A 288358-nucleotide genomic window follows, 5' to 3' on the forward strand; every position below is an offset into this window, starting at 1 on the left:
GACCAGAAGAACTAGGTGGTGCCCAGCTACCCAGTATCAACCGCTCTGACTAGGATCACAACAGAGGATCCCGAAGAGAGTGGGCAAAAAATATTGAACAAAAATAAAATTCACAAAAAAGACCAGAGTTACTGGAGGAACCTCTGAGGCTATGGCCCTAAGCCACCCTTCTGACCTGGAACTGAAGCCGTTCCTGGAAACTACCTTTCAGCCAAACCATAGACAGGCCCATAAAATAAACAATAACACCCAAGAGGAACGTGCTCCTTAGAACAATCAATTACGCGATCAATTACGCCATACCAAAAGGGCAATGTTTGCCCAAAAGCAAAGATGAGAAGGCAGGAAGTGGTAGAAAATTTGGACCAAAGGAAACTGAGAACCCAGGGCAGAAATGGGGAGAGTGCTGACGAACTGAGGGGAATGTCATCAAATGCTTTATGTACAAACTATTGAAGGGGAAACAGATTTGCTCTGTAAACTTTCACCTAAAGCACAATAAATAGTTTTTAAAAATTTGTTTTTAAAAGCGTGGTCCTTATACTATGGATTAACATATTTATCTGAGAGGAGGACCTCTCAGGATGATAAAAAAAAAAAACCCATAGCCATTTGGAATTATTTGAATGAGAAAACTTGTCCATATTTGTTCCTAGGGCAAAATTAGACCAATTGGTAGGAGTTACAGGAGGATTCCATGAAAGAAAGTTCTTGAGGCAGAAAGAGCTATACAAGGAGAGAACCAGATGCCTTGAAAATTAGGACTTTAATGGCCCCTGAGAGATGGCCATCTGCCAAAGATGAAAGAGATTCTTCTGTGAGGGTGAGGTGGGAGCAATTTCCTCGAAGGTTCTCTACAAGAAATAATCCACTAGGGTTTCAAAGGTGGGGTTAAGATTTCCAAAACACATTTTTACTGTTGTTGTCAGGTGCAGTTAAGTCAATTTTGATGCCTAGCGACCCCGTGTGACAGTAGAATGCCCCGTAGGGTTTTCTTGGCTGTTTTAATCTCTAGGGGAGCGGATTGCCAGGTCTTTCTCCTGCAGACCACTGGGTGGGTTTTAACCACCAATGTTTAGTTAGCAGCTGAGCGCTTAACTGTTGCACCAGCAAAGCTCATTAAAAATATATATTTGCATGTACCTTATCATTAAAAATGAAGAGCATTGTAAAGGCTTTAAATTAAGTGTCATTGGGAGATTATTAAATAACTGGGTTTATTTAAAAATCTTTACAGAATTATTTAGACAGCTTCGTGGAGCTCTCCTGTAAGTGCAGTCAGTGATTGCCCTTAACCTCCTGTCTTTGGTACAACCATCTCTTCCCTTTTCCTGTTCTCTCAGCTGCTCTTGCTTGTTCTGTCAAGCTTGTCTCTAGGGACTATTTGCGAGTCACTTATTAAGCTGGAGCCTTGGTGGCACAGTGGTTAAGCACTGGACTGCTAACCAAAAGGTCGGCCATTCCAATCCACCAGTCGCTCCTTGGAAACCCAATGGGGCTGTTCTTCTCCATTCTATAGATGAGTTGGAATTGACTGGATAGCTCCAGGTATGTTAAGCCAAATAGAGTCTGTTTAGAAGCAATGGTATGTAAACATGCACCCTGTTACACCAAACAAGCCCTTTTACCTTAATCGGGGCAAAGGGGAAGCAAGAGGGTGAATGATATAAGCAAATGTGTTAATCCTACCCAGGTGCCATGTGACCTAATCTCTTCAGGGAGTCATATTCAAAGAAGCACTGACCAGCTGCCAAAAGTATATTTAGAAGTAATTTCAATCTTTACTTGTGTCTCTCGAGGGAGATCTGATTCATATTCCACACGTCACTTCTCAAAATCCCCTTTCCTTCCCTCTCCAACTTCTCTCTCACCACGTGGACGGTGTCGCAGCTCTCCCTGCCATCTGCTGCCCTCTAGCCCCTTATTGTATAAATCAGCCTGGCCTCTTTGACTTTAATATTTTTCAGTTTTCTTTGCCCTGGTGGCACAGTGATTAAAGCGCTTGGCTACTAACCAAAAGGTCTGCATTTTGAATCCACCGGCTGCTTCTCGGGAGAAAGATGTGGCAGTCTGCTTCGGTATAGATTTACAGCTGGGGAAACCCTATGGGGCAGCTCTACTCTGTCCTATAGGGTCGCTAGGAGTCAACATTGACTGGACTGTAATGGGATCTTTTTTTTTTTTTTCCTGAAAAAGAAAGCTCAGGAGCTGACACAGACGGCAAGAAAGGACCTTTCTGTTGTCTCTCTTCAGTAGCTAAGAAGGTCTGGGAACGTGGCTGCCAGAGGCAGACCCCCACATAGAGGATGGGGGCAAGGGAGGAGCAGCCAAGAACACACAGCCTGGTAAATCTTGTCATGTATGTGTGGGCAGGAAGGCACGTTTTCTAGGGATGATAGGTGGACCAGTTAATTATCAAACTATATCATTCATGTGGAAATAGCAAAATATAAGGCTAGAAAGGTAGACTAAGGCCAAGTCATGGCAAGCTGGTCTGAAAACACAGGCTGAAGCATTGAGAGTTCTTGGAGAAGACAGCAGCAGAGAGAGCAAGTACAAGTGTAAGTAGAAAGAGTCAAGCGTAAGTTTGAAGTCAGACTCCTTTGTATTTCATAAGGCTTAGTTATTTTTAAGTCGGCTGATATTTAGAAACATTTCCAAGCGTATTTTAAAATTATGGACGCTAAGAATGGTTCATTTACAGATGTCTGCAGAGTGTGGTTTCTAGCTCCCTCCTCTCCCCAGCATCATTTAAAGTACTGATTGGGGAATAACGCACCGGTTTCCTGGACATAGCTGGAATTCAGAGCCTAAGATCGGATATTTATTTCTCTTTCTACATCTTAGTGCTGACCACGCTGAAGGTCAGATTAAGCAACTCTTTGCAAAACCAACAGTTGAAGAGGATGAAGGGGGTTTTTATCGTCTTAGGACATTCTTCAGTACTACAGCCGTAGCATTGCCGTAGTGACCTAAAGAGCCATCAGAAGTGCTTCAGAGGAGGGAAGGCTAAGTGAAAGTTTCATTTTGAGGTAAAAAAAAAAAAAAAAAAAAGGACTAAAGATTTAAAATTTATTGAAAGAAGTTTGAGAAACTTGGTGAGTAGTAGATATATGGGTGCATGTATTTTGAATTTCTGCTTGAATTGTAAGCCTTGCAGCACTTTATATTTTTTGTTTTTAGAAATTGAGTTCTTTGTAAAACCCATTCCTTGCACATTATTTAAATAGTTGGTTAGAAAAATCTACTCCATCGATCATTACCCAGTAGAATTTTTAGGAGATTATGGGATAATTTGAATTTTAAATAGTATAGTGTAACTTAGCCATTGCTATTCAAAATTAAAAATCAAAATAGATGCTTTGGGAATTTCTGATTAATATTTTGCAAATTCATACCTGTATTTCAAGGATTTCTTAATATTTATGCAGGAAATAACTTCAGTTGTTATTGAATGTTTAAAATTTAGGACTTTTTTCCAAGAAAGAAATATTTTTTCAATAAAGAAATGGAGTTTTTAAGTATTTGATTTTTAGAAGTGATTGACTAAGTAAAATTTCAAAATAGGTTTTAAAGGTTGTGAATATTGCATAGTTATTAATAGAAATATTTTATCTGTTTTCTTATTTATATTCTTTGCTCTATGGACTAACTGGGCATTATTCACCCTCCTTCCTTTTTTTTTTTCCTTTGAGTGAATTCTGGAGTGGATTATGGGATAACAAAGCAGATCAATCCTAGCCTGCAAAGGCGACTTCCCTGATGAGCCCAGCCCCAGTTTGAGTAGTGCGCATCTCCTGGACTTCTCTTACCCACAAGCTCTGCCATACTGTATGCTAACGGCCAGTTCACTTGTCTCTCCTTCTGCCTGTCTCTCCCTCCTTGGAATTTGGTCCAGAAATTACATTTAGACCGTTTCCTTTTCCTTTTTGAAATTTCTGAGGCTTGATCTTTTAGAGAGACTGACAGTTCATTGAGCAGTTGGTAGGTTGAATTCAGTCTATACAATAAAATTATAAAAATTACGAAAACACCCAATGAAAAAAGCTCAAATTGGATAAATTGTTTCCAGTTACGGCATGCTGATAAGTAGAAGATAAACATGAAAGAATGCCCAACTTCACTTTTAAGGTGAGAACCTCATCATTTCAAGTTATTTTAAAAAAATTATTCTGTGTGCGTGTTGTTGTTACGCACCGTTGAGTTGATTCCAACTCATAATGACCCCATGTGAGAGAGTAGAACTGCCCCGTAGGGTTCTCCAGGCTAAAATCTTTACAGGAGCAGATCACCAGGGATTTCTCCCTGAGGAGCCACTGGATGGGTGCAAACTGGCCAACCTTTTGGTTAATAGCTGAGCGCTTAGCTGTTGATACACCAGGACAGGTTTCAGTCTGCATATTCTAAACTTAAACTTTCCAGGCCCTGGAAAAGGACATCATGCTTGGTAGAGTCGAGGGTCATCGAGAAAGAGAAAGACTCTCAATGAGATAGATTGATACAATGGCTGCAACAATGGGCTCAAGCCTAACAATGATTGTGAGGATGGTGCAATGTTTTGTTCTGTTGTAGACAGAGTGGCTATGAGTTGGAGCCGACTCAATGGCACCTAACAAACTTAAATTTTAGAAACTGAATCCTGATGATGAGGCTAGCAGCCTGTTACTTGCTTTCTCCGAGTAAAAAAAAAAAACAGGATAAAAATGTTATATTCAGCTTTTTTTGTAGCCAGTATGAACTTGGAAACCTCCCTGGGTCAATAGCAATGTTTCAACAGGCTGCCTAGACCCTAAGGGTGAAAATCCCTGGTGATACAACGTTTCAGGACCTTAAGAAGTATCAAATCAGAAGATGCTTTTAGAAATTTGAAAACATAGTTTAAAAATGATGGTTTTTCACAAAACAATTTTGCGGCAGAACCATAAACCCTAAGTACGCTTGGTACATTTCTCCAGCTAAATTTCTTGAACTGAAAGGGAATGTGAACTCTCGCTCAACTCTTTTTCCGCCACAGTGTGATGGAAGGAATTTGGCCTACCCTGGAAACTGAAGCGTTTCAGGTGTTAACAATGAATCAAATTAGGTAGCTTTTCCTGGAGCTGGTGAGGTGGTGAGTTGAGAGGGTAGACCAGTGATTGGGAAAGAGAATGATAAGAGGAAATCAGAGTGTTCTAAAGTATTTCTCGCTCTTTCGCCTTCAGACGAAAAGATTTCTTGTGCTCTACCATCCCTCCTAGTCCATGAGCATATGTCTACCTGCTGCCGTCCAGGTGAGTCCGACTCACAGGGACCCTATAGGTCAGAGTAGAACTCCCCATAGGTTTTCTTAGGTTGAAATCTTTAAGAGAACAGATTGCCAAGTTTTTCCTCCCATGGATCGGCTGGTGGGTTCAAACCACTGACCTTTTGGTTAGCAGCTGAGAGCGGTTAACCATTGCACCACTAGGGCTCCTCGAAATTCAGTTACTCACTCGGCAATAAGTAAAGACACTGTGGCATAGTGGCTATTTAAAAGTCAAAAGGAGTGTGAGTTTATCCAGGTCATCTGAATTTCCCTGGCCTCTTGGGTTGGCTCTAATTTGTGTGAGTGGCATTTTAAGAATTGGAATTAAGGTCATAGTGATTAGGTGTTTGTTTTTTAAACAGCTCTGTTTGTCTTTTTAAATTTCCTTTGAGAAGCAACACCAAATGAATCACCGTGTTGTAAAGATGAGCAGCTTGGAACCCTGTTACCACAGTCGGTACCAGTATCAGAACCAGCATTAGCTGCCGTCGAGTCAATTCCGACTCATGGCAACTCCGTGTGTGTCAGAGAACTGTACTCCATGGGATTTTCAATGCTGATTTTTCAGAAGTAGGTCATCAGGCTTTTCTTCCGAGGCATCTTTAAGTGGACTAGTACCTCCAGCCTTTCGGTTAGCAGCCTAGCACATTAACTGTTTGCACGATCCCGGGACCCTGGTATATACCGTTTTGTTGCTAGTTACCATTGATTCAGCATGTAACAGTGGTTTTGAATAAAGACTCCAGAGTTAAATGTACTGGGTTCCATCCCCGGCTCTACCACATGCTGACTACCCTCTCTGTACTTCAGTTTCCTCATCTATAATATGAGATTAGTAGTAGTTCAGATCTAATAGGGATATTGTAAAGATTCATGACAGAAGAAATAGGAAGGGCTTAGCACAGTACCTGGGACAAGGTAAGTGCTCCACAGATGTCAGCCATTTTTACTAGTAGACATTTGTAGAGTAGTTACGGGTGTGAAATAGCTTTGGAAATAGTATCTCCTGATGTTTGCAACGACCCAATTGTACATATAGCGGGACAGGTTTTAGCAGAGGATACATCCTTTGGTAGCTGCTAGGGGAAAGGGAACAGGTGGTAACCTCTGGCATTCGGGGAGATTTATTAGCCAAAGGTTGCCGAAGACCTCGTGAGAAGGAGAGCCTGCCTGGTATCACCAAGCGCCTTGGCCGTGGAAGTGGGTGCTGACTGTGCACATCCTCTGATTACCGAGGTGCTGACGGCTTTGCTTTCTAAGTCTCACTTTTTCATTTCTCCTTTCCGCCCTAAATTAGAAGTTGGACTCTTAATAGTTTTTATGGTTCTGCAGTTACTTGAATAACAACGATGTATGTCTCGTGGCTGCTTTATTTCTGCCTTTAAGTTAAATGGATTTGCTTGCTTTTGAAGCATGAGTTGCCTTTGCAAACTTTACAGGATTCTGTATCAGTTGTTGGTCGAATGACCCCAGGGGAGATGCTGATCTATGTCTGGGTTCTCTATCAGAAACTGTGAAATTGTGTGTCTTTAGTATCACTTTCTGCAAGTATTGATTTGATATATAAAGGGGAAAAATATAAAGCACTATTGCTGTAATGGTTCTGCCTTTGTAATGGCTTACAGTTTGTCCTTAATGTTTAACTTATTTTATTTCAACGTTCAAGGAGTGGTGCAGGTTGTTAAGGTTCTACTAGCCGAAGAGTTGGTGGTTCAAACCCGCCCAGAGGCACCTTGGAAGAAAGGCCTGGCGATCTGCTTCTGCAAGGTCACAGCCTTGAAAACTCGATGGAGCACAGTCCTACTCTACACACATGGGGTCACCATGAGTTGGAACCGACTGGATGACAACTAACAACAACAGCACCATTAGCATTCAACTATCTGGAGAACACTGGCAGGGAAGAAAGTATTCACAAAATTTGATTTGGAGAAAAGATAACTTTTGGATCAAGTATAAGTGAAGTGTTTGTGGAAAAGTGTTTTTATTTCTAGGAAAAAAAAATATATATACACGCACATATTTTTAGGTTTGAATGCAGAGGGATTTTTTCCTTTGAGGGGAGAGGAGGATTGTTGTTTATTTTTTGTTTCTTAATAATCAAGGCTGAACAGTTACAATTTCTGATTGCCTTTTATAGTATATTATTCTTTTGATTTTTTTTTTTTTTGGGAAGATGAAGTTAATGTTCAAATCTAAATAACAAGAATGAGAGAAAAGTCAACAGCTCCATGGTATTATTTCCATATTATATTTTCCTTTTACCAAATTATTTAACCTACAGCATAATTTGAAAATCTGTTTTGGAACTTTAAAGTTGTAGAGATGTAGTTGATGTCGAATTTGGAGATCGTGAAATCAAAAGGTTTAGTTCAGTAGAATTCTCACCTTCCATGTTAGAGACCTGGGTTCCATCCTGGCCAGTGCATCTCACGTGCAGCCACCACTTGTCTGTCAGTAGAAGCTTGTGTGCTGCTATGATGCCCAACTGGCTTCAGGGGAGCTTCCAGACTAAGACAGACTAGGAAGAATGGCCTGGAGATCTACTTCCAAATATCAGCCAGTGAAAACCCTATGGATCACAGCAATCCGATCCTGAACTGATCATGAAGACGGCATAGGTGCAGACGGCATTTCCTTCCATTGTGCACGAGGTCACCATGAGTCAGGGGCCACCTCCAGGACATCTAACTACAACAGCTTGGAGAAAAGAAAAACAGTGGGGCAAAGATCTCAGTTCTATATGATTTTTTTTTTTTTTTTTAGTTTAGTTACTTTTTTTCCCCAATCAGTCCAAAAACAGAAGATGCAGGTGTCTCACCTTGAAACTAGCAACTGAAATGAGAAGGAAAATGTTGGTTATAATTGGATGAGCTAATTGCTTGAAGATTTGTTGGGATGTCTGACCCCGTGGCTTGCCACGGATACTTATAACCGCCGTTCGCCTTTAAGATTTATTCGTCTGGGCCTGTGACATTTATACAGAGGATTAAGCTTGAAATTCCAGCCTTTACTTAGGGAAGGAGGGGAAAGATTCATTTAAGTCTGGCTAAATCAGATATTTGAACCTAAGTGAAAATCGAGGGCCAGCTTTGGACTATAATTAGCAGATTTTGAAAGATTTCTGTGGGTATTTGAAAGGATGTCTGTTCTGTAATATAATATCATCATGGATAGTGATATACTAGACCTGAAAGTGTCAAGTTCATGACCTGGATTGAGGATGTTTCAGGAGGAGGTAGTTCCAAGTTGCTGAGCAAGGAATTTAGCTTTGCGTCAAGGGTTATGAAGAGCCCTATCGAGTTAAGGGTCTTGAAACTCATATTTAAATTTGGGGCAGGGGTGTGGGTGGAGAAGACTCAACTTTATCATCAGATCCATGAGATCCATTCAAATGCATTTAGAGACTGAAAATCCTAGGGGTCACAAAGGTCTGATCTGCAGTCATTCATGGGGATGTCAAATAAGGGGCAATGTTTTGTTCTATTTTACATTGATCACCGTGAATCAGGTGCCAACCTGACGGCGCTAACAACAACAGGGATGTTTCTGCTGTAGAGCGTGTTGTTCATTCCTTCCAACCCTCCCTTGGCTAAATACATTTTCAGATCTAAGCTGAAATGTGCATGATTTTTCTCCTCAGTAGAGAGGGCCACTCTGTCTTAGTAAATGATTGTTTTATTGAATTAGTAAAATGGGTGCTTATTGAAGGAAGAGACATATTTATTTCTGGTGTTCCCAGAATCACTTGTGACCTAGTAGATGGCACAGAACCGGGCGGCGTTTCATTCTGCTGTACATCGGGTCACTATGAGTCGGAACCAACTGGATGGCATCTGTCAGCAACAACAGCAGGGATGTGGCTAAGAGCTTTCATATTATAAGGCCAAAGCCATGGGGATGAGCTGTGCACGGGCCTCTTCCCTGTCACAGGGGCAGTACCTGACATTGGGTAGGACGATCCAGCTCCACTGATGGCTGCTGGAAAACCAGCCTAAATTCTGCGCCCTCCAGATCAGTAGGACCCCCTTCAGAACCTCTGCATATTATCATGATGTGTTAGATGGTGAGATGACGAACCCGAGCCCCATGCAAGGATAGTGAATATGTTGTTAGGTGCCATCCGGTTGGTTCCCATTCCTAGCAATCCCATGTACAACAGAACGAAACACTGCCTGGTCCCGTGTCATCCTCACCTTCTCTCACGCTCGAGCCCATTGTTACAGCCACTGTGTCGATCCATCTCATTGAGGGTCTTCCTCTTTTTTGTTGACCCTCTACTTTACCAAGCATGATGTCCTTCTCCAGGGACTGGTCCCTCCTCATAACATGTCCAAAGTACGTGAGACAAAGTCTCACCATCTTTGGTTCTAGGGAGCAATCTGGCTGTACTTCTTCCAAGACAGATTTGTTCATTCTTTTGGCAGTCCGTGGTGTATTCAATATCCTTCACCAACACCACAATTCAAAGGCATCAGCTCTTCTTCGGTCTTCCTTGTTCATTGTCCAGCTTTTCCATGCCGTAACCGAAAAAAACAAAGCCATTGCCATCAAGTCGATTCCAGGTCATAGCGACCCTACAGGACAGAGTAGAACTGCCCCATGGGGTTTCCAAGTAGCAGCTGCATAGACCTGAGTTGAGTAAAAGGATAGATGTGAGTGGAATTTTTTTTTCCCAGCAATGACAGTGCCTTGCAGAAATGAGAATAAGGTTAACATAACCATTTCACATAAGGAGCTTATCCTTCTTAAAAAAAGGAAATGTTATAAAATTTTAAAGATAAATAGCAAATTATATCACTAGTATTACAAATATGTTATTTTTTCTCATTTCCTTGTTGACACTACTACCACAGGAACATATTTTATGGAAGCACAGGGTCATCTTTTTCTGTATCTATCAAACTCTTTGTGATAGATTTGCTAACCCTGAAACCAAACCCATTGCCTTCAAGTCAATTCCGACTCAGATAGTTTTGCTAGGAGTCATTAATTTTTTTTTAAATAATGATTCCTTACATTGACCCAACATCTGAATTTCCTTTTCTCCCATCTCATTATGTTTCTACAAAACTAGTTTGGTGCCTTAACTTTCACAATCGGTATTTTATCCGGTTGGGCAGAGTTGAAATTGTTTGCAAAGGACATTGAGTAACCTGTTGGTTCTGAAAAGAGTTTCTGACCAATGCTTTTCTATCACTGAAAAGCCAGTGGATGCCTGACAAGTGGCACCTTTGTCTTATTTCTTCAGAGCAATGTAGAAAAACTAACCACATGTGGAATGGACAAATCCTTTCCATCTTTAATAAGAAAGCAACAGAAATCAGATTTCATCTGACTGAAGGCATACATTTCTGTAAACAGTTCTGCTTCCTATATAATCTGGAGGGCATTAAAGTCAATTTTATATTGAAGAGATGGAGGCCGTTCTTTCCTTCAGGCTTGGTAAGTGCTAATACTAAAAGTATTCGCTATTTAACATATTCAGAGAAGGTTTTGTTTGTTGGTTGGCTTGCTTATCCCCTTTATTTTTATGCTAAATTTTTGAGAAATTTCACAAACAACACCATGACAACAGTACCAGAAAAAAGGATAAAATAAAAATAAAAGCTCACCCCTAAAAAATCAAACTCTTCTTAGCTTTCTTCCTTCCCGATCCCTTCTCTTTAAATCTGCAATTGTTGTAGATTTTATGTCTTTTATCATAAAAGCCAAGATCAATCAAGTGTTTTTATCAAGAGAATGTTTTATTTATTTAAATGGGAAACAGGTGTGACTCATTTTTGTGTAGCAATAGTGTTACTAAATACGGTGTGTTCCATTTTGACATGATCTTAAATTGGTAGTGGTCCTTAATTCTTGATCATTGTGGGCTTCTGTTCATATAAAAACTCTTAAATGATAGGGAAGGTCAGCACTTAGCAAGCATCCCCCTCGCCCCCACTCCCTGTCCCCTTGACCTTTATATAACTTCAGCTGCTCATTCCTTGATTCTCTTTAAGTGGAACACCTTACCTTCTAGATATGTACCATGAGGAATAGCCATTTAAGGGTGAATTAGGGGTAGAAATCAATACATATTTGATTTATAGAAATAGTGATAGGCTTCAACTTTGGAAGCCTGAATAGAGACAAAATTGGAGATGTTGTTTGTATTTGCAAATTGTGTAAATGAGTTTTTTTAACAAGCATTTGCACAGTGCCATATTTAGAATTCTGTCAGGTAGTACGAAGGATATTGGAGGTGAGTAAAATGTTATTTTTACTGTCAAGAAACTTTTCATGCATTTTCATTTTTCTTTAGGATTTTTTTTTTTATATTCTTTGAATTATCTGCTTCATTATTGAGAAATGGCACTTCCATATTGATGTGTGAATAAATATTCTGTGAATTCGCTTTATCTGCTGGTTTTAACTTGAAGCTGGATTATTCCCTCCCCAGAAATGCTGCTTTCTCTTATGGGCAAAAACTCATTTAGGTGTAGTAGAGAAAATGTATTTCAATTTATTTTATTATTCTTAAATAAAATAATTCTTAGGAATAGTTTTGTTTTGCAGAGATTGAGAAATTTTTAAGGGTTTGTATTATAGGTATTGTAGGGTAAAAATGTCTGCAGAGAAGATACCATCTATGATCCATGAATTGACGTTACTGGTGATGGATGTAATGAAGTTGAAGAGACTAGCATTAACCATCTGTAGGCAGGAAACCCTGGTAGTGTAGTGGTTAAGAACTACAGCTACTAACCAGAAGGTCAGCAGTTCGAACCCACCAGGCTCTCCTTGGAAACCCTATGGAGCAGTTCTCCTCTGTCCTATAGGGTCACTATGAGTCAGAATCCACTCGACAGCATCGGGTTTACCTGTAGATAAATGTGCTGTAGAAGAGAGGAAACATGGCTTCTGTAATGTTGCCCTGCTGCAAGAGTATGACTTTCCTACACTTCAGTTCATTATTCGCTAGTCGGCTGAGTTATATGCCTCTGTAGTCAAAGCAATCTAGAGATTTTTAGTTTTTATGTTTCCTTTACACATAAGGTATACATATTCACTGGAGATAAATTAGAAATACGTGTTAGCAATATAATAAATGACATACATGTTAGCATATAAAGAAGTAAAAATTGATCCAGTGTCCAAAGATAATTACTGCTGGTATTTTGGGTTTTATTTTTCAGACTTTTTCACTGTAATATATGTCAAATTTTTTTTTTTTCCTTACTAAAACAAAATTAAAGTCCATACTTTGTTTTAAAGCCCAGTGTTAGGTTGTTTAGGGGTAGGGTAAGGTCAGGGGTGGATTAACCGGTAAGCACAGCGTGTACTGGCTTATAGTAAGCAAGGCACACATGGGCTTAATTATGTTTACTTACTAATCTGTAGTCCACAGTTTCATAACTCCTATGAAATTGTGCACTACAAATTAGTAGGTAAACACAATTAAGCCTTTGTGTACCTTGGTTATCCAGTAAATCCCTCCCTGGGTAGGGTGGCATGAGAAGAGGAAGATTTCTGTCTACATCATGCCTTCCATGTAAAAAAGAACATATAATAATACTTGCGTGGGCTTCGGATTTATTTATTTAGAAATCTCAGCTCACTATAATAATCATGCATGTTTTGATACAGATTTTTACTTAAAGCATAGTGAAATAGCAGTTTCAGTTAGAAAATCTGTGTTTTGGGTGGGAATGTTTTATTCTGAAAGGTTGAGATGGCTCCACACATTAAATGTTTTAAATGAAAACAGAGAAGCTCACACGTATTTGGTAAGGCGTAAAATACATAATTATCATGTTTTGTCTGCTTCTGGGCAATAGCTAGACTTTCTAAATCCCATAAAGCTAGAGCTCTAGCTGTCAAACACGCCATTCAGACACATTCTCAGCACAGTCCCTGTCATGCAGTAAGGCCACAAATGTGAGTTAAGTGAATGGTTGAAAAAGAAAGACAGACTGAAACATAAACGATGAGACGATTTACCCTCTTGCTTGTAGCAAGGACTAAATTAGCCATTTCTTATAATATATTCCTATCAACAAAGTTAAAAAAAATTATAGTAAATGAACAAAAACAGCATTTTTTTTTTTTTTAAATCATTCTTGGTTCTTGCCTTACAAACAAGCCATTTGTTGCAACAGTTCATAAAAGGGCATGAATGAGTGAGCAAGAGGAAATTCACAGCCTTGGTTTATTAAATCCTTTCAAGACCCCATTATTTTCTGCTTTGAAGTTTTTGTTAATACCATGTGTTTTCAATAGTGGAATGCGTGCTGAGTTACTGGGTGTGCTTACATTTTTGGTTGGTAGTATAGCTTTTGAGAAATATTATGGAAAAATACATGGTCTGTGCGAACCCGTCTGGCCCACAAGGCTTGGGTAGCAAGCTTTATTGCAGGGTGCCTTCCATCTGGGTACATGAGGCACTTCTGGTTTTGCCTAATATCCCAGCTATTTTGCTCCAATCAATGTTTCTTTCACCTTTCGCGGTTACACAAGTCCCTACTGGAGGGGAGCAAATACTTTCAGCGGGATGAGTATGCTCCCAAGGAACTCCAAAGGCGTGAAAATGGGTGGGATAGTGTCTGTTCCATGAGTCATGAAACCCTCCTCTGGTTGCTGGGAACCACACCTCGGTTAACGAGTGAAGAAAACACAGCCGCCATATTGTTCTGGGAAGCTGAGTCACCAAGTAGAGGGATGGTGGTGGCAGGTGTAGCTTCTAACCCGCTCCTTTCTCTTCCTCAGGTTGCAGTCTTCAGAATGATTCCCTGCAGAGCAGCCCTGTCCTTTGCCCGATGTCTGATCCGGAGAAAAATTGTCACTCAAGACAGTCTAGAAGATTCCAAATTATGCCGCTGCTTATCCACCATGGACCTCATTGCTCTGGGGGTTGGAAGCACTCTCGGAGCTGGGGTTTACGTCCTTGCTGGGGACGTTGCCAAATCAGATTCTGGCCCAAGTATTGTTGTTTCTTTCCTCATTGCTGCCCTAGCTTCTGTGATGGCAGGCCTTTGCTATGCTGAATTTGGAGCCCGAGTTCCCAAGACGGGGTCTGCGTATTTATACACATATGTGACTGTGGGAGAGCTGTGGGCCTTCATCACTGGCTGGAATCTCATTTTGTCTTATGTGATAGGTATGTCTCAGTTGTGTGGAATGGTAGAGGGGGTACTCCTGGGCCAGAGGCCTGAGGTCCAGTTCCAGGTCTGCACCAGTCAGCCGCTGTGTCGTCTTGAGTGAATTACTTCATCCCTGTGTGTCTCATTTTTCTCATCGCTAAAATGTCTCCAAATATCAAAATTCTGTGATACAGCTTCATGTTCGAATGTGCCCCTTAGTGAGTTTGAAAAACCCCTTCAGTTTTTTAAAGCAACCATTATAGTTTTTTTTTTTAAGTGCACATAAAGTTATCTGATTCCAAAGTTATGGAGTTAAATGTTTGGTTATGATTGTATGATTATAAAATCATCAAGATAATTTCATATTTTGTTCAGAATTTTCAATTCTGTGTGAACTAGCCCCTGTCGATCCTAGGATAGAGCAGCAAACCTTGCTGTGTTATATTTTCTGCCATTGACCCTGTGTTCTCTAAATGTTTTATATTTTGGGAAGGTACATCAAGTGTTGCAAGAGCATGGAGTGGCACCTTCGATGAACTTCTTAGCAAACAGATTGGCCAGTTTTTTAGGACATACTTCAAAATGAATTATTCCGGTCTTGCAGAATACCCAGACTTTTTTGCTGTGTGTCTTATATTACTTCTGGCAGGTAATAAAAACCAATTACGCTTTTCTCCATGATGAGCAAAAATTATTGTCCCGGGAAAATGGGTTACTACTGAATTTGGGGTTGGAGTTACTAAAACTAAATCTGCGTGCATGTATGTGTGTATATATATATATATATATATATATATATATATAACCACAAAAACAACCAAACCCAGTGCTATACATATACATATACATATACATATACATATACATATACATATACATATACATATACATATACATATACATATACATATACATATACATATACATATACATATACATATACATATACATATACATATACATAACAGATCACTCCATAAACAAGGTACGCACGACCTTACTTATGCTTATTTACCAATCTGTAGTGTGCAATTTCGCCAGGTCAAGATGTGGTGAAACCCATGTAAAATTGCACACTACAAAGTAGTGAGTAAAGAGGATTAAACCCGTGCATCCCTTGCTTTTTTTTTTATCCCTTGCTTACGGGTTACTCTGCCCCTGCACACAGGATGTGAGTGTCATAGGGCTGTGGGCCTGATCACTGGCCTGATTCTCATGTTATCTTAAGTGGTGCTTCAGAATTAATCTAAATTGTGTGGAATGGAAAAAGTGCAGTTCTGAGAAAATGACATTTGGAATACACCAAATTACAGGATGGGGCACATCCGTCGTGTAATACTAATTGGAGGTTTACAGGAATGGCCACGCAGCGTCAGTGAGGAAGAATGTATAATTTTTTGGCATGACTTCAGCTTGTTAGATGCAGCTAAGGATATTTGAAAGCATACTGTTTCTAGAAGAAGTCTTATTTTTCTATGCATGTCTTCATGGCTGTATATAATTGTAGGCGCCTGGCTGAAAAGGAAACATATTTATACCCCCTGTTGTTTACATTGTAGACATGATGCAGACATGCTTGCTACTGGAAGTTTTCAGTTTTTATCAGTGTCTTAGTTTAGTGGTTAGAAAGGGCACAAGGAAACTTCCTGGCTTTGTGATGTTGAATGATTGACTTAACCTTTCCATGATTTAGTTTGTTCGAGTATATCAATGCTTCCCTCACACAGGGTTCTTGCCTGATGTATACAGTGAGCACTCCAATGGTAGCCAGTGTTGCTTCATAGGCAGTTGGCCCTACTGCCCCATTATATTTGTTGTTTTAGTTATTTGAACATTTTCTGTTTTGTCATGCTTTCCTGCACTCCTCCTTAAACCCATCAGTGACTTGCCTTTGTACTTAGGATAAAATCCATGCTTGCTCCCACTTTCTACTTGGTTTACTCTGGATAATAGGCCCCTTGCTTTCCTGTTCAACCTTATCTCTAGCTACTTTCTCATTTGGTTACAAGGGTGAGACAGAAATATCTTTTTATTATAAAATGTCTACTTGCAAAATTATGTAATTTTAAAAATAGCTTTACCTTTGTAAAAGTTAGTAGTTTAATTAAAATGTTTTACATATGGGTTGGGAAAGGGACATGAACAACAATTGTAAGTCTAAAATATTTTGCATTTTGCTTCTAATGTCAAGTGTTGTAAGAGCATGGAGTTCAAATAGATACACAAGACTAAATGGGCAGCTCCTGTCCAGTGGTGGGAAGAGAAGGCAGAAAGGGACAGGAACTGGTTGAATGGACACGGGAAATCCAGGGTGGAAAGGGGGAGTGTGCCATCACATTATAGGGAGAGCAACTAGGGTCACATAACAATGTGCGTATCAATTTTTTTATGAGAAACTAACTTGAGCTGTAAACTTTCATCTAAACCACAATTTAAAAAAACGGGGAGGGGGGCGGGGTGTGGAAATAAATACGTAAGCCTAGAAACTTCAACCATTATTACCAAAGGGTAACCAAAAACCAAACCTACTGCCGACGAGTCGATTCCAACTCATAGTGACCCTATACGACAAAGAACTGCCCCATAAGGTTTCCAAGGCTGTAATCTTTACAGTTCAAACCCAGCAGCTGCTAATGTCAAGAAAAAAATGCATCAATTATCTTTTTAAAAGGTGATAGATTTTTCCTGTTTGTTTCTGAACTGCCTAGCTAATATTGTATTACCTACATCATAGTTTATAAGGATGATTTCACTGAACTTAAAATACCCAGCTTTCATCTTTAAATGATAAGAAGCATGTAGGTGTGCCACAATTAGAATCGTTAAATTCCACGGCAAGACTCAGGGGTTGGCCGGTGTTGTTTGTCCTAATTTGTCCACTGTCATAGCCTTCCTTGAAGTATAGGCTAAGGAGCCTGGGTGGTGCAAGCGGAAAGTTTTAGAATTGTATTTGTCTGATCTATAAATTTTTTTTTTTTTTTTCCAGTTTCTACGTTTAGAAAGATTTTCCCTCACATTAACCCATAGGGTTGCTATGACTTGGAATTGACTCAATGGCAATGGGTGTGTGTGTGTAATCCAAAAACATTCATTTATGTTTCCTACTAACATTTTCATGATTATGTTTTTCATATTCATATCTTTCATCCACCTGGAATAAGATGTGAATTATGGACCTAAGCAAGTTTATTTTTTACAACTGGGTAAATGATTGCTATGAAAGGATTATCCCACATGTTTACTTGCTTATTCCCCATATCTACACCAACAATCCTGCTGCCATTGAGTCGGTTCCAACTCATAGTGACCCTATAGAATTGAGCAGAACTGCCCCTTAGGGTTTCCAAGGCTGTGAGTTTTTACAGAGGAGGACTGTGACATCTTTCTCCATGGAGCTGCGGGTGGGTTTGAACTGTAAAGATTACAGCTTTGGAAACCATATGGGACAGTTCTTCTTTGTTGTATAGGGTCTCTATGAGTTGGAATTGACTCGTCGGCAGTAGGTTTGGTTTTTGGTTACCCTTTGGTAATAATAGTTGAAGTTTCTAGGTTTACGTATTTATTTCCACACCCCCCCCCCGCCAGTTTTTTTAAACTGTGCTTTAGATGAAAGTTTACAGCTCAAGTTAGTTTCTCATAAAAAAATTGATACACACATTGTTATGTGACCCTAGTTGCTCTCCCTATAATGGGACGGCACACTCCCCCTTTCCACCCCAGATTTCCCGTGTCCATTCAACCAGCTCCTGTCCCTTTCTGCCTTCTCTTCCCATCTCCGGACAGGAGCTGCCCGTTTAGTCTTGTGTATCTATTTGAACTAAGAAGCACACTCTTCATGGCATCAGGTTTATATATTTATTAAAGAACATGGTGTCTCAGGACTGTGAGTATAACCTGTCTGTCTGCAGAAGAAATTGTTTCACAATGAGGCAACTATTAAGAGCCCACAATAGAAATGAATAATGCAAGTTAAATATACGAATGCTAGTGACATGATATCCTAAAGCGCCTAATAACCTCAAAATGCCATTGCCTTTCCTAAAGCTTACGTAAAAATTAGAATGTCCTTTCTTTTTCCATAGGTCTTTTATCCTTTGGAGTAAAAGAGTCCGCATGGGTGAATAAAGTCTTCACAGCTATTAATATGCTGGTCCTTCTTTTTGTGATGGTCGCTGGATTTGTGAAAGGAAATGTGGCAAACTGGAAGATCAGTGAAGAATTTCTCAGAAATATATCAGCAAGCACCAGGTAAAATATTTGTCGTTTTCATCCTTTTTTTTTTTTTTTGCCTGCTTTTTGTTTTACATGACATTTTAAGAGCACATACATGAAAGTTTCCCTCTAGAGGGATGGTTCTCAAACTTTTTGCTTCTGAGACCTTTCTGAGGGGTTGTTCTATTCCAAGACTCTTCTACCCAGGCTCCCTCCCAAACAGAAATATACAGATATCGGGTTAATATCCTAGGGCTACCATAAAAAAACATTTTAAAGTAGATGACTTAAAATAACAGAAATTTTAGTTTTATAAAGTCATGTACCACATAGTATCCATTCGGGCAACATCCGACCGCATATTCGTCCATGGTCCCGTAAGGTTATGGTAGACTTACGTGCAACCCGTGGTTATGAACTAAGCTATAAAACCTATTATGTTAAAATATGAGGTACATAGAATGGTTCATAATAACAAACAGGTGCTACTTTGTGACATGCATCAAAACATTATCATTTTTATGTTAAAGATGTTTTAGTGTCTCTGGAAGTGTTTCTTTAATATTTTTTGTGCGTAGGAAAGTATGCTATATCCTATATACTAAGGCAAACATTTGACTGGTGTTGGCTACGAACCGTACCTAATTCTTCCAATTTATATACAAATTTGACTTAAAGACAGATTTAGGAACAGAACTTGTTCGTAATTCAAGAACTGCCTCTATATAATAGGAATGTTCAAATCCCATAACCTCCTATTTCACAGAGTGTCAACACTAAGCCACACGTGACTATATGTGCCACCTTCAAAGAGCTGATGACTACAACAACCGCTTATGGAAGTAGTTTGAAATATATTACTGGGAAGCAGTTTTCCATAAAAAATAACTTTCTGATGTGTTTGTTCCCTCTTTTAGAAAGCTACCTTCTGAAAATGGAACATATGTCTATGGGGCTGGTGGCTTTATGCCTTTCGGCATCACGGGAACTTTGGCCGGTGCTGCAACTTGCTTTTATGCCTTTGTGGGATTTGATTGCATTGCAACAACTGGTAAGAGCAGATTCTTGGCTCTGTGTATCAAGAGAAGGCATTCCTTTATCCCATGTGTACCCACGGGCACAGCAGAGGTTTGAGGAAAGACAATGGGATTTGGGGTAAGAAAGGCTGTTCCCAACCAACTGTACCCAAAAACAAAAAGAAAACCCCAAAACAAAATCCATTGCCGTTGAGTCAGTTCTGACTCATAGCGACCCAACAGGACAGAGTAGAACTGCTTGCTCCATAGGGTTTCCAAGGAGTGGCTGGTGGATTCAAACTGCTGATCTTTTGGTTAGCAGCCAAGCTCTTAACCGCTGCACCACCAGGGCTCCAACCAGCTATGCCACCTGCTATGTACGGTAAAAAGAAGCTTGGTGAAGCCCTCTGAGCCATGGTTTTCTTATCAGTAAAATTGGGAGAGCAGTCCTACCTCTGAGACCTTCTGAAAATTATCTAAGATAATAATACATATGAAAAATATTTTGCAAGCTGTCAAATACTTATAAATGTTAGTAGTTATTCCTGTTCTTAGCTTTCTCTGTCAGCGCTGTCAGAATGAGTAACAAATAGTCATCCTGCATTTAAATAGCCTTTTTTTTTTCCTCCAGTAGGACAAAAGTTACTGTGCTAATTCTTTTCTCTTTATCCTGTATGAAAAGTGATTATGTCAGATGGTCTTATACTTGACCATGTTTTGGATACTTCAAATGCCAAATCTTATTAAAAGGACCCAAAGTATACTTTTTTTTTTAACTGAAACTAGAGTGTACTATAAATACATGCACTGGGTTGAAGTTTATTTAAGCCTTGCCTCTCGAGTGCTATGCCTGTCATTTAATCTCTGCGGATGAATCGTTCTCCGCACGGATTAAGACTGCTATCCTATTGCTAAACATTTTACAGCGCTGGTGTGCCAGGGTTTTTCTTTCTGGAGATAGGAAACTGATTTCCATGACTTCTTCCTTTCTCTTTTCCCCCTGGGAGCTGAATTTTTTTTTTATGTAATAGCAAAGTTCCCTCAAGAAGAGAGGAAGTTTCCCGTAGAATAGATGAATTAAGCTAAGAAAACAGAAAGGGAAAAAGCAGAGTAGATTGCTGCCATACAAAATAACTGCTTTACCTAGTCACGTTTTATTAAACACACACGTCTTTTGCTTGCTTATATTTCCTTAGGTGAAGAAGTCCGGAATCCCCAGAAGGCTATCCCTATTGGAATTGTGACTTCTTTACTTGTTTGCTTTATGGCCTACTTTGGGGTCTCTGCAGCTTTAACACTTATGATGCCCTACTACCTCCTGGATGAGAAAAGTCCCCTTCCTGTAGCATTTGAATACGTTGGATGGGGTCCTGCCAAATATGTCGTTGCAGCAGGCTCCCTCTGTGCTTTGTCAACGAGGTACGTTGGATTGTCTTTGGGGCAGGGGCTCTGTGGGTCACTGCAAAGCCTTGTCAGTGTCAAGAGAACTGCTTCTGTATGTTTTTAAAAATATCCTAATATAAAGAACAAATACACAAACAATGCATTCTCTGAATAGTTTGCCCATAACTGCCATATACAAATTTTAAGGGATAACTTTTAACACTCAGTTAACAATGAGTTTTTCAATAAAGTAATGGTGCACGCTTCCGTAGAAGTGTCTGTGCATTTGCACACAGATACACAATGTATCTCACACATATTCATAGATGTGTGTGTAATAAAACTTTAGGAGGAGGTTGTTTGAATAATTTTAAATAACTATTTACAGTGAGGTAATGTACTTTATCGAGACAGTTAAAAAGATGCTTATAGATAGAATGTCGTCTTTTGGCTTTGGCGTTACCATAGAGACCTTATTGCAGACTTGACTTTTTCTGGTCTGTCTTTTAAAGTAATTTTGAGTCTGTGCAAGGTGAAGCTATATGCTTTAGCATTGTTAAATGTAGTGTGTTTTTATTGTGAAGCACTGAGACTTTCCCTCTTAGCATTGATCAGAATGAATTTGGTCTAGAAAAGACATTTCCATTCTCAACTTCAGGCTGAAAATTCATGTAATATCTATGTGAAAAGAGAAAGGTAGTCAACTCTCAAGTGTTCAGATTCTCAGACGCTGCTTGTTTTCATACCTTAGGACTCATTTCTCAGGTTTTCTAAGCTACTCATATTTCACACTAACATATGATCCATAAGCAAGATATTTCATTCGAGTTCCGTACAGTGATGTACTTACAAAGAAAAAATGAATCTCTTTGTCTGATCCCTGATTTTTTGAAATGAAAGTTTTTTAAAGGTCTAAAAAAAAAAAAACCTGTTTATGTAATTCATCAATGCAGCTTTATTATTTTTCTCCAGCTCCTTTTTATTTTCTTTTTAAGATAATATTAACTAGCAATTAGAAATTACTCACATTGGCTTTTCAGCAAAATGCTAGTGTGAGGTTTATTTTGAATAGTTTCAAACAGTTTCGAAAGTATGAACTGAGAAGATACCATTCCCCCATGGTTTTAGAAGAGGTTAGCAAAGATTATCCATGGCCAATCTCCACCTAGATTTATTAAAACATAAAGAAAAAAGATGGGCTTTTGGGTTTTTTTAATAAAATATTTTTCTTCTTTTCTCTTAAATGACTTTTTCACAACTAAATCATAGATGGAATGGTGGAACCACAAAACACACAAGTAATTCAAAACATCTTAAGCAAAAGTCATTTTCTTGAACTTCACTGTTACTAACTTTTAACCATGACCACTTCTAAGTACTAAATTTACAATAAGCTGATTTTTTTTAACCTTTTTTCCACCTTATGATGTTGGTGATTATGACTAATTCAATCAATGGTCAGGCTGTATGAGAAAAATAATGGTAAAATAAATACACAAAATACGTAATTATTGAATAAATCAGATGGCTATGCTTTGAAATAAATTATTTAATCTCTAATTAAATATCCACTTAAGAATTATATTCTCTGAAATATTGCTGCTAAAAATGTCTTAATGATATGCTTGGTTTTGGGTCTTTTCACAAGGTTTAAATTAATTCGTTTTAATTCAGTAATAATCATGGATATGTACAAATTACTTGCAATATTGTTTTTAATCTGATCATTTTGCCAAGCAAATATCCACAAACAAATATAATGTAATTATTGACAAATATGGAAACCCTGGTGGCATAGTGGTTAAGAACTATGGCTGCTAACCAAAAGGTCGGCAGTTCGAATCCACCAGGTGCTCCTTGGAAACTCTATGGGGCAGTTCTACTCTGTCCTGGAGGGTCGCCACGAGTCGGAATCGACTTGACGGCAACGGGTTTGGATTTTTTGCTGTTGGCAAATATATTTAAATGCCCAATCATAGTGCATTTTTTACAATAATATGGCTGTGTAAATACAGCTCCTGTGCTGAGCTTTACGCAGTTACTTTGTTTTAATTCTTGGATATAATCTCGCATGACTGTGTTTGCCATATGGCATGTGTTTGCTTTTTATTCAGTCTTCTTGGATCCATTTTCCCAATGCCTCGTGTAATCTATGCTATGGCGGAGGATGGGTTGCTTTTCAAATGTCTAGCTCAAGTCAATTCCAAAACGAAGACACCAGTAATTGGTACTTTATCATCCGGTGCGGTGGCAGGTGAGAGACAGTTGACTTTTATAAGAAAAGGGGGATCGTGTCCATCACAGACTCTGAAACATAGCAAGCTAGGTGATTTTCCGTTGTGGGGAATGTGAAAGTCAATAACTTTTTTGTGAGTGTTTTCTATTTTGAATTTTTTTGGAGTAGGTTCTGCACTGTCGCGTGTCCCGTCTTTACCTGTATGTGCCCTTCTAGGCTACTAGTGACATCTCACATGTGGATTATGAATTTTTCTGTTCCAGTCTTCTGGGCTCTATGTTCCCTTTACCCCGAATTCTGTTTGCCATGGCCCGGGATGGTTTACTGTTTAGATTTCTTGGCAGAGTGAGTAGGAGGCAGTCACCAGTTGCTGCCACGTTGACAGCAGGGGTCATTTCTGGTAAGCTCTACAAACCGGGGCTTCTTCAACATTGAACTTGAATGCTTTGTGCCCACGCATGGACTTATCAAGAGGGTCTGCTTGCTCTGCATGGAAGTTAAGAACAAAATCACGGGTGAATTAGGGTGTGAGCACTGGGATGACCGCTGAAAATTGTGGTGCTGGTGGTATGCTGACCTTTGGGGCATTTTACTGTTTCATTATTGTAACCTCTTGGGTATCTAAAAAATGTACAAAGGGTTGTGATGGGTCTTCATTACGTATCAGGTATCAAATTCTTTACTGATTGATGAACTAGTGCATAAAATTATATTTGTGACATATGAAATCTTAAGGGATAATTGCTTAATTTTTGAAGTATTAATGTAAAATAATGATTCAATGTTTTCTTTCTTGCTCAGGATGCAAGTGAAATATTACTATAAAGGCCACAGGATTTTTTTTAAAACTCGGCTTTGAAAACAAAACAACAAAAACCCTCAACTTTGCCCGTTCCTAATGAAGTATAAGAAACACCAAAGGCAATTTGTACTTGGTCATTGTAATCGCTCTCGTCAGAAGTGGGCGTCCCCACTTCCTGGGCCATCTTGGCTCTCTAAGAGTTATTAACACATGTGTCCTCTGAAACCCCATCACGAGTCTGTTTTTCCTTTCAACTCTTTTAGTACTTAAGTAATGTTCAGAAAATACAAATACCTACCTCTTGGCCTCTCATTAACATACCAAAGCCTTTGACCAGACTCATTCTATATTGAAATTTTCAAAGAAATTCTACAGAGGGAGAAAATGGCTTTAAAGGTACTGTTATAGGCAGGAAGAGAAAGACTTCAGCAAACATTATAGATAAAATGATCTTGGTAGTAGAAATTCATACCAAAATGATCATTTTGTTAGGGCTCTAAATTGTTGGGAAATTAAGTTAGAGAATGCTAATAATTATGTATGAAATTGGATTTTGTTAGGATCAGAAAGCATTTGCCTAAACAACCTACTTTTGCAAGAGTTTTCTAATAAATTTGGCAGCTTATTGGACATAGTTGGAAGGGCGAATCACTAATTTTCTCAGGGCTTAGATTTCCATCCCCAGAAAAAAGAAGGTTGCGCTACGTGATCCAAAGCCAAAAACCGAATCTGTTGCTGTCAAGTCGATTCCGACTCATAGCGACCCTACAGGACAAAGAACTGCCACATAGCGTTTCCAGGAAGTGGCTGGTAGATTCCAACTGCCAACCTTTTTTGGTTAGCAGCTGAGTTCTTAACCACTGCACCACCAGGGCTCCAGAAGATCTATGGCCCATTTTATTATTGAGCAGTGCTTTATGATATTGAAAATAGTTTATGAATGTTTCTAGACAAAAGATCAAGCATTCTGTTTACTCCATAAAAGCTTTTTTTTTAAATAACAAACTTGTCCAGTAATACTCTACTTTGTATTCAGAATTTAAAAAAAATCTATCCTTCTCCTTCATTCAGAAAGAATTAAATTTGGCAGCATAATTAGTAAGATATTGAAATTAGTAATTAAAATAAGACAGTTGTAATACAAAGCTTTTTAAAACTGCCGTAAAAAATATATTTGTGTTATTTTGTACCCTCACACATTACTTTGCTCATTTTTAACTTAAATCGGAGAAGTTGTGTAGATAATAATTGTTGCCTCTATTTTGGCTACCGTATTTTGGTTATTTGTTATTCTCAAAAAAATATTGAAAATTTATTAATCTGATATACATGAAGAGCCCTGGTGGCACAGTGGTTAAGAGCTCAGGCTGCTAACCAAAAGGTCGGCAGTTTGAACCCAGCAGCCACCCCTTAGAAACCCCGTGGGTAGTTCTGCCTTGTCCTAGGTCTGAGCCAGAACTGACTCTACGGCAGCAGGTTTGGTGTCGGTTACTTACCGTCATAGACAGGGACAACCGTGTGGTAAATTCAAATTAATATTTTCACTATTTTGATGTTTCAATGGAAAAAAAGTTTCCAAGTGTGAGTTAACTGTTCAGCTCTGTAAATTATATTTTGCCTTTTAACGTTATTGGGTCTGCTCAGAGTGCATGGTTATAACCAGAGTAGGATTTAGCCTATATCACAAACAAAATTTACTTGAAAATTATTTTATTTTGCATATGACTTAACTCAAAAAGGAGGTGAAAATTAAAATGATTGTATACTATCTGTTAATGAAAACTCTTCTGCTTGAATTTTTTTTATAGTTTAAAAAAAGTTACTCAATATTCCCTAGCAGTGTTTTTTTTCTGAACCATCAAAAGACAAGTGAGCTGTCGTATAATATTTTCATTCTTTGTTAGAAGTGTTTTTTAAGTGACCAAAGTAGACACATTTTGTACTTGATAGATAGTTTGGGGGTTTTTGAAGTTTAATTAGTAGTTTGGAGCCCCGGTGGTGCAGTGGTTAAGAGCTCGGCTGCAAACCAAAAGGCCGACAGTTCGAATCCACCAGCTGCTCCTTGGAAACCCTATGGGGCAGTTCTACTAGCTGTTTATATGACCTAAAGAACATCTTACTAACTGTGAGAAATAGATTTTCTATACTTTGTTTGAGCCATCATTGGTACTAAAACAAGAAGTGTCAGTCACTTGCCCCAACTTGAAAGTTACGTACTGTATGGGATTAACCCTGGGCCTCTTTCTTCACCTTTCTTTTCTGTTCCCAATAGCTCTGATGGCGTTCCTGTTTGACCTGAAGGCACTCGTGGACATGATGTCCATTGGCACACTTCTGGCCTACTCTCTGGTTGCAGCCTGCGTCCTCATTCTCAGGTGAGTTGACCTTATTGCCAGGCGGTTTGAAGAGTGTGTGTTCTGTGGGATAAGTGTAAAAAAATAGGGCTTGTCGCCCTTGCTTTCAGAGAGCTACAGGTCTCACAGAATTGAGAGTCCACGTACAGACAAACATAAATAGAAAGTGGAATAAGCATCCTTGGTCCTTAGCAAAGAATCAAATACAATTCAGTTGACAATGAGCAATGGGTTGGATCATGTATGTAGAAGGCATGTTGTTGTAATGGATAATACTCATATATTTTGTCCTACTCATTGGACTGCTAAGATTTTGTACTAAAGATTTAATCAGAGAGAGACACACAGATCTCTATAAAGGATGTACATGGAAAATGTAATTTACAGTAGTGAAAAAACTGAGCTAACCTGAATATGGTTAAATAAATGTGGAAATAAATGAGGGTGGATTTATTCGGTGGAATCTCATACAACAGACAAAATGATACTAAATTACTTGGGGAAATGTGTCAGTTTTAGGATGCAAAGCTATATATGCATCTGAATTTATTTAAATAATACCTCATAAATTTATATGGCGAAGCATATATATATACGTATTATGTGTGTGTGTATTGTTATTGTGTGGTGTTGAATCGACTCTGATTCTTAGCAACCCTCTATGACAGAGTAGAACTGCCCTGTAGGGTTTCCTAGCCTGTAATCTTTATGGGAGCAGATCACCAGGTCTTTCTCCTGCCAAGTGGCTGGTGGGTTCAAGCCTCTGACCTTTCGGTTAGCAGCTGAGAGCTTAACTATTGTGCCGCCAGAGCTCCTTGTGTGTGTGCGTGTGGGAGGGGTGTGGTGTGTGAGTGTGTGGGTAAGGGTGTGTGTATACACACACATATACACATACTTATGCCTCAGATGCCTAGATGAAATTGTACCAAAATGCTGTTATTAACTTTGGGTAGTGGTATTATGGATGATTTTAATTTTCCTTATAGTTTTGTGTATTTTTCTTCAGTGAGCATATTTCTTCTTTAAATGGAGGAGAACGTTAGTCCCAAAAATAAGTGAAGGGAACTAGAAGCAGGGAGGCCATGCTGGGGAGTCTAGAGGCAGACACCATGAGGCGATGCAGGCAGATGTCTTGACACAGCCTGTAAAGGACGAGGGTAGGAGGAAAAAGGAGAATGCCACGCTTGGGCTGGGGAGGCTAGCTGGGAGGTGGCCGGCTGTCCGGACCAGCTTGGCTGGGCTTAAACCAGAAGGGAAGTTAGGAGATGAGGACGGAGGGGTAGATTGTGGTAAGGCCTTTGCAAGCCACACTGAAGAGGTTTTACTTCATTCTGCGGTTGATGTTTAACCATAGTTTCTGGCCGTCGTTTCCGTTAACCGCATTTCCTTTGGATGTAGACATTCTCCAAGTAATCACCCTACACTAACAGTGGCCTCAGTGTAAGATTTAGCTCTCTTTGCATCTAATATGTAACTTTGTAATGAAGTGGCTCTCAGAGGAAAATGAGAATTGCTGCCGGTATTTTATTGAAAAGGTCTGTGGCCTGTCCGAGTACCCTCAGGGGCTGGGTCAGGAGATATGTGATCTGCTCAAGCTGTGACTCTCGGGTGTCTCGTTTGGAATTTTAGGTGCTTGTTTCTTTCTTTTTTTTCATTTTTTGCATTTAGGTTTTTTTTTTTTTTAATAACATCATTTATTGTATTTTCAGTAAAAGTGTACACAGCAGCAAAACAGGCTCCCATTTAACAGTTTCTCCATGTGAAGCTTGGGGACATGGTTACATTCTTCACATTGTGGTGACATTCTTGCATTCTTCACATTGTGGTGACATTGTTACACTCTTTACATTGTGGCAACATTGTTACACTCTTCACATTGTGGTGACATTGTTCCATTCTTCACATTATATCAGCATTCTCATTACTTTCGGTCTAGTTTTGCCCCGAATAGCTTAGTCTCACAGCCCTCCAACCTTCTCATCTATGCTTTGGAGTATTTGTTTACCAGCTGTCTCATTTCATTTTGGCCAACTGTGGATCGAAGAATAAAGACACAGATGTTTTATTTGGGGATAGGTACCAGCCTGGGTTGTGTTATAAGCAGCCCAAATATTCATCTGAGAAAGCGGCTCTGGCATCATGCACTAGCCCTGCCTCCAAGAGCGAGTCCCAGGTCACCATGCTTCAGGACCAGGGCTTCAGCCTGCGGTTCCTCATTTACCCCTCCGCCGTGCCTACACAGCAGTCGGCTTGTCTCGTGAGCTTTCTGGTAGGATTCCTGGGTAAGTCCTCTTCACTGCGTACATTATAAAGGTCCAGCTGATGTGTGTAGGTGATGCAGGCATGACATGAAAGAATACGAAGGCCTTAGAATATGTTAGAGACCATCGTAGTTAGCTAGTGCTGCTATAACAGAAATACCACAAGTGAGTGGCTTTAAAGAACAGAAATTTGTCTTCTCCCAGTTCAGAAGGCTAGAAGTCCAAATTCAGGGCTCCTACTAAAAAAAAAAAAAAAAAAATTTTTTTTTTTTTTTACTCTGGGAGACTTGATGGCGCTGGGAGTGGGTTTACTCTAGGAGAAGCTCTCTCTCCATCTGCTCTGCGAGGAGATCCTTACCTCTCTCAGCTTCTGCAGCCCCAGGGGTTCCTCAGTTCCTTAATGTTCCTCCTGTGGCACCTGTCTTCCCGATTTGTGCTTCTTTGTCTCTGTGTTTGTGTTGCCCCTTACAACACAGAAGAGGTTAGGTTTAGTATACACTGTACACTGATATATACACATGACAAAGAAAGCCCTATTGCCAAACAAGGTGACATCCATAGGTGTAGGGGTTAGGATTCCAACACGTATTTTGGGATACACAGTTCAGTCCATAACAGTGACTACCGTGAGCCCCGACATGTCCGCCCAAGGGGTCACTAGCAGTGGAGATCATCTTTATATTCGCAAGATAGATGTTTCACAGCTTTACGGGAGAAGAGGAGAGGTAGAAAATTCCCTAAGCCGAGAGTGGCAGAAGTATAAAACAGATGTTTAATTAGCTGTTAGGTGCAAAAGCCTCAGGCCAAGGACAAGTACCAACAACAGAGCTGAGAACCCAGTGAGATCGGGCGGTGATGTAGAAAATCCTTGTCTGCTAACCTGTTCATGTTTTCAGCGACCTTTTAGGACATAATTTTTGGGTCAGGCACTCTGCTGGGTGTTTGGGATGTCGAGAGAGAGATGGTCCTTGCTATCTCCAGGCTTCGCAGCATAGTATGGTTGGTGGCAAGAGAAGGGAACCGCAGCGTTGTCTGAGAGCAAGGACTCCTAAAACAGAGCTCATGGCCAGAGGGAACGCAGGCGAGTGGTGGTCCCATTCTCTGAAACACGGAGAAAAGACGCAGACTGTAGAATAAAATATTACCGGTTTGCATTAATAATCAGTGTTTACAACAGCATAGGACAGACAGACTTGCCATTTCCCAGTTGAGAAAAGGGAAATACCCACCCCTGACAACATCCCACAAATCCCTATGATAGAGTCTAAGGACAGAAGCAAAGATGGACCTGGGGGCACAGGGGCAGGTTAGGCTAGATGGGGGTGCCTGGAGGTGAGACTGCTTCCAAGGAGGTGACAATAATGAGTAAGCCAGCAGTCCTTAAATCAGTGGAATCAGCTACCTCTCCCCACAACGAAAAACAAAGGACCAAGTGAAGAATCCTCATGCCTAGAAAGAACTTCATGTCTTAGCAAAGCAGACTATTTGAAGCGAGGAATGCGAGCTAAGTGTGTGTGCTGCTTTGTTTTTCCTGCCTGTCTCCCCTGCAGCATTCCTTGTCTTGGGGCTGAGCATTCTGACCACCCACGGGGTTCACGCCATCATGGGGCTGGAGGCCTGGAGCCTGGCCCTCCTGGCACTGCTGCTTTTCCTCTGCATCGCCACCATCCTCACCATTTGGAGGCAGCCGCAGAGTCAGCAAAAGGTCTCCTTTATGGTAAGTGCAATGGATCAGAGATCATAAGATACAGGGTGTGCTTCCTCTTTACATAGTTTTTGTCAGTTGTTTCAAGTCAGTAAACAAATGAAAGCTTCTGAAGAAGTTAACCAGTTAACAGGAACATCGCCATTCCTGAAGATGTTACTTTTTGCCACGGTATTCTCCCAACAGTCATTGTTTTACTGCCCTTTTCAAAAACTTGAGTATGCTCCTATTAAATGATATGTAATAGTAAACGAATTTCTTGTCAAGTAGCTTACAGTATCAGAAAATAGAGTATTTGGGGTCTAGAAATTCCGTGCCTGCTCAGCCGGAGGATTATTTCCACCCAAACCCCTTCTTCTTCAAGTGAAATTAGCCTGTCCTGTTGGAGCTTAAGAGCAGCTTTCCACTTGAGGAGGGTGTCCCAGAAGTGTCTTCCTGAAATTCTGAGGGTATCCAGAGTCCCAGAGGCATGTCACTGTCGAGATCTGGGTTTGGAACCTGTTGGATAGTCCAACTGACGATGCAGGTGTTAGTGGGCCTGATAAACCCCCTGCTGCTTTGAGCTGCTGGAAATAGTGTGAATGTGGTGTTTCTTTTAGTGTTCTCTAGAAGAAGGGTCTTCATTCACGTTGTCCTTCTCACGAGGATGTAAACTTACGGACACAGTGTGGGAATATATATCTCCAGTGAGCTGCCACCATGTTGAAATAATTTAGGGGAGCATGCTTTCACATCTGAGTATGTTTAAACAGATTTTTCCTCCTCAGGTACCATTCTTACCGTTTTTACCGGCGTTCAGCATCCTCGTGAACATCTACTTGATGGTGCAGCTGAGCGCAGAGACTTGGATCAGATTTAGCATTTGGATGGCACTTGGTAGGTCTCTGAATGTTTCAGCATTCTGAGCTTTGGTTCTGTCTTTCCTATTTCATGCCCGTGGTTACAGATACACACCCATTCCCCTTCCTGGAAACAAGGGCTCTTTTCACTTCCTTCTCCAATTCTTACAGGTAAAGAGACACTAACATCCCAGTGTCTACTTTTCCAGATGTTTTTACATACATTTGCTTACTCAGTCCCTCCCGAAAGCCCGTGTGGTAGGTTCTATTTTCTCCAATTTATGGATGAGAAAAACGAAGGCCAAAAAAGCCAGGCGATTTAATTTGTCGATGGCCGTCCTAGACTCAGATTCCAAAGTCCGTTCTTTCCATCGCACCAGTGGGTTTCAGGGGACGTTTTGAATGAACTAACGGCAAGCACTTTCTTTTCGGAGATCTAAATTTATTGTTGGAGTTTGGGGGTGGGATTTAGGAGCCCTGGTGGTGCAGTGACTAAGCGCTTAGCTGCTAACCAAAAGGTTGGTGGTTCGATTGCCACCAGCAGCTCCAAAGAAGAAGGATGTGGCAGCCTACTTCTGTAAAGATTGCAGCCTTGGAAACCCCGGGGGGGAGGGGGGCAGTTCTACTCTGCCCTGTAGGGTTGCTAGGAGTTGGAATCGACTCAACAGCAATGGGTGGAATTTAGTGTTAAGTAACTTGACTTAGCTTATTTATATCTGTAAGACATTCTGGTTTTCATTATAACTTATTCAGATTCCAATGTGAAACCTGAGTTAGAAATTAGGAGCATAAGTTTGTTGTAACTAAATCAGACTGGCTCAAAAAATGTGAAGTGGGGGCTGCAGTGTCAAGAGGTGGGAAATGAAAGCCTAAGCTGCATTGGTTTGGGGGCCTGAGGAGTTTGAGAGTTTCTGCTTGTTGCCAGTCCCCCAGTTAACTTAATAAAAAAGACTCTTAGTCTCCTAATTCACTTTTGTGTATGTGTTTGTTTTGGCTGTAACCTAATTCCAATTCTAAGACACCGACCCAGTTGGGCTGATGGGAGATTTAGCTCAGTCAGTGTTGCCCACCCCCCGCCTACCCACAGTGGAGTTGTGTCCAGGCTTTGGAGGCCTAAGCTGTGCTAAGGAATTAGGGAGTGTGCTTTGGTCAAAGGTGGTCTGTCCACACGGGTTGCTCACTGTTTCTGTCACTATGGGGACTTCTGGTCAGGTGGCTCTGCTATTTCAGAGCCAGGGTGCTGATGGGAATCTCCTGCCAATTGGCTGTACCACCAGGAATGTGCCAGAGAGCAATTCCTTTTGGGGTCCTGCACCTCCCCAGGGGCTGCCAGGCTGCTGAGCCGTCCCATGGGCACGAGGACAATAGAACTGACTCCCCTACTCTGAACTCAGATGAGTATGTCTCTTACCTGGAGGAAAGCTTCTCTACCCGTCCTGCTTTTTCACAAACAAACCACTTCACCTCTTGCCTCGAATCTTAGCTCGTTCTTGTTTAATGTATTTGATTTTGGTTAAAAGCATGAACCATAGAGCTAGACTATCTGTGTTTGAATCTGCTCCTGCCATTTATTAGCTGTCTGACTTAGGCCAAGTTGCCTACCATTTTTGTGCCTCAGTTTTTGTGTAAAATGGTGATAATGATAGTATCTTTATTTGAAGGCAGGGAGGGCTGGATCTTGAAACCTTCCCAGGAAATGAGAGGTAATAAAATTATTCCTAATAATTGGACATGCCAAAATGCAAATTAGTAGCCTAATACCCATTATTTTAAATGGGAAAAATTGTATGCATTTCACATCAACCCAAAAACCTTTACCAGTTTCCTGAAACATAACTAAATACCAACATGTAAGTAATAAACTATCTTTTGTGGTTACATAAAACATTGCCTCCTAATCCCCAGTCAGCCAGGCTGTTAATAAACAGCTGTTTTGTGCACAGTTACATGGCCCCTCCCGGGGACAATGACACTAAGTAAGGCACACCCGTGTCCCCCCTGTTAACACTGGGCATACTTTTCAAAATGTCTGATTGCGACTCTGATAACGCTCCATCTGTATTTGGGATATAATTTGAGACTTCACTCCTCATAACCTTTTGTTTAAAATGTTATATTGAGTTTTGAGAACATAAACATAAATTCTTTTCCCATAAGAACATTGCCTGGAAAACTTTTGTGGAAAGACACATTGTATAGAATTTGGGTATTAACAATGAAGGGGCACGTTTATCAAGAAGGCGTTTTGCGTGGTAGCCTGTATTTGTACTCAGTCCTAAACTGGCACAGAAAGAGAAGGGAAAAGGTCTCCACAGATTTCTGTATTACATTTCCCACATTAAAACAGGTAAAGCCTGACGTACCTAAAACACTGATTTTTTTTTTTTCTCCCCCAAAAGGCTTCCTGATTTACTTTGCTTATGGCATCAGACACAGCCTGGAGCGTGGTTCGGAGGACGAAGATGAAGATGATGATTCAGGCAGTGTAAACGCGGCAACAGCAGTGAAATCTGCCATGCAAGCAAATGACCGTCACCAAAGAAGCCTCAGTTTACCTTTCCCGTTCCACGAAAAGACAAGCGAGTGCTAACGTCTGCAGGTGCAGGGCTGCTCCGCCCTCTTAACCTACATGTCCTACATGGAGTAACTATGACAGACTGTCGTCATCATGCTAGGTTGTCGTCATCATGCTAGGCTGTCGTCATCATGCTAGGCTGTCGTCATCATGCTAGGCTGTCATCATCATGCGAGGCTGTCGTCATCATGCTAGGTTGTCATGGGTGTGCTATGGGCATAGTTCACACTAATGTGTGCTCACTCTTGGGGACAGCATCCCCTGGTGTGCTGAATGTATGTGCCTGGGGTAACCTCCAGCTGAGCTCCCTCCTCAGTGATGGCTATCCCCAGGCAGCGTGTGTGTGGGTGTGGGTGTGTGGATGTACATGTTGGGGAAGGTGAATGTTGAGAACTGTTGGTGTTTGCCTGTTATTGCATTACATTTTTCCAGTGTTGTCATTACGGGGTGACATATACCGCACAGTCTGAAATGGAGGTAAATCCCTGAAGAGAAAATGTTCTGTATATGTTCTTATTTAGAACATGCTGAAAACGCAATCACCCATCACGGTGTGTATCACTGGTCAGGGGTGAGAGGGTGGGATAGGAAAGAGCCATTTCTTTAAGTTGTAAATGCCAGCAGTGGGTTTCATATAGGTGTTTGTTTTGTTTTGTTTCCTATGAGGAATGACCGTTTGCTAAAACTCAGCCAGTAAGAGTGTTTGTTTCTGCTGTTCTGTGCAACACAGAAGTGGCACTGAGTCACCAATGGTACCCCTGTGAACTCCTGTCTTCTTTGAGAGCGAACAACAATAACAAAAAACTATTGCCATTGAGTCGATTCTGACTCATAGTGACCCTATAGGGCAGCGTAGAATTGCCCCACAGGGTTTCCAAGGAGCGCCTGGTGGATTGAAACTGCCGACCTTTGGAGTAACAGCTGAGCTCTTAATCCCTGCACCTTAAGTTGGAGCCCCTCGCCTGCTGTGAATGATGGCACCTCTCCACCCCATCAGGGGCTTGAAGGAGTCACGTGCTCTACTGGGGTAGGGCCCTGCACAGCCAGAAAGCTCACGTTAGATCAAATTGATACCAAACACCCTTGCTTTGAAAGCCACTTAAAATAAGCCAGTTGAGTCTCCCACATCACACAATTGGTGGAACGATTCGTACCACTTTCCATTCTTTAATAACTAATCACACGTCAGTTCTTCTAACCTCTTCAGACACAGAATTCACTCCTTTTCTTTTTTTTCTATTACTGTTTTGTTTTGCTCTAAATATGTGGGGCTACAGTAACAAATTCTGTCTTTATTTCATGGAAAAAAAGGGGGGAAAATAAAGGGGTACAAGAAGAGAAATTTCCCTATTCTGACATTAAAGTGCCTATTCAGCTATTAAAGGGCATTTGGCCCAATTTGAGGGCTTCATATCTAATTTGCCTCTGATGTTTCTTTCGGAGACATTTAGGAATGTTCGCCCCTTCAAATAAATTATTTAGCACTTTTGATTTCATTTGTTTTCAAATGATTACATTAAAGCTATTAATAATACGAACACCAGCATTGTACAATAACCCATCAGTGGTTAGGGAAAAAATGTTTTGGTCAAATACATGATTATTTTAAACTCCAATCTAGAAAGTTAATCAAATTGAAGTAAAACTATAAGCACAGTGACCTTTGTATATGAACGAAAAAAAATTTTTTTTACATGTAAAATTCTCTAATTGCTGTATTTCACTTTATAGGGTTTTCTGACACTGAACTGTTTAGCTGCAGTGTGCTTTGCTTCTCGTGAAATTTTTTTTCTTACAAATAATTACGTAGTTTCACTAGATGAGGCGAGAAGCTAAAGATTTATGAATGGGTTACAATCCCAAGATCCTTGTGGTGAACATGGTTACCACGCACGCCAGTTGAACCAGACTAATCCAAAGACAAGGGGAACATTCGTTTTTCTAACAGCTCTTCCAAGAGGTCAGTTATTTTGTGGATGCCATTAAAAAACAAGATGTGATGGATTTGTTTAGCCAAGAGGGTATCGTGATTAAACATCAAATACACAGGTAGAAAGCCTGGCCTTCCAGCTGCTATGTCGTAGCATCCTTGACACAGAAATCAGTACTGACATTCCACAATTTCCAGGGTGCACGTGGTGAAACCTGAAGTTTAGACTCCTTTCAAACTCCGTGTTTTACTGGAGAGGAGAGCTCAGAGAAGCCAGTGGGAAAACGCTTTTTAAAGGACTGCAGGTGTACTCGAAAATCCTCCGTCTTGCAGCCACACACTGAGAACCCCTTTTTATCTCCAATAAATAAAAATAGCCCTTCACAGGGAATATGAGGAATTGGATATATAAACATCTAACTCTTTTACTGTAAAAAAAAAATCAAGAAATGTGTTTAGAACATGACAGGCAGCTAAAACTATGTCCACTGTGTCCAATGAAGAGCAAGATTTAGTTAAAAAATGACTTCTGCACATTGAAACACTTCACAAACACAGATATCGAGGATAAAATACTTTGCTGGTGACTGTGCTTTTTTCCCACCCTGTGATGACTTAAACGGGCATGTATGTTTGTGTGTGTGTGTGTCAACATATTTACGTGTGCATGTGTGGGTGTGTGGATATATAGATGTATTTCAAATGCCAGTGTGTAAGTAAGTTGGGTCTCTGATGGACTTTGGAAATGATATTTTTATGTGGATCAGAAACCCAACTGATGTGGAGAAAAATTGTTTTATATTGATAGGTATGCCTATATAAAATTATTAGGTTTTAAACTATTTTGAGATATACAACAATTTTATATGTATAATATTTTCTATCAATAGATTCTTTAAGGAATATTTATAATGTTTCTAATATGAAATCACTAAACTCTAGGACATTATAACAGGTGTTTTATAGCCTGAAATGGAGTCGGGGTAGAGGGCCATAGAGCATTTCAGTTTACTTGTTTGTGTTACACCTTTTCTGACGTATCTGTCTTGGTATGTGTTTATTAGTAAAAGCCAGTACTATCAAGTCTTTTACCACCTCTCTTCCTGTATTTGGATTCTTAACCTTTTGAAGAAGATGTTCTTTTCACTTTCTTAGGATTAACCAAATGTTTTGTATATATTTGACTAGTAATCAATCAACTTCATATAAAGTCCTCTCCGGAAATTAAAAAATACATATACACATTCTCTGAATTGTCATTGAGTAAAAACAGCAGCTTACATTTTCTTTTTTACTTTCAGAAATATGTTCTCTTAGCATTTTCAGTGAGATAACTTCTCGTAACAGCACCTTCGTTTCATACTAAAAAAAAAAACAAAGAGGCAACGATTTGAGCTACCACATAAAGGCAGCGCCAGCCCTCCCTCTAGGAAGACAGCTATGCAAATTCAAGTTTAAAAATTGTAAGTTCTGATACATACTGAAATGTAGATTATTGCTTAATCACATTTTCCCCAGGGGTAAACCGGCAAACTAAGGCCAAAGCATAATTTGAGATATAAACTTACAGAAAAACTACTATTGGTGTGTTTACCCACCGCACCCCGTCGAATCGGTTCCAGCTCCTACCAGCTCCACAGGACAGAGCAGAACTGCCCCGCAGGGCTTCCGAGGTGGCTATGAGTTGGAATCCCCTTGATAGCAAAGGATGTAATGTTTACCGACGCAGCCCGCCACATCTTTCTCCCTCAGAGCAGCTCGTGGGCTCGAACTGCTGACCTTTTGTTTAGCAGCCGAGCACTTAACCACTGTGCCACCATAAAACCGTAGCCTTTGAGTTGATTTCAATTCATAGCGACCCTATAAAAAAAAAAAAAATAGGACCATAAAACCACCCTCTAGGGTTTCCAAGGAGCAGCTGGTGGATTTGAACTGCTGACCTTCTGGTTAGCAGCTGAGCTCTTAACCACTACACCACCAGGGCTCCACTGTGCTACTGTAGTTGATAGAAAATACCAGTTTCAGAGTTCTCTTCCTTTAAAAGAGGTAAGCCTCTCTTAAACTTTCTGCATAAGGAATTTTTAAAAAACATTTTTATTTTAACTATTAGTCAAAATATTTTCTAAGTCCTGGGTGTTTGTGGATAGTTGATATGTTTTAAATAAAATATTTTGAATTAGAATCCCTCTTTACCAAATTCTTTTCTAAATGTATTTGAATGCTGGAGATGGAGAATAAGTGAAAGTAACCCCCTGCGATGCTGATGCTGACAGAGGGACAGATCCACCCTACCTTCTTTCCTCTTCAATCAGGTCACACCCCTTCCATAATAATAAAAAAATAAAACCAAACCCACTGCCGTTGAGTCGATTCCGTCTCATAGCAACCCTATAGGACAGACTAGAACTGCCCCATAGAGTTTCCAAGGAGCACCTGGCAGATTCGAACTGCTGACCTTTCGGTCCATAATAGTCACGCATTAAAACCGCCTGAGAAAGCCGCACCAAAATTCCACCTCTCTCTCCCTGAGACATTGCTTGTGGGTGCCTGACATCTCCTGATTAGCCTCAAGTGACTTTTAGCGAACACCCAAAAGTACAGTTCCCACAGAACTTTAAGGGCTTGGGTCCATCGCGGATTATTAAAATTCACATGATTAGTGTGATTCTTTTTTTTAACTGCAAATCGGCTGTTCTTTATGTTAGTGCCAAATCAGAGCCTTCTTCATAGGGTTTTTACTTTGTAAAGTTCTCTAACGGAACCGAAAATCTCCAGGAGAAAAGTCCTGAAGTTTATGTAGTAAATAATGCCAGCAAAGGGCATGTTTTTAAGTCATGTAGATGTGAAAATAAGGTTGCTTGATGTTTTTTTTTTTTTTCTCATTTAGCTGAGTTTTTTTTTTTTTTTTTTCCGTGTATAATCATATTCAAACATTTAAATGGCTTTCAGGTTTCTGGACTCTAAGGTACCCATTTGCTGTGGTTGTTGGTTTAGTTGTTAGTTTTTGTAACATTCATTATTGTTTATATGTACCATATGTTTACAAATGCATTTTGTTATGGCTTAATTCAATTGGCAACTGTTTTCTGGGAGGACTCTATTTAATTTTTATTCACCATGACTGAAGCCACTGTCAAAGTCTGTGGGCCTTACAGAGCCTCCCTGATGGCTGAGGGCCCCGTGGGAGTCAGTGCCAGGACCCCAGGCTGGTTCCAGGGTCAGGCAGCCTGTGAAGTGTGAGCACCTGCCTATAGCTACACCTGTTGGGTGGGGTCTTGAGATGAAGGGGGAGGTATGAAGTGACAGACTTAAGACGGTGGTAAGGTAGCTTAAGGTCCTTAATTTCATTTCTGAATCCCAAGAGTACATCAAGGTACGTGAAAAGGACCAAGCAATCTCTGACTCCTGTAAGGAGTGGCTGCTTCCTGGAACTGGTGCTGTAGGGCCTGGTCTGCTGCCATCCCTGTACACACTGCTGGCCTTAGGATACAAAGGGCATGGCCCACAACCCAGTTGGTAAAGGGCCTTGTACAGCCAATGGGGCGGGTTTCGCTGGACCAGGCCTAGTTGGTGTGCTCTTCATCTGTCAGTATCCACTAGGAGTGCCCAACTGTTTTGTTACTTTATTTTATCATGATTCTTAATAGAAATTGTTGGAGGGCCCCAAACTCTACAGGAATCCTATGTCTGTAAAAACTGACAAATACATTGGACTTGTGCGAATGTAAGGAGTATCTTGTTGAGTAGGTCATTTTAAATTTCAATGTTTTAATGAAAATCAGTGTTCCTTTTTACGTATAAAGTTGGATTATTTTTTAGCATTTGTAATAAATAAAAACTGTTCCTGCTTTACTATTGTAAAACGTCGTTTCTCATGTGACCGTGTATTTTTAAAATAAACTTTATATGAGTTGTAGTAATGTAGTATACGTATGCGCCTCTCATACCAAAAGCATTCGTTTCACATTTAACTAATTTAAACTTTTTTTTTTAATTTGGGAAACTTTAAAGATCAGAAATGTGTCGTTAGTTGCCCGTTGAGTCGATTCCGACTCATGGCGACCCCATGTGTGCAGAGTAGGACTGCTCCATAGGGTTTTCAAGGCTGTGATGTTTCAGAAGCAGATGGCCTCTGGGTGGGTTTGAACTGCCAACCCTTCAGCTAGTAGTCAAAAGCTTAATCGTCTTCTTCACCCAGGCACTCCTGTTTTATTTGGGAATCCTGAAAGCTCAGAAATGTAATATAATCTAAATTGAAATGATCATATCGTTAAGACTACTCACCTAGCAGCTTAGGGCCGACTCTATGACCACCAAACTCTATGAGGTAAAGGAAATGTCTTTATTGCCTTCAGTGCTCATGGCACTTTCATAAAAATACCAGTTGCCCCTGAAGCACGTCACCCTAAGACTGCTCATCAAAGACCCACCACCTCAGTTGCCACGGGTGGACATTGCTCTTTGACATCACTTTGTTCTACAAGAAGTTGTTAGGTGTTCTCCCCACCAAATCATTGCCTTAGTAATTGTGAAATAACAACCCCTAGTGATCAGCTATGTACAACTAACAAATATTGTCAGCATGGTGAGTCACCACTTACCTTTCACCTTCTTGACACTCGGACAGGGAGGGAGAAATAAAAGCATTTTCTAACATGTCTCTAAGTTATTTAAAACTGCAAATCTCTAGAATTAGGGTTGTTTAATTTTGAAATGTCTCCATGTATATGGTTAGTTCTTACTGATTCAAATGAAGGGAACACCATGATGAATTAAAAAAAAAAAAAACCTGAATTGTGAATTTCGTCAACATCAAAAACCTATCTAAAACTGCAAAGTATTTGCCAAGAAGAAGCCAAAAGTCTAATGTATCTAGCTGTTGGCTTGATGGGGACTGTGACTAGTTTTGGTGCCTCACCTCTGCTCTGGTACCATGGGGTCACATGGAAGGAAGTGACTCCTCAGGGTCTGTGACTGGGGTATGGAACCAGCCAAGAACCTCGTGAGACGGGAACACTATCTTGTGAGCGTTCTTTAAAAAAAGCCACAGATAGGCTTTCTTTTCAGGCTTGGGGGTCAAAGCCCACAGACTACTGAGAGAGATTATGCTGAGAAACCCCCACCTGTCTATATGGAAAAATTCATTTCCATAAATATCTCAGAAATTCTCAAGGACATACAGTAATAACTTTTCCATTATCACATTTCAATTTAAGTCTTTTAAAGTAGGTCAAAGTATGGCTGAAACTATCTAGAAAGAAACTCAATACCTGATTTATCTACTGGAATCTTTCTAGTAACAGGTTCATTGCTAGTTGTCATTGAGTCAGCTCCATCTGACTCACTGCGACCCCGTGTACAACAGACGGAATGAAATATTACCCAGTCCTGCATCATCTTCACGATTAGTACACTCAGGTCCATGGTTGGGGCCACTGTGTATTTTGAGTGCCTTCCAACCTCGGGGCTCATCTTCCAACACTAAATCGGGCAATAATCCGTTGTGATCCATAGGGTTTTCATTGGCTAATTTTGGGAAGCAGATTGTCAGGTCTTTCTTACTAGTCTGTCTCAGTCTGGAAGCTCTGCTGAAACCTGTCCACCATGGCTGACCCTGCTGCTATTTGAAATACTGGTGGCACAGCTTCCAGCCTCTTAGCTCCGTGCAAGCCACCCTAGTATGACAAACTGGCTGATGGGTCGTGAACAGGTTTGTAGTTACCTCTTAAAGACTTAGGTACCAGAGGTTTCAGGTGTCATGGACCCTGCATGCAGAATCCTGGTTGCCCTCTACAAAGACTGGAGCTGTGAACACGACGAAGAAGAGGACTCAAGACAGATCTGTACTATGCAGGAGTGCTATCAGCCCACCACATGGGGCAAGCTGGCTTTGGGCTCTGGGTCCGTTAACCTGTGAATCCTGTAGCACTGTCATGAGTCAGGTTTCAGAGAGTCCTCAGAGGCTAAGTGTCCTGCTTGCCAGGATCTTTCCAGACCTGCTCACGGATGCCTGATATTTCTTCAAGCCAGGACCAAGGGTTTCACTGCCCTGTAAGAAAACCAAAAACCAAGCCAAACCTGTTGCCGTCGAGTGGACTACAACTCATAGCAACCCTATAGAACAGAGTGGAATTGCCCCTGAGGTTTCTAAGGAGCAGCTGGTGGATTCAAACTGCCAACTCTTCGGTAAGCAGCTGGGCTCTTCACCACTGAGCCACCAGGGTTGCTACAAGTTGGAATCGACTCAATGGCAAAGAGGCACCAACGTGTAAACAAATGACTGATAAGCTGTTGAATGGCTTTTCAGCAAGTGAGCATTTAGTGAAATAAGCAGGAGAGAGCAAGTAGGCAAGGGATAGTTGAAGAAGGAGACAGCATGCCATTAGATGGAGAAAAAGAGCAAAGGAAGAAGTGGCTGAAGTCTTAAATCGGAAGTTTCCTATTTTACATTTTAGCTTAAAGTTATCTCTCCTCCCCAAGACATTTAGAGACCGTTATAACTAATGGGCAGATGATACATCTTTACTACATGCTCTACATTGGAGCTAGGAAAGTTATTTCTTCCGCCTGTTGTTGTTGTTAGTTCCATGGAGTCGCTTCCAACTCATAGCGACCCTACGTACAACAGAACAAAACACTTCCCATTACCCAGTTCCAAAACCGTTTCCACATTGTAGGTATCTGTTAGAGCAGCGAGCCACTCTTGGCACCAAATTCTGGCTTAGTTATCTAATGCCGCTATAATAGAAATACCACAAATACATGGCTTTAATGAACAGAAAGTTATTCTCTCACAGTTTAGGAGGCTAGAAGCCTGAATTCAGAGCACCAGTTCTAGGGAAAGACTTTCTCTGTTGGCTCTGGGGGAAGGTCCCTGTCCCCTTTCAACATCTGTAAAATTTTGCTGCAGATAACTCAAATATGGCTGCAGCAGCACACCAACAGGGAGCTGCCAGAAATTCATGCTGGATTCAGAAGATGTGGAAAAAGGCAAATCATTGCTGCTATCACATGGATCTCGGCTGAAAGCAGATGACACCACAAAGATGTTTAGCTGTGTTTTATTGTGCGCGGCCATCAGGCATCTGCTTAAAAGGGGAACCAGCAGCTTCTCCAAAACCTCTGTGGGACACTGGGAAGGAGCCAGCCAGGGTGGACCCCCTGATGGCAGGCTAAGCTCCCCAGCTGGCACCCCCAAAGCTCTACTGTTCCAGCCGCTGTGGAGAGGCCGGTGGGTAGGAGGTAAGGGCTGGGTGCAGGCCAGTCTCCAGCCAGACACAGAGGAGTCCCCGAGGAAGCAGATGGCAACAGAAACACTCTCGGAACAAACAAATATTTAGGAGGCACTTTTTACAGAGTGGAGCCCTGATGGAACATTGGTTAAGAGCTCGGCTACTAACCAAAAGGTCGGCAGTTCAAATTCACCAGCCACTCCTTAGAAGCCCTACCGGGGCAGCTGTACTCTGTCGTAGGGTCGCTATAAGTGGAGTGGACAGCAATGGGTTTGCTTTTTGTTTGTTTGTTTTTTACAGAGCAGGTCCCTGGGTGATGCAAGCAGTGTGTGCTTGACTGCTAACCTAAAAGTTGGCAGTTGGAACCCATCCATCAGCACCACAGAGGAAAGGCCTGACAGTTGGCTTCCTTAAAGATTACAGCCAAGAAAACCCTAGGGAGCAGTTCTACTTTATAACACATGGGGTCACTGTGAGTAAGAGCTGACTCAAAAGGAACGGATTTTACAAAGCAGGAGTCCCTGGGGTTGGTAGCTCAAATCCATGAAGAGGCACCTAGGAAGAAAGGACTGGCAAACTACTTCTGAAAGATTAAAAAAAACAACAACAAAAAACCTTTGTCTGCATATCAACCCTATAGGACAGAGTAGAACTGCCCCATAGCATTTCCAAGGAGCACAAGCGTAGCACTTACCCACTATGCCACACCACCAGGGTTTCCTCTGAAAGGTTACTGCCATTGAAAATCCTATGCACAGTTCTACTCTGAAACATACAGGCTCACCACGAGTCAGAATCCACTCCATGACTATGAGTTTTTTACTGGCTTTTCTTTTTGTTTTACAGAGCACTGAGACTCTGCTGGAGCTGATGGGGACGAGCGCTGGTGCCATTTAGACAATTATGGAAAAATGTGACCCCATCAGTACCCACAGACTACACTAAGCCTTCTTGGAGTAAGCTTAGTAAAACGCAGATCATTGGAGAACTACAAGGGGTTACTGTTTTAACTACAGAGCCCTCGTGGTGGTCAAGCGCTGGGCGCTGGGCTACTAACCAGAAAGGTCGGAGGTTCAAACCCACCAGCCATTCTTAAAGGTCTCAGCCTAGGAAAACACTACGGGACTGTTCTACTCGGTCCCATAGAGTAGACCTGAGTGCGAATCTACTGGAAGACACGCAGTGCTGCTCGGATTGACGTTCTCGCACTTAGCCCTTCCTCCCGCGCGCCCGAGAGAGCGATGCGCTTCACGGCTCCGCCAGGAGGCAGGAGAGGTCACATCACACAGACAGGGAATTAAAAAAAATCCCCAAACTTCTTCCCCAAAACTGTGTTCCTACTCATGAAATCAAATCCTCTGTGGCGTCCCAGGAGCCCGCCCCGATCTCTGGTTCCCGCCCGGAGGCGGTGCCCCTCTCCCGCGCCTCCAGCCCGCGCCCAGGAGACGCGGCACAACCCGCGCCCTGACTGCGCAGTATAGCCCGCGCCCTGTCTCCACGGCACAACCCGCGCCCTTCCCCCGCGGCACAGCCCGCATCCTGACTCCACGGCACAGCCCGCGCCTTTCCTCCGCGGCACAGCCAGTGCCTCTCTGCCCCCTCCCCTGCCCCTAAAGATGAAGCTTTGGCTGCTACTGGGTCTTCTGTTGGTGCCCGAAGCCCTGGACAGTGGTGAGTGACTCTACCAGGGGGCTGCCCGGCTTGTGCCCCGACTTTACCCCGCAGCCCCCAGCCCCTGTCGTCTTCCCTTGGACCTTCCGAGGCTCAGCCCTGGCGCCACTCCCTGTCCCTTGCACCTGCCCCTCCGGGTAGGTTCTCCTTTCCTGGCCCTCTCCACCTCCCTGGGAGTCCGAGAGGAAGGTGGGAGCCACCGGTCGACCCCCCGCCTCTTAGGATCCGCGCCAGGACTGCTCCAGCCCTCCGGAAAACACCCCGCGGGCAGGCCGAGCATCCGCGGCCAGCGCCTGGTCCAGCCCCCACTGTCAACGTGTCGGTCTGGGAGGAGGCGCGGGAGCGCGCGGCGGTCGCTTCCATCCCTGCGCCGAGCTCGCCCCGGGGCCTCTGCTTCGGACGGAGGGCGGGCCCCACCAAGCAGGGCAACAGCTGGTGGTTTTGCAGAATTCGGAGTGTCCTCCTCCCCTCCACAGCCCTGGATTTGTTTTGTATAGAATCTTAAGCTTGAGTGCGGCAAGGTCTGCCCAGGTCCTCAACCGAATAGTCCTGTGTGTTAAACCTCAGAATGGGTCCAAAACCTAGAGCCGTAACACCGCTTATCCGGGGGCTGCTGGCCGATTCCAACTGCGGAGCTCTTAACCGCCGCACTACCAGGGCTCCTAGATGGGGGAAAGGTTAAAACAAACAAACAAAAAAAAGCATTTCTGCAGAGCGCATAGGGGCCCATGCGCCATAGTACTTTTTTTGTGAATGTTTCCCAGCCCCGGGCCCACCTTAGTCACATACAGACAGACACAAAGCCCCAGAAGATACTATGTGTATATACATAACCTGTTGCGGTCTAGTCCATTCAGACTCCTAGAGACCCTACAGGACAGAGTAGAGCTGCCCCATAGGGTTTCCAAGGAGCGCCTGGTGGATTCCAACTGCTGACCTCCTGGTTAGCAGCCGAGCCCTTAACCACGGCGGCACCACGCATATATGGCATATAGGCTACACACACATATATGTTATCATTTACTTGTTTTGTCCGAATGATTATTTATTCAACTGGTGTTATGAGTACAGTACATTCTTTGTCTGGGTACATCCTGGTGTCCTGAAACCTCCACTCAAATTCCTCGGCTGCAGACCCAGGTTTTGCTTAGTTTTGGTTGAAAAGCAGCTTTTGCTGTTATGCAACCTCACCCTGGAGTCAGCTCAACCTGGCTGACAGTCTATCTGCTCCTCAAGCCTGACCAGTTCCTTTCTTTCCTGTGAAGCTACAAGCATTTGCCAAAAAATACCACATTCTGTTTTGCAAGTCCAACGTGGTTGCAGGGCGTGAAGTTGAGCAGAGAATCCGTAAGCTTGGAGCCTTGCTTAATAAAGTGCAGGCAGCGTTTCTGCTGGGGGAAGGAGGGAGGGTAGCAATTCCTTTTTGCCCAGAGAGAAGCTGGCACAAATTTGTAAAGTGCAATATTAAATACTCCTGGCAGGTCCTTGTATGTGATTGCCGAAAGGGCATTAACCTGTTGCCGCTGAGCCGACTTCAACTCCAAGCAGCGCTACAGGACAGAGCAGAACTGCCCCATAGGGCTTCCGAGGAGAGGCCCACGGACTCGAGCTGTCCACCTTTTGGTCAGCAGCCTCAGCTCTTAAGCACCGTGCCACCAGGGCTCCACGGAAATGCAGCGTTTGGTATTGTTTTTTGAATAGGGCAGGAGATGGCCATACAAAATCATTTCAAATCGCCCATTCAGCTGGTTATACAGTTCACGCAAGATGCCTGTCTCAGAGACTCAGACAAAAACCGCCCAAAAACCAATCCCGTTGCTTTTGAGTCGGTTCCAGTTTATGGCGACCCCGTATGTTAGAAGGCAGAGAGGGTTCAGCCTCTGCCTCCTGGCTCTCTCTCTCCCAGCCCGTGTGTGCGCAAACTGTGTGAACGATTGCGAGCATCTGTCTGAACACCTGTTTAAATAAAACGCATGCACACAAACAAACGTTTATGAGTCCGAGAAATCTGAGCCCATACTAAATATTATTTATGAGAACTAACTGGTAAATTTTAAGTGGGGGTAATAGCATTGTGGTTATGTTTTTTAAAGTGTATATGTGTATATATACATATATATATGTGAACACTGGTGGCACAATGGTTAAGCACTCAGCTGATAACCAAAAATATTGGCAGTTTGAACCCATCCAGGGGCTTCTCAGAAGGACCTGGTGATCCGTTCCTGTAAAGACTACAGTCTAGAAACCCTATGGGGCAGCTTTACTGTGTCACATGGGGTCCCTGTGAGTCGGGATCCACCTGATGGTACCTAACAACAGAATATTAATGGGTGAAATATTCACCACGTCATTAGAAAAGTAAACTGGCTTCATTGAATTACATAATGGCTTCTCTAAACCTAATATGAAGGCTCTTTCTGTTTTGAGTTATCCATGTGGCTGTCTTGGGCCACGACTGGATCAATGACAGTGGGTCAAACAGGAGGCCCTTCCAGTCTCTGCTGGGCAGTTGGAATATGCCATCTGCAGGGCCGTCTCAGGGCACCAACGGCAGGCACCAGGCCCCTGACTCCACCTTTCCCGCTGCTTTCAGTTTTTGTGACCACAGCTGGGAGAGAAGCTTCTGACAGGAAAAGGCTTCCTGCAAGCGCGTACAGGCAGTGCATGGCTGCCCTTGCCCAGGGACGCTGGCCTTGCTTAGCTCCAATGTGCTTGAGATGCCTAGAAGTGATGTTATTTCTTCTAATGAAGAACAGAAGTTAGAAGCGCTCGTATGACTCCTGTAGCATGAAAGTGGGGTAGGAAAACAGCTAATAAATAGTCCAAGACCCCACTTGGAATTAGACATTGCTCACAGCACCCGATTTGGGGCCTTGGTATGGAGTATGTGTCATTGTGTTTATTGATACGGTGCCGCTATTTTCGCATTAAAAAGCACAAAACCACAGCACTTGCCAACTTTTGATTAGTTACGTGTTTTTACTTCAGGTCAGAAGCAAACAGTGAGGCATAAGGACTGGTGTGTCACTGCTATTTTGTTGAACTACACCAGGCCCTGAGCTACGCTGATTTGATCTTCAGTCTAACACGGTTTATTTGGGATCCTGTGAAACGGGTCTGCTGTTGGGAGGACTACAGAGAATCATTATGATACGCGGGCAATACAGCCAGATCGCTAAGAGGATAAGGCAGCCAACACCCTACTAATGATAGTCTAACAGAACCTTGTGTCATGTTTGTGTTTCAATTTATTCCTTGAAAAAAAGAATAAAAATTAGTTCAGAAATCCTTATGATAAAACAACATATATATACACATGTATGTATAAAATTTCTTATTGCTTAAAACCCTATTGCCGTCGAGTTGACTCTGACTCATAGTGACCCTACAGGACAGAGTAGAACTGCCCCATAGCATTTCCAAGGAGCACCAGGTGGATTTGAACCACTGACCTTTTGGTTAGCAACCGTAGCTCTTAACCACTACGCCACCAGGGTTTCCTCTTATTTCTTAGGAATGCAAAAAATGAGTGTTTGGACTCATTTAGGATCTATATTTAGGCACTCATAATCCAGTGGAGAGGATGGGCAGTAAATAAACAAGTGAGGATATAATTTCAAGAACTAACACGTAGAGTCCAGAATGAGGGCAAGAGGAGAGATGGGGTGCAGAGCAGAGCGAGGGTTTGGATGGGATAGTCAGAGGCTACCTGAAGCGAGGAAGCAAACGCTGCAGATAGCTCAAAGAAGAACATTTCGGGCCAAGGGCTCAGGAGCACACCAGCTTCGAGGTGGGCTTGTGCTGGTGGCCACTGTGGCTGGAAAAATGTGAGGGGAGAGACAGTAGACGAGGTCAGAAGAGAAACTAGGACAACTGATAAAACCAGCTGTCGTTGAATTGGTTCTGACTTAGGGTGACCCCATGTGTGGCAGAGTGGGACTCTGCTCCATAGGAGTTTCAAGGGCTGATTTTTCAGAATAATAGGTCACAAAGCCTTTCTCCTGAAGCACCTCTGGGGAAACCCACACCTCCAACCTTTCAGTCAGCACCTGAATGCGTTAAACTTCTGCACCACCCAGGAGCCCCAGGACTGGATGATAGATCATGTGAAAGCCTTGTAGGGCATGGGCAAGACTTCGGATTTTATTCTTAATTAAGTGAAAGTCACTAGAGTATTCGGAGCAGGGAATGCCCGTGATTTACACTTTCAAAGATAGGGCTGTCAGAGTGGAAGCAGGGAGCCTGCTCAGGAGACTATTTTAGCAGCATGGGGGAAAAGTGCCTTGGCCCAGGGGAAAGCAGTGATTGCGGGGTCAGAAGAGACTGTGGCCAGGATCTATTTGGAAGGCAAAGCCAAGATGATCTGCGGCTAAGCTGAATGTGACAAAGGGGAGAGAAACAGAACAAGAATGGCTGACTCCAAGGTTTCCGACCTGAGCGACCAGGAGAACAGGGTGCGTTTACCGATAAAGAGAACACTGGGACGGGGCAGGGCTGAAGCAGCATCCAGAGTTCAGTTAGGAGGTTCTACATTTGAGATGCCCATTGGTCTTCCAAGTAGAGACGCTGAGTAAGCAATAGAATATTTAGATTTGCTGTTTAAGAGGCAAGATCAGGACTGGAAACAGGGGCAGCTTTCAGCATGTAAACACTGCTCGAGACTAGGGAGCAATGTGAGGCTGCTTAGAGAACGAGTGTAGTCAGACAGGAGCTGGAAGGACTGAGCCTTGGGCTCAGATCAGGCAGGAAGGGAAGCCGAGGAAGACGTGTGCTGGAGAGACTGAGAAGGATGTAGTCAGTGACACAGGAGGAAAACCAAGACAGCTCGATATCCTGGGAGCCAAAGGAATAACGTGTTTCAAGAAGAGTCTTAAACCATGATGGGCACCCTAACTGATGTTTTGAAAAATGTATCACATGTCCTGGAATAGAAGTATCAAATTTTCAGGGACAGCTTGTGTAAGAAAACGATCTGCTGCGGTTGGAGGGTTTTTGGGAGTTGGGTTCTTGAAAGGAGGAGTATTTTCAACTCCTATCATTGCTGTATTTCATGACGAATGGAAAATGAGAGTGGGGCCTGTCTCTCAGTTTATGTAACTAATGGGAAACCCCTGAGCTACAAATATGGTGACTCGGGAAATTTATAGTGTGGTGATTTTTTAGATTAGCATTTTATTGTGTTTAGGGTGAAAGATTACACAGCAAATTAGGTTCCCATTTAACAGTTTCTACACAAATTATTAGTGATATTGGTTACATCTGCCACAATGTGTCATTATTCTCATTCGTTCCATTCTGGTTGTACCATTTCCAGTTTCCCTGCCCTCTTCCCTGCTCATCTTCACTTTAATTTTTGACCATTTGGTCACCTATAGATGATTTTTCTTAAAGAAGCTCATAACTCACGGGTGATATTCTTTATTTTATAAGCCAATCTGTTATTTAACTAAAATGCAACTTCAAGGGATAATTTTGGTTTAAGGTTTAAAGCGTGTCTCAGGGCGATAGTCTTGGGGAGTCCTCTAGACTTAACTGGTCCGGTAAGTCTGGACTGTTTAAGAATTTGAATTCTGTTCCACAGTTCTCTCTCATTCTGTAGGGATCCATCCATTGTGGCCCTCATCAGAATAGTCAGTAGTGTTAGCTGGGCAACATCTTGTTCATCTGGTCTCAGGGTAGATGAGGCCATGGTTTCTGTTGACCGTTGGTCTTGTAGACTACTTTCTACTCTAAATCTTTGGTTTCCTTCTTTCTCTTTTGACCAATATAAGTAGAGACCAATAGTTGTATTTTAGATGGCTGCTTGCAAACTTGGAAGACCCCAGACACTATCTACTACACTGGGTTATAGAACCTACACTTTATGAACTATATTATGCCAAGTACCTGAGTTGTCCCATGAGACTATGGTCTTAAGTCTTTAAACCCAGAAAACCAATCTTGTGAGGTGTTTGGTTATGTCTCAGAAGTCTCCATACCTGTTTCCCCTATGTGGTTTATTATATATATGAACATACATGTGTGCACATACATACCTGTATGTACATATGCCTACAGATACTTCCATCTGTGCAAACATATGTACCCACATATTCACACTCATATACTTAGTGCCTATGTACATATTTGTGTAACAACACATAGTTTTTGGTTGTTGTTGGTGTTGTTGCAAAATTATTATGTCATATCCTTTACCAAAGCCATACTTTCTCCTGGTGCGCTTCTTAGTGACATCGTTTACCTTGATCAGGCTGTGTGCACTTCACTCACATTTGATGTTACCTTTTCAACCACCAAAAATAACAGTGTCTACTATCTCGATAGTGCTTCTCCCTCCCCCCCATCCCTGGTAACCACCCATGAGTGTTGGTCTCTTTTACAAAAGTGCGATCATACAGTATTTGTTCTTTTGTGATTGACTTATTTCACTCAGCATAATGTCCACCTGATTCACCCACGTTATGTTTCAACAACTCATCATTATTCTTTATGGTTGCATAGTATTCCATTGTGTGTATGTACCATATTTTGTTTATCCGTTCATCTGTTGATGGACATTTAGGTGGTTTCCATCTTTTTGCTGTTGTGAACAGTGCTGCAATGAACATAAGTGTGCGTGTCTGTTCATGTCACTGCTATTAGATCTCTAAGGTACCTACCTGGGAATGGGGTTGCTGAATCACAAGGTATCTCTATTTCTAGATTTTTGAGGAAGCACCATACCATAGTGGTTGTACCATTTTACAATCCCACCAGCAGTGGGTAGGGCTTCTGTCTCCCCAGATCTCACCAGCATTTGTTGTTTTTAATCAGTGGCATTTCTGCAGGGGGAAATGGTATCTCGTGGTAGTTCAGATTTGCATCTCTCCGATGGCTAATGATCATCAGCATCTTTTCATGTGTTTATTGATCACTTGCATGTCCTCTCTGGTGAAGTGTCTGCTCATGTCCTTTGCACATTTTTTAATTGGATTATTTGTCTTTTTGTTGTTGAGTTGTTGAAGTTTTCTATATATTTTAGAAATTAGACCCTTATCAAATATGTCATTCTCAAAGATTTTTTCCCAGTCTGTAGGGTCTCTTTTTACTCTTTTGATAAAGTCTTTTTTTTAATGTTTTAATTCACTTGATTTTATTTATTTATTTTATTGTGCTTTAGGTGAAAGTTCACATAGCAAATTAGTTTCCCATTCAATAGTTTGTACACAAATTGTTCTGTGGCGTTGGTTGCAGTCCCGGTAATGTGTTAGCATTCTCCCCTTTACCACCCCGAGTTCCCCTTTTCCATTTGTCTGGTTTTCCTGCCTCTTCCTGCCTTCTCATCTTTGCTTTTGGGCAAATGGTGCCCTTTTGGGCTTATATAGATGATTGTTCTAGGGAGCACTTTCCTCACAGATGTTATTATTTATTTTATAGGCCTGTTTATAATTTGGCTAAAAGGTGATCTCCAGGAATGTCTTCAGTTCTAAGTTAAAAGGGTGTCCAAGGGCCATAGTCCTGAGGGTTCCTCCAGTCTCTCTTGCACCAGTAAATCTGGCCTTTTTATGAATTTGTATTTTGTCCTACATTTTTACTCACTGTAACCAGGACCTTCTATTGTGATCCCTGTCAGGGCAGTTGGTAGTTTTAGCTGGGCACCATCTAGTTCTTCTGGTCTCAGGCTAATGGAGGCTGTGGTTCCTGTGGTCCATTAGTCCTTTGGACTAATTGTTTCCTTGAGTCTTTGGTTTTCTTCATTTTCCTATGCTCTGGATGGAAAAAGACCCATAGATGGTCGCTCATAAGCTTTTAAAGACCCCAGACACTACTCTCCAAAGTAGGATGTAGAGCATTGTCTTTATGAACTTTGTTATGCCAGTTGACCTAGAAGTCCCCCGAGAATATGTTCCTTTGCCTTGATAAAGTCTTTTGATGAGCACAAGTATTTAATTTTTAGGAGGTTCCAGTTCTAATTTGTCTTCTGTTGTTTGTGCATTTGTATAGTATGGTAATTTTGATGCTACCTCCAGGACAGCCCTTTCCCCCTAACTGTTCATCAGGGAGAAAAGAAGCAAATAGCTACAGCTCTCTGCTGTTAATGACTGTGTTAAGCATATAGCCCTTATGTAACCAGTAGTCAATGATAAGTCTAATGAATTTATGTTCTCCAACACAATTCTATACAATTATAGAGGTTAGTGGTCAGGTGACCTCCTTTACTGACTCAGGTTTGACGGTCTATAGCCTCAATCCATGCGGATTACAATCCTTTGTCCTCTTACTTCTTGCTTTGTAACATTTGTTCTTCCATTCAGTCTGGAGATTGTTTTCAGGCAGCGTCTCCTCATTTGGGCATTCTAATGTATGCCTTGGAAAAGGATCTCCAGCACTTCCAGGAAGGTTTGCTCTCCTCCCTGGCATCAAGTTCTGTTTGACTTGGAACTCCCTATCAAAGAAAGGCTGGGACACAGAAAACAAAGAATCCACTTAGACGATGCTGCTCTGGGTGTAATTTGTGCAAATGAAATGAAGCTGCAACAATATGCTGATCTCTAGGTGAACTGAGAGGCAGTGGGATGAACCAGGAAGAGCTCTAGGCTTAGAGTCAAAGGGCCTGGTTTTTCACTGCCTTCTTGGTGACCTTGGCTGAACTATTTGGCATCTGCAATCCCAATTTTTTCACCTATGAATTAGAAAGGGGAGTCCCTGGGTGGTGCAAACACTTAACGCGCTTGGCTGCTAACTGAAAGGCTGGAAGTTTGAGTCTGCCCAGAAGCACCTCAGGAGAAGAGCCTGGTGATGTACTTCCAAGAAATCAGCCACTGGAAACCCTATGGAGCGTAGTCTAATCTGCCATGTGTGGGGTCATCGTGGGTTGGAGTCAACCCAACAGCAACTGTTTTTGTTTGTTTGTTTAATTAGAAAGAATAATAACGGCTTTTCCTCCATCACATGGAGATCACATGAGATAATGACAACCACGAAGTAGCAAGTAGCGCTTACATAGCATTTACTGTGGGTCAGACATGGTCCTCAGCATTTACAATATGTTGACTCATTGAATCCCGAGAACAACCATGAGATAGTTATTATTACTATATCATCCTCAAGTTACAGATGAGGAAACCAAGGCAGAGAGAGCGTAAGTAACTTTTCCAAGGTCACACAGCAGGCAAGCAGAGAACCAGGACCTGAAGCTGGCATTTAGTGGTTTGTGAATTTTACCACCCATTTCTCTAAAATTGCATTTTAAATGCAAATAAAATATACTATGCAATAGTCCAAAAGTGCAGTGGTAATAAGCATTCACTTTTATATATCTACAATATATTTTCTCATATTATTTAGGCCTTTGGAAGATAATAAACTTGCACACCTAGACAAAAGAGTTATATTCTTTCAAAGTCAGACAAAGGATTTGGGAGTCACTCAAATTCAGGACTATCTGGGTGTTTGTGGGGCCACCAGGATGGCTGCTTTAAGTGAGTGCCTTAACCATCAAACCAAGGAGCACTGGCAGGCAATGGTTAAGCACTTGGCTGCTAACCGAAAGCCTGGCAGTTCCAACCCACCCAGCGGCTCTGGTGGGCTGCTCCCGTAAAGGTTACAGTTCTGCTGTCACATGGGGTTGCTCTGTGTCGGGATTGACTTGATGGCACCTAACAACCACAACCATCAGGACCGAGTCCATGGTCAGGAGACTGGACAGCTATATAGCTGGATCAACGGGAGGGTCTGTTTGGTCAAAAGGTCAAGTTAATTTTGGGGAATAAGAGCAATATTTGAATAAATAATATCTGCACTTGGATGCTCTAATGCTGCCGGAGAACCTGCACTAGTTGCCTAAATTCCACAGCGTTTGTAGATGGTCGTTGGCACGTCTGTTAGCTCGGGTCCCTGTTACGTGATAAAGAAGGCTTAGTCAGGGATGAAAAGCACCCAGGTAGACACGGTGACGATCCGGAGGCCCATTCATCTCACAGGTATAGTGCAACTGAAATATTTATAGGGCAGAGGTTACGTGGACATCCGTAGGGTAGGCTTTTATTTTCTACGTTAAGAAAAAAACCCATGATGTTTACCCTAGTGCAAAACTAAGGCTTCTGCTTCACAACTGAAGTTGCTGGATGAGTGTACGTTTGTGAGTTCTGGCATGTTCCCAATAGTTACAATGCTCCCCGCTCTGGGAGGGTGGGGAATGTGTGCATGCGCCCCATGGCCGAGCCGTACCTATGCTTAGAACCACAGGGAAATAAACTCAACGTGCAGCGTCAGCCAAGTCTTAGCAAACTACAGGCCCAACAGTAGGCACTGGGGCCTCTGCTGCTAAATAAAAGGTTGGTCGTTCGAAACCACCCAGCGGCTGCATGGGAGGAAGACCTGGGGATCTGCTCCAGTGAAGATTACAGCCTAGGAAACCCTATGGGGCAGTTCTACTCTGTCACATGGGGTCTCTATGAGTCGGAATCTACTCAATGGCAACTAACAACAGCCTTGGACACTAGGAATCAAGAACAGTACTCCCTGGCAGGACTGAGAATGCTCAGCAAGGCCTGTGTGTGACCTAGGAAAACTAGGGTAGAGGAAGGAAGGGAAATAAGAAGGGACTCAGGCCTAGGAGAAGATGAGAGGTCACAGCTGGAGCTGAGGTTCTGGAAAAGAGAGCAGGGCTCGGGGCAAGGCACGCGAGCCGGGAGGAAGCAGCGTGCCCAGGAATGGACGCTGGGACTGCGCTACTGGGTAGAATTCCTAAGACTGAGATTGGTTCCAGAGTCAGGGGCAGGCTGAACCAAGAGCGGAAGCTGAGGGACTCCTATTTCAAAGAGCAAAGGCAACGCCCAAAGAAAGCCAAGTTCGTCACTACAGAGCTGAGGCAAAATCAGTGAAGTTCTGGTTATTTCCCTGATTTGTCACATTTCCCTATTGTCCATGAATGCCAGGTTGATTCCCTCAACTGGCCAAGGTTTGTGTCTTTATTTGCTCAAAATACATGCAGGACGTTTGTCTACAGAGAGGGAAGTGAGCATGGGGGATGGGGGCAGGGAACCTGCATTCCCCCATAATGTTCTGGCACTAATTGGCAGAGTGGCTTTGTGTAATATCGATTTAACTTTTCAGGACTTCCTTTATTATTATTATTATTTAATTTAGTCTACAAAATGAGAGGCCTACCTAAGTGATCTCTAAGGGTCCATGAAGTCTGGACATTTTGTAATTCCACTCTGAGGCAGCCTTTGAGCTTATCCAGATGGGCAAACACACTGCATTGTCTTCTCACCCTTGCTGTGTGGAAGCAATGGCATGGCTGTGGGGTCCTCGGTGGACAGTTAAAATTTCTGGATCCCAAGGGCATAAGGGTGCACTGTCTATTAAAAAAAAAAAAAAAAAGTTGCCGTCGAGTTGATTCTGACTCATAGCGACCCTATAGGACAGAGTAGAACTGTCCCATAGGGTTTCCAGGGAGCAGCTGATGGATTGGAACTGTTAACCTTCTGGTTAGCAGCTGAGTTCTTAACCACGCACCACCAGGCGTCTGCATTGTGTATAGAAAAGTTAAAAACAATAATAAAATTGACTAAAAAAGCTAGCTTTTTATTATTACCATTTGCCAACAATTCTCAACAATGTTGGTGATAAAATGGTCCTCTGCAAAAATATTTTGTTGGCTCAGCTCTAAACCATTGCTGCAATCAGGGCTGGATAACCCAATAAGCAAGGTGGGCACAGGCTTACTTGTGCACAGTTACTAATCTGTAGTATACAATTTCACTTGTTCACTACAGATTAGTTAGTAAACACAAGTAAGCCCGTGTGTACTTACCCACCCAGCGGCTCCGCTGGAGAAGGACCTGGTGACCTGCTCCCTTAAAGATTACAGCCGAGAAAACCCTATGGAGCAGTTCTGCCCTGTCACATGGGGTTCCTCTGAGTGGACACTGACTGGACGGCACCTAACAACAACCACAGTACTTATCCTCAATAAACGTGTTCTACACGGATGTCGTCAGCCCCTGACACGAGCAGCCTCCACGACGTGCATTCAGTTAGAGAGTCCACGACCGTTCGGAATCCTTGGCGGGGCTTCCAGCACAGCTGTGAATCTAACCCCTGTGGTGGTGCGTGCTCCTGCTTTTAAACAACAGGGGCAGAATGAACAGTGATAGCAAAGAGACTGCAAAGACAAGAAACACAGCTCGAGTGACTTCAAGTCTGTCATTCTATGTGGCCGCTTGGGGCTTCTGAGGTAGAGCGTGAACTTAGTAGAATAATATTTCTCCTTGGTGAGTGTTAATTTTAGTTCATATGTGAAAGATTTTGTTGAATTTGAATAATATCTTTGAAGCTGAAATAGAATGTTTCTTTTTGATGATTGTTTTAAAACCAAGACTCGATCAAGAGAATACTGGGTATCACATGATAATTACTGAGAATAATTCTGACATACAGAGAAGTGGGTATTAAACATTACCTGCTCCAGGTGTCACGTGTTCTGGGTGTGCCACCGCCATAGCTCATTGCTGTCTTCTCACATCTGTACTAGTTACCAGCCAAGAGCCTCCTAAGAACAAGCGTCCGAAGGAGCCAGGAGAGAACAAAATCAAGCCTTCTAACAAAAAGGTGAAACCCAAACTTCCTAAGATAAAGGACAGGGACCCACCTGATGCAGCGCCAAAGACGCAGTCCATAATGATGCAAGTGATGGAGAAAGGTCGCTTCCAGAAGCCTGCTGCCACCCTGAGTCTGACGGCTGGGCAAACTTTGGAGCTTCGATGTAAAGGAAATCAAATTGGATGGAGCTATCCTGCGTATCTTGACACCTTTAAGGACTCCCGCCTCAGGTCAGTGTTTTTTATTTGCATTGGGTCAAGGGTTTGGTGTTGTTTCCTCATTAAATATCACAGTTTCTAACATCTCTCATTTCACCCTAGTAGATTCTAAAAATGGAAATTCAGCGACAAAAAGCCCTAGGCTTTTTTTTCTTCACCTAACTAAAAAAAAAAAAATTATTGCAGACCCTATAAACGTTGGTTAAAAGAGTTAAATGTTATAGGACAAATAATTGAAACAGTAGAGATGGATATTTAAAAATTTGTATTGCGAATAATAACCAACTCTTAATGTTTTATGTGGAGCCCTTATGGCATAGTGGTTAAGAGCTCGGCTGCTAACCAAAAGGTTGGTAGTTCGAATCCACCACCTGCTCCTTGGAAACCTTATGGGGCAGTTCTACTCTGCCCTATAGGGTTGCTATGAGTAGGAATTGACTTGACCGCAGTGGTTTAGATTTCTGGGTTTAATGTTTTATGTTATTATCTTTTTTTAAGTAATCATTATGGAAGCTGAAATGATCTAACAGGAGAGTCCTATGACCAGAGACCAACTTTAACAGCTTTTACACTTTTCAACTGCTTCTGATTTTTTTTTAACCTTCCTGAATATCTGACTTTTGCACTCAGAGCCCTCAATTAATAAGAAGGCCAAACATCCCTCATGTTTGAATGAGCTCCTCCAGGAGGCTGGGCTTCTTCTTAGGAAAACTGGTTAAGGCGATGGTTAGGAAAACGATTACACCAAGAAGGGGGCTGCTGCAGAGGGTGCCGGGAGGAGCCCTGAGCACGGGCTACGCTGCTCCTGTGCGTCTTTGGAGAAGACCCCTGAACTCCCGGCGTCTCAGTTTCCTCGTGTGTAGAATGAAGGGGACTGGATTTTTACTTCTTTCCAGCCCTATCTTTCTATGATATAAGATAGAGAAATAGAGGGTTTTGTCTCTTTGGCTGTGACTGGAATGAAAGAAAGAAGGAATGTGGATCTTAGGTGTCTTAAACTCAGCTTATTCTTATAAGGTTAATATTTCCTCACAAACTCCACCTCCCTATAGGACACCACCATGTTCAGCCAGAAACCTGAGAGTCAGCCTTGGTTCCTCCCTCCCTCCCCACATCCAATTCATCACCAAGTCAATTCAGCCTTCCAGAATAAAACCAAACCAAACCTGTTGCCCTCAAGCTGATTCTGACCCATAGCAACTCTATAGGACAGAGTAGAACTGCCCCATGTGGTTTCCAAGGAGCACCTGGTGGATTTGAACTGCTGACCTTTTGGTTAGCAGCCATAGCTCTTAACCACTACACCACCAGGGTTTCCCAGCCTTCTAGAGAGCCTTCAATTTATCCTTTTTCCACTTCACCTGTCACTACCCCTGCCCCAGCCACTACTATCTCTCATCTCAAAAGTTGTGAAAACCACACTCAGGCGTGTATCCCTCCAATCTCCCCTGAAGCTAAGGTGGTGTTTGAACATGCAGATCTGACCATGTCACTCCCCTGCTTAGCACTCTGTGGATTTCCACTAGGGGTAAAGTCCAGCATCCCTATGTGGGAGACCCTCCCTGTTCCTCTCCCTTCTCTGTGGAGTCATCTCCAATATTTTGTTAGTATGGCTGAATTCGCTGGTGTGGCTCCTGAGAGAGGGTCAGATGTGCCAGGCTCTTTATAGTTGCTGCTGTCATTGCCAGGGACCTGGGGGCCCTAAGCCTTGCTGCTTCTGTTGCCCAGCACACTGTGTCCTCCCCCTCCCCCGGCTGACTTCCGCCCAGGACTCACTTTCGCCAGGAAGTCCTTGTCAGACCTCCCCAGGTGTGCATTCCTGTGGCATCTGGTGCTTCCTCTTGCATGCACTCTTCACACACACAACTACTGCTTTTTGTTTTTTAAATCTGTGTTTTTTCACTGGGACTTAGTGAAACACTCCACATTTAGATTTATCTATTGAAGACTGAATGACAACCTCCCTCTCATCCTCCCAGGCCCGCTTGCTCTTCCTTCTCATACATGCACCTTGGAGAATAAATACATTAAAATATAAGTGACCGACCGACCGACCGAACGACCGACCGACCGACTGACCGACCGACCGACTGACCAGAAATCCTGGTGGCATGGTGATTAAGAGCTACATCCGCTAACCAAAAGGTCAGCAGTTCAGATCCACCAGCCACTCCTTGAAAACTCTGTGGGGCAGTTCTACTCTGTCCTATAGGGTCGCTATGAATCAGAATTGACTTGACAGCAATGGTTTTTTTTTTTTGACCTACCTATACCTACCTACCCATCCACCCACCCACCTACCTGCCTTCCTATCTATCTATCCTCTTTTATTAAAGACCGCCTTCACATTTTTTGCTGGTTGTTCCCTTCTGGCTTCATGGTCTATAATAGTGCAGAGTTCATAAGGGTTATCGGGTCAGATGGGGAATGGAAGATGAGGGAGACAAATTTTCCCATTTCCGTCTCTACACTTGAACTGTGTTTGTGTGTGCGCACACACACGCGTCCCCTGCTTGGAACACATTTGTAAAGATTTACTACCATATACATTTTAAATACCTTAATTTACAAAAGTCAGATTTATATGTGATTTTTTTAAATCAGAACTGATCTAATTTAAATTATTTTCAACATTTAGTCTTGGACTTATACAATATATCCTAAACCCAGAGGATTTAATGATTGAGGATTTAGTATTTTCTAGGAGTGTTTTCAAAGTTGTATTAGCCAGTATCTCAGAAGAAAGGCCTGGCAATCTACTTCAAAAAATTAGCCATTGAAAACCCTGTGGGGCACAGTTCCACTCTGACACACACGGGGTCGCCATGAGTTGGAACGGACTCAAGGGCAGCTGGTATTAGCCAATATAGTTTGAAAACACCTTAACTACTCAAAGTGAAGTGAGCATAAATCTAAATTGAAGAGAAATATCCAGGAGCTGAAAAAACAAACTTTGACTTTTTAACGTTAAACACTATTCACTAAAAGCACGGTAAGGGCCTTATAAGAAAGTAAAGACCGATACGGATCTCCAAGGACCTTACAAAAATGTAGACACATCTGCTCACAACTCTACGTCAAACGACAACAAAAAATTCATGATTTATTTGACACCAGAGACTCAACAAACGGACTCTTGATATCTTTCCCAGATCATGGTCCCTTTGTATAGAAGAGAAGTATTCATCCTGTATTTTCCTTTCCTTTCCTGTGGAGAACACATTCTTTCCAAAGTTATGACAGCTTCAGGGTTGGAAGCTCCCCAGGTGTGCTTCCACCAAAGCCTGGTAATTTTAACCAATACTGGTAGCTTTCTGGAACTAAATTCACATGTTGCCCCGTTTGTTCAAATTTAATCTTCTGACTACTTCATCTTTTTCTATTGAATTAGGAGACGTTCTTTGTCACTAATCTACAAAAGCAGGGGCAATTTCTTAAGAAGAAGAGGTCTAGTTAATTTGTGGGGCCCCAGATAAATGAAACAGGACCTGATGAGAGAAAACTCTATATTCATTTGTGTTTCCCAAAGTACCTTATGTACTGGGAAGATTGTTGCTGCTGTTGTTAGGTCTCGGCAAGTCAGTTCTGACTCCTAGCAACTCTACGAACAACAGAACAAGACACTACCTGGTCCTGTGCCATCCTCACAATCATTGCTATTTTTGAGCCCATTGTTGCAGCCACTATGTCAATTCATCTTATTGAGGGTCTTCTCATTTTTTGCTGACCGTCTACCAAGCATGATATCCTTCTCCAGAGACTTGTCCCTCCTGATAACACGTCCAAAGTACATGAGACAAAGTCTCGCCATCCTTGCTTCTAAGGAGCATTCTGGTCGTACTTCTTCCAAGACAGATTTGTTAGTTCTTCTGGCAGTCCGTGGTATATTCAATATTCTTTGCCAACACCATTAATTCAAAGGCATCGGTTCTTCCTCCATCTTCCTTTTTCATTGTCCAGCTTTTGCATGCATACGAGGCGATTGAAAACACCATGGCTTGGGTCAGGCACAGCTTAGTCCTCAACCAGAAGCACGGAGGCTAACACTTACAGCCCATAATTGTATCAGATCACAAAATGGAGGACAACCGCGCAATACTGGGAATCACGGCCTGGCCAAGTTAACATGAATTTTTTAGGGGACACAATTCAATCCATGACACCAAACATGGTGTCCTTCTCCAGGGACTGGTCCCTCCTGATAATATGTCCAAAATAAGTAAGATGAAGTCTTGCCATCCTCGCTCCTAAGGAGCATTCTGGCTGTACTTCTTCCAAGACAGATTTGTTCTTGCTTAATAAAAAAAATATATATATATATTTATTTATTTTTAATATACTTGAATGAATTAATGCATTTGGCTATATTCATCTAGGCATAAAATTTCTTGGTTAAATGATTAAAAGATTTAATGTTGCCCAAATAGAACTTGGTCTCTTTTCAGACTGGAGGGTACAGGACTCCCCCCGCCCCTTTTGTTTATTGTGCTTACCTAAAGTTTACAGCTCAAGTTAATTTCTCATACAAAAATTTATAACATATGGTTATGTGACCTTAGTTGCAACCCCTATAATGTGACAGCACATTTCCACCCCGTGTTTCCCGTGTCCATTCAACCAGCTCCTATCCCTTTCTGCCTTCTCATCCTGCCTCTGGACAGGAGCAGGTCTTGTGTATCTACTTGAACTGAGAAGCACACTCTTCACTAGTATTATTTTATGTTTTATAGTCCAGTCTAATCTTTGTCTGAAGAGGTGGCTTTGAGAATGGTTGTAGTTCTGGGTTAATGGAGAGTCTGGGGGCCATGTCTTCTGAGGTTCCTCCAGTCTCAGTCAGACCATTAAGACTGTTCTTTTTATGTGAATTCGAGTTCTGCTCCATGCTTTTCTCCTGCTCCATCAGGGACTCTCTGTTGTGTTCCCTGTCAGGGTGGTCATTGTGGTAGCTGGGCACCACCTAGTTCTTCTGGTCTCAGGTTGATGGAGTCTCGGTTTATGTGGCCCTTGTGTCACTTGGGGTAGTATTTTCCTTGTGTCTTTGGTGTTCTTCAATCTGCTTTGCACCAAGTGGGTTGGGACCAATTGATGCATCTTAGATGGCCATTCAAAAGCTGTTAAGACCCCAGACACCACTCACCAAAGTGGGATGCAGAACATTTTCTTAACAAACTTTGTTATGCCAATTGACCTAGATGTCCCCCCAAACCATGGTCTCCAGACCCCAGCCCCAACTACTCTGTCCCTCAGAGTGTTTGTTTGTGTTTAGGAAACATCTTCGCTTTTGGTTTAGTCCAGTTGTGCTGACTTCCCCTGTATTGTGTGTTGTCCTTCCCTTCACCTAAGATGATTCTTGACTACTATCTAGTGAATTCCCCTCTCCCACCTTCCCACCCTCGTAACCATCAAAGAATGTTTTCTTCTGTGTTTAAACCTTTTCTTGAGGGCAGAAACCCATTTCTTCCCATTGGCTTTGGACATTGATGTTTTACCATTGATACTGCCGCCATTTCTTAGTCTGTAAAATGAAATGATCTCTAAGGACCCTTCCAACTATGATCCTGGGATTTAAGAAAATGTGTTTTTGAATCAATAATACAGCAAATGTTAAATATAAATAACTTGAGAAATAACAAAAACCACCAAAAAATAATAGTTCCACCATAAACATGCCTGGCTTTATAAGGCTGGTTAAATAAATGAATGAAAGGGTACAAATATTCACACCTTGTAAATCAAAGTGTACACAGTATTGTTTAATCAGAAAAGATTTCATATAGATTTTTAAATAGATTTAATTATAGTTTACTTACTTATTGTAATAACAATATGGCATTTCATTATATCCATATTTCATTGTTTTCTTAACTGGTTCCCAGTTTGTATTATGGATAGTGCAATTATAAACATTTTTTGTGAATAACTTTCAATGATTGTTTATATGTTTAACACTGAGAGCAAGAAAATTTCAGTTTCCTCAATCAAATTGTAAGAACGAATGTGTTATTCCACATCTTTCCTCATAAAAAGGGGGCATCTCATGGAACAGAGAGATCAAGATTTAGAGTGAGGCAAAGCTAGATTGGAATCCTGTCTTGACAACTAACCAGCAAAGCGAACTTTGACCAGTAATCTCCTATGGCAACCGAGAGACCAGTTTCCTTATGTGGAATATATGGCTAATATTACCCGAGGTAAGTGTCGCTGATATAGTGCCTGGCCAGGGGCAAATTACCCAGTAAGTAAGGTAAGCACAAGCTTACTTCTGCTTATTTACCAATCTCTAAACCCACTACTGTCGAGTTGATTCCGACTCACAGCTACCTTATAGGACAGAGTAGAACTGCCCCATAGAGTTTCCAAGGAGTGCCTGGCGGATTTGAACGGCTGGCCTCTTGGTTAGCAGCCGTAGCACCTAACCATTAGGCCACCAGGGTTTCCTACCAATCTCTAGTGCACAGAAAAACATGTGAAATTGCACACTACAGATTAGTAAGCAAGCATAAATAAGCTCATGCTATAGGGTCACTGGTGGCATAGAGGTTAAGTGCTATGGCTGCTATCCAAAGGGTCCGCAGTTCGAATCTACCAGGCGCTCCTTGGAAACTCTATGGGGCAGTTCTACTCTGTCCTATAGGTTGCTATGAGTCAGAATTGACTCAACAGCAGTGGGTTTTTACCTTGCTTACTTGGTAAACTGTCCCTGTAAGGGGTTGTAAATTTGAAAAGGATTCTATAGGAAGGTGCTGTGGGGTTGGGAGAGAGACAGATGCCAGCCATACCTAGAAGCAAAATCTTTGATGAGGTAAAAAAAAAAAAAAAGTGCAATTGTCCTTAATTTGCCTACTGGGTAATTTGCCCACGCCTGGTCCATGGAAGGTGTTCAATCAATTGTAAACTAATTGTTATTAGTTGCCATTGAGTTGGTCTGACTCAAGGTGATCCGATGCATAAGAGAACGGAATGCGGCCTGACCCTGTGCCATCTTCGTGATTGTTGGTCTTTTGAGTCGATTGTTGTGGTTATTGCATCAATCTATCTCATTGAGGGTTCTCCTTATTTTTGATGACCCTCTACCAAACATTACTGTTATTAGGAAAAGCATATTCCTCAAGCACAATCATCCAAGTGATCCTTTGAACCAGTTAGTTCTGAGCAGGACAGATACCAGTCAGGGAACTGTACAAGCCACGTGGCTTTTGCTAGGGAGGATCCAAGAGAGTTGGTACACCTCTTTCCCAGCAGTGTGCGCACTTCCATTTAATTGATTCTTTGTCATCTGAGGTCTGTGTCTGTCTCTCCCCATGAACGCATAAGCTCCTTGAGGACACGGGCCACGTCTATCTGGTTCATTACTGGATTCTAGCACCTAGAACAGGGTAATGGATAGCAGAACTGAGGATATGTTTTTGGGTTCACCAGGAATTTAGTGATCGTGTCAGAAATCAGTTCCTGGTCATGTGTTCACTCGTTGAACATTTAAAGATAATTACTTAGTGCTGATGTGTGCACTGTATGCACCGGTGAGGAGCATCTGATAGGCAAACAACACAGTATTAAATGTATTTTATGTCCACAGTGCTGTCACCTGGATCCATCCTCCATCCTCATTGTCTCAGAGACTACTGTTGTTTAATCTCATGGAGCCATTAGTTGGTTGGCCCCTCTACCTTCTCCCTCTTTATCCACCTGCCCCCTTGTCTTCACTTCTCTCTGTATTCATCTTAGATTCGAGGGTCTGTCATTTCTACCAAACTCTTGAACATACCCTAAGCTTTTCTGCCCTTTTCTTCCTTCATACCCACTTGGAAATTTCCAACCCCAAGTGAATCTGTTCACCTACCTTCTCTTGTTGCACGTGGACACTGAACACTGCTGGAGAAAGCCACACAGCTGGCCAGATGGGTGCCATTAGATGGTGGCCACCTTGCTTGACTGGCACCTCGATTCTGCTCCCTGGCAAAGCTGAATACATTTCTCTAGTCTGTTCAGTTGTGCTCTCTTCTGAAGCCTTCATTTCTCTCACTTTCAGCTAATGAACTTAATGCCTAATTTACTAAGAAATTGGAGTTTTCCAACTTCTTGAGCCTGGCCAATCCATCCTCCACACAGCAGCCAGATCTTTCACAAAAGCGCATCTGGTCATGCTATTCTCCTGCCTCAAGCTCTTCAATATTCCCTGAACCTCTTAGAATAGAGTTGAAACTCCTAATAAGGCCCATAAGGTCATGCATACTCTTAAACCTTTCTCTCCTGCCTCGTTTCACTTTAATCTCTCATTCTCCACACTCCAGCCTCTATGGAATTTTTCTGGTTCCCAAATATGTCAAACTTGTTCCTGCTAGGGGCCTTTGTCCATTTAAATCCTTCTCCCTGTAATGCACCTTTCTCTCCTCCTTACTGGAATAACTGCTGGACATCCTTCAGATCCAAGCCTGTCACTTCCTTGGGGAGCGTTCCCTGCTCTCGGCTCCTACCTCCCTAAGGTCCCAGTTATACACCCTCATTGAAGAACATATTCCAGCCAGAACTGTGTGAATACATTACACCTGATGACTTCTTTTATGTCTGTGTCCACTGCTAGGCTTAAGCTTTGCAGAGCTGGCGTCTGTTTATTCACTGCTGTTTTCCTAGCACCCGGGACAGGGCCTGGAGCACTGCAGGTCCTCTGTAAGTATTTCAGTGATGAAATGGTGCTGGGGGCACTGAGCCTAGTCGGTCTAATGGCAGGGCCCCTGTGGTCATGTACCTGTGCCTTCTGGGTCAAGTTCATTGAACACTACAGCTAAAAGGGACCTTAGGGGTTATTTTTATTTCACTCAAGCCCCCCCCCTTTTTTTCAGTTGTGCTTTAGATGAAGGTGTACAGAGCAAACTAGTCTGTCATTAAACAATTAATACACATATTGTTTTGTGACACTGGTTTCCAAATCTCATGACACATCAGCACTCTCCCTTCTTGACCTTGGGTTCCCTGCTACCACCTTTCCTGTCCCCTCCTGTCTTCTTGTCCTTGCCCCTAGGCTGAGGCATCCATTTAGTCTCATTTTGTTTGATGGCTGAAGGGTGAACCTCAGGAGTGAGTTCATTATTGAGCTAAAAGGGTGTCCAGGGGCCATACTCTTGGGGTTTCTCCAGTCTCTGTCAGACCAGTAAGTCTAGTTTTTTTGGGGAGTTAAAATTTTGTTCTACAATTTTCTCCAGCTCTGTCAAGCCCCTGTTTTTAACAGATGAAGAAACTGAGAGTCAGAGAGGATAAGTGGCTGATCTAGTGTAGCAAGCTGGTGAGTGGCTACATGAGCCCTAGAACCTGGGCCTGCTTCTTCCCAACTTACAGCAGCTGTCTCACTCAGTGGCTCTGCAGTATACATAAAAAACACCAAACCAAACCCATTGCCGTGGAGTCAATTCTGACTCATAGCGACCCTGTAGAACAGAGTAGAACTGCCCCATTGGGTTTCCAAGGAGTGGCCAGTGGTTTTGAACTGCCCACGTTTTGGTTAGCAGCCATAGCTCTAGACAGACAAGCTAATGGAGATAGCTTCAAGGAAGACAGATTTGTTGTCTAATTTTTTTTTTCATTCTTGAGTTCAAGACTAATCAAACTATTTCTAAAGTTAAGATTCAAAGCAGAAACAAAAAAGATATAATTTTCTGGTGCGCTGCATTGATTTCTTGCTAGGCTATCTTTGAATTGAAATTGGGAGAAATTCCATGTTGATTTAGGATAACCTTTTGGACTTCAGAATGTTAGAACATTATGTTGGGCTACTTTGAAAGGGGAGCACCATCAGGAGGGCATAAACAATCCCACATTGTAAGAGGTGGAATGACCAGCCCAGAGGCTGGGGCCCAGATGGGTGTTCTCTTGAAGTTCTTCCAAGTCTCCCGTGATGCTTGCTGCCTTTGCATCAGCAAACCATGTCATACAAGGCCCGCTAGATGGCAGGCTTCAGCTATGCTTCAATTTCCTTAGTAAGAAGAACATTTCAAAGGAGGACTGATGGGGTAAAATAAGAGCACACTTGTGTTTATGGTTCTTTCATCCTTTTAGGCTACTCTGTGGTCACAGTTTCAAGTTATACTTTAACCAATACCTGAGACAAAACCCAACCTGTTGCCATCAAGTCGATTCTGATTCATAGCGACCCTATAGGACAGAGTAGAACTGCCCCATAGGGTTTCCAAGCAGTGGCTGGTAGATTCAAACTGCTGACCTTTTGGTTAGTAGTGGGGCTATTAACCACTATGTCATACTATGTCATCAGGGCTCTGAAAATGAGTACAACACCATGAAACTAAGAGAGTTCACTATAGCTGAAGCATTGAGTGTAGGGGGAGATGGGGTGGCTGGAGGCAGAGGAGGGGAAGGTGGTCAGTAAGGGGTGAAGATGCCGGGAGGTAAGCAAGTTTTGCCCGTTGGAAGGCCTTGGTAGCCATGTCGAGGAATTCACAGTGAAATCTAAGGGCAGTTATGAGTCACTGATGTAAAACCCTTATAAATCTACATACGTAGAAAATGCAGAGGGATTTAAACCATAATGTGAGCTCTTCGCCGCCTTCGGGATAGCATCTGTCATAATACAGCGATGACATCTCTTCTCAGTCTCAGGCGTATCCATTCTCCCTCCATGCTTCCCATCCCTGTTTTCCTCAAAACGGGTTCTCTGGACCCATTCCTGGATCTAAACTATTTTGCAAGGATAAAAAAAAAATTTTTTTTTACTTTAATTTTTTGATAATATAAAAACCTTTAAGAATAACCTGATCAACCTCCTTCAAACAATTGCTGGCAGGACTCTCAGATGCCAGCTTTCTCAGTCATCTAGTGCTGCTGTAACAGAAATACCACCAGCCAATGGCTTTAACAAACACATTTATTCTCTCATAATTTAAGAGGCTGGAAGTTTGAATTTAGGGCGCCAGCTCCAGGGGAAGGCTTCTCTCTCTATCAACTCTAGAGGAAGGTCCTTGTCATCAATCTTTCCCTGGTCTAGGAGTTTCTCAGCACAGGGACCCAGGGTCCAAAGACATGCTCCACTCCCGGCACTTCTTTCTTGGTGGCATAAGGTCCCTCTGCTCTCTACTTGCTTCTCTCTTTTATATCTCAGAAGAGATTGATTCAAAATACAACCTAAGCCTGTAGATTGAGTCCTTCATCATTAACATAACTGCCTCTAATCTTGCCTCATGAGCATCATAGAGGTTAGGATTTACAACACAGGATAATCACACCAGATGACAAAATGGTGGACAACCACGCAATACTGGGAATCATGGCCTAACCAAGTTGGCACACGTTTTGGGGGGACACAATTCAACCCGTAACACCTGCATTTGCATCTCTGTTCACACTCAGGTTGGCGCTAACCATCACCCAACGAGAGTGTTTAATCCATACTTCTCAGACTGGATTCGGGGGATTCTCATCAGGGGCCGTGAGTTCTCCGGTTTGAGGCTCACTGACCCACCCTAGAGTTATGCCCAATGGCTTATTTACTGATCCCCATGCTTACTGCCATTTCTGCCCAGAAATGCTCAGTGCACAGTGTGCTTGGTGTGCAAGCCAAGTTTAGGGCAGAGCCTTGAAGTCAGGGTCCTTGAAATGGCCCTGAATAAATTGGAAAACGTTCCTTTTGTGAGCACTTTCAGGATGTAAGTACTATTACTTTGATCTATCTAAGACCTTTTGAGGCCCCAGAGTCTGGATGAGTGGACCCTACCAGTGGTCTTTAAGTCAAAATTTTCCAAGGCAAGTTGGTGTCTCTTCAGTGGGTCCTTGATTTTGACTTCCCCAGGAGGATCTACTTGTTCCATTTCCTCTTTTCTGCAAATATTTTTTGCCCCTTAGTCTCCTTATATTGCACTTCTGGAGTTTAGAACAGGGAATCCTTGGCACGATGCTGGGCCAGGGAAGAAAAAAGAAAAAACTTAGAATAGGTGGTTTGGAAATTGGTTGAAATGAATCAAACACTGGGTAGGAACAGTGAGACATTGGCGATCTTAGCCAGGTTGTTAGCCACGTCACAGCAGTAAAAACAGGCTGATGTGTTGATACAGAAACCTCGGGGCTGCTCCCTAGAAGCGAAGGGTCCAGGCATTGACTTTCAGGATGTGTCCATGGTGTCTGGTCAGATGTTAGCATTTTCCAGGCAAGAACTGGAAGTTTGGAGGAGTGGGTAGGGCACAGGAGATGTCTTTGATGGCTGGTTCCTTTGAAAACAATAAATAGCATCTAGAGAGAAGGACAGGCATCTGGTTTTTCATTTGGCCACAATTGGCAACAGCTTACCCCACCCACAGACAACACAAAAGAGGGAGGGCCGAGGAAGCTGACCACGGGCTCCCGGCCAGTCTAATCACGTTTCCACGCGTCATTAAGGAGAGGTGTCCAGGAGACATTTTTAAAGAAAAAGAGAACAATGTTAAGAAGTATTGATAAACAGAAAAATCCCACAGTTGATGACGAATCTGCAGCTGTGACACACACTGTGGTCAGTACTGTAGACTGCTCCGGTCTTGCGCTGGGGGAGGTGTCCTTATAACTCAAACTCATTATCTTGCAAAGTTTGTTTAACTTTATCCTTCTGAGCAGGACAGCTGAAGACGATGAGGCTCATTGAACATGCTGGCACTCTGCCTTTGCCTGGGCACTTACCTGGGAGTTATAGCTTGGGTCTAATTTGCAGTGGCAAACCAAAGGCATAGGCTCCAGCCAAACTCTGACACTGACCTTCAGATGGTTTTCTACCTAGAACACGGTTGAGTTTAAAATCAATACTTTATCCAATCCTGAAGGTAGAGTTCTCTCCTTCAGACTCTCAGTGGCACTACTAGCAGACCCTCCAGTGTCCCCCCAGTGATGGGTCATTGCGGGAGGTGAGATACAGGACTTCTCCGGGTGTACTAACTGTTCAAGCAGCAGAAACACACGGCTATGTTCTGTCCAGGTCCTGGGTGGCGGTGGTGGTGGCGGTAATATCAACATCAGCCTTACTGTCTTTTTATCAGGATGGAGTAAGGGAACGCATGTGAGGCACTGAGCCCACACAGTGAAGACTGGCTGTCTTTATTCACAGTGTGGTATCTGACAAAGGTAACTCACAAGAAAACAGCTGTTTTTTTAGGAATTTTGTTTGAAAAATCATTGTAGACATTTACCTCAACCTCCTGCAAACCATCGGTCTGTAACACTGGAGCGCTCACTGATATTCACACTAATGGTCCTCAAGGGGCCTGGTGGCATGATGGTTAAGCACTCGGCTGCCTACCAAAAGGTCAGTGGTTCAAACCTCTCTAGAGGCTTTGCAGGACAAAGACCTCCAAATCTGCTCCCATGAAGATTACAGCCTAGAAAGACCTATGGGGCAGTTCTACTCTGCCACATGGGGTTACTAGGAGTTGAAAATTGACTCAATGGCACCTAACAACAACAATGGCCCTGAGGGACTGTAAGACCCAGTGTACGACAAAGCAGTTCCAACCAACTCTAATCATTAAGGTGGGAAAATGGGTGGAAGAACATTATAAAGTTTGGGGGGAAATGTTTTCTGCTAGCTCTTATTGAAAAAGAATGTTTCATTAACATCTCATTTCTTGAACATTCTGATAAACCTAGGTTTAATGATCCCAGTTGTGCCTCACAGCATTAAAGTGTGGTAAGAAGATTATAATAAAATCAAATTCATGCACAAACCCAGAACAGTATAGGAATATCAAGAAATATTTTAGATATTTTGAAGACGCTATTGCAGAACGATATGCTGTTTATGGTATAATGTTCAGTGATTACATGTATCATATGAGTGAAACCCTGGCTTAAAAAAATGTGATTTTATATGAGTGCAGTCCGAGATTTAAATGTGCAAAAACAATAACAGGCATTATCACAGCACAATAGTATGTCTACTATGCTCGATGGCAACTGACTACAGCAAGTACGTAACTAGGAGTCCCTGGGTGTTGCAAACAGGCGCTTAAATACTAGTTGAAAGGTTGGTGCTTCAAACTCACCCAGAGGTGCTTCAGAAGACAGGCTTGGCAATCTGCTTATGAGAGGTCACAGCCTGGAAAACCCTATGAAGCAGTTTCACTCTGTATACATGGGGTTGCCATAAGTTGGAATCGACTTGACGTAAGTTGGAATTGACTTGACAGCAACTAAGAACAACAACAACAAATCTCTATAACTGTGTAGAATGGCACATTATAGACACAAACAGCAAAACTAAGATATGAGAGCTTTGTCTACAGTGTCTGGGCTCAGCTCCTTACCAGCTCCAATGCACCCACACAACCGGCTGTAGGTGGGCAGGTACTAAGTCACTGCCCTTGGGAATCTGCCCAGCACCTTGGGTTTCACCTCCATGGGCCTCGGGACCATGTTGTCTCCTCTTGCTCAGTCCCTTACTGCTCAAACCCTTTGGTTGATTGTCTTTGGCCTTGATCTTGACTTCATCCCTGGACTTTGCCTTTCAGACCATGCCTTACTGCCAAAAGCCCTACTCCCACCGCCACCCCCATCCCCCATCATAGAATCCAGGTTAGACCTGGTGTCTTACCTGTCATGAAAGGGAGGTCAGACAGTGCAAGTTCACCCTTCCCTGTAACAACACTGCTATTGGCTATGAAGTTGACTTAGTAGCTGGGACAAGGCAGGGGAGGGGTATGGAACCTTCTGTACTAACCAGAATCAATAGGAGAGAGCTTGGCCTCATAACCTGGCAGCTCGATTTCCATCTGCAGCCCAGGGGATGGCACAGATAGCGCGTTAGCTGGTGGTCATCCTGGGCGGGGGGGATGGACACAGTAGACGGGAACTATTCATGTAAGAGCAGAAAGGGTGACCACAGTGGGTGTGTCTCAGCTTGAGGTTAATAGGTATCAAGTGGACCAGATTGTAACCCTTGCCGTCGAGTCGATTCTGACTCATGGCAACCCTGTAGGACAGAGTAGAGCTGCCCCATAGGGTTTCCAAGGAGCAGCTGGTGGTTCGAACTGCTGACCTTTTGGTTAGCAGCCATAGCTCTTAACCACTGCACCGCCAGGGCTCCGAGCTGAGCAGCGTACATACCAAATATAGTTATTTTGCCTTATTCATATATAAAGCCCACCGTGTGAGAAAATGTATGAGAAAAAAATTAGAAATGGTCTCGACCACAAGCAGCTTAAGAATTAGTGAGATACATGACATGCACAACAGATACTCGCAGAGCCAACAAAAGAGCTTGTGGCCAGGAGTGAGTGGGTAGAGGCCAACAGGACAGTGGAGAAGGTCAGCATAGGCTGGGAGGCAGGAAAGACTTCCTGGATGGATTCATTGGTTGATTGATTACCTAATTGCAGAAGATCAGGCCTTGAAGATAAGACTGTGGGATGTGGAAAGGAATGAAATGCATTTACCAAGGAGAAGAGCATAACCCCCCCACCCCCCACCCCGGGGACCGCAATATGCAGCCAGTTGGGGGAGCCATGACCCAGACCCTACATTTTACAAATGATTAGGTTGTGGTCCAGAGAAGCTAAGGGGCTTTCTCAAATCCACGCAGCTTTTAGTAAAGTAAACCAGCTTTGAACTTAATCCCAGCACTCCTTCCCCGAGTCCGTGCACCAAGACAACAGTCTGTTTCTTTAGATTTCGGATGTGTGCTCAGAAGATTTACTGTCCAAGCGGCATCAGCATGAGAGGGTCCCGTGAGACTCTCGGCTGGGTGGGGAGATGTGGCGAGTCTCTCTGCAGTGAATTCACTGTGCCAGGTGCCAGTGGGCCCGGGCCTGCGGCCTCTGCGTTCACCATTATAACTTAGCCATAATACTCTGACTATGGCTGTGAGCCGGCCTCTTAGTAATCCACAGCTTGTTTTCCTAGCAAGGGTGGTGGAGGCTTGCTCCATTGTTTTCTAGCACTCACTCCTCCTCCAGGGCTTATTCTACCCTGAATACAGGCTGTGAGCATTCAGCTAAGCAGATCTGGGAGGTCTCTTTTCTTGTAGCCCACAGAGAAGTGCTGACGGGTATAGCACCCGGCAAGGTTAGAATTTCCAAAAAGATAATAATGTGACTTTTAGAAGTGAATAGCCCCTATATATATGGCTGCAATGTTTAAAAGATGACCTCGTTCCCAAAGTTATGAGAACAATCGTTGTTTCCATGAGCTTCCCGACATTGTGAGCCCAAATCCACCAAGGTCTATCTTAGCATCATCCGTGGACTTCCTCTGAGTCACTCGGGTCAGGGTTTGTTGATTTAGTTGAAATAATAGACACAGGCGTCTTCTGTTGAAAGCACAATGGGAAGCATGCCAGGCTCTGTTTTCTCAGGAGCCCTGGGGGCTCCAATCCAGCTCAGACTCTGCCTGGCCATGTGACCCTAATCTCTGTAAAATGAGGGATCCAACCAGATGACCTCTCAGGGTCCCTCTAGTTGCATAGGTGCTGACTCCCTTGTAGTTTAAGATGGGGGCCAAGGAGTAAGGACCCTGGGACGCTATTCGACTCATTGTCACTGACTGAATTTTGTTTTGTTTTCTACCTGGTCACCTCTAGCTGCTGTCTGCATAGCCTTATGCCATATGGAAGGCTATGGATGATACAGGCAAGTCTATGACATGATTTCTGCTCAGGAAGGGATTAATATAGTATAATGGGATGTGATGATACAATATAGTCAATATAATAGCGAATTGAAAAGGTTGCATACTACAAAGCAGAGTATCTCTCTTGGAGTCTTGGTAGCACAGTGATTAAGAGCTTGGCTGCTAACCAAAAGGTCAGCAGTTCGAATCCAGAAGCTGCTCCCTGGAAACCCTATGGGGCAACTCTACTCTGTCCACAGGGTTGCTATAAGTTGGAATCCACTCGACAGCAATGGGGTTTTTTAAAATCTCTATCTACATTCACCCAAATTTCTCGTCCTCCACTTCTCCCACCCCTTAGTGTGTGGCCAAGTGGTTACAAGAGAAGGGAAGGGCCTTTGGGGGAACATCTCCATACAGACAGCAGCTCTGTGGGGCTCAGTGAACCTTTGTCTCCATTTCCAGGTGCAGACTCAGCCCCCAGAGGCCTTAGGTCGTGTTCCAACTCCTCAGGCAGCTTGCTGCCTGGACTATGTGAGGCCATTAGCAGAAATGGAAATTTTAAATCCAGGCATTTCAACTGTAATCCTGCTAAATAATTTGTTTCCTGTTTTATATAGTCTGCATGTAAGAGGGGGTGGGAAAATCCAGAAATGTTTTCCAGCATCTCCTTCCTTCCACCCCCAATCCTGCTAAAGATACGGTAAGCAGATTCTGTGGTGGGGTAGGTTATTCCCGAGTGCTAAATTCTTATGCACCCAATCTTTCCGGGTGCGATAGAAATGGCATCTCCTAATTTACATGGCTGCAGAGCTAGACAGTGCTGGGCCTGGAGAAGGTGCTTCAGTATTTACTGGTTCCCTACTGATTCTGTACATATAGGCTTTACCTTCTGAACTCCACTGGACTGTGGCCAGCTTTTATGGTCCACACAGGGAGACCTCTGCCTCCATTTTCTCTCCGCTTTTTCATTCTTTAACCCATTGAAATCTAGCCCTTAGTCATTGAGTGCTGCTATAAGAGAAATACCACAAGTGGATGGCTTTAACAAAGAGAAATGTATTTCCTCACAGTAAAGTAGGCTAAAGTCCAAATTCAGGGTGTAATTAATGGATTATGGGAATAATTGGGAATCATTATTGATGTTTTCCACCCACCAGACTCTGCGCTAACTACTGGGGCCCAGGCAGGGAGCGAAGCAGACCAGGTCCCAGCCCTCCTGTGGTGTGTAGGTTCCCAGCAAGCGGCTCTCAACCCCCCTCAGCCCCTTAGCTCCTCCTTCCCACTTCATCCCGACCTTTGAAAGTCCAGCTTGTCTCGCTTCTCTACAAAGCTGCCTTCCCAACCACTCCAGCCACAGTGACCAATCTCTTAGAGTTCTCATCTGAGTTCTGCGGACTCTGATCTTTTCACTTATATTAAACTCTTCAGCTGGTCCTTAACACGCTCAGTGTGGACTGGTTTTTAATTTGCGGTGCTGTCTCCAAGCTGGGTGTGTGTTGTTTGCCATTGTAATAGTAGTATTCACAAAAACTACTTTAATCTGTGTTGTTAGGTGCCCTCAAGTCAGGTTCGACTCATGGCACCCCTGTGTACAACAGAATGAAACACTGCCCTACCCTCACCATCCTCACAACTGTTGTTATGCTTGAGCCCATTGTTGCAGCCACTGTGTCCATACATCTCATTGAGGGTCTTCCTCTTTTTCTCTGATCCTCTGCTTTACCAAGTGTGATGTCCTTCTCCAGGGACTGATCCCTCCTGACAACATGTCCAAAGTAGTGAGACGCAGTCTTGCCATCCTTGCTTCTAAGGAGCATTCCGGCTGTACTTCTTCCAAGACAGATTTGTTCGTTTTTCTGGCAGTCCGTGGTATATTTAATATTCTTTGCCAACGCCATAATTCAAAGGTGTAAGTTCTTCTTTGGTCTTTCTTATTCATTGTCCAGCTTTTGCATGCATATGAGGCAATTGAAAATACCATGGCTTGGGTCAGGTGCACCTTAGTCCTCAAGATAACATCTTTGCTTTTTAACACCTTAACACAATAACTACTACTAATGCGTAACTATATGCAATTAAGACATAATTAGGATAATACCATGAACCAGGCATTGCATCAAGTGCTTAATATGCATTTTCTCCTTTAGTGTCTCGGGGAAGACTTGTTCAGCCATTCACCATCTGTGGGTCTCAGTGAAGTTGCTTTTGCTGTCTAGGACTCATTTTCCTCATTGGCAAAATAGGGAGCCAGATATCTGCTTTTCAAGGTTATTTCTGGTTCCAATGCTGTGGTTCAACTCAATTTCAATTCAAATTTTTTTAAGGAATTCTTACTGTATTCTGTCATAAAACTAATACAGCAGTCTCTGCCCTCAAAGTTCATACCAACTAGTATAATAACAGGAAGCTGGGAGTATCCTGGGAGTAGTGAATAAGGGAGCCAATTACATCACCAGGAGAAAGTCGGTTCTAATTAGAAGCTTCCTGAAGGAGGAGAGATTTCCGTTGAGTTTAAGGGAGGCAGTTGACGGAGTGGGAGTACAGAGGCGCCTCTTGGCAGAACTGACTGGTGGGCACAACAGCTCCTCAGCAGTGAACCCAAACAGGGCTGCGATTAGGGTCAGCAAGCCAGACATTGTGCTGGAGGCTAAATTTAAAGAGGTGGACGATATTGCTACTGCTGCAAGATAAAACAGGAGAATCCCAGCCACGTCAGGAAAGTACACAGACCTCAGAGGAGTGCAATGCTTGGATATGTGAGAAGCATCATCAAATTAAAACCAGTGCTCTTGGCATCTCTCACATGTGCACTGAGACTCATAAGCCCCAGGGGACATCCGTCCCAAGGATACATCTGGAACCCTGTCAGAGTACAATGCAATTAATTACCATTACAATTGGATAAATACTAGTGTTTACTGCTAATAAATATGTATTTACAGCTCTCTTCATTTCGTAAAGGAATTGAAAGGGTTTGCAAAGAATTCATCATGTGACAAGATAAAATTACAAAAGATGAAAAAGAGAAAATAAACGTGGAAATGATAGGATGAGGCCCGAGGCAAAATCCATGTGGCCAAGGCCTCCGAACACTTTTCCAGAGGGGGGATGCATAGTTGTTTTTTTTTTTTTTTTTGGCCTGAAGAAAAGTTTTAAATTTTGATATGATGATTGTAGTACCCCTAAGCCTCCAAGCTTATATTCTGAGTCTTTTCCTTAAATTGGTGGAAGCGATTCTGGGCAGCAGAGAACGCTATGTGCTTCCCTGACCACTGTTTAAATGAATTCATTCGAAACAAAGCCTAAGAACAAAACATTAGCCCAGGGCTTTTTGGCTGAGCTTCTGTGGCCAAGTTGCTCTTGCCCCAGTGCTTTTGTTTTAGGAAACCCCAGTTCTGAGGTCAAAGAGAATTTCTTCTCTTTGGAAAACACAATTGTCATTTATTATTTCCCTTCAGGAAAGGCTTTTCTCTGTGCCTGCCCCCACACACCCTTGCCCCCCCAATATACCCTTTTATTAGTCTGTGCAAGCTCAGAGATGGCTGTTCCAGTCCACCGAGTCACGGGGCGTTATGCCCGAGAACAACGGAGTGGAGAGTGGCTGCAAGGCTGGCCCAGGCCTGACTTGGCTTTCGTCCCCGTCCTCCTTTTATTGGCAGCGTGAAGCAGCATGAGCGCTATGGCCAGCTGATCCTGGTCAACTCCACCGCGGCTGACACAGGCGAATTCAGCTGCTGGCTGCAGCTCTGCCATGGCTACGTCTGCAGGAAGGACGAGGCCAGAACCGGCTCCACCTACATCTTTTTCACAGGTAAAATGGTGGGTGCCTTTGTGGAACTCTTCACACTTCCTGCCTTGACCCAGAACCGAAGGTTCCCACTGCATACGGAATAGTAAAAAAAAAAAAGAGGGGGGCAAGAAGGGGACAACCTGAGCACTCACTCTTTGTCAGGCTCTGGGCCAAGGGCTTTACATCAGTTATTTCATGCCAGCCTCCCAACAACCCTTTCAGGTAAGTACAAATATTTCCATTTTTCAGATGGGAAGTTTGAGGTGCAAAGGGATTAAGTCCTTCAAGGTCACACGACAAGTAAGTGGCAGAACCAGGATTTGAAGCCAGAACGATCTGATTCCAGAGTCTATACCAGCATTGTCCAATATGGAAGCCACTAGTCATGCATTGACGCAGCAGTTAAGCGCTCAGCTGATAACTGCAAGATTGGCAGTTCGAACCCACCCAGCGGCTGCATGGGAGAAAGACCTTGCCATCTGCTTCATAAAGATTATAGCCAAGAAAACCCTACAGGGCAGTCCTACTCTGTCACGTGGGGTCGTGATGAGTCGAAAATTGACTCAATGGCACAGAACAACAGAAGCCACGTGTGGCTATCTAAATTCAAATACAAATTAATTAAATAAAATTGAAAATTCAGTTTCTTAGTCACAGGAGCTACATTTCAAGTGCTCAATAGCTACGTGTAGCTGGCGGCTACCATATTGGACAGCATCATCACACAAAGCCCTCTTGGGTAGTGCTGCTGTAGATTTTGTCAGTATGTTCCCAGCACCCACAATATTCATGTTCATATTCATAGGATGGCTGGCTAATGGCCTCCTTGCATTTGTTCTTATGAGTGCTCTGAGCTGAGGTTTTGGGGACAAACTTCCCAATGGCTGAGGTCCTTGTGGTGTCAAATCCCATCCCCTGAGCCCGAGTGAGGGGCCGGAGAAAGCAGGTGAGAGTGGAAAACTCTCCTCCCTATAGCGCTAGGCGCCAGGTGGAGCCTGCACTCTGAGAAACAGGCTTTGCAGAGTAGCCCCCAGCTCCTTCCTCTGCAGAGGTCTCTAAGCATTCAGGTTCGGGGGATGAAGTTCTCTGATAGGGTTCAGAAGCCGCGAACAGCTTCAGGAATCTTGCAAACGCCCCTCCTTCCTCGTGCTTCTATGGTCCAAGGAATTTCAGGTGAGGGTTTTCATGAGATCTGTCCATGTGCCTAAATCCATCTACCTTTCAGACCTAGAGTGACTAAGGCCTATGACCCAAATGGCCTCATTCCTCGGTCATTAATGAAGGCTTTAGCAAAATCTCAGCCATTTTTCTCTCCCTGCCCCGAATTCTCCTCTCTGGCAAGAAGATGCTCTAGCAGGATACTCTAAATTCCAAAAGAACACGCACATACGTTTCATTTCCTTCCCACAACACCCCCCTGTGAAATAAGGAGAGGTTATTTTATTTTCTTTATTTTGGAAAGAATGATGCTGGTGTGGAGACTCAAAATGGCAAGGTGACTTCTACAATGTTCCATGGCTTGTAGGGTGGGGCAAGGATTCAAACCTGAAACCAATTCAAAACTTATAGCAATAATATAAGACAGTACTCACAGAATGATCCAGAAAAAAGAAAGGATTTAAATAATGTGCCATGATAAAATAAATCAAACCAAAACAGGACACACACACACACACACACAAAACAGAGTTCCTTGATTGCCCTAAGGAAAGAATTGGTAGATTAGTTCTCATTTCTGGAAGGTAAAAATTCAGCTGTCTGGATCCTGGCTTTCTGATCTGGGGTCCAGGGTTCTTACTGCCTCAACTCTTTTCTGGGACAAAGTGATGGGTGGATACATAGATGGTCAGACAGACAGCGAGGCACTAGCTGGCATAATTGGTGTTGCTCAGGAGCATTGCTAACCTTTGTTAATAGTCAATCCCTTCTATCTTCATTTTGGAATGCTCCATGCACAACCTCCCACGTACCCTTTATAGCATAGTATAGTATAGTATATAGTGTAGTATAGTGTAGTATAGTATAGTGTATAGTATACTGTATAGTGTAGTAAAGTATTAGTATTAGTACAGTATAATATAGTACAGTACAGTATAATATAGTATAGTACAGTACAGTATAATATAGTATAGTACAGTACAGTATAATATAGTATAGTACAGTACAGTATAATATAGTATAGTACAACTTCCCTTTATAGTATATCGCACGGTGAAGCCACAGTGGAAAAGACGACCAATTAAGTCTAATGAGCATTTGAGATTCTGGACAAGGACTAATAACATTTAAAATTGCAGGATGAAGATTCTTTGGCAAGATGAGCACTGCCATGTCTTCCTCAAGTATTGAGCAAGATTTTAACCTGAAGGCTTTGCTTGTGCACAACATCCACTTAGGGCAAAGGGTTCTCTATGTGCGTTTTGGAGCCCTGGTAGCACAGTGGTTAAGAGTTACGGTTGCTAACCAAAGAGTCAGTAGTTCAAATCCAACAGCCTCTCCTTGGAAACCCTGTGGGGCAGTTCTACTCTGTTCTACAGGGTCACTACGGGTTGGAATCGACTGGATGACAACTGGTTTGGTTTTCTTAATATGTGAGTTGTGGAGGCAGATTATTTCTTAATCTACTGAAGTACTGAAGTCCTTTTATGAACCAAAAGAAGGCTAAAAATTATCTATCTCAACTTTCAAAAGACTTGGATCCACAAGGGAGGTGACCTAAGGTGTTGTACTGTTTTCAGAGTCCAGTTGGATTTTCAGTACAGGGTCTAGCAATTTGTCTTTTCAAGCGTGGTAGGTTTACAAAACCAGGACGGGCTGTTACAGAAGCTGCTGGCTCTGTGTTCTTTCGGAGTGTCTGCTTCTCAGCTACCCACACAGAGAGATGGCTGTCATTCATCATGTTTGTATGCTTCCTAGGGTTTGATTGAAAACAGTGTGAGGTTTCTTCTGGGGGGCTGATTGCTGTTAATTTGTGGAATTTTTGATGAAGCAGCTGCCACATTTTACATTTCCTCTTTTATCTATATCCAGGAGGATCTCAGAGGGGTCTTTCTAAGTTTTTACTGAAGTATAACATAAACAGGGAAAAAGACACAAATCACAAGTGTAGCTTAGTAAATTCTCATAAAGTGAGCATACACATGCAACCACCACCAAGATCAAGGAAGAGAACATTACCGGCCGCAGGGCTTTCTCATAGCAAAAGGCTGGGACTCCAATTTTTATCTGCAGTTCGACCACACTAATTAGTACTTTACTATATATGGAGTTTTTTATAATTTGGATTTTAGTTTATAGCCTATTCAATTTTTTTGAAATCTAAATTTCCATGTGTTTAGTTTTCATAATGTGTTTGTCATCTACATTGGCAGATATAAACACATTTACAGGGGGCATATGTAATCTATAGTTTTTTAAATGAACTTTTTTTGTAGATGGAAGCTACCAATTATGAATATATATATATATTTCTATTTGTTAAAGCAGCTGATGTGATCACTTATTTCAAAGCACGTATTATAGTACAAGACATAAGAGCACGTTTTTGTGTTCTGCAGTTCAGATCATTCACTTATTCTACTGGCTTTGCTCATTGTTTCAGATAAACTTTTTCTATACAAAGCCTTAAAAAAACAACCAAATAGTTGCCTCTAAATCTTCCAATCACAGAATCCTTAAATGTTATTGCTGAAGGGGACTTTGGTGATGGTCTAGTCCAGATTCTTCTCTTTGCAACGGGGACATGGAAATACCAAGAAATTAAGTGGCACATCCAAGACTTGCTCTGTGCAAACACGAGTGTTGGGTACAACATTGACAAAGGGCCCCTTTCCTAATCCTGAAAGTCAATTTATCATGAAGTAGCACAGATTCACAGCCTGATCTTAAGCCTTGCAAAGATGGAGACTCGCTGAGACATGATAGATACATTCCCTTGAGCACGGTTAGGGGCAGGAGGAAAGACCTCCACAGTAGTGGACTTAGCGTGCATAGCCAAAGAGCTCTTGGCCCGTGAAGACATTTGATGTTGTGTCCAGGAGTTCTGTCCCCGACTTAAAATATATAATTGTGGCACAAAGAAGTCTTGTGACGGAAAAAGCCAAGAATTATTGGTTTCAGGAACATTGCAGGGAAAGCCCAGAAAACGATTTAACAAATGGTGGGCTCAGTGTGTTCACAAATTTCTCTTATTACTGTAATATTCACTCAAGAATGATCCAGAAAAAAGGGCTTAAATAAAATGCCATTCAAACAAAGCCAGAGTCTCTTGATTGTATTGAAGGTATTGGTACACCAGTCTTCATTTTTGGAAGATAAAAATGCCACCATTTAGATCTTAAAGAACGACATGTAGTGTCATTCAGAGGAAACAGGAGTGGTGTATAAAACTGACTGCAAGTCTCCAGCCCTGTGGTGGTCGTAAGGAGCCCAGAAGCCAGGACTAAAGGATTCCTGGCCCATCCCTACTCCATTCCCTTCCCACCAACCTTGGCAGTCCCTATACCAGGAACTAGGTTCTCATGAGTGAGGATAGGCGAGGAGACCAAAGCCTTCACGGTGCTGCGCTCTCAGGGAAGCTTTCCTTCCCTCTCCCCATAACTGGTAGCTACTGACCATCTGCCTTGGGTCTGAATTTCTCCAGAAAGAAGCACTGATTTGTTTCCAGGCTTAAACAATGCTCTAGACATAAGGAAACCAGTCTCCTTCCTTGCTTCCTTAGTGTGGTTGGTAAATTCCATGGGCCCAATTTGAGCTTGAGCAAGTATCTTTATTTCCTTTAAGGAGGAGGGAATCCTTCAAAAAAAAAAAAAAAAAACCATTAGAAAAATACCTGTTTATACCGATAAGGACTCAGTGTTCTGAATGTATTGCGAGTTTCTTCTCTTTGTGCCCCAAGCGTGAGAATCCTCAAGGTTCTCTTACCTTGCTTCTCGAGAATCAATAAGCCTGTGTCTTTCCCCTTTGCAGAGAAAGGAGAACTCTTTGTACCATCTCCCAGTTACTTTGATGTTGTCTACTTGAGCCCAGACAGACAGGCTGTGGTTCCTTGTCGAGTGACTGTCCTGTCAGCCAAAGTCACGCTCCACAGGGAGTTCCCGGCCAAGGAAATCCCAGCCAATGGAACTGACATTATGTACGACGTGAAGAGAGGCTTCGTGTATCTGCATCCTCACTCTGACCACCAGGGGGTGGTCTACTGCAAGGCTGAGGCTGGGGGCAAGTCTCAGATCTCCGTCAAGTACCAACTGCTCTATGTAGAGGGTAAGCCTGCTACCCACCAACCGAGGCACCGGGGACGCTGTTCCCTATTTACAGATGGAAATGAGGAGGCATGGAGTGCTTTTCTTAGAGTCAGGTTCCTCTGCTGCACCACATTTCTAGGGTGCTGCTTCCTTGTCCATGGCCCTGACCCAACACCCCTCTGCTTCCTTTCTTCTCAAAGCCTTTCTTTGTTCCCTCTGGTTCTGCCTCTGTGTGACTGATCAGCAATTGCCCTACATCCCCAAGCTCTTAGGACACCCTTTCAGCCTCACTGCTTTAATCCAAATCTGCTGTCTCCTAAGGGCACTATCCTTTCCCCACCTCAGAGCTTGGAGGTGGGATCAGTGCCTTCTTGCGCCCATTGCCACCTCCTGACCATCATTCCCTTACGATTTGTCAAGAGCCCCTGCCCTCTGAGGCTCCTTCCATGTGGTGTACCAGCTTTCTCTTCTCCTTCCCTGTGTCTCCCTCTCATTCACTGAAGATTTCGGCACTTCGTTCACAGTCCTCCTCACCACTCCACTTTCTTGGTGACTTCAACACTCACTTGGGATGCACTGGCCTGGTTCCCTGACTCCTGCCCCAGTCAAGCTTTCACAGTGTCAAAAACTACAACTGCCCTGACATTGGAATCACTGATTCAGACCCAGGCTCCCACCATGGCCTCGCATCTTCCCGGATTGTTTGCTCAGGGCTCTTTCTGCACTGACCTTCACCTTCACCCTCTACTGTCCACTATGCAGTCCTCTCCCGCCCTCCCCACCCCCACCCAGCTCAGCTTCCACGGCTCATCACCTCAGTGCTCTCTTGCCAATACCCTGGACTTCTTGCCCTTCAATGGTTTCCTCCCACCCACCCAGGAAAACACTATCCTACATGTACCCATAGGGCTGAGGGTTGCTGAAAGAACCTCGCACATGGGTAGATGACGCCACTGTAAACCCCCGGTCTCTGGTCTCCCCTACCTGGGAGTGCCACCACATGTTTTCATCTCTTTCCACTTTGCACTATGAGCACTGCACACCTCTTGAAGAACCCTTGGCCTCTGCCTGCCCCTCACTCCTTCGCAATCCTCTTGCTCCCTCCTCTCAACAGGACTGAAAAATGCTCAAAGCTCTCTGTTAAAAACATTTTTTTTTTAACTGGTTCATGTTTCTTTTTTCTGAATATACACGTGTGCTGAAGGTCATTTAGTGTCTAGTTTGATGGAATATCTTGTATATGACAATTACAAAATAGAACTTTTTTATAAATGTCCCCATTTTAGTGATGAGTTTCAATCCAGTGGGCTCACCACACCTGAACTGTTCTTCTCCCAAGAATTCACTGCAGCCATTGGTTCTGCTTCGTAGAAACCTCCTTTCTCATCAGTAGGAAAGATCCATGAATGATATCACAGTCTGGTTCCACATCCAGTAGTCACCTCGGGTTAGGAACAGCCTCATTCTGTTTCTGATACTGTTCATTAAAAAGCTTTAACCCCACTTTTACTCCAAAGCCCCACTGGCATCAGGCTCTACTAGAGGCTCCAACAGCTTGGAGAGGCACGTGGGAGGACGGCCTTCTCCTCCCACCCTCCCTGTGCTGGGGCTGGGGGAGGGGGTCGGTCCCGGAACCTAGAGGCATCTGTCCTGGTTGCAAATGGCTGACCTGGCTTGTTGTCCATTAACCTGACGGGGACAGATGGTGGCTCCAACACCTTGTCATGAGTGACAAGGGACTCAGTTCTAAGCTGCCCCCCGTGGTACTGTAGGCCCCTTTCCAGAAGTAGCCTCGCCCTCCTCCTGGACAGTAAAAATGGCCATGGCAGGAGCATCTGACCTTCTCTAACTTCACAAGGGGGAAGGAGAATCAAGATCAACAGTGCAAGGCTGACTCCTATGAGGCAGAGGTCAGACATGCCTCCTCTCTCCACCAGCTTTACCAATTCTGACACCAACCTTCCCTCCCACAGCACTCTACTTCTCTGCCAAATTTGATAATTCATTGCACTGGCCACACGTAACTCACAGACAATAATCATGATTAAGGGGTTTATTAGAGAAGTTAATACGGTACAATTCGGGTTCAGGAATGCTCAGGATCTAGTTTTTCCATCAGGACAGCCTCTTCTCAGCTGTGCCTGCAGCTGTGCATGCCTCTCTCTGGTCCCTTGGCCTCTGCCCTGCTTGGGCAAGTGTTACAAAGCTCTTTTAGCTCTGCCAATAAGTGCCTCAAGGCACCCCACTCTACCGGTAAGCCTTGGCCCAAAGGCTGTCAGCTGTAGCTCTGTGAGCCAGCAAACCTAACTCCAGCAAGTGCCCAGGGCACCCTACTCTGCCAGCAAGCCTCCTGTCAGAAGGCACTCAGCTTTCTCCCTCTGTGGGCCAAGAAGCCACTGCGCCTTCTCCTGCTGGTCTCTACTGCCACCATTTCCCTGCCACCACTTCTCGCCGTCTTCAGTGTTACAGCTCTCTCTCTCTCTCCTGGTTCTACGAGGTTCTCAGTACAGGGATCCCGAGTCCAAAGGACATGCTTAGCTCTTGGCTCTTCTTCCTTGGCAGTGGTTAGGCCCTCCCTCTGCTCTGGAATCAGCTCTTTTAAGCCTAGAAGGATGACGGAACTGACCAATTCCCTTGGAGGACCACACTTACCTTATTTGCACAGTCTCGCCCAATCACTTGGTTGGGAATTACAAGACCATGGTGAGAAAGACCACACAAAAGCAATCCATTGCACCACACGGACACTCCTCAGCAGTCTTGTGGACAGAGAAGCTGCTTTCTGAACTTAGGATTTGGACTACTTAATGCCTGTAGTTCTCAGCCATGGGACTGAGAACCAGGCCATGGTCCTCAAAACTATCCTGTTACCAAATAACACTCACAGCCTTCTTTGACTACCCTCAGCACTCCGCTAAGGCCATCTCTCTTCTGCCATCACAACCAAACTCCCTGAAAGAGCTCAGCCCACTTCCATCTAGCTTTCTCCCTTCTCCTTCAAAACAGGTATTGCTAAGGTTCTCAGCAACTTTCATGCCATTAAATCCAGCAGACTTTTTTTTGCCCTAGTCCTGCTAGATTCTACCTCTTTGCTATGAAACCTCTTCTTTCCTTGGCTTCACATCCTCCGCCCCTCCCACTTTCTTATTCTGCTTTATCAGCTCTTTGTCTTCTAACCAGTTCCTGTGAAGTTGGTTGTGACGCATGGCAATCCCATGTGTGTCAGAGTAGAACTGTAATCCATAGGGTTGTCTGTGACTGATTTTTTACAAGTAGATCAACAGGACTTTCTACCAATATACCTCTAGGTGGACTGGAACTGCCAAACCTTTTGGTTAGCAGCAGAGTGCTAACCTTTGGCCCCAACCAGGGACCCCTTTGTCTTCTACCAGCTTTTACAGGTTGGAGTTACCTTGGGCACTCTTCTTGCTGACTCTCTTCTCTCTCTGGACAGTCCCAGCCACACCCATGGCTCCACTTACCCTCTAAAACCTAAAAAAAGCCAAATCCACTGTCGTCGTGTCAATTCTGACTCATAGCGACCCTATAGGACAGAGTAGAACTGCCCCATAGAGTTTCCAAGGAGCGGCTGGTGGATCTGAACTGCCGACCTCTTGGTTAGCAGCTGCAGCACTTAACCACTACACCACCAGAGTTTCCATTCCATTTACCCTCTGTACACTAATAATTCCTAAATTAATACATCTGGCCCAGATCTCTGGGCTGCAAAGCTATGTTTCCAACTGTCTATCCAAATGACTACCTATTATCTGCACTTAGATGTTTCCCAGGCCCATCAATCCCACACGCCCATCATTAAACTCAAGGGTCGTCCTTCCCAGGCCTGAGTCTTCAGCATTCTCTGTCCCAATGATAGCATTGTCACTCACCCAGGTACACAGGCCAAAGAGTGGGAGTCAAGCCGGACATTCCCTTCTCCCCCAGGCCTGTTGACTTTTCTCAGTAAATCACCCTAAAATCCTGTTGCTCCTCTGCATCCTCACTTCAAATAGAGATCAAGTTATCACCATCTCTCCCTGGGGTGACACAAATACCTTTCTAATTGGTGTCCCTTACATCCACCTCTTCTCTCTCCAGTCCATTTCCCGTGCTGTGTTATTGTCAGATGCCACTGAGTTGGCCCTGACTCATGGCAACCCCACAGCACAGCTGAATAAAACACTGCCCGGTCCTGTGCCATCTCCTGGATGGGTTGTGGACTGGACTATCGTGATCCATAGGGTTTTCATTGGCTGATTTTCAAAAGTAGATTGCCAGGCCTTTCTTTTGAGTCTGTCTTAGTCTAGAAATTCTGCTGAAACTTGTTCAGCATCACAGCAACATTAGAGCCTCCACTGATGGTGGATACGGATGAGGTACCCTGGCCTGGAACCGAATCTGGGTGTCCCGCGTGGAAGGTGAGGAGTCTACCACTGAACCACCACTGCCTTCAATTACAACTCCAATTAAAACCATCTGCTACCTTCCCACTTCTCCTAAACTAAAGTCAAACCCCTGCATGTGGCCTGAAAGACCCTGTGTGACCTGACTTACCAGCCGTTCCCGATCCTCTCCTCTCTACCCTGTAGCCTGGCCTGCCTCCACTAGGGCTCCTCCTTCTCACCTCCGGGACTGTGCACACTGCTGTTCCCGGCCGACGGGCCTGGTGCTTCCTTGCTTCTCCCATCCATGTATGTTCAGACTTTGCTTTCTCAGGAAGCCTTTCCTGGTTCTCCCATTCTGATCTTTCAGAGCACTCTGGGCTTCTCCTTCACAGCTCTTCACACAACAAGAGCTTCAAATGAACCATACAGTTACTTGCTTAATGTCTGTCGCCTCCACTACAATATAGGTTTCAAGGGCTCAGAGACTTCTGTCTGTTCAACGCTGCAGTCCCGGCTTCTAGCACACTGCCTTCCTCAAAGCTCCCATCAAAATTACTTGTTGAGTGAACTGACCGTAATGGAGAAATTTGTTTCTGAAATGCTGTGAAGTAAAGGTGCTGCCGACACACACAGCATTGTGCCCTTCCTGCAGACATCTCTTCTCACGGGTGTAGTTAGACTTCCTCCCATTCTTTCTGAGGATGGACAGCCTCACCCCCGTCTGTTCAAGTCCACCCCTTCGGATGTCCTCCCTCCGTCCTCGTTCACTCCACTTGCTGTCTCTCCAAGCACCTTCTCTCCCCTGTCCTTGTTTCCTAGTGCTGCCATAAAAAAAATACCACAAAGTGGGTGGCTTCGAAGAAGAGAAATTTATTTCCTCATAGTTCTGGAGGCTGGAAGCCTTAATTCAAGGCATTGGCAGTGCTATGCTTTCTCTCTGCTGGCTCTAGAGGGAGATTCTTCCCTGTAGTCCTGGGCTTGGAGGTGGATCCTCACATGGTGTCTTCCTCCTGTACCAGTTTCCGTTCTCCCCTTTTATAAAACACCACTCAGAAGGGACTGACATCAGGACCCACCCTACACGCTGTATGACTTCATTTCATGGTAACGATTTGTTGCTGTTGTTAGTTGCTGGGGGGTCAGCTCTGACTCACGGGGACCTTATGTATAACAGAGCGAAATGTTGCCCAGTCCTGTGCCCTCTTCATGATCACTGGCATGTCTAAGTCCATTGTTATGGCTGTTTTGTCATCCATCTCATTATGAGTGTTTCCCTCGTTACTGATAACAAAAACCCTATTTCCAAACAAGTTCACGCTCCTAATATTGGGTATGAGGCATCAAACATATCTTTTTGGGGGACATACTATGGACAATCCATAACACCCGTCATCTTTTTATTCCCTTCACATGGCCCCTGGTAGCCTCCTCCCCTAATTACATGGGTGGTGGCTGGACCCAGGCAGCTCTGGGTGATGACACCATTCTGGACCACCATCTCCTCTGTCCACAGAAATAGAGGAGACTTCAAAAGAAATAAAATGGTGGGACAGAGTAGGCCTGGTGCTAGTTGAGAAGATGTTAGAAAGGTGCAAGTGTTACATGCCTGCTCCCCCAAAAGACTATGCCTGTTGGCTTGTCTTTAATGTTGTGTTCATGGATTTCACTTCACTTTCCCTCCCTTCTGCTTACTTCCAGTTCCCAGCGGGCCTCCATCAACAACCATCATGGCGTCCTCAAACAAAGTGAGAGGCGGGGATGATATCAGTGTCCTGTGCACTGTCCTAGGGGAGCCTGATGTTGAGGTGGAATTCCGTTGGATCTATCCGGGGCAGAAGGTAAGCCCCATTCCCCAGTCTCAGCCAGCTACTTCAAATCCCATTTTTTTTTTTTTTTTTTCAGTGAGGCCACAACTTACGAAGCATGGGAAGACTGTGGGATCATGCTTGGAGCCAGGCTTGCTTGGTTTAAGATGTTTTACTATATTGACAAATGGATTTTTTTTAAGGACAAGAAAAAATAAGTGATAAGGTTCCACCAGCAAATTCACTCCCTATACTCTCTTCAATGCACTTTTTCTTATAACGCTTAATTAAGAAGGGTCAGGGGCATAAAAGGGAATGGAGGGGGCGTCCCTCTCCCTCCAAATCCCAGCCTTAATCTTCGGTCCAACCTTCCAGGTCTACTTCCCATCTCCTTCTGAATCTTCTCTATGCTAGCTGTCTCCTGTGGTGAGGAACTCCTGAGCAGACATCCTTCAAGTGGGCACTGAAACATAAGCTCTGTCAGAAAGGTGCTGTGAGGCCAGAGATTAGGTTAAAATAGACTTCCCATAAAAGCAACTACGGCGTATTTAGCCTTTGTGCATGTTCTGCTCGCTAAAATAAACAACTTTGCTGTCCACATGGAATAATGCCTTTGTTGCCAGAAGAGGTTTGGTCTCCCAAGACATACTCAGGAGCTAATACACCTCTGGCTTATGGGCTGTGACTGGTGGAAAATAACCGTCCCTGCAGAATATCTTCTAGCATCCTGGTACCGGGTACTTGTTTTTAAAACTTTGCCACACCTGGAAGACGCTAGCGATGTTTACAATAGAGGGTTGTTTTCTACACTCTTAATTGGCATTTTATGAGGAGAACGGGTGTTAATAGAGTAATATTAAAAACACTAGTTATGTTAAACTAATAAACACGTTCATATCACCAAAGTTGGCCGAAGCATCTCAAAGGTGATCCTCTCACCTCCTAGAAACAGCGGGTCACCTCCTCTAGAGCACCATCTTATCCATCCCTGGCACTTTTCCTCCCTGCAGCCATGTGGCATATGCGACCCATCATCTCCCTGTCCCAAGTCTGAACAATCGGGCACTCTTATCCTTTTCTGTGGCCAAGGACCTCGGGCTTCTTTTTGACTTTAAATTATGCAAATAAAAGCCACTTAGCTAAGGAACGAAAGTGGGCAATGTGAGGAGGGGTGGAGTGGAAATCTTTATGCATGTTTTCATGGCAAACAGCAGTTCCACTTTCTTGGCACTTCGAAAGAGTACATTTGATATTAAGTAGAAACTGACTGAAGAAAAGGGCAGAAAAGAGAGAGCCAAGCAGCCTAGTGAAATGCAAGACTTTGCTTGGAAAAAAAAAAAAAAAAGCAGCCTGAAACAATTATGCGGTGTAAAAGCTCCCACAGCCAGGAGCTACGCACACCAAACAGTCTGTTCTAAGCATGTGTTTTGCACCCTGAAAAGAACCCTCAGCAGAGCTGGGTGAAGGGAGGGGAGCTGACTACAGCAGCCTGCCCTTGGTGCTTCAGTCTGTGTGGGTGTCGTTCACACAGGGTGAAAGGCCGGTGACAATTCAAGACACCTGGAGGCTGATCCACAGAGGGCTTGGACACACCACCAGAATCTCCCAGAGTGTCATTAACGTTGAGGACTTTGAGACCATCGACGCGGGATACTATGTCTGCACCGCTCAGAATCTCCGCGGACAGACTACAGTAGCTACCACTGTGGAGTTCTCCTGACTTAGAAGAGAGTCTAATGAACTGACGAAACGCCCATGTGTGTATACAACCAGTGTTGAGGGTCTTTTGACCAGTGTTTACCCAGGGGCTGATGACAAGTGCCAATCCTCACCTGCCTGGTGAGTCAGACCTAGATGCCCAAACGAAATCATCCGGTCTAATAATGCAAGTTAACTTTTCTAACAGAAAGCATGTATTTGGATTGCTTACCTACCTACGTGTGTTTCCAGTGTTTATACTAAAAAAAGCATATATGTAAACTTTATAGAAATATAATCATTTCTATTAAATGAGCAAGTTTTTGTAAAAAATAAAAAATGGGCTAAGTGTTCTTGTTTTTTAAGCTAGCTTGAAGTAAATCCAGAAGGACTTTGCTGGCAGCGATACTTGGGTCAGTACCTAGTATTCTATCTGACAACTACAATGCACCCAGGATTAAAAAAAAAAACATCAATTATATTATTAAAAACCAGCTGCCGTCAAGTGGACTCTGACAGTGACCCTGTGTGTGTCGGAGGACGACTGTGCTCCATAGATTGCCAGGCCTTTCTTTCCAGGCATCTCTGGATGGACTCGAACCTCCAACTTTTCAGTTAGCAGCCGAGTACATTAACTGTATGTATAACCCAAGGACTCCAGTACAGAGTCCAACTATCATCTGTGAACAGCAACTGAAGATTCAAGTGTTTACACGTCATGTTTTCTTGGTAGCTGAGTTAAATCTATGAAAGTATTGAAAAAACTCATGTATACAGGTAGTCACCAACTTACAGGCAGGACAAACTGCACTTAATACCCTTTTTTCCTGAACACATTAGTAATATGTACTACATACAATGTTGCAGTGCGTAATTTACTGATGTTACCTTTCTCACATTTAATGTTTCCAACCCCCCCAAAACAAAGATTGGATTTATGAAGATACCGATAATAAAAGACAATAATAATGAAAACTAAAAAAAAAAAAAGAGGTATCCTACTTATGTCAGAACCAACTTATGATGGAGCCGTTGGAACAGAACCCTGTCGTAAGTGGGGGACAACGTGTACTTACTTCTGTTAACTGCTATACTCAAAAGTGGTAATTCTAGATTAATCCATCCAGTGAGAACTAGAACATAGGTTTTTTTAAAGTTTTGACTTTCTTTAAAACATATACACACACCAAGGAAGAGTCATCTTTGTTTTGACTTTTTTCTTACCAGCTTCAAAAATATCTAGACCATATGATTCCAATTTTCTTACCTTACACAATGGAAATTGTTAAAATCAGTCAAAATTTATTTCTCAAATACACATAGCTTTGAATTTAGAAAAGAAAAGCTTGCTGTAAGTCCACGTCCGTGAGCCATATTTCAGCCCATGACAATTTTGTGACTGCACTGGAAATTCCAGGGAAATCGCTTCAGAGGGGACACAATCTCAACTACTGGGCAGTGAGACGGGCTATAAACTGGACGCCATTTTGAAGAGTGAAGTATGCCAGAGGCTGCAATTCTTATATTGAACATTCCAGCATTGTTTATTTGATCAAAGTAAAATACACTTTCCATCACTACAAACGGAGTACAACCACAGTTGGCTACATACCCATATTTTTTTATGACGTGCCAACATTTTGCATCCTACACGAAACATCTGGTTTTGGGGAAAAAAAAATCATAAAGTTCTCTATTTTTGTTTCCTATCTTCTCTCCTGTTGTCTCCCGTCCTTCGAAGACACTTTATAGGAGTTGCTGTAAGATTGATTTCCCCAGACCCCTAAATAGTATGGAGGACAGCAGGGAACAGTACGAGGTTTACCATGCATAGGGGCTGAATGGCAGACCCAACTTTGGCTAACGACATTGGGAACAACTCGGAAGTGTGAGCAGACATGTTCCAGGAGGTGGTGGTGAACCTACGTTCTAATTTATCAGAAGCAAACATCAGAGGTTACACACATAATACGCTATCGGAGGTTAAAGACTTCAGACACAATCACTAATTTAAAAAAACATGCATCATGAATATCGATTCACTATGTAGTGTACATATAAACGGTGACTCAAATACCCACTTCTAGTATCCTGAATTCGCTCTTACCGTTGCGGTTATTTGTGCAGCCATCAGGCGTCAGCAACGCAGGTTAATAAATACTGACATCACAGAGTTGACACGTACAGAGTGAGGGAGAATACGCCACAGCTCTTCCTTCCACCTTCCCCAAGATCTTAGAATGGCGGGGGCAGGGGGGGGCGAGGGGGGGAATAGGGTCTGATAAATGAAGTTTGGAAAGAAACTGAAATGTAACTTGAAGGACAGTTGGACAAGCTGCATTCTCCACTCATCAGCAGGCCATTCTGGCTCCCTTCCCAAGGACAGGACTCCTCAAGGTGCACAGGGCAACAGCGTTCCCTTCCCAGACTGTTCTGTTCTATCTAATGCTGAGTCGCTGGTTTAAGCAAGGTGCTCCCGGTCAGCACTAGGCACCGATCCCAGCCTTCTCAGTTCTGCTAGCCAATGACTGCCTGGTTCTTTACTCTCTCTTAAGCTCTTCCAAAATTTGTAGGGTCAGACCCAGGCCTCAGTTTATTTGGAAAGTGGTTTCAGCACCTTGGAGATCAACTGGCTCTGGGCAAGTATATTCCTTATCCTTGTCCCAGAGAAAAGTAGGGAGGAGGAGAAGGTTGACTTTTGTGGCCCTGGACGGGGGAGAAGGGAGAAGGGGACGTGTGGGGGAAAGGGAGAAAAGACGCGCTTCCCCCTGAAGGACAGCTCAGATCAAGGTAAAAATACGGCAGACAGGATCCATTAGTACTGCCCTTTTTCTTCATACAGAATTTTAGAAAAATTAGGGTTCTAATGTTTGCTTTTAGCCTGAGAAAATGGACCACAGTAAGGTGCTAGGCTCACACGGGTAAGTTAAAAATCTACAAGGAAACCTAGCTAGTTTCAACTGACATAGCTGAACACTGGAAAAACCACCGACAACGTCACTCCAGATGGACGCAGAGAATGCACGGACCAAAGCTTTTCCTGTCATGCTCTCTGCCCCCAAGTCACAGGGCTGAGCGGAGTCGGTGAGAATCAAAACTCAAGCAGCCACTGCTCGCTCTTCTGTGGCTTTTGCTGAAATGTGCACACTATTATTTGATTAGTATGTATCCAGATATATTCAGCGTTTGATTTCCAATACACAGCTAGAAGGCAGCACAGACCCAGGACACTGACACATCCATTCATTCACACATCCCCAGTCAGACCGAAATAAAAATCACAAGAAAGTGTCTGCGGCGAAGAACATTATAAACGTTATAAATCTTCATCTTAAGAGGCCCCTGAGAGTTTTTCCCCGTATGCGTAGGTGAAGAAGGCAACGAACAAGTTCCTCTCGTTCTTTAAGTGCTTTGTGCAACAACGTCCACGTGGGTGAATTCCGAGATCCTTTCTGGAGGAGTCTTTTGGGCTTAGCCAAAAGCCTTGCTCCAGGGTTCCGGTCTCCTAACGGCGCATCCCGGCGGTGGTTACGTTCCAGTTCTACTGCGGTAATTACACGTAAGCTAATGTAGCTCTTGCTCCCGTGATCATCGGTAGGGTCAGTCCTGCAGTCCTGCAGCAGAATGCTTCCAAGGCAGTCTCCCAGCTTCCAGAAAGCGTCATCTGGGCGAGACGCTGGGGCTGGGGAAGGAGCCAGAATTTCTTGGCGACTGAAAAGGGATGGCTGAGGACGTGGGGGACCTCTTGGGGCTGCACAAGTCCCCGTTGTGTAGCTTCCACAGCAGTTCCTCATTCTCCATGGACAGCCGCTTGTTGACTTTTGACTCCTTCTCCAGCGACTCCTGCAGAACAGCCTGCTCGGTGGACAGTTGTCTTAGAAACAAACAAAAACAGGCTCTAGGTTAAAATTTAACATGAAAAAAGTTTCTTACCATTTTAGGTTTGAGAGTCCAAACAACTCACCCTTTGGAACAAAACGGATTCGTGCACAGAGCTATGGGTCACGGGCATTTTGCTGGCTGAGGAACCCTGGAAATGTGGGCTGCAGCCAGCGGAAAAACTTCACTTTTTCGCAATTTCGACAGTACGCCGAGTGACGCTTCCACAAGTGTTATATGCAATTTACGGCTACCCCTTGTTTGGGGCTGTTTTTTGTTTGGTTTTGTATTGCTCTTTTTCTGAAAGCAATCTTAAGAGTCAGGAAGCCAGGGTGAGGGCGTCCTTGCTTAGGTCTGTGTTTACTTCAGACCACTTTGGTTCAACCACAAAGTGGTAAAATAACATTTTCCAGATAGAGATTGGGACCCTACTTAACCACCCCATTCAGTCATCTCTCCAGGAGGTACGTGGGTGGAGTATAGTAAGAAAGTTACACTGGATGTTCCAGAAAGGAGCAGCTTTGGAGAAGGAGGACAACTCGTACCTTGAAATTGCCACGTGCTTATCCATCCGGGCTTTCAGCTCCTCGTTCTCCTGCTGGAATCGCTTCAGTTTGTCCACCAGTGCTGTGTTGTTCTCCACCTCGGTGTAAACCAGAATTCCAACACTTAACAATATTTAAAAAATAAAGCCTGCATTTTCCATAGCACATCCCTGACACGCTCATGCCCTGGAGAGATTTAATTAAGGGGAACCTAAATACTGTATCTAGATATTACTTACGATGTAGGCCGGGCCAACTGAAAGCTGCGGTACCCGGAGGGTAACTGGTGTGTTCCAGGCCTCACTGTTTTAGGATTCACCTTGAGAACTTGCACCTGGGCAATCCCGGGGGCCACGTCTTTTTCCATTTCAAGTTAGTGGAAGAAAATCCGCAGTTAAGACAGCCCATATTTATCAAAAACCCAAAAACCAAGTTGCCATCAAGCTGAGTCTGACTCGTGGCGACTCTACGTGTGTCAGAGTCAAACTGTGCCCCGTGGAGTTGGTATGGCTGATTTTTCAGAAATAGATCACGAGGTCTTTCTTCTGAGTGCCTCTGGGTAGATTCTCACCACCGACTTTCAGTTAGTAGCCGAGCAAGGGTTCTACATATTCTTCTGGCAAACTTCTGCAACTAAAATTATTACATTTGATGAGATCCTCATAGGCCAATAGTTTTTAGTTCTTGGCAATGTTTAATATGGCCTTCAACATGGTTTCACAGCCACTCTTCGGCGTTTACCTCCGAGTGGCTACAACAAACCAGCAATTGAGCAAAGCTCTGCAGAGCATCAAATGGAAGAAGCAACACTACAGAAAGGCCCCCTTCTCAGTTCAGGTGAAGACTAGGGGGCTCTTCTGCTGGCCTGCCCGGGCTTAACTTTCAAGGAAAACAACTGATCAGTTGAGCAATTAAAGGATAAGATCCTTGAAGACATTTAACCACTTAACATGATGAAGAGCTGATTATGTCCCAGTTCACTTTCTAAAGTAAGATTTTTACGTCTTGTTTAAAAAGCTCCACGGGAAAAAGACATGACAGTCTGCTTCCAAAGAGATTTACAGCCTTGGAAACCTATGGGGCTGTTACCAGTCGGAATCAACTAAACAGCGGTGGGTTTGGTTTTGATTTTACGTAGTCTTTATCTCTCTCAGTAGAAGAAAACACAGTGACAGCAACCCCCCCCCACACAAAAAAAAGCCACCCCCAAACCGCCACCAAAATTCCAAGCACACATACACAGAAAGAATGGGCTTCATGCTCCCTACTGTCCAGGGCTGGTCTGGGTTTATGTGAGATGTTTACTCAGCAACAAGCCACTCGTAATTGGAAGGGGAGCAAACAGAGCTAGGCAGCTGGCACAGTCAAGAGCAAAGTACGACAGCAGCTGGGATCACTTAAGCTGCCTTTCCAACTTGGTTAGATGCTTGGCAGATAGCAGCTGTGTGCCATGGCTGAGCCAAGACTGACACTGAACGCTAGGCACGCCGCTCAAACGCCTAGCTCTGGGTAGACTTGTCATCCACCAACATTAGTTCTTTATCCTAGAAGGCGCAAACTCAATTTTACTCATATTTTTCATAATGCTTGCTATTTGTCCAACTGTTATTGTTGTTGTTAGGTGCCGCTGAGTCCAGCTGGATTCATTTTATTACAGCCCAATTCTTTCATGGCATTCTAATTCATAAGAAGGTGAAAACTTAAAGAGCAAGACTGAATTGCTCCAGTGGGATTAGTTTATGTATCCAACTCTTTTGGACGTAAGAAACCTGCCCCGACTTGGAGATACGTTAAAATACCGGTTTTACATCATTTTAGAATTTTTCTTAAGCAGGGGAGGATTTATAGACCACTGAACTGCGGAACTGGTTTGCTGCCGTTTTTCCAAGCACCCAAACCTGCTTTGTGTGTTCTTTACGTAGGGAACGTATAATGTTTAACGTGTTTATTATATAAGGGACATACAAGCAATGAATACGCCTTGAGCAAACCTAGAAAAGAAATATAACCTCTGGTACCTTTCATACGACTTCCGTATGACTTGAAGTAGCAGCTAACCCAACCCCACAGCTCCAGTTCTGAGCTGAGTTGCCATCTCACGGACATTACTGGCTCGGGAGGAGCCTCTTCTGAAGGGAACATACCAGTTTCTCCATTTTCATCAACTTGAGGTCCTGCTGATGCAGCTTCTCATTCCTGATCTCTAGCACGGCTTTCAGGCTTTCTAGCTCTTGCTCCAGATACATGATCTGAGGGCTTTTCTGGAAGAGACACGGTGGGACATCTCTGTGACTAGTCATTTCACACATTCACACAGTCCAAATTCTCCACATAAAGGACCTTTGATTACGTTCAGAAATAATTCAGACAAGTCACTTCCAAAAGGAGCCAGCAGCTTCCACTTTCTTATCACGGCATCCAAGAAAAAGGTGAAAATCATTCTACCCTCAAAAACTTTGGTCATAAGAATGAAATAAAAACATTTTATTCATTTATTGGTTTCACTTAACATTGAAAAAAATGTTGATGGCACCGATTTTTTTTTTTTGGAAATAAGATAAAAACCATTGGCTACAACATAAAACCAAACTCCGGCTAGAGATAAGGCAATCTGTAAGTCCTTTACTGGTGTTTGGGAGGAGAAAAAGAAACAACTGTTTTCTCTAATCAAATTCAGTAGCTGATAGGAATGGAAAGGGTACATTTATAGGGCTGTTTGGAAATGACAGTGACATGCAGCCCTATTTCGTGTTTCCCTTGAATAAAATGATCAGGGTGTCACCCTAGTCAATAATATGCTGAGTCTTTTGGAGTTGCCTTACGGTGGCCTGTGTTGGTCTGGCCATACTCTGGGGCAGCCGTGTCACTCATGTCATTTTATTTTGTGACCACCCAACACCTACACGGCACATAGCCCGTGCTCTACTGAAGCTCTACCCAAAATTACCACCACACGAGGGAAGACGTCTTCTGAGAGCAACGGCGTCAAGGTGGAGATCCCCCCGCTCCTTGTTTTTCTTATGGAACCCCAAGTGGACCAAAGCTGATGGCGTAAATTAAGTGCACGTGGTCTACTGATTAACAAGGGCCTTTTTTTTTTTTTTTTTTCTTAGATATGACTCAGTGGTGTAAATCGTCCTCAGGGGCAGAAGCGTCTGCTCCAGGCCAATCCTTCAAAAAAAATAGGGAATGGGAGAGCTGGAATGGCCTCTGAGGTTACTTAATCCAAGCCCCTCACTTCACAAGACAGTGTGTTCCTCAGTGACCTGCTCCGTTCCAGAACCAAAACATGTCAGGGCTGGGACCAACACCCCGATCTTCAGCCCAGAGCTCTTTCAAAAATTTCATAGAACGTTCTCTCTCCTTTTAAACGATTTTTTTTTTTTTAAAACCCTTAAGACAGCAAATCCTGTCTCATTTTTGTTAGAGGGAAAACAGCGTAATTTGCCCTGTTAATTTTTTAAATCAATGCCCTTTCCCTACTCTGCCGGCTGGTCCCTTCCGCCTTAGTCCACTCACATGCTCTCTTTTCCTTCAACCTCAGCACGACTGGACAGGGGCAAGGCACTGGATATTCTTGCCTTCCTCAATCTGTTTCCTTCTCAGCTTTCCAGAGGCTCCTTCAGTAGGAGAACCGCCATTGTGGACCAGGAAGCTCCTCAAAACCGGTTCCGTGAACCATGAGTAGAGTTTGTGCCCTACAGTAAGTCTACATTTCTTCTGAAACCGCTGACTTTTTCTACAAATCTTCTAGAACAAACTGCTCTGCAGTTTCATTGAATATGACCTCCTCTAATTTTGCTGAAATGTCTAGAGAGTCTCCCGATGAGATTATCAACACAAGGGCTCACGGAGAGGCCCGCATGTGCACCTCATGAACTGGCGACAGATTTTAAGTGGCAAGAAATGCTTTGCTTCAACAGTTTGAGATCACAAATATAGGGAATGAAAACAGCGGCATGAAAGGCAAAAGCAGCCAGGAAGAAAACAATTCCTAGAAGGGGAGGGGAGGGGAGGGGAGGGCAGGGGAGGGGAGGGGAGGGCAGGGCAGGGGAGGGGAGGGGAGGGCAGGGCAGGGCAGGGCAGGGCAGGGCAGGGCAGGGCAGGGGAGGGCAGGGCAGGGCAGGGCAGGGGAGGGCAGGGCAGGGCAGGGCAGGGGAGGGCAGGGGAGGGCAGGGCAGGGGAGGGCAGGGGAGGGCAGGGCAGGGGAGGGCAGGGGAGGGGAGGGCAGGGCAGGGCAGGGCAGGGCAGGGCAGGGGAGGGCAGGGCAGAGCAGGGGAGGGCAGGGCAGGGCAGGGCAGGGCAGGGGAGGGGAGGGCAGGGGAGGGCAGGGCAGGGCAGGGGAGGGCAGGGCAGGGCAGGGGAGGGCAGGGGAGGGAAGGCCGGAGAGTTGGGGTACAAGCAAGAGAAAGTTAGGCTTACGAGAGAAATCTGTACTTTTCAGAAGTGACGTCTTTACCCGTACAATGGAATACTATTATGCCATAAAAAAGAATGAAGTTCTGATTCACGCCACAACATGGATGAACGCTGAAAACATTATGCTAAGTGGAAGAAGCTGGACGCAAAAGGCCACATATTAGATAATTCCTTTTACAGGAGAAATGGCCACAATTGGCAAATTCAGAGAGACAGTAAGTGGGTTATGGTTGACCAAGGCCTGTGGCAAGAAGGGAATGGAGAATGACTGCGGGTGGGTACAGAGTTACTTTTTGGGGTGATAACACATTCTGGAAATAGACGGTGGCGGCTGATGCACCACTCTGTGAATGTACTAAAAAACCACTGAATTGTAAAAAGGGTGAACTTTGTGGCATGTAAATTATATCACTAAAGCAGTTATTCTAAAAAGTAAATAAAGTAAAACCTTCACATAAAATCCTAGCCCTAATTAATAAAGTGCTCTTGTCTTCCTGCCCACATTAGCTTAGACCACTCAGAATATGTTAGAATTCCATTTATCTAATGAGCCTTGGCAGTGGCGCAGCGGTTAAACAGCTGGGCTGCTAACTGAAAGGTTGGCAGTTCAAACCCACTAGCTGCTCTGCAGGAGTCTGCTTCTGTTAAAGCCTTGGAAATCCGATGGGGTGTATTCGAACGCCTGACCTTTCGGTTAAGAACTGAACTCTTAACCACTGAGCCACCAGAGTTCTTATGGGACAGTTCTACTCTATCCTATAAGGATGCTGTGAGTCAGAATTGACTCGATGGCACTGGGTTTAGTTTTTTGGGGTTTCGCCTAGGTGTCAGTTTTTAGGATTTAAAAAAAGACACCAGTAAACAAATCAGCTGTTGGATACCATTTAAAAAGTGCATTGCAAAACGTGAAAAGGATTTCAAACCCGTCGCATTTCTCTAACTGCTGAACACTTACTTGAGTGACTGATTCTAAAAGGCAGTTGAGAGGGAGAAAAATCCAGGAGTGCCAAAGGAATGCAAACAACTTACTAAATTTGCTTTCTCTCTCGATATTCGTTTTTGTTCTTCTGATTTCAACTTTTCGTTTAAAGTATCATTTTCACTCTTCAGGTCACTGATTTGTTTCTAAAACACAACGGTGACATGTGAGATGTAAGTGAGCAGCAGACACAGCCAACGTACACAGAACCGTACCCAGAACACGCCAACACCAAGAACGATGATGGTTCTTTCCTGTATTCTGCTTCACCTACCTCTAGAGATTCCTGCTTCCCATGGAGCAAATCCTCAAGTGACTTCTTTTCCATCTCATGGCTTTTCTTGATTTCTGGAAAGAGGTGATTTTTTTTTTTTGAGGTAATAACATTCTATGAGATCACTTTATTCTGCAGTTACTACAGCAAATCAACGTAGGAACTGACTGACACAACACGAGTAGGTTACTATACATCTGTACCACGCTTTTATATAAACAAAGCCACCTGTCCCTTAAAACAACCCTGTCTGGTGGGCTGATATTCCCATTTTATGGCTGACAGCACTGATGCCCACAGAGGTAAGTGACCTCAAGGGACTCACAGCCTGGCCCTCAGACTCTTGGCTGGGTGCCCCTTATGCTCTTTCAGTTTACTCTTCGTAAAACGAACAGAAGCCTGAACCCATTTCTACCATTTTTTTTTTACTAAATGTCTTCCCTGGTCCAGTCACCTTCGCATGCTATTGCCTCCGACTTCATGCGACAGCTTTACTTTTTTGAGGTGAAAGGCCCTTGCCAAAGGTCATGCGACCACTTCTCACTGCACTTCCAGTCTCTGCAGGACGCAGAGAGCTTTGTGTGAAAACTTGAGCTACGCTGACAACTGTGCTCTGAAAGAAATGGCTGCTTATTCTTTCCCTTCTACCTCAACCCTCCCGATAAGGATAGATGAAATAATAAAAAGGAGAGACTCTTTATTCAAAAAGAACCGTCTACGGTCCACAACGTGTCCGAGTGTCTGCAGAGTGCTGGGAAGCAAGAGTGCTTTGTGTGGACCTGTGGCTGTGGCTGGAGCCCTGGTGGCACAATGGTTAAGAGCTTGGCTGCTAACCAAAAGGTTGGTGGTTCAAATCTACCAGCTGCTCTTGGAAACCCCATGGGGCAGTTTTACTCTGTCCTATAGGGTCCTATATGAATCAGAATCAACAGCACACAACAACAACAACATGACTGTGGCTAGGACATGAGTGATACTCTCAGCCTCCCAGGACCCTAGGCTGCTAAAGAGCAACCACCACCACCAAAAAGTGCCTTTAAAATCTTTCAAAGTTCACTCTGTTTTGTAAGAGTCTGGCATTGACAACAAATTCTGACTTGCATCCTTAAAGTGAAGGGCACCCACTAACAGTGAATAATACACAAAGAAGCTAAGAAGGCTCCAGAATGCCAAAAAGTGGTTGCTGGGGGGGAAAGTTTAGGAATTGGTTCCCTTTTATAAGGTATCTCACTGTTCCATTAGCTGTTGTTCTATTTAAATAGAAAAGCCATCCTTGCCTGAAAGGGAGGTTTCATATGCCTTCTTCAGCAATTCTACTTTCTCCGAATGGCTAGCTTCAATTTCCAACTTAGAGGTTTCATGGGCAGCATTTAAGTTGTCAAACTGTAAGAAAAAACAAAACAATTGTTTACCAAACCAAACAAACAAACCTGCTGCTGTCGAGTCAGTTCTGACTCATAGTGACCCTGAAGGACAGAGGAGAACTGCCCCGTAGGGCTTCCAAGGAGCAGCTGGTGGATTTGAACTGCTGACCTTTTAGCTGGCAGCCGAGCTCTTAACCACCGTGCCACCAGTGCCCAAAGCCCGAACTTGAATATTCAAGCAGCAACATTGGGAGACCCTGACATACAAATGTGCATTTAAGTTTAAGGGCAACATAATACATGTAAAGAACAACCCAGGTTGGATTTGCCAGTCTTCCCATTATATAAGCATACAAGTTCGCCAGGGTTCACTGATAGAAAAGGCTGTGAGTCCAGCATCAGGAGCGCGGATATTTTTCACAGTGACAGCACCACACAGCACCACGTAAGTTCTATACCTGCCCTTCTCATTGCTATATCCTTAGCTCCTAACATGCCTGGGGTATAGTAGGCCCTCTGTAAATGTTTGCTAAAATGGGTAACTGAGCTAAAAAAAAAAACAAAACCCTGGTGGCGCAGTAGTTAAGAGCTCGGCTGCTAACCATAAAGTCAGCTTTTCGAATCCACCAGCCACTCTTTGGAAACCCTGTTGGGCAGTTCTTCTCTGTCCTATAGGGTCTCCATGAGTTGGAATCGACTTGACGGCAACAGGTTTTTTTTTTTTTAAAACAGGAATTAAAAAGGAAGAAAATTAAAAAACGGTTTATGATATATGCTTATGTGGAAAAAATGGGTTATAAAGCAAGTGCCATTAAAAAAAAAAATGTTTAACACAACACCAGGGTGCCCCACAAAGGGATTATCTCTGGGGAGTGGGATAAAGGGTCGTTCTTAATTTTCTTTCACTCAACCTATATATACTACTTTGATTGTAAGTAAAGTGTTTAATTAAACAAAACAAAACAAAAAAACAAAAAATTTTTTCACCTATTTTGCAAAAAAGCAAAAGCAAAAGAAGCTCATTCCTGGGTGTGAGCACCCGCCAGAATTCACACAAGCAGCCACGGCCAAGAGCATGCTCAGACTCCGAAAGCACGGACCTGCTCTTGCAATTGAGTTTTATACTTCTCTGCTTCTTCAATGTAAATGTTCTGAAGCTTCTCACACTCCTCCGTGTAAAATTCTTTAAGCCGGTTCTCTAGTTCTGTTAGATCAGTCTGGTGCTGCTGGTTTAGCTTCTGGACAAATCCTTCGTAAGCTATTTGTAACTCATTCCTGGCTTTTTCTAACTTCTCACAGGTGCTCGAAGCAGTGACTGAAACGAGATTGAAAGAAAAAGGGAGATGGCGTTTAACTCGTGAAATGTCCTGAGTTCCTAACATTCACACACAGCTGGAAGCACGAACACAGTGATGCCTCGGTTCTCAGATTTTCAAGCGTAATAGCACAGAAGTGTACTGGAAAAAAGCAAGAGGAAATGGTCTCTGGCAGCCAAAGAAAGATAAAAGATAGTAACTGACAAGCAGGAAGAGAAGTACTTGAGAAGAGCTGGGGTCCTAAGTGAAGGTCACCCTTCTGCCTGGTGACCAGTCAGCACAGTACTGGCCATAAGGAGAGGACCTCTCCAACTGGCTGGGACATTTCTAGGGGCAAGTTAGTCTACCTAAGGCCAACTAGTATGGGAAAAGCTAAGGACACAGAAGGTGCAGAAAAGAGAAGCCAGAGAAAAGAGAGAAATGGACTTTAAACTTGTACTTAATATGAGCCGATTTCAATCTATTTAAAAAATACAGTAATCAAAACAAAATGCTAGAATATACTGAACACAAACGACCAGGGCATACAAATTTTAGAAAAACAAACACATTTCGCTATGATATAATATGAATATATTGAAAGGTTAACATATTTTAAAGAGGCAAAACAATTTGGTCAACATAATTTAAAATCAGAGGATCCTACCTCTCCACCATCGCTACCAAAAACAGAATTACCACCAATACATCACAGAGTGCGTGCGCACACACACACACACACACACACACATATATATACACACTAATCCTTAAATATCTCTATAATTTCTCAGAAGCTTGACTTTGAACATGTCAAACTTTCCTTCACCAATTTTTTAGTAGAGGTAAACTGAGTGCTATTTTAACTATGAAGAGGATACATGTTCTCAATATCCCAGAGTGCCTACAGACTAATATAAAACCAAAAAGGTAGATGGAAACTAGGTTATGATGGCCATCACATGGAACATTACTGACAACTCAGTCCTTCAGAATTAAATATTGGAACTTATTTTTTTTTTCTTTAAAAGAATTTAGTACAACAAAATGAGCATCCAGATTGATAAAGAATACCCTCTTCACAAAAAAAAAAATTGTTTTTTCTTCACATTCATTTTCTCTTTTATTATACTATTTAGCAAAGGAGAAAAAAAAAAGAAGATTGAAGCATTCAAATCATAGTCAAAAGAATAAATGCGACATCTCCTTCCACCAACGAATTTTCCAGTGTACGCCCACTCCTCACTTATCAACACGGCTAGGCTCCAAAGGCTAAGTCGTTACGCGAAAACTGGCATTATGAAAAACGGAGAATAACCACATCAGATCACACAATATCATGTGGGACACTTATGTCCCTCTGGACCTTGGAAGCAGAAAATGTAGGCAGGCCCTATATGGCCCACTAGTAATGAAAGGGTTACTGCCAGGTGTACATTGTTAATGTGCAAAATAGTTGGATAGATATCTTGACTATTGTCACAAATGCAAAATTTCAGATAGCGAGATAATCAATAAGTGAAGAGCTCGACTGCTAACCAAAAAGTCAGCTTTTCGAATCCACCAGCCACTCTTTGGGAAATTATGTAAATAAAGTAAAATAACAGGGCCGTGAACTTTCTCTGTAGGCTCCTTGTATAAATTCCATATTAGAACACTATATGAAAGTAGGCAATACAAAAATACTTTGCAAATAATCAATAAAAGCATCAGATAGCTTTCTAGTCAGAAAAATCTTGGTCCTACATGGCCTTTTCATGTATTTTCCCTGGAATTTCAGATAGCCACAAAGCAAAAAAATAAAGGTAGTAACACAATCCGAGCCCACGTGAATGCCCGAGTCAGAGATAGAAGCATTTAAGTGAATCCGATTACTGAGTAATAAACTCAGAGACTATCTTCATACTTCGGGCTTGAAGAGCTTCTATGCAGAAGAGTATGCTACACCTGCCTGATTTTAATACACCCTGGTGGCACAGTGGTTAGGTGCTTTGCTGCAAACCAAAAGGTCGGCAGTTCAAATTCACCAAGCTGCTCCTTGGAAACCCTATGGGGCAGCTCTTCTCTGTCCTATAGGGTCACTATGAGTTGGAATCAACTCGACAGCAACAGGTTTTTGCTTATAATCAAACTACCGCCAGTTTGAATATTTAATTATGGTGCATCAGACTTGAAAATCAGATAGCATATGTGAGAATCCTCTCACATCAACACACCGACAGGCTGTCTCCTCTGTTTAAAAAATAAAAGAAGTCCACCAAGTGTTTAGGTGTGTGGCCAGAGTCAGCCGAGGTGAAGGGAGGACAGGGTGAAGGGAGGACAGGGTGAAGGGAGGACAGAGTGAAAGGAACGGGAAGGGGGAAAAGGGGAAAACGGGTCAGCTGCGGGAGCCGGTGGTTTACTGCTGTTATTCCAGTAGGCTGAGCGGCAGGCCAGCCCCCGACTCTGACGTCAGCCTGCAGCTGTGCACAGACCTTTGCTCTGTTTATGGGGCCGACTGTACCAGGTGGAGAACAGCTGGGCTGCAGTGATCACTCACACAAACTGCCTTACTTTGAACTAACTGGCCTGGGTTCCTGCGGGAACATTTGGAGTAAAGACTCATGAAATATTGTTAAAAGGATACACGCGTAAAGGCTGTGTCCAGGGTTCTCTGGGACACACTGTGTGTGTGTGTGTGTGTTGTGTGTGGTGTGTGTGTGTGTAAGCATCACCCCATGGCATCAGGTCGTAGACTTTTCCTTGTACTTCATCTATCTTGAGAGAGATTTATAATACCATCTGTGCTTGCTCCTGTCCCTGTTCTCAGTCGCATCCCTTCCCTGCTTATTCTCCAGAATCCCACTCATTTTCAGCTGACTATTAAGACAATCGGAATCGACTCAATGGCACTGGGTTATTAAGACAATCAACAAGCCAAAAGGAGTCCCCTGCGTGGCCCAAATGGTTAAGTGCTCGCCTACCAACAGAAAGGTTGGTGGTTTGGATCCACCCAGAGGCGCCTTGGATGGAAGCTCTCATGATCTGCTTCCGAAAGGTTTCTGCCCTTGAAAACATTACAGAGTGTGGTTCTCTGAAGCACGTAGGGTAGCCGCGAATTGGAAGTGACTCAACGGAAACTTTTTTTTTTTGCAAGCTAAAACAAAACATAAAATCTTCCAGAATTTGGAACAAGCAAACTGTTGTCAAGAAGTTATTACAAGAATAATCCACACAGTAAAGTCAAACCAGTCCTTTGCCCTTGTTTTGATCATTACATCAGTCGATTTTTAAAAGCACGCCTATGATTAAGGCATCAAAAGGCCATTTGCCTGTAGAAGAGTTGTTTGATTATAACTGTCTTACACATACTTGTAAACTGCAAAAGCTATCCAAAGCAACTAGCTTCAAAACAAGGAATACAGTTCTCAGACATTAACAGAAGGAACCGTCTTATTTACAAGACTGTCTCTAAAATGTAAGGCCATGTTAAGAATTACAAATCAGTGTTTTCACTGTGGAATGAATTGCTCCTGCGAAGAATTGCAGGCCAAGGACAGAGCAGGAAAAACATTGCCTGGCAGTTTAAAACAAGGATAAAGGAGCAAGGAAAAAATATTTCAGAAGAAGCGGTGAAATGCCTGAAATTTTGCTTTTCAAAAGGTTACTTGGATAACACCTAGACAAAGCCCAACGTCCCTGTCAAACAGAACCTCTGAGAAATACAGCTGGATTCATCCCAGGTCCTTGACTAGCTATCCCTAAGGAGCAGAAGTAGAGCCATTACATAACTAGTCCTTGTGGGATCTTCCAAGAGAGGAAGGTCAGACTTTTATTATTTCTATCTCACAGAGATGATTTCCCTTTAGTGGCTGATAAATATCTTGTTTGCAGAGAAATACAGCACACAGCCGTGCCCCCAAATTGTCTATATTCTTTTGAAATGATATAGACCTTTCTTAATTTTTGTATCTGAGTAGCATATCTCACTATGAGACAACCAAAAAACGTTTTAGTGTTCAAGAACATAAATGAATGTCATAATAGAATGGAACCAGCAGAGCTAGGCTCAAATCTCAGCCACGTGATTCGCCTGCTTCGTGATTTGAGCAAAAAGCTTACGTTCTCTACGCCTACGTCTCACTTCTTAAATGGACGTAATATTATAAGATTATGCATGTGAGCACCTGACCCGGTGCCTGACCACACTAAGTGCTCAATAAATGTTACTGTTACTGTTATTGGCCTCCCAAGAGCCTGCCGATTCAAATGTGTCTGAATGCTGCTCAAAGACATGCTTGAGATTCCATAAAACAACATGACAGTTAAAAAGAAATATTGCTTGTCTGGTACTCAAGGAGCCCTAGTGATGCGGCGGTTAAAGTGCTCAGCTGCGAACCAAAAGATTGGTGGTTTGAACCCACCTTGGAAACACTCCTCAGGAGAAAGATACTACGGCAGTCTGCTTCCGTGAAGACTAATAGCCTTAGAAAACCTGTGGGGCAGTTCTACTCCGTCCTATATAGGGTCGCTATGAGTCAGGGTCGACTCCATTGCAGTGGGGTTTTTTTGAGTTTCAGTATTCGAAGAAGGTAAATTTACATCCCACATACATGGCTAGATGTCACAGGGTAGTATACACCCACCTCAAATTACTGTCATTCTTGACACTATAGGCAATTGAATTTTCCTGACTTTTAGCAGACTTTGTCTAAATCTGACATGAAAAAGAAAAGATAAAACCAGAGAGGTAAGGTCACAAGAAAGGTCAGAGGAATTTTCATGATGCCATATAAGAGGCTGTGACAGAAAGCAGAGACAAATGGAAAACAAGTTGGCTCCCTCCTCACCCCCACCCCCACTTTCCCTAGAAGCTTCCAGCAAGTCTGCTGGGGATGGTGACCTCTCCTTGAGCAGAAGTCCCTATCTCTGTAGCCTCTGAGAGCAAGGAGAAGCCTGTGCTCAGCTCGGCTTGCCTGCTCGGGTCTCTCTCTGGCCTCCTGGGAAGCCAGAAGCCTGCTTTTAATTCTGTGCACATTCACTCATTTTTCCATGGCATTTCGTATGAAATACTTCTCGGGGTAAACACAACTTTCTTATTCAATGTCCCCTGTACCTCACCTCCAGAACCATGAGTTGGGGACACTACCTTTTTCCGTAAACCAAAAAACCAAACCCATTGCCGTAGAGTTGATTTCAACTCATGGTGACCTCACGTGTTAGAGCGGAGCTGAGCTCCATAGGGTTCTCTCAGCTGTAGTCGTTACAGACGCGGGTTGCAGGCCTTTCCTCTGTGGTGCCATTGAGTAGGTTTGAACCGCCAACCTTTCTGTCTGTTGGTAGTCAAGTGCAAACCATTTGTGCTACCCAGGAACCCATCTTCCACCACAGTGGTGTGATTACTTCCCTTTACTCTATGAAGGGAAGTCCTGTCATGACCCATTTCTGGGGTAAGTGACTATGTTGGGGGCTCTGTCAACCTGGGTTCTGATGTTTTAAAATTGGAGATAGTAACGGAACTGAACAAAGTAACCAAGAAACCATTTTTTTAAATGGCTATGTTCTGTGCGTACGTGTGGAGAGGCAGGAGTCTACACTTGATAACAGGCGTTCCCAGCTCCTAAGCCTGTGACCTGCCACGCAAAGGAGGAGTGAACACCAGCTCTCACGTTAACTGTAGTCTGAGAGGATCAAGTTAAACAGAAAATTTGCTGTCACGCCTCGTGGACCAAGTCTTCACAGGCTCTCTGTGGAATCAACATCTCCTCATACGAACTCCAATTTTTGCTAGTATTACTTCCCAAAAAGGCATTACTTATTCACATGGCCAAGAAATTTCGCCGATATATGGGAGACAAGGATCTTTTTCTATATTTCAATGCGAGTTACAAATGGCTTTCGGATTTCTCTCGGGAATTACATCACTGAGTCGACAGGAACCAATTTCAGTGCCTTCTGCTAACATAACTTAATCAGAAACCTGCTTTTACAAAATGCCTGTGCTACTGAATCAATTCTCTCATAAATAAGGCCACCAGTTTTCCTTTAATATTCACTTTGTACTTTCCAAAGTGCTCTCACGTTTATCATCTCATGTAACGCAAAAATGTCATCAGTTAATAAGTATTACGCAGACATCTCATTTTACTAAAGAGGGGACTGAAGTGGCAGAGCCAGGTCTAGAACCCAAGTTTCTCAGCTTTTTTCAACCCAGAGCACAGAACACAGAAAACGATGTAAGTGACTATTTTCTCAATTTGAGATGCACAAAGAGAAGTTAATTCATACATACAGTGGAGGCCTCAGGACATTAGGGCTTAATTCTCTTGTGAAAGCTCAGGCGAGAACGGCTACAAGGTAAGACAGTAAAAATGACTTTTCTTTTCCCCCACGCTGACACAGTGGCTGCAACAATGGGCTCAAGCAAACCGACTCGAAGCACCTAACAACAACACTATGATTTGTCCTGAAAAGTCTTATTCACATGTGGCATGATCATTGGGCCCAGTCTGCTGACCTCTGTATACAGGTGCCAGCTGGGCCTCCACTGAGTTTTGAGTTTCTGCCTGCCAACGTTTTCCCTCCAAATAAAAGTCTGAAAAGGCTTTGATGTTTTGCAACTCATTCGCTGGCCAACAAAATGCTGCAAACCAGATGCTCCCATCATCAAAACAGCTAACATTCCATGATCAAATGAAAACATTGTTTAGGAATGAAAGTGGACCTGAGCTGAGAGCATGGCTGAAGAACTGACACTATGTTGTACTGCTTCAGAAAAAAGTGACCTAGACTTTACAGAAATCATGTTTCAATCAAAAGAATAAACTTAATGTTAATAAAGGCGATTTTGAGTCAACAGGGTCATCATGAGTCGGAATGGACTCCGCAGCAAAGGGTTTGTTTTTGGTTTGTTCTTTCCTTTTTACTATACCGTCTCCCCTTACTACTAAACATCATTTCTAGAGACCAAGGGTCAAAAGGCATGAAGGACCACAATTCAGTTGGAACTATTTTTGATATTCTTTACTCTTTCTGAGTTACTGATGTTTATGTACTTTCTTACATATAAGAAAGCACGCTCTAGGCTCCCGATACAGGGTCACAGTCTAGTCCAGAGAGCAATATGATTATCAAAAGTTGCAGGTTCCTACGCTTTATTACAAACCAACTGAATCAGAAACGATGGGCATGAAAGCTGGAGATAGACCTTTAACAAAGTCAATGTATTACACAATGAAGTTTGGGAACCACTGCTCAAGACAGATGACATTAAATTAGAAAAAAAAAATGAACACATCAAGAGATTAGCCAAACCTTGCCTTCTCAGCTTAGAGTCTGGAGTTGAGACAAGGAAGAATACTCAACAGGCGTTCAAAAACAGCGCTGGCAATACTTTGCATCTGAGGTAAAAGAACACGGTAGTTTACTTATGAATACAGCCTGCCCAAGTTCACATTTGGGGTAGACACGGATAATAAAAGAATGAGCTAAGCATATTCAACCAACTCAACAAGATACAAACAAAAATATTGCTTGGTATAGGGTAAGTTTTCGTTATATGAATAGACAATTCATTAAAACTCACTTGAAAAATCACTTTCTGGAACTCTGAAACTCAGAAGTGACTTAACTGTAAAGAGTTTTAAAAACTGCCTTAAATACACAGCCTTTTTAAACCAAATCTGTAGACAAGGCTAGACCAGTGGAAGAATTAACACATTCCACAAGGCGTGGGGCAGCCTGAAGTTCATAGATACTGGTTAAGCATTAATTAGACTCTGCACTGCGTTTGGCAGGGCTCACTTACTTTCCCGGAGTAGATAATAACAAAGTGTATTTTAATTTAATAATACTTCTCGAACTCTCGATTAGAAGATTCCAAGAGTAGTTATCAATGCAAACTATTGTTCATTTCAACTTTTTTTTTTTTTAACCTTTCAAATAGTTTTGTGAAGGCTGCCCTTTTGTGATTAACAGAAGTTTTGCAGTCCAGCCACCCTGGTTTCTCATCCAGCCTCTTTACTATCTAGCTGTTTGCCCACAGGAAAGCTGCTTAACTTCTGAGCCTCAATTTCTTCTTTTATAAAATGCAAACCAGTAGGTTTAGAGCTGAAGACTGTTGTTAGGGATGAGTAGGCACTCAATGGAGCCCTAGTGGCACGGTGATTAAGAGCTCAGGCTACTAACCAAAAGGTTGGCAGTTCGAATCCACCAACCACTCCTTGGAAACCATATGAGGCAGCTCTACTCTGTCCTATAAGGTCGCTAAGAGTCAGGATCAACTCGACGGCAGTGGGTTTGGTTGTTACTGCCATATCCAGCTCGTAATTTTTATACACAGAGGCCAAATTCAACTAGCCTTTTACATACTGATTATGTGAGTGCCAGAGGTTTTAGAGAATTAAGTGTAGAAATCACATTTGTTTCATGAAATACAAACAAAACAGTTTATAAAAATATGTAACTTAACTGTTGATTTTGGTTAAAAAATAATTCTGAAATGCAACATATGTTTTTCCCCATTAACTTAGATGAAAAACGGTGATTCCAATGATGAACCTTAAAACGAAGCAGTAAGACCCCCAAAAGATGACAAGTATGGCCCTCCATCACATCAGCCTTTATTCAGCTCATCTTTAGGAAGAATTGGCATTACACATTTACCCTCTTTTTCAGCAGCAAAATGTTTTCTGTGGATGTGGACCATTCAATCTAACTGTAATCTATTTCAAGGGCCAGTGCTTTCAAAATGACCTGCAGATTAACTGGGATAGTCAGATATAAGTACAGTCCTGGCTGATGCAGGGAGGAGAGAAGGGAGCCTGGAGGCAAGGTGATCTGTTGGGTCATTGCAACAGGAGAATTATGAGGCTTGACTTAGGGTGGCAGCAGCCAGGGCGGTAAGGAGGGCTGGATCTGAGAGAGATGTAGAGTGCAGACTGGAGGATGGAAAAAAAGGAGCATGGCTTCAGTTGTTACCTTAGGTGGTAAGTGAATAATGCCATTACTGAAGCTGATGAATAGACTGTGAGGAACAGGCTTGAACATGTTCACGAAGTAAGGGGCTTATGCTGGACTGGCTCACCTGGGGTAGCTCCTCACTAGGCAGCTGGAAAACGCACCCATAGTTTGTGAAGGAGAGGACTAGAAAAATCTATCTGTGAGGTACCATCGTATGAGTAGTAGCTGAAACCATGGCAATGGGTGGGATAAGAACTGACGATGAAACCCTTGCTGTATTACAACGTTATTTAGGGAACAAGTCAAACTACAGTGCCTTCATTTGACGGGCTTTCCCGTGGTCATTGAATGTGATCATAATGAAGCTTCTGAGGCAATATGGGAAAGTCTCTGACGTGCTTCACTTGATGGGCTTTCCCGTGGTCATCCAACGTGATCCCATAATGAAGACTCTGAGGCAATATGGGAAAGTCTCTGACACGTTAATTTTAAAAGATCATACACGTACAGTAACGTGCCTGAATCTCAAAAGCATTAAGCTGTGTGAAAGAGGTCAGCCACAAAAAAGGACATATCGTATGTTTCCATTTACATAAAATTCTAGAAAAGACAAATATAACCCATGGTGATAAAAATCTGATCAGTGTTTGCTTCTTGGGGTCGGGAGCCCACTAGGAGGGGCGCCAGGGAATTTTCTGAGGCAAAAGAAATGCTCTACGCCTCAGTAAGGGTGTAGGTTATATGAGTGTAGGCATTTGTCAAAGCTGACGGGGCAATAAGCATTATTGCATTGTATGTAAAATTATACCTTAGTAAAACAGAGTACAGACTGTATGCAGTCAAATTGTATAACATAAAACCAAAAAAAAAAAAAAAAAACCCCCATTGCCGTGGAGTCGATTCCAACTCACAGCAATGCTATAGGACAGAGAACTGCCCCATAGAGTTTCCAAGGAGTGCCTGTTGGATTTGAACTGCCGACCTTTTGGTTAGCAGCCATAGCACTTAACCACTACACCACCAGCGTTTCCCAAAATTGTATAGAGACAAGGGAATAAACAAATGCAAAAGTTGTCAGGGCAGTGGAACGATGGGCTAGTTCTTTTCATTCCAAAATTCTTTAATTTTATACATTGTTCTTAAATAGAGATGAATTTCAGAACCTCAAATGCCCATAAGTATTCATAGTTTATTAACATTTTTGGGTTTTCTTTTTCCCTCTTGGGAAGCAGGAAAGAGTCTGCAATTAAGGAGTTTAGTATCTGAAGCCAACAGGAAAACACTAGATATAATAAATATATCAACATGAAGTTCCAAGGAATCACTGGGGTGAGACGAACCTAATGCTGTTGTTCCAAGGAGTCCAAGAAAACGGAGCTTTGAAGGATTTTTGCAGAAGCAAACAGAAAGTCATTACAGGTAGGGGTGTGGCTCAGATGTAGGACGATGCAGGCTGCATCTGAAGCAGGGTGGTAAAACTTGGCAGTCAAGAGGATATGTTTATCAGGTGCAAAGTGAGACAGCAATGAGAAAGTTATTGGTGGGGGCAGGGAAGAGAACTGGAGGTGAATCAGATTCTGAAGGTCAAAACTGTAGGCTTCAGTTGGGTTTCAATGCTCCTGAGTTTACGAGTTCTCCTTCTGTGAAGTTCCCAGTAATTGGGGAAAACTGTCCTAATTTTCACGGAGAGAGTAAAGAAAAATCATCCAGGGGGAGAGAGTGACATCAATGAACTCCCATTTTTTCAGAATGAAAGCCTGGCTATTTTGATGACGGTTGTCCTGTAGCTCTTCCTTGAGGTGCCTGTGACAGACAGGGCACTATGCCAGTTACTTTATATTTTGCCCAAGCTCCACAATAACCTGGCAAAATATATATCAGTGTCCTATCGCCAATGAATAAACTGTTCTCAAAGGAGTTAGGTAATTTTTAAGTAGGAATGGATGAGCAAACATCTAGACTACTGGCTCCACAAACCACCCTGTTATACTGTATCAGGAGAGGACAGATCACATCCCACCACCCTTTGAGTTTGTAGAGGGGAAAAAAAAAAAAAAGCATGTTTAAAGGGATTTCTAACGATATTTAACCCATTGCCATCGAGTCGATTCCAACTCATAGCCACCCTATAGGACAGAGTAAAACTGCCCCACGTGGCGTCCAAGGAGCAGCTGGTGAATGCCAACTGCCCACCTTTTGGTTAGTAGCCCAATTCTTAACCACAGTGTTTGTTTCCATAGCGTAGTGGTTTTCATGTTTGCCTGACCCACAAAATGTCCCTGGTTCATAACTGGATGGAAATACACGAGTCATTCTCAGGAGCCCTGTTGGCGAAGTGGTTAAGAGCTACAGCTGCTAACCAAAAGGTTGGCAGTTTGCATCTACCAGCCGCTCCTTGGAAACCTTATGGAGCAGTTCTACTCTGTCCTCTAGGGTCGCTATGAGTCGGAACCAACTTGATGGCACCTAATAACAACAATTTCATCCTAACAACAATTTAAAAGCTTCTCTTCCCTCCCTTCACAGAACTGAAACCCTTCCCAAGATGCCTGACTCTGTTACTCGAACGATTCTGCCTGATTTGGCAGCAGGAAAGGACACACACTCCCAAAGAGGCTAGCCTTGGATGACTGCACAATAACAGACAGGTCGATCATCACATCCTGATGCTCAGACACCAGCAGAGAAGGCATACCCAGGTACACCGTCCTTATCGCAGACAGAAAGGTGAGCATGGGTACCGACTGTCATGGCTATTTCCTGTCAGGCTACGTGACTAACTGCAGGGTGCTGGGTACTTGAGCCCCGATCTAAATCGCCCAACTGTGCTGTCCACTGAGAGCTGAAAAGAGGATTCCCCATTCAACCAGAGTGAATGAGAACAGTGCTCTGTTCACATTTCGGCCTTGTCTTGAGAGAGGCTGAAATGTGAACCACAAGGCAGATTCATCTCCACCTCCGCTCGGTCCTTAACTAACTCTAAGACACACAAAAAGCCTTCTTTCCTGACCTTCTAACTCTGTACCCATCACGCTACTTAAAGCACCTACAGAAACAAATCAAGTTGGTCATCTGGGTAATGAAAAGGGCCACAGTTAAGTAACAAGGCAGCAAGCCCTAAGAGTCTCAGAGAGCTGGCTGCCTCTCAGCTGTGGTTTACTTGGACTGTTTGACCACAACTCTTAAGTCTTTGGAGCCCTGACATGTCATCTGTTGAAAAGTTACTTTCCAGTAACAGCTTCTTCCCTTTCATAACCTCAGATAAAGGCCAGGAAAAAATGACTGCGGCCTGGGCTGGGGTTAAGAATCCAGAGGGTTAACCAGGAGTGTTCACAGATGAGCAATGCTTAAACTCTGGTTCTGTACAAAGAAAAATGGACAATTGCTCCTAGAACTCCCACTGCCATCAAGTTGGTTCCGACTCATAGCAACCCTACAGGACAGAGTAGAACTGCCCCACAGGGTTTCCAAGGAGCAGCTGGTGGATTCAAACTGCTGACCTTTTGGTTAGCAGTTGAGCTCTTAACCACTGTGCCACCAGGGCTCCTAGAACTAGATGAATGAAAACTGCTTCTCTGGCTGTTACCTCTTCATTATTTACACACACATACACTCACACAAACACACACACACTTTAAGTGGAGACGGTCTCTGTACACAGAAAACTGCAAAGGCCAGAGACTTTGGCCTTGTAAATAAACATACTGCAGACCTGGCTTAAAGCTAAAGTAGGAAGTTGATTTTCTGGGGGCTGAGGTGCCCAGGACAGGAGAGGGACTCCAAGGCTGTCAGTCCACTCCAACAGGGCAGGTAAAGGAGAACAGGTAATACTATTTCCTTTCCACCCTGTGGCTCTCCCAGAAGAGACGAGAACTAAAATGGAGTTCAGGCCTGAGGCAGCAGCCCTGGGGTGGGGAGGGCCACAGACATGACAGGTCGGTGGGTGGCTATTCCCCATCAGCCCCATCCAACTGTCAGCCTAGCACAGGACATGCTTCCGTCCAACGGGCTGTCCCTATTCATTGTACCCTTTCAACATTATGCTAGCTGCTCACAAACCACCCCAAACAAGTGTAATGGAAACTACTGTGATCATAGAAAAGATTTTCCCATTACACTTTAATATAAAAAGTAGCTCAGAAAAAAAAAAAAGCTGGCATTTTTGGGCAGGAATCCACACACTGCACAAATCATTCCGTCCCTCTCTTCAGAAAGAGAAATGTTTTGGTCATCAGAGATAGGATTCTTGTACAGGCTCTGCTAGGCTTAGTGACATCAGTGCCAGGAATTCTGTGAACCTGGGGTCAAGCTGCCAAGATTCAAGAGAAATGTCGTTAGTAAGCGTTTGCACAGACACCAAAGTGGGGGGGCTAACAACCACCAGCACACAACTCCAGCCACGATGCAGACAAGGAAAGCAAGTTTCCACTGTCCCCCTCACCCCCATAAAATTTAATAAAAAAAGAAAAAAACAGAGCTCTTACCTAGCTCTCCCCGGAGGTTAACAAGTTCTTGAGACAGGGTTTTATGTTGCTTCAGTGCCTCCTCCCGCTGCAGAAAACACACATCAGGTTACTCACGTTTGCAAGAAGGTCCCTCTCACTAAGGCACACGTTTGTTATCGCCAGGAAAACTAGACCCAGAATTGAGAAGCCAAGATATGAATCACTTAGGCTAACAGTTTGTGTTGTTACAAAACACAGATGTCCCTTTAGTTGTTAAGGAAATCAGTGTTTCACAAATTGGTATTTTCTCAGGTCCTGGTGAAATATTTGTTGGAGGTGCTGAATGGCCCATTTCAAGATGTTTACTTTGAGTCAACAGTTCATTGCTGACCCAAAAAACCTTTCAGTTGAAACATGCTGTACTCAAGACACGATGCGTTCTCTGCCTCCAAAGGCAATAAAGGTCTAATCAGTTTAAGGTAAATATTTAATGTTCTAAACACATGCTAGTATGCACTTTGTCCCATATAAACTTTTGCTATATGGCTAAGCCTCAATCCTTTACTATTAAAAGAAAAGAAAAAGTTGGTTATGAAACTATGGGGAAAAAAAAACTCCTTTAAAGAAAAAATTCAATTATTTTGAATCAGTTACACATTATTTTCTAAGAATATGTTTTGTATCAGCTATAATCCAAAGTCGATATTAGAAAAACAAATCAAGTACAACTGGGCAGTCGTTTCAGTACTAAAAACGTAGTTTGCGATAAAGAACAATTTTCAAGTTACCAGCCACACACAGATATCACACACACACACACACACACACACACACACACACACACACTTGGACAGACACAATAACTACATATATTTCCCCCGGAGGCAGATTCTCCGGCACCAGGGACAACTGAGGAGAACAGAGACTTCAGAAGCGTCTCTGGAAATGCTCTCCCCAAGATCACCCGCGTCTGAGTGCCTGCCGCATCTTGATGGCTGTGTTGCAGAGATCAGGAGACCCAGCCTTTGCAGGGAAGAGTGCTTGTCATTCAAGGCATTTCCCTGATTCCAGGCAGCCTCTGCCGGAGCCCCTGACATCCTTCCAGAAAAGCACCATAAACAAACACTAATTACCCTTGTTGCTGCACATGGAGAATAGAGGCACATTTTGCTGCTGGAGCGGCCCATTTTCCAGTGTCTGTCTCCAACTCCCCACCCCCCGCACTGCCAGAGAAGTGCACAGGTGGCCACGCCAGCCAGCCACCAGCCGGTCTGTCTACGTTCACAGCTCTACCAGGAGGCACGCCATTGGCCCTGGGCTAGCCCTACTTCACGTCCTGCAGGTTACCGTAGCCTCTGACTCCTCTCTCCCACAGAAGCTGATACTGCAGTTTCTGCCTCTGGCAGGAGCAGCCTGTGATCACTTAAAGCCACAGCCCTTCATTTATGGAAAATGAGAGCCAGACATTAGCCTGATCGATGGCCACTTACTTAAGTATCAGCTGGGAGAGTGGAAGGAAAAAAACCGACCTTCTCTTCATGGATAATGGGGTTATTTTTGGATTTGTGAGTCTTTTTATTCCCTTCTCTAATTGTTCTCCCAAACCTGTACACTAAGTGAGGCTATGAACCAGGTGAAGAACAACGGAAGTGTGAGCTGTTGTGACTTAGGATTTAAAGAAACCCTGGTGGCCCAATGGTTAAGAGCTACAGCTGCTAACCAAAAGGTTGGCAGTTTGAATCCACCAGCTTCTCCTAAGAAGCCCTATGGGGCAGTTCTAGTCTGTCCTGTAGGGTTACTATGAGTCGGAATTGACTGGACAGCAATGGGTCTGGGCTTTTTTTTTTTTTAAATCAAATGAGGGGTGTATCACTCCATTTAATTTGGATGTTTAGAACACTTGTCCACTGGTGGAAAAAAAAAGGTTTGTAATGATGATTTGAGGGTGGAAGAGTTTATAATAAATTTGACTTTTTGATTTTTAGTCTCATTACGGAGCTAAGGAAGGTAACTGATGGCCTGTGCTGCCACAGGGTCAGTTAAGAAAGCCTTTTTTATTGAGCACACTTTGGTCTTAACAACCAAAAACAATCTGCCACCATTGCGTTGACTCCAACTCATAATGACCCCATAGGACAGAGTATAACTGCCCCATAGGGTTTCCAAGGGGTGGATGGTGGATTCAAACTTCCAATATTTTGGTTAGCAGCCGAGCTCTTAGCCACTGCGCCACCAGGGCTCAGTTGTATTCTAAATGCTTGATTTTTAAAATGTAGTATTAAGTTGTTTTGAAATCACAAACCAGTGAGTCCGAGTTTTGAAAATCAACAACTGGTTTTCCAATATAGAAAAGCTGAAGGAAAATACATACATACGTATTTATCTTAATCTTATAACTTTAAGCCTTATTTGTGCTTGTTTTTTTTTAGTAATGTGGTTCAAGTAAGCCATCGGCAAGTTTTGTCTTTAGGTGACAGGGAAACCAGAAGATAGCTTTACAAGGTCACCCACAAGCAACTGTGCGACACATTCAGTGAACTTGCGTAAAATCTCCTCTTTCTAATAGAAGCCAAATTACTAACAGAAGCAAGAGCCGGAAAAAAAAAAAGAAACCACTTTTCAAATTTATGGAAACTAAAGGGAAGATTAAAAAATTAAGCTAGTATAATCTCGAAGAGTAATTTTGTGAAAACTGTCACGTTCTCGCACAAATATATACTAGGTGACATTTCTGCTTATTAAAGAGATTTTGGGCACATGGGATTTCAGTACCCACGTGGACATTTTCACCAACTCTATAGCACTCAGCCTTCCTGCGTTCAGTGCCTCAGAAGCCACGTACCATTTTCTAACCTCTGTCAATCATGGTAACCAGAAAGCCTTGAGGTCATCTTTGACTTTGTCTAAATGAGTTGTGGAAAAGCCAGCCAGTTCTCCTTCAGAGTGTGTCCTGAATCCGTGTTTCCTTCTCCTAGTCCTGATCTTCACCAACCCATTCCCGGACCAGAAAAGCCTCCCTCCACACCACCTGACAGAGGGTGCTAGATTACTATTCCACATTCCTCATACACATTAAAAAAAAAAAGAAGAGTCCCCGGGTGATGTAAATGACTACATGCTCAGCTCACCAAAAATCAGCCACTGAAAACCCTACGGAGCATATGGGGTCACTATAAGTTGGAATTGACTTGATGACAACTGGGTTGTTTTTTTTTTTAATACATATGGGTTTTTTTTTTTTTTTATAAACTCCCTTGCTCAAAAATAGTCTCCCATTGTGTACATAAAAAAATAAAATTCACCCTAGTTCCGTGGACTTCAATCATCCAGCTCCTGCTTAGACTCCCAAGCCCCCCCTGTCCAAGTCACACTTGCCATGCATGTCCAATCTCCACAATCTCGCTGATGCCACTCTTCCTGGAATACCTGGTCATCTTTACCTGACCTGTTATACAAAACTTCTGGGAAGGCTAAATGTCAATCTTAGATGCCCCCCCGCCCCAACCAAGTGGCACAAATGGCCACTTATCCTTCTGAATTGGTTGGAAGTTATTAGTAGCAGCAATTAACCAAACATCACTCCAGACGCTGTGGAAAAATAAAGGTTTCAGACACGACTGTTGCCTTCAAAGGGACTCAGGTAGAACTGGAATCTCCAGGCCCATTGCTTTGGTCATCGCCAAGTGAGAAGAAGCAGCATAGGATGATGGGAAAACCAAGGGCTTCGGAGGCAGACAGTCTGGAGGGGAAGCCTCCCCAACCACTTACTAGCTGTGTGGCTCCAGCCAGGCGACTTAATTTCTTAGATTTCTCACTGATAGAGCAGGAATAATGCCTAACCCAGAGAAGCCTGTGAGTGTTACATACGACCCTTCCTGTCAAATGTCCACATACCGTAACAGACACATACTACGCGTTAGCTCCTGCTCCGCCGCCCTCCCTGCAGCTTGCCTTTACACGTACCTACGCTTTACCTGTCGATGGTAAAATGCGCTTTGTCACTTAGATACTGATCTGCTGTTTTTTATTCAGCTGCTTCTACAGCAGTGCTTCTGTCTCAGATGACAAGCTTATTTAATCCTCATCACACCGTAACATGTAACACTGCACACAATGGGGAAAAACAGAGGGAGGCGGGAACAAAGACAGAAAAAACGCTTTCATACCCATGCATTAAATAGATGAAGTGCTCCAAGAAAAACACAGACTCACTATAATTTAATTAGGAGTCCCTTTTTAGGACGGAGGCACTTAGTCTCCAGCTGTCGTCCCATCAGTGCACCTGCTACTGAGTGGCACCAGCATCACCGGGGATTCTGCAGAGAAGAGCCGCCCTGTCAGACAGCTCAGACAGGTGCTCTGCGCATCACCAACAGTCCACACTGAACGCGCATGGCGTGTCTGATCTTTCTGATCTGAGACATTCTTACTTTCGGCAGACTGCTAGCATCATATCAAAATCCACCCATCTCCTCTTGGGAAGTATCGTGAACCTGGGATCTCCAGGCTGGCTTGTCCCACCACATAGACAGGCGATTCCTGACAAGTATGATTGAAAGAGACCAAGAGTTCTGACAATATTTCCCTTCCCTTTGTCCCTCTGCCTGGCTGCGTGCCTCTACCCTTGGATCCCGAGAGATATTTCCGGGTCCTTGTAATAAATTCTATTTTTTTGCCTAAAAAAAGAAAAATCAACTTTGTTTAGGTGCTTTTTTTTTTTTTTTTTTTTAGCAAGGTAGACTCCACTTGCAAAAAAAAGATTTGGAGGTGCTCTGCATTTTAGGCTTCAAGGAGTGACCTCAGTCCTAATAAGGCTTACCTATAAAGCCCCCACCCAGCTTTTATGAAGAAATTGGGATTACTACCATCAATACCGTCATTTACGTTGGCTGTCTGTGGCGGATACTGTACCACTAGGCAAGGATAAACTAGCAATTAGAACAAACTAAAACCAACATTAGCATGTCCACTGAGAAACAGAAAGTCTGGCATGAGCTTCCAGGTTCTCGAGACATTTACTAGAACTTCTGCTAAGGAATCACGCGTATCTGCCCCTAATGTGGTAAGGCTATAATCTGTAAACTTGAAACAGAAGTTGATAGTTCCAGGATTCCCTATCAACAATCACTTTCACCCATAAGCTACTGCTCCAACACCATTTAGGAATGGTTAGAAATAAAAAGATGTATTTTTTTAATACTTCTGTAATGAGTACAGGAGAGGCAAAGGGTTAAGAGAACTTTAATTGCTTAACTTTTCTCCTGATTCTGTCTTTCCTTTCCAACTGTTTTATGACAGTGCTTCATATACATCTGGCAATCTGTAAATATTTGCTGACTGATTATAAAGAGACAGAGCAGAGCAAAGAGCATTCAGGTATACACTGTGTGTTTACGATGTGTAAGGTACCATCTTAGGTGCTGGGGGCGGTTCATAAGAAAGAACTGGATTCAGGATCCTGCTCTCATGAACTTCCTGTCTTAAAAAGCACAAACAAACGCTAAATGGAAACCTATCATATAAGGTGGAAAGTGCAAGACAATTATAGGTGCTCCCGGCATCCACAGGGCGGATATAACATAGAGCCAGGAACCCCGGAAAGTCTTCATTAAAAAAAAAGGGGGGAGGAAAGGGCTGAGCTGTATTTTAAGAAATTCAGTAGAGTCACAATTATCTGGGTGTGAGGACCTAAATTTAGGTGTAAGGTGATATTCACACAGAAAAATTACCCTGAAATCCATTAAGAGGTTGCCTTGTTGTGGTCCGAAATAGCATCTCTCAATACATCCACCCTAGGGGTTTTCTGCTCTCTCTGCATCTGAGGACCTGATAAATATTGACCTGTCTTTAGGCGGCAGGCTGGATGGGGAAAAAGTGTCTTTAAACAACAGGATTGCCCATGAAGTTCATGCCACAGACATATTTAGGGGCTGAGAATACAGCTGAAGGAACACCTGTCTTGCACCTTACATCCCTTTCTGGGCTTGCTGAGCAGTGTGGAAAGCAGGGCTACCTGCTCTTTTTAATCTGCGTTTTTGTTGGGTTGTTTGTATAATGAATCCATGCACATTAAATGCAGATAGTGATGTAAGGGCTATAAGACAGACTTGGACATGAGGGAATGGGGGGGGGGGGGAAGCAGAAGCCCAGTAATGACATTTGAACACAGGATGAAAAAGTACAGGGAGTTTATGGGAGATTTTTAATTCATAGAACCCTAGACCTGGAGTCAAGACCTGATTCTTCCTTTGCTAGGAAAGTCAGTTCACAGCTCTATTGCCTCAATTTTCTTATTTGTAAATTCCAGCTCTTTGTGGCTTGGGTGAGGATTTAATAAGGTAATTAAGGATATCTGGTTTTTTTTTTTTTTTTTTTTGGTACTTAGTAAAGAGCCCTGGTGGTACAGTAGTTAAGAGCTTGGCTGCTAATCATAAAGGTCGGCAGTTCAAATCCACCAGCTGCTCCTTGGAAACCATATGGGGCAGTTCTACTCTGTCCTACTGGGTGGTTATGAGTTGGAATAGACTTGACGGCAATGGGTTTGTTTTTTTGGTATTTAGTAAATATTCAACAAATAATAATTCCCTCTTCCCTCTCCCCACCTCCCTAATATACAGCAGAAGCTTTACAGGTGGTGATGGTAGGGTTAAAAAGGCCAGCTGGTACCAAATCATGTTGTTGTCAGTTGCCCTTCATATAAGAGAAGAAAACATTTCCCAGTCCTAGAGCATTCTCACAACTGTTGGTATGTTTGAGCCAAATTATTGACAGCTTTCTATTCCAAGTTACAAACCAGAGCTACCTAAAGGAAATATATGACCCTAAAGGTAATTTTAAATTTCCTAGTAACCACATTTAAAAAAGGAAGGGAAAAAAGAGGAAATTAATTTTAATAATATATTTTACTTAAACAAATACATTCATGATATTGTCATTTCAACATATAATCAATATAAAAACTAGTAATGAGATATTTTACATCCTTCATTTTTGTATTAAGGCTTCATAATCTGATGTGTATTTTACATACTTGCAAAACATCTCAATCCAAACTCGCTACATTTTAGGTGCTCAATAGCCTCATAAGGCTAGTGGTCACCATATTGGAAAACCACTGCAGGTTTAGTCAGCAGAGTGGACTGTTTTGGTAAGACAGTACCTGTTGGCAGTGCTTGGATGGATTATAAGGGAGAAAGAGTGCAAATGTGAAGACTGGTTAAGAAGCTATAATCTGACAGATACGCAGGGTCTAAACAAAAATGACATTAGTAGGAATGACAAAGAACATCTGAAGGGATAAGAGTTGATAGGACTTGAGTGATTGATTTCATGTGAGAGATAAAGGAGACAAAAGAGTTGAAGATGGGGTTTTTAGGTTGGATACAGCAAAAATAACTGTTTTTTTTTCTCTAAACAGACAAACTGTCCCCTCTATTTGATATTATGTGGTTTCCAGTATAGCTCTCAGGGTTCTATTACAAGCCAACTCTCTAGTTGCTCCCTTCCATATTACAAAAAAAAAAAAAAAATCCATATTAGAAAAACCAAAATACCACATATTACTGCAACTAAGGAGCCCTCGTGACACAGTGGTTAAGAACTCGGCTGCTAACCAAAAGGTCAGCAGTCTGAATCCGCCAGCCACTCCTTGGAAACCCTATGGGGCAGTTCTACTCTGTCTTACAGGGTTGCTGTGAGTCACAACCAACTTAACCACAACGGGTTACTGCAGCTCAAACACTAGGTAAATGTCTCTGCCTTCATCTCGAAAAAAAAAAAAAAAGAATCTGGACAGAGCTATTAAACGTTCATCAGATATTGACCTAAACTGTCTATGCCTGGGAACTCCTCAAAGGCACAGACCAAGTCTCATCTGCCTTTGTTCCCTCCCCGCAAGCAGGCGACTACATCACCATGTCCTCTGCATGAAAGGAACATGGGCTTGCTGGATTGGCCTCAATGACAACACATCTAATCGTTTTCTTCTTTCAGGTATCATGTACATCCATCTTCAAAACTGTGATTAAACAATACTAAGGAGCTCAAATTACTTTCCTTTTGGATAATTGTGGTTTTTGTTGCTACGTCAGTCACCATAGCATATGTTCATCTAAACTTGCTTTTCTCAGTGAATTTTAGCCAGTTCCCCAATTAACATTCGCGTAGAATATTAGAGAAAAGTAAATAAAGAAAATTTGCTTTGTTGCACCGCAAATTATTTTAAGAATGGATGGAAGTTCTGTAAGAGTCTGCAGACATGAAAGTGGGAGCTATCTCAAAAGTGTTCATTGACCCACAGAGATAATCTTATTTTCCAAAGCATTAAACTAAGTGTGATATTGAAAGCTAAATATAGTTAGACAAAAAATAAAGTAAAAAACAAAACAAATAGTTAATGACACTATAGAACTGGAGGTATGGAGGAGTTCAACAGGCAGCTGCCTTTCTATTGCTTCTGGTCTAACCAAGAGACTCTTGGGAGGAAAACAGAGTATTCAGAAAATGTCTCCATCCTACATTTCTAGAGGCTGACTTCAGCATCAAGTGACTTGAAAAGAAGTATAACGGGACGAATTACATCTGATCTTCCTAAATCATCAAAGATATCAGAAGACACGAATAGGGGGGATTATTAGCCCGCCTCCCCCCACCAGGCCCTCCTCAGGGATAAAGGCGATGCGAGGTGCAGCGTCCTTACCTCAGAGAGCAGGTGCTGAATCACAACGGTTAACGCCTCCAACCTGGTGTTACCACAGAAAAGCAGCTGCTTGAGCTGCTGGATGAATCCACTCTGGTGTTCACATTTTGCTTTATATTGAGCCAATTCAAGTGTCTTTTCAGCAGACAGCACATCTGGAGACGTCTGTGTCTGGGAGCATAAACTTCTGGGATTCTTGTGCCTGCCCTTTTCAACTGCAAAAGAAATTAATACGGGCACTAAGATAACCAAAACACCCATTGCCGTTGAGTTGATTCCGACTCATAGCGACCCCATAGGACAGAGGAGAACTGCCCCACAGAGTTTCCAAGGAATGCCTGGTGGATTCGAACTGCTAACCTTTTGGTTAGCAGCCATAGCTCTTAACCACTAGGCCACCAAGGCTTCCGGCCCTGAGATAGGTGATGGGAGTTCTTCTCATCACCACCACATGGGGTCATAACAGCAGACGCCATGGAAATACATTCAAGTTGTGCTCACAGGAGGCACACACATGGGTGAGGCCTGGAAAACAGTCAAGAATCTAGACATCTGGAGTTCACAAAAACAGACAGTGGCTTTAGTTCTGACTTGGAAAGATTCATGTGGCGCAGAGAGTTGTGTACACAAAACAAGAGGATTCAGCAACCCAGAAGCATGAAAACGGTGTGCCAAATCACGCTGATTTCATAGTTCCTGGCTTTTCAGTTAAATTGGTACAGAAACTGACTATAACCAGTACCCTGACCCTATGTATGAATCACAGATGCTGAAAGAAAAACAAAGGATTGGCCTCCAAATGCTTTCCCCTCCTCCTACACGTTCTCCATAAACGTCCCATCCGTTCCCCGCTGAGGGCTGGGTCATTGCAAAGATTTACACTGCAGATGAGTCATTTCCTAATCTCTAATAAGTCATCACAGGATGGAAAACCTACTCACATTTCGCCCCTCAGGTTCACTGCTGAGGGGACTATACTCAACTATGCCACCCATTTTCTAGCAAATGTAGAAAATGGATAGTGTAGTTTTTTTTTGAGGGTGGGTTTCTGTCAAGTCATAATAAAAGCTTAAATCCCTTTTTAAAAGCACATGTTAATAGTTCAAATCCATCTAAAATGCCGTGCTAAGGGATGATTCATGTTTTACACCTGGGTACTCTGGGAATTACTCTATTTTAAATTAAAATAGAACGCAAACTGCTCAGTTTTGGAGCCATTCCGGATGTCTCAGTCACTTTAAATATCACACAGACTTGGAAAAACAGGAAACAAACTGTTAGGTTCTTGAGGTAAGTACGCCAAATAATCCAAACAAATCTAAATGCGAAAAAAAAAAAAAGACACAAGAACCTAAAAAAATAAATGTGTCCTTATTCACATGGGCATTCCCTAAGGCAGCCACAGCCTGAGGTAACCGAAAAATCTAAGACAACTTTAAAAGCAGTTAATAATTATTTCCTCTAATTTCTCTAGTAGAAGAAAACAACTACAACGATGCTTGAAAGAAAATAAACAAAGAAACCTTAGTATTCATGTTCCAAGAACCAGCGCCAAAGTATACTCAATATACGCTTTAAGTTAAAAAAGGAAAAAAGGCTCTCCTTTTCTATTGCTGCTTTACGTAGCTAAAAATTCACGTTTGTACACTCGAAAATTCTCAGTTCTAAAACGACTGAACAAACCACTGTTTTAAAAATGCCTGATGCAAGGCAGAAAGTATTTATTGTCTTTATTAGCAGTAATCACTAATAGTTGGTCATCAATAACTGCCACTTCCACGGCGGATGGAGGAAGTCACCACATTAATATTGCCACAATGTTAAAGTCCTGGAGGAAAAATGTAACTTTTAGATTAACGGAAAAATAATCTGAATATTTGACAATCTGTCAACATACCTGTAAGATTATTATTCCTTGATTTTATGTCATCTCCTGAAATGTTGCTAGAAATTCTGTCACATAACACTTACTAGTAATTACAGGAACTAGTCCCTGGAGAAGGACATCATGCTTGGTAAAGTAGAGGGTCAGTAAAAAAGAGGAAGACCTTCGATGAGATGGATTAACACAGTGGCTGCAACAATGCACTCAAGCATAGCAACGATTGTGAGGATGGTGCAGGACCAGGCAGTGTTTTGTTCTGTCGTATACAGGGTCGCTAGGAGTCGGAAGCGATTCCACGGTACCTAACGACAGTAATGACATAGTGTTTTACTATTGATGGTGGGCTCTCACTTTTACTCTCTTTTGCGGTGGTCAAGCATTCACCATCTGCTGTAAAAGACCTCTTTAAAGTGTTAAAAAGCAAAGATGTCACCTTGAAGACTACGGTGGGCCTGACCCAAGCCTTGGTGTTTTCAATTGCCTCATATGCATGCGAAAGCTGGACGATGAATAAGGAAAACCAAAGAAAAATAGATGCCTTTTGAAATATGGTGCTGGCAAAGAATATTGGGTATACCATGGACTTTCAGAAGAAGGAACAAATCTGTCTTGGAAGAAGTACAACCAGAATGCTCCTTAGAAGCAAGGATGGCAAGACTACATCTCACATTACTTTGGACATGTTATCAGAAAGGATCAGTCCCTGGAGAAGGACATCATGCTTGGTAAAGTAGAGGGTCAGCGAAAAAGAAGACCCTTAGTGAGATGGCTTGACACAGTGGCTGTGACAATGGGCTTAAACACAGCAATGATCGTGAGGATGGTGCAGGACCGGGCAGTGTTTCGTTCTGTTGTAAACAGGGTTGCTATGAGTTGGAACTGACTCGATGGCACCTAACAAGAAGTGTTCGGCTGCTAAACAAAAGGTGTGCGGTTTGAATCCACCAGTTGCTCCCTGGAAGCCCTATGGGGCAGTTCTACTGTGTCCTGTAGGGTCGCTGTGAGTTGGAATAAATTCAGCAGCAGAAGATTTGTTTGTTTGTTTTTGATAACCTAGTTACAGAAAGTGAGGCCAAAGACGTGAAGGGCCTTGGCCTCTGACTCAGTCTGTGCTGTTTCCTAAACCTTCATGGGCACGCATTCCAGTACACTCCGGGAAGGGGAAACATGACACAGTACGTAACAAGAATATTCCTGCAAGAACTTAACAAATGTTACTTTAATACATTCAGTCATGATCTCGTTATTTTATTCGATGATAATTCTCCATTTTGATAAACCTGCATAAACACCCTGAAGAGCATCAACTGCCCAAGTCTGACTGCATTCCTACCATGCAAGGCTCGTAGTTCTTAGCTGCTTTTTCATTTGTACTTTCCCTGTTGCTGTGTCCCCTTCATCGGCAATGAAGTAACAAACCACAGAAGCAGGGGCAGGAAGGTGACTGCTTCAGTAAAACGTAAGCTGCCTAGACACCAGGCTGCTGCTTCTCTCAGATAAAAGGAAAGAAGCAAGCAGAGAGTTGGAGACCTCATACCACCAAGAAAGCAGCATCAGTAGCAGAGAGCGTCCTTTGGACCCCAGGTTCCTGTGCAGAGAAGCTCCTAGTCCAAGGGAAGACCAATGGCAATGACTTTCCTCCGGAGCCAACAGAGAGAGAAAGCCTTCCCCAGGAGCTGACGCCTTGAAATTGGACTGTGAGACAACAAATTTCTCCTTGTTAAAGCCATCCACGTGTGGTATTTCTGCTATAGGAGCACTAGATGACTAAGACAAACACATAAAAAATTATTATAGAACAGATTTGAAGGTACAAACAAGGTTTTCCTTTTGGGGGAAGGGAATAAGAACGAGACAGATGAAAGGCGTTCTGATTATTTTTTGCACTTTCTAACCATGGGCGTAAAATGCTTAACCTATTCAAAAATTGAAAAGTAAATAAATGTATTTTTTAAATGTTGTTAAAATAATTCCTGAGCACTTAACCACTAAGAAAACATAGTCAGTCGGGTTTCTTCCTTGAGGAATCTTGGTAACACGGGTTTTACTTGTATGTGAAGAGTCCGAAAAGATTTAAAATTAAGGAGGAAAGAAAAATTGATATGTCAATATTCCAAGAGTACATGTCTTCAAATTTTAACAAAAGAGCAAATAAACTAACAGACTGTCCTCCACCCAGAGCTGGGAAAGTGTGTTAATACCTCAGTTTTCTGCTCCATATACTGCGAACCCTAAGGACAAACTGTACCACATGATGGCTGCTGACCCAGTTTGAGTATCTTCTCCTCCTCAGTCCTGCTCAAATGGAAATCAGAGATGATGCAAAAATCTCTAATGATACTCACAGCCCTAGTGATCAGAAACACGGCTACGGTGAAGCCTGTGAGAGCCGGAACTCTACGGGACTGCCTTGTTTTCCAGGTCTCACAAGTTTTCTGCCTTTGACAGGGTGCAGTCACCACTTTGCTATCGCTTTTTATTTGGTGGAAAATATTTGCATTTTCCTTCTCTGACAGGTCTCTGCCTTACAAGGTTCTCACTTTCTCAGGTTTTACTGTACTAAAAAAAGCAATGGTTTCCCTTAAATCCTACAGGATTCATTATTCACATGAAATTAACATTATTATATGAACCAAAATTTGTGCTCATGTTCTGCTTACTACCATTCTACAGTTTTGATATTGCAGCCGTATTTAAAAGTATGGAGCCCTGGTAGCACAGTGGTTAAGAGCTCGGCTGCTAACCAAAAGGTCGGCAGTTCAAATCCACCAGTCGTTCCTTGGAAACCCTATTGGGCAGTTTTACTCTGTCTTATAGGGTCACTGTGAGTCAGAATTGACTTGAAGCCAACGGGTTTGTTTGGTTTATTTAAAAGTATAAAATATCTTGTTTATTATGCCTATTATTAGGACATGTTCCAACTTGAAAGACTCAATTTAACCAGCAACCTTACGACAGAATGTTGACTTCTACACAGATTCAGATGTTTCTCAATTACCAATGATACTGGTAATTACCACTATCATTTCTGAGCCAGTCTTCCTATGACTTTTTCTAAGGAACTGACCCTCCATCACAGGAGTTTAAGTCCTGACTAAGAGACGTGTGATGACTTGAAAAACAACTGCATGACACTGTTTGCTTGCTACTGCTGTTCTTTCTACTCACGAGTCTCCTTAATAACATTTAAAGCTAGCTTAATGAATTTATTCATCATTTTTGTAAAGAAAGTAACTGGATGGCTCATGACACTTAGGAATACAGATCTCCAGCTCACAACTAAAAAGAATCTTTTGAGAGAAAGACTTAGTCATTAAGACAGGGCTGACCGCTATCATGTGCTAGCTGCTGCAGACACACTATGCTAAGGGAAGACAAGGATTCATTTACTGAATCTGCTGGCTTACAAATTATTAAAATCAAGCTAAAGGCAGGAACTACCAACCAGGAGAGTTTGCCCTGGCTTTCATAAAATTAAACACAAAAAAGCCATTGCCATCGAGTTGATTCCAACTCATAGCAACCCTGTAGGACAGAGTAGAACTGCCTCAAAGGGCTTTCAAGGCGGATTTAAACTGCTGACAATTTGGTTAACTGCCGAGCTCTTAACCACTGTGTCACCAGGGCTCCACTAAACACAAAACCTAGTAACTAAGTTGCCTTTTTTTTTAAATACACTCATTGCCCTACTCATTCACTCACCTAGTATTTACCAAAACCTACTATGTTCTGGGCACTGTTTTAGGTGCTTGAGATATGATAACGCACAAAGCAGACATCCCTGGGACAACGGAGTCTGCAGCACAGTCAGGGAACTGGGGTGGATACTCAAATGAAAAAAATCAGATACGTAATTACCATCTGTGGAGAGCATACCATCAAAAGGGTTCAAGGGACCATGAGAGAACTCAGCAGAAAGCCTAACCTGGGAGTCTGGGGAAGCTGCCTCACAGTAATGAAGTGTGAGTTGAGATCTAAAGAATGAATGAGGGGTTGAGATGAAAACCATGCAAGTGGGGAGCTGGGGGTGAGGGCAAATAGGCCCCCCGGCAGAGGAAGCAGCCACACACAGGTTTTGAAGCAGGGAGACGTGTGGCTTATTTGTGACACTGAACGACCGCTTGTAACTGGATGCTGGGAGTGAGGGGGACAGGGATCTGACAGGCATCACAACAGAGGGTTTCAGACAGAGCAGGAGAAAAATGTAGAATGAAATTCAAACTCACCAAAAAAAAAAAAAAAAAAGACCAGACTGGAGAAACACCGAGAGTAAGGCCCCCAGACACCCTTTTCACTCAGTTGTGAAGTCACTACTGATTAGACAGACCTGGTGGCACGGTGGTTAAGAGCTCGGCTGCTAGCCACAAGGTCGGCAGTTTGAATCTGCCAGCCACTCCTTGGAAACCCTATGAAGCAGTTCTACTCAGTCCTATATGGTCTCTATGAGTTGGAATCAACTTGACGGCAACAGGTTTGGTTTTGGTTTTTACAGGGCCAACAACACCACACATGGGCGACGTGCTTTGTAGTTCAGTCATGTATACGAGACTAATGGGCACAACAGCCCAAAAGCAAAGTCGAGAAGGCAGAAAGGGACAGGAAAACTGGACGAATGGAAACAGGGAACCTGGGATGGAGAAGGGGAGAGTGTTGACACATCACGGGGTTGGCAACCAATGTCACAAAGCAATTTATGTATTAACTGTTTAATGAGAAACTAATTTGCTCTGTAAACTTTCACCTAAATCACACACACACGCACACACACACACACACGACAAGCAGGAGGAGATACAAGACCTTGTGAGCTGTGGGAAGGACTTGGATCTTGATCCTAGGAGCAATGGGGAGCCACGGAAGGCTTTGCACAGGATCATGTGTATTTTATAGATCAATAACTGGTGGAGGTGGGGGTGAGATGTTTGCAAAAATAAGACATGGCAGAGTAGTCTGGAGACGACTACAGTATTCAGGCAAGACGAGAAGGCAGCTCCATCAGGGCGGTAGGAGCAGCAGTGGAGAGGTTCCCCGTCTTCCCTTCCATCACCTGGTCTTTCTATTTCAACAGTTTTAATTATCATGTGTGTATTCCAGGGTGCCTCAAATTCCTGTGGAAGAACTTAGAACTGAAAAGAGAGAAAAAAAAAAAAAGGTAGGTAGACTAGTTGGTCAGGACCTGATTTCATAATCTTTGGGAATCTTCTGAAAATATCAAGTCCAGGTCTTTGTTCCCAAATCAGTGAACAGACCAGGAGGAAACTGCTGATGCCCTTTGCAGAGCTTTATATCGTAACAAGGACCCAGAAATCTGGACCTTGAACATACAGGCAGGTCCCTGAGATGACATGGGACAGAATGGGGACTGCCTGATGTCTCAGTGAACTCTGGAAGTCCTTGCCCTTCAGGCAACCGTGATCTTCCTGTAGGTGGCCCAGTGTTCGTCCTCAGTGACTGCTGAGTCGATTCCGACTCATGGTGACCTCACATGGGTTACAGCAGAACTGCTCCACAGGGTTTTCATGGCTGTGACCTAAGACAGCCAGGCCAGGCTTTCCTTCTGAGGCACCTCTGCATGGTTTCAAACCGCCAACCTTTTGGTTAGTAGTTGAGTGGTTAACCGTTTGCACCACGCAGAGACACTGCAGCCTGCTACACCCCAGCTTGTTAGGGCACCAAAACCCTGTAGGGAAAAACAGGCAGGCAGGTGCAGTCTAAGTCGCTGTGTTTCTCACAATATAGAACCTGAAATGAGATATTTTTGGTTTTGTTTTAGTATTGTTTTATACAATGAAGAAAAGTTACTGGGCCTTCACACAGTGTTTGCAAATATAGTACTAGTTTCATAATTGCAGAACAGCTCAGGAAAAAAAAAATTTTAAGAAAGAACAGGGAAAATACAGAAGTTGAAATAATCAAAATAAAATCTCACTATTATTTATCATTAGGGCACTGGGAAAGGTCATGGGAAGCAACATTCCTTATTTTGATAAAGGAAACTTTGGCAGAAGAAGCAGGGGGCAAGTGTCTTGGCGATTTCTCCCAGTGGAGCCCGTGATGGCTTTGCTTTGAAGGGATGGGCCTGCCCTGGAGCTGTGGAGGACAGGAGAGGGGCACAAATCAAAGGGTGGTATGTATGGGGACAAACCCCGGTGGTGGCAACGGTTAAGTGCTTGGCTGTTAATTGAAAGGTTGGCGTTCGAACCCACCCAGAGGCTCTGCAAAAAAAAGACCTGGCAATCTGCTCCCATAAAGACTACAGCCTAGGAAACCCTATCGGGCAGTTGCACTTTATCACATGGGGTTGCCATGAGTCGAAATCCACTCGATGGCACCTAACAACAACAACGTACAGCAAGACAGGAAGACACTAAGTATCTCTGCTGAAACGTCTGTCACGTGTGAATTTCAAGGCGCACATGCTGTTCACTAGGTACTGCAGGGAAAACTGATGTCTGTGGGGTAATAAAGCTTAGGTGATGAAGTGCGGGTTCTGGGGGTTCTCTGAATCTCTACCAGCAGCCTGGACAGAGAGCCGATTCCCTTCTTTCTGCCTTACCGGAGCCTGCACAACCAAAAGCCCTAAAATGGGCACTCATCTCTACACAAGTTCTGTCAGCGTTTGCTCAGCGTTTGGTGACGGGTGCTTATTCTGGGATATCCCACAAAGAAAAGCAAAAAGCATTAAAATGCAAATTATTAGGCCATGCCATTTCCAATACGAGTGAGTATCCAGGTATGAAACGATCACCCAACAGACACTGTTCATTCTGTACATGTCTGCTGCATGTCTTCCCAACGCCTTGGTCCTCACCGTCAAGGAACTTTTGTGCAGCGAAGGCAGAAAAAGGCCATCAACAACGACAAAGCAGTTTGGTAAGTAGCTCATGGAGTTATGTACACAATGAGATGGGACTACAGATGGATGGACAGAGAGACACCCAGAGGCGAAGCAGTAAGCAAGGCTTCCCAGAGACGGAGCTGCATCAACATTTGCACATCTCACGGGAGATGAACAGGGGACATGCAGAGTAAGGGCGTCCCAGGCACGAAAGATCGCGAATGCGAAGGCTCAGAAGCTCAAGGGCCCCTGGATTCCGCGGTCTCACCAAGCCAGCCTTCTGACGTTAGAGTAACATGCAGCGGCTGGAAGCTTCCTGTAGGCAGCAGAGAACAGAGCCGAGCAGGGGACTGGGGACCCTGTGAAAGAAGGTCTGAAGGGGCAAGACCGGAAGCAGGGGGACCAGGAGGGAGGCTACTGTAACTGCCCAGGTCGGCAGCAGGGAGAATAGGCATGAACAGAAGAAGGTGTTTCTGAGGCAGAGCAGGAGGACTTTAGTAATCAGCTGGATCAGGAGGGATCCAGGATGAGTCAGGGGTTTCCAGGCAGGAAATAACATAAAGAAAAGCAGATTAGATCATGGGAAGGGGGGTAAGAGGGAGTCTGGTGCAGGATGGGCTGAGGAGGCGTTATGACACCCCCTAACACTCGGCTCTGGTGTCTCCAAAAATAGTCTGTTCTAAACTCACCTGGCTCCATAAAGAATGCCATTTTTTAAAATTGTGTTGTACTTTAGGTCAAAGTTTACACAGGGCAAATTAGTTTCTCATTCAAAAATTCATACGCAAATTGTTTTGTGACATTGGTTCAATCCCGCAATGTGTCAACACTCTCCCCCTTTCCCTTTACATCCCGGGATCCCTGTGTCTATACATCCAGTTTTCCAGTCCCTTCACACCTAGCTTTTGGGCAGGTGTTGTCCATTTGTCTCCTATACTTGGCTGAACGAAGAAGCATGTCCCTCATGTGTGTTATTGTTTGTTTTATAAGCCTAACCTTTGGCTGAAAGGCGGACTTCAGGAGTGGCCTCAGTTCTGAGTCAGCAGGGCGTCCAGGTGGCCAGAGCCTCAGGGGTTCCTCCAGTCTCTGTCAGACCTGTAAGCTTGGTCTTTTTTTGTGAATTTGAATTTTGTTCTACATATTTCTACTGCCCTGTACGCATGCCAAATTTAACCGCTTGCCATTTATTTTTCCTGAGGAGCAGCTCTTTATTCTCCATTGTCCTGAGTATGGAGCCTGCCATACCAGCGTATTAACACACATCTCTATGGGCATCGATGTAACGGTGAACCCATGGTGACCCGTACAGTCTTAGCAAAATGCTTTTAAAAATAGCAGTCATGTCATCCATTATTAGTTTAAATTTATATAATGCCTTTCTACTGTCCTTTTCATTATTTATTGTAAAAGACTTAATTGTAATTTAAGAGCCACATATGGTATTTTTCTATTTCTAGACAGACTGGCATTTCGTTAATATGGAGCATTTCAAGTTCCACGAACATCGTTTCGAATTTTAAAATTAGTGAAGCCAATTCTTTGGGAGGGCTTTAAGACAACTTAGCACTTAAAGCTTTACAGTACTACACTGCTAAAATTTGCTGCAATGTATTAGGTTATATGCAGAAGGATTTTTCTTTTTTATAATAAACACATGAGCGAACAGAAGGTATAGTCATTAAAAAACTCCCGTTTCAGGATATTTATGCTTACATATTTTTCATTTAGAGAGCAGTCCAAACTTGACTGTGTTTTCCAGGTAGCTAGCAGGGGAAAAAAGAAACACTTTTTTTTTTTTTTTTTAACACACACACATACACATTTCTCATGTTCTCATGCACCTAACATGGACTACTAACCACAAAAAAAAGTTAATAAGGATTCACTCTCAGGATGTTGAAATTCAAAAGTACTTTTAAGAAGGTATTATCTTCCTCAATTAGATGAGATTTTTAAATAAACTAAAAGTCCATCTTAAAACATGAGAAGTTTATGGATTTGTTTTGAGCCTAAAAGAGAATGCCATAAAAATGGAACCACACACACACAAAAATCTGCAAGGAACACAACTTTAGACCTGTACATTAAATATTCTGGAGATACTGAATGAAGTTATTTTTATTCCAATCACACAGCAAACAAAAATTTTCATTAAAACATCAATTTTAGTAGGAAAGAAATTCTGAATGTTTATTTTAACTTCTATTAGGAAAGAAGTACCTTTTGTTATCATACTTGGTCACATCAGTTGGCTAGGTCTTGTCTCAGTGCCTAAGGAAATGAATAACATACATCACCGAGATCTCACTTATGTTAGGGGGTGCCATCTCACAAGCCAGCAGACACCTGCGTTGGCTTTCTTCTTCCTAAAATACTAAACATTACCCTTCATGTGGCTAACGGTGGGGGGAAAAACTGACTTTTGCTTTTGTCTTACTGATCAATGTGATTTACCAGGTACCTAAAAAACTGTTCAGTATCACAATGCCTGCTTACACTAAGCAGTTTTATTTCAATAATGACAACATGTATCAATAAGGTGTCCTTTTTAATTTAACACGTGAATGACTACAGTACCAAGGATAACATTCTGTCCCTAAGAACTGATTCCAAAATAAGAAGACACTTTCTGCAAGGCCTTTCTACTTGCGGTGCCTGCTCCTAGTGCACTTACTGTTTCTAAACTTAAATGCTGCCTCTTCTGTGATTGTCACATCCTAAGGGGGCCAGCTCAGGGGATGTCCCCACTGTGGGTCAGTGCTCCATAGCCACAGATGGTATCCCTACCCCTGCAGCCAGGTCGCCATCACATGGTCTTTGTCAAACAGGGCCTCCAGCAAAGCAGCGTGCCTAAATCAAGGAACGTGTAGACATAGGACCTAAGTGGGGGAAAAATCTCAAATATGCACTAAAGTAGGTTAAAAAAAAATCTTATTATTGTATATTGAAGACAATGCATGATCTTACAATGGAAACACAAACTAACGTAGCCAGTTAAAACATTCAGCATTAGGACTGTCTATAATATAAACAATGCGGAGGCCTGCTGGCACAGGGGTTAAGAGTCATGGCCGCTAACCAAAAGGTCGGCAGTTTGAATCCACCAGCTGCTCCTTGGAAACCCTATGTGGCTGCTAGGAGTTGGAATTGACAGCAACCAGTTTGGTTTTTTTGGTTTTATAATATAAACAATAAATAAAAAGAGAATGTCATTCTCAAAATACTAAGCGTTAGGGCAAAGCAACTTAAGAAAGATGTGCCTAAAAGCCAGCTAACCCAGGAGCAATATAAAAAAGGCAAATCCTTCACCCAAAGGAAAGCTCTATTGGCCTCGACTTCCCCAGTGTAACCAGTGACGTTCACAAAAAGGACCCTCGTGTGCTGAAATAATCCAAAGCATCACCTAAGACAGACACAGTAAAATGACGCTCAATTCTGAACACGCTTAAAACCACACCTGCTTTCTTAACCTATTAAAACAAGTAACGTGTGCATGCGCAAAATAAAATATTCTTTGTGGCTCCAAAAAATACTTTAGAGCAAAAAACGTATCATAATATATGTTATTTCATTTATAGGGCAATTCCCTACTAAAACTCAATTAACAAGAATAATATTCCAATTATTCTAATTTAATAAGAACTTCCCATATACAGCTTGCTGTTTCTCCCGAGGAAAAACACTGCCCTTCGTTCCCATTTATCTATGTGGAAATAGATACTACATTACAACACACTTTGGAGCAGTGAAACTGTAGCTATCTGCAGCCTTTGAGATTCAGACATACTGTGAAACCATTTGTCTCTTTTAACATCTAACTTTTGAAAACTTACAATATTATCTAGTATGAATGAAAATTCATTAAACACTTCACTGTCTTTTAAAACAAACAAAACAAATCCACTGCTGTCAAGTCAATTCCAACTCATTTCAACCCTGTAATAGGGCCAGAGCAGAACTGCCCGACAGCGTTTCCAAGGAGTGGCTGGTGGATTTCAACTGCTGACGTACTGGTTAGCAGCCGAGCTCTTAACCACTTCGCCAATGCACAGTTATAGATGGGCACATTTTCATGTAAAAGCAAAGGCATAGCTGTAAGGCCTCCATAGCTACAGGAACTTAGCGTCGATCTACGACGAAACGTTTTTAGGGTAACATCATTCACAACACCGAGACTTAGTAAATGCTTACCAATGTGTTAAGAGGCCCACAGAATCACCAAGGTTGCTTTCAAGGACGCTGAAAAGATTCAGAGTGAAATAAAAGAGTGGCCCAGCGAAGGCCACCTCTGTTATTCTTCATTTTGGTCCTTTTCATTTCTTTTGTATTCTACCGATGATTGAATTGTTCATCTTTTTACATACAAAATCTAACAAATATGTGTGTGTGTTTTGTTTCTGTCGTGTGCTGACTCAAAGTGACCCTATAGCAAGCCTATAGGACAGGCAGAACTGCTCCATAGGGTTTCCTAGTCTGAAATCCATACAGGAGCAGATTGCCACGTCTTTTCTCCCGCGGAGCTGCTGGCAGGTTCAAACCACTAACCTTTCAGTTAACAGCTGAGTGCTTAACCACTGCGAAACCAGGACTCCTTGTGTGTATGCACACACACACACACACACCTACTCACTTATTGACTATCTCATTATCTGATATTTTACATTTACAACAACAGTAAAAAAATCTACCATCTGACTATTTTGCATACTAATGACATGTGTCTGCTAGTAATGAATGCCAAAGTCCAAGGTGAGGGTAACGCTGGCCGTGATGGTTAAAGTTATGTGTCATCTTGGCTGGGCCATGATTCTCAGTGGTTTGGCAGTTATGTAATGATGTAGTCATCCTCCATTTTTACATAATGCCGATTTTCACATAATAACTAGGTCTTTCACATAATAACAATGTCAAATAGTGAGGAGTGTGCATATAATATAAACACATACCGTAAAATACATATATATACACATATATATGAGTTTTTATGGTAGTTTTCTAAAATATCTTCATTGACTTCTATGTTGTATAGTGAGAGAAACATAAGAGCAATTAAAGTTTATTTTCTGTCACTTTAACGACACATAAATTGGCTACTCAACATAAATGAACTATTAATAAAATATTAATATCCTTTTTATTAACATATTTTAATATATAAAAATCACATTTGAGAACATTTTCTCAATGAATTATTTTATAACCAAAAATTAATTTACCTGAGAGATCAAAGTTTATCATCTTCATATGCCCAAACAACAAAGGAACTTGAAAGCATTTAATTACGAAATTTACGAAATAGGTCATCATTACTGAAAAACATTCATATCGTAACAGAGGAAAGAAAGAGCAAGATTTGTCGCAAGATTCAACTTGTTAAATAAATAATACACCCCCTTCATTTATAAGAGGCTAATATTAGCTTTTGAGAAATAACTTTTATCTGTAGTAGCTGCTATAATACGACTCTATTCCCTCTTTTACCTGCCTGTGCTACAAAGACTAAAAACCAACCAAACCCGTTGCCATCGAGTCGATTCTGACTCATAGCAACCCTACAGGGCAGAGTAGAACTGCCCGATATGGTTTCCAAAGAGCGGCTGGTGGATTCGAACCGCCGACCTTTTGGTTAACGGCTGCCTGGGCAGGTAGTGTATGTCTTACCATGATCACTTTATGTTCTGTATCTGTCTCCCTCTATTCAACAGTGGGGCGTGTGAGGACAAGAGCCACGTCTGACTTAGTCCTGGCTGTACTTTCAGCATCTAGCACTGTGCCTGACACAAAGTACATGTCTAATAAATACCTATTTATGAAATGAAAGAATCAATCCTACAACGTGAAAGTTTGGAAGCAGGTAAAAGGCTGGCAGCACAGACCAAATAAAAAAATCCCCAAATAAACCCAAGTATTAGGCTGAATGACACAAAATTGCTGACACTTGACCAGGTTTTTTAGTTTAAGAAGAGGAATTTCAAATATTTCAACTTAATAAAGTCTGAACCCGGGCAGTGGCAGGGGGTAAAAACAAACTGCAATTCCAAAGGAAAGAGTCTTAGAATATTACAACTACCTGGCTATGGATAAATGAGCAGGAATAATGATCCGAAGGTGACTGAGGTTCCAAGATCCAATATGGCGCCATGAAGAGAAGAAGGTAAACCAGGAGAATATGCTCAGTTTGGGAGGCAGAGAGAGAGAACTGGTTCACACAAGAGGAATCTGCAGTATCAATAATATACCCAGGTTTTTTTTTTTTTTTTTTTTTTTTTAACCTGCAGCCAGAAAATTTATGGATTTGAGGGTAAAGGGTTCTGGAGGTCATCTCATCTAAATCCCTTATTTTGTAGCCCAGTGAGGTTGAGTGATCAAGGCTATTCATTCAGTTACTAGCAGAACCATAGCTACAACCCAGGATTCTTGGAATCTAGATCAACACCACTGCCATTAAGGGTTTTACCTTCTTTAATTAAGAATACTAATAAAGTTACTGCTTACTGCCCACACATATAAGAATATTGTGATGGCTTTAACATCTGTTTTATTGGAAGACCTCTCAGGCCTTAAAATTATACAACATGGATAAGGCTCACAAAAGATTCTTCCTGGGGATAAATCCAATTACATTCTTTACAGAATTTTTAAATGCTTCCCACACACAGTATTTTTTCTCCATGACTACGATTCACTCAGTCTAACAGAATTACGGAAAAATCCACAGCCAGGAAAATCCGTAAACCAAAAATTCTAATCCAAGGCCCCAGGTTTACGTCCCATCTCTGCCACTTACTGTATGCCCTTAGGAAACTTAACTAGCCTCTGTGGCCCTTGGACTTCCTGTTGTAAAATAAGTTAGACCAGATCACCCTTAAGCATATGCTAGTTCTAAAAATTTAGACTGTAATCAAGTAATTGTTTCAAAACATTTTTATATTAACTCAAAAAATATAATGTACCTAAAATATCACTACTAACCAAATTCTGGTAATAAGACCTTTGCTTCTGTGGCTTAAGCTGCCTTGGAAAGCTATGTCTCTCATGAAGATATGGCAAACAACCTGAAATGGCCACCAACAGAGGACTGGTTAAATATATCACGGTTCACCCCAGCCTGAGATGTTACATGACTGTTAAAAAGGAGACGGTACATAAATGTTACAAAAATTTAAGAGATATTAAAACTTTAAAAAGGCAAAGAACCATATATACAGTATGTTTCCATCTGTGTATAACAAAAAAGAATATAAAAGACTTACATAGGCTTCTATATGATTAGAAAATTACTAAAAGTATACACATAAACCAGGTGAGTAGCTGCCTCCAAGAAGACGGCAAGGGGCCTGGGGAAGAAAAAGGCTTCCTTGGAGTTGGACAACCTTCTGCACTGTTTGATTTTCTTTCAACTAAGAGCATGCATTATATTATTTAAAAAATAATAATAATAAAAAAAAAAAACTAGTTAAAAGTAGAAGCTATTTAGTGCTCTGTTGTTGCTGTCGTAGTTGTTAGGTCGGTTCTGACAGTGACCCTATAGCGCTATTTTAGATAATATGAATTATTCCAAACACAGGGCACCCTTTTATTCATCTACTTATTTTTCACATTTTTATTTTTTCAGGTTGAAAGAGTCATGGTGGCACTTCGGCCGGGAGAGGAAGGCAGCGTCCGTGTGTGTCTCCCAGCTTACCGCATTTACCTTCAGCTGTCAGCTCAGACCCAGAGGGAAAGGCTGGCAGACTCAAATGACAGGTCAAGGGGAGTTATGAAACACGAAGAAGAGGTGCTGGAAAAAAATGAGAATTATCCCACAGAGGAGGGAGATGCTTCTGGGAAAACTGAAAACAGTTGGCTAAAAAAAAAAAAAAATTCACTAGGGCCAGAGGCGAGCCAAGTGAAAAACAAGATGTGTAAGGGCTGGCACGCACATGAAACAAAAACAAAAAAAAAAATATCCTCCATCTACATCCTGGCAAAGCAATCCTATTACAGTCAACAGGAATCAGCCAAAAGCAAACATGACAGCATCCTGGCCTCCACAGAATAAAATCACCTTAATTTACCACAGTTGTAAATATCATCTGTATACAGCAAGAGGGGCAACTGAACTCCCTGAAGGGGGCCAGGCAGGTTTGCATATGCCTAAACAAATACACTGAGTTTATTTCCACCTCAGGTACACAAAATAAGAAAGCAGAGATGAACATAAACATCAGAGGCAGTCAGTCCTCTGTGAGCCTAAGAATTTTCACTATGAAGACTGGAAAACAAAACTTCTGGTTCACTTATTACCTCTCCACAGCCATGAGGGTGATTTATTCCAGAACTGTTTCGAATACTGGATCTTTCGGTATATTTAAATGACCTCTCAGAATCTCAGTGAGAAACTATATAATGAAAAATGACAGAAATCCTTCCATTTTCTCTCTTCCTTTCAGGGAAAGAGAAACACTCTTCTTCATGGGCATGTGTGCTATTTTGAAAAGCGCTGGAAATTACAATGCAATTTAACAGGTGTTGATTTTCACAGATCGGTTTGCATCAGATAAAAGAGCTAGGGAGCAGCGAGGTAACAATTTTGCAAGACAAACGCAGCTCACATCTGGTTGCAAACATGCAAGTATTCACTCCTGGGATGAAAGTAACAGAAAACACTGCACTGAATTTTACACAAGCCTAGTTCTCCCATTCGGGAGTTTTCTTTCCCCCCAAATATCCATCTCCTCTGGAAAACTCCACTAAACAGCTGCAGAGCTAACCAAGCTTTCCCCAGGCAACACTACGTAGAGATCCAGGCAAGACCAACCTGTGTGAAAAATGACCGTGCTTTTCCGGAACCCTGAAGGGAGCCGGAGATTTCGAAGCAAGCCTTTGGCAGTCAGTCGTACGTGGATGGTGGATAAGGAGAGCTTGAGAGACAACAGCATGTCTTCAGAGCAGGTGGGGAGAATTCAGCGAAGAAACAACGTCCGGGGACTATCACATACTGTCTTTTCAAACTCAAGAATCTCAGAGAGCAAGAAACATAGCCTACACAGCAAATGGCATTCCACCTCACAGACACGAAAGGGGGAAAAAACCCCAGAGCTGTGCAAGTATTCCCGGCTTCTGTTTTCGCTCCCAGGTGTTGTCAAAACAAGGCTTTTCCTCTGAAGAGAATCTCCTCTCAGCATCCAGAGAGTAGCAGCCTCGGGATGACATCACACTGCCCATGCTTATGGGGCTGTTATGGTTCCCATGGTAAATGGGAAAGGGGAGGAGAAGTGGGTGGTCTTAGGAGCTTTATGTAACAGCCAATTATGTCACGGATCCTGCAACTACTTGGCAGACTGTTACGGGGAATTAGCTATTTCAGGTGCCTCGTGTTTATTCAGTGATTAGAAAAAAAATTTAGATTTCATTCAAGAAATTCCTGTCCTAATTTAAAAATTTTTATTATATGTATATTAATAACACTGAGTATCTCTTCCCAGATATTTTATACGTAAACCTATATACAAATCTGGTATCTTGAAAAAATAAATGGCTTCAAGGAACAAATGTGCCCAATTACAATATTAACAAAATTTCTGTTCTATGTTATTAACGACAGATCGATAAAACATGAAAGTTCAACTTTAATACTCCTGAGCTGGGGACCTCACAAATAACCAACAGTAGAAGGATAAACAATTTCTCTACTAGAGCATAGCTGCAGAGGAATGAGAACTAGTCCATCACATAGGCAGGGTTCTAAAGACTACACTCCGTGACCAATTGCATTTATAGACAACCGGATGATCCCTCAGAGTGATACCTTGAGAAAGGGAATGTGGGGAGGGAAGGTTATGTGCCCTCCTTGCTGTAGCTATTAAATTTTTATGTCAGTAGAGTGGTTTGTAAAGTATATAAAAATATAACGGCAAAGGGAAAAAAAGAAATAAAAGATGATGACATGGATATCAGAAAATTACACCAGCAATACTCTCGTTTAAGCAAAGCCAAAACTAGTAAACTCGAATAACCCAAATTCTCACCGTATATTGAAGCTGGCTCCAAAACCTTTATTAGTATTAAAAAGTTCAGCAAAACAATGTGTGAGAAATGGCCTATGTCTGTTCCCAAGATTTCCTGTAAGTCTCAGTAACAAAAATAAATGCAGAAATTGCTAACTATAAATGATCCTTCTATTACAACGGGTGGATACCGGTTATCCTTTTAGACATTCTATAGAGCATTTAGGGTGAAGAGGAAAGGAGATGGGCAGGAAAGGAAAATTTGAGTTATTCCTCCTGCCTCTTGACTCAACCAGCTAGCCTATCATTTCAGAGGCTGTCAACAAGAAAGACATAGCCAATAACCTGTGAAGGGCTAGCTGTGTGGAAGATACAATTTGTTCTTACAGAGACAACTAGTCTTCTAAAAACACTGCACCATGGCAACTGAAGCACAAATAATCAAGGAATTAAAGTCAAGAAAAGCTACATTTAGGTGTTGCCTTTTCACTCCATTATTATTATTACAAACAGCAACATTTTTCCCTTCCAGATCCTACTCACTGAAAACATTGCCACAAGTCCCCAAAAGAAACCTTTAGAATCCTAAATACCAATCAGCATTAAAATTATAAACAGGTGAACAGAATCAAATGTGGATATTGTTAAAAACAGACCTAACACCACCCCATAGGGCAGAAGTTTGGGTTTTGTTAAGTAAAATCTAAATTAAAATTACCCTGACCAAAGGGGCAATACTTTAGCCTAGAATACCCGAAAGAAGACATTAGCATGTAATCACCAATTCACCATATGCATTAAAAATTCTACTTGAACTACACTAAGCTAGACGGCACATATGAAAAGCAAATTTTGTTTAAAATTTTTTTTTTTTTAACAGCAGAGCAAGGTGCTGTAAGAATAAAGAGAAATAGTGCCAGTCAGAAAGAAAAGGCAAAAATCAACCACAGTTGTCGTTGTTGGTACAGTAAAGCACACACACACACAAAGTAGGAAGGTTTAATAAAGAACTAAGAACTGGCACAAGCTGAGTTTCAATTATTTCCCTAACATAGTCTGCCCCCCGGTGGCACTCTGGCGCCAAAGCAAAGGTGCCGCCCTGACGATAACAGCCAATTCCTCCAGACCACCTGCTGTGTGCCAGGCACTGTCTTAAAATCTTCGCACATATTCACTCACTGAGATAACCAATTAAGGAGCAACTATTTTTATGATACAGTTACATCTATTTTAATAATATATACTTTCTAGAAGGAAAAGACCAAAAAAACCAAACCTGTTGCCATCGAGTCGATTCCGACTCATAGCAATCCTGTACGGCAGAGTAGAACTGCCCCACAGGGCTTGCAAGGCTGTGATCTTTACAGAAGCAGACTGCCACATCTTTCTCCCATACTTACATACAGCGTTTAAAAAAAAAAATTACATGTTCATTATAGAATATTTTTAAGAAAAAAAAACAGAAAATTAAATTTTTCTATACCTCACAATAAGGCTCCAGGGATTGATGGAATATTAATCGAGATGTTTCAACAAACAGATGCAGCGCTGCAGGTGCTCACTCGTCTATGCCAAGAAATATGGAAGACAGCTTCCTGGCCAACTGACTGGAAGAGATCCATACTTATGCCTATTCCCAAGAAAGGTGATCCAACCGAATGTGGAAATTATAGAACAATATCATTAATATCACGCGCAAGCAAAATTTTGCTGAAGATCATTCAAAAATGGCTGCAGCAGTATATCAACAGGGAACTGCCAGAAATTCAGGCTGGCTTCAGAAGAGGACGTAGAACCGGGGATATCATTGCTGATGTCAGATGGATCCTGGCTGAAAGCAGAGAATACCTAAAGGATGTTTACCTGCGTTTTATTGACTATGCAAAGGCATTCAACTGTGTGGATCATAACAAATTATGGGTAACATTGTGATGAATGGGAATTCCAGAATACTTAATTGTGCTTATGAGGAACCTGTACATAGACCAAGAGGCAGTCATTCAAACAGAGCAAGGGGATACTGTATGGTTTAAGGTCCGGGAAGGTGTGCACCAGGGTTGTATTCTTTCACCATACCTATTCAATCTGTATGCTGAGCAAATAATCCGAGAACCTGGACTATATGAAGAAGAACGGGGCATCAGGATTGGAGGAAGACTCATTAACAACCTGCGTTATGCAGATGACACAACCTTTCCTGCTGAAAGCGAAGAGGACTTGAAGCACTTACTAATGAAGATCAAAGACCACAGCCTTCAGTATGGATTGCACCTCAACATGAGGAAAACAAATATCCTCACAACTGGACCAGTGAGCAACATCATGATAAACAGAGAAAAGATTGAAGTTGTCAAGGATTTCATTTTACTTGGATCCACAATCAACATCCATGGAAGCAGCAGTCAAGAAATCAAAAGACGTATTGCACTGGGTAAATTTGCTGCAAAGGACCTTTTTAAAGTGTTGAAGAGTAAAGATGTCACCTTGAAGACTAAGGTGACCCAAGCCATGGTATTTTCAACCGCATCATATGCATGTGAAAGCTGGACAATGAATAAGGAAGACTGAAGAATTGACACCTTTGAATTGTGGTGTTCGCAAAGAATATTGAATATACCATGGACCACCAAAAGAAGGAATAAACCTGTCTTGGAAGAAGTGCAGCCAGAATGTTCCTTAGAGGCAAGGATGGCGAGACTGCATCTTACGTACTTTGGACATGTTGTCAGGAGGGGTCAGTCCCTGGAGAAGGACATCATGCTTGGCAGAGTACAGGGTCAGCAGAAAAGAGGAAGACCCTCAATGAGGTAGATTGACACAGTGGCTGCAACAATGAGCTCAAGCAGAACAAGGATTGTAAGGATGGTGCAGGACCAGGCAGTGTTTCATTCTCTTGTACACAGGGTCGCTGTGAGTCGGAACCGACTCGACGGCACCTAACAACAACAACATACCTCCCGCTACTCTGCACCTTGCTTTTAAATTTAATGTAAACTTAATAAACCTACCAAAATAAAAAATTTCACACTTATCATTTCATAAGATTAAACAACATTCTATGTCGTTATATTAATACCTTCAAAATGTCATTAAAACGTCAATGAACATGGCATCGTTTAAATAACTCCTGTAAGATATACACCCAGTACCATAAAATATACAGGCTATTTGTAATTTTTCCCAATTTCAAATTCTGAAAAGCCATAAATTGCTAAATCAATTATTTCCCTGGAATCAGTTCTGATAAACAGAATTCGTAGTTACAAGGTTTTTGCCCTATGTCACTAACGTGCTTTCCACAGAGGCTGCTCTAGTTTACACCCCCACAGAAGTATGTGAGGAGCCCCAGAGGCACAATGGTTGAGCACTCAGCTGATAACTGAAAGGTCGTCAGTTCGAACCCACCACCAGCTCTGCAGGAGAAAAGACCTGGCGATCTGCTTCTATAAAGACTACACCAAACTAAACTCACTGCTCTCGAGTCAATTCTGAGTCATAGCAATCCTAGGGGACAGAGTAGAACTGCCCCGTAGGGCTTCCAGGGCTGTAAAGCTGTATGGAAGCACCCCGCCACATCCTTCTCCCACGGAGCGGCTGGTGGGTTCAAACCACCAACCCTTCAGTTAGCAGCCAAGCCACCAGGGCTCCTCTGTAAAGAACACAGCCTAGGAAGCCCTATGGGGCAGTTCTACCGTGTGCTGTAGGGTTGCTGTGAGTCAGGACCGGCTCCACAGCACACAATAACAGCAGAGTATGTGTGTTCGCCTCTCCTTCACTCATTCTCCAACACCCAGCATCACCATTAAAAAAATATGAAGAAATGATGTCACATTACTTTCATTAGCATTTTATAAACTTTTTTCCATAGGTTTCTTGGCTCTCCGTGTTTCTTCTTTCACGTCTGTCCATTTATTTTTCAGTTGTGGTATTCTTTTTCTTGCTGACTTGGAAGAGTTGAATACAGAGTAAACAAGTTGCTGATGCTACCCCAGTCTGCTGTTTGCTTGTTAACAACGTGTACGATATTTCTGACAGAGGGGGAAGTTTAGAGCTTTCGTTGCCATAATTATTGCTCCTTTTACACCGGTGCTCCTGGAGAGGTCTTTTCTGTGCAAGTCTATATTCTTAGTGCTTTTATTGTTTTAATTTTTATGTTTAAAACTTGAATCCATCTGGCGTACATAAGGGTGTAGTGTGTGAACTAGGGCTCTAGCTCCTTCAAAAGGACAGCCACTGTCTCAACGAGGATACTAAGTAATCCGCCTCCCTGCCATTTGAAACACCAAATTTACCACACATCAAAATAGCATCTTTTTCTAAGTACATGAGGAAATTTATGATAACCATAGATGAACATGAAACACAGGCTCATCTCTACTCTCCCCAGAGGAAACCCTGGCAATGGCACATTGCCTCATCAGAGCAAGTCTGCAACACTTCATCGTGTCCCAAGACCTGCCAAAGAGGGGGGAAGCAGGAACACGGAAAGCACCTCTCCTGCACTGTATCTCGTAAGTGGGCATGGAAGGGGCTTTGTCTCTCTTCCTTTCCAGGACAGACACTGTGGCACCTGAGACTGATGACCTTATGTAAGGCAATCTGGGAGCTGGGTAAACACAACTCCGATGCCTCTGGTATCCCAAAGAGCTTTAGTGTGTCACGGAGCCAAGGTAATAATAGTACGCTGTGGTATGTGTGATATCTTCCTTACCAAGAGTAAGGCAAGTTTTATTTAGAGTCAGTGTTGGCTAGAATCTTGTAGCATCGTAGCCTGTAAATAAATTACAACAGCTAGACTCCAGGAGGATGGCTCTTGACTTTAAGTGGTCTTTCTTGTTTGTTTTAAGGGATCAAAACAATCCAACTTCCTGGAAAAGAATTCTAAAAACAAGCCACTAGAATTATACGAACAGTGGAGAGGATTACTACCACCATCATCCCTAGCAGCAGGAGCAGCTATCATTTCAGAGTGTTTTATACAACAATTCTGTGAGGTCAAAATTATTCCCGTATTACGAGAAATTTGGGACTTGGAGAGGCCAAGGCCAGGGCACAACAAAAAGTGACAAGGCCAAGATTTATGCCCATGTCCAATGCTGCAAAAGCTTGTCTTTCTGTTCTTCTTCACTGTCTTAAGAGAAATGAAGTTCTTTTAAATATCTGAATCAATGGTGTGCCATTTTTAACTACTGCACTAGTCAACAATTTTAAAAATAATGCCCAGTGTCAGCCAGGTTGTGGGGAAGACAGCACTCTTTTAAGCTTTCAGTCATGGCAGAAACTGATGCACAGCGTTTGGAAAGTAACTTGGTTATTTGAATCAAATGACTACTAATATGCATACGCTTTGATTCATTGATACTACTTACAAGAGCCCATCACAAGAAGTTTCTCCAGTCTTTGAAAGTCCTAACTATAAAGACATTCATCACAGAATCATTTATGAATGTGATACGGAAGATACAAGGTTACTAAGTAACCCACCTTCCCCCACGTTTGAAACACTGACTATTCAAGAGAACTAGTTAACTATTGCTGTATATGCTAAATGCAACGCCATTACAAGTAATAAGACAGGATATAAGATTATGTGAATTTTATTTAAAACCACAAATTAATAAAAACTTAAAGGGTGATTTCTAAATCTCTACATGCTGAACTTTTTGGAATTTAACAAACTAATTAAAAGTGATTATTTTACTAAAATTAAAGGGTATGAAATTGATCAGTTGCAATTTTCACAAATGTTTGCTGCTAAAAAAAAAAACAATTATCTCAAAGCCAATATTACAGTATAATGCACAGAGGAACACGTTCACATGTGGAGGCAATATCTTCTGCAGCACGTAAAATATGACCCTTTACCAGCAGAATATGAAGACAAGCAAGGTGATTTACAGTCACTATTATGTCAGGGAGAAACCTTAGAGGTCATCTAGTTCAACTTCTTCAATTATGCGAAAAAGAAAACTAATATCCAAGAGGTAAAATGACACACCCAAAGTCACCAGCTGTTTGGACACCATTTCTTAGCATGGACGTTATTCCTCTAAAAGCAGAACAGAGTGACTTTTCCTCAGCAGACTCATCTTAGTACCAGGTTAGTCTTAAGTCATGAGGACAGTTAACCAACAAGTTGAAGGACCTTGAAAAGTTATATTCATGATTTGTGGAAAACACAGAGACGTACCATGTAATCTAGATTCAACTGCAATGTTGACTTGTTAAAATGTATCTTTTTCCACTGCAAGTATTAGAGCACTGATTAAAAGTATGTTAAAATGCTGAGGGTGAATTGGAGACAGGCATTCCAGAACTCTGCCATGTACTTATTTCTACTCCATGGTTACAGACTTTGCCAAACAAAACCAGAATATGATGCACTTTAAATATCTTTTTCCTAACTTAATCAGGAGTTAAATGCCATTCTGATATCCACATTTGTAAAAGGTCACTGATAAGTGAACTTGCTTCGGAAATAAGGCACAATGTCACTCCAATAAACTGACAGGGACAAATGCCTAATGCCAAGTCTTTCTCTATAGTAGAGAAAGGAGATATATAGTGAGGATTACTATGTACTACGCCTGTCAGAAGAAATATAGTTTTTAACAGTTCACATGATCATAAATTTAGACATAAATTAATACTACCTTTCCAAGTTTTATGCTTAATTTATATTAAAATGGGCATATTAATAAATTTATTTCCCAGCCCCTTTACTGTGACCAATATCAAGTTTCCAAATCATAGAAAAGTCACATACGAGAAATATTATTTAGCAAAAAAAGTGTAAAACTTATATTCTGAAAACCACAAAATACTGTTGAAAGAAACTAAGGAAGACCTAACTAAATGGAAAGACATCCCATGTTCATGGGTCAGAAGGTTTAATATTGTTAAGATGGCAATATTTCAAAAATTGATGTACAGATTCAATGCACTCCCTATCGAAATCCCATCTGCCTTCTTTATAGAAATTGATACTTATCTTAAAATTCATATGGAAATTCAAGGGACTCAGAATAGTTCAAACAGACTTCCTGATTTCAAAACTTACTATACAGCTACAATAATCAAGACAGAGCAGTGCTAGCAAGATTAGACACATAGAGAAATGGAATAGAATTGAGAGTCCAGAAATAAATGCTAACGTTTATGGTCAATTAATTTTTGACAAGGGTGCCAGGACATTTCATTGGGGAAAGAATAGTGTTTTAAACAAATGGTGCTAGGGCAAGTCGATATTCACATGCAAAAGAATGCAGTTGGTCTCCCTACCTCACACCATATACAATAATTAACTCAAAATGGATCAAAGACCTAAGTATAAAAGCTAAAACTATAAAACCCTTAGAAGAAAACACAGACATAAATTTCTGTAGCCTTGGATTTTTTTTTTTTTTTTTGGATTAGCCAATGATTTCTTAGATATGACACCAAAAGCAGAAACAAGAGAAAAAAATAGATTAAGTGGACATTGTCAAAACTAAAAATGTCTGTGCTTCAAAGGACACCATCAAGAAAGTGAAAAAAACAACCCACAGAATGGGAGAATTTTTGCAAATCATATTATCTGATTAGAGACTTGTTTCTAGAACATATAAAGAACTCTTTTAACTCAATAACCTAATTTAAAACTGGGCAAAAGATGTGAATAGAAGTTTGTCCCAAGGGGATATACTAATAGCCAAGAAGCGAATGAAACAATACTTGACATCATTAGTCCTCAGGGAAATGTACAACATCACAATGACATACTACTTCGTGCTCATTAATCCGAAAGTCAGATAATAACAAGTGTTGGCAAGGCTGTGGAGAAACTGGAACTCTCACACACTGCTGGTGATAATGTAAAATGGGTGTAACCACTTTGGAAAATAGTCTGGCAGTTTCTCAAATGATTAAACATAGAATAGAGTTACTACATGATCCAGAAATTCCATTTCTAGGTATACACACAAGAGAAATGAAAATATATGTCCACACAACAACTTGTATATGAATGTTTACAGAAGCATTACTTGCAATAGCCAAAAGGTGGAAACAACCCAAACGTTCAGCTGATGAATGTATACATGAACTGTTGCATTATCCACACAACGGGATACAATTCAGCAACACAAAGAAAAGAAGTACTGACACCCACTACAATACAAATGAACCTTGAAAACGTTATGCTACCTGAAAGAAGTCGGTCACAAAGGGCCGCGTATTACACAATTCCATTTATAGGAAGTGTCCAGAAAAAGCAAATCTAGACAGAGATAGATTAGTGGTTAGTGGGCTGGGGGGTCGGAGGGAAACAGAGTGACTGCTGATGGATTTGGGGGTAATGACATGTTCTAAAATTGACTCTGGTGATGGCAGCACATATCTGTGAATACACTAAAATTCACTTCATTGTACACTTTAAGTGGGTGAATTATGTAATATGTGAATGATATCCCAATTAAAAAAATAGTACATAAAAAGTATTGAAAAGGAATAGGAATAAGCCTTCTGATAATGGCTAACTGGTTTTCTAACATAAACGAAGCCATTTTATAGAACATTAGCTATCTTTTTTCTTCTAAACATTAGGAGAAAAATAATACGTGCTATAAATTAAAAAAAAAAAACTTCAATGTGCATAGAACCCTTTTTTTTTAAAATCAGAAAAGCTTTAATAACATGTATATCCACACCCAGGCTATCTGAGGACCTTTAGAATTTAAATCATTCTGCATGGCTGAGTCCTCTGTAGGTTAAAAGCTTTAAGCAACTTAAAAAGATTAACAATTGTGATATAAATCCCTCACTCTATCCTGCCTTATTACATGGAGCAAACAACGCATCTTAGGGGCATCAAGGACACTGATTACTCACTACAAAATGTAACCCACCCTATTTGGTTTAACTACTATCTATACACAGAGGGCTCATAAATGTATGTCTCCTGCCCAGGCTTCCCTCACCAGGCCACATTCTCTACCAGGTTTCTCACAGGAACATTGTTCTCCTTCCTTGAACTTGTCACAACTGTGACTTCATGTTTATGTGTACAATTCTTTGGGCATACAGTAAGCTCCCTGAAGACAAGGTCCTTGTTTGTTTGTGGCTCATCACTGTATCCTCACCACCTGACGGTGTTAAAATGAACGAGTAAACTGCAGTCAGTGTGACGTAACATTACTTGTCTCTCTTCTGATTTACTGTTCTAATCTGCAATTGACTTAGAGGCCAAATAGCTGCTTTATAACTGTATATAAGAGAATGCAGGCAGGGTCTGGGGACCTGAGAAGCTACAGATGAAGAGTGTGAATTTTAGTGAATACGTTTTATGAAATCTTCTACAGCTTCTCGGGAGACAGTTTTTTGATTCCCAGTTGTATTTCAAATAGGTGAAGCTTCCAGCTGTCTTAGAGACAAATGCAAACATGTCCAAGAGAAGTGTGAAAAAGAATAAAAAAGTGAGACGCTAAACTGTTAAAAGGTGTTTCAGCCTGATTTCAGAGAATACTTAGCAATTAGAGATCATCCAATTCTAAAACAGCACTTGTCTTGAAAAAAGTATATTCCCTAATGAATCATTTTTTAAAAAAGCTAAAATTATTTGTTATTAATAAAATGTCCTCTTATGTATCAGATGGCTTGCTGATCATCCTTGACAAGTTTCAATGCTATGTGTGGCTCATATTATAAGCAGTTATGTTTATTCCACACAACTGACATTCTATCTGTAAGTACACCAACGAAAAACCACTACAAATAAATTTAAATGCTTGTAATGGTAACATGACTTTACAGCAAGAAAGATTCTGCTTCCGCATCAAATTTAATGTCCTTACTTACCTGCATTAAAAGCTGTAAATACATTTTTTCTTGAAGGACCTAAAATGAAAAAAAAAATTTATAAAATACATGCATGTTTTATATGAAACATCACACAAAAACAAGTCATCTTAGAAATAGGGGTTTTTTTATTTTCAAAAACAATCCAATAACCACTAAATTTTAGGTTTCAGATAGGAAATACCATTGAGATGCAATTGATTTTTATCAAGCACATTCTAAATCTGAAATTGTATTCCCAATATCATCAAAGTGATAGTTTAAGGGTGATATGAATTCATCTTTTAAAAAATTAAACAGGATCAGTTTTAACAGGACAGACCACAGTACTTTTTCAGTCAAGAACAGCTGAAATTCAAAGTTTAGTAGTACTGAACTCATGCATTTATTAAGAGCATAATGCTACCCTGTTGACAGAGCAAATGAGGCCAGACTTTGTGAAAAACATCCCCTAGTGTGTGATTTCTGAAATTGCCAAGTGTTAGTCCATTTGCTATTCAGTTAGGAAGAAAAAAACACTTCAGCGTTTTCTCCAACCTGACAGGATATAAAGTGCAACCAGGAGCGGTAGTAGGTACAGAGCCGCGAAAATGAGTTACCACAAGAAAAGCTGACGTGGAGTAGTCATTTCTAGGACAAGTTCACCTCCAGATTACTCATTAGAACAGCTGCTACGTTCTATCTGTGGAATTTTACAGAGATGATAATCTCTTAAAATATGTGGCCATTTTACAATGGGGAGCATTGATTCCTACTCAAGTTGAGCCTTGGTGATACAAAAGCTTACAAGTTCAGTAGTGAGGCACCTGAGCAGACTGGAGGTCCCTGTTCTATCTTGACATTCTAATTCTCTGAAAGTTCCCTTTACATCAAAGGTTGACAGTGTTTATTTTTGGTTACTGATGTGTGGATTAAGGGGGCTTTATCATCATCAATAAAAGCCACAGGTCAGACTGGTTGTTCTCCCAGTAAGGAGTGATGTGATGTCTCAGAAATTTATTTAAAAGAGCCTGGGCAAATAAGAACCTGTCAGGCACACTGAAGAATCTTTTTGCTAATATTTATGCCTATTTTCTCTTCAATACAGTAGAAAGAAAAAAAGTATTGGTAAACACTCACTAGGTAGTCAACTTCAAGTTGTATCATATATATAAAATGTTGGTAAGGACGCGAAAGCAACTGCTGGTAAGAGTAACCCCCTTCTTCCTGGAAAGCTATTTAGTGACATATATTAACAACTTCACAAAGGTTCATACAGTTCAACCCAGTAATTCTTCTTTCAGAGATAACCCATGGGAGTAATTAGAGCCTGAAACAACGAACAATGATTCACACTCAAAGATGTTTATCTTAGTATTATGCACGATAATAAAAATCAGGAACCGTTCAATATAAACTAAATTTGGACAACAATGGAACTGGAAAGCAATGGTGATCTACTACAAAAGCCACTTGAAATGAAGAGCCTAGCGATGTCCTTTTAATAAAATACAAGATACAGAAGAGTGTACCTACTATCTCACTAATCTAGGGCACTATCTTAGAATAATTTAACTCTAGACGTTTGTTTATTTTCACCTAATTCCTTTGTTCTGCCTACTGATTCATACACATCAAGTCTAAACTCTAGAACCTACAGATTCTCAAAACGGGAACTGCTCCTTCAGTATAAAAACTTATCATATCTGCTTTTTCAACAGACTTTTTATAAATAATTGTTAAATACACCAAATTGTCAAAAATTTAACTTCTTCCCCCGAAACTACAGCCTCCTGACTCTCGGCTAACTCAGAACTGAAACCATTCCTGAAGCCCACTTTTCAGACAAAGATTAGACAGGCCTATAAAACAAAAAATAACACATGTGAGGAATGTACTTCTTGGCTCAATCAAATATACGAGACCAAATGGGCAACTCCTGACCAAAATCAAGACCAGATGGCAGAAGGGACAGAACTGGATGAATGCACACAGGGAACCTGCGATGGAAAGAGGGAGCATGCTGTCACATTGTGGGGACTGCAACAAATGTCACAAAACAATATGTGTATAACTTTCTGACAAGAAATTAACTTGAGCTGTAAACTTTTACCTAAAGCACAATTAAAAAAAAAAAAAGGAAGAAAAACTGCAAAATAAAACAATAATAAACAAACAAAAAATTAACTTCTTACAAGCCAAGCACTTAAAAATGGTTTGTCTTCTCTGTTCTATCTACAATGGGGACCATACCTTTCAGAGTAGGTTTTAATAAGTGTACATGCACTCTGGGTGTCAGAGGTTTCAAACACAAGGACCCCGAGGAACCGTTCTGAAATGCTGGTTTTGGAGTCTTTTCCTCATACTTGATGACAGCGGCATTACCAGCTGTGGTAGAACAGAAATGTACATTTCATTTTATTGATAAATACCAACCTCCCATAATTCATTCCCTCCTCCTTGAATCAACAAATGTTAAGCACCTATAATGTGCCAGTCATTACTGACTTGAGAATGCAAAGATTGGTAACTGGTGCTTCCTGTCCTCGAAGGATGCCATGGTAAATGCTGTAACCAGGGCGACCACACATCCCAGTTTGCCCAGCCACGTTCATGCCCTTAGTTTCTGCGTCCTGTCCAGTTCAGCTTTCCTCCCAGAGAAAAGCTTGGGGGCAGATTGCATGATTCTATGCACTACAAAGCAAGTATGCCTGAGGTGCAGCTAGACTGAACATCCATCTCCAGGAGGCCAAAGCAGAGGACAGGCAGCCAACTGTGCTGATGACGCGACAACAGTGCGCACATTCGCTGCCAGCTGCAAGGATGGGATCCTGATCTGATCCCCACTGGTTGTGGTAAGGAGGTGGAACTCCAGCAACTGTCCTGGAACCAACGTGCTTTAGCCCCAAAGCTAAAGCATAAAACATAAAGGGGAATCTCACCCAAAAGTAAAAATCTTTTATATTACATGTAAACTTTTCTCCTCTTTCACACTCACAGGGGAACCTTCTCCAGAAAAAAATTTCCGGGCACTTCCAGGCATTGCTCAAGGCAGAACAGTTGGGGAAACTCTGGTAACTAACCAATTTTGCTTCTACCAACCATCTGTCAGTTTATTGTACCATGGTGGCTTGCATATTGCCGTGATGTTGGTAACTACACCACTGGTGTTCAAATGCCAGCTGGGTCACCCTTGGTGGACAGGTTTTGGCAGAGCTTCCAGACTCAGATAGACTAGGAAGAAAAGCCTGGCGATATGTGTCTGAAAATTAGCCAGCGAAAACCCTATGGATCACAACAGGATATTATCCAATATAGCGCTGAAGGATGAGCCTCCTTCATAGGAAGGCACTCAAAATACACAGTGGCTGCAACAATGGACTCAAGCATGCCAGTAATCGTGAGGATGGCACAGGATAAACTTTTCATTCTGTTGTACATCAGGCTGTCACGAGTCGGAGCCGAATGGACGGCAGCAAACAATTCCGCTTAGGCTACAGTGTAATTCTAAGTTCAGCACTGTTAACCTGGCAGTGGTGGCTCCCACAGAAGGAGAACCACCCTATTTCCCAGGGAATACGTCAGGGTACAAGTGAGAGGGAAGAACTAAGTGAGCACATGCTATATTTTAGATCACAGTACGTCACTGATTCCCGGAAAGGGTGCCTTTTGTTTTGCTAAATTCTCTGACTTTGGCTCTCTTTCTTTACTGGGACTACAGAGAGTTCTAGCACATGAAGCGAAAGTGATACATTAGACTAAAGAACACAGATTTAAACAATACTGGTAATTTATAGCTTGTTAACTTTTTGTTGGAACCCAAGTTTTAAACCATGGAGAAACAATTACAGGAAAGCCTCTGGCTTAGTCTTATTTCTACTTTCACCCAATAATGACTGAAGCCCTTGGCATCAAAAAACAAAATATCTTTCAGCCACAGAAGATAACTGCATAGTTCATATTTAAATAGGTCCTTCCTAAATCATGACTTTCCCCTTCACGTTAATGGCTGCCCACTGGATTAAAAAAAGAACCTCGTTCTTCTATAACATCCTCGAGGTGTGTGTACTGGGAGGAGAAAAAGGGGTTGAGGAAAAAGGGAGAGCAGGGCCTGTTTCTAGAACTTAGAGTTCCATTAAAAAAAAAAAAAAAACCCACTGCCGTCAAGTCGATTCTGATTCATAGTGACCCTATAGGACGGAGTAGGACTGCCCGATAGAGTTTCCAAGGAGTGCCTGGCGGATTTGAACTGCCAGCCTCTTGGTTAGCAGCCGTAGCACTTAACCACTACGCCACCAGGGTTTCCAGTGAGAGCGCATTTTCACACGGTGTTTTTGCAGCAGATGTCTCTGACACATGAGGCCCTGTGAGACAGTGTGTCTCTGCTACGGCCGGGGAAGTGGGCTTTGTGGCTCCCTCAGGAGTACAGCCACCATCACCACCATTTACTGTGCTGTTTTGGGCACACAAAACGTACATTTAAAATTTTTTTTAAGTACCAAGCACCTTACAAAAATATTTGAAAGTTGCGCCAAAACGTGAAAAATAAAAACGTAAAAAGCGATTCCAAGTTGTAGTCAGTGCAATTAAAAAAAAAAAAGGAAGCAGCATCTACAAAAATATACTTAAAAAAACAAAAGGTGGGATTGGTCTGAATGACTAATGGACCACAACTACCATGGCCTCCACCAGCCTGAGTCCAACACAACTAGGTGGTGCCTGGCTACCACTGACTGCTCTGACAGGGATCACAACAGAGGGACCCAGACAGACCTGGAGAAAAATGTAGAATAAAGTTCTAACCACAAAAAACACCACACTAACTGGTCTGACAGAGACTGGAGAACTCCTGAGAATATGGCCCCCATGTACTTTTTTAGCTCAGTAATGAAATCACTCCTGAAGCTCATCCATCCTTCAGCCAAAGATTAGATAGGGCCATAAAACAAAACGAGACTAAATGGGCATGCCAACCCAGGGACAAGGATGAGAAGGCAGCAGGGGACAAGAAACCTGGTAACAGGGAACTCGAAGTCAAGAAGTGAGAGCGTTGACATGTCATGGGGTTGGCAACCAATGTCACAAAACAATATGGAAAAAAAAAAGGTTGGCGTATGCTTTAAAAATAATCATTCTGATTTCAAGCCTTTCCTTTTGGTTGTCCATAATGAAATTATCTCTGAAAACATACACTGCACAGAAGCTTAGCTCCTATAGACAATTTTAACAATACTGTTTTGCTCTTCCTGTGAGACTATAGTTTTACCAGATGCCTAAGGATGTCAGTTCAGTACTTCGTCCTCTTCTTTCCACTCCTCTAAAAAACAAAACCCAAACACTTGGAAAGTTTTCTGGTTCTCTCACCCCGTAAAGTTAACGTTTTGCGGCTTAAGTTGTAGCTGCCTTAGAAAGCTGAGAGCCGCTTCTCCGTCCCTCCCTGCAGAAACTACACAGACCACTGACACACGTAGGCCGCCATCTACTCACTGAGTCAGAGGTGAAATAAGGAGGTTATCCCACTTCCTCCCCAGTTTCCAGGCTGAATTTCCCCTGCGCCCACCCAGGCTATAGCTGTTATTGTTTCTAAATCATCTTCAGTACTGAATTCTAAGCATACAATTCTATTCTAATATTCAACACCCACATCATAATTTCTTTATTAGCAACTCTGATTCCCTTCCCCACCTCGTGTTTCCAGCAGAGAATGAGACCAGATGCCTCCCTTGTTTACAAACACATTAGACACTGGAAGACAGCTGGACAATGTTCACCAGGTAGGCTATCCCAACCCCTAAACCAGTGCTGACAGGTGTCACAGTCAGACCCTGTAGAGATACACTGTTCTTCTTCCTAGGTCCACATCCAATCCCCCTACAGTGAGCCATCTGTTAATTCTTCCTGTGCCCAGATAACACCTCTAATACTAGGTCAGCCTTCCCTCCTTCCAATCAGCTTCTGTCAACTTCCTATCCTGCTTTCCAATTCCACCTTCCCCAGAACCCAAGGACTTGGCTTTCCAGGAGCTGATAGGAAGGACAGTGCTGGAGCTATTTACACTATAAAATGGGAAGGACAATCCTGGAGCTATTTACACTATAAAACGGGAAGGACTGTCCTGGAGATATTTGCACTATAAATTCAACACAGTTTTTTTAAAGGGTGGATAGGTAATGACTTCATGATCTTAAAATGACAGAACCAAAATTTCACAGGGCAGATTTTTTTAGATTTGCCTGTAAAGTGGACACTGAATTTTGATTAGCATTTCAACTTTTACAGCATCCAAATCCAAGAAGAGAAGCGGATGATGTCATCATCCAGTCTTAATGAAGATAGATCGTCACAATCTGGATTTTAATCTTACTTTTCCTGAAACTTTTTTTTCCCCATTATATTCAGCAACAAATAAGCCAAATCACCAAGCCAGATTTTGAAAAATCAAATTGAGCTCAATTTACAGACCTAATATGAAGTTGTAGGATTCTAAAGTTATGCTTTCCTTTTCTAAGCTTTAGACACAAAGGCCTTCAGTCCATAAAGACTTTAGCAAAAGGCACATTTCTCACAAGCCACAATGCTCCTGTCCCTTGGGCACCCTGCCACGTACAGCACAGGTGTTGTCTTGGAAACTGCCTCACTGCCAATCGTCGAACTCCGAACAACACTAGATTCATCAACTTAGCAACATGCAAGGGCCCAAAATCTGTTTTTCAAGGACAAATGTCTGAGTTTGACTTAGGTACACATACATAGAGGGATATACATACATGGTATATATTTATACAGGTCACCTATTGGAGCCCTGGTGGTGCAGTGGTTAAGAGCTACAGTTGCTAACTAAAAGGACACCAGTTCAAATCCACCAGGCGCTCCTTGGAAACCCTATGGGGCTGTTCTACTCTGTCCTATAGGGTTGCTATAAATTGGAACTGACTTGACAGCAATGGTTTAATGGTTTTTTTTCCCACCTTCACTCTTCCCGCATTACTAACGGTGGGGACAAACTGTGCTCAGCTGAACACTCTTTACGACTAACATTTACACATCTTTCTATTCTCTCAACATTAACACTCTAGGTTGGGCTATTGCTTTCTAGCAATGTACTTCCAAGTACAGTTTGAAAGATGTACTCTACTATGAGGTATGGGACCCTTCAAGGATTTCTCTTGCCCTCGCTTTCACTTCCCAACATGGCGGCCTGTTGGGTAACCTGCTGATATCTAAATTCTCCCTAGATCAAAGTTACTATAACCAAATGATAAACCTTCAGTGGCAATGATCCAATGTAATCAGAGGCATCTAAGAGTTCAAGCAATCGAGTGGCATTCACAACATCTGGGTCCTGGCTCTGACGTGGCCGCTATGTAACTGCGCGGAATCACTTCACCTCTCTCTGTGCAATAAAAAACCCGCTGCCATCAAGTCAGTCTGACTCATGGTGGCCCCATGTGTTACAGTACAACTGCCCCACTGGAATTTCTTGGCCGTAATCTTACAGATGCAGATTGCCATGTCTTTCTTCCGTGGAGCTGCTGGGTGGGTTTGAACCACCACCGACCTTTCCGTCAGTGGTTGAATGCAAACTGTGCTACCAAGTACCCCAAGTACGATGAGCAGATTTAAATGATCAGGTATGGAAACAGACAGTACACGTGTCATCACAGGCCCACACTGAACTGACTAGGACACTGAGGCCAGATGCAGCCTCCGAATCCTCCTAAACACAGGGCTCCAGGGAGCCACGGCCACACGATGGTAGCTGGCCCGTAGGGTCAACATGTGAAATACCACATGGGCTCGCCTATCACCAGCTCAGACTGTAAGGGGTTACCAACTGTCCCTGTTTTATTGTTATCCTTGGTCGTAGCTGTATCAATTATGCCAAAATAAGAGATTCTCCAGAGTAATTGTTTTCATTTTCCCATAGCCAAAATACAGTTCAAACGGAAAATACATATATATATATATGTAAGCGCGTGTGTGTGCACGCGGAGGCGAAGTAGGGGGAGGCACAGAGGGAGAGGCAGCGTGCATGAGCACTGAGTCCAAAGAAAAAATTAACAGAAATTCTCAGAAAAGCCTAGGCAGCAGAAATGGTTTCCCCATTAGATATGGGCTTCTCATTGCTCAGATTTTATTTGGAAATGAACGTCTAGTTAAAACTGGTTTTGTTTTGTTTATTAAATTACGTATATACACACAGAGCCAACCTTATGTTCACTGCTTGAATTTTTGTGAATCAGTTTAACGCTCTCCACTCTGTGGCATCATCTGCCCACCTGGCTGAAGACCAAATCCCTACTGAAGCTGAAGCTTTCAAATTGCAAAAGCAAAATTATTCAACTTTTTGGTAACAAGGATATCTTACACATTCCCTAGACAAACATTAAGAAGAGAAAGAATGAAAACAAAACCAATTATCGGTCTGGTGCTTCAAAGAACTTTACCAACAAAGTGAAGAACCACCTACAGATCAGGGGAAAAACTGTGGGAGTCATCTATCTGATTAGGGTTTAATACCCAGAATATATCATAAACTCCTACAACTTAACAACAAAAAGACAACCCAATCAAAAAGTGGGCAAAGGACTCGAACAGACATTTCTCCCAAGAGGAAATACAAATGGCCAACACGCACATGAAAAGATGCTCAACATCATTAGCCATTTCCAAAACCAACCCACTGCTGTAGAGTCGATTCCGACTCATAGAAACCCTGTAGGACAGAATAGAACTACCCCAAAGGGTTTTTAAGGCTGTAAATCTTTACGGAAGAAGACTGTCACATCTCTCTCCCACCAGGCAGCTGATGGGGTCAAACCACTGACATTTTGATTAGCAGCAGAGCACTTTAACTGCTGTGCCACCAGGGCTCCTTCATTAGCCATTCCAAAACCCATTGCCGTCGAGTCAATTCTGACTCATTGCAACCCTACAGGACAGAGGAGAACTACCTCATAGGATTTCCAAGGAGCAGCTGGTGGATTTGAACTGTCCACCTTCTGGTTAGCAGCCAAGCTCTTCACCACTGCACCACCAGGGTTCCGCATTAGTCATTAGGGAAATGCAAATCAAAACCACAACGAGATACACTTCACCCCACTAGGATGGCTACGATAAAAAAACTGGAAAATAACAAGTGTTGGCAGGTATATGAAGAAATCTAAGAAATCCAACGCTAGTGGGAACGTGAAATGGTACAGCCATGGTGGAAAACAGTTTGGCGGTTCCTCAAAAAATTAAACACAGAGTTACCATCTGACCCAGCAATCCCAATCCTAGGTATATACCCAAAAGCCCAAAAGAAGTGAAAGCAGGGACACAAACAGAGACTTGGACGCCAATGTTCACCACAGCACTAGTTACAGTAGCCAAAAGGTGGAAAATGCCCATCAGCAGATGAATGGATAAACAAAACGTGGTACATATATATTCATTCATACAGTGGAGTATTACTCAGCCATAAAGAGGAATAAACTTCTGATACATGCAACAACATGGATGAACCTGGAAAACCCTATGTTGAATGAAGTAAGTCAGTCACAAAAGTATAAATATTGTATGATTCCACTTACATATGAAATATCTAGAATAGGCAAATGTATAGAGGCCAAAGTTTACTCATAGTTACCAAGGGTGGAAGGTAGGTAGGGGAGAGGATGCCATTGTTTAGGGGACACTGGGTTTCTGTTGAGCCCTGGTGGTACAGTGGTTAAAGCACTCACAGCCACGAACTGAAAGGCCAGCAGTTAGAGCCCACCAACTGCTCCGTGGGAGAAAGATGAGGCAGTCTGCTTCCTTAAAGATTTACAGCTTTGGAAACCCTGTGGGGCAGCTCTACTCTGTCCTGCAGGGTCACTATGAGTCGGAATTGACTCTCTGGCAGTGGATTCGGTTTCTGTTAGTGGTGGTGGAATAATTTGAAAACGGCAGTGATGGTTACGCGATGAACATAACCAATGTCACTATATTGTATGTGTAAGAAATGTTGAGCTGGCAAATGTTTTGTTCTATGTATTTTTGGCACAACAATTAAAAAAAACTAAAATCAGCCTGCATAATGATACTTTCTTATTAAATAGCCCATTCAGAAGTACAAAATACTAGGCACTGAGGCCCTGCCTCACCTATTGCAGACATCACTAGTCAAAAACAAAACTTTCCCTCTAAACCTGGAAGCAGCCTAAGAAACCAGCAACATTGTACCCCAGGTGATTCCTATCAATTGACCAGTGTTGACAGGTGATGCAATTCCCACCTTCCATCCCCGCCGTGAGAAAAAAAAAAAAAAAAAAACAGGATAAATAAGACTCTTTCTTATACTTACCAGTTTAATATCTTAAAACGCCTTCCTCCCAAACTTCCCTGAGTTAGAGGGAAAACTAGGATGAGCCAAGTTGAGAACCTCAGCTGTGTATCACACCCCCTCAGCAGGGCTGGCCACGAAGGATGGGAACGCTCCACCTTTAGGTGGCCCACTTCTAGTCTTCCATCAGGCCCTGGATGGCGCAAGCAGTTCAGGCTCAGCTATTAGCATTAAGGCTGGAGGTTCAAACCCATCCAGTGCTGTCATGGAAGAAAAGCCTGGCGTTCTAATTCCACAGAGATTACAGCCAAGAAAACCCCATGGGGCAGTTCTACTCTGTAACTTATGTGGTCACCATGAGTCAGAACCGACTTGATAGCAATGGGTTTTGTTTGGGGTTCTGTTCTCCTGTTTCCAAGAGAGTGCACTGTATTGCCTCTCACCGTCTGTCTCTCAGAAATGAACACGGTTCTGCAGCCAAGGTGGAAGGAGAAGGAAGTCTTTAACTTTTGATTCCAGCTTATGTGGTAAGGTTACACCCTCTGTCAAGACCTCCTACACATTTGCACAATGGCCCTCAAACCTTCCACTCTGTTCAAGGGCTACCAACATATCATTTACTTTTATCTCATTACATAAATAATCTGAAACCCTGGACTTCAGATATGAGTCTGAAAGAGCTTAAAATGTCCAAAGTCTGTAAAACAGTACATTTGATAGAGAAACTACTGTGCGATGTTTTATGTTAACATCCAAAGGGAAATCAATACTTCTAAATTTTTAATGTTTTAAACAATAAACATATAGAACCTGTAAAGAACCCCTAAAAAAAGGGACATCTATTGTTTTACGTATTCTGGTTCAGTCATTTTAAAACTTGGTCATGCTATTTCTATAGGACCCCAAAGTACTGAGAACCAGATATTAATTGCACAGAGACGGCACTACGTTATCACAGAAGTCCTCAAAGGACGCCGCTGACAACATCACAACCCGAAGAAAGGAGTAGACAAAGCAAGATAACTACCTTCTTTAAAAGATCAAAAGATGAAGTTATTTCCTGCCATGGCCCTTCATTATCAGTGGCGGGAACGTTTTGGCTCAAAATGGTTTTTCAGGCTTAGGACAGTCTTTTAAAAAAAAAAAACACGCATGCTTAACATTTTTTGGATACAATTGGGTAAAATAATCAAAGGTGTGATGTTTTTATTTTCCTTTTAGGAGAGTATTTTTTCTACACTCAGACAACTATAAGCTACATTCACAGTAACTCCAAGTTACTCATCAGAAATTAAACCATCAAATAGTCTTTGGTAACAGAATAACTTCACGTGCCAAGACAACAGACAATTCTGCTGAACCGTATCTAGTACAAGTCCCGAGCTATGAAAAATATACAATAAAATTAGCCCCGCCCAGAATCACTCACATTTTAAATACGTGCAAATATGCCCAAGAAATACTACAATGAACATTAATGACAAGTTAGAAAAGCTAGCAATTAAAAAAACACCAAATAAATTTATTAAATAAAACTTCCAAGCATGCTGACAAAGAAAAGAATCAAACCAAAAGCCAGCGACCTACTTCTTTTCCCAGTAAACGTGGCTAACAAAGGAATTACACAAAGGCTGTAGGATCCCACGACCAGCAGTGTCAACAAGGTAGCATCATAGTGCCGCTCTGAACCAGCCGGTGGGAAGAGGGTAGAATTGATGAAAATTTTCGAAGAAATATCAGTTTCTGTGCAGCTGCGAAATCCTCCTGGTATAGTCATTTAAAAGGATCAGGGCGAGCTCAGGCAGGAAAAACTGCAGCCATGTTCACTCTCATACCCCTCATGCTTGCTCTTGGTGAATTAGAATGGAGGAGGGAAAAAAAAAACTGTAAGCTCCAGGGCACTGCACAAAACAGATTAAACCAGCCAGCAACTCAGACTAAGAAAGAAACTCATTGATCTGAATGCTTAATCTGCAACAAAGCGCATCGCCACTAGACCGGCTCTGAGGGTGTAGGGTAAACCCCTTTGTTGATAGACAAAAAGGAATAGACAAAAGCATTTTACAACCTCCTCAGCAGTGTCAGACACAGTCCTGAAACAGTGGTCAAGTCAACATGGCTGTCAGGCTGTCAGAAGACACTGGATAATGGCATGTCTTAGTTATCTAGGGCTGCTGTGACAGAAATGCCACATGTGGGGTGGCTTTGGCAAACAGAAATTTATTTTTCCACCGTTTAGGGTGGAAAATAGAAGTCTGAATTTAGGGTGCTGGCTCTAGAGGGAGGCTCTCTCTGTCGACTCTGGAGGAAGATCCTTGTCTCTTCTGAGCTTCTGCTCCTGGATAATCTTTACATGGCTTGGCATTTCTCTTCCCCAGTCTCTGCGTGTCTATCAATTATACGTTTAACCTCTTTTATATCTCAAAAGAGATTAACTCAAAACACACCCTACACTAATCCTGTCTCATTCACATGACAAAGACAACCCATTCCCAAATGGGATTAAAATGACAAGCACAGAGGTTAAGATTTATAGCACATATTCTTGGGCAACACAATTTAATCTGTAACATTTCACCCTTTGGCCCCCCAAATTCATGTCCTTGCCACGTGCAAAACACATTCACCCCACCATATCCTCCCTAAAGTCTTAAATCAACTCCAAGTTGGCAATCTCATCTTCTGAATCATCTAAATCAAATATGGGTAGACTTTAGATATATCTCCCCCAGGGCAAAATTTCTCTTCTTCTGTGAAGCTGTGAAATCTAGACTGTAAGTTATCTGTTTCCAAAGTACAGAGGTAGAACAGGCACAAGGTAGACATTTTCATCCCAAATGGGAGAACTTAGAGGGAAAGAAGGGATAACAGGCACCAAGCTAGTCCAAAACCCAGAATAACAATGTTCTTTAGCTCTCAAGGCTTGAAAATAATCCTCTCTTCTCTGAGACCATCTAGGCAATGGCCCTGCCCTCCAGGCTCTGGGTGTTGGCCATGTTCTCTGGATTCTGGGTGGAGGCCCTTGAGCTCTGGGCTTCAACTCCATCTTCTAGGCCCACTGGGGTGGCAGTTCTGCTACTTGGCTCTGGGTGGCCCCATTTTCCTAGTCCATCATGAGTGGCAAACCCTCTTGGCACTGGCAGGCCCCATTCTTTTGCCCCTTGGGCACGACACTCCCGCCCCTCAGCTTTGGGCAGTAGCCCCATCCTCTTGGCCAAATCGAACAGCAGCCCCACACATTGGAACCAAGCTGGTGAAGATCTGACTCTTTGAAATCTGGGAGGCTGTGACTCTACCCTTTGGCTCCTTTGACCTATTCCCTGCCTATAGAATTCCAAGGGGCAGAGAGCATTCTCCGCTTTTTGTTCTTCTCTGTCCCCTTCAGTCTAAGCTGATGGGTTTTCTGCTGTGGTAATTGGTTAGATCCATCAGTCACAGGTTTAATCTCTAATAAAAGATTATGTAGCCACATCCTTGGTGAACATTCTAGGACACATGTCCTTGGTTTGCACAGCAGAATTTTCCAAATCTTTAAAGATTTTTTTTTTTTTTTCATTTTGCACAGTTCATTTCTAAGTCTACCTCTCTCATCTCGTATTTTACTATAAGTGGCAAGGAGGCCCCTTTAAGATCTTGCTTAGAAATCTCCTCAGGCAGATATCCAAGTTTATTACTTATAAGCTGTACCTCCCACCAAACATTTGAACATGATTCAGAAAAGTTCTTTGCCACTGCACAAAAAGCATTGCCCTTCCTCCACTGTCTAATCACGTGTTCATCATCTTCTTTTAAAGCCTCATCAGAAGCACATTTAATGCCCACATTTCTAGCAACATTCTGTTGCTGGCGCCATATGTATTCTCTAAGATGACAAAGTCCTTCTCTATAGCTCTTCTTGCTCCCTTCTGAGCCTTCACCAGAATTGCCTCTGACATCAATAATTCTACCAACAGTTTCTTCAAGACAATCTAGGCTTTTACTATTAGGCACTTTAAAATTCTCCCAGCCTCTACCCATTACCCAATTCGAAAACCACTTCCACACTGTAGGTGTTTGTTAGAGTAGCACCCCACTCCTGGTATCAAATTCCTGTCTTAGTTATCCAATACTGCTATGACCGAAATACCACAAGTAGGTGGCTTTAACAAATAGAAATTAATTTTCTCACAGTTTAGGAGGCTAGAAGTCCAAGTGACGGCTCTAGGGGAAGGTTTTCTGCTGCCTCTGGATGAAGGTCCTTGTCTCTTCTGAGCTTCTGCTCCAGCGATCTTCATGCAGCTTGGAATCTCTCTTTCTCCATCTCTGCTTCTCTCAATTGCTTGTTTAATCCCCTTTACATCTCAAAAGAGATTGACTCAAGACACACCCTACACTAATCCTACCTCATTCACATAACAAAAACAACTCATTCCCAAATGAGATTATAACCACAGGCATAGAGGCTGGTGTACAACACATATTTTGGGGGGGACACAATTCAATCTGTAACATGGCTCTACAGAACATGTCTGCTTCAAGTATCACAAATTCCATCACTAGAGTGCCCTCTGAGAGCACGCTGGTGATTCTATTTTTGACAGTTTTTCTTAAAATTCACATTGCAAACAGGGAAAGCTGCAAGTGGAATGACCTCAAAATAATACACACGTAAATTACCTTTTCGAATTCACAGAGAAATACCTGTTACATTTACAAGCCCTTCTGATCCTATGTCCCCACTTCAAAATTTAAACAGTAAACAGAAACTCCAAAACACCATTGCTGTTGAGTCGATTTTGACTCACAGTGACCCTACAGGACAAAGTAGAACTGCCCCATAGAGTTTCCAAGGAGCACCTGGTGGATCTGAACTGCTGACCTTTTGGTTAGCAGCCATAGCACTTAACCACTACGCCACCAGGGTTTCCAAGCAGAAAATAATAAAAATAAAAAAATACTCCTGTTTAATCATAAATGACATATTCTAATATCCCCAAAGTTCCAGTATACAGCTATTATCATGAGAAGAGCTACTGCTGCAAAGTGGCCTATTGGAAATGTGCTCATTAATCCAGTCATTAATTCAATGCCTTATCCTTCATGAGCACATACACTCTCAATTTTCTCCCGCATACTGGCTGTGTGACCTTGGACAAATGACAACCTCTCTGAGCCTCAATTTTCTCATATGCAAAATCAAGGTAACAGCAGAAGTTTATTGTGGGAGGGGAAGAGGAATAATGTAAGGTCATTATATTCCCTGGCAGCACAACAATTAAGCTCTCGGCTGCTAACTGAAAGGTTGGCGGATCAAACCTACCCAGCAGCTCCTTGGGAGAAGGACCTGGCAATTTGCTCCTGTAGAGATTAACTGAACAAAACCAAACCCACTGCCGCCAAGTCGATTCCGACTCATAACAATTCCATAGGGTTTCCAAGGCTATAAATCTCCACGGAGCAGACCAGCCACACCTTTCTCCTGCGGAGCCGCTGGCGGTTTTGAATCGCCAACCTTTTGTTCAGTGAGCAGCTGACCACTTTAACCGCTGCAGCACCAGGGCTCCTTCCATAAAGATTAAAAAAAAAAAATAGCCTAGGAAATCCTATGCGGCAGTTCTACTCTGTCACATGGGGTTGCTATGAGCAGAAATTGACCCGAGGGCGCTCTCCAACAACAAATCATATTATCGTGCCCCATATCCAGAAGGTTTCAGAAAGCCTGACTCCACTTCGTCCCCACGCTCTCACCAGAAAGAAGAAACTGGTCCCCCTTGACGCCGAGGGAGTTCCCCTCCTTCCCACACCTCACAAGCCCAGGTCGTGGTCTATCTGGTATCCTGGTTATCCCTGTAGGTACTGTCTTTCTTCTCAACAACATTTAAGGGCAGGACGTGTCACACTGCGTACCCCTCTCCGCATGGATCGCGGGGCCTTACGCGCTGCAGGCCCTCCAAAATCATCTGAATCAACAAAGCCAGGAGTTATTTTACAAGGAAATTTAAGAGAGAAATGAGAAAGGAAGTACTAAATCCAAACACATGTTTTGCATAGAAAGGGGGACGGCTCAATTAATTCGCTTGTCTTATGCACATAAGACAGAAACCACATGAACTGGAAACTTCCAAAATACTCTCCTGAGTTCAAATTACTTAGAATCACACTTGAGGTTCTATTAGTCATCTTACACCTAGTCCAGCATCCAAAGGAGAAGACTTCAAGACAGACACATCTACAAAACATGGTATTTTACAAAGTAGATGAAATTCATCTTTTTTCTGATTTCCAGGTGGGAATCCAGGGCCCCTGGATTGCTCTTCTTTCCTTAAACAAGCCCCCAAACACCTCACTTCAAGCCATGCCTTTTCAGTGTCCCTCATGCAAAAATACGCCAGGTACCTTCAACACATCATCATTTCAATGTTTCATGGCACGTTCATCCAAAGAGAGGAACGTTTTTAAAATAATTTGTTTTTTCCTGCCAAACATCCTGCTCAATTCCAGGCGAGCAGTGGTAGGCATATTTTTCCCTAAATCACAGAATCAAAAATTTTGGTAATCATCTGTGGGGCATTTTTTTTTTTTTCTTATAACTACGTTATTGCTACAACAATCACCAAAGCCTGACACAACAACAACTCACAATTGTTGCTGTAAGTGCTCAGGTCACTGTGGGTGCTGGCGATGGGAGAGGTGCTTCCTGTCCTCCGCAGCCTCGTGCTTTTCAAGGATGCTCTGGACTTAGCAAGTGGCCTAGGCAAATCCACCCAAGACGGCAGCGTGGTTTTCAAGGATGTAGGTTTTCCTTGGGGTTAAAAAAGGGAAAAAAGTTTCCAATGCTATTCATTTTTGAACGTTGCATCTTTAAGACGGTAAACTCAAACTCCGGTCCTAACAATTGAGTCAAAATGTAAAATGAATATCCAGGATCACATGACCGCAAATGATTCTCGATATTCAATTTACATTTTGCTAAGTTAGAGATAAAACAGCAGAGAAGATGAGAAGCATGTAGCCCTGTAACCTGCAGCAATTAACTCATAACTCTTCTCCTCGGACACAGGCATCAGGAAGAAGTGCCATGTGAGGTAGAAGCTTTTGGCAAAGGTGAAACCAAAGAATAAAAAAATTGATAAGGTTTTCCCCACCCCATACTGTTGGTTAAAAAAAAAAAAAAACCCAACATCAAATTAGTTCATATATGCACTAGGCTGCCACTTAATAAAATAACAAAATCAGTGAAAATTTAAAACAAAAACAAACAAACAAAAAAAAACTCTAAGGAAGAAACCAATTTGATAACAAAAACTTAACATTTGAAAATGCCTACTACCTACCACCAGGTGGTGCCACGCCATCAACATACTTTCTCATCTGCTCTCCTCTCTACTCCACACAGTCCGGTCTTCACTCAAATTTCAAGCTCTATTTCTTAGCTGGTGGCGTAGTGGTTAACTGCTATGGCTGCTAACCAAGGGGTCAGCGGTTCAAATCCACCAGGCGCTCCTTGGAAACTCTGTGGGGCAGTCCTACTCTGTCCTATAGGGTCGCTATGAGTCAGAATCGACTCAACAGCACTGGCCTGGTTTTTCTGGTTTTTATCTCTTAGCAAGGAAACCCTGGTGGTGTAGTGGTTAAGTGCTACTGCTGCTAACCAAAGGGTCAGCAGTTTGAATCCCCTAGGTGTTCCTTGGAAACTCTAAGCGGCAATTCTACTGTGTCCTATGGGGTTGCTATGAGTCGGAATCAACTCGACGGCACTGGGTTTGGTTTTTGTTTTTTTTGATCTCTTAGCTAAAGTATTCCTGCTTATCAATGAAACAGATATGCTTGCTACTCTCTGACATCTTGGAGACCAGAAAGCACATTAACTGGAAATTTAAAAAATATACTCCTGATTGCAAATACTTAGAATTAGTCTTGTCATTCTATTAGCCATCCTACATGAATCTAGCCCTGATACTCACACCTGCTACCTAACTACAGGCATTTCCCAGGTTCAGTTCCCTACCTTCACTGCTCCACACCTCTCTCTTGAAGAGTGAATGTATTTACTTTACGCCAGCCGACACCCTACATGGATGACTTCCAAATTCCTGCCTGAGTCCTATCCACCTTCTGAGTCCCAGTATTCCTTGCGTTTTTAATTCTTGGTGAGCGTTTCACCTCGGGTAATTAGGTACCATCCTAAATTATCTATTAATGCTAACGAGAGCTCCACTGCTCTTTTTCCCCCAGCCTCAAAATGTTGGCATTGTCTTTTTTTGCCCAGGATTCCCAAATAACCTGGCACCAAATACTTCAGTGCTTCTAATATCACCTGTTTGGGGAATTTCAGAGCTTTGAGACCTCAGATGAAAATGACATTGTCACATGTAGCTAATGGCACCAGAAGCGAGTAAAACCCTTTGCAAAGTAATGCTCATTGCTTTGTTCCAGTGATTTCGAATCTCCCCTTAAGAGAGAAAAGGGAGCTCAGGCGTCTCGGGTCTAACATTTAAGGCACGTGCCTTAAGGTTCTACCTCTGTCTCCAGCCCCGACCTGTACTGTGCTTTTACAGTAGAGCACACTCCATCCACTACAATCAGGTCAGTTTTCTCTCTGATACCAAGGGAAACCACATGCTACTCTCATTTGCTACGCACATCATTTCTTTTCAAAGAGCTCTTTTTCCTCTCCACCCAAGCCCCACAAATCATTACTCAGCCCCTTATTTTTGCCTAAACAATTGCATTAGACCCCTACAGTTCCGTCCTTCCATCCCTTCCATCCCATTAAGATGATCTCCCAAACATGCAAACTAAGGTCATGATTCAATCTAAAATTTCCCGTTGTCTACTGGGTAACGATATTATTAATCCTCAGAAAAGCGTAAAAGGCAGTCCAAGAGTTGGATCCTACAAACCTCCTCTCCGCTCAAACTCTGCTGTGCCCATTCCCTCTACACGCACACACACAGGCACACACGCAGGCACACGCATGCACATACACAGGCACTCACACGCACACACGCATGGCACACAGGCACACACATGCATGCACACGCACAGGCACACACACAGAGGCACACGCACACACATGCGCGCACACACAGGCACTCACACACAGGCGCGCACACAGGCACACACACAGGCACCCACACACAGGCACTCACACACACAGGCACTCACATGCACATGCACACACACACAGGCATTCACACACATGCGCACACACAGGCACGCACACACACACAGGCACCCACACACAGGCACTCACACACACATGCACACACAGGCGCACACACACAGGGCACTCACACACAGGCACACGCACACACACGCACATGCACACACAGGCATTCACACACGCATGCACAACAGAGGCACACAAGGCACTCACACACAGGCACACACATGCACATGCACACGCACACACATACATGCAAGCACACACACAGGCACACAGGCACACACACACATGCACCCACAGGCACTCACACACACATGCACCCACGGGCACACACACACGCATGTGCACACACAGGCACTGACACACACATGCACCCACACAAGGCACTGACATGCATGCACACACACAGGCACCCACACACAGGCACACACATGCACATGCACACACACGCACAGGCACACACAGGCACTCACATGCACACACACGGGCACTCACATGCACACACAGGCACTCACATGCACACACGTACACACACGCAAGCACACACAGGCACTCCCATGCACACACACGTACACACATATGCACGCACACACAGGCACGCACACAAGGCACTCACACACACAGGCACTCACATGCACACACAGGCACTCACACGCACACAAGGCACGCACACACACGCATGCACACACAAGGCACACGCGCACACACACTCATGCGCAGACACAGGCAGACACAGGCACTCACATGCACACACACAAGGCACACACGCACACACACACATGCACGCACACAGGCACTCATGCACACACACATGCACACGCACATGTACACACATCAGCAAGCACACACACACGGAACCACACATGCACACACATTCACACACCAGCCATATTTCGTTTCTCTAGGCTGTTGTACTCGGCTCCTAATGCTTATGCTGAAGCTTGGGGCTGAAACGGCCTCCTTTCTACCAGGGCTTTGAACCGCTTCCTTCCGGTTCAAACCCCTGCTGAGAATTTGCATTTCTAACAAGTTCCCAGGCCATGCTAATGCTGCCGGTTAAGGGCCAATTCTGAGAACCACTAGTAGAGAAGTTATACATAAGAATCACTGGGGGATCTTGTCAAACTGTAGATTCTGATTCAGTATATCCAGGGGTGGAAATGCAAATCCTTGGCAGGCATTCAAATGGGAAGGAACCTGTTCAAAGCCCTGCTTTCCACCCAGTCCCCTATCGCCACTGGGCGCATACAAAGGCAGCTGCTGAGTCTCTTGTAAATCCCTGCTACTCATCAGGGGCTCCACCCGGACTGCCGAATCGTACTTTGCATCTTCCCGAGATCTCCAGGTAAGTGGAGTACACGGTAAGCTTGGGAAGCACTGGTGAGGCTCCCGACCTCTCTGAGCTTCCCCAGTCAGGGCACCTCAGTCTGTGCGGAATGGACCACCCCTTCCTTTATGCTCACCCCACATACTTGCTTCTATCACAGCATTACTTCCTTAGGTCTCCTCCTGACTCATTTCTGTCCCCCAGGACCCAGCAAAGTGTCTAGCATGGATCGACAATAAATGCTGGGTGAATGAATGAACTTTTCTTTCAAGGCCAAGTTTAAGTGACAAACTGATAGTTTTCTTTCAGCATTACACTGAATCGTTCAACACTTAACCAGTTCTTATGAGCTTATTTGTCTCTTCAGTCTATTAACCAGATAAGAGACGGTCTTCTTTTACTCTCTTACAATAATAAGCAAATAGATACTCAAATATCTATTTGAATTCCTTTACATACATTTAGCAGCCAGTTTTACTTGCTTTTGGAGGGTCAGCCAATAGAGTTGTAGAACATAAGTTTACCAAATTGCTGCCCCTTAAGCAGAAATATTCTCATGACTCATCATCATTTTAGAAACCATGAGCAAGGTTGGGCAAGTAATAAATCAGAATTTCTCGGCTACGGCCACAGTGCCGTCAAGGCTCAACAAGTTTTAAAAGCAAGCATATTCTTCAGACAGGCTTGTTTCACTGCACTGTTTCAGAAATCACGTCAGGGTTGCAGGCACGTCTCAGTGTGTCTCAGAACCACTCCGGGTCTGTACCTTTTGACTCCAACACACAGCCCACAGCCAGCAGCAAACTTTGCCCCCAACTCAAATATACCCCTGACCGGCTCTGTTTCATCTCCACAAGGCTCCCTATCATCCCACCCTCCCCCACCCCCTCCACCGAATAGTCACTTGGAGTCCTTGCCAAAATCGTCCCCATTCCACCATTACTTTTTTTTTTAGTAAGTACCGTGGTTACAAAATGTTTATTTCACCAAAGAATTAGCTCCTTTGATACTCTGAATATCCTAATATACAGATAAAACCCTGTTGCTGTTGCGTCAATTGACTCACAGTGACCCTGCAGAACAGAGTAGGACTGTGCCACAGGGCTTCCAAGGAGCAGCTGGTGAGTTCCAACTGCCGACCTTTTGGTTAGCAGCCGAGCTCTTAGCCACTTGCACCCCCAGAGCTCCAACATATAGATAAGGCCACATATGATTATTTTTATTACTATTATTATTATCGGAGCCCAGGTGGCACAGTGGTTAACGGCTTGGCAGCTAACCAAAAGGTCGGCAGTTCAAATTCACCAGCCACTCCTTGGAAACCCTATGGGGCCGTTCTACTCTGTCATATAGGATTGTTATGAGTCGGAATCAACTCAACAACGATGGGTTTGTTTTTTTTAACGTTATTATTATTACTAATAATATAGATGAGAAAACTGCTTTGGTGGTGAAATGGCTTCCTGGGGCCACATCTCTATCTACCCAGTGACAGTGAGGCCTAGAATCCAGGCACCAGCCCAGTGCCCCCTCTGCTGTGCCATGGAAAGAGCTGGTGAAACGTGGAAGTCTGGGAGAGCAGAAGCATCACAGTCAAGGGAAGAGGACCAGACTTGGAGGCCAGCTGAGTTCAAGTTTGGGATCCACGTCTTACCAGGAGGGTCCCTTCCAGTGAAGTGGTAAAAAAAATAGGGGATGTGATGAGGACATTTAACTATATCACCAACAGTCCTAACGCTGAACTTAACGGTGAGGCTGCCATAGGAGCAGCTGTAACTGGCCTTCATATAAAGAAAACAGTAAAAAAAAAAAAAAAAAAAAAAAACTCCTCATAAGCAATGTTGAAAGTAAGACATGGCAATATTGGGCTAACCTGGAGACTGCTAGTAACTGAAGAACCAAATCCTTAAGCAATGAAATCAAGTTAGGGCTACTCTGGCTCACCGTTCTGAAAAGCTGACACGTACCACTTCACTTCCCATCATTCAACTAACTGCAGAGATGAAAGATAAAGATTTAAGATCTACTTGCAGAAATATTATTGACTTTATTGGTTTATTTTAAGGTACTGCAGTTAACATGGAAACCCTGGTGGCATGCTGGTTAAGCACTGGGCTGCTAACCAAAAGGTTGGCAGTTCGAATCCACCAGGCGCTCCTTGGAAACCTCTGCCTTATAGGGTTGCTATGACTCGATGGCCATGGGCTTGGGGTTGGCGGTTAGCACAGAGTTACATATAAACAACAGGCTTGTTCTCATTCCATGATTTAACCATCTCTTGTCTAGAGAAAATCTGGGAGGAATAACATGTGCACCCTGCCTCTGTAAGACAAAGATTCTACTGGGTCTGAACCATCCCTTCATTAACCAAGCGATTTACTAAGATAACCACCCCAGAAAACCCGATGAAGTGTGTGGTGTTCAACAAGAAAAACAGTAAGGAAAGCCTTACAAAACTAAAACTCCAATCAAAACATATATTAAGTGGAAAAAAAAAAAAGGACAATGTTAGCATCCTATTTTTTAAAAAGTTTGTATTATATATTAAAAATTCCAGAAGGATATACCAAGGTTTTATGGGGCTGTTAAAGGATACGGCAGAGTGGGACGTGAAAGAAAAGAGGCAGGACTGGGACATCTTCCCTTCTCTCAAGTCAATTCCAACTCATACTGACCCTACAGGACAGAGCAGAACTGCCCCATACAGATTTCCAAGAAGTACCTGGTGGATTTCAAATTGTTGACCTTTTGGTTAGCAGCCATAGATAGCTCTTAACCACGATGCCACCAGGGTTTCCCTACCGGGGTTAGAGGCAGTGAAATTTTTAACGAGACGATGAAAAGGAGATTACTGAGGTCTGTTTGCAAATACACATTAATAAGGCACACAAGTGGTAGGGCTATTAACTATTAGAGTCAGGAAGAGAAAATACCAAATAAACAGGCATAAGAATGGGAATTCCAGAACACTTAAATTGTGCTCATGCGGAACCTGTACATAGATCAAGAGGCAGTTGTTCATATAGAACAAGGGGATACTGTGCCTGGTTTAAATTCAGGAAAGGTGTGCGTCAGGGTTTTATCCCTTCACCATACTCTATCCTTTCTCATCTCTATGCTGAGCACAGGGTCGCTATGAGTCGGAACCGACTCAACGGCACCTAAGGACAACGTGCTAAGCAAATAATCCAAGACGCTGAACTATATGAAGAAAAACACAGCATTAGGATTGGAGGAAGACTTGTTAACAACCTTGCTTGCAAAGAGGACTTGAAGCACTTACTGATGAAGATCAAAGGCTACAGCCTTCAGTATGGATTGCACCTCAGCATGAAACAAAAGTCCTCACGACTGGACCAATAAGCAACATGATAAACACAGAAAATATTGTCGTTGTCAAGGATTTCATTTTACTTGGATCCACAATCAACATCCATGGAAGCAACAGTCAAGAAATCAAAGGACATATCGCATTGGGCAAATCTGCTGCAAAAGACCCCTTTAAAGTGATGAAAAGAAGTCACCTTGAGGACTAAGATGCACCTGACCAAAGCCACGGTATTTTCAATCACCTCATATGCAAGTGAAAGCTGGACAAGGAATAAGGAAGACCAAAGAATAACTGATGCCTTTGAATTATGATGCTGGCAAAGAATACTGATATACCACGGAATGCCAGAAAAACAAATCTGTCTTGGAAGAAGTACAGCCAGAATGCTCCTTACAAGCAAGGATGGTGAGACTTTGTCCTGTGTTCTTTGCACATGTTGTCAGGAGGGACCAGTCCCTGGAGAAGGACATCGTGCTTGGGAAAGTAGAGGGTCAGTGAAAAAGAGGAAGACCCTCAATGAGATGGATTGACACAGTGCCTGCAACAATGGGCTCACGCATAGAACAAATGTGAGGATGGTGCAGGACCTGGCAGTGTTTTGTTCTGTTGTACACACGATCGCAATGAGTTGAAACTGACTAAATGGCATCTAACAACAAAGACAGAATACAAAAGACGAGAATATGTTTATAGCTATAACTTGGGTTCTTTAAAAACTACTATATAAGAAAAACGAAACCCTGGTGGCATAGTGGTTAAGTGCTACAGCTGCTTACCAAAAGGTCAGCAGTTCAAATCCACCAGGAGCTCCTTGGAAACCCTATGGGGCAGTTTTACTCTGTCCTATAGGGTCGCTATGAGTTGGAATCGACTTAATGGCAACGGTTTTTTGTTTTTTTTTTTTTAAACAGAGAGTGACTTGTAGTGGAATTAGTAACTAGGAATTAATTATTACAACATTTAAATAAGTCTACCTACAAGGGATAAAACATTAACAATAAGTCCTGAGAGAAATAAATTATACATACTCCAAATTGATCAAAGCTTCACTCCCGATTAACTCCATAGTACCAAATTCTCTCAGCAGCACCAATGTAGATGTTTAGGAATTTAGCTTCAGTAGTAGAACATTGACGGCACTGGGTTTGTTTTTGTTTAGTAAAACATTATTGTATAAATGCTATTTACAGGAACCTCATAGGCTGGTAATAAAATAAAGACATTTCAACAACTTTCCTGTGTACGAGGAAAGGCAGAAACAATCTTTTACTTTAGCAACAAAAAGTAGTCATGCACAGACCCACACATGCACAGATACTGTACTTCCATGGACAAATTTATCCAAAAAAGTGCTAGCCCTACCTGCAGAAAATGAGAAAAAAATATTTGTAAAACTGGACATACATATTATTTCCTGAATTAATATGTCCAGTTTTACAAATATTTTTTCTTATTAAAAAAAAATTTTTGTCATTACAACTGGATTAAAAAGTAAAGGGTTTAAAACAAAACCATTAAAAAAAAAATGAAAGCTCAGTCAATTTCTCTTTGTGTAGGAAAATTAAGAAAAAGACATTTGGCAACTTAAAAATGAAAAACTTAAAAGATGAATTCCCATAAGCAAAAAAAAGGCATTGGATAAAGGGTTAGTGTCTTCAGTACACAAAGGACAGTATCAAATCAACAACAGTCATATACTCCAAAACAGGAGTGAGCAAAACCTTTAAATAAAAGAGCAAATAAAAATAGTCAATACTATTTAAATACGCACACACACATATTTAACCTTACTGTGCCAAACACCTTTGCGTAGCTACCCAACTGGCTGGCATTCCCAATTCCCGTCTCTGTCACCCACATCCCATAGAAAGGTTTATTGAGCCAACCGTCCTTGAAGTTAGCAGTAACCATGTGATCCGGTCTGTGCCAATAAGACGTCAGGAAAAGGCTGCTAGGGGGTGGGGTGCTGAATAAGACTTTCCCTCCCTGATAAAAGGAGAGAGGCATGCCAGGAGAAACCCGTGCTCTGGGACGCTGTCCTTTGCTTCCAGCCTTTGAACATGATGCTTAGAACTCTGAGCGGCCATATTTTAACTGAAAAATTAATTGAAAGCAACATGCTGAGGCAGGAGGAGCGGAAGGACAGAAAGATGACATTCTTGAATCACCAAACCTGGTGCTGCCTACCTCTAGACCTCCTGTTTAATAAACACACAAATCTACCGGCTGAAGCCAGTTGGTTGAGTTTTCTGTTACCTGCTGCACATTGTGTTCTTAACTGTTACACTCCTGTCGACGGCATCTGACAAAGCTGATCCCTTTCTCCTTTAAACACTTTCTTTACTTGGCTTCCAGTATACCACTTGTGGCTGACTGCCCTCCTGCTATCTGGCTGTTCCTTCTTGGTGTCCTTTATGTTTCCTCCTCATCGTCCTAGATTTTAAGCTTAGCAGTACTCCACAAGTACTTAGGAGTACTCCACGAAGCCATCTTAGCAGAACCCTTGACCTCCTCTCTTTCTACACTTACTCTTCAGAACCTCATCCACCCTGGTGGATTTAGCTACCATCTATATGCTGACGATTCCCGAATTTATGTCCTGAGCCCAGACTTCTATGCACTCTAAACTTTCTACTTCCCATCTCCACTTGCCTATTATTCATTTCAAACTTAGTGTCTTCAGACCTGAGTTGCCGATACCAACCCCACAACACCTGCATCACCATCATCCTTCCCCATCTCCGGCTAATTCAACACCATCTTTCTACTGCTCCAACCAAAACGTTCACAGTCATCCCACACTAACCTCCTCTGCTCTCACCCCTCATCCAACTAAGCAAGTCCTGTTGACTTTAACATCAACCCGTACCTAGACTCTGATCACTGCCGCAGCCTGGTCCAGGAAACCATCATCTCCTGCTGTGATCACAGCGATAGCTCCAGGCTGGCCCCCCTCCTTCTACCCTTACCCCATTCAATACGTTCTCAACACAGCTATCAGGTGGTCCTGTTAAAACCGAAGTCCGCCATATCATTTCCCCACCTCCTATCTTGCTCAAGTTAAAAGCCAACATTCTTACTATGATTTCTAAGACTGTACATGATTTTGTTCCCTACAATCTCTCAGACTTCATCTCCTATTACTTTCCATTTTCCTTAATTCATTCCTTGTTATCCCTAGGCATGTCAGTCAAAGTCTACCTCAGGGTCTTTCCACTTGCTGTTCGCTCTGACTGGAATGGTTTTCACTCAGCTCTGCATGGCTGGCTACCGCAGGGCTTTACTCAAAAGCCACCTCCCTGGCCACACTAACTAAAATTTCTCATTCACACATATTTTGACATTTCATATCCCCCTTCTCTGCTTTACCGTATTAATATACTATATACTTTAATACTATGTTTTTTTTTTTTTTTAACCCGACTACTACACCAGAATGCAACTGAAAGGTGGCATGTTTTGATCTTGCATTCACTGCTTTACTTCAGCACTTTGGCATAAGCTTGGTACTGAGATATTTATTGAATAAATGAAGACTAGGTTTCCACCACTCGTCTGTCGGTTTGTCGTGCTTTGGGGGCTTGCACGGTGAGGTAATGCTGGAAGTTATGCCACCAATACTTCAAATACCAGCAGAGTCACCCACGGTGGACAGACTTCAGCAGAGCCTCCAGAATAAGACAGATTAGGAAGACGGGCCTTGAGGTCTACTTCTGACATAATTGGCCAGTAAAAACCTTACGAATACCAATGAAACACTGTCTGATATAGTGCCAGAAGATAAGCCCCTCAGGTTGGAAGGCATTCAAAATACGACTGGGGAAGAGTTGCCTCCGCAAAGTAGAGTCCACCTTAATGACACGGATGGAGTCAAATTCTCGGGACTTCTATTTGCTAAAGTGGCATGACTCAAAATGAGAACAGCTGCAAACATCCATTAAAATCGGAACATGGAAGGTACAAAGTATGAATTTAGGAAAACTGGAAGTCATCAAAAATGAAACGGAACATTTGAAGATACCTATCATAGGCGTTAGTGAGCTAGAATGGACTGGTATTGGCCACTTTACATCAGAAAATCATATGATCTACTATGCTAGGAATGGCGTCACATTCATCATCAAAAGGAATATTTCAAGATCTATCCTGAAGTATAAGACTGTCAGTGATAGGATAATATCCATATGCCAACAAAGACCAGTTAATACAACTATTATCCAAATTTACACACCAACCACCAATGCCAAAGATGAAGAAATTGAAGAGTTTTACCAACTTCTGCAGTCTGAAATTGATCCACCGTACAATCGAGATGCATTGATAATAACTAGTGATTGGAATGTGAATGTTGGAAAGAAAGGAGGATCAATGGTTGGAAAATGTCCTTGGTGACAGAAACAACGCCAGAGATCACATGATAGAATTTTGCAAGACCAACTACTTATTCACTGCAAATATATTTTCAACAACATAAAAGGGTGACTATACACGTGAAACTCACCAGACGAACACACAGTGATCAAATCGACTACATCTGTGGAAAGAGACGATAAACTCAACACCATCAGTCAGAACAAGGCCAGGGGCTGACTGTGGAATAGACCATCAATTGCTTATGTGCAAGTTCAAGTTGAAGTTGAACAAAATTAAAACAAGTCTATAAGAGCCAAAATACAACCTTCAGTATATCCCACCTGAATTTAGAGACCATCTCTAGATTTGACACAATGAACAGTAATAATCAAAGACCAGACAAGTTGTTATATGACATCAAGGACAGCATACATGAGGGAAGCAAGAGGCCATTAAAAAGACAGAAAAGACCAAAATGGATGTCAGAAGAGACTCTGAAACTTGCTCTTGAATGCAGAGTAGCTAAGGCAAAAGGAAGAAATGATGAAGTAAAAGAAATGAACAAAGATTACAAAGTGTGGCTCAAAAAGACAAAGTAAACTAGTATAATGAAATGTGCGAAGACCTGAAGTTAGAAAACCGAAAGTGAAGAACATACTCAGCATTTCTTAAGCTGAAAGAACTGAAGGAAAAATTGAAGCCTTGAGTTTTCAATTTTGAAGGATTCTATGGGTAAAATATTGAACAATGCAGGAAGCATCAAAAGAAGATGGAAGGAGTACACAGAGTCACTGTACCAGAAAGAACTGGTTGACATTCAACCATTTCAGGAGGCAGCATATGATCAAGAGCCAACGGTACGGAAGGAAGAAGTCCAAGCTACCGTGAGGACATTAGTGAAAACCAAAGCTCCAGCAATCGACGGAATACCAGTTGAGATGTTTCAACAAATGGATGCAGTGCTGGAACCCCTCACTAGTCTAAGCCAAGAAGACAGCTACTAAAGGCCAACAGGCTGGAAGAGATCCATATTTGTGCCCACTCCAAAGAAAGGTGATCCAACAGAACACGGAAATTGTAGAACAATATCATTAATATCACATGGAAGAAAAATTTTGCTGAATATAATTGAAAAACAGTTGCAGCAGTACATCGACAGGGAATCACCACAAATTCAAGCTGGATTCAGAAGAGGACATGGAATGAGGGACATCACTGCTTATGTCAGATGGATCTTGGCTGAAAGCAGAGAATACCAGAAAGATGTTTACCTATGTTTCATTAACTATGTAAAGGCATGAGACTGTGTGGATCATAACACATTTTGAAGAATGAAATTCCAGAACACTTAATTATGCTCATGTAGAACCAAGTGGCAGTCCTTCAAACAGAACAAGGTGATACTGAGTGGTTTAAAATCAAGGAAGGTGTGTGAGGGTTGCATCCTTTTACCATGCTTATCCAATCTGTGCAATGAGCAAATAATTCGAAACGCTAGACTATATGAAGGATTAGGGGAAGACTCGTTAACAACCTGCGTTATGCAGATGATGCAACCTTGCTTGCTGAAAGCAAAGAGGACTTGAAACACCTGCCGATGAAAATCAAAGACTACAGCCTTCAGTATGGATTACACCTCAAAACAAAGGAAAGAAAAATCCTCACAACTGGACCAATAAGCAACATCGCAATAAATGGAGAAAATATTGATGCTGTCAAGGATTTCATTTTACTTGGATCCACAATCAATGCCCATGGAAGCAGCAGTCCAGAAATTAAACGACACATTGCATTGGGCAAATCTGCTGCAAAAGACTACTTCACAACTATTGAAAAGCACAAACGTCACTTTGAGGAATAAGGTGCACCTGACTCAAGTCACAGTATATTCAATTGCTCATAGGTATCTGAAAGCTGGACAATGAATAAGGAAGACCAAAGAAGAATTAAAGCCTTTGAATTATGGTGCTGGTGAAGAATATTGAATATGTCATGGGCTGCCAGAAGAACGAACAAATCTGTCTTGGAAGAAGTACAGCCAGAGTGCTCCTTGGAAGCGAGGATGGCGAGACTTCACCTCAGATACTTTGGCCATGTTATCAGGAGGCGCTAGTCCCTGGAGAAGGCCATCATGCTTGGTAGAATAGAGGGTCAGTGAAAAAGAGGAAGACCGTCAACAAGATGGACTGACACGATGGCTGCAACAATGGGCTCAAACGTAACAATGAATGTGAGGATGGTGCAGGAGCGGGCACATGGGGTTGCTATGAATCAGAACTGACTCAACGGCACCTAACAACAGATTGCCAGTTAAAATAAGATACCATTTTGCACCTTCCTAAATAACGAATATTTGGCAAGATTGTTAGAAATGTCCAGGGTCTGGCACAGGTGTTGTGAAGTCCTGTTACACACTGAGAGTAGGAACACAGACTTGTCTGCGCGTCTGAGGGGCAACCTGGCACTGTGTATCCAAGCCTTAAAACGGCTCACTCGCTTAGACCCAGTCATTCCACGCAGAGGGATGTAACCAAGGCATTTATCTGACCAGCGTATGAACAGTGCTCTTCAGTGTAGAGTTGTTTATGACACCGGAAAAAACGGAAAGCAACCTCGATGTCCAAAGAAGCCTGGATACATAAATCACAGGACACTCAGATGGTGAAATACTGCAGTCATTAAAAATCATGTTACTGAAGAACGCTTAAGAATCCAAGAAAACAGACACCGTATCTTTTAAATGAAAAAAAAAAAAAAATTCAATCAACTAAGTGCTTACTGAATGCTAGGCATGGGTTTTCTAAAACCGCAGTTAACTGTAGATTCCATTAAATATTATGTAAACATGTGTGCATGAGTATATGCAAAAAGAAAATCACTGAATAGTTATAAATTATGAAATTACAAGCCATTTGGCAGTGGTGAAATAAAGGGTGATTTTTTTTTTTTCTCTTCACTTTTTGACTTAAAATACTATACTTTTAAATAGCCTGTGAGGAGCAATCCAAATTGTTCGGTGAAGTTCAAGATATAAGAGAAGGAAAATAAGGTGGGATTTACCCTGCTTGGGACAATGGTCCCCATGCTCCTGTCCTAACATTGACAGACCTGGGTATACCCCACATCCTGAACCACTTCTCCTTGCTGCCTACCAGGCACCAACTCTGTTGTGACTTGATTTCCCCATCTGCCTTCTGCCCTCCTCCCCGTCTCCATGCACTCTACTGGCTTTCCCTCAATCCTTACACTTCTATACTTTGAACCTTAACTGTCCCTCCATTTCTACTTCTTAGTGCATCAATCAAGTCCTGAAAAAGACTTCAATCCATGCGTATCATTCTAAATTTTATTTCTGGGGCCTCAGTGGGCAAAAAATTAAACATCAGAAAGTATCAACTTTAAACCAAGGCTGACATATGTGCAAAGACGTACCTGCACTTTAGAATAGCAAGAAAGAATGCCAGCAAACTTTGGTATTTGTAACCTCACCCTCTTCTGAAATCCTACAGCTTTTTTTCTTTTTTTAATATTTTAAGGCCAGTTGTGATGAGAGAAGAACCTGTCATGTCTCCTACTTGGCTGTTAATATCTCTGGGCAAGAACCATTTCCTACTCATCTCCTGATTCCCCATGTCTGGCATATGAGTTGCACGGTACTTACTCTCAAACTGTTCATAAAATGGATTATCTGCCAAAAAAAAAATATTAACATTCTACATGTTTACTTTATAAAATGTGGATATCAGTATTCCACGTTCTTTAGTCAGCCAAGGCAATACTACACCAGTAGGGAACAGGCAGCTGCGTTCTGTATAAACATCGGCGTTTGCTGAAATTCAAGGGTCAGCAAGCAAGCTCAAGCAACGGCAGTGCAGGTGAGTCATAAGGAGAACAGCGCCAAGTCATAAAGAGGGTGGTAACCTGACAGAGAAACCAGAACACCCCACAAAGCACGGTTCTCAGGAAGCCTTGAACTGCACAGAAGTGTAGTATTTATTCATGGTGATACTGCCAGTACCTGTCTCTGCAAGTATGTTCACAAGATGCCTGCTGCTTCAGGTGGAGATTAAACAAAAATAATATCCTTAGTCATGGGGCTGGGAACATGTGTCCAGCAACTAAGGCGACTAACCCATTGTAATCAAGTCGATTCTGACTCATACCAACCCTACAGGACAGAGTAGAACTGCCCCAAAGGGTTTCCAAGAAGCGGCTGGTAGATTCGAACTGATTTTTCATTAGCAGCCAAACTCTTAACCACCGTGCCACCAGGACTCCACTAAGGGAATTAACATTTAAAATTCAGGGTATAATAAACTCAAGACTTAGAGGCATTGCATCATCTCCCTGGCTGTCACACAGAGAAGATGAACCAGGGTCTTCATGTATCCCTCAGCAAATTTATGTGCCAGGTCAAGAAAGATCTCATCTGGCCATCGCACTGAGAATCCCTGTTAAGAACGGAGGAGCCATGGTGAACCGCCTGGCTCATTAGAAGCCCAGGTTCAGGAGGAGAGCTACTTTGCCCATCATCATAAACGTATTTCCTCTTTAAGGTTACAAAAATGAACGAATCAATAACATATATACAAACCCACTCGAAAGAAATCACCCAACTTCATTAGAGAGAGTTGGAATATAGGAAAGAGGAAGCTACGTGGCCCATTATCCACGGCTGCTATACTCTGAATCTGTACCCTTAACCACCCTAGCTTTTATCTTTAATCTCCAGATGCATCTACAACAACACACTTCTGCATTCCTTTCTTTATTCTCTGCACATACTTTCCTGAGCACTCTGTCTATAAACATTTTTAGGCTCCGAACATACACGCACTCCTCTGAGGTGCTTCTCAGTCCTTTCACATTCTACATGCTCCAAACTAAACCCATCATTCTCCTGCTAAAATCCTCTTTTTGCTACTATATTCCCCATTTCATTTAATGGCTCCACCACCTATCCAGCCATCCAGACACAAAAGCTGGGGAGACACTTGGGATTATTCATCACCAACACAGCTGACCAGATGCAAGAAGGTCTCATTCTTTCTTCAAAATATCTTAAATATTCAGGTCCTACTTTCTTTTCCCTAATACTTGCACAACGCTTACACGTTTGTAAGAGCTGATCTGTCTCACTCTTCTAGGCTTATCTATCACTTGCCCCAACACATCTTCTGCTCAAGGCATGCTGACCCTGGCCTCAGTGTTCCCCAAACATCCCACTGTTGTTGTGTGCCATTGAGTTGATTCTGACTCATAGCAACTCTACAGGACAGAGCAGAACTGCCCCGTGGGCTTACTGTGATGGTTAAGGTTGTGTGTCAACTTGGCTGAGCCACGATTCTCAGCGGTTTGGCAGTTATGATGTTGTTTGGCAGTCATGTAATAATGTGATCACCTCCATGATGAAGTTTAATATAATGTGATCACCACCATGATGGGAGCTCTTGTGAGTAGCCACTCAGTTGAAAGAGATTTTCCCTGGGGGTGTGGCCCACATCAAGTATAGGTGGACTTTTTGGCAAGGCTCGCAGGCTTTTTCTCACTCTGGACTCTGTAGATGGCTCCCGTTTGTCTGACCTCCAGTTTTTGGGACTTGAGCTAGCAGCTTACCTGTAGTCTTGCCTGCCAATCTTGAGATTCGTCAACCTTCGCATGTTGTGAGCAAGAGCTCTGCTGCCTGACCTGCCAATCTTGGGTTCGCCAGCCCCTGCAGTGACATAAATCAGGAAAAGCCTCTACACTGACCCACGGACTTGGGACGTTCCAGCCTCTGAAACGGCATGAGCCATTTCCTGGAGAGAAATCTGTCTATATATATGTCTATATGCTTTACTGGTCTTGTTTCTCTAGAGAACCCAGCCTAAGACAGTTTCCAAGGCTGTAATCTGTACAGAGGCAGATCACCTGGTCGTTTCTCTCTGAGAGCCACTGGTGGTACCTTTTCTAACTCTACATCTGTGCATGCTGGGATACGCCAGCAACCTTCTCTGCCTGACAAACTCCTATGAGCGCACTCCAAGGCCCGTTCTCTTCTCCAGTCTTTCCAGATTGAGTTAGCGTTGTTCCCTTCACTGTGGATATGTAACGCTTTGTACAAGTCTCCATTCAAGCCAAGCAGGTCAACATTTTTAAAATAGTTACTATGTAATAGACGCCCTGTGCTAGACATTGAGAAACATAAAAATGACTAAGACCTGGACTCGATCATCATGGATGTCAGAGTTTAGTAGGAGACAGGCATGGAAGTAATTACAGTACAGCATAACAAATGCAAAGTATCACAGAGGCCAGGACAGTCCAGCTGGCATCTGAAGAATGAAGACCTCTGCCAGTGTTCATCACACTGTACTGTAATGATTTGCTTGAATACCCCTTCTTACCTCACCCTCCAACTGCTGAGCTCCTTCAAACAGCAGATCTGCTTAATCACATTTTATTCTCAAAATCTAGTAGACAGTGCAGCACACAGTAGACGCTCACAACATTTCTTAAATGGATAAATGAGACTACACAGTGACATATGGAGAACATTTTGAGTTGTTGCACAAAGCAATGTTCTCCAGAGTTACTTGCCAAGTGAGAACAGTCATGTGAAATTCCTGCAAAATGATCAAGAATTCAGTGATGGTCGTAAGAAAGAAAAGACACTTGTCTACCTTCTAACTAACTAAAGGCCCTGCGTGGTCTGGCCTCATCTCCTACTCCCACCTACTCTCCCAGCCTCATTCCAGGCACGCTGGGAATCTATTTTTTCCTGAAGCATACCATGTACTTCCTCATTTCCATATATCTGTCCTTGTGTTCTCTGTGTGGAAAGTCCTTCTACCTGATATCCAAATGTTTCCTTGTCCTCCTTCAGATGCAGGCTCAAACATCACCGGTCAGTGAGGCCTTTCTTGACCACCCTATGTAAAAATCTAACTCCCTTCCCTCTTCTCAGTTTTTACCACCACCTCACACAGTATACGTTTCACTTACATCGTTTACTGTCTGACTCTCCTTACTAGAATTTAAGCTCTGCAAGAGCAGGCAGTTGTTTTGTTTCCTGCTTCATTCCCATCACCTAGTTCCTAGCACAGCAGACCCTTGATAGATACTTGTTAAATGAATAATTGCACGTGCCAGGGCTACTGCAAATAAATAAAGCAGACTCTCGGCCAGACTGCCTGGCCCATTTCCAGTCTCCACCAATCACTAACTATGTAATCCTGGACACATTACTTACGCTTTCAAACATCCCATTTCTCGTCTGCAGAATGGGGCAATCATATTGTCTATACACCTCATGAATTGTGAGGACTGAATGAGGTTATGCATGGTAAGAGTTCAGAACAACACACATCATAAGCCTATAAAACATGTTAGCTAGTACTAGAATTTTTATGGCGAGAAAAAAAAAACTCTGAGATGCATTAAAAATTTTTTAATTATATACTAATATAGAAATATCTACAAGCAACATATTAAGGTGAGCTTTTAGAATAAGTTATCAGTTATAACTTCTGATTTTTAATAATTACGCAAGCATGTGAATAATTTTTCATGTCAGCTTGCTACTGCTCTCAAACTCTCACCTAGAAAAGCCTGAAAGGATAGAAAAGTATGCTGAAGAAAACTATTAAATTCTCTAAGACTAAATAAATAATTTACATAAACAACCGAGAAGGCGACAACTTAGCAAGAAAGAAGAGAAACCTATAAAGACAGCAAGTCATTCCAACTTTGGGACGCACTACTGGCTTGAGAAGAATTTATTAATCTACAATAAACTGAATTAAAACAAAGGTTTACCTAACGTGGGACAGAATTTCAAATTCTCGTGGAAATCCAGACTTTCTGAAAGCACTGAGGCTGGATGAACCCCTGGGGACGGTGAGCTTACGTCAATGGGAGAGGAAAAACTTGAAAAAGGACAGCGAGAGTGGCTGTATAACTTGTAATCGCTGTCACTGCATTGTACATTCAGAAATTGTTGAATTAGTTTATATTTTGCTGTGTATATTTTCAACGACAAATTTTTTTTTTTTTTTTAAAAAGAGGGTTTACCCTTTTGAAGTGTTATTTCTCCTTTTCTAGAAGAAAATTAAAGATCCATCTCTTCCACGAGGCCTCTCTTCACCCGACCTGTCCTTGAACACCCTCCCAAAGTCTTACGGCGCCTAAGGGCCTGCACATCCCTGCTCCTTTGCGCTGCTTTCTGGTTGTTGCATAAACATGCATTTACCCTCCCCAGGTGGGGCCAAGGAGCCCTGGTGGGCACGGTGCTTAAAGTGCTCGGCTTCAAACAAAAAGTCGGAGGTTCGAACCCACCAGCTGCTCCAAGGGAGAAAGATGTGACACTCTGCTTCTGCAAAGATTTACAGCCTTGGAAATGCTATGGGGCCGTTCTACTCTGTCCTATAGGGTGGCTATGAGTCGGAATCAACTCATCGGCAATGGGTTTTGGTGGTTTTTAGGTGGGTTCAAGGATACACAGGGCAGGGAGTGTATTCTGCACTACTTCTCTAATCCACCTGACTCAGGCTGGTCACAGAAAGGCAATCACATGTTTGCATGAAGGAACAGACCTAGTCTGTCATCTAAAACCTGGTAAGAACCAGTACTGTCCTGAAAGAGGGTGGCGGGTGGGTCTCTGAAGACACTTGAATCAATCATGAAGTATATTACCAAGCAGTTATTTATTTAGCAGCACTACTTTGCAAAAACCATGTAAAATCATTTCCATAATGGTAAATTGACATGGAGCTTTAAGCCAAGAACCTGAAAAGAGAAGTGTCACTGTTTCTAAACCACTCAGCTAACCACAAAACTTTTAATTTCCAAAACTCACGGCTGAACTAATCGTGTATCTTTAAACTGATCCATAAGGATTGAGAGCCTGGGCTCCAGAGCCCTAAGCCTTGCCTGAATCCGGCTCTACCAGTGTCCAGCTGCCCAACCTTGGTCAAATTATTTACCTTCTTGTGCCTGTTTCTTCATCTATACAATGGGGATAAATCTCATAAAGTTATTGTGAGGACTGAATGCGTTTACAGGTAAAATGATAAAAACAGGTGCTGGAACTTGCAAAACCCTTAAAAAGTTTGAGCTGCTATCATTTGCACTGTGATAATATTAGAAATATTTTTCATCACTATCTAGTAATTTGGAAACCCTGGTGGCGTAGTGGTTAAGAGCTACAGCTGCTAACCAAAAGGTCGGCAGTTCACACCCCCCAGGTGCTCCTTGGAAACCCTATGGGGCAGTTCTACTGTGTCCTATAGGATTGCTATGAGTCAGAACCAACTCTAAGGCAGTGGGTTAGTAACTTAACTGAGTGCCTTAAAAAACATAGACTCCAAAGAAGCAAAGAGCTGGTGTGTTCTGTTCTGTTCTAATCTGGTTTCACAAAAGCTTCCTTATTTTGACAACAAAATGGAGGAGGCTCCACTGGGCTTAATTACAATTCCTCCTTATATTCATTTTAAAGCTTCAAGAAAATGGTTACTTCAACTCTGGGTCTGGTTTTCTACCTAGTTCTTTGAAAGGATTTACCGAAAACCTCAACTCTACTGAAATGTTCCTGCTGTTTACCTTTTAGCAGAGTAACCTGAACCAGTCCAGTGGATATCCTCTTGGTTTCGGTTTTCTAAAACACAAACACTTCATTGTAAACAGCCACATGTTCTCAGTGGTCTAAAGGCACACTGTTGCAGCTCCTTGGTTTTCTGTTCTCCTTTTAACTCGATGGCAATTAAGTTTCCTGTCTCCTATGACAAACACCTCTCAGTTTATAGGGAGCATCTAAACAAGTTAGTTACTACCAATTTTTTTTTAATGAATTTTGTAGTCCCCCAACTGTTAAAATATAAAATTCATATCAATAATGTTCTCTGGTTACTTTAAATTTTCTTCCAGTCACATATGAAAAATCAACAGGTAAAATATAATTTTTTAATTCAGATTGAAAAATCTGAACGCACGACTTATTTATTAAGCTTATTGGCAGAGATTAATAAAAGTTCAATTACTTTCTCTTCATCAAGACCAAAGAGACCCACTTCTCTCTCTTTTTTAAGACATAACATTACACAGCACACACTAAAAGGAAATAAAAAATGCTTCACCATTCACTAGGTCCCTGGATCCTACAAACAGTTTGTACTCGAAAAAAAATTTTTTTTTTTTTTTTTTTTTACTAACCTAAAGGTTGGAGGTTCAAACCCACCCAATGGCTCCATTGAAGAAAGGCCTGGCTTCTATAAAGATTTCAGCCAAGAAAACCCTATAGAGAGTTCTGCTCTGTAACGCATGGGGTCACCATGAGTCAGAATCAACTCCACGGCAACGGGTTTTCCCATTTTGTTTTTTCACCATTCCTGGGACTCACAGCCTACATGGAAGAATCCCATCTTTTAAAATGTATCCTGGGTGTTGATCTAATATTCTTACAGTATGTGCACTTCCAGGTTTTCTGGTATTTGAACATCATGTGATCTGCAGAATGACACCAGTAGTAGACACTACTCAGAAAATCAGGTGGGCTCCAATCTGCCCCTAGAAAGGTAAGGGTTGCCGAAGGAACCCTAGGTTCTCAAACGCTCGTGTTTTACGGATGCTGAGGCTGAAGGCCAGGGAAGGTGAACGACCTGCTCAGGCAGCTCACTGACCCCAGAAATGATAACCAGGTAATAGTTTATAGGACACAGGGCTCCTGAGGACAGGCCAGGGTGCCAGTGACCACGGCTCCATGTGCCACCCAGCCGGAGAAGGTGCTCTAACAACCAATCAAAAGAACTGGGAAGAGAGTCAGTCTCCCACCATCTGGCAAACACCCTGAGCTTTATCTGGCAGCAAAATTAAGAACCAGTGCTTGGCTCTCACCGTCCCAACTCCCTATCTGCGGCTACATCCAAACTAAGGATCACTGTTTCTCCCAATAATCCTATCTTTTATCTTGTTTTTCGCCCAAATGATGAACAATTCAGCCGGCAAGTTCCTTTTTCCCAATAAGCTCCTCTGGGATGGAAATGAAAATGTTCTCAAAAGCTCTCTTCCTCTACGCATTCATCTTCCCGAGTCTGCTCCCCAAAACCACATGGCTGTGACCCTAGGTCTGAATCTAAAGAAACAACACTGAAGACACTTCTGGGTGTCACAGGCTTCTTACAAGACAGGTTTCTTACAAGACAGACATCACAATAGGTTTGAGAAATAAAAACCAAAAAACACGAAGGTGTAGAGAGGTAAAGAGGTCCTCTGGGATTTGGCCGGTTTTGTTGGTTTCTGTAAAACACTCCCACATGTGTGGACACCACACTTCAGAGCTGCATTCTCCCCCCAACCATTCAATAGTAATCACTGTTCTGATAAGGGCACTTGCTTCCTAATTTATCTGACATGCCTTTAATTTGCTTAAGGTTGCAGCTGCTGAAACAAGGAGTGTGCCCTGCAGAGCCCTCTTCCACGGCTGGGATCCTTAGAGGCTTCTTGTCTGAGTCCCTGTGAAACAGGGCTGCCGTTTCCGTTTTCCGGTTCTGATTTGTAAGACAAAAGGGTTCTGTAAATCTGCCAAATTTACTAAGATACTTAACAGCTGCTCTGATGTGACTTCACAACTCCTACTCCTAAAGTACAAGACAACGTCAAAGTTCACATTAGAAAAGTTTAACTTTTTAGTCAGCGTCATATCCCTGGACGTTTATAACACATCTTTTGGTAAAATTCAAAGACAAAAATTAATCTCTTCACATGTGATGAGGAGGCATTAAGAGTATTAAATAACAAGCACTCAGTTGTTTGTAAAGAACTTAAAAACCAAATGGTTAATATTTACAACAGCGATCCCACTGCATATTCAAGTATGCAGCCTTTTGCATAGCTTCTAAGCCGGTTCGCATCTCTCCCCAACCAGCCTTTACAATGCTCAAAGACAAGGGCTGTGTATTCTGTCTTCCTCGTGCAGGACACTGGTCCATGAAAACGGCCAAATGCTTAAGTGACAGAAGGTTCTCATTTTAGAGCCAAAAGCCATCTTTCTGCTTTCTGATATGCCTCATTTTCCGTCCAAGTCATCCGTAAATTGCTGAAACGCAGAGCTCAACTAGTTAATTCTTACCAGAAGTGGATACACGCCTGATCCTCTGAGGAGACAAGGCTCGGTCAGAACTGAGATTTTTACTTTCGCTATTTCGCCTCAGACAGGAGACAGCGGGCCCCACTTTAGCTTTTGGACCAGGTGTTTTCCTCAAGCTGGAGGAGTCAGGCTTGGATATACTCCTACCTGAGATGGCTGCAGTTTTTGATGCAGAGCCCTGTGAAAAAATAGTTAAGACTTTAGTCCAGATCATACTCTCCCTAAACCATTTCCTTGTGGTGTTGGCTACGTGACAGAAACAATGTCTAAGTGGATATAGGCCAGATGGGTTTTTAACTTTCACTTGTACCATGAAGACACTAAAACTCATTTAGTTTTCAATTCAATGATCTTTTTTTTTCCCCCCTCCCATCAGTGAAACTTTTTTCTACCAAGAACGCTGGTGCCACAAGTTAAATTGGAGCTAGTTTTCAGTCCTTTCCCTGCTGGCCCTCTTGGAGGAACCCAATGCTATTGACTCATCGTCCTTTGGTTTCTCCAACAAAGCTCCTACCTGGTTTTCCTTCTCTGGGCGCTCCTGCTCTGTGCCCTTAAATGCTAGCCTTCCTGAAGGTGCTAAACTTAGCCCTTTTCTCTTTCCTTATCATATTGCTTCCTAGATTATCTTGTCCACCATGTCAACCACCACCTATACCCTGATGGATCCAAATACACACATCAAGTCAGCACTCTCCTGAGCTCCAGACCCACACTTTTTTTTTTAAAAAAAAAGTTCATTGTGCTTCAGGTGAAAGTTTACAGCACAAATTAGTTTCTCATTCAAAAATTTATACACAAATTCTTCCGTGACATTGGTTGCAATCCTGCAATGTGTCAGCACTCTCCCCCTTTCCCCTTCTACCCCGAGCTCCCCGTGTCCATTCAGCCAGTTTTCCTGTCCCTGTCTGCTTCCTCATCTTTGCTTTTGGGCAGGTGTTGCCCATTTGGTCTCGTACACTTGAATGAACCAAAAAGCACATTCCTCCCGTGTATTATTGTTTGTTTTATAGGCCTGTCTAATCTTTGGCTGAAAGGTGGACTTCAGGAGTGGTTTCAGTTCTGAGTTAGCAGGGCGTCCAGGGGCCATAGTCTCAGGGGTTCCTCCAGTCTCTGTCAGACCAATAAGTCTCGTCTTTTTTTGTGAATTTGAATTTTGTTCTACATTTTAATTCTGCTTTATCTGGGACCTCCAGACTCATACTTTTAACTGCTTTCTGCATCCCCTCACTCGGCTCGATTCTGGCACCTCTACTTAACAACAGTAATAGTCATCTTTTTATTTTTTAATTTACCAACATATATATCCTTCACTCTGAGGAATATCATTCTAAGCACTTTCCATGTGTCAATTCATTTAATCCTCACAGTAACCATGTGAGACTGATAGCTTTATTATAACCCATTTCACAGATGAAGAACAGGGAGTGGTTTCTAAAATTGAACTATTTTTGCCTACCCATCTCAGAATATATCTCTTCGCATAGTCACCATAACACACCCAAACACTCACTCTAAAAACTGAAGACTAAACCCTGGTGGCTCACTGGTTAAGATCTACGGCTGTTAACCAGAGGGTCAGCAGTTTGAATCCTCCAGGCGTTCCTTGGAAACTCCATGCAGCAGTGCTACTCTGTCCTATAGGGTCACTATGAGTCAGAATCGACTCAATGGCAACACGTATTTCTAGATGTCTGCATTCTTATCTCCTAAGCCCCCCTTGCTGCGATTCTGTCTTTTCCATCTGCCTTAGTGCAGGTCTATGTCATTTCTTGCCATGATTACTGAAACCATTCCTAAGGGTCTTTCTGATTCCAGTCTCACCAACCTCAATTCACCTTCCACTTCCCTACTAGAGCAATCTCTCTAAAGTTCAAATTGCATTGGGTGGCTTCCCTCTGCCTTCCAGATAAGGTCAATGCTTAACAAGGCACACCAAGCCCATTTGGATGAGGCAGGCCCCGCCACCCTCTTCAGCTTATACCTTACTCTTCCTGGTTCTGCACCTTTAAGTTCGTCATACACACTTCCTGGAGTCCCCTGAATGAGAATTCATCTTCTCATGTTTCTTCATCTTTGTACACATTACTCTCTCCACCCAGAAAATGCCCTTCCATGTCATACTTGCCCTCCAAGTTCTCACCAGTGACTAACATGACTTATTCCCTAGAAACCTCCCTTCTCAACCCCCCTGTCCTCCATTGACCTCACCCAGTTCTCCTTCTGCAGCGCAGACATCTATGCATACTCCCAACTTGGCACTTAACGTACCCTATCGGTATGCGCTGTCATACTATCCGCTCTACTAGGAAACAGGTTTGTCCAGGGGCAATCAGCACCATACCTAGTACACAACAGGAATTCAATAAATGTTTGAATTCTACATATAGGGGTCCTTGGGTAGTGCAAACAGTTAACGTGCCCAGCTGCTCACCAAAAGGTTGGAGGTCCAAGCCCACGTAAAGGTGCCTAGGGAGAAAGTCCCAGTGATCTACTTCCAAAAAATGAACCACTGAAAGCCCTGTGGAGCACAGCTCGACTCTGACACACGAGGCTGCCACGAGTCAGAGCTGACCTGATGGCAGTGAGTAACTGGTTCTATTCCATGCTTAGGAAATGAGATCCTGACCTTACTCAAAATACAAATTACAACACTGTAAGCTACAGTCTGGACATGTGATCAGGAGGGACCAGGCCCTGGAGGAGGACATCATGCTTGGGAAAGTAGGGGGTCAGCGAAAAAGCGAGAAACCCTCAATGAGATGGATGGACACGGTGGCTGCAACAATGGGCTCAAAGTAGCAACGACTGTGAGGATGGCGCAGGACCGGGCAGTGTTTCGTTCTGCTGCACAGAGGGTCACTGTGAATTGGGGCCCAGTCGATGGCACCTAACCAACGAAACAAAGCGCTCCAAGTTATATTCTTACTTTACATAAAGAGAAATTGGTGTTTCATAGAAACCAAGTACCTTGTCCAAGGTCACTTAGCCAGTGAATGTTGGAGCTGAAATTTGAATTCAAGTCTAACTCCAAAATCCATGCACTTGACCTCTACGCTACATATTCCTAAATAGTACCCTTCTTTGTTTGTTTAATAAATAATGAGAGGATGACTTATAAGAGAGATACGAAAAGCCCCAGACCGATGACAGTTGATTTCATTCAGTATCTATTGTCTTAACTAACTAGGTAAACATCCCAAGAGAACACCTGTAGGTTGTGTTTTGATACCGAAGAGCAACACAGAATTACTGACATAAACTGACAAAGATCTTCAGCCTCTACCATTCCAAAGCTAGCTAAATCAATCCCCCAGAGTAAACCTTCCTTTACAAAGTAAACAAAACTTCTAACCAACTAATAAAAGTGAATGTTTAGCCAATCAGATTTGCTCTGTCTTTCAGAGCCAACATTCCACAAAACTTTAAAACCGTGTGGTATAGCAGAGAAAGCAAGGATTTGTATCAGGAGATCTGAGTCTGAATCTCAGTTTTACCAGTTACCAGTTCAGTGAGTTTTAAGTAACTTCTCTGAAGCTTTAAAATGTGGATAAAAACTACCCTGTTATTACTGGGAAGAGTAAATGACCATGCTTGTAAAGCACCTGAGTGTTATTGGAAAAATGAAGTGGCATGGTATGTGTAAAGCGTCTGAGCAAAGCAGGGCTTCGAGCTGGTTCATTCTAGTTCTAACCTCTGCTGAGAATTTGCATTGCTACCCCAGGTATACTAACAAGAATCTACGTTTTAACAAGATCCCCCCGGTGATTCATAAGTATAGATACGATTCTTATGTATATAGATAAAAATCACCCAGGGGTCTTGTTAAAATGTAGATTTGGATTCAGTATATCTGGGATGGCAATGCAAATTCTCAGCAGTGGTTCGAACCGGAATGAACTGGTTCAAAGCCCTGGAGCAAAGTGCTTGGAACAGAGTAGACACTGAATAAATATCAGTTCCTCCCCTTTCAGATAATTTACGACTCTTTTTTTTTCCCTAAGGCACAATCGCCAAAACGGAGCCTCTGTAATGAGTAACTACATTCGGCCCTTTGTATTAAAAAAGGAAACATTCTGAAGGTTCACATAAACCCTGACCACCAAAGAGTTGTGAGATTATGGTCAGCCTCTGGACTCAGTAAATTCAAGGCCTAATTTAGCCCAAGACTAACAGAACACACAGAAAATTAACATCCCTCTAGGACTGTCTCATCATAGATCCCAGGGCAGATTTAGAATCTCTGGGTACTGCCGAAGTGATCAACACACTAGAGTTTGAGTAAAACATGCAGCAAATGGTGATACATTCAGCTCTCTACAATACATGCAAAGCCTGGAATCCTGTCTGTCCATCAAGAATCAGTCAGCGGCTCCTGCTGACCCCATATGTGTCAGGGTAGAAGTGTGCTCGAAAGGGTTTTCAAATGCCCCTCGAGAGATAGGTGGAAGTGTGCAAGGGGTGAACTAGAAAATCGTAGGCAACGTGTGCTTGAGACAGGACCACTGAAAAGTTTAGACCAGTGTGACAAGAAAAAATGTCAGTGCTGAAAATATGGACCAGTCCTCCAGGATTTACAATGTACTTCATATTTAATTACGAAAACTAACTGTAAGATTCCTAAGAAAAGATGAAAAGTGCTTCTTCTACAAGATGTGCTGGGATGCACTCAACCTGATGATTTTATCATCTTACTTCAATGCCATGATACGAGCCTGAAAAACAGACTTCCATCCTGCACGTGGGAAACAGAAGGTTAAACTTCCTCAATGCCCAAATCAGAAAAAGCTTCAGATTCCAACTTATACAACCAATTTGTATTCAAAACAAATGTCGTTTAAAGAAACTATGCTAGTTTTCTGGGGGTAGGAGACCAGTATACAATAAATACCTTCTGTACATCAGGGAAGAACAAATGTCTTGTTTCTACGCAATCTGTCAACACCAAACTAAGAATGTTGCCAAGAACTACCAGAAGTTAAATCCAAAACCAAACCCATTGCCGTCGTCAAGTCAATTCTGACTCATAGCGACCCTACAGGACAGAGCAGATCTACCCCATAGGGTTTCCAAGGAGCACCTGGCGGATCCCAACTGCCATCCTTTTGGTTACCAGCTGTAGCTCTTAACCACTATGCCACCAAGGTTTCTGCCAGAAGTTACTATCATTTAATTTAAAACAATATAGGCACAACTAGTTTCTAAATTTGACTTCAAAAGAACTTTCAAAATCTGTGTTTTGAAATAATGTACAATAGTCTAGAAATCACTGTAGTTTATCACTCCTCCTAACGGAGAAGATGAACTTTTAAAACCAAAACATCTCTAAACTGACCCAGCTCAAGAATATTTTCAAGTTTTTCCTAACCCAATCTCCCCAGATCTCCCTACAATTGCCTTCTGTGTGTGCCCCCATGTACCCTGAACATGGTTCTAAAACAGTCCTTTCACGTCTTGCCATACTTTATCATTACACAGAATTCTCTAATTCTCCCAAATATGTGATAAAAACTAAACCCATTCATGTTGAGTCAACTCTGACTCACAGTGAACCTACAAAAAAAAATCCAGAAAAAAATGCCACAGTTTCCTAGCGAACCTATAAACTCATTGCCATCGAGTCGATTTTGACTCATAGTGACCCTGACAGGACAGAGTAGAACTGCCCCATGGAGTTTCCAAGGAGCACCTGGTGGATTAGAACTGCCCACCTTTTGGTGAGCAGCTGTAGCACTTAACCACTACGCCACCAGGCTTTCCAAAGTGACCCTATAGGACAGAGTAAACTGCCCCATAGGGTTTCCAAGGCTGTAAACCTCTACAGGAGGAGGCCACATCTTTCACCTGCAGACCCGCTGGTAGTTTTGAACTGTCCACTTTTGATTAACTGCCCAGCACTTTAACTACTCTGCCACCAGGACTTCAAATATATGACAGCAAAAAAAAAAAAAAAAAAAACCGAACTCGTAGTCATGGAGTTGATACTGACTCATAGCAACCCTATAGGACAGAGTAGAACTGCCCCATAGGGTTTCCAAGGAACAGCTGTTGGATTTGAACTGCCAACCTTGTGGTTAGCAGCCGAGCTCTTAACCACTGCACCACCAGGGCTCCAAATATGTGATAAACCAAAAACACCAAACCCACTGCCACTGCCATCAAGTTGATTTCGACTCATAGCGACCCTACAGGACAGAGTAGGACTGCCCCATAGAGTTTCCAAGGAGCTCCTGGTGAATTCCAATGGCCGACCTTTTTGGTTAGCAGCCACAGCACTTAACCACTATCCCACTAGGGTTTCCAAATATGTGATTTAAAAAAAAAAACCCTTGCCACCAAGTCGATTCCGACTCATAGTGACCCTACAGGACAGGGTAACTGCCCCATAGAGTTTCCAAGGAGCACCTGGTGGATTCAAACTGCCGACCTTTTGGTTTGCAGCCGTAGATCTTAACCACTATGCCACCAGGGTTTCCAAAATAGGTACCACGAAAAAACATATATAGGCAGTGCCCGGGTTACGAACAAGGTCCATTCTCGAGTCCACCTTTAAGTCTAATTTGTAGGTAAGTCAGAACAGATGCATACAGTTCTTATTTAGCCTTCCTTTAGTACAAGAAGGAGCCCTGGTGGCACAGTGGTTAAAGTGCTCGGCTGCACACTGAAAGGTCTGCAGTTTGAACCCACCAGCCGCTCCACAGGAGAAAGATGTGACAGTCTGCTCCTGTAAACATTTACAGCCTTGGCGACCCTACGGGGCAGTTCTACTCTGTCCTTTAGGGTCGCTCTGAGTCGGAATCCACTCAACGGCAGTGAGTTTGGTTTTGGTTTTAGTGCAAGAAAAGGCCTAAAGCCTTTTCAATGATTTAAAGGCTGCACATGCAGCAAGTGAAGGCAATCGTGATGAAGAATCTGTTGTGAGGAGGGGCTGGTCCTGGTGGTGCAGTGGTTAGGAGCTACTGGCTGCTAACCAAAAGGTCAGCAGTTCAAATCCAGAGCCCGCCAGCCGTGTCCTTGGAAACCCTATGGGGCAATTCTACCCTGTCCTGTAGGGTCACTATGAGCCGGAATGGACTTGATGGCAACGTCAGAGGTTGGTTCAATCATTTCGAAGTGAGGGCAAACTTACGTAACGTTAAAGGGCAAGGTGAAGTTATCTGTAAGTCTGACGTTCGTAACCTGGGGACTTACTGTACTGCTGTTTTGCTATTCATGAATAAAATGGATTTTGTTTACTTTAGGTACCAGGAATCACATTATAGCTGGAAGAGACTCCAGATATCCAACTAGCCCAATCCTTTCACCTTTGGACCTCAATGTCTACCTGCCCAAAATCACATTAGCTGGTCAGAGGCAGAATCAAGAATACTGCAAGACAGAGCCCCACTTCCTGAAAGTAATTCCTCAACAACAAGACGCTAGCAGCTTTTTGTAAGCTGATACTGTTTACCAGTACTCACTAGCCATTTCTTAAATCTGGGCCAGTACATTTTAAAGTTTATAAGCAGTCCCTTTTTTTCAGAAATATAAAATTTAATCGGATTATAATCAGACATTTAACTTCAAATCTATACCAAAATATTAAAATAACTTGTTCTGTTAGCACAGTATGAAAAGGGGCATTGATAACTCTATACAAAATACTGAACTTCAGGATTTTTCAATATACAAATTACGCATATTGTGACCTAGTAACACCCTAGTACGCACTGATGCTGACAAGACCAAGAATTACTGAATACATTAACACCTGAAAACTAATCTGCACACCTAGCTCTGCCATAGTCTTAACAATTAATGCCATATTCTTAACTATTGCCAATGTATCTCTCAGCTTCTGCCACTACTCTCTGAAGCTGGCAAAAAACTCCACTTACCAAAAAGAGGGAACCATATTCAAAGGTCTCGTTCAAAATTTCCCTTTTGAGCTCTTGTTTCTCCAGAGGTACCCCGTTTCCTCTTTCACCCTTCTTTTCAGGGCTAATCCCATCGATGTTGGAAACGTACGTCATTCCCAAACACGCTGCGCTTTCCATTTTGACAGGGAGTATGCCTTTGATCTTCTGGAAAAACGCAGCGACGGACCCAGTCTCACATGCTGAATTAGAAGAACCTGCTTTGCCGACATCTTCCTGATTCGATTTGACGGCAGGTGTTGTTCTCGGAACCTTGTGTGAAGCATTTTTAGAATGACTTGTGACATGTGCAGCCTGGCTAGTAATGAGTTTATTAAATTGCTGCTTATGCGTCTTGTTAATTAGGATTTCTGTTTTCGTGTCTGCATTCAGGTCGGATCTTGGTGTTTTGCTCAAAGCCGTCACCTGTCTTGAGGAAGACACTGATGACGGGGATGAAGCACTGGTTAACTGAGGTCTGGGTGTGACCTTTGATGAAGCAGGGTCTTTGGACTGCAACACTGGTCTAGATATAACTTTTGCTTTGATGTTCTTGAAGTTTGGTCGTGGGTAACTTATAATTTCAGTTTTTCTAACTTTGCTGCCTGTAGGAGTGTTAGTTTTGGTTGCTGATTTTCCTAGGCTAGTTTTAGACACGTTCCTAGGTGTTTCCCTCAAGTTTAGCAAATTTCTAAGCTCTCGGTTACCACTTTCCGCTTTACTAGATTTCTCCGTTGCTTCAATAGGTGAAATAGAAAAGGTTGCATTTGTGGGTTCTAGGACTGGAGTTGACATGCAAACTGTGTTACCTGCGCTAGTGAACATATCATGTGCATTCCAGGATAGTTCAAAGGATGGAGCCACCTTTCGTCCTGGTGGGCTACTTAGCGTCAACTCGAAGGTACCATTCTGGGTACCCAAATCCTTTTCATTGGAGGCAATTTGTGTCTCTTCAGTCACAGAGACTTCATGCTCTGGGTTCAGCCCTTGGACTTTACTTTTATTGAAAGCTGGCACTAGTAAAGGGCATTCATCATCTATAAGACAATTGGACACTGTTTCTCTTAGATTTTGGCCCATTTCCTTTTGCCCATACAAGCCCTGTGAATGTGTCTCACTATTTGATTCCTCTTTAGATAAACAAAAGAACTCTTGTAATACAGATCCACGGGGAACATCCATGCCATCAGAAACTGGTGTTAGAGCTTGTATCTCTTGTTCTCCAGCTAGTTGTTGCTGTGTCCCATCTGTGTGCTCATTGGCGGCCTTTCCTGAAGAATATTGACACTGATTTCCAATAACTGCAACAACAACATCAGTTTGCATCACCCCATCAGGAAATATTGTGTATGTTGTATCTTGGACCCCTGGTGATGCTGCAAGGGCGTTTTCAAAGCTCTCTCTACCATAACTCTTCTCTCTCACATGCACCTTGTCAGAAGGGGAAGACGTTAGAGTGGAGCAGCATAAAGATGTATTTTCATCTCTTGTGCTGGTTGGTTGCAGACTTTCGGTGGTATGAAAAGACGGACTCTTATCAATGGCATGATGTGTTAGAAAGGTGCACTTAACTTCATCCTCTTTCAAGTCAAAAGTCTGGTTTAGCTCCAAGGCAGCAGGGTGGCTTGTACAGTTCAAATCATCATTAGGCTTCCACAAGAAAGGCAGCATTGGCTCAACACTCTGGTCCTGAACTTCTCCTCGGGGATGACAATTATTATGCAGGTACTCGGTCTCCTCTGTATTTAAAACACCTGCAGAAGGCTGACACATGACATCTTGGCACATAGCTAACATCCCCTCACTGATGAGATCACTTGAAGGCTTTTGGTGATCAAGTACTTTAACACACTGATGGTTTAAAGAAACATTTTCACCACTGTCCACAGCCGGGCGGGTGGTTTCATAATCAACCACCATGTCATCTGGGTTGGCAGGATTCCAGTTCACATCAGCACTTGAAGAATTTTGTGTAGGTGATTTTTGGTCGTATGGATACGCGTTTCCATTTTTATCACAGATAAATAAGGACTGTAATTCATGCTCTGTCTTGCCATCCGAATTATCATCGTTCATCCTGAATATCAGCTTTAAATGGCTGCCATTCTATTTCTTCTTCAAGTTCTTTCAAATGAGAGGGAGGGAAAAGCTGTCTGCTTCCTAAGTTTTTCGGCACAGTTAAAGGTTTTTTAGTCTCAGGTGTCCAGCAATGTAGCTTTTACTTTGAAGTTGAAATGATTTAGTTGTTTCCTGTAAGAAATAAAACATTTAACTCAAGTAAATATTAGAAAAATTAACAGGTCTCCTCTTCATTAATTTGAATCACTTTATATTCACATTTATAAACTAAACTATGGGGTAATTAAGATATCATTAGCTCATCACCATCTCCTTTCAAAGACACTCTTTCCCTGGGAGGAACAGAGCAGAATGGAAGAGACACACTGCCAACACTGCTCCGTGACTGGCTTCCCAGCTGAGGTGCCTGCTTCCCACTGGCAGGCACTTAGCAACAGGTTTTCCTTCTTGTAGGCTGAGAGAGTGACCATTGTCTTAATTTTCCAGGGACAGTCTTCATGTATGCCTATTGTTGCAGAATGACTAACGGTCTCCCCCTTTCGCTCTCAGAAGGGTCCCCTATTGTCTCTCTGGAGAGTGATTACCAGACAGAACAGGCAGGCTGAGAAGAAGAGCTAGAGATCAAACAAGAAAGACTTCAGGCATTAGCCCTGCTCCTCCTGTTTTCATCTCTATCTCAAACATGTGTCACTTAAATATTGGGGGGGAAAAAGTTTCTGACTCTTAAAAGTTAAAATGATACTCTGTTGGTAGTTTTTCAAAAGGTGAAACAGAGTTACCATACGACCCAGCAATTCCACTCCTGAATATCTACCCAAGGGAAATGAAAATGTGTCAACATAAAAACCTGTACATGAATGTACCTTGTCTGTAACAGCGGCGTTATTCATAATAGTGAAAACAATCTAAAGGTCCATCAGCTGGTGAATGGACAAGCAAAATGATGTACATCCACAGAAAGAAGGAAGTATTGATATATGCTACAACATGGATGAACCTTGAAAACATACTAAGTTGAAATAATCTTGTCACAAAAGACTACATGTCATATGATACCATTTACATGTCACATCCAGAAGAGCTAAATCTATACAAGGAGAAAGTTGATTAGTGGTCGCCTAGGTTTAGGGTTAGGAGTCCCTGAGTGGCGCAAACAGCTATGTGTATAGCTACTAACTGAGAGGTTGGCAGTTTGAATTCCACCATAGGTGCCTCAATCTGTTTCTGAAAGATGACAGCCATGAAAACCCTATGAGTGCAGTTCTACTCTAAAACACACAGGGTCGCCATGAGTCACAGCTCAACAGCAACTTTTTTGGGGGGGGAAGGCTGGGAAAGGGGCTGGGGAGTAGACAGGGGAAGTGACTGTTAATTGGTACAGGTATTCTTTGGGGGGTGATAAGAATACTGCAAGGTTAGATTTAGGTAATGGTTTTGCAAAGCTGAAAATATACTAATTCATGACCATTGGGATATATGGTTGCCCACCAGCATTTTCTGCCTCTCAGGCTGACTGGGAAGCTGCTATACCACTGACAGTTAGTGTGCCGCAAAGCAGGGGGCTTTATGACTGAAACCAAAAAAAAAAAAAAAAAAGATGAGTATCTACCGCAAATTACTGTTTCTACAGGGTATTGTATGAGGTTGCGCATTTTTGGTAAGAAAACTAGAAATTTGGAAGTTTTTATTTGGTACACATACGTACCAATGGACTCTGGGGGGACTCTGGGGTAGAATTAGTGGGACAACGTATGTCCCCCTGGTCTTGAAGGGTAGGCTTGTGGGAAGAGGCAAGAAAAAAAAAAATCCATACCACCTACCAAAAATTCAAACACACTCAATGATTCAACATGCTTCCATTAATAAAAATGCATGGCATCAATAAAAAAAAATTCAAAGCAGAAAATAATTGGGTCTTGAAAGGTTAAAAAGAACACTGAATTGCATATATATTTTTTTAAAACATGAAAGCTTTCGAATTCAATGGTTTTGCAAACAACTGACATGACTTTTTTGGGAAAACTAAAGTTCTTAAGAAAGGTCCAGTAATCAAGTAAGGACTTCAAATAAATCATACAGCTGATCTGAACTGACCTTTTAATCCTAGTACTTAATGTCAATCAGACATTACATTTCTGTTATGAAGAAATAAAATATCCATTAGGAAAAAATAAATGGCACTCTGTGACCTATAAATTTCAAAATTAAGAGTAGATCTCATTTTCCTATTTCATAATCTTTACGTTATATTCAAAGTTCTGTGACCTGAATATGATGAGAAGGAGAGAACCATGGAAGAACTGAAAGGATCAGTATTTTCACTCACAGTGCTATGTGCATTTCTGGTCATGCATCCTGAAACCAGTCTTTACTGGGGGAAGGAAGAAAAGCTGCAATGTTCATCTCAACAGTGTACACACCCACTCCCACATACACACACACTCAAAAAGGGATTATGAAACCTAAAATAAGGGCTCTGTGATTTTTATACTGCTGTAAAGGGTAAATCAGTTAACTTTTTTTTTTTAAACCATATAGCTCTCTAATTCATAAAGGAGCCACTGAAGGAATAGTTTATTGGATAGCACATTAATAAAAGCTTGTATGAAACACAAATTAATATTTTAGTATAAAATATGTTCAAGTTAAATGTTTAAATCAAAAAGTACCTTTATTCATTTTTAAGCATATATGTGTGGGGTATAATTTCTGTATAAACACCTTTCTGTTTCTATGAAGACCATTACTCTTTTTTTTTTTAGTATAAGCAAATATGAGCAAAACCAAAAAAACCAAATGCACTGTCATCGAGTTCAGATTCATGGCAGCCCCATGTGTTACAGAGTAGAATTGCTCCATAGAGTTTTCTTGGCTATAATCTTTACAGAAGCAATTCTGTGCCAGGCCTTTATTCCATGGCACCACTGGGTGGGTTCAAACTACCAACATTTAAGCTAGTAGTCAAGCACAAACCATGTGTGCCCCCCCCCCGAGGCCCTTAATATGAGCAAAGAGCACTGCAAATATAAGCATTTAACATAAATCATAGAAATAATTTGTCAGGATTAATGGAGTGATCAGATGCAACTGATGGAGCTTTACTACCTAAGTAAATGGGTCATACCTCAAAGCGTTTCAAGTTATTTTTTAAATAAATGCACAACAGGTTTATTTGGATAAATTACACCACCAATTCCATGTCATATAGTGTTTAGGTTGTTTCCAGTCTCCCTCTTTTATAAATCACAATAAAACACCTTTGCAATCTTTGACTATTTCTAAGTATTTCCTTAGGAAAAACTTCCTGAAGATAAAATATTACTAGGTATGAAAATTTAAGGCTCTTAATATAGTTTGATAAATAGTTAAATGAAAAAAAAGGGCAGGCAGGGTTCCCCATACTGCATATATTCATACGTTTATGTTACAGATATATGACCTGAGTTTTGCTCTTGAAGTTGTGTATTTTAACATCGTCTCATGAGCACTTTTTCATGTGACATCAAAACATTTCTAAAGGTTGTAAAATTCCATTAATGTTACGGTTAAATATTTTAGATCTACAAGGCAGCGATTTACAGAGTAAAAGGAGAACAAAGAACCCGGCAACCTTTCAACTTTCACCAAGTACACTGGGTTTATGTTTTTTTTTTAATTCAGAACAACAAAGAAATTGCAAGCTTGGGGAGCAAACTATCAAAAAATACCACAAAAAGTGTATTCAGAAGAAATACTTAAGCAGCAGAGTTTTGATACAAAATTGAGTTACTGAAGTTTTTTTCTACCTTTACAGATAAGAATAAAGAATTAGTGAGTATAAAGATTCGGATACCAAAGAGGTTCTGCAGTTAAGTTTATCATTATCAGTTCACCATTCACCAAAGAAAACAACAGCTTCACGTCACTATCACCATAAAGATAAACTGGTGGACAGAAGAAGTTGGCCAGACTTCCCTCAGAAGTTATCTTAAAAATGTTCATGTTAAAAGTTGGTCATTTTGTCTTATGGAAATTTCATTTCTCTCCTACTTTAGAACAGTACCTAAATTTCCATCACCCATAGACACATATTCTTTGACTTAATCTCACATAGTACATTAAGCAATGTTCTTATATTTTTATAGTTGCAATATAATTTGTAAAGCCATCAATATGTTCTGGTTTTATTAAAGCGAAAGTAGAGAATTAAAAACAAGCAAAAAAACAAACAAAAAAGGAACAGAAAAACTTGGAACAAATCCTTGCCCAAAGGGAAAATTTCTCAAGTTCTCTTTCAGTAGCACCATCTACCAGGACAAAGTTGAACGATCAAGTGTGTTTTCTAGGAGAGCCATTTGGGAAAACAGGAAGATCCTTTTCAGAAAACATTCTGGACCAGAGAGAACAAATTCCCTATTTAATAAGGTTTGGGAATACGGCTATGGTAGCTCCTATTAAACAAAGAGATTATCAAAATGTGAATTTCTATAATGATTAGTAAGTTGGAAAACTGGTAAATATGAAGTAGAAGAAATGGTCAATAATAAGAACTATGAGTACAGGGTTTAACCTGTATAGTTGAAAAAGCTTTGTATTGCTTTTAGATCTTTGGGAAAAAGAATACTTTCTGAATCTTAGAATCTTAAGAAGAATGCTTATTTATTTCCCAAAGATAAAATTCCATCATTTCTTACAGTGAGTACAAATTATCTTTACTAAAATCATTATTGTATATAATTGTATTCATTATCATACTAAAGCTTGAAGAAATTTTGGAGAACCAACTCCAACCTCATTTTACAAATGAGGAAATGAACTCTAAGAAATAACTACATGACTTGGCCAAAGTAGTTATTAGTAGCAGATTACTCTAATTTCATTAACTGAACTATAAATTCAATAGAGGTCTAAGAACCATGACTCCTGTATCTTCCTATTACTCATAGGCCTAGCCCAGTAATTGGTACTTAATATGCCTAAACTGCTACACCAAATGATAATTATGAAATAAAGAGTATGTTTTGATAAGTCATACATGAAAACTAGTCGCACTCTTTTATAGCCTTATAGAACTTTAGTTTTACTCCTTTTTATGTCAATATACAACAATCTCATCTCTTTTAAGATGAGAACGCAAATACAGTTATCATTTATAGTTTCCAAATCACATAATCATGTTAGACTTCTTAAAAGTTTTTAAGAATTCACAAATCACAACAAAAGAAGTAATTCACTCAGCTCTCTGGGTTTTAAAATCCAGCATATCACTTGCTTTAAAACAAAAAAGAAGAGATTCGCACAATAACTAAGCACACTCATGGTTTGCCGCCTACATCTTGCCATCCAGCTCGTTTTTTCTTAGTTGGGATGTTGTGTTGGCCTTTGAATGACACAGGCTGCTCTAAACCTAAGATAATGCATTCTTTTGACCCGAGCAGGGACTCTCAGCTCCTGCAGCTTTGTCTACAGGCGAGTGGCTGCTTCTATAGGGGTACTGCATATGTAAACGAATAATTTTTTTCCTAAGGATCAGAACAAAGCTGGTTCCTATGAGGCAGAGGTTGAAGATATCCCAAATGTTCAACTTTTCCAAACTGCTGACCCACTCCATCATCTCCAGCATCAACTACTCCCTCTCCCCTCAGTCCTCTCCCTTTGTCTTTGGGCTCCCTAATTCACTGCAATGTCTCCAAGAACTCACTAACAGTACAAAGCAAATGGCTCGCACAGGTGTGGAGGATGGCAAGTCCCAAATTTGTGGGTCAAGTGTAGGCTTCTCCCTGGCCCTCAGGCTCTGCCCAAAGGCCTTCAGCTTCCTTGCTCTGTGGGCTGGGAAGCCCACTGCGCTGTCTCCTGCCAGTCTCTCCTTCCTTGCTGGTGGAGGACTGTTCTCTCTGCTCTGGAACTGGCAAAACTGACCAATCCCCTTGGTGGGCCATCATTATCCTATCTGCACAGTTCCACCCAATCACCTTGTTGGGAGTTACAAGACCATGGCAAGAAAAGCCACACTAAGTAACTCATCACACCACGATATATCTGTAGCATCAACAAAGCCTGAGCTGTATGTCTAAAATAAAGCCATCCAGCACGGCCCGAGCACAGGCTTTTGGCAGGCAGTCTCCTTGTACAGGCCCCTCTCATCTAGACTTTGAACTGTCCTTGACGTGTGTGTGCGGGCAGCAGAGGCCTGGTAAGATAGACACAGTTCAGGCAAAAACGTGACTACAGGGAAGATAGTCTTTACAGGCCCTTTTGGACACTGGTGGACAAAATAATAGTCACTACTTTTAAAAGGGTAAGGCAGATGACTCCCTGTGTCCTACAGAAAACTACACAGCTTCCAGCTTTAAATTGTTAATAACAGGCCTGGTCCCTGGGTGGAGAAAATGGTTTGTGCTGATGGCACAGAGGTTAAGAGCTCGGCTGCTAACTAAAACCGTCATCAGTTCATATCCACCAGCCACTCCTTGGAATCTCTATGGTGCCGTTCTACGCTGTCCCATAGGGTGACTATGAGTCGGAATTGACTCGGCAGCAATGGGTTTTTTTGGTAGTCAAAAGGGTGCCAGTTCAAACCCACTCAGCGGCATTCCGGAAGAAAGCCCTTGCGATCTGCTTTCACAAAGGTGACTGCCAAGAAAACTCTACGGAGCTCAGTTCTGCTCTGTAACACACTGGGTGGCCACGAGTCAGGACTGACCTGACAGCAACGGGTTTGTTTTTTTTTTGGCTATACAATGCTACCAGATTAATTCCCCCAAATTCCATTCTACATTCAATGTCACGGAGAGAATGCTGAATAGGGCAACCTGGAGACCATGTGGTTTTTCCAAAGGCTTGAGAGTCATGTCAGTCTTCGTAAAACAGACATATACCAACACAGTGAAGTGTGCACAATTAGCGCTTGACTGGATAATGAGATATTAGGGACAAATCTTCCCCAGAGGCAGGTTTCCTAGAGTGAAGTAATTCCCAAGTAAGAGGCAACGGAAGAAGCCACCTTGGCACAGAACTAAAAATGCCTGCTCATAACACAGTATGTCCCTAGGGAGGGCCATGATGGTGTTTGCAAACACTAAAGCCTGTTCTAGAAATTATGTTTTAGGAATATAATTTTTCCAAGCATAATTATTTCAGAGTTTGGAGATCAGGTTTTCTTTTAAAATAGGGGGTACGGGGGGGTTATGGTGGTGCAGCAGTGCTGTGATCATGCTGAGTCCTCTTCAGAGACTTGATGCTTAACCAACCCGACTTCTAAGCCTTTGCAGTAACACACTCTTTGTAGCAATGCAGCCCAGACTGTGGCTGCGGAAAGAATCACAACCCAAAACCAAAAAAAACAAAACCCAAACCTACTGCCGTCAAGCCGATTCCGACTCTTAACAACCTTCAAAATGCCTCAGTCTGAGAGAAACCAGGTAAGACACTGGTTAGAATAGGCACTGAAGCTTAATTCTGGCCGTTTAACTCCAAGTCTTCAGAATGTCAGCTACAGATGGGGAAGCATTTTCGGTTGTTTTTTTTTTTTGGGGGGGGGGGTCCTGTTTTATTCATCATGTATCTCGAACACTCAGAAGAGTATGTAGAGTGGGTTCTTAATAAATATTTATATAAATTTGATTTTGGATTTTGACTCCTTTGTATTTTAACACATTTGGACATTAACTTATAAGGGAATTCAATCCTAAAATTGATTTTCACCAGGGAACTTGATAATGGCAGACGGTTTATATTCTTAACCACTGCACCACCAGGGCTCCCTGTGGTGACTGGGAGGACCTAATTCTGGCGTTTTGATGTCAGGAAGCCCATTTACCTCTCATGCTAAGCCACATCCTCCCAAATAACCTTTAATAGAGATGGTTTGGACCCCAGATACCCAACTCTTTGTCATATTTGCTTACTGGTCCTGAACCCAGATTGATAAGAAGGCTGTTATTGGATGGCTCAGAAATTACAAGTATTACATAGCTTTATTTATTTTCTTTAATTCCTAGCTTAAATACAAGACTTCCTTTTAAATCATCTGTCTTAGGAATATATTTTCCTCCTTTTGGGAAGCATGACTGACCCAAAACAGTATAGTAAGAAGGGTAAACAAACTCCTTCATAGTCCATTCTTCAAGTCCTCTTATGGTTTGGTTATTTGGGATTCAGAACACAGTTTCCATTATTAAAAACTATACATAAACAAGTGTTACGTTCCCAGGCAGCCTACAGACAGCATTTTAATCAATAAAGTAGCACAACTATTGACTCAATAGTACTGCTCTCCCTGCCCCCCAGAAATATGGAAAAGGCAGCTAGCATTGCACATGGGTCCCTAAATGCCAGAGATATCCTCTGCCAGAGCCACAGGTTCTACATAAATAACATTCTCCCTGCTCTCCAGCAGGCAAGTGGAGACAGTAATTACTCCTCCTCCAGCCACCCAGAGAAAGGGATTCCTTTCTCTAAGTTTCCCAAACGGTGAGGGCCTCTATCTTTGTTCCCATCACCCACACCCGCACTACTGTTGCGTTGGGAGTAACAAGAAAGGTTAGATTCCCTCCAGATTTTTCTCTCCCTACTTGTAACAGCACCAGAAGTTAACACAGTCCTTCATCTCAAGAATGAGTAGGAGTGGGAGAGAATATCATTTGATGTAAATACGCTGGTATAAAGCCAAGAGTATCATTACATGCAGAGAAGGCCGTACAGATAACAACTAACAGTTTAAATGCTTAGCAATGCTGCAATCACCGGAAAGAGCCTTATCTTTTTATTATAAATCTGATACTTGTTTGGAACTCTACACCCTAAAGGGGGAAAAGCCTTGGTGTGTAAACACTTACTACAGAGCCCTCAGCCTAGGCTCAATTTTGTGCAATGATAAACCCCAGGCTTCAATGGCTAAGTGCGAATGGCCAATGGGTGTCGGCGGGGGGCTTTTCTCCTAACCCCAGTCACCCAGGGATTCAGGCTGACTGAGGCTCCATTCCTGCAGGGTTTCCATGATCACCAGTCACCTGGAAAGGACAAAGTGAGCACTCACTCTAAATCCCCTGCCTGGACATGACAGCCATCACTTCTGCTCACATTTCATCAGCCAAAGCAGGTCACAGGACGACACCCAACCTCAAAAACATCATAAGTACAATGCCCAGGAGTAGAAGAACTGGAGACGGTTGGTGCAAAGCATTAAGGTAAGTGCGGGAAGAATTTATTTCTGTTAGGAATTAAGTATGTCCACATTCAGTTTAGGACATACAACAAATGAAGACCTATGCTAAAATGTGCCATGAATGACACTAGAGTTCCTCTGTCTAAATTACGCCGTTTCAGCCAAGATCATATATTAGTGACTCACGGCTTTCAGGGAAGGGGGAAAAAAAAGATAATAAGTGAAGGCTTCTATCTGTCACCAACATCTAATCCCATTCCAAAACAGAGTGGGTTTGTCTTTTTGTTTTTTGGAGGGTTTTTTTTTTTGTTTTCGCTCTTGTTGTTGTTATAAAAGTATATAGATCACTACTTGATAGGTGGGTGAAAAAAACTCAAACTTTTAATTAAATATAAAAAGTTTAAAGTAGATAAAATCAAACTCGTTGCCATCGAGTTGATTCTGACTCATAGCAACTCGATAGGACAGAGTAGAGCTGCCCCATAGAGTTTCCAAGGAGTGGCTGGTGGATTCAAACTGCTGACATTTTGGTTAGCAGCTGAGCTCTTAACCACTGTACCACCAGGGCTTCTTAAGGTAGATAGTTGTATGATAAAGTATAACAACATGTTAATGGTTATGTGATGGGTATTCAGTGTAAAATTCTTTTAACATTGTTATGTGTTCGAAAATGTTCATAATAAAATGTTGGAAAAACAACACAAAAAGTATATATAACACAATATTTTCCATTTCAGTGTTTTTCAAATGTACAATTCGATGATGCCAATTATATCAATCATGTGGTTTTTATGACCAGTAACTGTGGGAGAGACCGCCTGGCTGCTCAACAAGCCCATTGCCTCTCCTTTCTGGCACACAGCCAGACATTTCCCAAACTCCTTTACAGGTAAATACCTTATGTTATAGCCAACAGAATGTGAGCTGGTGTTATATGTACCACTTCTGGGCCTGGACCCAAAAACTCACATGTGATCTTTCCTGCTCTTTCTCCTTACATGGTTTGACACAGGTTAACACAAGAAGACAACTGTTGAACCGTATGTTGAAGACGGTGGAACCACAAGATGGAAGAAGCCTGGACCCACCAATCAGAAATGCCCATCCTAGACCTCATATGAGCAAAAAATACATTCGTACTGTATTTGAGCCTGACCATTTTTAGGGTAGATTTTATGGGATGGAAGTTTTAAATTCTTAAATAATACTGTAACCACTTTTAAGGAAGGGCCTTAAAAGTTAAACACAATGTCATTTTAGTCTTATTTTTGTCAAAACCAAAGATTTTAAATGATTACTTGCTTAAGATGGATAAACGCATACAACCCACTAATCCTTGACTGTATACAAAGCAGGGTAGCTGATTCCATTTGATCTGTATTTTTACCTGCTGAAAAATGTTCAAACACTCAAGTTAATACCACCTAGAAATAGTCAGGAGAAAGGTAATAGCCATGTACTTGACTTAATACATTTTGTTCACACTACACAATAAATTATACCAATACATCCTTTACATACTGAACAATCTCCCTGCTCCTTTTTCTTCTTTAAATCCTCCTCAGCTTTGCTTCATCCAAATTCTTCACAAGTGAATCTAGTGCTGGGGTTGGCAGACCATTTCTGAGAAGGTCCAGACAGTAATAGTTTAGGCTTTGTGGGCCATTCAAAACTCTGTTGCATCTATCTAGCTCTGCTGTTGTAGAAAGAAAGTAGTCATAAACAACACATGAATGAGTGTGGCCATGTCCCCATAAAACAATGTACAAAAACAGACAGTGAGAAGGATTCAGCCCTCAGGACACAGTTTTGTCGACCTCTGATCTAGTTCATTCCCTTATGCATCAACACTCACTTTCATCTATACAATGTCATCACCACATTTAAATATATATATACATTTTCCGAACGTGTCTGTCAGTTTGTCATACTGTGGGGGCCTGCATGTTGCTGTGATGCTGGAAGCTATACCACCGGTATTCAGATACCAGCAGGGTCACCCATGGTGGGCAGGTTTCAGCTGAGTTCTCAGACTAAGCCAGACTAGGAAGAAGGACCCGGCAGTCTACTTCTGAAAAGCATTAGCCGGTGAAAACCTTATGAATAGCAGCGAAACTTTGTCTGATATAGTGCTGGAAGATGAGCCCCCCAGGTTGGAAGGCATTCAAAAGATGACTGGGGAAGAGATGCCTCCTCAAAGCAGAGTCAACCTTCATGACGCAGATGGAGTAAAGCTTTCAGGACCTTCATTCGCTGATGTGGCACAACTCAAAATGAGAATAAACAGCTGCAAACATCCATTAATAATTGGAGCCTGGAATGTACGAAGTAAGAATCTAAGAAAATTAGAAATAGTCAAAAATGAAATGGAGCACACGTGAACATCGATATCCTAGGTATCAGTGAGATGAAACGGACTGGTATTGGCCATTTTCAATCAGACAATCATATGGTCTACTACGCCAGGAAAGACAACTTGAAGAGGAATGGAGTTGCACTCATTGTCAAAAAGAACATTTAAAAATCTATTCTGAATTGTAATGCTGTCAGTGATAGGATAATACCCATTAACCTACAAGGAAAGCCAGTAAATATAACCATTATTCAAATTTATGCACCAACTGCTAAGGCCAAAGATGAAGAAATTGGAAATTTTTACCAACTTCTGCAGTCTGAAATTGATCAAACATGCAATCAGGATGCGCTGAATTTACTGGTGATTGGAATTTGAAAGTTGGAAACAAGGATTGGTGGTTGGAAAATATGGTCTTGGGGATAGAAATGATGCTGGAGATCGCATGACAGAATCTTGCAAGACCAGTGACTTCTTCATTGAAAGTACCTTTTTTCACCAACATAAACGGCAACTATACACATGGACCTCATCAGATGGGATACCCAGGATTCAAACTGACTACATCTGTGGAAAGACACGATGGAAAAGCCGAATACCATCAGTCAGAACAAGGCCGGGGCTGACTGCAGAACAGACTATCAACTGCTCATATGCAAGTTCAAGGTGAAAATGAAGAAAACTGAACAAGGACACGAGAGCCAAAGTACAACCTTGAGTGTAACCCACCTGAATTTAGAGACCACCTCAAGAACAGATTTGACACACTGAACATTAATGACTGAAGACCAGACAAGTTGCAAAATGACATCAAGGACATCATACATGAAGCAAGTAAGAGGTCATTAAAAAGACAGGAAAGAAAGAAAAGACCAAAATGGATGTCAGAAGAGACTCTGAAACTTGCTCTTGAATGTTGAGTAGCTAAAGCAAAAGGAAGAAAGGATGAAGTAAAAGAACTGAATGGAAGATTTCAAAGGGCAGCTCGAGAAGACAAAGTATTACAATGACATGTGCAAAAAGCTACAGATAGAAAACAAAAGGGAAGAACACACTCAACATTTCTCCAAGTGAAAGAACTGAAGAAAAAATTCAGTTTCACCATATCCTTTCACCACACCTGACCCAAGCCATGGTATTTTCAATTGCATCATATGCATGCAAAAGCCTCGAGTTGTAATAGTGAAGGATTCTATGGGGAAAACATTAAACGATGCAGGAAGCATCAAAAGAAGATGAAAGGCATACACAGAGTCGTTACACCAAAAGGAACTGGTTGATATTGAACTATTTCAACAGGTACCATATGATCAGGAACTGACCGTGCCGAAGGAAGAAGTCCAAGTTGCACTGAAGGCACTGGCGAAAAACAAGGCTCCAGGAATTGACAGGATATCAATTGAGGTGTTTCAACAAATGGATACAGAGCTGAAAGTGCTCACTCATCTATACCAAGAAATTTGGAAGACAGAAACTTGGCCAACCGACTGCAAGAGATCCATATTTATGCCTATTTCCAAGAAAGGTGCTCCATCCGAATGGAGAGATTATTGAACAATATCACTAATATTACACGCAGATAAAATTTTGAAGACCATTCAAAAGTGGCTGCAGCAGTATATCAACAGGCAACTGCCAGAAATTCAGAATGGATTCAGAAGAGGATGTGGAACCAGGGATATCATTGCTGCTGTCAGATGGATCTTGGCTGAAAGCAGAGAATACCAGAAAAATGTTTACCTGTGTTTTATTGACTATGCAAAGGCATTCGACTAAGTGGATCATAACAAATTATGGATAACATAGTGAATAATGGGAATTCCAGAACACTTAATTGTGCTCATGAGGAAACTTTACATAGATCAAGAGGCAGTTGTTTGAACAGAACAAGGAGATATCACATGGTTTAAAGTCAGGAAAGGTGTGTGCCAGGCCAGGATTGTATCCTTTCACCATACCTATTCAATCTGTATGCTGAGCAAATAATCTGAGAAGCTGGACTATATGAAGAATGGGGCAACAGGATTGGAGGAAGACTCATTAACAACTTGCATTATGCAGATGATACAACCTTGCTTGCTGAAAGTGAAGAGGACTTGAAGCACTTACTGATGAAGATCAAAGACCACAGCCTTAAGTACAGATTATACCTCAATATAAAGAAAACAAAAATCTTCACAACTGGACCAATAAGCAACATCATGATAAATGGAGAAAAGACTGAAGTTGTCAAGGGTTTCATTTTACTTGGATCCAACAATCAACACTCATGGAAGCAGCAGTCAAGAAATCAAAAGACACATTGCATTGGGCAAATGTGCTGCAAAAGACCTCTTTAAAATGTTGAAAAGCAAAGATGTCACCTTGAAGACTAAGCTGCGCCTGACCCAAGCCATGGTATTTTCAAATGCATCATATGCATGTGAAAGCTGGACAATAAATAAGGAAGACCGAAGAAGAATTGATACCTCTAAATTATGGTGCTGGCAAACAATACTGGATATACTATGGACTGCCAAAAAAACAAACAAATCTGCCTTGGAAGAAGTACAACCAGAATGCTTCTTAGAGGCACGGATGGCCAGACCGTGTCTTACATACTTTGGACATGTTGTCAGGAGGGATCAGTCCCTGGAGAAGGACATCATGCTTGGTAAAGTACAGGGTCAGCCCTCAAAGAGGTGGACTGACACATGGCTATAACAATGGACTCAAGCATAACAACGATTGTGGGCATGGCGCAGGACCAGGCAGTGTTTCCTCCTGTTGTACACAGGGTCGCTATGAGTAGGAACCGACTCAATGGCACTTAACAACAACAGCATATTTAAATTTCACTTTTATTTCTTGACTTTTGAGAGGTTAGCTCAGTGCAAAAAAAGTGTATTCTCAATTCTCTGGGTAATCAATTAGCATTCTTCTTCATAAAAACACCCATTCACAACATCAAGTGCCACAGCACTCCTGAATTACCTAATGGATAAACATAAAATTGGCTCTGGGTTTTCGCAAAGCTTCCCTATCAATTATCGTATGATAAATATATCCTACACTATAAATGAAGAGATCTTTGTACTAGCATTACTATAACTCTGTAAACGATAAAAGCTTAGTTAATTGTTACTCCAGAGCCATTTTAAGAATTTTTTTTTTTTTTGACACTGGGTGCCCATTTAACGAATTTGTGTTGACAAGCTCAAGTATGATACAGCTGTCAAAGGTCATAAAATCAAAGGTACATTGTACTAGCAAAAATAAATCTTATCAGTATCAGTGCAATTTTAGGGATGAGAATAGAAACCTGGCAACTCATGTCTGCAAAGTACCACACATGAGTACACCCAGTACACAAGGAATCACCATCCCTGCTTAGACACTAATAATGGGAAAATGTATCAATTCCACCCATCCCAAAGGCCATACAAATGTCATTCCTCCATAACGTCTCTTCCCACTGCTCCAGCCTTCTCTGGGCTCCTGTGCTCCCAAATCCCCAGATTTATAATCTCTTCACAGACCCTGGTGGCTCAGTGGTTAAGAGCTCAGCTGCTAACCAAAATGTCGGCAGTTGGAATCCATCAGCCAATCCTTGGAAACCCCATGAGCAGTTCTTCTCTGCTCTATGGGGTCACTATGAGTCACAATGGACTTGACAGCAATGGGTTTTTAACAGACTGTAGTAGGTGCTCGCCCATTATCATAATTGGCCTTCTATGCTGCTCAAAGAACCCGGAGTTTGTAAAAGGTGTCTATCCCTACTCAATGTAATTTAGGAAAAGATGCCATCCTTTGTTCAGGGGTAAATTCTGATCGGTCTAAGCCAGTCATGGAAGTCTTAATTTTCTATGGAGTCTACAAAAATCAGAAGATGGCTCTGGTCCTTAAAATTTATTGTGTTTGCAAGAAATGTTTTAATGTCTCAGTTTAGAATTTCAATGAGCATAAATTTAACAAGAGCAACAAAAGTTGAAATAATAGAATTGGGCTCAAAGTTTCCACAAACTTTTTTTTTGTTTTTTCATTTGCAACTCATATAAGCTGCTAAGAGGGTTTTAAGTGCAAAATTTATCCTTGAGGATTATGGTAGTTTAGTGAGCAGTAATGTGTATACTCAGTTATACAAAAGAGACACAGAAGCTAGAGGTAAAAATGCCTGTGAATAATGTTTCATTCTACAAGCAAAAACTAAAAATGGACAGAGATAAATTTCCCTATACTTTCTGAAGCCCAAAGGTCATCTTCCCACAGATCAAGACTTATAGCTTAAGACAGCATGGCACAGGCATACTCTTTTCCTAACACTAAGTCATTATAATTTCATATGTAATTTTGTTTGCTCAGTATAAGGGCTTTAAAAATCGAGGTGCCTGGTATAACTGAAAAGGCTGGTTCAGGCTTGCGCCCAACTCCATATTGTCATTTTTGCTTTTACTCTTGCAAAAGTCAAACCCTTAGACAAAGTAAACTTTTTCTCTGTGGTTAAATTAAAGATACGGGCAGAATGTCCCCAAAGGAGGGTTTTAACACAAGACCCTTATGTGGAATCCCCCAGCAGCCCTCAGGAAATGTTTTAAGATAATTACCCTGTGACCACCCTGTAAAACACCCCCTTCATCATGTTTTAATCCAAGTAGCCCACATTTGCGTTTCCAACCAATCACTGTAAAGAGTCTGGCTTCAAGTTGTCCCACCTCCAGCTTCCCTGATCTTGTAACTTCCAATCAGAATACTGTAACCTGAGCTCCTTAACTAAGCCCTATAATTATACCTGCCTGACTGTCACTAGTGCTGGGTTTCACTTTGTGAGATCGGACGTGTCCCTGGCTCGAGCTGTGTTTACTTTCAATAAATCTCTCTGGGTTTTATTTTTAAATAGAGTTTAGTCTATGACAACTTACATACGAAAAAACATAAGAACAAGAAACCGAAATTGAAGATTCAGTGACATGTTAATCACAGATCTCAACACAGAAGGCAGAAATGACTGAGCAGGACACAGGGAGGCCACATCAGCCAATGTAGAAGGAAACACTACAAGGGAGCAAGCCAGTACACCCTGTAGGACTCCCAAATGACCAGGTATTGGATGAATAAACAACAACAGAAGATGGAGACAGGCGGGGCCTGGGAGGAGTCTGCCTGAAATTCTCTACAAGGATTCATTAGGCCCCTACCTCCTGCCCCATGTACCTACCAAGCCCTGTAAATTTAGACAACTACACTCCAGCTGGGAGAACAGCTGCCGTGGAATCTACTCCAACACACGTCAACCCCACATGTGTCAAAGCAGAACTGTGCTTCATAAGGTTTCCACGGCTGATTTTTCAGAAGTCGGTTACTAGGCTTTTCTTCTAAGACACCTCTGGGTAGACTTGAGCCTCCAACCGTTTGGTTAACATTCGAGCGCAGTAACTGCACAACCTAAGGACTCCCTCACCAGGAAGAAAGCTGTACAATACCAGAAGAACTTGATTGAAGCTCCAAATTTAGAGATACTAGACGCAGAGATTCATATGGAGTCTGTTATGAGTCGAAATTTGAGGACAATCGGTTTGGTTTGTTTGTTTTAGACACACAGGAGGCTGGGAGGGGGGTGTGGGGTTGAAATCATGGAAATTCAGTGAAATTCTCCACAATAAGCATCCACTGGATTACAACCCCCAGCCAACAGATCAGACCATTCCTTGCAGAAACGGAACTGTATCCAGAGAAAGAGCCACAAACGCTGACATTTAGGGTTCCACAACAGAACAGCCAGCTGGCTACTCGTTCATGCCGCTGCCTAGCACACTGGCAATCCTTGTCCTCAACACAAAGTTCCCTCAGTTTTTGAGAGGCTCGGCCTAAAGAAGGAGGCCAAGCATTGGCCCAATACTTGAAGACATCCTCTGATGCTAAAAAAAAAAAAAAAAAACCCACAAGTCAGAGGAAACTGAGGCAATGCAAGCCAAAAAAAAAAAAATTAGAAAATCCATTGTTAATATCCTGAAAGAAAATATACCCACAGTGGTATTTTTTTTAAAAGCAAAATGCTTAGACATGAATATGAAACTCAACATTAAAAATTTCAGAAAATATAGTGGGGAAAAAAAACCCAGGAATTTAAGCAAAAAGACCAAAAACGAGGGTGAAAAAGATTTTTTTTAATGAGGGATCCATCCAGGAGATATAGCATTCAACTCACAGTGTTCTCAGGAAAAGAAAACAACGTAAGAAGAAATGATACAAGGACGTTTCTCAGGAAAAGAAAACAACGTAAGAAGAAATGATACAAGGACGTTTCTCAGGAAAAGAAAACAACGTAAGAAGAAATGATAAAAGGACGTTTCCTAGAGCTGAAGGACAGAAGTCTACGGAGCTCCAGAGTCCCCCCCATACATGGAAAAGACCCGATCACTGCACGCCACTGTGACGCTTCAGAACAGAGGAAGAGTGTGAGAACAATTAATGGCTGCCAATACTTGGTTGTTTAATACCCATAAGAAGCTATTCTGTGTGCTTTACATGAATTGTCATATCACCCACAAACAACTCTTAGGTATCCCACCACCCACCTCTGTCACAGAGCCGATTTCCCAGTCACACTGACTCTGTAGGACAGAGTAAACTGCCCCCCAGGGTTTCCAAGTAATATTTACAGAAGCAGACTGCCACATCTCTTCCTGTGGAGCAGCTGGAGGGTTCGAACCACTGACCTCTTGGTTAGCATCTGAGTGCTTAACTGCGGTACCACCAGGTACTAGTATCCCCATTTCACAGATGAGGAAACTGAGGAACTGACAGTTATATAACCGCCATAGGCTGCATAGCTAGGAAGGAGCAAAGCTAAGCTGCCCGCTTTTGTGCCCACCATTTAACTGCTATGCTAAAAATTTCCAGGAGTGAAAAAAAGGTCATATGAAAGTTAGCAATCTGAAAGATAGACTTCTCTACATCAGCACTGGAAGCTGGAAGGAAATTAAATATTGTCTTCAAATTTCTGAGGAAAAAAAAAGTGTTCTCAAACTGGAATTCTGTACTCCGCCCAACCATAAATGGGAGCATAGGTTAAAGGGATTTTTAGGCACATAGAGCCTCAAGCTTACCTCCCTTGCATGCCTTCTCAGGAAACAACCGGAGGATGGACGTCACCAAACGAGGAAGTAAACCAAGAAACAGGGAATCCAACTAAGGAGAAAGGAAAACGGAATCCCCAGGAAAAACGTGAGGTAACCACTGTGTCTAAACCTAGACAGGAAGCAGCACACGTGGCAGCCAGAAGTCAGAGAGGTCCAGTAAAGGTGTCTGGGAAAAACACAGAACTAAGAAAAACTGCTAAGTTGTAACCAACTGAAAAATTACTAAGAGTAACCCTAGAGAACTTTTGGAGGATGTGAGAGTTTTCTGCCAGATATCCAAAGAAAACAAAGTAAATGAGAAGAAAAAAGGCAATTATTAACCTTAAGAAAAACAAATTATCATATAATAAAAGGAAAAACAATCACAGTACACCACTTGGCTCACCAGGGACATAGTTATAATAATGAAACAGAAACCCTGGTGGTGTAGTGGTTAAGATCTACAGCTGCTAACCAAAAGGTTGGCAGTTCGAATCCACCAGACACTCCTTAGAAACCCCATGGGGCAGTTCTACTCTGCCCTTTATGGTCACTGTGAGTTGGAATCGACTTGACGGTAATGGTTTTTTTGTTTGTTTTAAATAATGCAACTGAATATTGATGAAACAAAAAATTGTCATGTAGTTATAAAGGAAAGATTAGGGAGGGTGAAGGTGATGTAAAAAAACCCCAAATCTCTTCCTATAACAGGAAGCTAATAGGTGATGCTGTGTAAACACAAGAAACAGCTAAGGAATGCAAAGGGATTGCCCAGGAGAACGAGAGCGCTGAGCTTCTACACAATCCTTTCCGCACTCCTCGCCGTCTCAAACTCCGTGGATACGAAAAAAATTAAAGAATTAGGTGAAAGGATCATTTTGAATCTTTACTAAACCAAACCCAACCCAACCCAGTGCCGTTGAGCCGATTCTGACTCACAGCGACCCTATTAGCTATCGTGTTTTCGCTTTTATTCAGAATCATCTTGCTAAACAAGCGCCCGCCTGTCCTAGTTCCTTCCTAAACCCAAACAGCTGAAGTCTGAGCCACAGGAGACCCCACAGGAGGCTCACAGGGCTTCAGGAAGGAGCAGCGTGAGGGAGCCCGAGCTGTGGATGGCCCTCCTCTGAACCTGAACTAGTTTCTGGCTGGCTGCGGTAACCTTTCGATTTTAAGCCACTGCTCAGGCTTCAAATTTTCTATGCTGCTAACTCCAGCCACTCTGGGGGCACCTGTAGACAGACCATCAGGAGGCCCTGGGTGGCGCAAGTGTTTCGGCGCTGGACACTGACCGAAAGGTTGGCATTTTGAACTCACCCAGAGGTGCCTTGGAAAAAAGGCCTGGTGACATACTCCCAAAAGGTTGGCATTTTGAACTCACCCAGAGGTGCCTTGGAAAAAAGGCCTGGTGACCTACTCCCAAAAGGTCACAGCCTTGAGAACCCTACGGAGCACAGTTCTACTGCGTAATGGCAACTGGTTTGGTTTTTCTTTTTATGGACCATCCATGTCAGATGTCAAATTCCGCTCTGATCATATGTCAAAGCTAAGAGGCTGACAGTGAAACACATCATAATTTCAGGGACATGAAAATGTGAAAACATGTGTCTTAAAAATGATAAAATACAGGAGGCGGAGCCAAGATGGCGGAATAGACAGATGCTTCCGTGGAGCGCGCTACAACAACGACCCGAAAAACAAGTGAAACCAGTATATTCGTGACAAGCGGGGAGCCCTGAGCATCAAAGGCAAGCTTAGACAACGAATAAGGGGCAGGGGAAGGAAGAGACCGTTCAGAAGGGAGAGGAGTTGCCGGACCTGAATCGCGGGGAGCCCTAAGGGACCATTCCCGGGGCGGTGGTGATGGCGGCGGGCTGGTCCTAGCGTTGGGCCGCAGTTTCCTCAGGGAGAAGCACCCAGCCACACAGCCCACTCACGCCTCTGGGACCTGAGGAGAACTCAGTTTCCTCAGGGAGAAGCACCCAGCCACACAGCCCACTCACACCTCCGGGACCTGAGGAGAACGCAGTTTCCTCAGGGAGAAGCACCCAGCCACACAGCCCACTCACACCTCCGGGACCTGAGGAGAACGCAGTTTCCTCAGGTAGAAGCACCCAGCCACACAGCCCATTCACACCTCCGGAACCTGAGCAGAAGGGCGCTCTCGGCAAAAGCTAAGGACTTGTGGATATTTTACCGCGCCCCCCCCCCCCCACCAAGCCAGCTTCAGCGGCTGAATCCCCGGGTCTGAGATAGACCCTGTTGAGCACCTGGAGCCGTCCTCCCGGCCTTGGGGAAGGAAAAAATTTCCAACGGGCGGGAAAAGATAATTTGCCAGCTCCATTAACCGGGGGAGCTCAGAAGCGGCCCCTTTCCAGGCATAAACCGTCCGTGGACCTTGACCACCCTTCCCTTCTGCATGGACCTGTGCGGGCCCATTTCGGGAGAATAGCCCCTTGTTGGCAAACTCCAAGCGTTTCAGCTATGTGGTGGAGAGGTGGGTGTTTGACGTTTGACATCGCTTTGCCTATTAAACAAAGTCCTCACCTACCCACAACAGGGACCTAAGGACTGGTGGCTCCACTTGGGTTGCCCAGCCACCCACGACAGGGGCCCAGGGATAACTGGTACCTCCTGGTCCTTACAACAAAATCTTTGGGTGCCCATGGTCCCTCTGCAGAGCCCACCCACCAGCATGCTCTAAGGAACAGACATGCGTTTTCCTCAGAGACACTTGGGAGTTGGTTCTCAGCCCCCTGCCTTGTTCAGGGAGTGACCCCCTGCTGCAATCAGATACGGGTATATACGCCAATCACCCCTGGCCCTCTAAGGCTGTAGGACACAGCCTGTACCACACACGTGATATCAGCTACCTGGAAACCTGAGCTGAATTCATACAAGAAAACTGAATGGACTCCTAGACTGATATACCTGATAACAGCTCTAGCCAGCTGCGGACAGGACACCAGAGCTCCAAAGACGAAAATAATCAAACTAGCTCACTCAAGCAACCCATAGGGGTATACCAAAACAAAACAAAGCAAGCAGCTACGACACAGTAAGCAAGCATAAACTAACACAGTAACTTATAGATGGCTCGGAGACAACAGTCAGTATCAAGTCATAAAGAAACAGGCCATGATCACCTCAAAGGCTCTCAAAACAAAGAATCCAGGGATCTTTTAGATGAAAGTGCATTCCTGGAATTACCAGATGCAGAATACAAAAGTTTAATATACAGAACCCTTCAAGACATCAGGAAGGAAATGAGGCAATACACAGAACAAGCCAAGGAACACACAGATAAAGCAACTGAAGAACTCAGAAAGATTATTCAGGAACATAATGAAAAGTTTAATAAGCTGGAAAAATCCATAGACAGAGAGCAATCAGAAATTCAGAAGATTAACAATAAAATTACAGAATTAGATAACTCAGTAGAAAGTCAGAGGAGCAGAACTGAGCAAGTAGAAGCCAGAATTTCTGAACTCAAAGATAAATCACTTGGCACTAATATATTTGAAGAAAAATCAGATAAAAGAATGTTAAGAAATGAAGAAACCTTAAGAATCATGTGGGACTCTATCAAGAGAAATAACCTACGAGTGATTGGAGAACCAGAACAGGGAGGGATAACAGAGAATACAGAGAAAATTGTTGAGGATTTGTTGGCAGAAAACTTCCCTGATATTGTGAAAGATGAGAAGATATCTACCCAAGATCCTCATCGAACTCCACATAAGGTAGATGTTAAAAGAAAGTCACCAAGACATATTACAATCAAGTTTGCCAAAACCAAAGATAAGGAGACAATTATAAGAGCAGCGAGGGATAAAAGAAAAGTCACCTACAAAGGAGAGCCAATAAGAATAAGCTCGGACTACTCGGCAGAAACCATGCAGGCAAGAAGGCAATGGAATGACATATTTAAAAAATTGAAGGAAAAAAATTACCTGTCAAGAATCATATATCCATCAAAACTGTCTCTTAAATATGAAGGTGAAATTAAGACATTTCCAGATAAACACAAGTTGAGGGAATTTGTAAAAACCAAACCAAAACTACAAGAAATACTAAAGGGAGTTCTTTGGTTAGAAAATCAATAATATCAGGTATCGACCCAAGACTAGAACACTGAGCAGAGCAACCAGAAGTCAACCCAGACAGGGAAATCCAAAATAAAAAAAAAAACAAGGTTAAAAAAAAAGAAAAGCCCAACACAGGATAACAGCGATGTTATTATATAAAAGAAGACAACATTAAAATAAAGAGGGACTAAGAAATGTAATCATACACCTTCCATATGGAGAGGAAGATACAGTGATACAAAGAAATAAAAGTTAGTTATAAATTTAGAAAAATAGGGGCAAATAACAAGGTAACCACAAAAGAGACAAACTATCCTACTCATCAAAATAAAATACAAGGGAAAAATACAGACTCAGCAGAAACAAAATCAACAACAAAAATATGAGGAAAGAACAATGTATAAAGAAAATCTACTCAGCACATAAAATCAAGTGGGAAAAAGAAACTGTGAACACACAAAAAAAGACATCAAAATGATAGCACTAACTTCATACCTATCCATAATTACCCTGAATGTAAATGGACTAAATGCACCAATAAAGAGACAGAGTGGCACAATGGATTAAAAAACAAGATCTGTCTATATGCTGCCTACAAGAGACACACCTTAGACTTAGAGATACAAACAAACTAAAACTCAAAGGATGGAAAAAATATATCAAGCAAACAACAATCAAAAAAGACCAGGAGTGGCAATATTAATTTCTGACAAAACAGACTTTAAAGTTAAATCCATCAGAAAGGATAAGGAAGGACACTATATAATGATTAAAGGGACAATACACCAAGAAGATATAACCATATTAAATATTTATGCACCCAATGACAGGGCTGCAAGATACATAAAACAAACTCTATCAGCATTGAAAAGTGATACAGACAGCTCCACAATAATAGTAGGAGACTTCAACACACCACTTTCGGTGAAGGACAGGACATCCAGAAAGAAGCTCAATAAAGACACGGAAGATCTAAATGCCACAATCAACCAACTTGACCTTGTAAACATATACAGAACACTCCACCCAACAGCAACCAACTATACTTTCTTTTCTAATGCACATGGAACATTCTCTAGAATAGATCAGATATTAGGTCATAAACCAAGCCTTAGCAGAATCCAAAACATTGAAATATTACAAAGCATCTTCTTTGACCATAAGGCCATAAAAGTGGAAACCAGTAACAGGAAAAGCAGGGAAAGAAATCAAACATTTGGAACCTGAACAATACCCTGCTCAAAGAAGACTCGATTATAGAAGACATTAAGGATGGAATAAAGAAATTCATAGAATCCAATGAGAATGAAAACACTTCCTATCAGAACCTTTGGGACACAGCAAAAGCAGTGCTCAGAGGCCAATTTATACCAATAAATGCACACATCCAAAAAGAAGAATGGGCCCAAATCAAAGAACTATCCCTACAACTTGAACAAATAGAAAGAGAGCAACAAAGGAAACCCACAGGCACCAGAAGAAAACAAATAATAAAAATTAGAACTGAACTAAATGAAACAGAAAACAGAAAAACAACTGAAAGAATTAACAAGACCAAAAGCTGGCTTTTTAAAAAACTCAACAAAATTGATAAACCATTGGCCAAACTGACAAAAGAAAAACAGGAGAGGAAGCAAATAACCCAAATAAGAAATGAGATGGGTGATATTACAACAGACCCAATTGAAATTAAAAGAATCATATCAGATTACTATGAAAAACTGTACTCAAATTTGAAAACCTAGAAGAAATGGATGAATTCCTAGAAACACACTACCTACCTAAACTAACACAAACAGAGGTAGAACAACTAAATAGACGCATAAGAAAAGAAGAGATTGAAAAGGTAATCAAAAAACTCCCAACAAAAAAAAAGCCCTGGTCCGGACGGCTTCACTGCAGAGTTCTACCAAACTTTCAGAGAAGAGTTAACACCACTACTACTAAAGGTATTTCAGAGCATAGAAAAGGATGGAATACTGCCAAATGCATTCTATGAAGCCACCATATCCCTGATACCAAAACCAGGTAAAGAAACCACAAGAAATGAAAATTATACGCCTATATCCCTCATGAATGTAGACACAAAAATCCTCAACAAAATTCTAGCCAACAGAATTCAACAACATATCAAAAAAATAATTCACCATGACCAAGGGGGATTCATACCAGGAAAGCAGGGATGGTTCAACATTAGAAAAAGGATTAATGTAATCCACCACATAAATAAAACAAAAGGCAAGAATCACATGATTTTATCAATTGATGCAGAAAAGGCATTTGACAAAGTTCAACAGTCATTCATGATAAAAACTCTCAGCAAAATAGGAATAGAAGAAAATTTCTCAACATAATAAAGGGCATTCATACAAAGCCAACAGTCAACATCACCCTAAATGGAGAGAGCCTGAAACCATTCCCACTGAGATTCGGAACCAGACAAGGATGCCCTTTATCACCCACTCGTATTCAACATTGTGCTGGAAGTCCTAGCCAGAGCAATTAGGCTAGATAAATAAGGGGTATCCAGATTGGCAAGGAAGAAGTAAAAGTATCTCTATTTGCAGATGACATGATCTTAAACACAGAAAACCCTAAGGAATCCTCCAGAAAACTACTGAAACTAACAGAAGAGTTCAGCAGAGTATCGGGATACAAGATAAACATAGAAAAATCAGCTGGACTCCTCTACACCAACAAAAAGAACATCGAAGAGGAAATCACCAAATCAATGCCATTTACAGTAGCCTCCGAGAAGATAAAATACTTAGGAATAAATCTTACCAGAGATGTAAAAGACTTACACAAAGAAAACTACAGTACACTTCTGCAAGAAATCAAAAGAGACTTACATAAGTGGAAGAACATACCTTGTTCATGGATAGGAAGACTTAACATTACAAAAATGTCTATTCTACCGAAAGAGTTCTATACATTTAATGCAATTCTGATCCAAATCCCAATGACATTCTTTAATGAGATGGAGAAACAAATCACCAATTTCATACGGAAGGGAAAGAGGCCCTGGATAAATAAGGCATTACTGAAAAAGAAGAACAAAGTGGGAGGCCTTACTTTACCTGATTTTAGAAACTATTATACCGCCACAGTAGTCAAAACAGCCTGGTACTGGTTCAACAGATACATAGACCAATGGAACAGAATTGAGAATCCAGACATAAATCCATCCACATATGAGCAGCTGATATTTGACAAAGGCCCCAAAAAAGATAAATGGGGAAAAGACAGTCTTTTTAACAAATGGTGCTGGCATAACCAGATATCCATCTGCAAAAAAATGAAACAAGACCCATACCTCACTCCATGCACAAAAACTAACTCAAAATGGATCAAAGACCTAAATATAAAATCTAAAATGATAAAGATCATGGAAGAAAAAATACGGACAACGTTAGGAGCCCTAATACATGGCATAAACAGTACAGAAAACATAAAGAACACAGAAGAAAAACTAGATAACTCGGAGCTCCTAAAAATCAAACACTTAAGCACATCCAAAGACTTCACCAAAAGAGTAAAAAGACTACCTACAGGCTGAGAAAAAGTTTTTAGCTATGACATTTCTGATCAGCGCCTGATCTCTAAAATCTACATGATACTGCAAAAACTCAACTGCAAAAAGACAAATAACCCAATTAAAAAATGGGCAAAAGATACAAATAGACACTTCACCAAAGAAGACATTCAGGTAGTTAACAGATATATGAGGAAATGTTCACGATCATTAGCCATTAGAGAAATGCAAATCAAAACTACAATGAGATTTCATCTAACTCCAACAAGGCTGGCATTAATCCAAAAAACACAAAAGAATAAATGTTGGAGAGGCTGTGGAGAGATTGGAACACTTCTACACTGCTGGGGGGAATGTAAAATGGTATACAACCACTTTGGAAATCAATTTGGCGCTTCCTTAAAAAGTTAGAAATAGAACTACCATACGATGCTGCAATCCCACTCCGTGGGATATATCCTAGAGAAATAAGAGCCTTTACACAAACTGATATATGCACACCCATGTTTACTGCACCACTGTTTACAATAGCAAAAACATGGAAGCAACCAAGGTGCCCATCAACAAATGAATGGATAAATAAATTGTGGTATGTTCACACAATGGAATACTACGCATCGATAAAGAACAGTGAGGAATCTGTGAAACATTTCATAACATGGAGGAACCTGGAAGGCATTACGCTGAGTGAAATTAGTCAGTTGCAAAAGGACAAATATTGTATAAGACCACTATTATAAGAACTTGAGAAATAGTTCAAACTGAGAAGAAAACATTCCTTTGTGGTTACGAGGGGGTAAAGGGGAGGGAGGGAGAAGGGTATTCACTAATTAGTAGATAAGAACTACTTTAGGCGAAGGCAAAGACAGCACACGATACAGGGGAGGTCAGCACAATTGGACTAAACCAAAAGCAGTTTCCTGAATAAACCGAATGCTTCAAAGGCCAGCGTAGCAGGGGCAGGGGCCTGGGGATCATGGTTTTGGGGGACATCTAAGTCAATTCGCATAAGAAAATCTATTAAGAAAACATTCTGCATCCCACTTTGAAGAGTGGCAGCTGGGGTCTTAAACGCTAGCAAGCAGCCATCTAGGATGCATCAATTGGTCTCAGCCCACCTGGATCAAAGGAGAATGAAGAACACCAAGGACACAAGGTGATTACAAGCCCAAGAGACAGAAAGGGCCACATGAACCAGTGACTACATCATCCTGAGACCAGAAGAACTAGATGGTGCCCAGCTACAACCAATGACTGCCCTGCCCTGACGGGGAACACAACAGAGAACCCATGAGGGAGCAGGAGAGCAGTGGGATGTGGACCCCAAATTCTCAAATCAGATTTAATGGTCTGACTGAGACTGGAAGGACCCCAGTGGTCATGGCCCCCAGACCTTCTGTTGCCCAGGACAGGAACCATTCCCGAAGCCAACTCTTCAGACATGGATTGGACTGGACAATGGGTTGGAGAAGGATGCTGGTGAGGAGTGAGCTTCTTGGATAAGGTGGACACTTGAGACTATGTTGGCATCTTCTGCCTGGAGGGGAGATGAGAGGGTGGAGGGGGTTAGAAGCTGGTGAAAAGGACATGAAAAGAGAGAGTGGAGGGAGAGAGCAGACTGTCTCATTAGGGGGAGAGTATTTGGGAGTGTGTAGCAAGGTGTATATGGGTTTTTGTGTGAGAGACTGACTTGATTTGTAAACTTTCACTTAAAGCACAATAAAAATAATTTTAAAAATCATAAAATACAGTAATTAAAAAAAAAAAAAAAAGCTCGGCACTACAAAGTGGCTATCAGGGCTAGACGTGAACTTAAAATGATCTATGGAATCTTAACAGCGACCAGACATTAAAATCCCCTCTTACACTGAAAAGTAACCAAATCTCTGCCTGCTAGATAATGTACTACATCCTAGGCATTTCCTACTTCCCCCTCCTAGACATTCCCTACTGAATGTGGCTTTCAAAATTCAGCCGCAAGTGACAGAAAACCTCCGATAAGTGGCTTGAACAAGATAAAAGTCTATTTTTTCTCATGCAGAGGCCTGCATACGTTGACCCATAGTCAGATACCCAGGTATCAGGGACCCAGGCTCCATCCGTCTCATTCCTCTGCTATGCATGACACCTTAACCTTAGGGTCCAAAATAGCACCATCTATGTTTCCATGGAAGAAGTACAGCCAGAATGCTCCTTAGAAGCAAGGATGGCGTGACTTTGTCTCATGTACTTCGGACATGGGATCAAGAGGAATCAGTCCCTGGGGAAGGACATCACGCTTGGCAAGGTAGAGGGTCAGCAAGGAAAGGGAAGACCCTCAATGAGACAGGCTGACACAGTGACTGCACCAACAGGCTCCAGCATAACAACAACTGTGGGGATGGTGCAGGACCTGGTGGTGTTTCTTTCTGTTGCACTGAGGGTCGCTATAAGTTGGAACCAACTTGACGGCACCTAATGACATGTTTCACTGAAAAGGAGCCCTGGTGGCACGATGGTTAAGTGCTGGGCTGCTCACCAACAGATAGGCAGTTCAAATCCACTCAGTGGCTCTCAAGAAAAAGATCTGGCAATCTGCTTCCATAAAGATTACAACCTAGAAAACCCTATACAGCAGTTCTACTCTGTCACATGGGGTCACCGTGAGTCAGAAATAACTCGACAGCACCTAACAAGAACATGCTTTACGGAACAGGATAAAGGAACAGCACAGAAGCAACAAGGATGGAAACCATCTACCATATAACACTGCTGCTTATGCCACTGGCCACAGCTTAGACACACGGCCATACCTGCCTGCAAAGTGGGTTGAAAAACGAACACCAAGAACACAGGCTACCTGGACCCAACTGAGATTTTTATAATCTTCTTAGAAGGGAGGAAAACGGAGATTGAGGGACAAATAGCCCTCTCTGCTGCACTTACCACAGACCCTGTGCCTACTCCATAAAGCACTGCTCTTCACTATTAAGGGACTTAAAAATCCTTTGCTATCGAGGTGATTCTGACTCATAACAACCCTATTGGACAGAGGAGAGCTGCCCCGTAGGGTTTCCAAGGAGGAGCTGGTGGATTCAAACTGCCAACTTTTTGGTTTGCAGCCGTTATCTTTTAACCATTGTGCCACTGGGGCTGCCTTAAGGGACTAGGTTTGCACATATACCTCCATAGTTGTCCATTTATCTTTTAATGGGGATTTTCTAGAAACCAGAATGCTTTAAACGCAGATCCATTCTCCGTGTACTTTGCCAGACTCAGGGGAGGTCTTTGGGAGAGACAGTCAATTCAATGTCCCTCAGTTTTAACAACTATAGTGTTAGACTTGAAGAGGCATTTCAGACCCTGAAGAAAGCTCACAGATGATTTTGAACCATCCTGATGTAACAGAAAAGTTGAGTTTCTTTTTGAAAAGACAGTCCATCAAGCTTATAGTCAGTCTGGCTTTGCTTTTCAACGAATAAAAACCCATGGACAGTTCAGTTTTTAAGTGTGATCAATAACAGCTGTGCTTTTGGATCTTTGACTAAAATTTGTTTTCAAGCAAAAATTATGGGCTGCTAATATCAAAAAATAAGCATAATTAGCGATACTATTTGAAACATGTATTCGATAGTGTTACGGACTGAATTATGTCCCCTAAAAATGTGTCAACTTGGCAAGGCTGTGATTCCCAGTACTGTGTGGCTGTCCTCCAATATGTGATCTGATGTGTTATAAATCCTACCTCTATGATGTTTACTGGGCAGAATTAGAGGTAGTTATGTTAATAAGGCAGGACATAATCTACAGAATTAGGTTGTATCTTGAGTCAATCTCTTTTGAGATATAAAAGAGAAAAGCAAGCAGAGGAGAGGACCCTCATTACCACCAAGAAAGTAGACCCAGGAGCATGCATCCTTTGGACCCAGGGTCATTGTGCTGAGAAGCTCCTAGACCAGGGAAAGATTAATGACAAGGACCTTCCCCCAGAGCCAACAGAGAGAGAAGGCCTTCCCCTGGAGTTGATGCCCAGAATTCGGACTTCTAGCCTCCTAGACTGTTGAGAGAATAAATATCTGTTTGTTAAAGCCACCCACTTTTCGTATTTCTGTTATAGCAGCACTAGATAACTGAGACAGATGTCTACTGTGTGTAGACACCGTTAGGATCTGGGCAGAGAGACCAGATTAGAAGCACTTTGAGACACACAAGTGTAATAAGGGAGCCATCACAGAAATGAAGTTAGGTGCCTCAACAGAGCTCAATATACAAGAGAAGCCATGAACAAATCACAATTGAGAGAATACCTAGGTTTGCCTCTGGAAGTCAAAGGAAAAAAAAAAGCACTTTGCGGAGTAGAAATGGAGAGATGGAGATGGGCAAGGTAGCTGGAAAGAACCACACGGGCTCGGAAGTGTGAAAGGGATCAGAATAGCAGGAGACAGAAGCTCAAAGCAGCTGGTGGGCGGGGTAAGAGGGAGCAGCCTCTCCTGCTGAGGAGAGAAGAATGGCAGGACATCGTTGGGATGCAACCCAACTTACCCAGGAGCAGTGAGAGGAGGTGGAGATGAATGGACAGACGGCGCTTCCAAAGCTCACCTCTGCATTGTCTGCCCCAAGCATCACAGCCCCGTACACAGTAAGTGCCCAACAAATGTCTGCTGAATTAAATATTATTTTAAAAGGCTATTTCACTCATATTAATATTTAAAGAAGGATGCCACAGCAGATAGTACAGGAAAGCTGCATAAATAATCTATCACATCTAGGTGGATACAAAAAGGACTGAAGCTTTTAGAATAAACTAGGGGAGCTGTATAATGTTCTTTTTCTTTAAATAAACCATGAGTTTAGGAAATTAATTCTGGGTGTACTAGATGCTATAAATTTTTCACCCATTCCCAACAATACATAAAGGAGAGGTTCAAAGAATGAGTAAGAGATCTGGGTTTAAATAAGTGATTTACTGAGCATAGAGACAGACACTATTTAGATGAATCATGCCAGGAACAGTAATTCGCTTCTTCTTAAAATGTGCAAATTTAAGTGTTTTTAAGAGCAAATATCATTCAACAATGAAAGCTATGACAAAAACTCGGTTTATGCCAAGGGTAAAAGAACAATTCAAACTATCTCAACAAAAACACATTATTCCCTTTCCTACCCACCTCCAAAGCCACATACTAAGGGTTGTATTTAAAATATCTTTCAGATCCTACATTTCACCAGAATATTTTACAGGAATAATCAAGTATTCTCAGGTATCCTGAAAGCACTATCGTAAGACCACCAGCAGACAATAGAAAGTGGGAGACAGATGACATGTCGAAGGCTCTGAAGCTGATTTGAAACACACCAGAAGAATAAAGACCCATCCATTGGAAAATAACCATTCTACACCAGTAAATTAAGACTTGTTGTGGTTCAATTAATACTCTGTTTATACTTCATGGGTAAATAAAGGCATTTTTTAAACTTAGGATTCTTATAATTTAAATAAAATTAAAACTGGTATCAGAAAACTTATTTATTTCATTAATAATACAGGCCAGTCAGTCTTTCATAGATAATTTACACTACACATTTCAAGCCTTTTGGGGGGAGGGGGAGATAGGAGGAGCAAGGCCCTAGCTGATTACAAGGACATACCCGTGAAGGAAAGTTCCTAGCTAAAATTTCAGGAGTATAAAGATTCAACACAAAGTCAATTTGACTGACCTACTGAGGCTCAAGAATTCTGATTCCTGGCATTTATTCCAAAAATATGCTTCCTTCTAAAATTTTCTGGCTTAAGAACTTCGTGAAACCTCAAAAGCAGCATGTAGAAGACCTCGCGCACGCACAAACTCTTAAAAGTTCTCTCCTGAATGTTTAGTCAGCTCCCTAGGTAAAACGTTTTAACATTTGCCTTTTAGAAATAACTATGTGTCAGGAGATCCAATATTCTTTAACACATCATACAACAGCATAAATAACAAAGTTGAGTTCCCCCAAAGCTCATGTGTTGCTGCTAAGATACACTGGAAGCCAAATTGCCAAATTAAATGTGCTCAGAGCATTTTAAATCATAAACATTCCAGTAGTTGTACTTTCCTTCCTCCCCTCCCCCAACTATGCCTCATTCTTCTACCCTTTGTTTACACACATGTACACACACATACATGCACACAGTTATAACCAGGATCGCACTGCAAAGGCGACCAAATAACCAAGATTCTAGACACCTCAGATCAGACAGTAAACATCTGTAGCAATCTCCTACCTCACTCCAGGCTGCTGCTGGTGAACCATAAAGTAACTACGGTCAGCTGTAACAATGTATAAAACTCTCACACATTGCTCACTGAGAGTTCTGGTATTTCACAGCTGGCACCTAAAACAGAGCGCCACATGTAACTATTTTCTTTTCCAAAAATTAAGAGTATATGCACATCTGTTTATAATAATCTTTGCATTTTCACACATTCTAGAATTCATCCTGAAGGGTAATTAGATATGATAAACACTACAAACAAGATTTAAAGAGAAGTACGTGAGATTCAAAAAGCAGCTTATTAACAAAAAGCATCCCTTCTAAAACTGAATCAACTCTAGGGCTTTGGCTGAATTTAAATGCCCACGACCAACTCTATCCAGCGAACTTGCCTACTTACATTCCTCAGAATATCAAAATCCACAGATGTCAAAGTCAGCAAGAGATGTCTTATTCAAGGTATTTGTCAAAAAGAAAATAAATCCTCTTTGGTTGTATTGAAGAGCTGCCTGTTTCATACAGCAGTGCAGAAACTAGGACCAGACGAAGAGAAATCCACACAGCAGACCATACAATGAGTCCTCTCAGGAGACCACAGTTACTCACAGACCAGATCAGCTTTTCAGCAGTAATAGGGCTGAGTGTAACGACTTTTTTTTTTCCAAACGAAAGAATTTTCCTTGGACTTTCTGCCAATTTAGACATCACAGACTTTTTTGAGGCTTTATAGGCAGAATACTGTATGCAGATGTTTCTTGGTTATAGCATGTGCCACTTACAGTAAAACTCCAAACAAAACCAGCAAGCTCTGTGAAGTAAGCAACGCGCTCATCTCTTCAGGCCATCTCTGAAAACGGGGGGACTTCTGACTGTCAGATTAAATCGGCATTCACTGCCGCCAGAGACCACTTCTGGACTCAAGGAACCAGAATATCCCAATGACGTGGGTAACAAAAAACGAGAGCACAGTTTTGAAGGAGATGTGTTAAGTGTATATCTGTGTCATCACAGGTCAGGTTTAAGACATGACCTTTATAAAGCCGTCTACTATCGTACTTCTCATTTCCTGTATTAATAAATTCTTAGGAGTTTCATATCCTTTAAACTTAGAAAGTTCTGAGTTGTTCAAGTCTCCAGTTAATGCAAAATAAATACAATGTTTATACGTGCAAGGGTAAGTTCTAGAAAGATATGCACCATATCATTAACAGTGGTACCTTCCAGGCCTGGAGGTAGGGGGTGGGGAGGCAGGATGGGATCTTACACTTTATAAATTTGCTTCATACGTTTCCATTATTATTTAAATGTTTATAATTCTGGAATTTTTTTTATATAAAAATATCAAAGGTAGGTTTATGCTGCAATGAAACAAAACACATTCTTTATGGATTGTACTTTTTCAATCAACATTTCTTTCATACAAACTGAAATAAAAAAATCTGGAAATAATTTATTCAGACTCCTGGCCAGTGTATCTGCTGTTAGCAACATTATTAATAGTGTCATCAAAATTGTTACTTTTGATGTCCCTAAATAAATCTCTTTCAAATTTCCAATAGCACCGTCTGATGCCAACACCTGAAATACATGCCAAGAAGTCTTGCAGACAGGCTGTCTACACATGAAGTCAACCACTGCAAAAGACTAACTTCTCCTAAAAAAAAAAAACACTCCTCCTCTTAACAAAGATAATTTTTTATTCTTCTGTAAACCTGGCCCATTCATGGAAGAAGGGCTGCCTCTGATGATTTATCCTCCAATGCTTAGAGTATCCAGTGCATTTAATCCAACCTACTTATTCTGTAAGGAGCCCTGACAGCGAAATGGTTAAGAACTCGGCTGCTAACCAAAAGGCTGGCAGTTCCAACCCACCCAGTGGCTCTGCAGGAGAAAAGGCCTGGCGATCTGTTTCTGTAAAGAGTACAGCCAAGAAAACCCTATGGGACAGTTTGACTCTGTTGCACGGGGTTGCCATGAGTTGAAATAGACTCAATGGCACCTAACAACAGCAACAACTTACTCTATATGTGCGAAAACTGAGGATCGGAGAGAAGAATCTGTAATTTCCAGTAACGCCTCTATTGTACACCTCCAGAAGCCACCATTCCATTCTGCTCTACGGAACAGAAACCCCAGGGGTACCATTTACACTAAAGATGATGCTAATGGCACCTCTCAGAACTGTGCAATCCAGCAACCCCGATAACTCCCAAGTTCATACAATTATTTAGAGACAGAACCAGGGTTGGAAACTCTCTCTCCCATCCCTTCTTTGATTCACCACCATCATGACTCATAAAGGTATGAAAGAAAGCAAATTTTAATGGTGCATTTGGGATAAAACCCCAATCTGTATCCTCTTTAACACTGTGCATTTAACCAGCTTAGATGAAATACCACAGATTTGGTAACGGCATCAAGAACATCAAACTTACTGAGAGGAAAGCCTGCGGAAACTAGAGACAAGCCTACAGAACAAAACAACCTAAAAAACACAAACTAAATGTACCCTAAAACGATATAAGGGATTAAACAGTCTCTGTTCCAAAGCTCTTGATGAAACCAAGAGTAAATATTTCACATGTATTCCCCAAACTGGAATTCCTATTGTTCTCAACACACCATTGACTACACCACAAAGGAGATAAATAATGGAATTCACCACTATGACGGTGATACTGCATCTGCTAAAACAAAATTATCTGGCCCTATATCCTCGTAAAGGAGGCCAGCTTCTTCTGCGTTGATGTCATACCAAGGGAGCACTGCTGGCTGCAATCACCGATGCCAATTAAGATAAGAAACCAGTACATTCAGTACGAAGTCTCAAAGCAGATTGAATTTTTCTACAAAAGGAAACAAGGCCAAAAACTACACACACAGTATGGTCAGCTTCTTTTATAATCCAGTATCACTCCATGATAAAGAAGATCTAGGTACTAAGTAAAAAAAGTTTCAGATTATTCAGTAAATAACCAGAGTACTTCTTCCAGTGTCTGACTCTGAACAACCATCTGTGATCTGACACAAAGGGATGAGGTATGGAGAAAGAAAATGGATTAAAGGTACCTGAGAAAGTATTTGCATGGGAACTACATAAAGATTATATATAACAAGACGACTTAATCCATATCAGAGAACCAAAAACCATTCAACTCCCCCAAAATACATTCATAAGGAAGATAAACAAAATGAACTACAATCACTCTGTTTCCTCAGGGTGTGTGCAGGCATACACACACACAACTCCCCCACCTCTTTCACCTTAGCTAGCTTAGGCTGAGAAACTATTATTTCTCTGTATCCCCTGAACATAGAAGGGAGCCCTGGTGGTACAGTGGTTAAAGCAATGGACTGCTAACCAAACCACCCCTGTTTATCTCAACACAAACTTCTTAAGACTAAATAAATTGTAGAGAGCTAATAGGCAGTACTACAAAATGAGGCCAAGGATCAGAAACTTTCATTCAAAAGGCACCACCAAAAACCAGAAGAGCTAATGACTTGACTTTGTGATACCTCAACGTTCCCAACCTACAGAATAGGAAAAAAATAATGTACCATCTATCTTGGAACGTTGGGGTCCCTCATGAATATATGATACCTCAAATGTGAAATCCACAAATGTAGAGTCTACAGTAGAACAGTAACCATCCTCATGGACCAAACTGTGGCACCACACAGCTGCCAAGTAGGAGCTTTTCTGAGCTGGGCCGTCACATAGAAAGGATTCCTTTCTGCAAATGAACAAATATCTTAAATTCGTAAGCTCTGCTGTTAAAAAACTTCACTGAAATTCTCACTCTATCAACTTAAGGGTCATGATGTTGTTGTTAGGTGCCATCAAGTTGAGTTTCGACTCCTAGCGACCCCATGTGACAGAGTAGAACTGCCCCATAGGGATTTCCAGGTTGTAATCTTTTTTTCCTTTAGGATTTTATTTTTGGTGGCAATACTTAGAGCCAAATAGACATCCATTCACATTTTCTACAGGGACAGCTCAACATCAGTTACACACTTCACATTGTGTCACCATTGTCACTGTCCCTACCCATATTGTTTCATCACCATTAGCTTAGGCTCTCTGCTCTTAGAGTTGTTTGTTCTTTAGATTAACTGTTGTCAGATTAAGCTCATATAGACAATTCTTTATAAGAACGTTCTGCTCAACAAATTTTTTTATTAATGGGGGTAAACTGTTGTTAGTTTAACGACGACTTCATGGAATAGTTTCAGTTCAAGGTTTGACGATTACTTCTGGGCATTAGTTTCAGGGGTTCCCCCAGTCTTAATGGATACAGTACGTCTGGTTTCCATATGATCTTGAAGCTCTGTTCTACACTCTCCCTCCTTTTGATCAGGATCCAGCTGTTGGTTCCTAGATCAAAATGTTCAGTAATGGTAGCCAATGACCCTCCATTTATCTTCTGGTCTCATGGTACAGGCAGTCCCTGGGTTACAAACATCTGACTTACAGACAACTCAACTCATACTGGTCCTTTAATGTTACGAAAATTTGTCCTCACTTTAAGAAGACTGAACCAACCACTGCCCACAACTTCATCACAATCACCTTCACTTGTTGTAGTACACCTTTTAAATCACCTAAAAAGCTCTGAACCTTTTCTTGCACTAAAATCAAAACCAAATCCACTGCCATCGAGTCAATTCCAACTCATAATGACCCTACAGAGTTTCCAGGGGGTAGCTGGTGGATTCCAACTGCTGACTTTTTGCTTAGCAGCTGAGCTCTTAACCGCTGTGTCACCAGGGCTCCTCTTGCACTGAAGTAAGGTTAAGTAAGAACCGTATGCACCTGCTCTGACTTGCCTACAAATTTTTAAAGACACACTCAGGAATGGATCTCGTTTCTAACCCGGGGACTGCCTGTAATGGGTGTAGTAGTTTATGTAGGCAATTAAAACTGCAGTCCATTTCCCTCTCCAGTTCCTGAGTCTCCTTCTCCCTCTGCTGCTCCAGGTGAATAGAGACCAATTGTTGTGTCTTGGGTGGCCGCTCGAAAGCTTTTAAGTTCTTAGGAGCTACTCACTGAACTAGGAGGTAGAACAGAGACTCTAAAAACATTAGGTCGGTTGACTAAATAGACCATAAGGCCATCACCCTAAACCTTAAAAAGAGTAAATTTATCATAATAATCAGGACAAGTGTGCTGACAAAGATTTTTAGCGGTGGCTGCTCATGTTTAAGAGGGTACTAGGAGGAATATAGGGTCACTACGATTCAGAATCATCTCGATGGCAGCGGGTTTGGTTTGTTTGTTTTAGGAGGAATATCTGAACCCACAGCCAACAGTCACTGGGAGGTCAAGGCAGAGATCAGGGTGCAGACACCAACTGAAGTACCCTGGCCAACCCAACCTTGCTGGGACCTACAAATCAAAGTGAGCCCAAGATACGCAATTCAACACTGAGTCTCATGACCTAGGAACAGGCTGCTAGGCAGACATTCTAGAGTTAAGCCAAGCTGTCTAGGTTCATTCTGGGCCCCACGAGTCATTCAGGGCTAATGTTAATTCTGCCTCCAAACAAAACACGATGCAACTACCTCTGTACGGAACAGGCCCACTCAAAGCTCACGTAATAAGGACCTCCTTCTCCAGGGTAAAATTGGCTTCAACTAGATTGTGTGGTTTCTGAGAATACAAGCCGTATCATGGACTTCCTTGTATTTACAAAAATCTCTGGTATGTTTATATAAAGTAAGCATTCAACAAACATACGCTGAAAAAAGAGATTTTCTTAGCTATCCATTAAATATCACTCATGGGTGATGGATCAAGAGCACATGGTAAATAGCTATTTTAGAATCTAAACACAAATGTAAACAAACAACAAAAAAAAGTGTAATACATCTCCCTTTCTTTTAAGACCTAATCGGAATTGCCCTTTTGGGCAGCAATTTCAACAGTCATAAAATAGATTTTATGTAACCCTACTTTATATGGAAAACTGAGTGTGGCCTCAGTTCACAACCACCCCACCCTTCTCTGAGAACAGTACCTTCTACTCACTGAGGTGAGGCCTACTGTACAAACTACAGTTAATTAGTCCAAGAGTTGACACCTACTTCAAATGGGGCCAGATTCTCTCTTCCCCAGGGTTTGAAACTGAGACAGCGAATGAGGAACAGTGTGTCCCTGAAACTGGAAAAAAAAAATCTTTTTTTTCTTTTGTTTTTTTTTTTTTTTTAGGCCCTATGGAGCAACCACCCTCCTCCATGTTCTCAGGAATAGAGGACATCTATACAGAGAGAAGAATGCTAACAATGTACCAAGAGAAGGAGAAATGGAAAACCATAAGATGGATGGACTGTTTATCTGACTTGGTTCTTGACAACTTCCCTGACACTGGGTTCTGAGAAACACTCCATACCCTTAGGACACCCATCCATTTTTTGTGCATAAGTTAGCTTGAACTGATTGCTATTACTTTCAGTTAACAGTCTTAAGTAAACTGTTTCCAAGAATATATCATAGGAGAAACTTTAAACAGGATTTTTAGCATATTCTCTTACAACTGTGATGACTTAGAAACAATTTAAATGTCAACAGCAGGGGACTGATTAGAAAATTACAATACAGTGATTCAATGGAATACAACTTTTAGAAACTATGCAGCTTACAAAACAACTACGAAGACCATTTGTGTTTTATGATTACAACCAGTAAAATACATAGAAAACAAATGCAGGAAAATGAGAACAGTAGGTGTGAATGAATGGAGCAAACGTGGGTTACTACTGTTGTTTTAACTTCCTGTCTGTGTTATGAATTACAGAGGTCCCTGGGTGGTGCAAACGCCTAGCCTGAATGTTGGCATTTCAAACCCACCCAGAGGCACCGTGGAAGAAAAGGCCTAGCGATCTGCTTCTGTAAAGACTGCAGCCAAGAAAATACTATGGGGCAGTTCTACTCCGCAACACATGGTGTCACCATGAGTCAGAATGGACTTGACAAGAACAGGTTTGGTTTTTGGTTTGGTTATTAAGTACAACTAGGAAGAAAAGTCTCATAAATTAGGACTATTTTGATCTTCTTTATATCTGAAGAAGACACAACTGGCTGCATGGAGAGCCATATGTATGTGGACAGCCGTGAGACCTAGCCCTAGGAAAAGATGCTCTTTGGGTTTGTGTTATGGTGCACTCTCCCTACAGCCCTACAGTCTGTCACACAGGTCACGTGTTCTCTCTCACAAACTGGCCAAAAATCTGATTCCAAATAAACTGCCTACCCTGAGTTTCTATCTTCCAGGTTACATGCTTTGCTGCTTCTGGTCTGTCTCTGTCTCAATTTAATAACTATGTTACCATTATATTCTTCTACCATTTCTGAAGCCATTTCTAATTTCGTAAAGAGGAGCTAAAGGACTAATAATGATAACATTAGTGCTTATTGAACACTTACTGTATATGCCTGGCTCTGTTCTAAGTATCCATCACATAAAAAACTCATTGAATCTTTATAATATTATTATGAGATGAGAAGGACTAAGACACAAAATGGTAAAACTACTTGCCCAAAGTCCAGCAATTAGCATATGGCAAAGACAGGACTCAGTCAGATACCAGGACCCATGGTCTTCAACGACATTTATTGAGTCTTAGTATATATCAAGGACTGAGCTAGATATTGGAGACATGTTAGCTCTGCTCTTGCCAATCCCTTTCGTCCCGTGCTACGGCCATATTTAACTAACCGCCTACCACACAGCGAGCTCCCAGAATGCACCAGGGCTCTCCACCTCACATTTTTACAAACAGTGCTCCCCCGACTTAGCACTAACACTTATGTGTTCAATGTTCAGCTTTCCTTGACTCCAAGTTTTGTTTGGTGTTCCTGTTATAACGCTTATCTTTTATCACATGCTATTGTACTTGCGAAAACCCTGGTGTGTAGTGGGTAAGAGCTACAGCCGCTAACCAAGCAGTCAGCAGTTCAAATCCACCAGGCACTCCTTGGAAACTCTATGGGGCAGTTCTACTCTGTCCTACAGGGTCGCTATGAGTCAGAATCGACTTGACAGCAACAGGTATTTTTGGTTTATTGTACCTGCCAATCACACCTGGTGCTGAGCTTCCTGATGGCTGGGACTGTGAATTATTCACGTCTGAAGCCTTAGTACTTACAGTGTTTGGCAAGTACTAAACACTCAATGGATGTTTGAAGAATTACTAAAGGAATGGATCCTCACAACCAAGGCTTCCAGAGTTAAAAATAAATGGACTCCACCAAAGTTGAAAGCTTCTGCTCTTTGAAAGACACCGTTAAGAAAACAAAAGGTCAAGCCACACAGTGGGAGAAAATACCTGCAAAACATACTTGCTAAAGAATTTGTATCCAGACTATATAAAGAGCTCTAGCAATTCAATATTAAAAACAACTCAATCAAAACATGGACAAAAGGACTAATGGACCACAACTACCACACCCTCCACCAGACTGAGTCCAGCACAACTAGATGGTGCCCAGCTACCACCACCAACTGCTCTGACAGAGATCACAATACAGGATTCCAGACAGAGCTGGAGAAAAATGTAGAACAAAATTCTAACTCACAAAAAAAGATCAGACTTACTGGTCTGACACAGGCTGGAGAAGCTCCAAGAATATGGCCCCCAGACACCCTTTTAACTCAGTAGTAAAGACACTCCCGAGATTCACCCTTTAGCCTAACATTAGACAGGCCCATAAAACAAAATGAGACTAAAGGGCACACCAGCCCAAGGGCAAGGATGAGAAGGCAGAAGGGGACAGGAAAGCTGGTAATATAGAACCCAAAGTCGAGAGGAGAGAGTGTTGATACGTCCCGGTGTTGTCGACCAGTGTCACAAAACAATATGTGTATTGTTTAACGAGAAACTAATTTGCTCTGCAAACCTTCATCTAAAGCACAATAGAAAAAAGAAAAATGGACAAAGAAATGAAGAAGACATTTTCCACGGAAGATGTACAAATGACAAACAAGTACATGAAAAGGTGCTCAACATAATCTGCCCTAGGGAAAATGCAAACCAAACCGCCAATGAAATCCAGCACACACCAGTTACAGTGGCTAAAAGTCTTAAAAGCTGAAACTATCGAGTGCTACAGAGGATCCACAGGAAATGAAAGGCACTTATGTTGCAAAATGGTCACTCCAGAAAACAGTCTGGCATTTTCTTAGAAAGTTAAATATATGCTTTTCTACACAAAATTGAACATTTAAAAAAACAAAACAGTTGCCTTCTAGTCAATTCTGACTTTTGGCAATCCTATGCGTTTCGGAGTAGAACTGAAGGTTTTCAATGACTGCAATCTCTCAGAAGCCTTTCTGCTGAGGCACCTCTGGGTAGATCTGAACAGCCAATCTTTGGGTTTTAGTAGCCAAACGTGTAGCTTTTGTGCCACCCACGGATGCCAAAATTAAATATAAGACCCAGCAACTGCACTCCTAGGTATTTACCCAAATGAAATGGACCCATGTTCACACAAAAGGCCAGCAGGTGAATGCCTACAGCAGTTTTAGTCACAATCGTGAAAGGCTGGAAATAAGCCAAATGTCTACCACTGGTGGTTTAAAAACAAAAAATTTCAATACCATGAAAATACCACTCAGCAATAAAAAGGAACAAACCAGTGATACACACAACAACATAAATGTATTTCAAAGGCATATGCTGAGGGAAAGATGGCAGACACAAAAGACGACGCACTGTATAATCCCATTTATATGATACTCAGGAAAGGGCAAGACCATAAGGATAGGACTCAAATCAGGGGTTGCCTGGAAATGGCAGAAGGGCACTGAAAAGGGCACAACTAAACTTTTGGGGGTGACAGACATTTCTATATTTTAAGGGTGGTGATGGATACACAATTGTATGTGTTTGTCAAAATTCACTGAACTGTACACCTAAAAAGGGAGAATTCTGCTATATGTATAATATGACTCAATAACTCATTGATGTCGAGTCAAGTCCAACTCACAGTGACCCTCCAGGACAGAGGTAAACTGCCCTGTAGGGTTTTCAAGGAGCAGTTGGTGAATTTGAACTGCCGACCTTTTGGTTAGCAGCCGAACTCTTAACCACTGCACCATCAGGGCTCCATGACTCAGTAAACCTAAGTTAAAAATAAAGACACTGAGCTTGGAAATCAAGCCAAAGCTGCTTAGAAACCTCTTAAAACATCCCTTTTCCAGTACTGGATGACATCTACTCATCAAGCTTATGAAGTGTCTATCATATGCCAAACACTGTGCTAGGTCCTAGTACGGAGGGAACAAAATAGGCCACAAATAAATCCAAATATGCCAACAGAAACTGAAGTCAGTGATGAAAAGCACAGGCACTCTGGTAGCTACTTAGGGAGTGGGGTCAGGGACGGTCTCTCTGAGGAAGTCACATTTTACTGAGATCTGAAGAACGAGCAGCAGGTAAGGAGTCAAAGAGCAGAAACATTTCCAAATGTAACAGCATGTCAACAGCCTACAGCAACTCAACTGCTTAAACAGATTTAGTGTTGTTACATTTTAATATTTTGGAATGATGGGAAAGAAAAAACTAGTTGCAATCGAGTGGGTTCTGACTCATGGCCATTCCACGTGTGTCAGAGTAGAACTGTAAGTTCCACAGGACTTGCCAACGGCTGATTTTTCAGAAGCAGACCATAATGTATTTCTTCCAAGTTGCCTCTGGTGGAACTTTACTGCCAACCTTTCAGTCAGCAGTTGAGTGCACTAACCATCTGCCCCACCCAGGGATGTCATGATGAGGGCTGGGGGCTCTAAATAAGACGAGGTGTCTGGAAACCACACTGTGAGGTGGTGCTAGGAGATGTAAAGAAGTGCTTTGGATTTTAGGGACCCTCCAAAAGAATTACGGTTCCTTCTCCCTTTGCTAATACTTCAAAAATAATTAATAGAATACATGTATTTGCTTGAAATAAGGTTCCCTATTTTTTTTTTTTTTATTATTGCCAGGTGGTGTTGAGTCAATTCCAACTTGTAATGACCCAATAAACCAGGGTAGAATGGCCCCATCCAGTCTCCTAGGCTGTAATCTTTAAGGGAACAGATCTCCAGGTCCTTTCTCCCACAGAGCAGCTGGTAGGTTCCAACTGCCAACTCTTCTGTTAGCAGCCAAGTGCTTAACCACTGAGCCACCAAGGCCTAATGGTAACGAAATCACACGCTCTGGTTGTCCTTTACAGAGATTTGTGGTTAATGTTTCTACTTTTGGCTGAATTTGTCATGGTTTATCTACCACGGTTACCTCAAGTTTATCAAAGGTTCTAAGCAATGATTTCACACAAGCACACACACACATACATACACTCTTACAAAAAAGTGAACAAACATGGTAAACAAAACCCTTCACACTGTGGGGTTCCTGCTTGAAGACCCCTGCTTCACTTGCTTCAGGAATACTCTCTATCTTGGTTTTCCTCTGAAACTCACAGGCTGCTCCTTGGAACTTGCCTCTGTCGGACTCTTCTCTGGCCAACCTCCAAATTGGAAGTACTGCGGGCTCAGTCCCTGGACTGCTTTTCTTCCCACACTCACATGTTGCTATAAATACACTGTTTGACAGCAACTCTCGGCAGCATTATCTCCAGTCTGGACCTTTCTTCTAAGCTCCGGACTTGGATATATGGCTGCCTGTTTAACATCTCTGTTTTGCATATTTAACAGGGGCTCACATTTAACACATCTAACAGAGAACCCCAGGTTTCCCTATCCCCACCAACTTCCTTCTTCCCCCAGTGTTGCTGATTCTCAGTTAAAGATACCACCACATACCCAAGACGTAAGATCAAAAATCTAGGAGTCAACCTTGAGTTCTCTCTTTTTCCTCTCATCCCAATGGCAACTCCCATAGAGGCTTCCTTCAAAATATACACCAAACACAACTATTTCTCACCCCATCACTCCCAAGGTCCGAGCCATCACTGTCTCTCTCATGGATAACTGACTGGGTCCATCATTTGCCTCTTGACCATTACAACATACTCTCCACCCAAGAGCCTGAACGATCCTCATGAACTGTAACTCAGTTCACGCCAGTCCCCTCTGAAAACCTCTAATGGCCTCCTATCCAGCTTAAGATTCGCAAAGGGGGCCACTGCTGTAGAACAATAATTAGCAACAGGTCAACCTTCCTGTGCTAAAGGTTACCAGAAACATCTTCAAAGGCAAAAGCCACCACAAGAAGCAAATGATGCTGCTTACACTTAACGGTCAACCATGAGATGCTGTGGGAGAATTCCCGAAGATTAATAGCCATCCATTCCTAAATCAATACATGTTCAAACAGAATACTGTCCTCCGCGTATCTACTCAGACCTCTACAGGATCCTGAAGGCCGGGAGGCAAAGGGTAATCTTGGTCTTTTGACCACTGCTGGTTTAACTGCATGGTGTCTAAAGGATCTGGTTTCATTCAAAATAGAAAAAAAGAAGTCTCTAAGCTAAGTATCAGGTTTCTAGTATGTTATACCCAATCAGAAAATAGCTACCGTTCTTAAAAGATTATTTTATGCCTCAATTCCAGATTGAAGCTTCTTCTAGAATCTATGGCTCTAACACAGATTTAGCAACCTACATATCTAAAGAATTATTAGTATGTTAAACAATCCTCCCAGAAACTTCAAATTAAAATGGGTAGCTCTTTGTTTAAATGACCTGTTGTCTACAGTTTTGAAACAATGCTTCGCTTTGTGTTGCCAGGCCCTAAAGGAAACAAGATGTGTTTGTTAGTTTCCATTTTCCAGACTTACCATGGCAAACAATATAAAATAATTTCTTGCAAATTAGAAACATCTAGAAATACATCCCAGTAAGCCCAGCCTCATAAAAATAACCTCCCATATTTATTTTTACTGCTTCTAAAAATTAAAAAGGTCCCTCACTAAAACTTTGACTTCCCCCTACCCAAGCCAGTAGGAACTCATTCACTCTCACCCACCCTCCCCACCTGTCCACGTCCTTTCTATCTCTGTGGTCATCACCTGGCAGAAGGAAGGTAGCAGCGGATCAGTGCCATTTACTCCCGCCTCCTAACTGGAACTATTTTTAGGTCGGCAGCCCCTCTCTGATTCCTAACTTGGCCCTAGGTAATTGGGAGACAGTCTTCAGAAGCCAGGCACGTCCCTCTGCTGCCACAGGAAGAATCACCTGAGGTTGCAAAAAAAAGACAAGACTTCGGTCTAAGGATAGAGAGGTCATGACCTCTACAACGAACTCCCCACCGCCCCCTTCCCACCCCCACTGCCCTCAGATGGCAAGACTTGTCAGGCTCCCATTTCAAATGTGTAACCCATGCTGTCCATGATTTCACGAGGCTAAAAAAATCAAAGCTGAAAGAGATTTACTACTCTTATAAAGATTTTAAACCGTGTGCTAGCAAATTTAAAACAACTCACTGATGAGATTATTTTCCTGAAACGTCATGTTTATCTGCAACATTTGAGATTTCAAATTTGGGTAACAGCCTTGGAAAGAGGAAAGTGTTGATAAAAATACCCCCCCCCCAAATTTTTAGACACCCTTCAAAAAAGGAATAGCATACCAAGATGGTGTAGTAAGTAAAATATCTCCTTGTGCTATTTATAAATACAACCATACACTATAACATCTTTAATTGCAACAGGCCTACCAGAAACACTAAATATATCTGATGTTAAAACTACACACCATCCACAGCTACACCTCTACAAAAGTCAGCTAGGGTAACACGAGGAGCCCTGCTGGCACAGTGGTTAACAGCTCAGCTGCTAACCAAAAGGTCAAATCCACCAGCCGCTCCTTGGAAACCCTGTGGGGCAGTTCTACTCTATCCTATAGGGCCACTATCAGTCGGAATCAACTTGACAGCAACAGGTTTGTTCGTTTTTAATAATAACATGAATTTTAAGAATAAGCTTAAGGTCAACGTTTGGTTGGTTTTTCCATCTCACCACTAAAATGATGCATCAGAACCTCAGAGCAGACTTAAAGGTGAATGTTTTAACAACTGAAATTTGATGGGAGAGCAAATCCAAAAACATACAGTAAAAAAGATACTTGTGTAATCCATTGCACGTCTTTCCTCCTAGGACATCATGACACAGCAAGATTGATTTCTTTCATTTATGCCTGCCTTGGATTTTGTTAACTGTACACCTTTTCGGAGCCCACAAGTCTACAGTGTCGAAAACATCTGCTCTCCAGATTTCTACCACTACATGAAATGAAGACCTCGTGAGAACGTTAAGGATAACCCATTAGTTCTAGCGTCTGCATGGACAATCTGCGTTGCCTCAGAGCTGCAGGTCCAAGGAATACAGATGATTCACTCGCTGAGTCTGGCTTTGGCCATTAGCATCTGCTTATCAGTTATCAGGAAGGAGTCTCTGGCCTGGAGGGGGAGCACACCTCTGCCTGTCAGGTGTCTTCCCCTCCCTCCACTCCAGAGCTGATTCTGCAGGGACTGCTACAGGGAGTGTGCCAGGAGAACAAAGCAACACAACGTGGACCTCAGGGTGCCACAAACCCAGCCACATCCCCACCCTCATCCTCGTGCACCAAGATGAGCAGAACAAAACCTCACTGCTCCCGGAAAGACTACTTTTTATATTTCTAAGATGAGAGTGTGGGAAGAGGGAGTCTACAGGATCTTAGAATCTGTGCTCAACAGATATGGAGGAAAACACCATGGAGATGTGGCATAATTGTTATTTTAAAAAAAGAAAAAAATAATATGCCTATTGTGCTGTGAGAAGAGCCTGGAAATTGACAAGTGGGCTTCATTTAGCTGTATATCTCTAAGGCTAATGTGTGCAGCACAAAGCCTTCAGCTTCATGAATCGGTCCTCGAGTCTGGCTCCCAATTGTAAGATGACCCGACCATAAAAAAAAAAAAAAAATGACCATACTGCCTTTAAAATCACTGTTACATGAAAGTCAGTCAAGAATTGAGTCTTTCAATAACTATTCTCAGCAACGAATTCTCCACAGAAACTGTGCTATGCTGACTGCATCCTTAACGGCAATCGGGAGCACCAACCAGCTCCAAACAGACTGGGGCCAGGACTACAGTTCTTTTACTCACAGGTCTGCAGGCCCGGACAGCATGACAGGTTGGCTCAGAGTTTAAAGGCCACGAGAAAAGGCCAGCGATGATTGTGGTGGAGACATGCAGTCAGAGCAATGTTCTCCCCATGCTCACTCAGTGAGTATTTGTGGGACCAGAGAGCCCACCTTCAGGAAAAGGAGGAGGATGGCCAAGAAAATTCAGTTCAGGCCCAGACCACGTCACCACATTTCTTTGGATTACTCAGGAACTTACCACCTTACACCAATTCATACTGCTTCGTATCAGGAGTATACTTTTCAGAAAGAAAATCAAAGCAGAATTTTGTTGAAGACTGTCTCCTAATAAAGTTGACAAGCTTTGTGGAGTGAGGATGACCTAATGCCTGAAAAACTGTCTGAAGCCTTTGAATGTCAGAAAGCCTTGTGAGAGAAAAAGCTGTATAAACACAGTGTTCGGCCCGTGAAGGGGGTGACAAGGAGGGGCCAGCTCTCTCTGACACGTTGTCAATTCCTGCTCCTTCAACCTCCGTCAGCAAAGCAAGCAGAGCCAAGATGGACTGGGCAGCTAGCTCCTCCATGGATAAAGATAACTCCAGCACACGGCCATTCAAAGTCCACAAAGTCTTCTCACACGTCCTCCCCGCTGACAGGCCGTGGTACAGACAGGTCACGCGACAGTCACCTTTCTGCTACCTCTACCCTTTAGAGATGTTAAACCTGACGTTTCCAGAAATTAAGTACTTTGCCCAAGAAACAGAGTTAATAAATACCAGCAATGGACATTAAACCCAGTTCAAATGTGTACTCTTGATCACTCGCCACCCTCCTTCCCACAATAATAAAATTCCCTAACATTTGGTAGCTCTATAGGCCACAGACCCCAAAGTCACCTGCCATGGAGGGTACCTGTCACTCATGGAGGGTTTCATGGTTACTCAGCCAGAAATATCTCAGCCTCATTTTCCTGATCTGTAAAAATCGAGACGATCCATCTCATAGGGTTGTTCTCAAGACTTACGTGAAAATATTTGGAAACTTTTAAACTCATATACAATTGATATTTGCTATTACAATGTCAACAACCTTGTGAGAGAAACTATTACTATCTCCACTGCAGTGACGAAGAAAGTTTAGTAAATTGCTCGTATGGCCGATGGAATTTTCTGGTGTGACAGGGAAGTTCTATCTTTCAATTGGAGCATTGGTTACGAAGATATATATTTGTCAAAATTCAGATAATATACATTTAAGCATTTGAATTATAGTATTGGTGAAGACTTGAATACGCCATGGACTACCAGAAGAAGGAACAAATCTGCCTTGGAAGAAATACAGCCAAAAATCTCCTTAAAGTGAAGAGGGCGAGACTTCGTCTCACCTACTTTGGACACTTTATCGAGAGGGACCAGTCCCCAGAGAAGGACAACACGCTTGGTGAAGTAAAGGGCCAGTGAAAAAAAGGAAAACCCACAACGAGATGGACTGACACAGTGGCTGCCACAATGGGTTCAAACTTAGCAACGATTGTGAGGATGGCACAGGACTGGGCAGTGTTTTGTCGTGCTGTACGTAGGGTCGCTATGAGTTGGAACTGACTCAGCAGCACCTAACAACAATATATTTAAGCTAGGTGTTTTCCATGGCACCTCATTTTTTCTCAAAACAAAATTTTTTGAAGATCACGTGGCCAGTAAACAACACTGTGCATTGTGGAGCATATGCATTTATTCATCTACTTTAGGACCTAGAGACGTTTTTCCTGGTTCTTGTTCTGGAATCTACTCCCCAACTAATCCCTTCCTACCCAGCTGAAAATCTTGAACGTTGACCACACCTCCTGACTACCATTTTTTACCTGATCTCATGGACATCAAACCTGCCCTGTTTACTCAGAACCTTCTGCTTTACAGTTACCTCTAATATATTCACCTAGACCTTCCAAGAGAAACAGGTCTCTGGCCATGACCTGCAGAGCACTACAGCCACAGACCTGAACAACCACCTTGACAAGCAGGTTAGGACCACATACCAAATGCCTACAGTTCCAAACCAAAAGACATCTGAGATTCTAAAAGATATTTCCTAGTCTAAGTCAGCATTCCTTCAACAATGTATTGAACATCTAAATATATGACGCTATTATTTTTTATTCTAAGCAATCCTCATAGAAAAGTGAACAAAATTAAGTTCTTGTACTCCTGAATGTTGCATCATATTGCAGGCAATTTTCAGAATTCCATCAACAAGAGAGCTTTTTCATGAAAATCAGTAAACACGTATGAGAGGGTAAACACAGTAGAACTGAGTCCAGGATACACCAAACCCACTGCCAATTCCGACTCACAGCAACTCTGTAGGTCAGAGTAGAACTGCCCCAAAGGGTTTCCAAGACGTGGCTGGTGGATTCGAACTGCCAACCTTTTGGTTAGCAGCTGAGTTCTTAACCACTGCACCACCAGAGCTCCGGGATATTGTCGAACAAATTAGAAAGGATTGTCCTTATACAAGTAAATAACTAAAACCAAACCACTGTTGACGTCCAGTGCCTATCAAAGGCAGCTGTCGCAGGACTGGATGGTGGCCTAAATAATTTAGATACAAAGAGTTTGTATTCTTTCTGTCTCTAAATTATGTGCAGCTAGTTAAAGATGTTATTCAAAAGTTAGCGCAGGTTGTTTGAAGGAAATGGGGAGATACCTGGTGAGCAAGGCAGAGTTTAAAACTGAAAGGAACTCCTTCCTGAAGTGTTAAACGACCATGAACAGTTTCTTATTTAGTCTTTCAGACAGTTACCACATCTCTCCAAAGTCCACTTGGCTAAAAGGAAATAATTTTCCATCTGAATCATGCCAAGACCAACTGAAAAGTGCCATTATATACGTGTAGTTACGCAAGCTGGCACCCTGCCTCATGCCTCCCAACCCTCATTAAACATCAACTTCCTTTACCTGAGAAGGATTACTGATAGTTAGGCTTTCCACCAGCAAATAAGATTTCTTAAACAGAAGGTCAATGTATGCATACACCTAACACAGAAGTGGCAGCCCAAAGGAAGGGCCAGCCTTCAAAAAGGGGCCTGCTTATAAAGTCCTAAGGCTGTACATTCTTTACAGGTCACTTTGGAGGAGAGAACTGATGACCTTTAGGCTTAAAACCAGGACGGATGACCAAGGTGTATCTAGAGGGTCGCTATGTGTGGTAACTCAATGGCAGCGGGGGTTTTTTTTTTTAACTGTAGCTTAATGAGGCATTCTTCTCTTCCCAGTTCTGACTGATACCAGGCCTCACATCCCAGTTAAATTTCCCTGTGGGATTACCTCCATCTGCTCCTCTAATGACCTGTCATGATGTAGCTTCAAATAATGAAACAGGACTCAAAATGCCTATAGAAAAAATAAAAAAATTAAAACAAGCGTTTGTCCCTATTCAACAGACATGACCTCAGTTGTTAATCTGTAAAATGAGATACAATCCAGTCAGATCATTGTCCTAGTAGATTAGGTTCTTCTTGTAAAAGCAGTCTGAAAACTATAAAATCTTAAGAGAAATGTAATCTACCACTGTAATGACCTTCCTTGTCAACTTTCCATTTGTGCTACTAATCTAAATGGCTTACAACATTTAGCATTCCGTTTTACATTCTGTGGTTAGAAAATGGAAAAATAACTAACCATAATTCTAAGTTATGTCATCTGAAATTTTATATATCCAAACTGTTACGTGACTTTGATCCCACCTCAGCACTGATACACAGAAAATGCCAGGAACAGTAATTTATTATCTCTATGGAATTAAAGAAGCCCTGATGGCGAAGTAGTTAAGAGTTCAGCTGCTAACGAAAAGGTCGGCAGTTCGAATCCGCCAGTTGCTCCCTGGAAACCCTATGGGGCTAGTCAAGTAACAGTATCATACTGGGAGTTGGGAATGGGCTGAGAGGAAAAAGATGGGTCCTAGCTCAAGTTTCCTAACTTACTAACCATAAAAAAAAAAAAAAAATCCAAACCATTCTGGTCCCCAATTCGGTCATCTATAAAACAAAGCTCTCACAAGCCATCCTGCCCAAACCACAGGGTTGATGCAGTAATTGAATTAAAGTGTTCTTACAGCAGGCTCGTATTTACAAAGCACTTTCCAAAAGCATGGATTTATTATTTTACTTTGTTTGAAAGATAAAAATTCAGAAGTATTTTCATATTTAAATATATGAGTGGTAATGCCTTACAGGAAAAGTCTCCCATATGAACATAGCTGGACTAAGTTACAGGTTAACATTGGTGCTTTAAAATCCACAAGTGATTTATTGGTTCAAAGTGATGACTCAACTTTAAGTGCTTTTAAAATGTGCTGATAGCAAACTGGCCACAATTTACAGACCTTAGCAAAGATGAAAGTATCTGCTGTGATGCAGAGAATAAATAAAACTACAGCTCAAATATGACAAAAGATCAGGAAGCCACAAAAGTCAAATTCTAAAGCAAACCAAGGGGTGACCAAGCTTGAATCCAAGAATAAATAATCTCAAAGGTGACTGGTACAAATCAATTTTTTTTTTTTTTAAATGAGGGAAAGTTATCACAGCTATCATGCCTAGAATTTAACTGCCAACAAGAACACCGGGAGACAAAAGCAACACCTCCACCCAAGCTGAGTTGGGTATATTAAATAAAACTCCTATCTGGGTTCTGGGTATCCATGATTCTGAAGAGGCTTAAAACAGGACACAAAGTAACATCACCAGCATCTGTTGTTACCCTTCTCTATACCTGTTACTGTTGCCCCCAGAAGACAGGTCTCATCCCCGCTGCCCTGATGAGGAAGCAGGGGTGCAGAGACAGTAACGTAACTTACCCAAGGCCTCTCGGAGGTGAACACAGTTGGGCTGCATTCCTGCACCAAATGTTCTGGATACCGGCAACATTTTTTTCCAATTCTATAACAAAGTATGTCTCCAGGATTTCATGCTTCAGGAGAGCAAACACCAGCCAACTGTTTGGAATACCTCTCTCTATTTGTTGTTTTATTCCAAATTCAATAAAAATGGAGGGAGGAAAGAAGAGAAAAGCAATACTCTGCCCTGGGAGGGGGAAGGGGTTAATTATTGAAGTTCAAAACAACTTATACTGTATAACTAGATGACGATTTTCATTTGATTATGTAACTACGAGGCTACAAATTTTAAACATTTGGTTTAACAAGATATAACCAGCATTTTCTAGCATGATAGATGTATGTGCAGTATTTAAAATAGTCTAAAGTTTTTCATAAAAAGAAAAGTGCGGGTTTTTTTTTTTTTTTTTTCCTGCCACCATCTCCTCGTCATTGACCGGAACCACTCTTCTCATACTGAAGTTAAAATTATTAAATCCACCTGCACACTCACCATTACTATTCCCATAAAGCAAGATGAGAAACTTTTAAGCATTCAAAAGAAAATTCAAATACTTCTTTTATTGAATTAAATTCAATAACCCATTCTAGTGAAGCCTCAAAAAGGTTTAAAGAAATGCAAAGCTACTTGGAAACAATAAAAATTTGCTTAAAAAAAAAAATCCTAGACAAAAAGTCATCTGATTTTCTCTGTAAGATGTAAATACATACTTCTCTAAACACAAAACAACCCAAGTCTCTAGTCAAGAGCAACTGTCAACTGTGGCTGTCTGTGCAAATGGAGAACGTGAAAAGTATCACAACTGGAATTAATTCCGAACAAATATTTACACAGGGGTATGCCAGATGTTCTGGAAACGGTACTTCAAAATGAAATAGGAAGTGTAACGCAGAAGGAGATGGGAACCTCAGCACCTTCAGGCTCTACTTCCGGCTGCTCCTGACAGCACTGGCCTTCAGACGAATGCAAGACTGAGCTGCCTGCCCTCTCTCTGCCGGCTGAATGTGCCAAGGTGGAGCTGGGGTGGGGCAGGGAGGAGGCCAAGGAGGAAAGTAGAGAAAAAAAGCAGTAAGGAAATGAGTATCTCTGATTTCAAAGACCTGCTTAGTAGCTTTGACCAACTGAAGAAAGAATTTCAAAACTCCCCTGACCCTCAGAGCTCTAGATAATTTATTCCAGGCAACATGTGGTATAAATAATTATAAGAGTTCTAACCGAGCATCATCAGGTTTAAACTCTATCCTCAAGAAGCTTATAACTCAAAACCAAACCCACTGCTGTTGAGTCAATTCTGACTCACAGTGACCCCATAGGGTTTCCAAGACTGTACATCTCTATGGAAGCAGACAGCCACATCTTTCTCTCACAGAGCCGCTGGTGGTTTTGAACCGCCGACCTTTTGGTTAGCAGTCGATCACTTTAACCACTGCACTACCTGGGCTCCTTCAAGAAGCTTGTAAGATGTAACAAAAAGTTATGAAAGGTAACCAAATAAAATTATTTAAAGAAAGTAAGTGAAAAAATGCCACAGAATACAGTGTGTCTCAATATGGTGAGAAGGAAAAGAGTAATAGTGATTAATGATAAGAATTCTTTAGATAACCCGAATGTCAATACAGCCTCATGCTTACCAAAACGTAGTCAAGATTGTCAGCTGTTGTTAGTAAAGACTGTTAGTTGTGAGCTGCCCCAACTCATAGCACAAGGGAACAAAACGCCCCCCAGTCTTGCGCCATCCCCACCATCGGCTACAGATCAGGCCACTGTGATCCAGAGGGCTTTCTTTTTATTTTATTTTGTTTTTGTGGTCGAGAACATACACAGTACATACACTAATTCAACAGTTTCTTCATGTAAAATTCAGCGACATTAATTACATTCTCTGAGTTGTGCAAGCACTCTCACCCTCCTTTTCTGCGTTGTCCTTCCCCTGATAACTTCCTGCCCCCTAAGGTTCCGATCTCATCTTCCCAGCTGCTGTTGGAAATTTTACCTTGTGGAGACAATTCCTAAAAGAACATAATGCTTACGGCAGACATTTTTTTACTAGTTAAACTATGGTTTTAAGAAGACTTTACGAAGTATTCTCAGTTTAAGGTTTAAAGATTATCTCGGGGCAATAGTTTCAGGAATTCATCCAGCCTTCATGGCTCCAGAAAGTCTGGAGTCCACGAGAATTTGAAATTCTGTTCTGCATTCTCCCCCATAGGGTTTTCATTGGCTGATCTTTGGAAACAGATGGCCAGGCCTTTCTTCCTAGTCTGTCTAGGCTGGAAGCTCCGCCAAAACCTCTTCGGCATCATCGCAAGACACTAGCTCCCACTGAAAGACGTGGTGGTGGCTTGCACGTGAAGTGCGTTGGTTGGTTAAGGTAGACAGCATTTCCAACATACGGCACAATGTTAACAACCTGGAAGAATAGGTCCAGCAACCTAAATGCTTACTGACATTTCCAAATGGACTGTCCCAACGTATTAAAATGAATGAGGTTCTTCTGAGACCAGAGGCCAATTTTTCTCCCCGTTCTGCGTCCTTTTATCTTGACCAGTACTTGGTCCATGGAATGTTCTCAATACCCAGTTTAAGGCTGATGAAAAACACACATAAGATTTAAAAAAAAGGGTGTCTACTCATGCCTTTACCACTTAACATGAAAATGTAACCTTATCTATACAGTCTGTATAAATGAGTTGATCCAAAATATATGGGGTCTAGATTTAGGATCTAATAAAACAGGTGCACTTTTCTTGGTAAATAGCTTCCGTGAAGTCTCATCCCTTTAAAAATCATTTCTCATTTCCTCTCCAGGCCCTCTTAGTATATCACCAACAATTAGGGTTTCCACAATCCTCAATTCAGTTACATAAGGAAGTTTAGCATTGATACACAGATATGGCTCAATACTACTCTAGTTACTCAGGTTACTGCAATTTTTTTTTTTTTTACTAGAAAGCTACAAAGTGCAGGGTAATTTAATGGGTAATTACTCTAGTTACTGAGGAACCCTGGTAGCACAATGGTAAAGCACTCAGCTGCTAAGAGAAAGGCCGGTGGTTCAAACGCACCAGCTGCTCCATGAGAGAAGGATGTGGCAGTCTGCTTCCATAAAGACTCCAGCCTTGGAAGCCCTATGGAGCAGCTCTACTCTGTCCTATAAGGTCTCTATGAGTTGGAATCAACAGCAATGGGTTTGGTTTGGTTTTATTCTAGTTACTGGCTGTTGTAATAAATACGACTCAACCATCTCAACTCAGAGCCTGGGAAGAGCAGGTAGGGTGACATTTGTATGTCATCTCTTGGTTGCTTACATCTATACTGGCCTCTAAAGAGCCCTAGTGATACAGTGGTTAAGGGCTTACCTGCGCTTAACTGAAAAGCGGGTAGCTTAAACCCACCAGCTGCTCCTCAAGAGAAACGACCTGGTGATTTGCTCCTGTAAAGAATACAGCCTAGGACACCCTATGGGGAAATTCTATTCTGTCCTAAAGAGTCACTATGAGAAGGAATCAACTCAATGGCACACAACACCACATACTGGCTTCTATTGTCATCCCACCGACCTCGCCAAGTAAGCTATGTTTTAAGAGGGTATGCAGTTTCAACTTGCTATAGTTCATTGCTAATAATCATAAAAAAATCTATGCAGTAAATACCAAAAGGAAATCAATTTCTCCTTTGTCAATAAACACTGCTAAACACATCCCATGAACTACTTACCTAAAATAAGGTGAGGAAATATTGACCTTTCCTTCAGGACTGGTATATAGGCAAATAATGCCTGAGTTAAATATTGCCAAGTTCCCAAAGTAAAAGAAGTACAAGAAATAAGCTAACAACTGAATACGCAACCTCATGAACACTGCTGCAAACACTTAAGATACACATTTATTTAACAAGAGTGCATTTTGACACCTTCTCTTCCACTCTTCTGGTGAGGGAGGGATTCCTTTCTCAGTGCCAATTCAGACACAAGGTTTCTGACATCTGTTAATCGTGGAAGATCAGGGTAATTACGCTTGATTGGCCCTGAAATTTAAACATTTTCTTTTCTTTTGCATTGAGCTTAAAATATTTTATTCAGAGTGCAAATGTTTATTTTGAAAAGAACAGTAATAAGGTAATTCAGTGGCTTTAATACGGTAATAATCTGTTGTCAGGAGGGATCAGTCCCTGGAGAAGGACATCACACTTGGTAAAGTACAGGGTCTGCTGAAAAGAGGAAGACCCTCGATGAGAAGGACTGACACAGTGGCTGCAATGATGGGCTCAAGCATAACAACGATTGTGAAGATGGCACAGGACCGGGCAGTGTTTCCTTCTGTTGTGCACAGGGTCGCTATGAGTCAGAATCGACTCAACAGCACCTGACAGCAACAGTGGCTTTAAAACTCTTCCCATGGCACCTTCCCCTGAAGACAGAAGCACTGCCAGCGAAGTGTCTTCTCTGCAGTCTTGCTCTTCCTCCTGCTGTGAAGCCTGTGCCAACTTCACCGGCCGGCCCTTCCACCCAGCACAACCTCAACCGAAACACGAGATCACCCTCCTGCAGCACTGACCTAACTACCCGGAAGTGATTTCCTTGTAACCTCCCTGCCCTTTCCAGCTAATCTGAGACATTGATGACCTAACTTCAGCTTCTTTCACTCCTCAAGAGGATTCTGCTCATTTCTACTCAAGAAGTAAACAAGTCTCCTCAAGAGAAACTTTAAGTGACATTAGAACAAAATGAAATAAAGCTCCTGGGTTAGGATAAATGGTTCCCCCCCCCTTTTTTTTTTTAACTAATATATATATAAAATCATTAATTTAGATACGGGCTTGTCAGCAGTAAGTCTTAAATTCAGTTTATTTTTAAATAAACACATTATTTTACCTCTTCAATTTGGAGCTTAAACTAAAAGCTATGAAAAACCCACTGGCTTTAACGAACAAATACGGTTGATTTGTAATCAAAGATTATCTATATGCAAATATGTACTTCTGACCTGCTTGAAAGCTATTCACCCAAGTGAAGCACACCTTGGTTCAACCTTACACCCTAAGTTTGTTAAGCAAACCCTTTCTTCTCTGATTGTGTAAAAGTTAGAAATCAGGGCAGTCACAAATTGCAAATTAGCTTACGGTGAATAACAATGAGGATTTATTGTACCTATCTAAATTGTAGGCCTCCTGGGTAATGCAAACCTTAAGCATTGCACTACTAGCTGAAAGGTTGGCAGCTCAAACCCACCCAGAGGCACTTTGGAAGACAGGCCTGGCGACCTGACTCCGAAAGGTCACAGCCTTGAAAACCCTATGGACCAGTTCTACTCTGCACACACAGGGTCGCCATGAGTCAGAATCAAGTCCGGGGCAACTAACAACAACAGTGACATTTAAGCAGAGAAGATCAACACAAAATGTCAACCCCAAGAGGGAGGAGTCTTTTTTGTTCATTTTGGACCAAGTGAACAAGAAAAAGCACGCATTAATATCGCCATGGAAAACCACAGACATAAAACAGTTACAGTGCTGAGTAAGCTACTGAGATTCTTTTTACAAGAGAAATAACTATCACTAGGGCAGTCTTTTCTAAAACCTGGTTTAGAAATGAATTAAAAAAAAAAAAGATGCTATCAAACTCAGTTCCCAGCCAAGTAAGAACCGCTCCGGTCAAAGCAGGTTCTCCTGAGCCAAGTTTCAGATCGGCTGAGGTCGTACTGCACCGTCTGGTCCCTTCTCTCCTGCAGGACGGGATCACTCGGCCTCCGTCACTCCTGTTCATCCACTCTGCAAGCCACAGCCACCACTGCCCATATGTATGCCAACTAAACGGTAGTGGCTGCTCCCTCCAAGACCTGCCTGCCTCCAGAGAAAGTCCAGGCCCATTTCTAAGGCCCCCTAATACACACACACATCCAACACCAATCTCATCCCCATGGCTCAAATATGGGGCTCTAAAGACGGAGGTGCATTGCATTGGGCAAATCTGCTGCAAAAGACCTCTTTCAAGTGTTCAAAAGCAAAGATTCACTTTGAGGACTAAGGTGTGTCTGACTCAAGTTACAGTGCTTTCAATTGCCTCCTATGCATGTGATAGCTAGATGATGAGTAAGGAAGACCGAAGAAGAGCTAACACCTTTTAATTACGGTGTCGACAAAGAACACTGAATATATCATGGGCTGCCAAAAGAACAACAAATCTGTCTTGAAAGAAGTACAACCAGAAATGCTCCTTAGAAGCAAGATGGCAAGACTTCATCTCATGTACTTTGGACACGTTAACAGGAAAGACCAATCCCTGGAAAAGGACATCATGCTTGGTAAAGTAGATGGTCACTGAAAAAGAGGAAGACCCTCAATGAGATGGACTGACACAGTGGCTGCAACAATGGGCTCAAACACAGCAACTATCGTGAGGATGGCCCAGGACCAGGCAGGCACTGTTTTGTTCTGCCGAACATGGGGTCGCCATGAGTCAGAATTGACTCAACAGCACCTAACAACAACAAGGATGGAGAATAAAAAGAAAGAGGCTCAAGAGCCAATGGAAAACACACTCCTGTCAGTGAGGCCTTTAAAAGTCCTCAGGGTATATTTAAAAAGCTCCTGAGTGGTGCAAACAGTTGGCTGCTAACCAAAGGGCTGCAGGTTCCAGTCAACCCAGAGATGCCTTGGAAGAAAGGCCTTGTGCTCTACTTCCAAAAAAAACCAGCTATTGAAAACCATGTGGAGCACAGTTCTATTCTGACACACACAGGGCTGCCATGAGTCAAACCTGACTTGATAGCAAGTGGCATCTTAAGAGGGCAGGGGTGGTTGAGTGGTAGAATTCTTGCCTCCCATGTGGTAGAACTTGGTTCGATGACCAGACTGTGCACTTCACACATTACCCATCTGTTAGTGGAGGCTTGCATGTTGCTATGACGATGAACGAGTTTCAGTGGAGCTTCCTAAGACCAACTAGGAAGAAAGGCCTGGGAACCTACCTCTAAAAATCAGCCAGTGAAAACCCTCTGAATCACAATGGTCCAATCTGCAATCGATCATGGAGATGGTGCAACGCCAGGCAGTGATTCCTTTCGTTATTTTATGCATGAGGGCACCATGAGTTTTGGGTGACTTGATGGCAGCTAATAACAACAGTACAAAAAGGAACTCGAGTTTGGGAAATATACAAGAGTTCCCCCAAACCTTCAAACAAGTAGTTTAACCTATGAGTAGTGCTGGAAGTTAATTTGGGAAAAACATTAAGCTACATGTTCATCTATCTGGACATCAAGAAGGGACTCATGTCAACAACTCAGTATGAAACTATAACAATGAATATAAAAAGAATCTGCCAAAAACAGTACTACAATAACTAAATCATTCAAAATAAATAGATGGTGCATCTGGTGTACATAATTACAGAAAAACAAACCTAAAAGACTTTCAACCCCTGGGATTCAAAACTTTCCGCTCTGATTTCAAAGACCTTTGTTTCTCGTGCTGTACATCGTGCATGACTATCTCTCATCAGCCAACAATCTGTTTTGCAACAGCTTTTACTCTTGGACACAGACGCTCTTGTAATGGATTTGGGAAGAATCTAATTCAGAATTCTGGAAGGAATTCTCTTAAAAGCCTTCTTCTATGCCAGTGTTATGGATTGAATTGTATCTCCCCCAAAAGATACGTTGAACTTCTAACCTCTGATACCTGTGAACATGACCTTGGTTGGAAGTCTTTGATGATGTTATCGGTTAACATGAGGTCATACCTCATATTCAAAGGAGGGTGAGTCCTAGCCCCATGTGGTGCTGTTCTTACGAAAGAGAAGATACAGATAAAGGAAGGACACCATTGTAACCCTGCAACTATAGGCCAAGAAATATCTGAAACTATCAGAAGCTAGGGGAGAGGCATGGAACAGATCCTCCTTCAAAGCCTCGGAAGGAATCAACAAGGCAAACATCTTGATCTCAGACTTCCAGCCTCCGGAACTGGGAGGCAATAAATTTCTATTCTCCGGTGTTTTATTACAGCAGCTGTTGGAGACTAATACACACAATCACATACAGTTCTTAAGCTTTGATTTAGAAGGATTAAATTTTTTATTTCTGAGACGATCAACAGGTTTGGCTACATTAAAGTATATATATATATTAAAAAAAAAAAAAGCCTGTTGCATCAAGTTGATTCTGACTCATAGCGACTGGATAGAACAGAGTAGAACTGCCCCATATGGTTTCCAAGGAGCACCTGGTGGATTCGAACTGCTAACCTTTTGGTTTGCAGCCGCAGCTCTTAACCACAATGCCACCAGGGTTTTCACATTAAAGTACAGAGCTTCTATAAGTCAACATCGCCAAAAGCACGTTTACAAGGCAAAAGACAAAACAGCAGGAAATATCTGCAATATGAAAGGCGAAAGTATCAATTCATAAAAGAAAAAAAAAAACTCTTACAAATTAAAAGAAAAACACTAATCCCAGGAGATGAAATCAGTATTACATGCAACTAAAAGGAAACATAAATAGAAAATAACAGATTTTTTGGTGTTCAACATTTGTAATTGTAATAAAGAAATGCTTAAATATTGACACAGCATTGTTTACCTATATATAAAGCTGGCAAGAATGTTTTTTTCTTTTAAGGACAACTCTCCATGCTGGCAAGAATGCAGTAACAGAACTACTTACAGACAATGCTGGTGGAGGCATGCTTCGGTAAAACATTTTTTTGGAAAGCAAACAATCAACATGCATCAAGAGACCTTTGAACCTGAACTGAACTTCAAGGACTCCATTCTAAGGCAATACTCTCTACAGATAAAGTTTTATAAAAGACATTCCTTGCAACAGTGTATTTAATAATAAACCAAAAACCAAACCTGCTGCCATCAAGTCAATTCTGACTCACAGCAACCCTTTAACTGGAAGTCAATGTAAAGTTCAGCTATAAGGAAATGGTTATACATATTGATAGATCTACATAACGTAATAACCACTAAAGAATTTTGAAAAATTGTAATGACATATGTTTTATGATATGTTAAACAGGAAATAAAATCAGAATGCCGACAGTATAATTGCATAAGCTATATAACTGGAAAAAACAAATCTTGTTACATTATATACAAAAAAGTATAAAAAATATTAACTGTTATTATCTATGAATGGTGGGGCTGTTTAATTCTTAACACTTTTTCTGAATTCGCCAATTTTTCTATAGCAGGCATGGATTACTTTTGCAATTGTAACAGAAGAGGCTAGAACAGAGCTATAAAGTGACATGCTCTATAAATGTTTAAGTCTAATCGCTGCAGTTTAGTTCACAAGGAATATTGTAAGAAATATACCTGGAATTCCATGACCCCTGAAGAGCTGACATACAATTACAAGGTGCAGATGTCTACAACCATTATTTTCTCCATATAACACGAGCTTTACGATCAAGTGGGAAAAGCTGGGGCAAGTTACATAAATAATTATATATTTTAAACTAAATTCCACTCTTAAGGGTGTTTGTTTGTTTTTAGGATAAGCAAGTAGTTCTGAGACCTCAGTAGTTCGTTTCTTTGTGTAACTTTCCTAAGGTAATTTAGCACTTAAGAAAATTAAAAATTCCTGAAAGCACTTTATCCTCTGAAAAGCACTACACAAACACCGGTTCATAGTCTAAGCTGAAGATCATTTCCTGCCCTAATCATCCCTGAAAAGAAGTCTGTCCACAGAGTAGCTCACCCTACTGTGCGATTCCCCTCAGGGTTAACCATACACAGTAACCTGCTGCGTCTGCTTAAGAAGGTCACAGTTTTCAGGCAGCACGAGTCTCATCTCTTCTTTATTCCCTTCATTCACAGGTTGCCTCCCTCCCCGATCCATTCCCAACATTTCCACTCCCATCCTCCATCCCAGCGCTGACTTAGAATGTGTTCAGTTAACGAGGGGCTCCTTGAATCCCACTCACCTGGCAATACCTGAACGCTTTCATCTCCGGACTCTGATTTTATTCAAACATACAAGATAAACAAAACACACTGGGTTTCCTTTCTCGGAACGATACTTAAATAGTATTTAACAGAGTACGTAAAACTTTACGCAGGCTAAATGAAGGATTAACATTCTACTTCAAATATCCAAAATCAAAATCGACAAATAACAATAAAACAGAGTATCTTGAAAGAAGGGGATAAAAACATTTGCATAAGGTAAACAAGCAACTAAGTCCACTAATTACTGCAGAGCTGCCCATCAGGTGACCTCGGTTAGGATACGAAAGCACAGGCGAACTGCAGGAAGTAATGAGGCACGGGAGAGAGACCCTGGGAACAACAGAACCCCGTTTCTCCTACATGTGCAGCCCCGAATACGTTTGGCGAGTTTGGGCCCCAGTAAACCGCCCAGCGGGCTGGGACGCTGGGCCCCGGCAGGTCAAGTGCCGGGTGCGGCTTCCGGCCAAGGGTGCGCGCTGGCTGCCGGCGTAACTGGGTCGACTCTAACCCTCTTCGGTCACTTTCAAGGTGACAGCCCCCAGATTCGCACGCGACCCTTCCGCACGAGCTGCGCTGGCCCCAAGTGAGAGCCGCTCTCCGCTGCGCCCGCGTTGCCTTCCCCTCGGGTCCCCCCAAGTTTAGCACCCCCGCCCCGAGAATCCTCCCTCGAGAGCCAGCCCCGGCACCCTACACGGTCGGGTCGACCATCCCTCTCCCCACCTCGCCCGAGGCCCCACCACAGACAGCCGGGCAGCGGCAATCGCCCAGGTCGGCACTTACCCAGCTCCCGCCAGCGCGCGCCGAGCCTCCGGGGGCCGAGACGCCGGGCCGGGCGCGCACTGACGCTGCGCGGGGGCGCTCCTGGCCCAGCCTGGAGGCCCGTGGTGCGCTCGGCGGCCGCTGCGGCGTCTGCACCGGGGACGCAGGACTCGTCCCCACCCCGGCGGCTGCTGCCCGGCGGGAACCCGGAGTCCCGGGCGCCCCAGCCTCCCGCCCCTCGGGCTGCGGGGGTGGGGCGAGGGCGGGGAGTTGGGGAAACTTGTAAATACCGGGCCCTGCGGCCTCCGCGCGCTCACCCGCCGCGGCCCCCAGCGAGGGTCCCACCGCGCGCCTCGCAGCCGGAGACCAAGGCCCCGCCGCGTCCAGGGGCCGCGCACCGAGAAACCCGGGAGGCGCACCAGTACCTGGGTGCTCTTCCCGACAGCTCGGCGCGCTCCGCTCGGCCGCCCGCCAGCCCGCTCCGCCTGCGCGGCCCCGTCCCACAGCCCGAGCCCCGCGCGTTCCCGGGCTAAGTGCGAACGCGCCCCACGCCCGGGGCGCCCGCCCAGGACCTCGCTGCACCTGTTGCCACGTGCGACGCGGCGCCGGGCTGCTGCCTGCGCACCTGGCTGCGCCGCGCGTCCCCGCACACAGGTCCCCGCGGGCGCCCGAGCTCGGCCGCGCGGTGCCGCCAGGGTTTGCCTCGCGTGCTCTCTCGCCACCTGTGTTTTCCGTCGACGCTCCCGGGGCGCAGCGGGCGGAGGGGCCATTGCCACGGAGGGCGGAGCGGGGGAGGAGAGGTTCGAGTTCTCCAGGCCGAAGCTGGCCAGGGAGCAGCCGTGATTGCCTCTCTGGGTGCCACCGGCCTTTTTAGAGGTTAGAGAAAGGAGCGCCCCAGCTATCAGAAGAATTCGAGTAAAAAGTGGAACAGAATAGGTCACCCGGGAGGGAAAGTAGACCCCACCGACTTTTCACTGAACACGGACTTAGTCCTTGCTCTTTGCTAAACTGAGCAAAGTTCCTCCATAACTTTTAGGCCCAGAAAATATTTTCTCCTATAAGGCACATTTTGAATACAAAGCTTTTCCAAAGATGATAGTCCACCTATGAAAGCTGTAACGTTACTGAACCAGTTAATGTCAGAGAACCTGGGTTCAATTTGCTTTTAATCGTTTTAATTACCTGGTTTGGATTTGCTGTGAGCTAAGAGAAGTGAGCTTTTCTTGAGACTAAATCTGAGGATGCTGTATTTCACGAAGTTTTCTACACCATGAATATCAGATTAACATACTGCCATTTGGGGCTCTGGTGGCGCCGTGGTTAAAGCGCTCAGCTGCCAACCGGAAAGTCATCCGTTGGAATCCACCAGCTGCTCAATGGGAGAAAGATGTGACAGTCTGCTTCTGTAAAGATTTAGTCTTGAAAACCCTATGGAGCAGTTCTGCTCTGTCCTATAGGGTCGCTAGGAGTCAGAATCCACTCTACCACACTGGGTTTTCTGTTTGTATTGCCATTTAAGTTTGTAACACCTTTTCAGGTACACAGTGTTCTCTTATTCCCTCACAAGAGCTCGGGGTAGATAGGTAAGATTATTTCCATTTTTCAAGTGAGGAAATTGAAGCTTAGAATGGTTAAGTGACTTGCCCGAAGTCACATAGCTAGTAAAGGTCCAGCGTAAATTCAGAAAGACTCATGTCTTTTTTTTCCTTACATGATAACCACTCAAATGCTTTTGAAGTCCCTACCGTAAAGCTGGATATGGAACTAACACCATCCATGACTGTAGGAAAAGGTATGTGTTTATCTTAGAAGCAATATAGCCTTAAACACCATTGAAATGTCTCCCTTTATGCAAAAACAAAAACATACGTGACATTGTTTCTGCAAGCCATGAGGCAATTATGCTAATTAGCAATGTGCCCCTCCCTAAGTAGAATACTCCTGTGTTAAACATATTATTTAATCTTTATAACCCTCTTGTGACCCTGATGATTCGGTTCAACCCCCTACAGTCCTATTGTGTGGCTTAGTTATATCTATAAATTTAGAACCTGTTTTACGTCATTTTTCTATGGGATGAATTAAAACACACACACACACACCCTTTGCTAAGTAATTAGAGCTACTTTTGTGGCCACTGGGGAATCTGAAATTTATCTTATAATTGCATTCCTATAAAACAGAAGTTATATTCTAGGGACATCACCAGGGACTCTGTCAAGGCAAGTATGCTTGAAATGGGGCCTGCTGGCTTTTCTTTCCATCTTGGCTCTAGGCATGTTGCCATGTTCCTGATTTCTGAGCTGTAATGTTGACCTGGTACAGACAGCGGGAACGATATTAAGGGTCAGTTAATAACTCCACATAACTCTGTGGTCCATTGTTCTCAAAAAAAAAAAGTTGCATAATTTTTTCTTCCTCCATTAGGAAAATACAAGTTAAAACTAGAGAAACCATTTTCTCACTTATCAGATTGGCCAAGTTAGAAAGTTTGATAACCACGGTGTGTTGACAAAAGTATGATGAAACTGGCAGTCCCTATGCAGATGTGGCTGTAAATTAGATTGACCTCCATTGAGGGCAAGTCACAATTCCTTCGGAAATTACAAATGCACATGCCCTCTGAGCCCACGAGTCCACATATGAGAATTTATCTCACAACACACACGAGGCATGGCATGTGTGCACAAGCTCATTCATTTCACCATCGTTTGTAATAACAAAAGTTTTTTTTAAGTTATGAATGTTCATAATAAAGGATTGGCAAATCGTGATACAGCCATAAAATGGAATTCTATAAAGCTTTCAAAAAAAGAATGTGAAAGCTCTTTGTACTATTATCATCTCCAAGAATGCTATGTGCAAAATAGAAAAAGCATAATGGGAACAGTTACCCAATAATATGCTACCATTCTATTGAAAAGGAGAAATTATGCACACTTGCGTGTATACATCATATATACATATATTTGTTTGTATAAGCATAAAACGCCTCTGAAGAAAATATACCAGAAACTCGTGTAATTGGTTGTGTTTCCTGAGGGGTGCTGGGCAGCTGAAGGGCAAGGTTTGAAGAAAGACTTTTTTCTAGAAAAAATTAAAATTTTTTTTTTCACTATTTGAAGCGATGCCGTCATGAATGCCTAAGGTTCTCCTTAATAATTTCACTCGTGGGTAAAAAAAATAACCAAATTCCTCATGTGTTAATTGGGTTTAAAAAAAAAAAGGCAAAATTATCAATAGATGCTTCCAATCATATTTCTTCTGTAGTTTATCTGGAAAGGAACACTCTAGTATACAAAACTCTAACAAACATGCTGCTAGTGTGCTGAAGATGATGAGCTAACAAATTCCTTGGAATTTTATTAGCATTGACATCTCCCTAGGGTAGACTTTCCAGCTAACCTTCCTAAAGTCACATTCAGTCAGAAAATGAAAAGGGGACACCAGCCTTAATTCCCAAGAGAAACTCCAGTACACTGATCTGAGTAGTGAGGAAGTAACTCCACGGGAATTCTATGGAGTCAGTTTTTCTTATTCCCAAACCAGGCCCTGTTTTGTGTTTATATTTACTTACGCCACCACTTCATTCCAAAAAGAATTTGAACAGATCTAAAAGGCAAGCATGATACAATTTAAAGAAAGAAACATTTCAAAGCAAAAAAATGGGACCCAAAGAAAACCATATAGGTAAGACTAAACATATTATTGAGCAACAAATTAATGGCTGAGCTTCCTGGAAGCCGAGTGCCCCAGCCAGTTACATAATTGCCATTTTCAATAAAGGCTGATAGGTCCTCAAGGGAAGCAAAGCTTTTCCTAACGCTAAATTCAAAAAGGAATTTTTCATTCACTCATGCTTCAGACCAAGACAACTCAGTGGAAAATAACATGTTATTGAAAGTACTGTAAGGAACTTTGTATGCTTATTGTTCATAATGGCTTTGAGTAAAAACCAAAAGTATTATAATAAAACTCACCTCGACGGAGGTGCTCACTCAGTCATTGACCAAGCTAACGTGGTTTAAGTCTTGTAACAGAATAATGGAATCGAAGATTGATTGGTTGTAAATAGACGTGTGTATGGACAGCAGAGCCTTCAGACGTGCTTCTGAAAGTCATATATGCCCTCAGTAGAAGTTACCTTTCTCCACAAATTCCTCACCTCGGCGATAGACATGGTTACTATATACAACATTCCAGAAATTTTCTATTCGGCCAGCAATTTGGTAGGGGCCAGAGAATTGCTAGAAGTTGGAGCCTCTGACAAAAACACAGAATGCTAGATTTTCGTGATAATGTTAAAAAAAAAAAAACAAAAAACCTTTCTCCTACTTTTGTTGAGGGAAATTGTATATTACAAAGAGCCAGATGACTTCTAATTCTTATATCCCAAGATGATGAGGCGTGCACGGTCATCTACACAAACCGACCGGCTGAAGCAATGATTGTACAACGAGAAAAGGAGAACATGAGAGCTGTGAATGGTCTTGATTTATTTACACATAACTCTTGGGGACCCTAATTATTCATTCTTCTTACTGAGCATGGAGACTCAGTCAGACTCTCCTCTCGATGTTCCAGAAGGATGGCCATCACAGTAGTAATGTTCTTAGGCAGAGGGCTACAAATGCTAAATAAGATATCTCAAGAAATGAGCTTCTTGGAAGTTCACAGTAATAACAATTTTAAGAAAATATAGCTCCCTCTTATCAAAATGACCTGAGAATATCTGCAGCATTCTTCACCTCCCACACTGTGGAAGGCGTCTTCAACAGTCCTGTTAGTCCATTTATAGACTCTGTAGCAGGAACTGTTCCATAGTATGATGCCAAAGTTAGTTTAGCTCACACACAAACAAGTTGCCCTGTAATTCTGCTGCAGACCTACTCATATTAGAAAGAAATGGAGAAAAATGCAGTACCACCAGTTTGTCATACAACCACTTTTAAAATGTTTGCTTTGAACACTCAAAATGCCACGACTAAAGGAACTACTGGGCTACGTCATCCACTCATGAGAGTGAATCATAGCAGTCAACTCAGACTCGGTTAGGCTTTGCTCTAATCAGGTGAAGCCTTCCCCTAATTTCAAAGTATTTGTTGCTTCATGGCAAATATTAATTATAAATCTGTGACTTTGACGTCTCATACCTTTGAGACCATCACAGTATTAGATTTTTTTAATTTGTTTTAAACTTATTCTTCTGACTTTGTTCCCTTGACCAAATGTAAGCCCTTGGAGAGCTGGGAGTAGCATTCCAAATTACCCCCACATCGTTGATCCCTGCTGACTAATCCATGATAACATGAAAGACTGCAAAGACTCAGGGGGCCTATTAGAGTTCAGTCTTGCTGCCTTGGACTGATACGCAGAGTCCACAGCTGGTCTGCTGATAGAATTTCCTTTCATTTCGTTCACATCTTTTGGTCTTGATTCATGGTTCCTGATCCATGCTGACTCTGAGATCCCCTTGTCCTGCTTACAAATGGTATGCAGTAAAGTGCTCTAAGTGTTAAATGTTTGCAAATCATAATGATATAGGAAGAGCTATAAACTAAATGAACAAGTAGTCCTCATGTCATTACATAAGGATTTCTCAAAATATAAACACCCTTGTAAGCATGGACCATCACTTGCCTGTCAGTTTGTCATACTGTGGTGGCTTGCCTGTTACTGTGATGCCAGAAGCTATGCAACTGGCATTTCAAATGTCAGCAGGGTCACCCACGGTGGACAGGCTTCAGTGGCGCTCCCAGACTAAAACACACCAGGAAGAGGGACCTGGCGATCTACTTCTGAAAAAATTGTCCAGTGAAAACTTTATGGATAACTGCAGAACATTGCCTAATACAGTGCTGGAAGATGACCGCCTCATGTTAGAAGGCATTCCAAATACCAATGGAGAAGAGCTGCCTCCTCAGAGTAGAGCTGACCTTAATAAGGTGGATGGAGTCAAGCTTTTGGAGCCTTCATTTGTTGATGTGGCACAATTCAGAAAGAGAAGAAACAGCTGCAAACATCCATTAAAACTAGAACGTGTAATGTACAAAGTATGAATCTAGGAAAATTGGAAGTCATCAAAAATGAAATTGAACACATAAAGATCAATATCCTCGGTATTAGTGAGTTGAAATCAACTAGTATTACTTGTTTTGAATTGGACAGTCATATGGCCTACTATGCCAGGAATGACAGGTTGATGAGGAATGGGGTCATATTCATCATCAAAAAGAATATTTCAAGATTTATCCTGAAATGGAAACCTTGGTGGCTCAGTGGTTAAGAGTTTGGCTGCTAACCAAAAGGTCAGCAGTTTGAATCCACCAGGCCATCCTTGGAAACCATGTGGAGCAGTCCTACTCTGTCCTGTAGGGTCGCTATGAGTCAGAATCAACTCGACAGCAATGCTATCAGTGATAGAATAACATCCATATGCCTAGAAGAAAGACCAGTTAATATGACTATTATTCAAATTTATACACCAACCACAAATAGCAAAGATGAAGAAATTGAAGTTTTACCAACTTCTGCAGTCTGAAGCTGACCAAACATGCAATTAAGATGCATTGATAATTACTGATGATTCGAATGGGAATGTAGGAAACAAAGAAGAAGGATCAGTAGTTGGAAAATATGGCATTGCTGATAGAAACGACACTGAAGATCACATGATAGAATTTTGCAAGACCGATGACTTATTCGATGGAAATACTGTTTTTCAACAACATCAACAGTGACTATGCATGTGGACTTTGCCAGATGGAATACACAGGAATCAAATTGACTACATCTGTGGAAAGAGACAATGGAAAATCTCAATATCATCAAGTCAGAGCAAGGCCAGGGCCAATGCAGAACAGACCATCATTTGCTCATATGTAAGTTCAATTTGAAGCTGAAGAAAATTAGAACAAGTCCACGAGAACTAAAGTACAGCCTTGAGTATATCCCACCTGAATTTAGAGACCATCTAAGAATAGATCTGGTGCATAGAACTCTAATGACCAAAGTCCAGATGAGTTGTGGGATGACATTAAGGACATCAGATATGAAGAAAGCAAAAGATTACTAAAAAGACAGAAATAAAAAAAAAAAAGACCAAAATGGAGAATGGATGTCAGAAGAGACTCTGAAACTTGCTCCTGAACATGGAGTAGAAGAAACAAAAGGAAGAAATGATGAAGTAAAAGAGCTGAACAGAAGATTTCAAAGGACGGCTTGAGAAGACAAAGTATTGAAATGTGCAAAGACCTGGAGTTAGAAAAGCAAAAGGGAAGAACATGCTTGGCATTTCTCAAGCTAAAAGAACTGAAGGAAAAATTCAAGCCTCAAGTTGCAATAATGAAGGTTTCTACGGGGCAAATATTGTACAGCACAGGAAGCATCAAAAAAAGATGGAAGGAATACAGTGAGTCACTATACCAAAAAGAGTTGATCAATGTTCAGCCATTTCAGGAGGTAGCATGTGATCAAGAACCAATGGTACTGAAGGAAGAAATCCAGGCTACAGTACAACTGGGTGAGTTCCAGTCACCAATTTTAGGTTAGCAGTTGACCCATTTGCACCATGTTGGGTCCTTGAAAGACAGAGCTACTGGTAACAAATTCCCTTAGTTTTTTGGAGCCCTTGTGGCACAGTGGTTAAGAACTTAACTGTTAACCAAAAGGTCACAGTTCAAATCCACCAGCCACTCCTTGGAAACCCTGTGGGGCTGTTCTACCCTGCCCTATACGGTTGCTATGAGTTGGAATTGACTGGACAGCAATGGGTTTGGTTCCCCCCCCCCGCCCCCACTTTAAATGTTGCATTCCACTATCTTCTTGCTTGCATGGTTCCTGAAGAGAGGTTCAAAGTGATTTTACCCTTGGAAAAAAAAAATTTTTTTTTTTTATCCTATCACTAAGGTGTTTAATTACTCTCTCTTCTTTCAAGATTTTCTTTTTGTTTTTAATTTTCTCCAGTTTTAATATTATATACTTCAGTGTAGTTTTTGTTTTTTGTTTGTTTTGGTATTTATCATGCTTGGCATTTTCTGAGCTTGCTGGATCTGTGGTTTGGTGCCTGTCATTAATTTTGAAATATTTCTTCTGTTCCTTTCTTCTCCTTCTAGTATTCTCATTATGCACGTATTACACCTTTTGCAATTCCCCAAATTTCTTGGGTATTCTGTTCCTTTTTTTGTTGTTGTTTTCATTCTTTTTTCTCTTTGTTTTTCAGCCTGGGTAGTTTCTACTGACATATCTCAAGCTCACTGGTTCTTTCTTGGCTGTTTCTAGTCTACCAGTGAGACCATCAGAGGCATTCTTCACTTCTGTTACAGTGTTTTTGGATTTTGCTAACTTTTGTTGTTATTGTTGTTGTTAGGTGCTATTGAGTTGTCTCTGACTCATAACGACCCTGTGTATAACAGAATGAAACTTTGCCCGGTCCCTTGCCATCCTCACACTTGTAGATATGTTTGAGTCCATTTTTGCAGCTACTGTGTCAATCCATTTTGTTAAGGGTCTTCTTCTTCTTCGCTCTATTTTACCAAGCAAGATGTTCTTCTCCAGGAATTGGCCCCTCCTTATATCGTTTCCAAAGTAAGCTAGATCAAGTCTCACCATCCTCGCTTCTAAGGAGCATTCTGTCTGTAATTCTTCCAAGACAGATTTGTGCATACTTATGGCAGGCAGTTCGTGGTATATTCGATATTCTTTGCCAGCACCACAATTAAAATGTGTCAATTCTTCAGTCTTAATTTTTCATTGTGCAGTCTCTGCATGCATGTGATGTGATTGCAAATACCATAACTTGGGTCAGGTACACCTGGGTCATCAAAGTGACATCTTTGTTTTTTAAGATTTTAAAAGGTCTTTTGCAGCAGATTTGCCCAATATGATATGTTGTTTGATTTTTTGACTTCTGCTTCCATGGCCATTGATTATTGATCCAAGTAAAGTGAAATTCTTAAGTTGATATTATTATATCCACTTTACAAATAAAAGACATGAAACTCAGTGTGGTTATAAATATGACCGATGCCACACAGCCAGTAAATAACAGGAGCAGGATTGGAACCTGGGTCAATCTGACCTCCAAACCTATGCCTTTAAATACCACTCTAAGTGTGCCTTTATGACCCTGCCCTTCAGAGTTCTGTGTTTGATTTACTTTATGTTCCAATCCCTGATATACAACTCCAAAATAGCACACGACTTTAAAAACTAAAGATTATTTTTTTTTAACAAAAAGGACCAGGAGTAATTGTACAATCTGTGGTTAAAAGTCTCTTGACAAAGAAACGCTAGAATCAGGTCATACTAGAGTAAATTCACTTAAAGCGTGGAAATGTAATGAGAGGACATCTGTCACCACTGTCCCTAATCAGAGGCCAGGAAGCTATTTTAAATGTTTTTGCATATTACATGATTTTACATATTTAAAATTTCAACAGAAACAAACAAAAAATAGTTATTATACACAAGTAAAAAATGGAATTCTCCTTATCACCAGATATGATAAATACCTAGGAAAAAATTTAACTTGAAAGAAATATTTAAAAAAAAAATTAAATCTTAATGAAAGAAATTTAAAAACATGAAGAATTATATCATCTTTTTTACAATGATTAAGAAAAGGCTGGTGTTTTTATTTTAATATATAGATTTATTTTTAGTAATAGCTAAAATTTCTGTGAGAACTATTAGTGAAAAATAAATGGATGAGAATATCAAAACATTTTAGTGGGTAATAAGGGTGGACTCAGCCTTGCATATCTCAAAAACTGAACATACTACAACAACAATCAAAACCATATGGTGTTGGATTATCATGATTTGAAATAAAAACCGACCTATAACAAATAGAGGTGAAATGAACACAGGGAAATGATAACCACTTGATAAATTGTCTTCTGAATGGTTGGCTAACAGATTGGAAAAACTCAGTTTAGATGCATACACACATGAGAGCAAACACGACAATAGATTCCAGCTGTATCAAAGAGTAAAAACATTTTTAAAAACTGCAGAGTGGCTTATTTATCCCAGATGTGAAGAGAATATGCACTTCTTGCTGAAAAAAATCAGGTGTTGTGACCAGAAGCAAAGAGGATTAATTGAATGTATTTAATTTTTTTTTTAATTTCTGTGCAACAAAGTTTAAAGTAATAACACTATAAAAAGAAAACTTCTAATGTGGAATAGATATGTTGCAAACAGAACTTGACAACAGTTTCTACCAAAAATGTATGAGGAAATAGTTACGTGTATCAGTAATCATTTTACACTTGAGCAGTCAAAGGTTTACAATCAAGAAACTTTAGACTGAATCATCCTGTTAAAAGAAATAAGAAAAATCTGAATCAACCTGAAGACTTCTTAACAGACATATTAACCTGGAAGAAATTTTAGAATTGTAAAACCCAATTTTGACAAGTCTTTGGGGGAAGAGGAAGGGAATACTTTATATATGGACGGTAGAAATATAAAATGGTTACGTGGTTCTGGAGGATAATCTGTGTAACATTCCCTTTGACCCATTACAGTTTAGTAAGATGTCTCTGAGGGGAGGAAACTTTGCAGCAATTTTAATTATAGCGTTACGTATAAAGGGGGAAATTAGTGTTAGTTCAAATGCTGAGCAACATTCAAATGTTTAAGCATACCATGGTATATTACCATACAAGACGAAAAATGACAAAAAGTCAAGTACACGATACGTGAAGATGTTATGAATAAAGCATATTAAAACAAATGTAACATGTAATCATATTTTAAAATTATATAGAAATATGTGAATGTGGATTACGTAGGTCAGAAATGAATTTTGATGACATAAAAAAAAAAAAAAAAATCCATTGCCTTCCAGCCATTTTTGACTCATGGCAACCCCATGTGTTACAGAGAAGAACGTAGCTCCGTAGGGTTTTCTTGGCTGTAAGCTTTGTGGAAGCATAGCACCAAACCTTTCTTCTGTGGTGCTGCTCGGTGGGTTCAAACCATTTGCATTACCCAGGGACTTTTGATGATATAAATGGTATAACTTAATGTTCATTAGATCTTTTTTTTTAAAGAAAATGCAAACAATTAGAATGATGTCTAACACTAATAGAACATGCACTGTTTTTATGTGTTTTAACATCGACGGCACTGGGTGTGTTTTATATTTTTTTATTCTTGCAACAACCTTATTAAGTAGGTTTTATTATTAATCTCCATTTTATAGATGAGGAAACTGAGGGACAAGTAGTTAAATAAATTATTTAGCTTCACCATTTGTTCCAAGGTGACAATTTTCTTTCTTAAGAAGAGCCAAGATGATTTCTATCTACTGATTCTTTTAACTGGCCCCCAGATTCAATTTGTTTATATCCCTAATTCATTTCTCTAGTGTGAATAAAGGAAAGAGCAGAAAATCTCGATAGCATTCCAAGAAGTTAAAGAAATGAGTTGTTGAATACAGAATTTGAAAGGAGAAAACAGAACCATATGAAAAACCGAAGTTTATTTAGGGAGAATAGGTAATACTGAGATAGTAAACACATTCTGGGATCAAAAAGAGGAGAGCATTTTCTGTGGCCCTCTCCTCCCCCCCCCCACATATGTGCGAAATGCAAACACAAATGTGCACACACTCGGTGATCTCCTTCTTCATTCCCCGACTCAACTACTTGCACAGACACACCCACTCAGCCCCCCAAATACCAAGGCTTTGAGAAAATTAAGTAGCTCCCTTTCAGAAAAAGGTTAGAATACTCCGGGGTTGGGGTGGGGGCATCCTCAAAGAATTAAAACAACAAAACAAAACCGGTTGCCTACAAGTCTATTCGGACTCGTAGGGACCCTATAGGACAGAGTAGAACTGCCCCATAGAGTTTCCAAGGAGTGCCTGGTGGATTCAAACTGCTGACCTTTTAGTTAACAGCTGTGGCTCTTAACCACTCTGCCACCAGGATTTCCCAAGGAATAAAAGGATTTCCTATTTCATTTCGGGAAATGGACTAACAAATCCATTGCTGTTTAAAGGGGAACTTTTCCCAATCAGATTGATTTCAAAATTTCCTCAGGTTGACCATCCCTCTCCCATGTCCCACTCCGCCCGATAAGGCTGACCCATCAGAAGTCTTTGTTGCTGTTTCACCTAATTATTGGTTATCTTTCATTCAGAGACAAAGGTGAGCACGAAACCATGAGGTTGAATGTTTTTTAAAACAGCTTAAAAAAATTTTTTTAGACTGTTGATATGTCATCTGTTTTGCGTCACTGACAGAAATAATAAACCACGAAAAGTAAAGACACTTAAATCCAGCCTCAGACTCATGGACTCGGTGTGGACAACTACCAGTATCTGGATGCTTGTGGTGAAGCTCTGTGGACCATGGAAATGGGTTTTATGGTAAACCCATGGCTAGTATTTCAAGACGACAGCCACAAAGCGAAGACTTAAAAGCTTTCATCATTAGACTAATTGTAATTCATTTGATCCTCTAATGTAACCAAACCCTTCCAGCTACTTTCCCCAAGCCATTATTCCCTACATCCAGCATATTGGCTGGTCTGTCATCAAATATTCATTTTCTACAGTGCTTGTTTGGAAGGCAAACAAAGGAACGGCTTGACTGCTTTGTATTGATTCCGGGGGTTGTACTCAGAAGAGCTTTCAATTGATCAATAGTTTTGAATGATACTTAGGTTTACTTCATGGCTTGCAAATAGGTTTCTTTCTTTTTGTTTCAGATGTAGGCCATCAGAACTTAGGTCTTTAGTTTTTCGTCTAGTTGCTGTCTTTATTAATGAAGACCTCAAATGATACCTGTTCCGAACAGCAACTGAACTATATCTCTTCAGAAGAATATTAAACTAGGAAATAAGACAACTTCACATACTTTTACCAGACATGATTTTAACTGTTTTAAAAAGAAGTTATACAGCCAATGAGGAATGGAGCCTTGGGGGAGGCCTGAGTTAAGGGCTTCTGGTGTGTTTGCCCTCGTAGGGGGCGGAATGAAATACTTTTATATAAGGAGAAGGCCCTTTACGGAGGTTTACTTCTTGCTCTTGTTAGCGGCTGAAGAGGCAGCTCCCGACTCATGGTGACCCCAGGCACAGCAGGATCAGATCCATAGGGTTTTCACTGGTTGATTTTCATAAGCAGACCATCAGGCCTTTTCTTCCTAGACGGTCTTAATCTGGAAGCCCCACGGAAACCTGCGCAGCATCATAGCAAGACACAAACCTCCACTGACAGACAGGTGGTGGCTGCAGGTGAGACGCGTTGGCCTGGAATCGAACCCGGGTCTCCACGTGGAAGATGAGAACTCTACCACTGTGCCACCGTTACCGTCAAGGTTCACTTAGAACTAGTTTAAACCCAAGCTGTGATTTATGGAATCCCTCCATGCAGCCTCAATGCCTTTCTACCGGACAATTATCACAGATTTATCCAGGTTCTCATAATAGGTCCTTCAGTTCTGGTGAAGGATGTGTCTTATCTTCCATAAGAAAAAAAAAATAACCCAAAAAACCCACAACCCATTGACATCAAGTTGATTCATATAGACCCGATAGAACAGAGTAGAACTGCCCCATATGGTTTCCAAGGCTGTAAATCTTTACAGAAACAGACTGCCCACATTTGGTTAGCCGTTGAGTACTTAACCATTGCACCACTAGGCTTCTATCGTCTATAAAGTAGATTTAAAGAAATTACTGCCCATTTCCATCCTCAGTGGAAACCCTGGCGGTGTAGTGGTTAAGTGCTACAGCTGCTAACCAAAAGGTCGGCAGTTCGAATCCACCAAGCACTCCTTGGAAACTCTGTGGGGCAGTTCTACTCTGTTCTATAGGGTAGCTATGAGTTGGAAACGACTCAACAGCGATGGGTTTGGGTCGATCCTCAGTATGCTAATTATATACCCAAAGTGGTAAATATTTAACAGGGGTCAATTATCGTTATGATAAAACACATGGACACATGTGATAGTCATTTTTTAAGATAAAAAAACCAGTACCGTGGAGTTGATTCCAACTCATAGCGACCCTATAGGACAGAGTAGAGCTGCCCCATAGAGTTTCCAAGGAACGCCTGGCAGATTCGAACTGCTGACCCTTAGGTTAGCAACCGTAGCACTTAACCACTACGCCACTAGGGTTTCCATTTTTTATTATAGGTAATCCAAAAATGTTTACTAAACAGATGTTGTTCATCACTATGCTTTACTATGTGCAGAGCCTCTACAAACTCCACTGTATAAAGTACAAAACAAAGTATAAAGTGTAGTTTCTGCCCTAAACGAGCCAACAGCTAATGATTTTTGAAATTCATATACAATATTTTCTCCTATTTGCTTATCTCTTCAATTGATTGTTCTATTAGTTAGACTCCACCTACTCATTTTCTTGCTCTGGTTGTCGTTTGAAACAGCAAAGTAACCTGCGAAATACCATTTATTTTTTTTCTTTATCACCACAATCGACTTAAAAACATCAATAAATTATTTTCATGAAAAACATTGTCCTCACTGTACATTTTACTGAACTAATCACTCGGGAACTGTGACAAGAGTAGTGTTCAACAAGCATGTTTAGCCAGATCGTTTCAAGTATACTTACCTGGGGGTCTAGGTAAGCTCTCCTCTTCATTCCCACTTCAGGTGTGTGCCAGTGACTAGGAGCTAGGTTGTTTGTGAGGAATAAAACAAGCCATGTGTGATGATTAAAACTGTGTGTCAAATTGGCTGGGCCGTGATTCTCAGTGTTTTGGCAGTCATGTGATATTGCGGTCACTTCTCTGTTGAGATTTGATACGTAATCACCCCCATGATGGGATCTGCTGTGAGAAGCCAACTGATTGAAGGGGAGTTTCCCTGGGCATGTGAAACAAGCAGATGTCCCAGCAAGGCTCAGGGGATTTGCTCGTTCTGGAATCTGCAGCTGGCTCCTGTTCATCTGACCGCTGGTATTTGGAACTTGAGCTAGCAGCTTACCTGTCGTCTTGCCTGCTGATCTTGGGATTCATAGATCTTCACGGCCTGTGAGCAAGACCCCTGCTCTCCAGCGTGCTGATCTTGGGTTGGACAGCCCTTGCAGCAATGTGAATCAGGAGAACTCTCTAGCCTGACCCACGAACTTGGGACATTCTAGCCTATACAACTGCATGAGCCATTTCCTTGATATAGATCTGCCTATATTTTTATATGCTTTACTGATTTGCTTCTCTAGAGAACCCAGCCTATGACACTATGTTTTGCAGGGTTTTATTGACTGCATTCAGTATAAAAGTATATTTTTGTAAAAGCAGCAACCTGGACTTTTACTTTTGGTAATTACAGAATAATGTGTATCAGACTAAACATCCCACAGATAATGATTAAATACTATGAAAAAAAAATACATAAACAATGTGTATTCAAAGGCACCGGAGAGTGACTAAAAGCAAACCAAAACTGGAAGGGAGTCAGTCCTTAAAAGAAGGAAGCAGCATATATCTGGCTATTCTATGGGGGACACTGCTTGGTCTCTGGTGCAGAGTAGCTAGGGCTCAAGAAGAAAACACAATCTTACTGGCTTGAAGAGTAATAAGACAGACTTTGGGGCTGCCAAAGTGGTTGGAATATGAGGGGAGAAATGCCAGAAGAAAAGGTATCCACAGAGAGGGGAGACCCTAAACCTGTGTATAAACTCCATATACATTCCTGCTGACCTGTGAACTGTGTTTGTGGGGAGGAGACTCCAAGGAACCCAGCAACAGATGAAAGTCTGAAAAAAATGAGTAGAGATTTCAGCGGCTGTTTCTAACAAGAGTGATAAAAGTTTGAGTCCAGCCAAGTCAATTGCCTGTTAGAACAAAAAAAATCAACACTCTGCAGAGGAATACAAGAGAATCTAGACAATGTATCATCAAAACGTACAGTAACCCAACCCATTGCCATCGAGTCGATTCTGACTCATAATGACCCTATAGGACAGAGTAGAGCTGCCGCATAGGGTTTCCAAGCAGTGCCTGGTGGATTCAAACTGCCAACCTTTTGGTTAGCAGCTGTAGCTCTTAACCACTATGCAACCAGGGTTTCTAAATGTACAGAATACAATCGAAAAGTACAAAGAAACAGCGTGTCTCTTGTCCCATAGTCAAGGAAAAAAAAAAAATCGGTCAGTAGAAACGGACCCTAAGCTATCTCAGATGTTGGAATTAACAAAAAATCTCTTTAAAGCAGCTATTATAACTTAAAAGATAATTCAAGAACTTAAAAGATAAAATCAGTGGAGAAATGAAAAAATTAAAAAGAACCAAATGCAAATTCTAGAACTGAAAATTATAATAATTGACATTAAAAAATGGGTTTAACAGAAAACTAGAAACAGTAGAAGAAAAAATTCCAAGTAGACATTTGTGGGATCCAAGTAAAGCAGTGCATAGAGGGAAATATATAGCTTTAAACGCTCTATATTTAGAAAGGAGAAAGCTTTACAATCAAAGATCTAAGTTACTATTTAAGAAGCCAGGAAAAGAACAAGTTAAACCCAAAGTAAGTAGTAGGAAATAATATAAATAAGAATAAAAATCTCAGAAGTAGAAAGCAGCCACAAGACAGAAAATTAACAAAACCAAAGATGATTCTTTGGAAAGATGAATAAAAATAACATATCCCTGGCAGTAACGATCAGGAAGAAAGAGAGAAAGGCAGAGAGAAAACACAAGTTACTAATATCAGAAATGGAAGAGGGCTATACTTAAAGATTCCAGAGAAAATAAGAGGATACTATAATCAAGTTTATGTCAATAAACCTGGTAACTTAAAAAAAATGGAAATTTTTTTTTGAAAAATGCAACTTTTATCAAAATTTAAACAAAAGACAAAATCGAAATACATGTATTTAGTACATTAAGGAAATTGAATTTGTTTAAAAATCTCACAAAGAACATTCCAGGCTAAGATGGTTTCATTGGTGACTACCATAAACCCATTGCTGTCAAACTGGTTCCGACTCACAGTAACCCTATAGGACAGAGTAGAGCTGCCCTATGGGGTTCCCAAGGAGCAGCTGGTAGATTTAAACTGCCAGCTAGAGCTCTTAACCACTACGTCACCAGGGCTTCGCCGGTGACTACTATAACACCAAAACCAAACCCACTGATGTCGAGTCAATTCCAACTCATACTGACCCTATAGGACAGAGTAGAACTGCCCCGTAGAGTTTCCAAGGAGCACCTGGTGGATTTGAACTGCCGACCTCTTGGTTAGCAGCCGTAGCACTTAACCAGCATGCCACCAGGGTTTCCGGTGACTACTCTAGTTAAGAAAAAATAATACCAATCTTACACAAGCTCACTCAGAAAGCGTAGAAGTAGAGAAGTCTTCCTAACTCATTGTATAAGGTGAGCATAACACTGCTAACTTTGACAGCATAGCTCCCACGAGATATTATGAAAACACAAAATTAAAAAAACCAATGTCCCTAATAAATACAGATACAATACCCCTTAACAAAATGTTAGCCCATTTATCCAACAATATATAAAAAAGGTAATACGTCATCACCAAGTGAGGTTTTTTCAGGAATGTAAGGTTGGTTTGGAAACCCTGGTGGCGAAGTGGTTAAGAGCTATAGCTGCTAACCAAGAGGTCAGCAGTTCGAATCTGCCAGCTGCTCATTGGAAACTCTATGGGGCACTTCTACTCTGTCCTATAGGGTCACTATGAGTCAGAATCAAATCGATGGCAGTGGGTTTTTTTTGTTTGTTTTTAAGGTTGGTTCAGTATTTGAAAATCAACCAGTGTAATTCACCATATTAACAGAACAAAAACAAACAAACAAAAAAAACTCATGATCATTTCAATAGATGTATTCTGGATACTAATTCTCAACAAACTAGGAATAGAAACAAATTTACTCAACCCAATAAAAGGCATATATGAAAACCCTTCAGCTAATATCATACTTGATAGATGAAAAGCTGTTTTTCTGCTAAGATTAGAAATAAAGCAAGGATGTCCACTCTTATTCATTGTTACGGGTAGTCAGCAGTTCAAATCCACCAGCCGCTCCTTGGAAACCCTATGTGGAAGTTTCTACTCTGTCCTACAGGGTCACTATGAGTTGGAATTGACTTGATGACAAGGGTTATGGGTGAGTAAATGAAGGGATATACTATGCACACTCATGTTTTGGAAGACTCAATATTGTTGTCATTCCTTCCCAAATTGATCTAGAGATTTGATACAACCCTAACCATGACACTAACAGGCATTTTTGTAAATTGAACAAGCTGATTCTAAAATTTCTGTGGAAATGCAGAAGTGTTGCCTACTGTTGGGGTGATTCCAACTCAAGGCAGTCTCACGTGTGTAGAGTAGAACTGCCCCATAGGGATTTCAAGGCAGTGACCTTTCAGAGCAGGTCGACAGGACTGTCTTCCAAGGCTTCTCTGTGTGGGTTTGAACTGCCAACCTTTCAGTTAGTATTAGGATGCTTAACCGTTTGCATGAACCAGGGGTTCCCATAAAGGCCTAGAATAGCCAAACAACCATGAAATAAAAGGAAGAAGCTGGGGACTTATACTACTTAACTTTAAAACTTAATATAGAGTTGTAGAAATAAATATGTGGGATACTGGCAACAGAATAGATGCCTAGCTCAATGGAACAGAATAGAGAGCAGAAATAGACCAACCCTGTATGGGTTATTTCATTTTTGACAAAGTTACCAAAACTATTTAGTGGGGAAAGAAAAGTCTTAAACAAATTGTACTGTTAAACTGGATGTCAGTAGTGGGCGGGGGGACCCTTAATCTCCACCTCACTCATTCAAATTAAATCATGGGCTTAAATGTAAAAGTTAGAACTATAGTGATTCTAAAGGAAAACATAAGTATACCGTCAAAACCTGAGGGCAGGCAAATATTTCTTAGAATAGAGAAAGAAGCAGCCATAAAGAAAAAAAAATTATAAATTCAGCTTTAGCAAAATCAAAACCTCTTCTCAACAAAGGACATTTAAGAAAACAAGTTGGAAGCCATAGACTGGGGCAAAATATAAAACATATATCTGACAAAGGACTTGAAGCCAGAATACATAAATACCGACCACAACTCAATAATAAAAAGACACCAATCCCAGAAAAAATAGGGACAAAATACTTTGACACTTGACAAAGGAACTTCTATGAACGTCCAATACCGAAACCTGCTGCCTTGCAGTTGATTCTGACTCATAGCAATCCCATAGGACAGAATAGAACTGCCTCATAGGGTTTCCGAGTAGGAGGAGAGGGTGGTAGACTTGAACTGCCGACCTTTTGGTTAGCAGCCAAACGTTTAACCACTGCGTCACTAGGGCTCCATTAATGTCCATTAAGTACATAATAAAACGCTTGACATCATTAGTCAACAGAGAAAGGTAAATTAAAACCACAGTGAGCTGTTACTCCACATCCAACTCCAATGGCTAAAGCTAAAAATACCAAAAACAATCAACTTCGGCCAAGATGTGGAGCAAGTGGAGTTCATGTGCAAAATGGTAAAAACATTTTCAGAAAAGATATTTGAAAATTCTTATAACATACACCTACCCTAAAAAAAAAAAGAAATTCTATTCCTAAGTATTTATCAAAAAAGAGTGAAAACGTGTCCACAAAAAGACACGTACAAGAACATTCGTAGACACCAAAACAGAAAACAATTTAAATGCTCATAAACAGTAAAATGGATAAACAAATTGTGGTTTATTCAAATGGTGGAAAACTATCCTGAAGGAAAGAACTACTGATACACAGAGCCAAAAAACATTAAGTCAAGTAAAAGAAGCTGGACATAAAGAGTACATGCTGTGTGATTCCATTTATATAAATTTCTTGAATAGTGTTTAAAACTTACTACGGGGAAGAAAAATAAATCTAGGATTAAAAAAAAAAAAAGAGTATTTGCCTCTGACAGTGGTAATCATAAGCAGGAGTGTAGAGGAACTGTATGTGGTAAAGGAAATGGTCTAAGTTTTGACAGATGTGTGGGTTCTATGGGAGTTTTTCTGTGTCATAAACTCATCAAATTGTATACTTAAGATGTGTGTGCATTTCATAGTATTTAAATTTTACCTCAGAGATAAAGAACTTGAAAGACATATTGACTCTGGTTGTTGTTGTTGTTAAGTGCCGTCGAGTCGGTTCCGGCTCATAGCGACCCTACGTACAACAGAATGAAACACTGGCCAAACCTGCACCATCCTCGCAATCTTTCTTACGCTGGAGCCCGTGGTTGCAGCCACTGTGTCCGTCCATCTCGTTGAGGCTCTTCCCCTTTTTTTGTCTTGGGTCTACTTTACCAAGCATGATGTCCTTTTCCAGGGACTGGTCCTTCCTGATAACATGTCCAAAGTATGGTTTGCTTTTCTCGGTGGGTTAG

At 42.1% G+C, this 288358-nt stretch overlaps 3 protein-coding genes across 9 annotated transcripts; 2 read left to right on the top strand and 1 right to left on the bottom strand.

Annotated features, from left to right (window-relative positions):
* The first annotated feature begins 13561 nt into the window (after positions 1-13561).
* On the top strand, positions 13562-37853 carry SLC7A2 (solute carrier family 7 member 2). 2 transcript variants are annotated; one of them, XM_003412319.4, is made up of 11 exons: positions 13562-14423; positions 14900-15055; positions 18489-18654; positions 19536-19669; positions 20831-21053; positions 23132-23271; positions 26328-26430; positions 28486-28691; positions 30221-30387; positions 31143-31251; positions 33614-37853. In XM_003412319.4, the coding sequence occupies exons 1-11, from the start codon at positions 13703-13705 to the stop codon at positions 33802-33804; spliced, it is 2316 nt and encodes a 771-aa protein (XP_003412367.3). In that variant the 5' UTR covers positions 13562-13702; the 3' UTR covers positions 33805-37853. The 2 variants fall into 2 exon arrangements, with proteins under 2 accessions (XP_003412367.3, XP_010590803.3); XM_010592501.3 differs by lacking the exon at positions 23132-23271 and adding an exon at positions 23517-23653.
* Positions 37854-44455: 6602 nt separating this feature from the next.
* PDGFRL (platelet derived growth factor receptor like) lies at positions 44456-91189 on the top strand. Its single transcript, XM_064272889.1, has 6 exons — positions 44456-44622; positions 57146-57443; positions 77663-77814; positions 82762-83055; positions 89120-89259; positions 90758-91189. The coding sequence occupies exons 1-6, from the start codon at positions 44568-44570 to the stop codon at positions 90944-90946; spliced, it is 1128 nt and encodes a 375-aa protein (XP_064128959.1). The 5' UTR covers positions 44456-44567; the 3' UTR covers positions 90947-91189.
* A 1252-nt stretch (positions 91190-92441) lies between these two features.
* Positions 92442-205109, bottom strand: MTUS1 (microtubule associated scaffold protein 1). Of its 6 annotated transcripts, none has more exons than XM_064272906.1 (14): positions 202748-205107; positions 194856-195051; positions 171213-171374; positions 156541-156675; positions 154309-154347; positions 125763-125977; positions 117104-117170; positions 103485-103699; positions 102298-102403; positions 101021-101094; positions 100797-100892; positions 97493-97609; positions 95349-95446; positions 92442-94794 (listed from the first exon to the last, which is right to left on the bottom strand). In XM_064272906.1, the coding sequence occupies exons 1-14, from the start codon at positions 204839-204841 to the stop codon at positions 94251-94253; spliced, it is 4158 nt and encodes a 1385-aa protein (XP_064128976.1). In that variant the 5' UTR covers positions 204842-205107; the 3' UTR covers positions 92442-94250. The 6 variants fall into 6 exon arrangements, with proteins under 6 accessions (XP_064128976.1, XP_064128977.1, XP_023406939.1 ...); XM_023551171.2 differs by having other exon boundaries at positions 94506-94798; positions 202748-205109; XM_064272907.1 differs by lacking the exon at positions 171213-171374 and having other exon boundaries at positions 202748-205106.
* Positions 205110-288358: the final 83249 nt, after the last annotated feature.

The sequence above is a fragment of the Loxodonta africana genome, chromosome 19 (genome assembly GCF_030014295.1).
Source record: "Loxodonta africana isolate mLoxAfr1 chromosome 19, mLoxAfr1.hap2, whole genome shotgun sequence".
Taxonomy (NCBI): Eukaryota; Metazoa; Chordata; class Mammalia; order Proboscidea; family Elephantidae; genus Loxodonta; species Loxodonta africana.

Coding starts and splice junctions, on each gene's coding strand:
- SLC7A2 (XM_003412319.4), top strand. CDS start 13,703: ATGAGGCACTTCTGGTTTTGCCTAATATCCCAGCTATTTTGCTCCAAT. Junction 15,056..18,488: donor TCTTATATTACTTCTGGCAG/GTAATAAAAACC, acceptor CTTTTTCCATAG/GTCTTTTATCCTTTGGAGTA. Junction 31,252..33,613: donor TAGCATTTGGATGGCACTTG/GTAGGTCTCTGA, acceptor CTCCCCCAAAAG/GCTTCCTGATTTACTTTGCT.
- PDGFRL (XM_064272889.1), top strand. CDS start 44,568: ATGAAGCTTTGGCTGCTACTGGGTCTTCTGTTGGTGCCCGAAGCCCTG. Junction 57,444..77,662: donor TTTAAGGACTCCCGCCTCAG/GTCAGTGTTTTT, acceptor TTTTATTGGCAG/CGTGAAGCAGCATGAGCGCT. Junction 89,260..90,757: donor GGATCTATCCGGGGCAGAAG/GTAAGCCCCATT, acceptor TCGTTCACACAG/GGTGAAAGGCCGGTGACAAT.
- MTUS1 (XM_064272906.1), bottom strand. CDS start 204,841: ATGAACGATGATAATTCGGATGGCAAGACAGAGCATGAATTACAGTCC. Junction 125,978..154,308: donor ATTTACAGCTTTTAATGCAG/GTAAGTAAGGAC, acceptor TTTCTTTTGCAG/TTGAAAAGGGCAGGCACAAG. Junction 102,404..103,484: donor AAACTCAATTGCAAGAGCAG/GTCCGTGCTTTC, acceptor TTTTTCTTACAG/TTTGACAACTTAAATGCTGC.